The sequence below is a fragment of the Solanum lycopersicum genome, chromosome 10 (assembly GCF_036512215.1).
Source record: "Solanum lycopersicum chromosome 10, SLM_r2.1".
NCBI lineage: Eukaryota > Viridiplantae > Streptophyta > Magnoliopsida > Solanales > Solanaceae > Solanum > Solanum lycopersicum.
Window position 1 is genome coordinate 1018187 of NC_090809.1, and position 238303 is coordinate 1256489.

Genomic DNA, 238303 nt, shown 5'->3' on the forward strand with positions numbered 1-238303 from the left:
TTAGATAATTTAAAACTATATGAAAAATACTACAAATTACAATAGGAGAGAGTAACAAATAAGCTCTAAAAAGTTATTTGATATGAGGCGTATTATTATTTTATTTTATATTTAATTTGAAATATCAAATATTTAATTAATAAAAGAAATTATTTTATATATAATAAATATTTTAATTTACTTTAAATAATTTATTTCTAATCAAACAATTAATATTTGGTTTTAATTTACTGAGTGGCCGTTAAAGTGGGGTACTGCTGTCTGATTCTTGTTTTCTTTTGGTTCATTTCTGAAATTCGTGCTCCTTTTTTTAAAATTAATTAACTGCATACCTTAGTTTTTATTAAATTATTTTCTTTTTTCGTTTTTATTTGTTTATTTCAAATTTTACATATCACTTAAAATAGTAATAATTAATATAAATATTTTATTGATAATCTTATACTTCAGTTTTTACTAAGTTATTTATTTCATTATTTTATTTGTCTATTTTAAATTTTACATGTCATTAAAAATAATACATAATTAATATGAATCTTTCGCTAATAATATTAATACTAATTAATTTTGAAAAATAATTTTAAAAACAGGATGAATTTGCAATATAAGTTAATTACTACTATTTGATGAATTCATTAATATTAAAAACATATTATTGAATGACTAATATGACCCCCATCAAATCCAGCTGACATCTGGTGGCAATATAAAATCCACGTGTACATGACAGCAGCACCACTGACGTGTCCACCGACAGACTCTACAAATTTCTACAAAAAAAATTTAATTTTTTTTACTTTTTAATAAAACTATTCAAAAATTTAAATTTAATTATTTCAATTAACACATCTCAAATATTAAACAATAGCTAATGATAAATACATTCGCTTTCTATTCACAAAAAAATCTGTTCCACTATGGGTGTAACTTTATTTTTCTTACCATTCTCTTTTTTCTTTTTTCGATTCTTTAATGAAATCGAAATATTTTATTATTATATAGAAAGAAGAATAATATGTTTAAGTTTTTCAAATTGGTAATTGTTTGTGCTATGTCATGACATAAAATGACAACCTAATTTTGAAGAATAATCGACTATGATTGAAGACTTTTTGGTATATATTTGCCATTGAACAACTCATTATTAGTTGTGTGCTAAATGTCATATGTCATAATGAATTCCTTGTACATTGATAGTGATGAGCTAACACAATATGCATCAAATACTATAATTTTCTATCTCCGCGAGCTAGAATTTATGTACGTTATATTCTGTTCGACCTTAATTGCATACTTATGCTGGGTATATATTGCTGTTGTTATTTGGATATCGACTGATTTAGATTTGAGTCATGCATGATTAAATTTAAAGATGAAATATTTTTAGAAAGCATTTATTTTTATATTTCATACTTGAATTTGAACCATTGACTTATAAATAAAGAAATTCTATTTATCTTAATCATATTTTTGACGAGAGAGTTCAACTTATATTTACGTAATCGTCTAAACAAAGGAGTATCAATTTTATTCTTCAACTTTAAAATACTTTTTTTTAGACTTCAATTACAATTTTGTTTTTATAACTTGGCCAAACCAAGTGTGTCATAAAATCATATAGTAATGAGCTTATTCAAACAAATATATGTATGATACATGATTGATTTGGCTCATTACTATGAGTCGTACAAGGAAGTTTCATACATAAATCATTTATTTTGTTTTATACAAGTTCATTATTGGATATTCATACTAGTATTTTATTTTGTTTTATACAAATTCATTATTGGATATTCATACTAGTATTTTGATTAATTCAGTTTTATATGTATAAGGTTAATTTAAGGGTGAAATACTCTTAGCTAAGATTTTTGCATACTCAAGAGTTCAGACTTGTTATTAAGGATGGAGAAATTTTATTCATCTCACCACAATTTTAAATGATTTTGACAAGCAAGTTCAATGTATAAATACATCATTGTCTAAATAAATTTTAGATTATTACTTTCATCTTTTTACTTTCAAAAACTTTTCTTTACTATGATTACAAATTTGTTTTTGAAACTTTGTCAACTTTAATCATTAAGAAATTCAAAAAGCAAGTTTTGTAGACTTTGATCATTACAATGAAAAAAGAGTTTTTGAGGCCCATATCCAGTCTTACCATAAGTATAGTTTTATAAACTTTTAAACTATTCTTTCTTTCTCCCATCTCTTATCTTATCCATTGAAAATTATTTGATTTTTAGCATCAATGCACTAGCCTAAGGTATTAGTGATATTAAATATTAGTATACAAACAAAATAAATTAAAAAATTATTTTAGATCACAAATTCATTTAACCTTTTAAGGCGTCTTGGTTCGTAATTGATGAAGTGTACGTTAAGGTGAAGAACAGACTAGTTAGGTTGAGTCTTATATCTCATCGATTGAACTGTAACTATCAAGACATGTTCAATATAGTAACGTAATAGTATTATTATTTGAATCTTCTTACGTGAAACTTCTATCTCCGCTACACACATATTAAATGGAAATCTCTACATTTTTCGCTTATATACCAAAAATAAAAATGTATTACAAAGAAGAATATTACAAAGGAAAAAAGTATATACATATACATAAAAATTGGGCCTTTAATGAACTTCAAATTAACAAAACAGCCCAAATAGCAAGCCCACTTAGAAAAATTGGCGCTTTAAATTTTGAAGTTCCCGCGGAAGTATCAGTCACAACGCTTCGTGAACTCGCCGGCGATAAATCGACCGGTGCCGGGATCGGAGCATATAACATCTCTGGTGCCTCTGACGGAGTTATTGAAGTTGAAGGAATACTTGCGGATATTGATGGAGTCACAGCGCTTGTCGGAATATCTGTTGGTGAAGCTGCCGGAGATGATGCCGGAGAGGAGAATACAGGAGCAGATTCTGGATTTTCAATAACAGAAGATGATGGAGTGAGCGCTGGCGAAATTGTTTTCGTCGGTGATATTTTCACCGGTGAAGCGGATGGTCTCATTTTTGGAGACTCAGGCACTGGTGATGATGAAGGAGTGATCACCGGAGTTTTAAATTTCGGACGAGGAGTAATTACAGATGGAAGCGGAGCAGCCACAGTGGATGACGGCGTTTTCCCTGGAGAATTTATAGGCGAGACAAACGGGGTAGACGCCGGCACCATTGACGATGCTTTAGGAGATATTGCAGGAGTGATGACCGGGGTTCTAAATCTCGGCCGAGGAGTCATTGCCGATGGTACCGGAGCAGCAACGTTGGATGACGGCATTGGCGCAGGAGAATTTATCGGCGAGACAAACGGAGTAGACGCCGGCACCATTGACGATGCTTTAGGAGATATTGCAGGAGTGATCACCGGAGTTTTAAGTCTCGGCCGAGGAGTCATAGCCGATGGTACAGGAGCAGCAACATTCGATGACGGCATTGGCCCAGGAGAACTCATCGGCGAGATAGACGGCGAAGACGCCGGTACCTTTGATGATGCTTTAGGGGATATTGTAGAAGTGTTCACCGGACTTTCAGGAGTAGCCTTAGATGGTACCGGAGCACTGTCATTGAACGATGGAGTCCTAGCCGGCGAAATTGAAGTCGTCGGCGGAGTTCTCGACGGAGATTGAACCGGTGAAGCAAACGGACTACTTTTTGGAGACATTGTAATTGCCGGAGAAATTTCTGGAGTGGCCGGAGACTTGTCAGGCGATGCATAAGGACTCGCCGGAGAAAAGACCGGAGAAAAAACAGGGGCATCCAATTTCGCCGGCGGTGCTGCTCCATCGGACTTTATCACATGAAGCAACAATAAAGCAATGGTAAATACTCTGTACATTTTTATAGTTTAACAAAGCGATATCACGGAGAATATCCGGTGGCCGGAAAATTAAACAGAAGGAATAATTGATATCACAAGGAATATTCCGGTCACCGGGAAATTAAACGGAATGGATAATCACTTATGTGAATTAAAATCTGATTTCTGATAATTAATATAGTAATGTGAAAACTTAACGTTGCAATTTTGTGAGGAAAAAATCAAATACCAAACGTTGCAACGTTTAGCATTACAAAAATATTTAAACAAAGGGGTTTGTTTAGAGCTGAATTTGTGATGATTAAAAAAAAAAACTCCAAATGCAAAAATTAACTTATTGAATATTAAAAAAATAAAAATAAAAATAAAATAATAAAAAAAGCTTATTGAATATTAAATATTGAATTATTCAGTTTGTTGAGTAAGATTGAATTTCATTTCTCCATACCCATTGTTAGTAGATTTATAACCTTAAAATAAAGAGTGTTTTGCTATAAAATATTTAGCTTATATATTGATTTAACTTTTTTTGATATGACTCTAAATTTACAATTTGATAAATATTTTATCGAATATCTACAAGATAAAAGTAAATGTAAAATTTGAGATAGCATATTTTCATTGCAAAAATAATTTTCTTATATTTATTAGTCGGATCGATACGTGAATTCATTCAAAATATAACTAAGTTAATTGTATTCATTTTCTTTGTAGGATTGATATGAACATAAATTTATAACTATTTCAGTTTTTTATGTGTATTAACTTCATGAGTTTTTTATATACTGAACAATACTCATTGTTCTTAAGGACCATATCATTTTTTTTGAAATTTCAGGTCAAGAAACACAAAGTAAGAATATGTACTAATTCATGAATTTTTTTTATATATAACTAACTGACTTTCTTTGATTTTAAATTTTTATTGGATCTATTCGTGACGATCAATAAATAATACTCTTAGTCTCTCCAGGATCGAGTCATATGTTAGGAGTTTAGAGATCACGAAATACAAATTCATAATTATCTAAGTTTCCCACGTATATTATTTCATAAATTTTCATAATTTATCAAAATCGACTCTGTTTGACCCTAAATTCTATGGATCCATTCGACGTGATCTAGGAGCGATAATCATTGCCTCTATAGGACTAAATTCATGAGTATCGAAGTTTTGGGAGTGTATAATAGAATTAGTATATGATTTTTCATGCGTATTAGTCCAAATTTTCTTATTTCTTTGCAATTTATAAAACACAGAATGTTTTTTTTTATAATATATATGTATATATACCCTTCCTAAACCAGAAGTAAAACAGAGTACGCAGAATTTTGAAGAGTAGTAATACCTAGAGTTGAACCGAAATTCATTTTCACAGTGAGCTTCTTTGTGTACTGTTAGTGTTTATCAATGGAAGATCAATTAGTTCTCTCAATTTCTGAAGTTCTCTTTTGATTAGGGCGTGTTTCAGTGTTCTTTCTTTGAAGCATTTCGTATTGTTATCGTCAAAATCAAGTGTTGAATTGCACAATCGAGTTGTGACAAGTAGTCAAGAACTTAACCCCAACTTCTTTCTTGAAGAAGCCATGGAAGAAAATGAAGGTGGGGGGTCGGGGGATGGCCATTGGGATGAAGTTATTTCAGCTCTTGCGGATGATGGGTTTCTTGTTGAAGAAGATGATGATGATTGTGGGGATCTTCATAACAATATGAATGTTGGAGAGAATTTTCTTCAGTCAGTTCGGAAGAATGAGGAGGAAGAGAAGGCGGTTGAGCTGCGTCAGAAGACTGGCAATGCTGCTGCGACGGCTGCAATTGTAGCGTCTGGGATTTCGAGTGGGGTTGATGGGTCTAGGGATATGGCAGTTAGGGGGAATGAAATGGGAGAATCGGGTAAGACGGCTGATATAGCGAATAATGCTAGCAGTAATATTGAGAATCGAGAGATAATTCAAAGGCCTACTGCTGCTAGTGCTAACGTTTTAGGAAATGCTAGGAATGTTGGGAGTTCAGGGAACGGTAGTATGGTTAGTGGGAATGCTACCGGCAGTATGGGCAGTATCGGGGCCTTAGGTGGAGGAGACGGTAGTGGAGGGACGATTTTAATTGTTGTTAATCTGCTTTGGTGGACGACAGATGCTGAAGTGGAGTTAGAGCTAAGCAGATATGGAGCTGTGAAGGAAGTTGTGTTTTATGATGAAATAGCTTCTGGGAAGTCGAATGGATATTGTCGGGCTGAGTTTTGTGAACCTGCAGCTGCCATGGCATGTAGGGAAGGGATGGATGGACATCATTTCAATGGGCGAGCCTGTGTGGTCAGGTTTTCTTCACCACCTTCGCTAAAGAGCATGGAAGAGGCCAGGATGAATCGAATTAGTCTGTGCTATTGTCTAACTCAGACCACTTCAGTGAATCAAATTAATCGGTCCAATGCTACTGTTGGTAATTTTCAAGATGGTGGGCATTTGGGCAGAGCAGGTCCTCAGATGATGGGGGTTGATGGCGTTGTAGGAAGAGGAGAGCTTATAAGTAATGCTGGAGATGGACTCGGACAAGGTATAGGTGCTGCATCTTCATCGATTCATCCTCAAACAATTATGGGCCATGGATTTCATCCTAGTTTTGGAGGGCCTATGGGGAATGCTGGAGGTGGACTCAGACAAGGTATAGGTGCTGCATCTTCATCGAATCATCCTCAAACAATGATGGGTCAAGGATTTCATCCTGGGTTAGGAGGGCCTATGGGGAATGGTGGAGGTGGACTCAGACATGGTATAGATGCTGCATCTTCATTGATTCATCCTCAACCAATGATGGGCCAAGGCTTTTATTCTGCTTTCAGAGAGCCTGTGAGGAGAATAGGTGGTTATGGAGGATTCTCTGGTGGTCAAATTGTACCTTTTCCACCTAGGTTGTCTCCATTTCGACCTGCACATTTTATGAGAGGAATGCCCATGAATAGTATACGAATGATGCCTCGTGCTGGTATGGAGGGACCTAATATGGTCAGATGGACTGGATATGAGCATGGCTACTGGGCAGGAGAGTCAAGTAATGCGGCAGAATCTGATAATCAGTATGGAGAAGAAAGCCGTGATAGGGGCCCTGGGCCTAGCAACAGAGAAAATGATAGGCCTGATTCTTCAAGTATAGACGACAGAGAACCTTCAGGGCGTGATCATGATTGGCAAGAAGGGAGAAGCCAAGACGATAGAGATGTTGGAAGCTCTAGAGGCCATGACCCTGAGAGGCCTCATAGGGATGATAATGCTGATCGTCATAGGCACAGGGACCGAAATAAGTGAACATGATGATGAACAGGACAAGAGAAGATCATCAGGTACACAGGCCAAATCACAGTCAAAATCTAAGGGGAAGGCCCCCCATCTGACTACAGATTAATCAGCTGACCTATTGCACTTGAATAGTATAGAATTACATAAACTAGGAAAGCTAGATGAACTGAGGAATTGCCATGTCCATTGAACATTTTCTCGCGTAATTGCTGTTTTTCTTTCAGTGTTCCTTTTGAAAGGAGCATTGCCACCAATCACTAATATGATGTAAAAGTTCATGATTCCACTCTTCATTGATGCTTTTGGTAGAATAGTTCTATCAATCCTGTCTTAGAACCATTACCATCTTGTTATCTTCTCCTATAGTTCTTAGGAAACTTGAGTAATTTGGAGTTCTGAGAACAAGGCAATTCCTTTACATATATCCACAAAATATAACAGATTAGAGTCCTAATCTAGAAGGCCAATCATAACAAATCTATGAAACAGTTACAAAGTTTATGGAACATTTAATACTTCTTATAAAGAAAATCACAAACAATTACAATACAACATCTAAGCAAAACTTTTAAAGGACTGGTATCTGAGTTAGAAAGATTGGCACTCACATCTCCCTCATTTATAGTGATTTTGCCTGGATGCCGAAGTAGGGTGTAAGGTCATTAAAGGAGCAGATAAAATGCCACTAGTGAAAAGATGTGTTTAACATTCTCATGACTTACTATGGCATACTAAGAGATCCACTGCAGAAATATCCATGAAGACATCTATCAGAGGCTGGAGTTGCTTACATACACAACATGTAAGAACTTAAGACATCTATCGACGCTTTGACCCAGATCGATTATGCAGGTCCAACAGTTGCTCAAGTGACACAAAAGACCACCTGTCCTCAACTTGTGCAAATACCTTCTGATTGAGAGAATCTATAATAATACTAATGTTACCAAAACCATATATCTGATGACCATCTTGCATCCTGCCAGGCTTAGGCTTGAACAGCAAACCATTCTCTTGAGCATGAACTTCTATAACTTCTTTCATGCTCATGTCAACCCCACCATCCATTTGGATACCACTGTTTGAGCCCACAGAAGGGCGGGATTGAGCTTGTACTGCTGCTTTTTTCTGAGTCTCAAATTGCCTTTGTTCAAGAACCCTAAGATAACTTATGTTCTCCCTCAAACCAGGCTGAACGACCTCCAAGCCTTCAACAGTCCGGTTCATCATTTCTAGAGCAAGATTCAGTCGATAGCGAATGTGTTCATTTGCCTGAAGTTCAGGTGGAATAAGTTCCTTCCAACCCAAATACCATTTCGTGACTTCTTCAAAGTTCGGATTTGAGCATAACCAGTGGTACAAAACTTCTTGCCACTTGTTAAAGAATATATCCAGTATTGGAAGCATGTGATGGATGGGAATAGCAGTAGCCCAAGTACGGACCCAATAGAACTGATCAAGGTTCTGATTTGCTGGATTTATTTGGAATTCATGCATCACTGCTAACAACTTTGGAACTATAAACCGGACCATTAGTTTTTCCCAGTTCGTTGCATCAAAAACAGTCTTCCAAGGAGACAGTATGTAGTATGCAGACATATCACTTGGGTGCCAAGCATGCAGTACACTTTCGAATCTACTACGAATAGTGTGGTAGCAACTTTCCAATCTTTGACCCAATAAGGGCAACCATGGATGAACCCAGGAATGTATTGGAACTGTTTCTCGACGTGGATCCCAGGAGTTCACAGCAGCTGATAACTTGGGCAAAATAATGGTTTCCAGTATTGACTGAAGAACTGAAGAAGGCAATAGCTTCTCCCAAGAATCCAAAAAACGAAGCATTGGTTCAGGGTCCCTAGCCTGCCAGGTATTGGTGCCAGATATTCTAACAGCAGGGAACACAACTTCCATAAATAGTTGAGTATAAGGAGATGCAGCATCAGAGATAGCAAAAATATCATTACCTTGCAAAAGATCCTTCCACAGTGAAACCACCTCCAGTCCATGTGTTGGAGTTTGAAGTGGATCCCATCCCTGAAAAATTCGAATGAACAAAGGCAGAGCGTATGAGCACGCTATGCTTGACAAGTTGCAGAGTGTGTATTCCTCAACATACTGCTGCTGCAAGTCTGCAAATGCTTTTGCAAGGGAGTCTAGCGTCAGGGTACCAGATGTGCTCTCTTCCCCTATCCGGTCCAATATACCTACAATCTCTTCCATATTATCAAACTGCCTTTTTTGACGAGCTGCCTCAGCTTGGAGCTTCTCCTTCTCCTTTTGCAAAGCAACAACTGTCTCCATCTCATTTCTCAAATCACTATCAATCTTTTGTATGTCAAGTTCTGCCAAGTCCACAATCAACCTGATATTATGCTGAAGTTCAGGCATAGGAACATCATTCTCCCTTGCTTTTTCTTCTGCGTTCAAGTTCTCCAGATTCGTCAAGACTCGAACCTGTGGACCTCTCATATCAAACACCTTCTGAACAGTTTCCAGGCCTTGCTCCTGCTTTTTGGCTAACAACTCTTCAGCTGTAACATAAACCTTCTTCACTTTTTTAGCTTGCTTTGACCAAAGCTTCTCTTTTGATCGACCTTCCACAGGTAGTATAGCAGGACGAGCAACAGTCTGCTTTCCATCTGATTCTTGAAGAGCTGGTGCACTACTAGTCTCCTTGTAGTCATTAAATCCCATTCCCATATTCTTAGGTCTCAGCTTCGCCTCAATCGGAGCCACAATTCCTTGCTCATTTTTACCCAACCCACCTCCCTTATAACCCATCTTCTCAAGCAACTTCATCCCTATTCCTTTGGTAAACTTCTCAAAGCCACCAACATCACCACCAGTTTCCCTTCTCCCTGATTCAGACGCCGAAGATTTCTTCGCCAACATAGATTTCTCCTTTTCCCTTTCCTTCTCACGTCTTAGAGCACCTTCTTTGATCTTCCTACCAAAAGCAGTGGGCAGAAAGTTTCCTCCATCAGCTTCAACCTCATCAGCATTACTATTATTATTATTCGAACTGCTACCAGTACCAAATCCAAGGCCCCCAGCAGATGCTGCCCCAAATCCCAATCCTAAACCTCTATTCTCTTCTTCTGGCATTAGCTGCTCCTCATTCTCCTCTTTGGAATTCTGATCAATTTCTTTGTTAGGCATAACAATTCCAGTTGATACGAAATTAACAGGTTTGGTTAGGTCAGGTTTCGATGAAAAACCTTTTTTTCGCTTCTTAGAAGATGATCCTTCATAGTCAGAATCACTATCACCAGAAGCAAAAACACCATAGAGCGTATCATCCTTGGTTTGGACTTGCTTCTTCTCTTTCCGTTTCCGATAGTAGAATTCACCACCGATCCACTGTCCATCTTCAAAATCGTTCTCCATACCAAACCTCTCCATCTCCTGATAATCATCCATGCTGAACAACTTGATATAGAAAAAAAAAACGACGAGAAACTCTCCGATCGCCGGTCGCCGGATAAAGGAAACAAAAAAACGAGAGGATGAAATTAGGGTTACGATTACGGACTGCACTTTCCGGATTTTAAAATAGGGCCGACTTCAACGGGTCGGGTTTTTATTGTTTTGCTACCCAAGTTTTAACCAAATATGGTATAAATTAATTTACAAATTCTAAATAAATTTGATTTCCTAAATTATTCATCCAATATTTTTGTTTCTCTTAAATTTTAGATCCAATTAAATTACATACATGTAGGCTTATATATATATATATATTGTGTCACTTATTACACTAGCATTTAGTGAGCGTATAAGAAAGAGTATTGAATAAAGTGTATTAGTAATATTGTGATTATTTATATTGGTGTTGTTCTTTTATTGATTGAGTATTGAATAAAGTGTATTAGTAACATTGTGATTATTTATATTGGTGTTGTTCTTTTATTGATTGTTAGGAATAATACATGTATTAGTTATACATAGTTATACATGGTTTGGAAAACGACAACCCTTTATAATATTACTTATAACACTAGCATTTAGGGATTGTTTGATAAAGCGTATAAGAAGAGTATTGAATAAAGTGTATTAGTAATATTGTGATTATTTATGTTGGTGTTGTTTATTTTATCAATTGTTAGGAATAATACATTTATTTAGTTATAAATAGGTTGAAAACACAACGATCCCTTTATAATACATGAAAAGATTAGGTGCTTTGAAGAAGAAAAAAATGACTACAAATGCTGTTTACACAGTAAGCTGCAATCCAGCATTAAAAAACTGGCATTTCTAGTTCCATGACTTTTTAGCCAGTGAGTTGAACAAGAAGGTGAAAACACTATCAATAAACTACACCAGTTCGAGATCATTATGGAACAGTATTTAGACATCAACGGAGAGACGATATAGGCTACCTTTCCTTGGTATGTTCAATGCTTTCAAGCCTCTACACCTTGGACAGAAGGCTGTTTTTCATCTTCAGTATTTTCTTGCTCGTCCTTGTCCTCTTCATCAGCCTCATCGACTAGCCTAGTGAGCTCATCCTGGATCATATTCTTAACAGATGTCTTTCTGAGTGTAAGATCGGTATCATACCGCTTGGCTGGAAAAAAAGACAAACTAATCAGTTGGATTTCCAGAATTGTATTACCATGGCCTCCTGGAGGATGTAATATCAAGTTTTTAAACTTTCAACTTAGTCAAAACTGCGTACTTTGTATGACTAAGTCTAAAAGAACAGGAGAACTGTTTTTACAGGACACTTACCAAGCATTTGCACAATGTCGGTAAAGGTGGCCTGCAGCATAAACAAATGATGTTAGCCACATAGGAATAAATTTTGGAATATCAACCTATTCTGGGAACTATGATCACCAAAATGTTAAGGACGGAGAGCACCATCTTGAAAGGACGGAGAGCACCAAAATGTGGTTCGGCTATTCATTGGGTACCTACTACCTCTCACCATTGATATAGAGTCACTCTACCCACCAAAGCTAGGCAGATGGGAAAAACAACTTATTTTAAACTAGCATGGAACATCTAAACAGGGAATTTGACAATAGAGATCTACTATTAAGGAGGGAAACAGAAGCGCGATAAAAGTATAGAACTCAAAGTTCTTTCCTCACCGTATTAAAGTCAACTTCTTTTAGAACTTCACAAATTGCACTTCTGAGTTCATCATCACTTGGCTTCAATTTATTCGCTTTCTTATGGCCCTTCCCATTCGGATCTTTTTTCCCTGCACAATTAGATAAGCTAATAAAGAAAGGATTTAAGCAAACAAATGGATACATAAACAAAGAACAATTTCAGATGGATACACAACACACATAACAGATAAACTTATCAAGATTCTCATACACAAATCTTTGATCATCTTGACGAGAATTTTTGAGAGTACACACAAATGGGAGTAAACAATGATTCTCACCAGTTTTCGAGAGTACACACAAATGGGAGTAAACAATGATTCTCACCAGTTTTGTCTTTTGAACTAGGTTTTTTTGGTGTAGATGAATTTCCCTTAACTACTTCAGTAGTTTTCTTCTTTGAATGCACTTCTGAATTTGCATCGTTGTTATCATTTTTCTTTGAGCTTTTTGATGAATTTGAAGGAGTTTTCTTGGTTTTAACTTCTCCAGCTTCCTTCTTTGAGGATGATTTATTTGAGCTTCGCTTATGCTTCTTCTTGTCCTTCTTGGATCCTTCTTCAGATTTACCGTCTTTCTCCTCAGTTTTAGTTCGTTTTGACATCTCATCATCTGATCTCTCATCATTAGCCTTCATCACTTCAGGTCCCTCCTCCTGGTCGTCTTTTGGTTCACGCGCTTTCTTCTTCTTGTGACTCTGCAGAACATACCAGACACAGAGATTATGATAGGAGAAGTCCCCACAAAAATTACATGGTTTGTGAGTCCTTTTTTCTTCTAGATTTTCTCTGGTTTCTGTTTAAAATTTGATTCCTTGAGCCGGGGTCTATAGGAAACAACCTCCGTACCTGTCAAGGTAGGAGGGGTAAGGTTTTTAACTCTACCATCCCAGACCCCACTTGTGGGACTATACATGGTATGTTGTTGTCTATTCAAAATTTGGAAGAATGAAACAACCTCAAATGCGAAAAGCTCAATACACCATTTAAGGTTCACGTCTAAAATCTCAAGGGTGTAAACCTCAGTGCAGTAAATGGAAGGTTGTGTCTCAAATATAGCAAGTTCAAACAGGTTAGAACAATTTCACTAGTCCATGGCTAACACATTCAAAAGGTGTCTAGCAATCAAGTCAAGTTTTAAATGTTAATAAGAAAGAGTGATACCTTAGTTGAACCTTCCAAATCACCGATTGTTGATGAAGGACTCTTTTTCTTCTTTCCTTTAGTTGACTGTTCAATGATGCACCAGGGGTGAATAAGCATGCTGTACAACTGGAAGAAGTCACAAATATTTCATTGCAATCAAAATGTCGTGCAACCAACCTGTTCCTTTTCAGCAAGTAACTCAGATGTCGTAGGATGAGGAGCATATAAAAAATCCATCAACTGTGATTCTAAATCTCTCTGAAATATATAACATAGAATTAGTTGAGAATCTTTTAAGATAAGTTACGAACAGACGGAAGAAATAACTAATGGATATAAAACTTAATATACTGTGATAATATATGAACACACCTTTCTTGATGTTTCCTTGTCAACAGGTATATCTAGTACATCACATAATTCGAACAGCTTCTCTTTGACACACTTCTCAAGCTTTTCTTTTACTTTCATCTTTTGTTTTTCCTGCAAAAAAAGTTTAGTCTAAAGCTCTGAGCTCAAGAATTTTCAGATCATTATAAACGAAAATTACTCCAATCAGATTAAGATCCCAACAATTAGACAATGAACAAGATATATAGACAGCCTCGCATGAGAAACCAATGGCCAATGAGAAATTTTATTTATTCAAATCTTCTCTATCCCAACCTGCCATACCCCAACTTGGCATAAACCAAAAAAGGAAGAGTTCTCTCTCTTAAAAATGAGACTCGTTAATTACCTCGTTTTCATGCCAAACAAAGCCGGAAAACTGTGAAATATTACTCTTGAACTGAACTGCCTGCAAAGGACAAGAAGTATAAACACAAAGTATCAACAGAGAGAGTGAAGAAGAAATAGAGAGAAAGTAGCGTAGTCTTTAAGCATTCTTGAAGATGTTTCTTAATTCCATGAGTCGGGACTTGGGAAGGATGCGATCCAATATGAATAACTGAAAACAGCACATTACATTAGTAATACAAAGTTGTACCAAACGAGCCATACGAGTTAATTCCAACCAAAATTGGAAATTAGACATGATTGTCTAAAGTGGCACACCATTTGATAATTTTTAAAGATAATTACAGTCCAATACTTTTGGGTAATCTAATTTACTAAATAATCAGTAAAAATATATAGATTTTACATATTTAAGTATAAATATACATATAGCTCAGGACTACATATGTTGACCCTAAAATGGACACAAAACACACATCAGGGAGATCATAGCTTCCTCCTTCTCTCAAATACCTGCTGAGGTACTAATAGAAAAGAAATCAATAGCAACACCAAGACACCCTTCCTTTATCAGGAAGTGGGAATGCAAGGCACATAATCCAGCATGTCAACAAGAACACCACTGCTAAGCAGAAAACGATAAAATAAAGAGAAACCAATCAACAGCAATAAGCTATAAATCAACACATCACCTTTCCTCGTCGTCCAAAGAGAATATTGTGTAGCATTTTGAGAGTGTCATCAGTCTTCCTTTTGGATAACTTGTATGCCACTGATACATAATATATTCCATCAACAAATAGCAGGAAAAACAATAGAAACACAGAAAAGAAAATGGAAACTCGCAGACTAGCAAAACCAACACTAGATACACCAAAGAACTTGGGTAACAGAGTCTCCGGGACTAGGACCCCCCAATTACCACGATACTCGATGGACATATGAAACTGTGATTCAAAGGAAAATATAATCAGGTGAGAGGGGTAACAAAGCCAAGATTAAATCAACTACCTATAGCTGTAGAATGCAGACATGCAGAAAAGAGGTTAATATAACAAAAGTCACAAGTCAGATCAGGATTCATGCAGGTCAGAGAGTACCACTAGATAAGTTGTATGGAAACACAAAAAAACGAGAACAAGATAAAAGTAATGTAGGTAGTGGTCTATCTTTCGTCACATTTTAACATATTGAACTATTATTTAACTCATTTTTCCCTTTTTACTCTATTTGATGGGAGACGAACCCCGACAAAAGCATACATCACACTGAGCCAAACTTGCAACACATAGCGCTCGTAAGATACTTCCTATACCAATTATATTTAGTCATAATCACAGTCATATCAATTTGAACAAATATAAATGGTATGCCTCATTTTTTTTCACTACACTTTGTTTTTTTATGATCCAAGTGAAGCTCCATCTAATAAAACAATAGAAACTGAGTGAAGCAGCTCATATAAGTTGTATGCTTTTCGTTTTCTTGTGGTTTCTTACTGTACATCTCCACCCACCATATTTTTCAGTCCCAGCAGTCAACTTGGAGGACAGGTTGGTTCATGTTGGTTAACCCTAGCAAGTTAATAGTCATGTGCTAAATCAAGAACAAACAACTAGAAAGTAAGATTAAACAGCGTGCATAAGAAAAAGCAAAGCAGAAATATCATCTCCAACTGATATCTATCTTAAGATCTATATCCTGCAGGATACATGACCATTTCAAAGAATGCATGTTTAATTAGTGGACTAGTAAGTAATATACCATTCGGAATATCTTGCAGTGCAGTTCCACGACCCTGTAAACAAGATGGATCATAAAATTAATTTCATAAGCAATCATAAATTTGCAGTCCAGACCCAAATCATAAAAGGGGGATAAAGACAACAAAGTTGCAATGGTATCATGGACCTTTTCAATAAAGATTTCCTTGGTGAGTTCTCCTTCAATAGATGCAACCAGCCTTTCAACAGATTTGCGTTGGCGTACAGGGCGTACAATTGTTGGAGCCAGAGGTGTTTTAGGCTCCAGTTCCTTCTTGTCCTCCACTTTCCTTTTCCTCTTCCGGTCTTTCTTCTGAGCCCCGCTTTTAGATTTATCACTCTTCTTTGATCCTTTCTCAATGGCATTCTCTTCAGGGCTTTTTTTTTCCTTTTTCTGTACGTTGGCTACATCTTCAACCGTCTCTTTGTCATTATCTGGTATTTCAGCAGTTTCTTCTTCCATCACCTCAAACTTTGTTTCTTCCTTCTCTTTGCCTCGTTTGCTTTCTTTTACCTCTTCTTTGTCTATATCCATGTTCTCAATATCTCTTTCATCAGCCTCTTTACTATCTTCTTCTAGTTCCTTTAACTCATCCTTTTCAGCATTCTTCTCTATAAAGGCTTTACTCTTATCTTCCGCTGCCACATTGTTGTCGGCAGATACCTCAGCCAATTCAGCGACAGTATCCCCCTCCTCTCCCATAACTAAACCTCAACTCTAACGGCTCAAAACAAAACCCTTGAGCACACAGCTGAATATATTCTGCATATAACAATGTCAATTCATGAGCTTGAAGAATCCAACATGCAAATAATGCACTCAACATGTGCCATTACCTCCAACTTTACACCATCAAATGAACCCCAAAAACAATCCTCACCATTACATAGCTTCAGGAAAAATCCTCTCTACATTATTCAGTATGTTAAATTGGCCTTCAACTACCCCACCCCCACCCCATCCCCAAAAAAAAAACAGCTGACACACAAAATACATTATAAAAATCAAGAAAGAACCCTAAACTGCAAAAAAAAAAAAAAAATCCAATCTTTTTACCATAATCAAACACCCCAACATCAAGAATGTAAATTTTCAGCTAAAAATTTGCATGTAATTAATAAAAATATAAGTACTTACAGGGGACTTTGAGAGCCAGCTGCGTTCTACTGCTACTCTTCCTCTCCTCACTGAAGTGAATCTATTCTTTCTTGTTTTCTCTCAAACAGCCATAGCATTTGCCATTTTATATTTATGAAGAATTTTTATTTATTTTTTGGCTTATTGTAAAAAAATATTTAAAATTTGAATTTTATTTTATTTTATACTTAATAAAATAGTATCTAAACTCACACATGTGTATTTCTCATTTTAGACCACAACATTTTGTATCGCCAGGTCAAATAAAATAGCAATAACTTTATTAAAACAATTTAACACTTTCTTTTATGAAGTAAAAAGGTTATTTTCTTTTATGAAGTAAAAAGGTTATTCTTAATTGACCTTCCATAATCGTCTTTATTAATATCAATTCGTAATTGACAATATAAACAAGCTCATATAGATAGAGTAGTTTAATAAAGTATCATCATATATATATATATATTAATATATATATGAATGTAGTTTCAGACATAGCCTTCCATATCAGGTCAGGATTTTGTTTGTGTGTTTCACAAAGAAAATTATCATTTTTTTTTATTAAAAATAATGTAATTTTAAAACTTGTCATTTTGTCATCAGTGTCTAGTGATATACTTTTAATGTAACAAAAATACTATATTAGTTCCTTTTTATTTGCCAATATATATATATATCATCCAATCATCTTAACTTTGACTAATACATTTTTCTTTTGCTTATAATCCAAAGATGCCATTTAACTTTTTTTCATCCCAATATATTTTCATACTCCAAAATTGCAATGCTTGAAGTATTTATCCTTGTGTCAACCGCCAATACAAACTTTATTGGTTGCCCATAACATTGCACTAGACGTAGACTAATTCAAAATTTAAACTTTTATATATATATATATATATATATATATATATATATATCCGCATAAAAATAATGGATTCGAAGAAGAGCTGCATTTGCCATTTATCATGTAGCATCAGTCATATCACAAAAATATACATATATTTCAGAATATAATCCGTTGTAGTTCATATTTATGTTCCTTCTGCAGATGAAGGAATGTAATCCTACGAGGTGGGGTTGGGGGAGGGTAGAGAATGTACGCAAACCTTATCCCTACCTCGTGGAGGTAGAGAGGTTGTTCTCGAATGACCCTCAGCTCAAGTAACACATAACGAAGGAATGCTACAACAATCTCAAATTGGTAAATTTACATCGTTTGTATATTGAACATCAAATAGCTCAGTTTGCTTACAACTTACACCAGACAAAAGCGCTATGCGATTTCTGTAAACAAACTTTCAGGAGAAACACAGTTCAGAGTACAATTTCTGAGTTGAGTAGCCTACTCCACCAGCAAAGCCACAATAACTGTACTTTTTAGTATACTTAACACTGCATGTACATGGTGCATTCTATGAAGTGGATAGAGTGAAATCACTCGGGAGCTAAATCAGGACGGAAATGACTAAAATACATGTGCAAAAGCACTCAAGACACAAGGAAATAGCGTTCAAGATTTAGATACGAGTCTGCAAGTGTGGTAAAGAATGTACTCGTCCCAGGAAAACTCTCAGAAACTCGTGGAAACAATGTGACACGGTAGCTGAAGATAGAGTTTTACGTAGCACTGCAGTTGCATTCCAATTCAAGATGATTGAGCAAGTGACAAATCTGTGGTTGACAAAGTTCCAGACTGATCAACATCAAGACATTCAAACTCATCCAACAAGAGCGATATGTCGTCTTGGCTGATCTTTCCCATCTCCTTAAGTTTATAAACCACAAATTCAGCAGCCCTTTGCATATGAGAAGTGAAGAGAAATTAGAATAATTTGAACTAGTAATGCAACAGAGTAGAATAAAAGAGAAATAAGCAATTGCTTGACAGATTCAACGAGTTAATTATTGGTAGCTGGGGTTGAAGTTTTATAGTAAAACTTACCCTACAACCCTATCGTTATCAAGATCAGCTACTTCCAAGTCCACATTTGTCATCTTTCTCGAAAGAACCCATTGCACCAGCTCCTTCTGTTTCCTTTCTGTGTTAAATTCAGCTACATAAAGGAAGAACTGAGCCAAACAAATGGTGCTGGTCAAAATCCAGAATATAGCAAAAATACGCCCCACTTTAGTTGAGAAACTTTTGTCTCCATATCCTAGTGTTGTGATGGTAGAGCAGACACAATAAAAGGCATCAATGGTACTTAACTTTTCTACCTCGGCAAGGAACACCGTTCCAACAACTATTAGCACCACAAGAGTGGCTGTTATGACGAAGCACTTGTACCTTACTTTGTTGGTTTCAACTTCCTCTAGAATAACACTTGGGCCAACTTTATCACGCATATGCAATGCTTTGATTAATAGTGTTTCCTGTTTCTCCACTAGGTAGTCTGCTCCTTTACTTAGAACCATTCCAACAAGTGCCATTCCGGAGAAAACAAAGAAAGAAGCAAGCAGTTTAGTAGTTGAGCTGTTAGGCACAAGGTCCCCGTATCCAACAGTGGTCATTGTTACAACACAGAAGTAGACAGAATCGAGTACTCCATTTACTTTCTTTCCCTGGATCTGGTTCTGAACAAAGTAAAAGCATGTGGTACCAATTCCCAAGTATATAACCAGGTACAGAATGACTTTCCTAAAACTTGGATGTAGTTTATTCAATATTGACTCGTAACGTGGGAGTGATTGGTCGTCCTTTATGTCATTCATTTCTCCAGGAATAAATTCCGGCATAGGAGCACTTTTAAGTCGACGAAGTCTTCTTCTCCTTGAATCAACATTTTGAAGGGTTTTAGGCAGCTGGTCTAATAAGGGCTGATTAATGTTGCTGCCCGCCATTCCACGCAGAATCAACTGCCTCTAGAGACCCTGAGAGAAATTAAGGATAAGAATGTGGAAGTCCTCTAAGTTCACTAATTAATCCCAACGAATTGAGGCTTTTTGTCAGAGAAGCTCAAATTTTAGGACACAAGAAAACAAACAAGATTAACAACAAAAACAAAATCCAATGTAATCCCGCAAGTGAGGTTCATGGAGGGTAGTGTGTACGCAGACCTTACCCCTACCTTGAGAAGGTAGAGAGATTATTTCCGGTAGGCCTTCTGCTAAAAACTAACAAGATTATAACATAATAATAATAAGACAACGTTCTCACATCTATGCGTGAAGAAATCAGAATACTGTATGGATCTGACATACACACATAATAAAACTGTAATGAACTTGTCAGCATACTACATCAGCAAAAGATATGGTTTTCAGTACATGATACCACACAATTATAATGTAACTTATGTTGGCATCATGAAGCATATGATAACTTATGTATGAGATCATCATCGATGCTCTGGCTAGCAAATAGTTTCTGGCATGATTTACCAGTCGGATCTTCCTACGTATTACACTCTTATCAACTAATTCTAAGATTATTAGATGTAGAGCCTGATCAAGTCCATGTCAATATTAATCATAAAGTCTAACTAAAACTCGAAGAACTCCAGTTTTTCCTCATCTAGCTAGTTCTAGGTAAGACAGTGGATTAAGGATTTGAAGCTTACAGCTCCGGAATACTAATCCTTTGAAGTTACTAGATTGTAAATTTATAAATTGTGCAAACTACATGGACTTTCAGCATTGAGCAAAAGTTAGTGGATTCTGCCGAACCCAAACCATAGATAGTACATCCACCCCAGGTTTCATGATGGCGGGAACCGAATGGAGACAACAACAGTAAAAAATTAAGGTGTAAGAACCAAATTACTCCCTATTTAGAATCAAAGAAGAACCATTAGATGTTATACACACAATTTCACAAGCTAGAGTAAACGGGTTTAGAGTGAGTAGATATATACGTTATCCACAACTTTTTTTTAAAAAAAATTGTTTTTCTTGTAACGGTGATGTCCAAGTCAACTTACGCACAACTCAATTATAACACCAGATGCTTATTAACTCCCACCAGCATCAACATTGGGGCACTCTACAAGAGGCGAATTAAGAACTTGAACTTTATGGTTTGAGCTCGAAATTCTTCCACAAACCATTTGATTTAATGGGTTCGAAATCTATTATTTGTATTTTGTAATAAATGTTTTAACACATATACAAAGGTCCAAGCTAATTCCTCCTCCATATCCGCCCTTGATTTACTCTGCTCACCAAGTCTTAGATTGGAAGTAATCAAATACTACATAGATAGTTTATCCAAAAGCATTTCTCATTTATATTGCTTGGACAATTCAAAAATAATGTCAGGGTGTGTCGGATCCTTTAAAAGCTATGCAATTTTCCAAGTGTCCAAGCAACATAGGCCGATTAAGTACTTGAACTTTATGAGTTCGAGTTCAAAATTCTAATACAACCCATTTGATTTACCGGATTCAAAATCTATTATATTTGTACTTTATAATAAAAATGTCAATGTATATACAAGGTCTAAACTATTATATATCCTACATCCACCCCGGATTTACTATGCTCACCAAGTCTGAGACAAATTTGGAGATATTAAATACTATGTGATTTTTTAAAAATTAGAAAAGTTTGAACCATTTCTCGATTTGTGTTAGTATCATGTTTCTCTGTATCGTTTCAATTTTATTGAATTTTCCCGAAGATACAAAAATACTATGTGATTTCAATTTTGATTTTGATTTTGACCATCCAAGCAACAGAGTTTATCATAATGTAGATCCACCTTCTTTCACAAATAAATAAATAAAAAAAGTTATTCAGCTATAACTTGCTGCAGAATTTCATCAAACTTATCAAAAAAAATTAATTAAAACAGTAATGTAAAATCAAATACTCAAAACTACAACACTGAGTATAGATCTAAGCAACAAAAAAGAAAAAAAATCATAAATTACCTGGAGAAAAAAGTTATTAACTCTGTTGAAACTTGTGCTTCTTTAGTAAACTGTACATTCGATTTCTTCGTCAAAAAGAAGTGCAGATTCACAGTTGATTAGTATAAGAATATCAGATATTCATAGAGTGATCTGCTGCTGTTTTCAAGCTTCGTTGACAATTTTAATGGCGATTATCATTGCCTCATTATTTTGTTTATAATATTACAAATTTAGATGTAGACATTTTGAATTAAATAATTTTGTCAAAGAAAGAAAGAAGCTGGCAAAAGTGGTCCCACTCGTTCGGTGTTCACATTAGAGTTCGAACACATTTGGACGGTAAGACTCAAATTCGAAACCTTTTAGCTGAATGAAGGAATATTTATCACAGTGTTATGTTAGGTTTTATTTATTCTAAAAATCTTATCAAAAATTGGTTTTTCTTTTAGGAAAAGTTTTTTGATTGACTATTATTTTTTTAGTAGGAAAAAGTTTAGAACTCTATAAATAGAGTCATGTTCCTTCTAACTTAATCAGCATTTACAATGCAGTCTTAAAGGTTTTGAGAGTTTTGACTAGGGGGAGAACTTATGAGTCATAAGCTTGATACGTTATCACTTGTGTGAACCTCCCATGTATTTCGAGTGAATTGGTTAAGGTTGTTTCTCTCTGTATTTTGTACTATCATATTTATAGTGGATTTGCTCATCTCATTTGTGGACGTAGGTTGATTGACCGAACCACGCTAAGTCTTTATGTCTTTTGGTATATTTCTCGTTGTCTTCTTATTCGTGGTCTTTTAAGGTTTGCTTTGCTAGCTTCCGCGTTTACACCTGCTTATTTTCGGTCCTAACATGTATCATAGTCCTTGTTGATATGAGTTTTGATTTTATTGTTTTGATCATTATTCTTCCAGTTCAATAATAGTCGTCCACTTGACGAAATTAATGAACAATGTTATAGTTAGTTTTTAATTTATCCTAATAATTAATTATACTCATTTTCTTATTACATTTTTCAATACATGGTATTTACTATATTCAATGAGTAATATTGTAAAATTATCCTTCTATTTATAATTTCTTAAGAAATGTACAAAATCAATCGTGGATAAGTATTATTTAATAAAAAGAGTACATTATTTTGTTGCTATTATTTTCGTATTACTTTATTACTATATATTTTTCACTATCATTTTTTCTTTCTATTATTACTTTAATTTGTTATATTCGAATTGACGATCTTTCGAAGGTAACTTCTCTATTTTCACGGGATAATTATTGTACACTCAGTCTTTCTCATACTCTATTTATGTGATTTCGATGATATGTTGTTGATTTTGTTCCCTTATTAGAGTAAAACAACTCTAACAAACTCATTTGACAATAAAATATAATTTTAAATATAAAATGAGTAAAAATTCATTTTTATTATTAAAGAAGAGAGATTCAATCGCTAAAAAGCTAATAAAAAATATATAGTTTGATCTTCTTTATATATTTGTGTCATATTTTGAAACAGAATATCGCTCAATTAAAATATAAAATATAGTGTCAACTTTATGAAATCACGAATCAATTAGATCCCTCTTTGATACAATGACGACGTGGACAACCTTTCATTTTGAACATTATAATTGTTTAGCTTATATCTTAAAAGAGGATAATTCAATTTAAATATAACAGATAATTGAATGTATTTTGTATATTATTAGAGTTCTTATGAAAATTTAATAGTTAAAAAGCAAAAGTCGCACATCTTATATACTCCCTCGGTTTAAAGATATTTGTCATGTTATGTTTATCGAAAGTTAATTTAATTAATTTTTAAAGGTAAATTAGATCACATTAATTCAATATTTTAAAAAAAAAATTAGATATGTTAAAATTATATGAAAAGTACTATAAATTATAATTTTTTTCATATTAATATAATGAAAAAATACATATCTTAAAATGTTAGTCAAAATTTGTATAGTTTAACTGTAAAAATAAAAATCATTGTAAACAATACCGGAAGGAGGAATATTTTTTTTCTTCGTAACTACAAATACAAAAAAGTCAAATCCAAAAACCCTACTTCTTTCTTCTCTGTAAGAAAATTTCATCTTCTTCAGCTTATTAAACCCTAGCAATGTCTGCTATTGCTCGATCGAAATCGCGCATCTTCTCCATAATTTCAAGGAGCAATCGGCGATTTTCTTCAAGTGTAGCTTCAGAACCTCCAAAGGAACCGATAATTTCATCGTCTTCTCTGCTCAAAGATCAGGCTCCGCCATCTCAGAATCCTCCTCCTCCTCTGGAATCTTCTGTAGCTGAGAATAAATCATGGAGTTTTCTCAAGTACAGTGTTATTGCTGCTGTTACCGGTGGTGTTGCCACAGCTGGTTACGCTACCTATGGTTCGTTTTTTTTTTTTTGGTTTATTCGCTGAATTAGAACTTTGTGTTCTGTTATTTGAATTCTCATTTGAATGCTAGCATGATTTGGATTTTGAAATGAAGTGAATTGAAATGGATATATAGGATTCTTATAACGGGACCTCAACTATTTTGGACTCTAGGTGGTTGATTGATTACCTCGACTAATTCAACGGGACACCTCTGACCTTCCACCAGCAACACTTAACTCTGTCCACCAAAGCTAGGACAGATGGGAAGAACTTACCTAATGGTTTTGTCTCTGCTAGTATTTGAACATGAGACCTTATGGTTCTCAACCACTTTATTAACCTCTAGGACATACCCTTGGGTGCTAAATGATCTTCTTTGTATGTGCTATTATGTGAATAGAGTGATTTGTGAAGCAGTTTGATAAAAAATCCTGCCAGAGTTTTTATAATGGGACCACAACTATTTTGGACTCTCTGTGGTTGACTGATTACCTCGACCAGTTCAACAAGATACCCCGGACCTTCCACCAGCAACACTTAACTCTGTCCACCAAAGCTAGGACAGATGGGAAGAACTTACCTAATGTTTTTGTCTCTGCTAGTATTTGAACATGAGACCTTATGGTTCTCAACCACTTTATTAATCTCTAGGACATGCCCTTGGGTGCTAAATGATCTTCTTTGTATGTGCTATGTATGTGAATAGAGTGATTTGTGAAGCAGTTTGATAAAAAATCCTGCAAGAGTTTGCAAAGTGTATGTATTACCTGCTCAGGCACACCATTCACATGTTTTTTTTTGGGTTTCTAAATTGTGAAATATGGATTTAAACACTTGAGTTATATGGATTTGGATTGAACTCTAATGCAAACTCTGGGAGTTTCAATTTTTTGGTCTGATATTGTAAGAGTGGATTGTGACGCTTCTTGGGAGGATTTGGAAGTATTCACTGGGCAGTGCTGTAGCAGTAGCACTTGCTTAAGTGTTGCATCTTAAATTTTGATGATCTGAATCTAAGAAAATTCAGTGAAAATTGCCAACTTACAGAAAAAACTTAACTTATTGTTTCCGTTATCATTCATTCAACTCTGGATCTTGCAATTGTTCTCATCTCCCATCAGCTTTTATTTGCTTAGTGATGTAGTCATACCTTTATAACTCCAGTTAGTTCTCTCCATGCAAAGTTCCAGCTATGAAGCAAGTATTACTGTGCAGTCTCTATCTAAGATTTTTATCTTTTATTGGTTAACATGTTTGCTGGATACCAAATCAGTTGTAGTATACTTGATTTTTAGTTTATGTTGATCAAGGTGGATTTTGGTCTAATGTATGAAATGGACTTGTATGTTTATATATATCGTCTCTGTGTATTTGTTATCATGCATATAATTCCATAATCTTTGACATATCCTTTATCTACAGCATACACAACGGATGAAATTGAGGATAAGACCAAAAGTTTGCGTGAATCTGCGAAATATGCTGTTGGAGATGATGCATCTGCTTTGGATGTGAGTCTTGCCTTACATATATTGAGTATTACATATTTACTTATTGTGAACTTTTGGTGAACCTGTGCTTGTTTGAAATTAAGATTTTGACACACACAGTACAGACATATATTCTGCCTGATGTGGTGGCGGGGGAAGGTTGCTCTACTTATTGCTAATTCAGTAAATGCACTTAGCTTCAACTGATCAACATGATTCATGTTCACCGTTTGTGCCTATTTCTGCAACAAATAGCTAATCATGGATTGCTCAAAATTTAGATCGGAATCTTAATGAAATGATAGAATTTGTTAATAAATTTAGAGCCCAAATCGCATACTAAACTAATAAACAGCCTATAGAGTATATGGCTTATCTTATATGCATGGGTTCTTTTACTTCAAAAGAAATTGGTAGTTGTATTAGAGTGCTAGTAGAATGAGAGGTTAATTGTTTTCTTTTCTGTGCAGAAATTTCAAGCTTTACTATACTCCTCGGCGATGACAGGTTGGTGATGATTCATACTTGTCTTCGGTACATATATCTTGTTTTAGTCAAAAAGGGGTTGAGTTTTCTTATTTGTGTGGTTCCTTGTGCGCATGCATGTCAACAATAATTATGCTATCACAAACCATTGTCTCTATCGTATAACACTTACTGTTTCTCGGAGAGAAAACCGCTGTCTCTATTGTATGTATTATGTACTATCATTATAGACATACTCTTGTTTTCAACAATGCTCTTCCATTTTAATGACACAATTCAAGCATTAGTTTGTTATTATTTACTTTGCATGACATTTCTGTTACCTGGTCACTAGTCAGTACATTGTGGCATGCAAAAGCCTGTAATGGATTCAGATTATGCGCTGTGTCACTTTGCCACATGGAAGTATCGGCTGCTGGGATGTCTGTCCTGCACTTTGTAGAGTGTGATTGATTTATGGGTCTGTCCATGCATTGTCTTATTGGGGCTTACGATTTAAAGACACAGCTGTTGAGTTAGTCCATGGGTTTATTTATATTACACATCCCACTGCTAGTATGCTTAGTAATCTGCTGGGCAATGCTGAATATTTGCATGCTATAATACGTTTTCTTAATGCTGGTGTATAGTATTATCGTACATGCATTACAAACTTATTGTTAATTTTAAGCCCCAATATCTCTTTTTAACTGATATTTGTTCTTTTTTTTTGTTGATATTTCAGTGCCTGCGAAGTTAGTTGAGTTATACATTGAGTTAAGGCGGTTGACAGAAGACCAAGTTCGAGTTGAGTTTCTTAACAGGCATTTTTAGTTTTTAAACCCCTTTCTTCTTATGCTTCATCCTTCAGGAAATTCACCTAAGATCTTTTTTGCTATGTTTTAGGGTTTTAGTGAACCAACATCAGACAAGCTCCTGCCAGATTTGCATCCACTTGAGCAACATGTCTTCACTCTTGTTCTCGATCTTAGTGAAACATTGATATACTCTGATTGGAAGGTAGAAATTCAAGTCATAAACATATTGTTAATTAGTGGCCTAAACTTGCTTTACTTTATTTTATGGATCAATTCTAGTACAATAAGTTGACGATTCCTTATGGGTTTTACTTCTGATATATTTTGTGTCCTCAAAGCATTTATATCTTTCCATCTTTTAATGTTTCCTGCCTGACTACTGACTTCTGGAGTCCTTTATAAGCGTGACAGAGGCTGGAGAACATTCAAAAGACCTGGGGTTGAGGATTTTTTGGAATATTTGGCTCAATACTTTGAGATTGTCGTATATTCTGATCAACTAAGCATGGTACATTTTACTTCCCTCATAATGTTTTCTAAATATTGTTTCAGTTATGTGCTTAAAACTTGTGCTTGTGGTTTTTGCAGTATGTTGATCCTGTTATCGAAAGATTGGATCCAAAGCACTGCATCCGGTACAGACTATCAAGAGGTGATACTAGATATGTTGATGGCAAACATTTCAGAGTAGGTCTTTTTGGCCTCATCCTCTTAATGCTCCAGTGAAAATTATGTTTCTTATTATTTATATTTGTCATGTAGCTGCAATGTCATTCCAGATCTCTTTTTCTTGATATTTTTCTGCCACTGTATTTGGATTGAACCAAGAAAATAGTGCCATTGTGGGCTTTATGTCATTCTTGTAGGAACGGATTTTTTATTGCCCAGAATTCTCGTTCCCCCACTTTCATACTTCTTTTTCGAAGTCTTAGCTCCAAACGATTAACTACTAGAGAATACTATTTCTAGAAGGGTTCTTTAGTTGTAATGGTGCCCTCCGGCAAAAAGCTTACGCTTTCTGTTCACAGCGTCCTTGCCCCCCACCTAAGAGTTGAGAGCTTATTTCAAGTTGCATGGTACGGAGAATGTGGTTTGTATGTCCCTGGATGGGCATTAATATGGAGATGGGGAACCCCATTTATAGATTCATACTAGAGAATGTGGCAAGGGAGAGGATAATTAACCTGTCAATACGGGAAAAATTGAGTTGATTGACTAAAGTGAAATTATTTCAGCTCTCTGATGTTATTGACCGATCAAACATCAGAGTACTATGTCTGGTCCATTAGAAATAGAACGCGACGAAAACTTCCGGTTTAACTAATTGACACAAGTGAATACGCAAAACTAGGCACCTAAAGGTATGACCTAGTATTCAATGAAGTGAGAAAGACCTTGGAGACTGGGGTTCAAATCCTAGCAAAAACAAAAGAACACGAGGTGCTTTCTGCCCATCTGCCTAGGTCTTAGTTAGCAGAATTTCCATGTAAATGTGCTTGTGGAGAGTAGTAGGTTTAGCTAAAATGTGTGCAAGCTAACCTAAGCACCACCGTTATTAAATACACACAAATCAGAGAAAATTATCATGATTATTGCAAGTCCTTGGCAATAATTATGTTCGACACTGTACGTTGGAGGGACTTCATTCATTAGGAGGGGAAATATTTCTAGATCATTTGATCTGTTATAGCATACCTTAACATTCTTGGAATTGAGACACTGTAGTAGTTGTTATATTTGATTGACTATGCAAGCAAACAAAATAGCACATAGAAATTAATTTACTGTGAGGACACATTGGAGTCGTTTGGTTGATCATATTGAAATTTTTACTCCCAACATAAATCCCACTAATATAATACAATTTTTCGTTGACTGCCTAAGAAATATAATCACTGCATGACTAATGCAACATTTGGTTAGCGGTATTAAATAGTTCCTGCATTAGTTTTTTGCGGGAATTCGTGTATACTTGCTGCTAGATAGAACATGGAATATAAAATTTGTATTAGTAATGCATACATAAAATTATTTAAAGATAAAATGCCTTCTCAAAGTAATCCGCCATATATAACAATCTCTATATTATTAATCACCACATAAATAATCACTGTGTTGTAATCCTGCATAACTAGTATGCGTCCCAATTAACAATGTAAAGGAGAGCTGACCTTTTGCTACTAAGCTTTTGTAACTATTATGCATCTACTTGATGCCTACAATAGAACTAATTACTTCATTAAAAAAAACTACTATGCGTCCCAAAGAGCTCCTTAATCTATAGATTCATTACTATTATTATTATTATTCTATGACTACAAATATGGGAACAATACTAAGACCCATTTCTTATTCAATAAGCAAATGGAACTTCTTTTGAAACTTGAGCATTGATTTATTAAATATTAATATAATTATTACTGTGAGCACATCACCATTGGTCTTGTGGTTGAATAGTACACTGCCTTGGTACAAGCCTATGTTCGTTTTCCAGACGGTGCACTCCCTTTTTCTACTGATTTTGATATGCTTTATTTGGAGGTGAGGGTCCATCGGAAACGACCTCTCTACCTTCACAAGGTTGGGGTTAAGACTGCGTAAACACCACCATTCCGCATCCCACTTGTGGGATTACACTAAGTATGTTGTTGTATTGTGAGCACATTTAAATGGTGTTTGGATTGACTTATTTTAAGTAGCTTTTGGCTTTTAAGCTTTTATTTTTTATTTTGGAGGTGTTTTGGAAAGACAAAAAGTGCCTTTAAGCACTTACTTTTAGGCCACAAAACTACAAAAATAAGCTAAAAGCTAAAAATTGGGTATGACCAACTTACAGCTTTTATCTTTTATCTTGGAAGTTACTTTAAAAGGCCAATCCAAAAGCCCCCTTAGTCACTAGACTCCTTTCTAGATTATTCAATTGACTAGAATGTGGAGACCAGAAAATTATACTATTCTGAGGCAAAATAGAGGAAGGAGAACTTGTCCAAACTCTGTTTAGTTAAAAGCTAATCCTTGACTGTCAATGTTGTTTTAGTGTGGCAATTTCACTTGATTTAAGAAAAAGGGATGCAGTCTTGTAGCAGCATAAGATAGATGTTGTAGTATGGTAAGTATTTGATTAAAATCATGGGTACAGTATAATGAAGAGCAAAAGATGTCTTACATATGTATGAGTAGTCTAACTAATTTTTGTGACAAGTATGTATTGCTTTTATGCATTTGCTTCATGGATAATCTCCAGTGTAATTATGTTGTATCTCCTTTTTTGGTCTTCTACTGAAGAAGAGGGGGTGATTGCTTATAGAACATAGGGGAGACATGATCAGGTTAGAAAGAATCAAGAGGCATGCAAATTAAACAGGTCACAACTATTTTAATATTTTAGGAAGGCTAAAGGAGACAAATTCAGATACATGATTGAGGATGTAAAGTTCTCCTGTGGCTGTTTTGCATGGTAAAATGGATAGATTCTGTTTTTAGATACCACTGAGTTTATAGCTAAAATGCTTTGCTGATCCAGGACCAAATCTGCTATCCTTGTGGAAAATTTTTACATGATATTAACATTTCGAAGAGTGAATGAATGTTTAATGTTGACAGTGAGAATAGAAACTTAGTAAGAGTCTAGACACTTGTAGAGTTCTTGAACCATGCTTAGCCGGAAGGCTTAAGCTTTTGGTTAGCTATCAAACATAGAGCATTTGTCTTGATCTTTGTATTAGTGTGTAAATGCATGCTTTCTTCTAAATAGGCCTTTTGACTCTTCACCTTAGCCCATTGGAAATGTTCAAATCACATATAACTTGGTCAGAGGGCTTGACTTAGTACGACCAGCATTGAATCTCATCTCCCGTCATCCATGTAATGTGAATGTTTCTACATGTGATTGCTTTAGTTTCTGTACATTCTATGCAATATGCTTTAGATTCTACATGAAAATCTATAAGAAAGATTTCTCTTGTTTTTTTAAAAAATAATTAAAATACATTTACACATCTTTTTCCTCTTTTGAATCATTTGCAAATAATATAATGATTGTGAATCCCATATTGGGTCATTTGCTTCTTTTGTCAGGATCTTTCCAAGTTGAATCGGGATCCCTCAAAGATAATATATTTGAGTGGACATGCACTAGAAAGTAGCCTACAACCAGAAAATTGCTTAGAAATAAAACCTTGGAAAGGAGAGGCTGACGATACTGTGCTTTTGGATCTTATTCCATTTCTTGAATGTAAGCAGATTTTTAAGTGACGTTGCCTAGTTGTATTTTTGTTTTTGGGAGTACTCGGAGGTCCCTGTTAATGACTACTTGATTTTTGAGTGCAGACGTTGCTAAACACAGGCCAGCTGATATCCGAGCTGTATTAGCTTCATACCAAGGACGTGATATTCCTAAAGAGTTTGTTGAGCGATCTAAAGAGCACCAAAGGTCATGTTTCCCATGTTTTATTTTTCAGTACTTACTGGCTATTCCATTGCATTACAAATCCTCAACACCCTGTGTCTTAGGATGCTTCTGTTTTTGTCTTGAATTTTATTCATGAAGTTTGCCTCTTCATATTGTTCCCCCTTTGCCTTTTCTCCTCTGTCCCTAGAGTCAAATAAATGTTATGAATACATGTCTTCTTCTTTATTAGTATATGGGATTGGGGGACTGACTGGAGGGGGGTTTACAGGTGTAGTCTAACTTCGTCTTGTACATTGGAAACATAAATTGATTCTTTGCCCCACAGTCCCGGATAATTGTAGCCATTTGAGCTGTGACTTCTATATTCTCGCCTTTTAGTTTCCTTTCGAGTTACCCTTTCCCCTTACGGAGTGAGAGGTTGATGCATTTTTCCCTATCTAGTATTTGCGAGAGAGGTGGAAGTTTTAATCCACCCCCACCTAAAAAAAGAATCTTAGAAAAAATGCAAAAGAAAGAATGAAAGGAGTACTAGCGGGAAACTTAACCGAATAAAATGGTAAGCGGGTTGAATGAGCTGCAAAAAGCTTTGAATCTCTAGAGGCACACGTTGTTTTTCCTTCTTCCTGGCTGATTTATCTGGAAATGTCTTCATCTAGTTTTTTGGGTAAGCTGTGTATTAGAGTCACAGTGGATAATTCTGTTTAATGTATTTTTGTTTGACTGAGCGTATTTGAGATTTGTCGTTCCCTAAATTAATTTCTGTAATATCAACTTACTACTTCACAGTCGAAGGTGGTTTGTCTCAGCAAACCTGTCTACTTTTCAAGCTGCAAACTATGTGCCTCCAACTATATTTACATCTCCACTCTGCTTTAATAACTTTTATTTCATAATCTCCAACTTGTACCTTTCCTATTTGTGCACTTTAATTTGTTTTGACCCCTTATTATTGTTGGTGTCTATGTTGCTCGAACTCCCCAAAATTATTGCAATAACCGTGTCTGACACACAACCATCGACATAGTCTGAACGACATAGATTTGTCTCAGCCAAACCTCTTTTCTTTCGATCTGCAAACGCACTATTGCATCTTCACTCTTCTGTATTAGTATTCTTTCATGTGCCTTTCCTATTTAGACACTATTTTTCTTGATGATCTTAACGTATCTGGTGGTTGCAGGCGTATGCAAGAGCAAAAGCAGCATGGTCGATTATGGCGCCGCTAGAGATATGAGTTGGTTTTTGAGAGGCATAAATTTTAAAAAAAAACAACCTAAAAACTATTCCTTTGTAAGATTTAGAATAGTTGATAGATAGACGTAATACTACAATCCCATTTTTGTGTAGCCAAAATATTTGTGCCAGTTGAGAATAGTTGATCCTCTAACAACATGCCTGCATTCTTTTTCTCTTTGGTAATAATTAAGAATGTCAATGTTTGTGGGAGCAGCTGGTTGATTCAGTATGTATTATTCTCTGAATTTCAAGACATTAAGATTGCATCATATGATTCATAAGATTTACTTATATGGAATATTGACCACTATGGTTTTCTTTTCTACCGGTAAGAGTGCAATACATGGTGTGTGGGTTACGTGCATGTGAGGTTCCGAAAGCCTGCTTGATATTTAAGTGGAGAAGAGTATGAGTAGATGGGTAGAATACCTGGTGTGTGGGTTACGTGCACGTGAGGGTTCCAAGTTATTGCGGATGGAAGCCTACTTGATATTTAAGTGGAGAAGAGTATGAGTATGAGTAGATGGGTAGAATACATGGTGTGTGGGTTACGTGCATGTGAGGGTTTCAAGTTATTGCGGATGCAGCCTACTTGATATTTAAGTGGAGAAGAGTACGAGTAAATGGGTAGAATACATGGTGTGTGGGTTACGTGCATGTGAGGGTTCTAAGTTTTTGCGGATGAAAGCCTACTTGATATTTAAGTGGAGAAGAGTATGAGTAGATGGGTTGATTCATTATTTATCGAGTTTTTAATTGTCGTCATTTGAAGTATGAGGTTGTCCTTTCTCCTACTCAGAGAGACAATTCACTAGCGTTTTGGTGATAAAGAGTTTGAAATTTTAACTTCAAATATCTGCTTAGCCGTGAAATTTGATTAGATTTATTTTATCTTCAAATATTTCTCACGTTCCTAAAATTGATTAAGACTAGTTTTTAGGACATACTCACAAAACTTCAAATTTTCAATTTGATGAATAGCTATTTATGTCAATTTTTCCAAAATAACACAAGAATATTTTTCTTTCGGAGATAGCGATACTTTGAAGTTTGATTATCAAAAACATAATACGTAAATAAACACTTAAATTTATAAGTAAGCAGTTCAATTTTTGAGTATGTACATCTAGACACTTAATAATTGAATACTCCAACTCAAGTCACATAAATATTTATTTATGTATTATGTCAATTATCAAACATAACAAAAAAAAATTAGAAATCAAATATAAATATCTATTTATGTATTATATCAATTATCAAACGTAACAAAAAAAAAATTAGAAAATTAATTCAAATGTTGTCCAAATACTAGGTAAATATTTGGGCCTAAGAAGCAATAAAAAAAGGGAAAATACATAATAAGGATAAGCCTTGTACAGAAAATTGTATAGTTATTTCTCTTCTTCGGATAAGCTTTAAAACACAGAAAAATTGAAGAAGCTCCTAAGGAGGAGAGCTCCAATCTCCATTAGAGACCAAATTCGAACTTTAGTGAATACCCAAATGGCGATTTCATCGTCTTCACTCTCAGCAGCTCTTTTTCCAATGTGTAATTCATCTTCCATTTCTGCACAACCCAAGTTTTCTCTTCTGTCTTTGCATTCAAATTCTGTTAAGTTACAAGTTTTCAACCAATCTCGAGTGTCTACAACTAAGGTTTTTGCTTCTCCTGAAGTTTTGGATGCCCAGAATGTTGAAGCTGATGTTGAGGTTTGTTAATTATTTGGGCTATTTTCAGTAGACTATACTGTGTGGTTAACATTAAAAAAAATGCTTTTTTTTTGCTGAATTATTGTTGGGTATTCGTCTTTCTACTGAATTGTTGCTGGGTATTCCTCATTTTACTGTATTGTTGCTGGGTATTCGTCTTTTTACTGAATTGTTGCTGGGTATTCGTCTTTTACTGAATTGTTGCTGGTTGTTCCTCATTTTGCTGAATCGATGTTGAGTATTTGTCATTTTGCTTTATTTATAGGATATTCTAGCTGCTTCAACGCTGAGTATTGGTGGTGACTCTGACAAGGTAAACTTTTTCTCTTCCAGTCCTTTAATTTTTTAATTACTAACTGTGGTGTCTGGACCAACTTGCCCGCACTTGGTACCTCTGGGAAGCACTGGTATCAGGTAACTCTGTCTACCGACAAAGGCGAATGTAGCCTCATAGAGCCAACTACTATGATGTTGAGTATAAATATAAAGTTTGTAGAGGTTCACTGAGACTACAACAATTAGTAGGTCTTAATCCATAACTTTTAAAATATTGTAGATTCGATGCTAAAACCCATAGAGTTCAAATTCTGAATCCACCTATATATACCAAGGTTTGAATAGATGGAAAAAATCAACTAGTGCATTTGCCTATCCTAAATTAGTTGAGTTTGCGTATAAGGAATCTTGTGTACACATTCACCATTATTGAGGTGGGGTGGAGATGGTTCAGTGAAAGTAGACTATTTTAGTGAATCTATCTCAATCTGTAACCTTTATTCGCTTGGGACACCGCTGTGCTTTTTGTGAAGTTCATATAGGCAGTGTTTTTAGGGGGTGATGTTTGATGACTCGTGATTCCTTCTGAGATTTCTGCATTGCTTTATGTTATGTGCATTTTGTTTCTATCTAAGAGAATGTAGTCAAGATTTTGCCAATGTATTATGACTAAGATGTTTCCATTTAAACCGTTTATCTCTCATGTAGAAGTTTACACACTAGACAAGTCTTAGGAATCAACCATTTACTGTTTATACAGTATTGGTGTTTGTAACTGATCACTCAAGCTTATTTTTGTTTGTGTTGGTGTGAACACATCTTTTTTTTTGAATTTTATGCTGCAGCCTTAATTGAGATGGATACTTCTTTTTTGTTGGTAACAGTTATGAAATAGGATAGAGCTGTATGTTTGTCCATAGTCTTAATGAAATATTTGTTGTTTGTTTTCTTCTTTGGCTAGTGACTTTAAAATGTATTAGAATGATAACATTCTTTTGCTTGGTGCTGACAAAAGCTAGCCTCATGGCTGGAGGAGAACATGGGGACATGAAAAAAAGAATAGTTGTGACATGCAGATTATCACATCAGAAAACTACTCTATCTATACCACTTAGTGAAGCAACCCTAAAATTCACTTGCAGTGAATTGGAATTTTCTTATAGGGAAATTTGCAATGATGATATAATCTGCTCAACAGCCAGGCAACTTTTGATAAATGAGCGTACAAAGTTCTTCACTGTTAGATTCCTCAAATTGGTGATTGTGGAACCAATTGGTCTTCCTCAGTTACTGAAAGTCTTAAGTAACCTGGAGCTTTAGTAGTGAATTGATTATCTCTTAGCCGTCTCCTCTAAGTAATTGTGTGCGCTGAATAATTTTCTTCTAAGAATTTTTATTGATGCATCAAGAAGCAAAAGTACAGAAATTTGTCTAATGGATAAAGCATGCACGAGCTACATCTAATGCTTTTCGGACCTTTCACTACTGTGTTGGGATGCTTCATTATTATAGTAACAAGGTCATTAATATTACTCCTAGTGTACAATCCTCTTCAAGGATAAATTTGAGTTGTATTTCTCTCTGGCTACTAAGTAACATTGATCGGAAAATATTATTGGTTGAAATGTTCACTTCTATCAAGACTACTTTCATAAAGGTTTGATTAAAGCGATTTTTTGGTTCACTTATTTGCTTGATAGTAATTGTGTTCAGCTATGAATTCTAAAAGAAAATCTTTGAATCATTTCTAGAAGTCCATGTAAGCTGAAAAAATATTAGAATTATAGTGAAACTGGAAGGTGGTGGGTTGCACAGGAGTATGCTGTTTTTAATGAAACTGGAAAGGTCATTGCAGATTCCGCCTTTAACTCTCACTTAGTTATGAATTTTACGAACAGGCTTCCCTCAGTTTATAAGTTTTATCTGTGGGAGTCCCTGCAAAAATATTATTTCAAAGTTAGGATGGACTTGGAAAAGTTATTGTTCGATATGCAAGAGGTGTAAGCACCATGAGGTGTGAAGTGATCTCGGGCTTCTCCTTCCAGCTCTTGGATACTTATTCAGTACGAGTTAAATCTATGAACTTCGCTGAGAAGCGTCCAGTGGCTGTTCTAATTCAGCATTAAGCTCATCGTGGCTGTGTAGTATCAAATTTTACTAGCTCTAGTTAGTATAAAAACGTTGATATTTCTCTCTAATTATTGTAGGCATCATCTAACAATCTAAACATATTTACAGGCAGCTCCAAAGCAGAAGATTAGGATCAAATTGAGGTCATACTGGGTACCCCTAATAGAAGACTCTTGTAAGCAAATTATGGATGCTGCAAGAACGACAAATGCAAAGACCGTAGGTCCTGTACCACTGCCCACCAAAAAGAGAATTTACTGTGTCCTCAAATCTCCACATGTTCACAAAGATGCCAGGTTCCATTTCGAAATAAGAACTCATCAACGTCTTATTGACATTCTTTACCCGACTGCCCAAACTATCGACAAGTTAATGTTGCTTGACCTTCCTGCTGGTGTTGATGTGGAGGTCAAGCTCTGAGTAAAAAATTTCTCCTCCTTGTTTCACATCGTAACCTTGTCTATCTCTTGCTAGTTCCTTTCTGGTTTGGATTTTGTACTCATAGCGACACAATCATTTCTCAGGGAGAAGTAGGGTAAACAGATATTTTTTTTCTGTGTAATGATTTGATTACTTGATTACTGAGCATCTTTTCAATCTCATATCATTGTTACCTTACATGTTCACAATTTTCTTTTCGATGATACATCGCTTATTGCTTGAGAATGCTGATGTCTGTTGATGTTGAGTACTTGTCTAAAAGTAGGAAGAGACTGAATAGAGTTGCTAGTTCTGGTTTAGAATAGAAATCATTGCTGTTTTTCCTTTCCATTACTACTTTGATTTGCTTCACTTGAGGTGAGAGTCTTTTGGGAACAAATCTCTCTAGCTCCACGAGACCTAGGTAAAGTTTGCGTATACTTTATCCTCCCCAGACCCCACTCTCTGGGATTTAACTGGGTGTGTAGTTGCCATTGTTCTTTTGGTCTTGTGCTTTCCAAAAGAGACTTCCTTGACCATTGCTTGATACTTCCACATACAGGCCATACTTTTGTCTGTTTGGTAAGTTCCCAAATTATCATAAGCTTAGAGTATGTTGGTAGAGATCTATGATTCGAGTCTTTGAAAATGGAATCATATAGGAAACATTTTATCCTCAAATAGGACTTTCCAACATGAATAACTTTACCTCCTATCAGGAGTGGCGGAGCCAGAATTTTTTTAAAGGAGTCCAAAAATAGTAACTTGTTATGTTAAGGGTGTCCAAAATAGGTTATTTAATCATTTCGTATATCATTTTACTTGTATATATGCTATTTTTTTTTCGACGAAGGGTGTCCAATTCCTTGACACTATGTGGCATAAAATTACCTTTGCCTTTAGAAGAAAATCTCGTTTTTTTCCCTTGACCTTTAATAAAGCTCCAGGTTGAGAGTAATTTTAGAGTATAGTCGAAGTTGATGGTTAAATTTGGATCGTTTTACACTTAAAGAATTTAAACACGTAGAGTTCACTTATTTCATTCTGAAGCTCTATAAATGACAAGAATAAATACGAAATAATTTGTTAACGATAAATAGATAAATGATAAAATTAAGGCATTTCCTCTCCTCCATTGGAAGTGCTTTAGCTATGTGATCATTTTCTTTTATTATATGCTATATTCCAAAGGTCTTGTGGTCCACATTTCTCATATGCTATAAATAAATAAAAGAAAAAGATTAGTCTCCATAAATCAACATATATTAACAAAAGTAATGCCAACTGGTTACTTTTAAATTTTTAAAGTTCTTTTGTTTATTGGAAAACATAAAGTATCTTAGGAAAAAGTTTTTGATAAACCCCACTCTGAATTGTTAAATACCTAAACTCATCACATGAGAAGAATAGAAAAGTAAAAAACAATAATAAAAATAATAATATGTCAAAACATCTTGTGTTATTTAATTAGTCATGTTTTTTTCAATTAGGATTTCATTAATTTTAAATTAAATTAAAAAATTCATATTCAAGTAAAATGTTACTCACGAATATGACTTCATAATTTCATATTCAAAATTAAAATCAAAATTTCACTTAGCATATTATCGTTGTATTATGTTGTATAAGATGTAAAAAAAGTTCTCATTAGGAAAATCTATTAAATTTTCCTATTCAAACTCGAAATATTTAATTTAAATAATCTCATTTATTCCGTTAAAAAAAATATTATAAAATAACTACACAAGTTTATTATTCCATGGTAGCCTTCTTCTTTGCCATATCCCTTTACTAGCCGCCACATATTCTCCTCCCTCCATACAATTTGCTTCCATGTCCACTAATTTACTTGGATCACCATTTCTTCTCAAAAATGTACTAACAATTTCTCCTTATAACAACAATAAACTATCCATTTTCACCATTAAAGCTTGTTTACACTCTTCAAGAACCAAAACCCCTAACCCAAACAAGTCTCAAATTGATGATCATGTCTACAACTATACAAAATATTGCACACCCAATTTCCCTGACCATGTTTCTCAAACACCCATTTCAGAAAAAGAGCTAAAAAACACCAGGAATGGTGGAATTTTGGATGATTTTGAAAAAAAAGGTGTTCTTGATTTATGGTTAAAAATGCAAGATGAGGCTAGATTTGATGTTGAGCAAGAACCCATTTTGGAAAATTACTATAAAAATTCAATCTTGGTTCAAGATTGTATGGAAAGTGCTTTGGCATACCATTTGTCTTTGAAATTGAGCAATTCAAGTTTACCTAGTGATGCCCTTTTTGAGCTTTTCATGGGGGTGTTGATAGAGGATCAAGAATTGATTTTTGATGTTACAGATGATTTAAGAGCTGTTAAAGAAAGGGATCCTGCTTGTGTTAGTTATGTTCACTGTTTCTTGAATTTTAAAGGTTTTTTAGCATGTCAAGCACATAGGATATCACATAGGTTATGGTCTAAAGGTAGAAAGATTGTAGCTTTAGTTATACAAAATAGGGTGTGTGAAGTTTTTGCTGTTGATATTCATCCTGGTGCTAAAATTGGTAGTGGGATTTTGCTTGATCATGCTACTGGTGTTGTTATTGGTGAAACAGCTGTGATTGGTAATAATGTGTCAATTTTGCATAATGTGACATTAGGTGGTACTGGTAAAGTGTGTGGTGATAGGCATCCAAAGATTGGTGATGGTGTTTTGATTGGTGCTGGTACTTGTGTTCTTGGAAATGTTAGAATTGAAGATGGTGCTAAGATTGGTGCTGGTTCTGTTGTGTTAATGGAAGTGCCTGCAAGAACTACTGCTGTGGGGAATCCAGCTAGGTTGATTGGTGGAAAAGAAAATCCAATCAAACTTGATAAAATTCCTAGTTTGACAATGGACCATACTTCACATATGTCTGATTGGTCTGATTATGTAATTTAGACTATTGGTTTGTTCTGTACGGACTTAGAGATCAAATATAATATGTTTTTTCGTTTCACTTCATCTTACATAGTTGGGATACTTTAAAGAAACTTGAGTAGATATAGGTTGCGCTAGAGCTAAATTGCTTCAAATCTTGTCTTCTCGTTGTGAGACGGATTGGTTTTGTTTTTTTCTATATCCATATAATTTATGATTTAGAAGTATTAATCGTATAATAAAAGCAAATCTTATGTCCATGAGGTCCCAAGAAGGTAAAGTTCTCCGACTTGTCCAATGGTTCTTTCTCCAAACACGATATACAAGTGGAAACTGTACTATGAGCAAGTTCTAATTTGTCATTGGAGAGACATCAATAATTGGTAGCAATGTGTGATATTTTGCTTTGTGTGAGTTTGCTTATGTTGTAGTAATCCGTGAGGTATGATGTAGATAGCTTATACGTCAACGATTACTAATCAGTGACCCATATACATTGGGTTCGAATAATAAAATGTATTGCCTATGATTTGAACTTGGAATTCCTAAACAAACATTGAACCCCGTAAATCACCAAGCCAACTTCTAGTCTTGTGTTCACGGGAAATTTCTGTATATACACTAAAAAATAACTTGTATATACCCGTTCCCCCTTCTAACTCCGCCCTACCTATAAGTCATACATAGATAATTTTACCGCCACACTTGAGTTTTAAAAATATGATTAATATTATTTCGTGTAGTCAACTCCAAACTTTAGTTATTATTCAATAACTTTGCATATATACTCAACAAAGATACACTATCAATCCTTTGGGCCAATATACAAAAGAATAAAATGAGGCCCACACTCTTTTGGGCCTAGTATACAAAAGCCCAATTCAAATAAAAAGGCCTGTTTTACATCCGTCGGCCCAATCCCCCACAAATATTAAATCTAGGGTTAGGGTTTTCAAAATTTTATGATAAATAAAGCTGCAACTATTGCAAAGTCATTCAACCTCACTAAGTTATTTTCTCTCTAGAAAGTTATTTTAATTGGAGAATTTTATTTCTCTCTAATACAAGTAGAAATTCATGTTTTATTCTTATTTGATCAATTTAAATTCGTGAGCTTCTCCGCTCTTCATATTGGTTTGACTAATTTAGATTTGTGTCGTGTTTCTTTATTTATCATGATCCATGTTGCTGACTTCTCGTCATGAATTACATTTATTTTTCAGTTTACATTTTTGTGGATTTGATTAATTTAAATTTGTGTCGTGCTTTTGTTGCATTGTCCATGCTCCATTATATTATATTTATGAAATTTATTGAATTGACTAATTTAGATTTGTATCGTGTTTAGTCGTTGTAGACTTTTAAATTAAATAAAGTAGTTGGGAAATGATGAGAATATATTGATACATCAGAGGGACAGTTTAATCTGTGCTTTGCTGAATAAATTTTGCACGTCAGTCTGATCCCAATTACTTCTAAATCTTTTGTTTCAATAATTTTATTTCTCGAAAAACAATTAAATTATAGTTTTATAGTTTTGGTGTTTTATATATTTGCAAGACTTTTTTGAAATTATTTATTATTTTAATGGTAGTTTGGATGCTTGTTGAAAATAACAAGTATTTAAGATATACATAAGTATTATTTTGAATGAAATTGTTACTGGAGTAAATTTTAGGAAGTGTATATATTAATTAATACTATGTAGAAAGAAAAATATTAAACAAAATGACCTTATTTGACAATTATTTGTTGATATGTTGGTTTTTTTTTTTTTGAGGATTGGGGTTTAATTTCAACTTGTTTCAAATTTTAATTTTAATTTTAATTTTTTTAGTTCTTAAATGACTGTAATTTTTCATTAAAACAATGACGTGTAAAATATTTAATTAGTTGGCAGTTATTGAGTGGCGTGTCTCAATAAAAAAAATAGTATAGTTAAAGCGTCTATTTGTGCATCGTAAAAAGTTTGAGGTCATACTTAAAATTTAAAGTCAAGTTTAAGGGCAAATATATGTATTATGCCTATATTATACTTGTGCTTAAAATTGTGGTTAAGTAAAATTGTAGTAAAAACAAATTTTTTAAAATTTGTCTAAATAAATGAGATATAATAACTCTTATGTGTCCTAACTTCTTGTAATTAGAAGATTAACTGTTAATAGTCATTAACTATCAAATAAAGTTAATCTTAAATTAATTTTGAAATTATTGTTTTTAACGGAAAAAAAGGGAGTACTAATCAAGGAGTAAATAATATTTTAACGAGCACCTATTTTACCAAAAGGACTCATGAAAATTTATCAAGAGAATAAATAATTAAATCATCATATATCATGTAAAATTATAGTTGAAATTAAGTGAGAGTAAACTTTTGACATCAATCTATATATCACGTTCAATTGAACTATGAAATTTGATTAAATTGATTCTAATTACACTTCGAACATTGACCTAATATATCATTTTCAAATCTTTTTAATGAAATTTTTATCTCCGATACAAAAGTGAATAAAGATACTTCTTAGAGGCAGAGAATATGTCATTTTTTTAGTAGTCGATGTAAGTGAACTTTGTATTCCCTTTTCTTCAATGTTGTGAAGGATTTGAAGTACAACATACTTAATTATCATCTCCATTTCAACAAAAACTATGTCATTTAATATAATTTCATAAGTAGCTGTGAGAAGGATAACGTAGTTTCACTTTGGGACGGAATTAGGTGGGTGCAAGTTTGACGACAAAGTGAATTATTTTTTAATGAATATATAGTAGATCAATGTTGGATCTCTTCAACCTTTTCTTTTACTTTTTCATATTTGGAACTATTTATTCAAATTTTTTCGTTCTACGTATCTTGTGAAGGTAGAGAGATTCTTCGAATTCTCCCATTCAAAAGAAAGGTTCGAAGGAAATAACATTTCTGATAAATCCTTAATTGGTGTAACCGATATAAAAAGAACAATTTTATAATAAAGAAATACAACGATGAAAAGATATTAACCTATGCAAATATTATGATAACCAAAGTAAAAGGTAATAAAAACACACACAAAAAATAGTGCCAGACAATATGAATTATAGCTGCCTAGTAAAGATTATTTTTGCCAGCTGCTTCTAGCTAGTTTTAGTTTTTGGCAAGCATGAGGAGACAAAACAAGTGATCATGTCTGTCTAATGTTTTTGTGCAAATTTCATATTTTACACAAGTTTTGGCCTCCATGTTTATAAGTAGGGTTGGAACAACACATGGTCATTGTGGTCTTAAGAATGAATCATTGCCCTTTTTCGAATATAAAGATTATATCATAAATGCTTTAGGATATGTTCAAAATATGTTTACAGAATATCGCTATACATATAATTCAACTTGAATGATACAAAATACTCGCCTCCCACCCCTACCCCCAACTATGCATTAAACTACATGTATGTGTTAGTGGCGAATCATTTCAAGATATTACTATATAATTATGATATACTTTTTTTTCTCAATTGATCCAACACACCTATGGTTTAAACTATAGAGATGTGATTCACTGGTGATAAATGGATGAATTGCGCCAAGGTGTTCGAGATTTGTCATATATATATATATATATATAATGAGTGTTTTATATATATACAATATAATTTTTGAGATAAATATTTAATTTATTTGCGAGTCGCCTTTATAGCTTTTGGTTTTGGCAAAACATGCATGGGAGACAAAAGCAGGGTGTGTGTGCCTAATGTTTGTCGAATTCCCACTTGGTGCAAAATTCATGTTTACCCATGTTTTGCCCTTCTTGTCAACAAGTAACTAGGGTTGAAATAGTACAAAAACATCGAGATTTAAAGTTTATGAATTTTTAGAATCATCATAAGTTAATATTATAATAATAAGTAAATTTATATACAAATATTCACATGTTTAGGTAACAACGATTCTTTAGATTCACCCCTAAGTTACGAGTTCATTCTTAAAAACACCAATTTTAAGAATATATAATTGTCTTCTATACATATAATTTGTATACTCGTAATGAGTTATGTACCTTGATTGAAAAAGAATCATAAATCTCTATCATGGAAAGAAATATTTTTAATGAAATTTTAACACGTGAACCTACAGAAATTGACCGGAAAGTTTCCCTAAGAAAAATGTAAGTCTTCTTTTTTAAAAATAATGGACATTAATTTGTTTCTAGGTGTGTACCTATTTCTTTAGCAATTATACTCCCATATATGAATTAGGTTAAGTAAATTTAATTTGGTACTAGACCTCACAACCCTTTGAAACATAGACTTTCTTTTTATAATAAAGTTTAATGATTCATAGGGGTCCAAATGACATTGAGAAAGTAAGGCACCAAATGAAAAATAAAAGCAAAAGAGAGTTAGGATTATTTTTTTTTTCGTTTTTCGAATGTTTGATATTTGTCTTGAAGTTTTAATTAATTTAATTTTATGTTAAAACTTATTTAGCAGCGAATCACTCTTTATAAGAATTTTTCTTTATTCATAATTTAAATTTGAAACGTCTAATTGATGGTGAATGAATCTTATCCATCCAACATGGTTTTTTATACTCATGACTTGAAAGTTAGTTACTAACATATAAAAAACTCGATAAATATCAAGGACTAACTTTTATTTGAATCATATATAATTATATGTATAAGCTATCCATATTCAAATTGAAAAAAAAAATCAAAAATCATTTTGTCTTCATATCCAAAGACAATATAAGAATATTATTAAAATTAGTATATTAGGTTTTATATATATACTAAAAATAAATGGCACATAAGTACTTTGACTTAGAGTTCAACATGAAAAAGGAGTTACCAGATACTAAAAATGGTATTTGGTCTAATTGTGGCACCTATAATCATCGATTTATCATAGCGGAAAATATTAAAATTAAATTTCAAATTATCAAATTAAATTGATATATTAATTTAAAATTTTGAAAATCGAAATTATCATACCTAAATTATCGAACATAGAAAGTTCTGTTGTAAAATTATAATATTATAATATGTATTTTTATTTAAATCATGAAAGGCATACAAATTACTCAAAAGTCTCCTGTATAAAAATAAACATTGACTTGTAGCACTCCAGTTATTATTGTTGTTGTGGTTGACATTATTATTATTATTATTATTATTATTATATATTATTATTTATTAATTATTTTTTAACTTGAATAAGCAATAAACATGCATGAATGAAGAATAAAGTACGAAAATTCAATTACGATAAATATTTCATTATTTTATTTCTATACAAATTTAAATTTAATCTAAACTTAATGTAAATGTTGAATACTTGAATAAAAATTAAAACAAAAAATATTAATTAGCAAAAACACATATGTGAAAAATAAACACTTTATCATATATTCTCCCACCTTGTTAAATAAATAAATAAGTTATTTCTCCTTCTTTATTAAATGTGGTCCAGAAATATAACAATTTTTTTTTACATAAACTTTGATTATCTTTTGCTTAAGCAAATATACAAACAAAACTTTGTTTGTCTTTTTTGGTTTAATAGTTAGGAAAATTTCGCTATTTTCTTAAAGATATGACTTATTTGAGCACAAATAATTTACAATTGATGCTACTCATACCTTAAATTAGTTGTATAATAATTGTTGAGTTTATAATTAAATATATAAAAAAATTTATGTTTTATACAAATATGATATGAGTAAAAATTATCGATCAGTAATCAATCTTTTAAATTCGCCTTTGACATTTAGTCCTAATAAGGGTTGAATTGGACTATTTGAAACCCCTAATCCTTTATCATTCGATATTGATTACATACAAAACGTTGAACTTGACTAATTGAAACCTCGCGAAAAGATTTCAACCATCTTATCTCACGGTATTTTATGTCTTTATATATATTGGCCATATTCAGGGATGGCTCGACAGTGTTAAAAAAAAAAGACATGTGTCTTAGGCCTCAAAATTTAAGGGGCCTCATTTTTAATTATAATAGGTTATAAGTTATTGTTTTCTTTAATAGATATTGAATACTATTCGTAGAAAAAGTAAACTTTTTCGTGAAAATGAATGAATTATTAGAAGGAATTTGTCATATTTGGAGTACTATATCTCATGAAAAATAGTTTAAAACAAGAATCGTTAATATCATCAATTGAAAACCAGAAGAAATCAATTATATAAAAATTATTAACGATTCAAATTTAAAACCCCATTTAATTTTTACTTTAGATTAATAATATGTTTGAGCCGCTCCTGACCATATATATTACGTAATAACCCCACCTAGTATTCGACGATTTGCCACAACCAAATATACATAAAAACAGACATATACTCACGTAATCTCATTCACGGACCGCTACCTCCATCTACTTGTCTTATTTATTTATTTATTATTATTTTTATTTTTTTAAAAAAAATAAGATAAAAGTTATATAGATCTTACTTTTTTCAGACTTCGGATATGAAGTTACATTAAGTATGTTATCGAAAAATATTTTTAAGGGATATCACTTGAATAATTAATATGAATTTGATATAAATATTTTATAATTTAATGAAATGATTTATAACTATATAAATTTCTTTGGGTTGTTTTAGAGATAAATTTTTGAAAGTCCTTATTTAAGTGAAAGATGCTTTATCAATGTAAAATCATCAATAAAGAGATTAATTTATAATTTCCAATAAAATCCAAGATTTTAAAGTTAATGAATTTCTATCGTAATTTCAACTTAATTTTCTCGTGAACACTCACGATATACGTACTAATCCTTTAATTTCTTAATTCACGAAATAAACACTTTTGACATATACTGAACACAAATAACTTTTTTTATAAAAAATATATCTAATTTAACTAGCTTATAAGCTTAGCCAAACACCTCGATAAAAAATTTAAAAATTTCAATTTAGTAATAAAAAAAAGTGAATAAAAAGAAGAGAGGGACATTTGGGAAGAGAGGTAGAGGATGAGCACTCACATCCTCTGTTTTCATCTTATTTCTAAAATATTAATAATAATAGCTATATAACTATTATACACCTCTTTAGATCTCTGATTATAGCTTATACCATTTTCCCAATTTGGGTTTTTTTTCTTTTGGAATAAATGTTCAATCTTTACAAATGGTAATTTGTCTCTATTTTTTTTGATTTTGTTTTTGTTGTTGTTGAGCTTCTGATCCGTTGTAATTTTGATGTTTTCAGATGCATTTGATTGTTTTTTGATTGATGGTAGAAGGATCCATGTTCTTGGATTGAATCCAACACTTTCCACTTGCTGTTTGATCAGTATTCCCACCTGGAATCTGCCTGATTTGCTAGATAAGGTCTGTTTCTTGTTTTGTTAATCTTTTGTTTATTCACATTTTTGGATCTTTTTATTAAAAAAATGGGATATGGGGGAGGGGATTACAAAGTGGGAATCGAATTGTTATCGAAAAGATGAAAGTTCAGATAGCCAACCAACTGAGGCAGTAAGATTTCGAGCTATGGGGGTGTTTTAAATTCCCAAGTTTTTTGTTATATGAAGTTGTAGTTATCTGCCTATGTTAAATTTGATTATGATGCAGACATTTTTTGCTAATACAAATTCATAGTGATTGAATTTGTCTAGTAGTAGTATTGATTTTCTTATATTATATTGTGCAAGATTTGATTTTGTTATGTGGTGGAATCTTAGTTTTGTGGATATTGAACTTATGATTGCAGAAAAAAACTGTTTTTTTTTTATGTTGAGTGGAAGAATTTTGCTTAAATTCTTAGTGATTGTCTATTTGTGGTATGATTTTTTTGCATTTGCTTGTGCAAGATGTGATTTTGTTATGCGTATGGAACTTTATTTTGCGGATATTGATCTTATGATTGCAGAAATGATGGAGTCAGATCTTGGTAAGCTATTCGTAGGTGGGATTTCTTGGGACACGGATGAGGATCGTCTTAAAGAATATTTCAGTTCATATGGAGAAGTGGTGGAAGCTGTGATCATGAGGGATCGTAATACTGGCCGTGCTCGTGGTTTTGGTTTTGTTGTCTTTGCTGATCCTGTTGTTGCTGAAAGAGTAGTTAAGGAGAAGCATATGATTGATGGACGAACGGTAGTTGTTCTTATTTTTCATTTTTAATTCTTTCTTTAGATGAATTTAAATGCAGAAACATGGTCAATGAGGATTGATATAGCTGAGCCAACTAGTTGTTCTTATTTTTCATTTTTAATTCTTTCTTTAGATGAATTTAAATGCAGAAACATGGTCAATGAGGATTGATATAGCTGAGCCAACTTGTTTATAGTTGAAGCATAGTTGTTGTTTATTTTATCTTAGATATTAGAGTGGAACGGACATACAAGATTCATAAAGCCTATCCCAACTAGTTTGAGATCGATCCGTAATAGTTGTTCTACAAGTTTAATAATCACAAGTTACTTAAATGTGAACTGGCCTGTAAAGGATTATGCTAAATGATTCGTTGCACTTTTACAGTAGCTAATTAATAGAGACCTCTTGTTTACATGAAGTTTATATACAGTTCAAAGACTCTATCAAACGGATAATCATCTCCATTTCTGGAGCTTTGGAACAATGGTAAAGTTGTCTCCGTGTGACCTCTAGGTCACGGGTTCAAGTCGTGGAAGCAACCACTAGTGCTTGCATTAGGCTAGAGTGTCTACATCACACCCCACCCCAAGGGATGTGGTCCTTCCCCACAACCATACTTATGCAGATCATGCACCAAGCTTCCTTTTTTATCTCTACAATTTTAAGTTGCTTTGATTTTTTCAGGTTGAGGCAAAGAAGGCTGTTCCTAGGGATGATCAACAAATAATAAATAGAAACAATAGCAGCATTCAAGGATCTCCAGGTGGCGGACGCACAAAAAAGATATTTGTAGGAGGTTTAGCATCTACTGTCACGGAGAGTGATTTTAAGACATACTTTGATCAGTTTGGTACAATTACAGATGTCGTAGTGATGTATGACCATAATACTCAGAGGCCAAGAGGGTTTGGATTTATAACTTATGATTCGGAGGAAGCAGTTGATAGGACTTTGTTTAAGATTTTTCATGAACTAAATGGTAAAATGGTTGAAGTAAAGCGTGCTGTACCGAAGGAGCTATCTCCAGCGCCTAACTGTAGCCCTCTCATGGGATACAACTATGGACACAATAGAGCCAACAACTTCCTTAACAACTATGCTGCTCAGGGTTATAATCTAGCGTCGGTTGGAGGATATGGGGTCAGGATGGATGGCAGGTTTAGTCCAGTTGCCGGTGCTCGTGCCGGTTTCTCTCAGTTTGCTTCTCCTGCTTATGGGATGGGTGTCAATTTGGACCCGGCGTTGAGTCCCACCTTTGCAGGTGCTTCCAACTTCAGCAATAATCTTGGATATGGACGGATACTAAACCCATATTTCGGTGCAAATTCAAGCAGATACACTACTCCTATTGGATATAGCACAAGCAACAATAGAGCGGATTCTTTTCTAAGCTCCCCAACCAGGAATTTATGGGGAAATATTGGCCTTAATGCTTCCGCAAGTTCTGGTGGTCCAGGTTCATTTGTAGGCTCTGGAAGCGGAAATTATGGCGTCTTTGGGAATAATAATGCTAATTGGGGTTCTCTTATTTCCGTTCCGGGTGGTAATTCTTCTGGATATGGTGGTGGAAATTTCAGGAGTGGGGAAAATAATTATGGGCTGGGATCGGGAGGACTTGGTAGAAATAATGCTGCTACAACCTCATCGTTTACAACATCAACTGGTGCTTACGAGGGGTCTTACGGAGATCAATTCCGTGGTGCTTCAGTGTATGGTGATCGAACTTGGCAAGGTGTGTCTTCTGATGCAGATGGTTCTGGTTCATTTGAATATGGTTTTGGAAATCCAGCTGATGTTTCTGCTAAAGAGTCTGAGGATTATATCGGAAATTATAATATTGCAAATAGGCAACCGAATAGAGGTAACATTATACTTCCAATTGCCTCCCTTGGTATTTATTGTATAAATCTTTTTGCATCATTTCTTAATATGACTATGAAACCGTATTTTGGAATATGTTGCTTTGAAATTTGAGATATATCTTGTTATATTTCCTGATATTGGTTATACAGACACGTAAACTGCAGTCCTCTAACTTTATTCGTATCATTTTATAAAAAGCTATACAGCAAGGAAATCAGACTTTTCCTTTGGCAAGATCCTAGCTTGGAAAACATTATTATATAGACACAGTAGTGTACAAAAGGTCTATGGATATTCTTTTCAATAGTACTCTCTTAAAGGTTCAAAATTTGAGCTCAGTATATATGAAATGTAAAACTTTATTATCGAAGTTTCTGAGTGGAAGACAGAAAACGCTAGTTGATTTCTTCCCATTTGTCCTAGCCTTGGTGGACAGACTTTCTGTCTATTTAGGATTTTGACAACCTTTATTCTTCTTCGGATGAGGCAATTTATGCCCAAAAAATACACCAAAACTTCTGGTCCATCTTAATTAATGACAAAACAAAGATGGATTGGATTGAGAGGCGATGCTTATGCCTCATCACTGTGGTGATGGGTGGTGCCAATGGACCTGTCTAGTGTGGAAAAGGTCATCTTCACTATTCATCCACTCTAAATAACATTTGTGTGTGCATACACGAGATGTGAGTGAATATTATTTTTCATCCCGGCCATATTTGTGGATGGGAAAAGGCCATCTACAACCTGTAATCCACCCTCAGCTGTACATTGTAGGCACACACTGACACAGGTATGCACACTCATAAGTAATGGTTATATAAAAAGGTATGGTAGGGGGAGAAAGAATACGTTTTCTCCTCCGTTTTCCAGATGTCATTGCCATCCCTGGCCATGACACTCGTTTATGGTCACGGATTACCCAGAGTAGCCAACAATTAACAAACACTAGTGTTAAGAGGGCAGTACGGGATCCTGCATGCAGAGGTGGAGCTAGAATAGAGGCTGTGCGTTCGGCCGAATCCAATAGTTTTGGTCCAAACCTAGTAATTATCTTAAGAAATTCATTAATATGTACTACAAATTATTAATTTAGAACCCAATAACTTAAAAAGACTAGAATCCCTACCCATAACCTTCAAATTCTAGCTTTGCCCCTACCTACATAGTATGGGGTCACTATTTTAAGCTGAAAGCAAAAGTAGCCTTACTCATATATGGAGTTTGTCGACAAAACTTGTTTTATCTCGTATATACAAATAAAAAGATCGTCTTGAACTAGAGATATATAATACCGGTTTTCCATCATTTCGGTTAAACTTGCGGTTGGATGCATAAAATAAAGCAATGTATGTATATTATCTTTCTCCAGCACAAGTTAATTATTGAAAGCATGCTATTTGTTATTCATAAATGGAGACAGCTCATCTTTTCTTTTTGACTGTTTTCCAGGAATTGCAGCATAGATGATTTCGTTATTTCGATATCTGAAGATACTTAGGAGAACAGACTTATAAGAGAAAGAAGTGGAAGTCGATGTTTATATAGTACCCCTCACAATATATATAGTTATATATATATATATAAGTATATTTCGGATATAAGAAAGCTGATCTCTAGAGCTAGTGAGGCGCTTGTCAGATTTAAAGGTGTTTTGTGACAGTTTGAAGTATCAATATAGTAAAAGCAATTAGACTTTTTTCAGCACTCGATCGAGATGTATATCAGATTTGCAAGGTATACATGATACCGTCTATTGTAGTTGATGTGTTTGTGCACCCCCGCGATAAGACCAGTACCTCTGGTACTACTATGTTGAGCGTTAGAGTTGTCATTTTTTATATTCTTTGTTTTTTTTTGACGTTTTTTTCACTGTAGTGCCCGGCAAAGTTGCTGGTGTTTGTTCTTATAGTTTCCTCTCCTTTTTCTGGGATTTGCATTTCTTTCAGATTGTATGTGAGGTCATGTTTGATTTACTAGTGTGAAACATTTGGGAATACCAACTTAGGATCCCATCAAATAAGTACTGAATATTCTGATTCATTTGATACTGCAGATTTTGTAAACAATATATTTGAAGCTTTATGTTTGTCTATTGAACTATATTGCACATGAAGTAGATTTTCCCCTTCTGTTTGCTTGCATTGCTTATTCATAAGTGCTTCAATCAAATAAGCCATGTTTGAAGTTTGTTTTGACTTGTATGATTCTAATAATCCATGTTTGAAGTTTGTTTTGACTTGTATGAGTCTTTTTTTTTTTTTAGGTTTATGTATTTTTTTGCTATTTTGCTAGGATAGGAGGGTGTGGAAGAGGAGAATTGTTACTATCTGTTGATCTTTATAGCTCAATTATCGTATTGATTTGTTGTAGTTTTTTGTTATGTTATTATTTGTTGTTCCTTACACTTGAGATGCTTCTCTTTTGAGATTGCGTTCTTTTTTCTGAATCGAGGGTCTATCAAAAATAACTTCTCTACCTTGGTTATTAGCTCTATCATCTCCAAATTCTACTTTCTGGGTCTATATTGAATATGTTATTGTTGTTTTATGTTGCTCGAACTATCTACAAATAATGTTGTAATTTATAATCTAAAAAGAAAATAACACTATTTTTGAAAGTTTTGACATGTATCGAACAAATCCGTCTTGTTGGTTTCCATGTTTTTCAAAGTATAAGGTGCAAAAAATGGATAAGATCCATGAAGCTTGAAATGAGAAATGAAAAATGCAACCGTTTTCGAGCGGGTTATCTAGTTATACAAAATTAGAGACATCATACATATATGAATTTTGGTATTATATAAGTCGAATTTAAATTTTTAATTTGCTATTACGCGTCGATACTAATCTTGCAATGATTGAAAAATAAAATTTAAAACTTACATTGCGCCCGTTATTATTTGAAACACTTCTATTTGAGGCACATGTCTATTAGAAAATGATGACTTTTAAAAATCTTACTATAGTTTTCTTTTCTTAACAAAGTTTTGACACAAAAAATATATTAATTTGGTGTCTTTCATATAAACAAGATAGTCTTTGCGCCAACAGGTATGCTTAATCTTTTTAGTTCTTAATTTAGAAATCTTGATAAAAGGATCAAAATGCTCGTTGTAAACTTATAAGTAAATTGCTCATGTTATTTGATTATTTGATAAGCAATGCAAATACGGATAAGAAGTTTGAACTATGAGCTCAAATTCAAAATTCTACTATAATTTATTTAATTTATCGTATTTGAACAATATTATAATCACCCGTTGAAGTTATTACTTAATTAATAATCATTATGTATTGAATTATTAGATAAAGTTTAAGATGATGTAAGATTTTTAATGATAGTTCTAAACAAATTGTAATATAAATAGTAAAACTTGTTTAGTCTTATCATTCCTCTGAATCAAATATTTGTACCAAATTGGAATAAATAAAAATTGAGGGATTGAAATTGAATTCGAGGTTAAACAACAAGGACTAAAATGCAAAAGGGAGGACAAAAATGGAATTCCAACTACAGCTAGGGTTTTAAAAGATGGTTTAAGAACCCAGTGAATCTCATTTAGCCGTCCCGCTAGAAGAGCCCTTCACCGTTGCAGTGCAAACCCACCGGAACCCTAGGATACTTCGTCGCCGGCAACCATGGGTAAGGAAATCGATCCCATCAGCTTACCGTTTGCCTTCGAAAATCTCGTTTGTTTGTTTTCTGTTATAGTGAAATTGTGAAGAATAAGCTTAAAAGAGCAATTTACTATGGTGATTGGCAGGTATCTCTCGGGATTCGATGCACAAGAGACGTGCCACTGGAGGCAAGAAGAAGGCATGGAGGAAGAAGCGAAAGTAAGTGGACTTTATTGTTTCTATCTCAATGTAATGTTACAAGAGATTCAAAATAGTCGATGTAAACTAATTTGGTATGAGTTTAGTTGGTAGATTGGTTACTTCTATATGTTGTAGCTGGATATAGGTTTAGTTAAACTAAGTTGAAGCTGAGCAATGAGATTTGAATTTAGTGATCTCTGTATATAAGAATGATATACTCGATCAAACTTATTTGTGATGAGTGTAGTTGATAGATGGAGTATTTTCTACTATTTTGGAGCTGAATGTAATGGAATTGATGCAAAGATCTTATGCAGTTTACTAAAACTAACTCGAGGTTGAGCAATGTTGATTTATTGATGCTATTTTGACCTGAATGTAGTGATTTTGTGTACATAAGATTGATATATTTGTCTGAAATAATTTGGCACTAGTCTAGTTGATATATTGGATATTTATACTTTTGAAGCTGAATACAATTGAAATGGATGTAAAAGATTCATTCAGTGCAATAGGAGTAAATTGGGATTTGAGTGAAATTGATTTATTGATTGTCTGACTATATTTGGAATGTGTACTGATATAGCCGACCAAAGTATTTTGTGGTTGAGTGCCGTTGATTTATTGAATGTCATACTTTTTAATCTGAGCCTAGCTGAAATGGATGCTACGTGAGAGGATTTGTATAGTTGATTCAAATTAATTTGGAATAGAGTGTATTTATTTTATTGAATACCGTTTGTCTGATGAAATCTGGACCTTTTATATATAAAGGAAGAAATGTAGATTTATTAGGATGTAGATATAGGTTGCTTGTGTTACATAATTGCAATGAGAATCTTGTCTTTATCCTTAGAGTAGATCTTCTCAATAACTTTTATTGGGCTGTCCATAGATATGACTTCAATCGAGTGTACATTATGATATTAACTTTTGATTCAATGTCTATGTGAAGGTATGAGATGGGAAGACAGTCTGCAAATACAAAGTTGGTGCCTAATGCTAAGACTGTTAGGAGGATCAGGGTCCGAGGAGGCAATGTGAAGTGGCGTGCTTTGAGGTTGGACACTGGAAATTACTCTTGGGGTAGTGAAGCTGTTACTAGGAAGACCCGTTTATTGGATGTTGTCTACAATGCCTCAAACAACGAGTTGGTTAGAACACAAACTCTAGTGAAGAGTGCTATTGTGCAAGTTGATGCAGCTCCATTTAAACAGTGGTATCTCCAGCACTATGGTGTTGAAATTGGTCGCAAGAAGAAGAGTGCTGCCAAGAAGGAAGGAGAGGTATTTGCGCAAATGCTTATCTTATCTTATGTGCGCTTTTCTGTTCATGATGTTCCACTTCTTTTTATTGGATAATTATTTTATGATACAATTTATTCACTTAATTCATACTCTTAATTGCGAGTTGTTTTACTTGAGCATTTGTGAAGCTACAAATGTTTCTTGCGCTCTATGTGGTGTTCCTCGTGCAAATTGAAATACGTAATTGTTTGTGTTAAATTTTCAGAGACTTTTCGCCCTCTTTTCTGAATATTTCTCTTTTATTTTTTTTTTCAATGTCTCTTGTGGTGAATTTTGTCTTAGTATATGTTTACAGTGTGGTTTTCTATTGGTTTGGTTGGCATAGAGTCTCAGTGCAACATGTGAAGGTTTTGTATTTAATTTCACAGGAGGTTGCTGAGGCTGCTGCAGAGGAGAAGAAAAGTAACCATGTCCAAAGAAAGCTGGAAAAACGTCAACAGGATCGTAAGATTGACGCACATATTGAAGAGCAATTTGCTAGTGGTCGTCTTTTGGCGGCAATCTCATCACGACCTGGCCAATGTGGTCGTGCTGATGGGTATGAGTTTTTTCTTCTCTATTTAATCTTAGTAGAAAACTCTGAAGCTCAAATCTGCGGACTCTTTGTTTCGTTCTATCGACCTGCTACTAACTATTTTGACTTGATGTTATGCATTTAATGACATAATACATTTTTTCAACTATGAGAAATTTTAGCCATGCTAACTTGAATTTGCCAGTCTTTGCGTTGGACGTCTAGTATTATCATAATTTTTTTGGCTGCATCGTGGCTGATTTTTTATTGCATTCATTGAATTAATGATCTTTTCCTTGTTGATATAGATTCAACTATCTGCATCAATTTCGGTCCAAATAAACTGTGATGAGAAAAACGATTTAACTAAAAAAAGCTTTTCATCTTGACCATAAAAATGATGTTAACTAAAAAAAGCTTTTCATTTAACCATAAAAATGATTTAACTAAAGTTTTAATTTACTATGTAAGACAACAATGTATGTTTGGTCTTGAATATCTTGTCTTTTGGAATCCTATTAGTTATGACTTTCTACTTGGAAGATATATAATAGTACCTGATTATGTGAATATTTTCTGTCCTAGTTCTTTCCAATAATAAATTTGGGAACAATTTAACTTAAACTTCTCATTTTACCCCCTATGAGAAGCTCTTACAGGGATAATTACATAGCTTCCTTTGTTTAGTGTAAATCTATCAGTTGCTTCATTTGCTATTTGTTTTGTCATCCTGCTATTTTGCTATTTTATGTCCTTGCACCTTACTATAATTTCTTCTTTTCTTTTGATTTGAGGGTCTATCGGAAGCAACCTCCCCACCCTACAAAGGTAGGGGTAAGGTCTGTGTACGTCCTACCTCCCCATACCTCACTTGTGGAAATACATTGTGTATGTTTTAGTTTGTGGTCGTGAACTTCTCATACTGTCCCAAATATTACAAAATGTTAAAGACCACGCATCCCAAAAGTGTTCAAATTATGACCATAAGTAGCAAAAGCTTTTCTTTCTTAGATTTTGAACCTATTCAAACTTTATCACATAAATTGGAACATTGGGAGAGTATCATCGTCGACTCTTGCAGCTGTCATTTGTTACATTTTTTTTATTACAACTTTTGGCAGTTACATCTTGGAGGGCAAGGAACTGGAGTTTTACATGAAGAAGCTACAGAAAAAGAAAGGGAAGGGTGCAAGTGGTGCTACTGCTTAAGAGTTGTAACTCATCATCAAAAGTTTTATATGAGATTGCCTCTGTTATTACTCTCCATAGAATGGGACTTAAGAACATCCTTTAGCTATTATTAGAGTTCAGATCAGGACTTATCTTTTTTGTAATGTGATGTCACATGATTTTGACAGGTTCATCTTTACATCACTAATGTTTTCTTCAGACTAATATCATTAAGATAAGTCTTGGGTCAACTTTCAGATTTTACATTGTTGAGAACTTTACACACACTGATTTTTATTTTGTTTTTGTTTTTCCACTCTATGTTCAGAAGAGCCTTTATTAGAGAGCTTTTAACTAAATTTAGATCACACGTTACAGGCGTTATGCGGGAATAATGCTTTCAACATGATTTTTTTTATACTCAAAACTGAATTCGATACTTCTTTTGACACCAAAGTTGAAATATATAAAAAAAAAGGTGTTCTTGATTTTTTTAATTTTGATAACTATTTTTAAAATATATTCCTTTTATTTAAAAAGTATGATCTTTTTTATTTTTAAGTTTGTTCAAAGGATTCATTTTTCTTTTGGCAACACTTTCTGTTTCAATATGTATTTTGTTAGAGCTTTAACTAAATCTAGATCGTGAATCGTAGGAATTATTCGAAAAATAGGAGACTTCTTTTCCACTGTTGTATTTAATAACAACGCTAAAAAGACACAAAAAGATATTCTTGATTTTTCAATCTGAACAAATACTGTTTGATAATTATTTTTAATATATATTTTTATGTTTTTAAAAAATAATCTAATTATTTTTTAGTCTTTTTAAAGAAGAATGACTTTTTTTTTTTTTGTAATACTTTTAATTTCAATTATTTTACATTATATATATAAAGCTATAATATTAGATGATATTTTACAATAATTTAAACTCCATTCTAGATCAACTAAAATCTTTTTTCATGAAACTAAAAAATTTGTATTATCGATAAATAAAGATGGACGGAATGAGTAATAAAAAACAATATAAAAACAACAGAGGAGAATAAAATATTGCCACGTGTATTTGTTGCATGATAATTCGTCTTCTTCCCCAGACGTGTTCATTTCCCCCAATAAGCACCGCAAAATTTGTTTTCTTATTAGCAAAAGCTAAAACACTGCTTCATACATATCATGCTTCAAAAAAATAGAAAAATACCCCCCAAAAAATGTTAAATTTGTGAGTTGAAAAAAATGGCAGTGTTCAATTATGTGAATGATACTGGCAGCCATGAGATGGTGGTTCCCATAACTGTCTTCGTTGCGATTTTGTGTTTTTGTTTAGTGATTGGGCATTTACTCGAAGAAAATCGATGGGTTAACGAATCGATCACAGCCATTATCATTGTAAGTATATATAATTCAATTATTGAAAGTTCGAGATAGATGTTTGAATACACAACAATAAAAATAATGACAGTTAGCAGCATTTAATTTTTAATTATAGCTTAATATCTATTTTTAACAGAGCAGTGATTATAATAATGTTGGTAAAGACTTTATTAGTGTTAATATTTAATGTCACTGAATGTTATTTTTGTCGTAGTGATACTTCTTTTCTGTCTCAAATTTATACGAGTCATTTGTGACATATTTTTATATTAAATAATAATTTAAATATTGCTATAATTATTTTTTGTCACAAGTTTTCTTTTCTTTCTTGTATTCTCCGTGTGGAGTCAAATTATCTTACATAAAATAGGACATGGACAGAGACAACAGTACTATTACACTTATGATTTTATAGTGGAAAATATGGTTTGAATTATGTCTTTGAATTTTATTTTTTTAAAAAAAAATTACTTTAGAAATTCAGTTAATATGGAAGTGACAACAGTAGTTATTACTCGTATGATTTTATAGTGAAATTTAAATTTTATTTTTTAAAAAAATTGCCTTAGAAATTCAGTTAATATGAAATAGAGGGAGTAGTATTTTGTAGACTAAATTTGTGGGTGTTAGATTTGATTCTTTCATCTTTTGAGATTTGAATAGTCAAATGAATTGTTTGAAGTTCGGATCTTTAAAAAATTTTCTTAATAGTTTGTTGTGAATTTTTTACCGATCATTATGAACATATTTTCAAAAATTTATTATTTTCTTAAAATACAATTAATTTAATTATAATTTGAAGTTATAGACAATTGAATTTACAGTTGCTTTTGTACTTATTGATTTGTCCGATTAACTTCAATTTGAATCAATCATGTTTTAGCATAGACTTTATAAGATTATCTTCAATTTTTTTGAGATGTATTCTTACACATTTTAAGCATTAGATTATCAAATAATGAAGTTTAGAAAAACACTTGTCTTAACTTTGAACATCTTGTAAACCATGACAATCATGATGATTGATATCTATTTTGTAATAAAAACATTACAAAACTATAAAAAAAAAAGTAAAAATAATACTTTAATTGACATAATCTTAATCTATTTTTAAATAAATATACTACTTCTAAAGTAATTTTGGTAGTTTAACAATTCACTCCATTGAAAAAGCATTGAAATATATAATCAATAAGAACTTAATATAAAACATTTGTGATGTTATATGTCTATTCATGTCTTACGAATTATTTCAAAAATATTCTATCGTCAATTAGGAAAAAAAAACAATTATCAAATTTAATTGACTATATAAATTATTAAATATTTTTTAAAAAAAATTGACTTCAAGCCACACATTCTATTGAGTTGTCCGAACATTTATTTTAAAATAATTAATTCATTAAATACATAATAAAAAAAAATAAACCATTACTTATACAACTTAGAAGAATAAGTCCATCCTCAGCATAGTAAGAATAAGTCTTTAGCATAATAAGAGGATCGTTACGACAAAATACAACAGTATAAAGATATCCTCCTATACTTGTGTATGATAATTTCGTCTTATTACAAATGTGTCAATTTTCTAGTCAGTACTACAAAAAATTTAGTCTTTTTAGCTCACATTTTCTACTTTCATATATATCATGCAACAAAAGTATAGCATACAAATAGAAACTAGCAGAGTTGTTAAATTTGAGTGTGAGTGAAGTGGTGAAAAAATGGCCCTGTTCAATTACGTGAATTTTATTGGGCATAAGAACAGCCATGAGATGGTGGTTCCGATCACTCTGTTCGTGGCGATTTTGTGTATATGTTTGGTAATTGGCTCTTTATTTGAAGAGAATCGATGGGTTAACGAATCCATCACAGCCATTATCATTGTACGTATATGCGTTTCCTCTCTTTTTTCATTGTTAGGAATTCGTTTATGAATTCAATTTACTTTAGTCAACTTTTTAATTCTAACTCTCCACGGGATCACGTGATTAAAGATAACTTAAAAAGTGTATGTTGGCACATTGTACATATCCTTAGATCTAAGAGTACAAGATTCACAAAGTCCTTTCATTTTTATTTTTTAAAATTTCGCGTCGAGTCAAAACCAGACGAGTAAATTAAAACAAAACGGAGGAGTACTTTCTCTGTTCTAGTTATTCTACATAGTTTCAATCAGCAGGCTCTTTAAGAAAAAACAAAATGCTAAATAATTTTGATACTCAGTAGTCTTACGATCATATATCGAGATTTATAAAGAGTCCGAGCGACATAGTTTCTTAGTCATATTTGGTGTTATTTTGTTTTCAAGTATAGTTTATGGAATCAACCGTTTTGTTTTTCACTGGTTCTGAGTGTAATAAGCTGCTCCTCTGGTGTATAGGGTCTCATATCAGGGACAATAATACTTCTGATAAGCAAGGGGAAAAGTTCTCACATACTTAGATTTAATGAAGAAGTGTTCTTCATTTATCTACTTCCACCGATAATATTCAATGCAGGGTAAGTGGTTTTATGTTAAACTATAATTCCATTGATGTCAAACATCTTACTCTTTTAAAATGACATGTTGTGTGTATACATATCTTCTCCAGATTCCAAGTTAAGAAGAAGCAGTTTTTCCACAACTTCTTAACTATTATGTCGTTTGGAGTTATTGGTGTTTTCATATCATCAAGTATTATCGCATCGGGTAATCTATCATTCCAAAGCTTCTTCTTTCGTTATATTATCTATTTTATTTGGTTTAACATTCATTTCTGATTAATATAGGCAGCTGGTGGATATTTCCCAAGCTTAATTTCAATGGATTGACTATTCGTGACTACCTTGGTTTGTTCGTTCTATCTGAATTTCCTTGTTTGCTTTTTCATTGTTGATATTAGCTATGACATAATACTGATGCAACTGTCCTGATTAAGGTATTGGAGCAATATTTTCGTCAACGGATACTGTTTGCACACTGCAGGTTAGTTATAATGGCATGTGAGGTCGTGTGTCGTGTTTCGTTAAGTCAGCTAGTTAGTTACATCTGCATTGCTGCAAACTTTATGTGCAGGTTCTTCATCAAGACGAGACTCCGTTACTTTACAGCCTTGTCTTTGGGGAAGGAGTAGTGAATGATGCTACATCAGTTGTTCTATTCAATGCAGTGCAGAAGATTGATGTCGCGAGATTCAATGGCTGGTCGGCTTTCCATGTCTTTCTAGATTTTCTGTACCTGTTCTCCACAAGCACTTGTCTCGGAGTTGCTGTTAGTCTTTTTACTCTTTTAATTTCGTACTATGTGGTAGAGGCCGGATTTAGTTGTTTCCATAATGCTCGAAAAAAATGAAAAAACTGTTTATGTTGTGTCCGAGGGTATAGGACGGTGTAATTGATGAATTATCGCCTTCTAAGAAAATACTACGAGTTGACTATTAAGATTCTGATTATATCAAACATGAGGTTGAACTTACTTTCAAGATTATCCTCCCTTGTCATTGACTTCACTTCTACGCGAATATGTAGTTACTTATTTTAAATTTATTTTGCTCCTTGGAGCACGAGTGCCACGAGCAAACAGCCTTGCTGAATGTGTCCTGAATCTGAATGCAGGTTGGACTAATAACATCATACATTCTAAAGGGCTTATATTTCGGAAGGTAAAATTCGTGTTTGATGTTTCTGTATTCATATACGGAAGCTCAGAATCTACGTTATCCTATAAATTCAAAATGTTTCATATCTGTGCAGACATTCTACCGTTCGTGAAATATCTCTCATGCTTCTGATGGCATATCTGTCTTACATGTTGGCTGAGGTATAGTAATTACTTGTACTATACTGTTTTGTGTTGAGAAAACACTAAATTGTTACACATAATTGATTTCGAACCAATAAATCAAATGAGACGTGGTAGAATCCCGAACTCAGGCCACCATATAGTTCAATCCTAGTTTCGTTTGTGAATTATATTTTCATATATATATATATATATTTTAGTATTCTCATGGTATTTACAAACTGATTATGTTGTTTAAAGCTTTGGAACCTCAGTGGGATTTTGACCGTCTTCTTTTCCGGAATCTTGATGTCTCACTATGCATGGCATAATGTGACTGATAGTTCAAGAATCACTACGAGGTATGCATGAAAGTGTCATTCATATATTTTCTGCAATTTTAACCTATTGTGAAATGCGTGTATTAGGGGCGACTCAATGCCTTTAAAAATGAGGCTTCGGTCTTAGACCTCCAAATTTGACGGTAACGTGTGTACTTATTCTCCTTTCTTACATAGTAATTCCGGAAAGCACACACGTTGACGGTAACGTGTGTGCTTATTCCCCTTTCTTATTACTAAAATAATATAGTTTAGAACATAGAAAAAATAAAGTTTTTCAATAAAAATCTAAAAGATTAGATGTTAGACCTTAGGCTACTAATTATCTTGAGTCGTACGATAATGTATTGAGATGATATATACTTTGGACACAGGCATGCATTTGAAGCTATGTCTTTCATTGCCGAAACGTTCATATTCTTGTACGTGGGGATGGATGCGTTGGACATTGAAAAGTGGAAGATGAGCCAACAAAGGTAATATATCAAGTCAATGGTATCATTCAATTATAATTGATTTATATTTGGTTATCAATTCATCTTAGGTCGTATAAAAAGGTAGAGATAGATAACTTCTCCTCGAGTGTTCAATTAAAAGAACTCAATGTGAATGTTAAGTGCTTGTAACTTAAGAGAGTTTTGACTGATTTGGTGTACAATGTCCTTTTGTGGATAGGGAGGATCTAAGGGGTCGGGAGGTATTGAACTTCCTCGGCAATAAATTATACTATATATATAGCTTTTGAATATCTCGAGGACCTGAACACAAGACATGAGATTGGCTTATTAGTGGTTTAAAATTTATTTTGAGGTTCCAAGTTCAAATCCATAGACACTACATATTTATTTTCTGAATTCCCTTCGTTCGAGAATCCGCAAAGCAAAGCTGACTCTTTTATATCCAGTCTTGCTGGTAGTGTTTGGACTTCAATGGGAATATATGTTACTGTGCTCGTATTGATGGCTATTGGGCGTGCTGCTTTTGTGTTCCCCCTCTCTGTTCTTTCCAATTTCATGAATCGAAATGCTAGAAGAACGCCGCCAATAACGTTCAAACATCAGGTAACATGCTCGTTATTTCTTGAAATAATCATGTCGTAAATATGTGCGCTGTGTCATGTGTGCTATTTTATCAGATAGTAATTTGGTGGGCTGGTCTTATGAGAGGGGCGGTTTCTATAGCCCTGGCGTTCAAGCAGGTATCTTAGCATTTCTCGCGACGATATGAATCAGTTCTAAACTCAAGTCTGTCTGATTAATATTGAACGTATGAACTTTCGATGCAGTTCACTTTCTCTGGTGTTACCATTGATCCAGTACATGCGGTCATGGTTACAACTACAGTAGTTGTTGTGCTCTTCAGTACTCTGGTAAGTTAATGGCAAATTGGATAAGATTTCGATATTTGGTACAGAAAAATCCATTAGAACTACAGAGCTTAGGCGTATTCTGAACAACCTCTCCAACTCCACGTGGTAGTGGCACTAGTGGGATTTTATATGTTGTTGTTTGGCCTGTCCATTCGACCCAACTCGTCAATCTTTGGTACCTCCATAAATTCATTGGTTTCATTACAGGTTTTTGGCTTCTTGACAAAGCCACTTATTCACCATTTGCTTCCGCAAAATGACAGCAGGAGAGGTATAGATAGAGAATCATCGATCTCAAAAGAGACGCTTCCTTTGCTTTCGTTTGATGAATCTGCTACAACCAATCTACTACGCGCTAAGGATAGCTTGTCCATGTTGCTTCAAAGACCTGTATATACAATCCATTCCTACTGGAGGAGGTTCGATGATACTTACATGAGACCGATATTTTGTGCACCAACCACAAATGAGGAGTCTGTATAGTAAGTATTCGAAACAATCATACTCTCTTTTCGCGTAAGGAAGCAAATCATCTGTGATGAATGATCGAAATTTTGAAATTTTGACATCCGAAGCTTGGAGCTTTTATACATTTGCTTTGATGAATCAATCTTTGCTGGAATTATGCAAGAAAATTATAATGCATTGCAAGGGCGTGTGGACGATTCGATCTCTTTATGCAATAAAATGAGGATTTCTATATTTGTTGTTTTGTAATGCTGCTGCTAACATGCTGATGATGATTAAAAAAGCATCAAAAAAGCTGTTTGTATGACATAGGTTTATGTTGGTACTATTAGTAGTGATGGTTAGTAATGAATCAATTGGTTGATCTTTACTTTTATTTATCATATAACTATTTGACATAACATATATATGTTAATAGTTATTGATTACTTTATGTTCGGAAAATCTAAGTCTATCGATAACAATATTTCTATTTCATAAATATTGGGGTATAATACAAAGATCTAATGACCCTTCAACTAAAAATAGTATAAAATAAGATCTATTGACACTTAAAATTTAAAAATAGTATAGAACACTCCGGAGGGTGGATATAAATATCAAAAAATTGAAATGTTAGGAATGAATCGAATTAATTTGGGTCTTTGGTATTTAAGTTTGGTGTTTATTTTTTTCAAAACTTTCGTTCTTCGATTCAATGTAAGGTTTTTGATATTTGGTGCATCGGAAAACCAATGTATATGTAATGTAAATGACTCTGTCTACGTTTTTGTTTTTTTTCCCTTGAGCAATAGTTAGAGATAAAATGTTCTTGACTGAGACAAAGACGATCTTTTAAGCATAATAAGTGTTTCATCCTCGAGTAATAGTTGGAGATAAAATGTTCTTGATTAAGACAAATATGATCTTTTCAAACTTAGTAAGTGTTTTATGGTGAGACATGCTATTATTTGACATGATTTTAAATTTGTAAGTGTCTTGTGTAAATTGAATTTATCATCATTTTATTTTTATTAGCATCATCGAACAAGTGTTTCGAAAAACATCAAACTAAATTGACCCGTAGTTGAAAAAATCAATCAAATTAATTCGATTTTGTATCTCATGCACATTTTTTCAAAATTAAAAATTGAAGAATCAAACTAAAAATTGATATAAATCAAATCGAAGAACAAAACACATATCACAATGAACGATTTTATTAAATTGTTTATAAGAAAAAAGCATTGCTAAAATTTCATATTATGTAACAACATTTTTTTTACCTTCCCTATAAGCTTCCACCCCTTTTGCTCCCTTGGTGATTCAAACTCGCAAACTTCGAGTTGAAAGTGAGGGATGCTTACCCCTCGAGCAACTCCCTTTCATCATTATCTAACAAATTTATTAGATTGTTTATAAGAAAAAACTTTGCCAAAATGTCATCTTAATTTGTACTCTCTTTGTCCAATAATAATTGTCCATTATAAATTTGATAGATAAGTTTAATAGACAGTAAATGATAAAATTAATTTTATCAGAGTACAACTATTAAATATTGAAAGTAAATAATATTTAATAGTAGCAAGGATAAAGTAAACATAAAATAGTAAATTATTCTATAAAGCGGAAAAGTAAAGATGAACGGGAAGAATATGTTATGACCCCTTAAAATTGTCCGTAAAATTCACTTAGACACTTCAACATGCCTCTTTTCCTATTAGACACTCAAACCTTAAAAATAAACACCTCTCAGGCATTTCTAAGACCTAGTCAAAACAGAAAGTGTATGTAACATAAATGTAGCTGACGTGAATAACAAATCAAATGAAGACATGTGACATTCAAATTTAAAATAATTATACCAATAACTTTGAAAATTAAAAAATCTAAATCTAAAAAAAAAAGAATTTCAACTAAAAAAAAAAAACTTCATTTTGTCATCATTACACTCACCCGGCACCCGTCACCAACCCAAACCTTTTTTTTCTTCTCTTGCTAAAATCACCTCTCGTTCACCATTGTTGTTCTCTAAATGAAGATTTTAATATATACTTAAGTATCAATTTATCTTCTTCTCTTTTTCCCTCTCTTTTTGTTATCTTAATTGATAGTATTTTTTTTTCTTTTAATAAAAAATTTGTTCATCTATATTTATTTTGATTTTAATTTTACTTTCTGTTTGTGTTTTGTTATGAAGCAAGGAGGAGTGTGGATCGGCAGAAGTGTTTGTGGCCTCCATGTTTCCGGCAAAAAAGTGAATGATGAATTCCTTTTTCGATAAAAACTTAGATTATGTTCTTCATTTTTTCCGACAAAAAAAAATATAGATAGTTGATTCCATTTCTTATCAAACTTAAGCATAAGAGAAGAAGTAAAATTATAAAAAAAAAATGTAAAGTGGTAGATTTTATTGTTATAAAAAATTGGTGGCAACCTCTATAATTTTGAAAGGAAAGAAGAAAGAAATATAGTTATTTTTATTTTAAAAAATAGTAATTATTAAAAGAAAAAATAAAAAACTGAAAAGGTGATTAAATAATTCACGCACCTAACTAGGTGCAGGTTAAACTTTTTGTTGCACGTGTGCATTAAGTGTCTAAATGGTACAAATTCAGAATTGTCAAGGTGTTCAATAGGTACAAACTAGGTGTGGACATAAATACCTAAAGATCGAACCAAATCGAATTATTTTGATTTTTTGGTGTCGGTTCTTTATTTTCGAAACTTCGCTTTTTCAGTTTGGAATTCGGTGCAAGGTCCCAAAACTAAGGTGCACCAAAGAATCGCAATTTTATCAAATAAATTTAATTATGTTGCTTAATTAATATACTTAAACATTTTTTACTCAAAAAATTTACATGACCCATTTAAACTTTTTACTTCACCTAGCCCTTTACGACAAAACATTGTTTTAGTGATAAAACATTATAATGACAATCTAGTACTTCTTCTGTTTATGTAGCTGAGTCCTTATATTTGCTCTTTTCTTTATTCATTCAGGTACAGAAGAAACCAAAAATAATGTCGCATATTTATTTTCTCTTTATTTTTATTAAGGTGATGAAACTTTTAACACTTTATCATAGTTTCACTTTATTTTTATTCGAAACACCGATTAAAAACATCGAATTAAACCGATCTTAGTTTAGTATAAATATGGTGCACACTTTTCTAAAACTGAAATCGAAGAACCGAATTGAAATTTGATAAAATCAAACTGAAGAACCGAACGTCCACCCCTAGTACAAATTTTAGTTAATGTGTCTAAGTGAATTATGCGGACAACTTTAATGGTCCATCGATAACTTCAGCGTTTATAAATATATATATTATTGGTATTTTTATATGAATAAGTTAATTATTGGAGAAATAAATAATTAATTAAAATTTATCTACTAAAAAGGAAAAAGGGAAAACGAAAAAAGACTTATAAATTTGGCGTCAGTATCGTTAAATTTCTGCTAGTTCCGAGTTTCTCACATTTCACTCTCTACCACCACCGGATACTCTTAAATAGGGTTTCTCCGTTGCGCGCGCCACCGCAATTCTCCGGCGACTTCGCCGTCGTTTCGATTTCGTTCTATACACAGGTGCGGTCTTTTTACGTTACGCTATGTAGCTTCATCGAATGTATGTACAGAGCCCTAATTTTTGTTAATTCTTTGGACCGAATAATCGGTTTATGAATGCTTCTGTTTTTGGTTTGCTTATTTGGAAAGTGAATGACTTTGGTGAATTGCATTGTTCGACGTCCGTTTCTGGTGGTATGAATTGTTTATTTTCCTTGTTTTTGCCTTAATTAAGCAGTGTAGGAGTTGGTATGAATTTGTGTTATGGATGTTTATTCAGAAAGTGAATGATTTTTGTGAATCACATAGTTCAACAACGTTTTCTGGTGGAATGAGTTGTTTATCTTGCTTGTTTTTGCCTCAATTCGGCAATGCAAGGAAGTAGTTTGAATTTGCGTTTTGGTCGCCTATCTAGAAAGTGAATGATTTCGGTGAATCGCAACGTCCTACAACAATTTTTTGGTCGTATGGGTTGTTTATATACTTGTTTTTGCCTTAACCCAGAAAATCTGGGTTCAAAACTCTGAATCTCTCTTCGCTTGTCAAATTTACAAGCATGGGAGTAAAGACGAGCAGTCTATCCACTTTATATATAGGAAATTAGCTGTCCATGAGTCTCGCCTTATTACTCCTAATCAGCCTTTAATAATCCCAAGTAATTGTACTAACTTCTAAATATACTTTATAAGCATAGCAGGATTGAATTCAAAATTGGTGCTGAACTCCAATTTTAGATATATAACCATGCCTAACGATCAGATATTTTCACATCGATGGAGGCTTCGTTTTTGTCTAAAACAAGTTTTCTACTGTATTATTGCAAAGAAAGTTTTTCCGCTATATGAAGCCATGTCTTAACTTCGTGCTTCTTAATCATTGTATACTGAGTGAATTTCATTGGCATGTAGTCAGGTGTTGCCCCAGAGCATTGGGGGAAGTGGGAATGGCATCTTCTGATGATGAAGCTGAAGCAGTCCCAAGTACTGTCTCTAACTATGAATTTGTGGATGATAAGGATGAACCTGTTTCATTTGCGGAGCTAACATTTCAGTGGAATGACACTGAGAGTTTGGATGGGAATAAAAGACATATTTTCTTGCGTGGGACTGCGGATAATGGTCTTCAGAAGATTTATAAGCAAGTCACAACATGGAAGATTGATTCTTCACGTATAGAGCCAGCAATTTCAGTTTTGTCTAAAGAGAATGATTGGATCAAACTTGAAAAACCAAGAAAGGCTTTCCAGGATACCATTAGGTCAATCTTGGTCACTGTGCATTCGTTACACTTCCTGAAAAGAAATCCAGAATCTTCTGGCAGAGCTTTGTGGGATCATTTATCTAAAGTTTTCAGGTTCGCTTATAGATATCTTGTATACTAATATATATATTTTTTCCCTCGAGAAATATGGAATCTTACCTATGATTTTGTAGTGTGTATGAGCCCAGGCCTTCGGAAAATGATCTAGTGGATCACATGAATTTTATCAATGAAATTGTTAAGCGTGATGGAAAATTGGCACAATCTAAGGTTTGTTGATTCCTTGTTGTGATCATTCAGTTAGCATGTGGAACGATCTCTGATTCTAATGGTTCTAAATTCATTTTTGTTATCCCCCTCAAAAATATAAATAAATTTACTTTTGTTATCTATTGGATTTTCCGTCGTCTTTTTTCCATCTTTGAAGTAGAATTGCATAAGGAGGTAAAACTGAATGTACGTTAGCATGTTTCTTGACTGATATCACTATTAAATTTTCCCACTTTGACGGTTTGACCTAGGCTTCAAATTAATTATGGGTCGAGGCTTCAAATTTATTTTATTCTCATGTTGTTATCCAAAAGTACTTTCTGATCTATCCTGTAAATAACATAATGTTTTTCCAAATATGAATTAACTAGTGTCTGAATCGAAGTGGAATTCAATCAGGTCGTTTTTTTGAGCCTTGTTTTATTCAGGTTTTACTTACATTTATGGAGGAGAAGCCTAAGAAGAAGAAAATCTTTGACGAGGTTGTACATATTCTTTCCCTTGCTTTTCTTAGACATGAAGCAGGAACTGAGGAATAGAATATTTTGTTCTTTTTTTGAGCTGGTGCTTGTTTCTCTTGGCAGGTTGGATCAATATCTGAGTTTATAGTCGATGAGATCATAAATGACGATGAAGAAGAAGAAGAAGATGACGAGTCTGATTACAATCACTTCGAATCTCTCTGCGCAATATGTGACGATGGTGGTGAACTTCTTTGGTCTGTGCTAAGCCTTTACCATTCCACAAGGACAATCACATACGAAAATTAATAGTTTGCCAAATTTCTTTGATATATGTTCCAGTGTTGATGTTGTGTTTGCACCCCGATAAAGATTTGTACATAGGTGTAGACCATTGATTCAGCTTGTTCGTCATCTTAGTGAAGTAAAGTCTAAAGAAGGGACTGATAAGCTCAGCATTCCGATGTCTAACTGGATGTATAGCGACAGGCCCACCTCCTTTGTTTAGGATTTCTTACTTTGTTCTGTTGCTATTGACATTTTTCTTTTCACCTAGTTCTCCTAAGGACTTTTATAATTTCATGGTCAATATTTACCTGATAGAAGCATGTAGGTAGTTCTGCTTCCCTTTTCCGAGGTGGTTAGTTTTGCTTCTGAATTGCGTATCATTATCTAGTGCCTTTTTTCTGCTTCTCCAAATAATATGCCTCTTGTTGTCCTTACCAGCTGTGATGGAAAGTGCTTGAGGTCATTTCATGCTACTGTGGATGATGGTGCTGAATCTCAGTGTAAATCTCTTGGTTTTACAAAAGCTCATGTCAAGGTATGTCAAAAATTGCCTGAACAATGAAATACTTTTAGAACTTTCTGTTGATAAATTTCTATTCTTCTAGTGATGTTATCCTCATTTCTGGTTAGCAAATTGATTCCTACTACTAATACATGTTTCCCCTTATAGGCAATGAAATATCAAGATTTCTATTGTAAGAATTGTGAATATCAGCAGCACCAGTGCTATGCTTGTGGGAAGTTGGGATCTTCTGATCAATCATCTAATGCGGAGGTATTGTGACACCTGCTGTGGAATAGTACAATTGTTTGGAGATGTTCCTAGCGACCTATATAATGTTGACTTGTTAAATCAATAGGAAAGATTACTTACTGCATATTGAGATAGCACATACCCTTATATTTTGGTTTGTCTGGGTGCTGTTTCGTCTTCTTCTTCTACGTAATTCTCCCCTTTTAACTGTAGGTTTGCCATCTCCTCCTTTTCTTTATTTTTTGTTTGTTCGATCTTGTTCCTCCTTTATTTGTACTTGGCAATCATTCGTCTATGATAGGAGTTATTGACTCCTTTCCCTATAGAAGGAAAAAGCAAAGAAATTTTGCACAAAGGCTAGCCAAAGTACCTAATGCATTTAATTGTGTATGAGGCATTTTTTTCATTAAGAAAGCAACTATAAGTATGCATCCCTGTGTTAACATTATCTTAGCTTTGAGTTGGTGCTGTGAATTCGATTTTTTCCATGGATATGGTGTCAAAATTCAGGTATTGTTTTCAGGTCTTCCGTTGCGTTAATGCGACTTGCGGCCATTTTTACCATCCACATTGTGTTGCCAGGCTGCTTCATCCTGATGCTCAGTCCAAGGTTGATGAACTTAAAAAGAAGATTGCTGCTGGTGAATCTTTTGCTTGTCCTCTGCATCATTGTTGCGTCTGTAAACAAAGAGAAGATAAAGATAAACCTGAGCTACAGTTTGCCATGTGTAGACGGTGTCCAACATCCTATCACCGGAAATGCTTGCCTAAGTACTTTTTTCCCCTTGAATTATCTGTGGACTGTACCTTGTGTATAAATGTAACAAGTTTTATGTAAAATGCCAGGGAAATTGTTTTTGATAAGAGCAAAAATGAAGAAGTAAGTGATGAGGAGGAGGAAGAGGAGGAGGAGGATGATGTCTTGCCAAGGGCGTGGGATGGTCTTATAAAAAATCGAATTTTGATCTATTGTTTGTGAGTTACTTACATCCAACTTGTACTTTTACTCTTATCCATCTGAGCTGGTGTTTCAAGTGACCTTTAGTCTTGATTTTTTCAAGTGACTTATTCTAATAAATTCTTCAGAAAACACGAGATGGATGAAGAACTGGCTACACCTTCAAGAGATCACATCAAATTTCCGGGAGATCGTACGAGGGAGAAACAAACATCAGAGCAATTAAGAAAATTTAAAGGTATGCCTGCAGAAGTGACTAATGGCGAGAGAGTGATTGCTAAAAAATCAGAAATTGTTGAAAAATTATCCAAAGCAGTGAAGGTTGATTTTTCCAGAAAGAGAGAGGGATCGTCTCTTCCTGATTCTTCCAAAAAACAAAAAATTATTGATGTCACTAGAAAGAGTTTGAACAAGAGTTCGTCTGCAAAGCTCAACAAAGCTACCAAAAGTGAAGGTAAAGCCTCTTTGGGTGATAAGTTATATGCACTCGTTAGTAGGGAATCACAACCCGGTGAGTCTGGTGAAGAGGGGAAAGCCAAGATCGTGAAGTCTGACAAAAGGGAGAAAAACAGTTCACAGACTTTAGATGCTGCATCAAAGAGCAGGTGAAGCACTTTAGCTCTGTCAATAACCATTTTCAGTTGAGGTCCCAGAGATATCTCAGCTCTTCCTTTTCCTTTGCTTAGGATGGTTTTTTTGATTTGTAGCTACAAATTTTGGCTCTGGATGTGAGCTTATATATGTCTGTTGTGCAGAATATTGTCCATGATGAAAGACGTTAAATCCTCCATAACTATGGAGAAAATAGTGAAGCAGAAAGTACCCACAACACACACATACTCGTCAAAATTTGACAAGTCTATTACCTTGGGGAAAGTTGAGGGTTCCGTTGAGGTACTTCAGAAATAACTTTTCATGTTTGTTTCTGTTAAACCTAGATTTTTAAATGTGACCTATTTAATCAGATCCCAAAGGGACTTCCATAAAAATTTGACCTAGTTTATGTCTTGCAGGCTATTCGTGCAGCTTTACAAATATTAGATGGAGGGGGCAAAGTCGAAGATGCAAGAGCTGTCTGTGAGCCTGGGCTTCTTGCTCAGATAATGAAGTGGAGGGTATGTGTTTCATTGTTCTTTTCAGTTCCAATTTGCGTATTCTAGTTTTGCCTTGAGGTACAGATGTTGAGTTGTTTGTGCCAACTTAAATAAGCCATCTTATTTCCAAAAAAAAAACAAACTTAAATAAGCCATCTTTTGAACCTAAACAACAACAAAATGATATGATGAACACCCCCCCCCCCCCCCCCTCTTCAAACCAAATAAAGGTAGTGATATTGTTGAGGGATGTGTATTTATGGGAATACTGTAGTATATAATATGCTTACAGGATCAAAAAAATATTTGTGAGACTGTTTTCAAAAGGCCCTCGACTCATGTAACGCAACTCAAATCAGTTTGTAAGAGAAAACACCTAAGTAAAGAAACCAACGAATAATAAAGAAAGCATTACATGATATTAGAATAATAGGAACAAGAACAACAAACGAATGCTATAATCGAATGACAACAAAACAACAAGTACTAACAAAATTGAAGGACAAGAAACTATGAGAATACGGTTAGTAGTATTGGTATGAAATAAAAAACATGTACAATGATCTTTCTACCACCATGCCTATCTCATATATAAGAGGGACACCACTTAATATCTACTAATCTTCTATTCTAACTTGTGACTTCCACATCCTCCTATCTAAGGTCCTATCCTGTCCTTGATTAACGAAGATGCGCCATATCCTATTTAATTACCTCATTTTCTTTTCAACCGTACCTCTTATCTCATTTAAATCCACCAATGTTAATCTCTCACACGTCCTTACTTTTATGCCGCTGCATCTCTTCTTCACATGCTTGAATAATCTTAATCTCACTTCCCTTACCTTGTCCACCATGGATGTCACTCCCACCTTGTCCTAGATATCTTCATTCTTGATCCTATCCCTTTTTGTATGCCCATATATTAAACTTAATATCCTCATTTCCGCAACTCTCATCTTTTGAACACGAGAGTTTATTAGTTAGCCTACACTCCCTTCCATACAACATAGCCAACTTAACCACCACTCTGTGGAACATACATTTGTGTTTTAGTGGTACTTTCTTTTCGCAGAGGACTCTAGAGGTGAGCCTCCATTTGTCTGCCTTGCACCTATACACGGTGTAATTGCACCTATACACGGTGTAATTGCAGAAGTGGGGGATGGGGAGCGTAAGATGTACGCTGACCTTATCCATAATGTGGGGTGGAGAGGTTGTTTATGATAGACCTTCGACTTAAAAGGTAAGCTATCAAAGAGTGGTCATTACATTCTTGATGCATGGGTGGCTCGATCAGTTGTTTCTCTAGTGTCATTTCACCATTTGATGCACATTGTTGGTTCCTTCTGTACCTGTTTTCAAGAAGTATCTTCCAAAAGTAAATATGTGGTCACAAGTTGCGGTGGTCCCTTGCGGGAAACACGTGGAGGTAGAGAGAAAGATGGAAAAGGATACATATATGTCACACCAAAGATTTTGGATCTCTCTTTACTATTAGGGATCGTTTGGTAGGGTGTACAAGAATAATTCTAAATAGAATATATTAGTTATGCTTGCATTAATTTTGTAAAGATTATTTATTATGCATTGTTTAGTTTGATGTAATAAAATAATATGCATTGCATAGTTTTTTAAAAAATATGTACAAAAATACCCTTCACAAATATGGCGCAGAAGATGTAAAGAAGATTTTGAGGGACAATTGAGTCTTTAACCATACTAATGCGTGCATTAAATCTCCTTGCGTTACTAATATCATCAATTTTCATGTATTATACACTCCTCAATACTCAATTCTCAATAGAGTGTGTAACTAATGCACATAGGCTGAAAGTATATCAAACAAGGTACTAAAATACATACACAAAGCTAATCCATGTATTATTTTTTTCTAATACACACTACCAAACAACCACGTAATGTAAATATATCAGTAATAAAATCAGCATTTGCTCATAGTGGGTTTGATCATTGTAATTTGTGTTTGGTTGCTTTATCTAAATAATTAGTATTTTGGTTTATCTCTTGTGAAAATTACTTCATAGACTAATGGCTAATCATTTCTTCCCGAATTAGTTGTGGTATATAAGCACTTCTTAAAAAATAAATTTCAGTAGCATTTGTCAATAACTGAATCTGATTGAATGTTGATAAATAAGGCTAAAGATAACAATATGGAACTGGTGGTTTGATTGGTTAAGTTTCTTTTGTTTTAAATGGATAGAAATGTTTCGATATTAAGTTTGATTCTGGTCTTCCAATTAAATAGCTGGCTTTCTTTCTGCATATTTAGATGGCTGTTTGGAGATTTGTAGTGCTGAAGTATTAATCGATTCTGCACAACTAGGTCTATGCATCTTATATTAGCTGTTCTCGTGGGTTCAAGTGTTCATTGCACTTTCAACAGGACTCGATGCCAGTGGTTGCTGAAATCTTACCTCTATTCGCTTTCTATATTGTTCTTCTGACTTCTATATTGTGTCCTAAATTTCAAAATTTATATTGAATGCCTTTTGGGCTCTTCCCTAATTGTATGAATTCTTCTTATTTTGTAGGGCAAGCTCCGAGTATATCTTGCTCCATTTCTATATGGCATGCGCTATACGTCCTATGGTCGCCACTTTACTAAAGTGGAGAAGCTTAGAGAGGTGAGCTTAGCCTTCAAACATTTTTGTTGTCAGAAGATATTCTTAATGTGTGTGATTTTACCTCTCTGCCTGGTGGTATCCGAAGGTGAGCCAGAAAGAAGATTAAGTGCCTTGAAGTTTAAGGGCTTTTAAATTTGGGTTTGGTGTGGGGGATGGGAAGCTCCTCTTTACTAATTTGTCATTCCATTTAGCTCCTTCTTAAGGTAGTATAAAATAAGTTGGTGATGTCCGTTAGCTTTTCCCTGTTTGTAATATCATTGCCTACTGGCCCCATTTTCCCTTTCTTGGTTATTGTTTTGGAACTTCCATTTCCTAAGGTGACATACTGCTCTTTAGGGTGTCATCATGTGATGATTATTCAGTGAAGAGTTTCAATTATGCAAAGCTTTTTGTTTTTTTGGGCTCAACTTCTTTTTGATCGTTATATCACGTCTCTTGAAAAAATAAGGTTTACACAGGAATGTTAAGAGAGGAACTCCTGCTTGTTCTTGTTACTTCAGAAAAAAATTGTATTTAGGAACTCTTGTGGTCTGCTGATGACTGACTTACAATGAATCTCAGTGTTCAGGAGATCAAAAGTTTGCATATCTTGATACGGCAGATTTGCAAGTACTTGTTTGTCTTCGTGGGAGTTTATGTTATGACCGTTCTAGAATTTCCAGCCATAGTATGGTGCATCATTTTCCCTTTTTATTTTATATTAAGGAGCAATGCATTATATAAAATTGCTATCTTCCCACCTCTCCCAAAAACAAAGAGAAGTAAAAGAAAAAAGGGCAAAATTTACGCTTTCTAGGTTTAATGACACATCTTCATTTTCTGGCTGGATCATTTTCAGCATTGGTTTCACTTTGATCATGATCTGGTATATTCTCTAAGTGCATTTGCATGCCAATCATCAGATTGTAGAGTGTCATCACTCATCATCACACAGGGATTCGCAAGCTTGGTTGAGTTGAGTGCATCATTATTTTCCTATTAATTTTTTCTAATGTTCAGTGGATCATACAAGGAATGCTATCCTATTCCCACCTCTTGCAAATGCGAAGAAAAAAATGCACAAAACAACTCGCTATCTTTCAACACTTCCACTTATGCACCTTCTTGTTGGATCATTTGAGCTATGATTTCTCTTAGGGATGTACATGGGGCAGGGCATGGTGGGGTAGGGAAAGACAGCTGATGTATCTCCACACCTTCTGGTTGGATCACTTGAGCAGTTATTTCTCTTGGTGATGTAAACAGATCTCTCACTAGGATAGACATAATGAATAATAGCTTAAGAAATTTTCGTTGTTCATTGTATTGAAACATCACAGTAATTCTATTTGATATTAATAACAAAAATGACTGAAAAACACTGTCGATCGCTATAAATTATATTGTCTCACCGTAAGAGAAGTAGTACTGACTTAATGGGGTTTTCATGAGAAGTAGGCTATTGGTTCCTATCCACTTTCGTGCTTGGACCTGTTTTTCTTCAAAACCCACCACCTTCCCTCCCTTCCCCTTGGCCATGATCTATGTGGTTTTCTCTTAAGTGCATCTTATTTCATGTCTGCTCATCAGGCTGTAGTGTCTCTACCTGGTATATTTACTTGACTGAGTGCGTGATTTTACTCTGCAGATCGTCGATATGCTTCATTGGTATGTTCGAGATGGTGATATGGTAGGAATTTGTGCTGGTCTTACATTTTATGAGTGGAACTCTTACCTACTTTCAGTACAATAATTTTCTCATTCTGTGAAGTGGCTATAATTCTCCAACTTTATTCGTTGATTTTCTGCTTTGCTAGTACTTTAATAGGGGAAACACAAATCATCTGTGTTGCTCCTGTTGTACTTTGGAACATGATTAATTGATGCCCAATACTGTGAGTTGTAAATCTGCCAGGATCGTGCTATTTATGATTTGTAAACTTTCTAAGATTGGACAAGCTCCTTTGTTAGCCGGCACTGGATTAAAGTTTTTGTTGTTTGTTGAGCAGATTGTGGACTTCTGTTGCGGTTCCAACGATTTTAGTTGCCTCATGAAAAAGAAGCTGGATGGAATTGGGAAGGGTTGCTTGTATAAGAATTATGATTTATTCTCACCAAAGGTGAATTATTTTCCTTGTTAAGTGCATGTTTCAGGTGGAAGATGCCTAAGGAATGATGATAGATGTCCAAGCTTTGACGAGTAACTCTCTATATGCCTAGGTGTTTTGCACATTACTTATTGCAGTTCCTTGTCCTTCCTGCAGAATGATTTTAATTTTGAGAAGAGGGACTGGATGACTGTCAAATCAGACGAATTGCCTGAAGGATCGAAGTTGGTAGGAAACAAAATTTCTCAAGAGCACAACATTGACAGATATATACCAGCTCCAGTATTAATTAGTTTCACCATACATTGCTTGGACTTACATTTTTTACCCCTTGGTGTAGATCATGGGGCTGAACCCTCCTTTTGGGGTCAATGCTGCTCTTGCTAACAAATTTATTAACAAAGCACTCGAGTTTAAGCCAAAGCTTCTTATCCTCATTGTTCCAAAAGAGACGGAACGGTATTTGCATCTCTTTTATTTGTGTGAACTTTTTCTTCTTTCTTTTCTCTCTGATTTTGGTAAAACTATTCTATTTGAACCAGGTTAGATGTAAAGAGGTCTCCATATGATTTAATTTGGGAGGATGATACGTTGCTTGGTGGGAAGGTAAACTGTTTCTCCCCTTTTTTGTGAGTTGTTATTAAGACAAATATATTATTAACAACATAAGAAGTAAATTGTCTAGTGGCTCATCCGTATTCCTTTCCAGTCATTTTATTTGCCTGGGTCTGTTGATCAAAATGACAAACAAATGGACAACTGGAATGTGAGTGCACCACCGCTTTATCTTTGGAGTCGCACTGATTGGACAACCATCCATAAAGTAATTGCTCAACAGCATGGCCACCCGTCCAATATAAAATTAGAAGAAAATTGCTCCCACACAACTGCCCATCGTTCACTGAAACATGAAGAAGATGTGTCGACAAGGATCAATAATGACACTGGTTTCGAGGATATGAAGCAACATCAGCACCAAGAATACAAGGAGAGATCACGGAATAACTGTGGAAAAGAAGTTAGTGATAAACGGATCCATGGGAAGAAAAACTCTGATGAGAAGTCAATGAATGGGAGTGAGGATATAATCAAGAGTAAGTCTGATAAGAAGTCAATGAGAGAGAGTCAGGATAGAAGCAAATATCAAAGAGATTTGGATGAAAAATCAAGACAGGATAAGTCCACAGCGAAACGTAAGAGAGAGTTGGATGAAAAAGCAACAGATGACAAGTCTATAGGGAAAAGATCTCTGTCTTCCTCCCCCAACATGACCAATCATAAGTCGCTTGATCGCACAATATTGTCTTCAGAAGAGAATGAACACTATCAGCGTTTTGCAGGTCAAAGTGCTGCTGCTTCACTGAGAGAGCAAGAGACAGGGTATGGGGTACATCAGGATAGGGATTTTGAAAGAAGGCACATCTTGCGAACTGAAGAGCCTTATTCAGGTTTAACTCACCAATATCTTCAGTCTGCTAGTCCTGGTCCTGAATATATGGGGCACAGGGTACATCAGGACGGTGACGTGGCAAGAAGGAATGGCTTGCCAATGCAGGAGCCTTATTCGAGCTTAAATCACCAGTATTCTCAGTCTTCTAGTCCTGGTCGTGAGTATGCATTCAGGTCTTCAGATGAAAGATTTGTGGGCTACCAGAGAGATCATGCAGATATACCTGGTTATAGACCATACACCAGTCACTCAAATGGCGGGATGTATGCGAGGGAGTCAGATGTCCGACCACAGGGTAACCTTTATGGGCAGCTGGGTGATGGGTATTTGCCTCCCAGAAGCAACTATGTAGCAGGTGCTGTCCCTGGATACCGTCCGAGTCCAACTGATCCAACATATGGAGTGATCAATACGCCTGTGCGACAGTACGCTCCACAGGATGAGTTATATCCTGGTAGGATGAGTAGCATGGGATCTGAAGGCAGAAGGGACATCTACGGTGGTGGAATTGCTCGACCTGGGTTTCAAGGTAACTCATTGGGCTTTGCTCCAAGGCCTTACCAGCCCTATTCACAGCAGAATTCGTCAGGGTGGCTGAATGAGTAGGATAGGCAGTGGCTCTGGTTGGTTTGCGGAGTGTTGAAGATGTGTCCTATTTATGTTTTCACAGGTTCCGCTTATTTCATCCTTTATCTGACTTTTTTTTTCCGCATTTGTTTTCAATCAGTAGTACTATGAAATGAAGGCATTATATGTGAAAAGTAAAAGGTAGAAATGCACAGGCAATTATGCTCATACTTTCTCTAGGGGTTTCTTGTTATGTAAATTTATTTTGTTCCTTACTGCACCTTCACTTGAACCACTTCCATGAGTGGTGAAAACGAAGACATTGTGTTCGGCTTTGAAGTGGATAAACTTGGGTGAACTTTTGCTTTCAATTTGGATCTAATTCTTGGTAATCTTGGAATTTAGCATCGAGAGGATGGTTATTCTTGTTATATGTTTTGTTTTATCCAGGTATAGCTAATCCTTTGGTTTACTATCTGAAATTAGATGTAGTAGTTCCCTAATTTGGCAATTATTTATTTCCGTTAGGGAGATTTTATCAATTTTTCATGTGTGGTAGCTCATGTATATTTTAGTGAATGATTTGATTTTATTTTGCGCATCTTTAGGAAACCATCCTTAAGAGTTGAGGAAGTAGTATGTACAATCTCATTATCATTTGAGTTCATTTTGGGCATTTTGGGGACCAATTTATAATAATTGAACGACTTTCTTAGTTTTTTCACGTGTTACCCCATGAATATTTTGGTGATGTAATTTTTAGATGAGTTTTTTGCGTAACATTTACGGAATTATTCATGGGGAGTTCGAGGGAGAAGTATGTACGATCTTATTATTTTTTGAGTCCATTTTGGTCACTTGGGGACAAATTTAAAGGAATTAGGCGGTGACTTTTTCAATTTTTGTGTGTGTGTTAGTCCTTGACTATTTTAGTGAGTTCATGAATATTTTGGTGATATCAATTTTACATTTTCACTATTCATTGAGTCCAGTTTGGACATTTAAAGGCTAACTTACAAGAATTAAGCGACTTTCTTATTTATTCGTATGTGTTAGCCCATAAATATTTTGGTGATATGATTTATCGAGGATTTCTTTACAAAATCCTTACAAAACCTTTTGTAGGATATTGAGGGAGCAACATGTATAGTCTCACCATTTTAAAGTTCATTTTAGGCATTTAGAGATCAAGTTACAGGAGTTAGGTGATTTTCTTAGTCTTCGTGTATGTTAAGACAATGAACATTTTGTAATACGACTTCTAGATGATTTCTTTGTGAAAACTTTATGAAACTCTCTTTATGGAGTTGAGAAAGCAGTAAATACAATTTCACTATTTAAGAGTTTATTTTGGACATTTAGGGGACAATTGGCAAAAACAACCCATTAAGACGTTAGAAATGGAGCCATTTCCCCATGGCAACTAAAACAATTCATTTCGAAGGTCAAACGAGCTCCTGAGTAGGTAAATCTCATTTTCTCAATTTTCGTGTACTATATAGTTCATAGATTTTTGGTGATCCAGATTTCGACGTTTTTTTTTGCCCAAATTTTTCTTGGATGTCCGTTAAGACATTATTTATGGAATCAGTTGGCCCTGACGGTCAAAAACGTCCACTTTAAAGGTCAAACAAACCCCGAAAAATGTAAAACCCTCATTTTGATAATTTTCGTATGCAAGTCCACAATCTTTTTTTTGGTGATAACGAATTTCAATGTATTTTTTGCTCAAATTTTTGGTGGATGTCCGTTAAAACGTTAACTATAGAGCTAGTTGACATTGACGACCAAAATGATCCATCTTAAGGTTAAACAAGCTCTAGAGCTGGTAAATCCCCCATTATGCTGATTTTCGTGTGCTATACTCCATGAATCTTTGGTGATCCAGAATTTCGATTTGTTTTTACCCAAAATTTTCACGGACGTCCGTTAAGATGTTAGCTATGGAGCATGTTGTCATTAACGGCTAAAACGACCCATTTTTAAGGTCAAAAGAGCCTCGAAATAATCCATGGACTTTTTGTGATTCAAAATTTCGACATCTTTTTCGCCAAATTTTTTGTGGACGTTCGTTAAGACGTTATCTATGGAATCAATTGGCCATGACGGAGAAAACAACCCATTTTGAAGATCAACTGAGCCCCCCTCGTTTTTTTGATTCTCATGTGCTAGTCCATGAATTTTTGATAATCCAAATTTTTTCGTCTTTTTTGCCCAAATTTTTTGTGGACATTCATTAAAAATTTAGATATTGAGCCAATTGGGCCCAGTCTGCCAAAACGACCCATTTTAGAGGTGAAATGAGTTCAAAAGCAAGTAAATCCCATTTTGCCAGTTCTTATGTATTAGTCCACAAATTTTTGGTGATCGAAATTGAGACGCCTTTTTTTCTTAGTTTTTTTGTGGACATTTGTTAAAACATTAGCTATGGCGATAGTTGGCCCTGACGTCCAAATTATCCCATTTTGAAGGTCACACGAGCCTCAGACTAGGTAAACCCTTCATATTGCAAATTTTCATGTGTTATAATCCATGTATTTTTGGTGATTTAAAATTTCGACGTCTTTTTTGCTCAAATTTTTCTTGGACGTCTGTTAAGACGTTAGCTATGGAGTCAGTTGTCTTGACGATAAAAAAAACTGATTTCAAGTTCAAACGAACATCGAAGCAGGTAAACCCCATTTTGCTGATTTTCATGTACTATAGTCCATGGATTTTTGGTTATTCAGAATTTCGACGACTTTTTTGCCCAAATTTTTCATGGACATCCGTTAAGACGTTATTTATTGAGCCAGTTGGCCTAGACGGCCAACACGGTTCATTTTGAAGGTCAAATGAGTTCCAAAGCAGGTAAACCCCATTTTGCAAATTTTCATGTATTATAGTCCACAAACTTTTTGTGATCCAAAATTCTAATGTCTTTTTTCCCCAAATTTACTGTGTACGTCTGTCAATAATTTTTCTGTGGATCCAGTTGGCTCGGACGACAAAATAACCCATTTTGAAGGTCAAACAAGCCCTGGAGTAGGTACACCCTCTATTTTTCCAATTTTCGTGTGTTATAGTCCATGGATTTTTGGTGATCCGAAATTCTGCTATCTTTTTTGACCAAATTTATTGTAGACATCATTTAAGATGTTAGCTATGGAGCAAGTTGACCTTGACAAACAAAAAGACCCATTTTCAAGGTTAAACGAGCCCCATAATAGGTAAACCCCTCATTTTGCTAATTTTCATGTGCTATAATCCATGAATTTCTGGTGATCATAATTCAAGCGTCTTTTTTGCCTAAATTTTTTGTGAACGTCAATTAAGACGTTAGCTATGGAGAATGTTGGCGCTGACATGCAAAATGACCCATTTTGTAGATCAAACGAGCCTCGGTGCATGTTAACCCTTCATTTTGTTGATTTTCGTATGCTTTGGTCCATGAATTTTTGGTGATCTAGAATTTCGACGTCTTTTTTGCTCAATTTTTTTGTGGATGTCTGTTAAGACGGTAGCTATGAATTCAGTTGTCCTAACAGTCACATGACCCATTTTAAAGTTCAAACGAGCCTCGGAGCACGTAAATTCTATTTTGTTAATTTTCATGTACTATATAATCCATAAATTTTTGGTGATCCAGAATTTCGCCATCTTTTTTGATCAAATTTTTTATGTGCATCCGTTAATACGTTAGATATTTAAGCAATTGGCCCAGACGGCCAAAACGACCCATTTTGAAGGTTAAATGAGTTCCAAAGTATGTAAACCCCATTTTGCCAATTTTCATGTATTATAGTCCACAAACTTTTGGTGATCCGAAATTCTGATGTCTTTTTTGCCCAATTTATTATGGACATCCGTTAAGACGTTATTTATGGAGCTTGTTGGTCATGACGAAAAAAATGACCCATTTTGAAAGTCAAACAAGCCCCGGAGCAGTTGCACCCTCTATTTTTTTAATTTTCGTGTGTTATAGTCCATGGATTTTTGGTGATCCGAAATTGTGCTATCTTTTTTGCTCAAATTTATTTTAGACGTCATTTAAGGTGTTAGCTATGGATCAAGTTGTCCTTGACAGCCAAAAAGACCAATTTTCAAGGTTGAACGAGCCCCGTAGCGGGTAAACCCGTCATTTTGCTAATTTTCATGTGCTATAATCCATGAATTTCTGGTGATTATAATTCAAACGTCTTTTTGCCTTAATTTTTTGTGAACGTCAATTAAGACGTTAGCTATGGAGAATGTTGGCACTAATGTGCAAAATGACCCGTCTTGTAGGTCAAACGAGGCTCGGAGCAGCTTAACCCTCTATTTTATCGATTTTCGTATGCTATGGTCCATGAATTTTTGGTGATCTAGAATTTCGACGTCTTTTTTGCTCAATTTTTTTGTGAACGTCTGTTAAGACGGTAGCTATGAATTCAGTTGTCTTGACAGTCACAACGACCCATTTTAAAGTTCAAACGAGTCCCGAAGCACGTCAATCCCATTTTGTCGATTTTCATTTACTATAGTCCATGAATTTTTGGTGATCAAGAATTTGGACGTCTTTTTTGTTCAAATTTTTTATGTGCTTCCATTATTACGTTAGATATTTAGACAATTTGGCCCAGACGGCCATAACGACCCATTTTGAAGGTCAAACGAGTTCCAAAGCAAGTAAACCCTATTTTGTCAATTTTCATGTATTATACTCCATAAATTGTTGGTGATCCAAAATTCTGATGTCTTTTTTGCCCATTTTATTATGTACATCCGTTAAAACGTTATTTATGGGGTTAATTGTCTCTGACGACAATAATAACCCATTTTGAAGGTCAAACAAGCCTCGGAGCAGGTGCACCCTCTATTTTTCTAATTTTCGTGTGTTATAGTCAATTGATTTTTGGCGATCCAAAATTCTGCTATCTTTTTTGCCAAAATTTATTGTAGACGTCATTTAAGACGTTAGCTATGGAGCAAGTTGATCTTGACAGCCAAAAATACCCATTTTCAAGGTTAAATGAGCCTAATAGCAGGTAAACCCCTTATTTTGCTAATTTTCATATGCTATAATCCATAATTTCTGATGATCATAATTCAGACGTCTTTTTTGCTTAAATTTTTTGTGACCGTCAATTAAGACGTTAGCTATGGAGAATGTTGGTGCTGACGTACAAAATGACCCATTTTGTCAGTCAAACGAGCCTTGGAGCAGGTTAACCCTCATTTTTGTCGATTTTCGTATGTTATGGTCCATGAATTTTTGGAATTTAGAGTTTCGACGTCTTTTTTGCTCAATTTTTTTTGTGGAAGTCTATTAAGATGGTAGGTATGAATTCAGTTGTCCTGACAGTCACGACGACCCATTTTAAAGTTCAAACGAGCCCGAAGCACGTAAATTCCATTTTGCCAATTTTCATGTACTATAGTCCATGGATTTTTGGTGATCCAGAATTTCGACGTCTTTTTCGATCAAATTATTTATGTGCATCTGTTATTACGTTAGATATTTTGACAATTGTCCCAGACGGTAAAAACGGCCATTTTGAAAGTCAAACGAGTTCCAAAGTAGGTAAACCCCATTTTGCCAATTTTTATGTATTATAGTCCACAAACTTTTGGTGATCCGAAATTCTAATGTCTTTTTTCCTAAATTTACTGTCTGTAAATACATTATCTGTGGATCCAGTTGGCCCGGACGAAAAAAATTACACATTTTGAAGGTCAAACAAGCCCCAGAGCAGGTGCACCCTCTATTTTTATAATTTCTGTGTGTTATAGTCAATCGATTTTTGGTGATCCAAAATTCTGCTTCTTTTTTGTCCAAATTTATTGTAGACGTCATTTAAGGTGTTAGCTATGGAGCAAGTTGACCTTGACAACCAAAAAGACCAATTTTCAAGGTTAAACGAGCCCCATAGCAGGTAAACCCCTCATTTTGCTAATTTTAATGTGCTATAATCAATGAATTTTGGTGATTAGAATTCAAACGTCTTTTTTGCCTAATATTACTGTGAACGTTGATTAAGACGTTAGCTATGGTGAATGATGGCACTGATGTGCAAAATGACCCATTTTGTAGGTCAAACGAGGCTCGGAGCATGTTAACCCTCTATTATGTCGATTTTCGTATGCTATGGTCCATGAATTTTTGGTGATCTAGAATTTCGACGTCTTTTTTGCTCATTTTCTTTGTGGACGTCTGTTAAGACGGTAGCTATGAATTCTATTTTCTGGACAGTAGCAATGACCCATTTTTAAGTTCAAATGAGCCCCGAAGCTCGTAAATCTCATTTTGCCAATTTTCATGTACTATTGTCAATGGATTTTTGGTGATCCACAACTTCGACGTCTTTTTTGATAAAATTTTTATATGCATCCGTTATTACATTAGATATTTAGACAATTGGTCAGACGGCCAAAACAGTCTGACCAAAACAACCCATTTTGAAGGTCAAACGAGTTCCAAAGTAGGTAAACCCCATTTTGCCAATTTTTATGTATTATAGTCCACAAACTTTTGGTGATCCGAAATTCTAATGTCTTTTTTTCCCAAATTTACTTTGGGCGTCTGTAAATACATTATCTGTGGATCCAGTTGGCCCGGACGAAAAAAATTACCCATTGTGAAGGTCAAACAAGCCCCGGAGCAGGTGCACCCTCTATTTTTATAATTTTCGTGTGTTATAGTCAATGAATTTTTGGTGATCCAAAATTCTGCTCTTTTTTGCCCAAATTTATTGTAGACGTTATTTAAGGTGTTAGCTATGGAGCAAGTTGACCTTGACAGCCAAAAATACCCATTTTCAAGGTTAAACGAGCCCCATAGCAGGTAAACCCCTCATTTTGCTGATTTTAATGTGCTATAATCAATGAATTTTGGTGATCAGAATTAAGACGTCTTTTTTGCCTAAATTTTTTTGTGAACGTCGATTAAGACGTTAACTATGGAGAATGATGGCACTGAGGTGCAAAATGACCCATTTTGTAGGTCAAACGAGGCTCAGAGCAGGTTAACCCTCTATTATGTCGATTTTCGTATGTTATGGTCCATGAATTTTTGGTGATCTAGAAATTCGACGTCTTTTTTGCTCAATTTTTATATGGACGTCTGTTAAGACAGTAGCTATGAATTCAGTTGTCTTGACAGTCACAACGACCCATTTTAAAGTTCAAATGAGCCCCGAAGCAAGTAAATTCCATTTTGCCGATTTTAATGTATAATAGTCAATGGATTTTTATTGATAAAGAATTTCGACGTCTTTTTTGATCAAATTTTTTATGTGCTTCGTTATTACGTTAGATATTTAGAAAATTGGCCCAGAAGGCCAAAACGGCCCATTTTGAAGGTCAAACGAGTTCCAAAGCAAGTAAACCCCATTTTGCCAATTTTCATGTATTATAGTCAATAAATTTTTGGTGATCCAAAATTCTGATGTCTTATTTGCCCAATTTATTATGGACATCCGTTAAAACGTTATTTATGGAGCCAGTAGTCTCTGACGACAAAAATAACCCATTTTGAAGGTCAAACAAGCCTCGGAGCAGGAACACCCTCTATTTTTCTAATTTTCGTGTGTTATAGTCCATTGATTTTGGTGATCCAAAATTCTGCTATCTTTTTTGCCCAAATTTATTGTAGACGTCATTTAAGACGTTAGCTATGGAGAAAGTTGACCTTGACAGCCAAAAGATCCATTTTCAAGGTTAAACGAGCCCCATAGCAGGTAAACCCCTCATTTTGCTAATTTTCATGTGTTATAATTCATGAATTTCTGGTGATCAAAATTCAGACATCTTTTTTGCCTAATTTTTTTGTGAACGTCAATTAAGACGTTAACTATGGAGAATGATGGCACTGATGTGCAAAATGACCGATATTGTCAGTCAAACGAGGCTCGGAGCAGGTTAACCCTCTATTTTATCGATTTTCGTATGCTATGGTCCATGAATTTTTGGTAATCTAGAATTTCAAAGTTTTTTTGGCTCAATTTTTTGTGGACGTCTGTTAAGACGGTAGCTATGAATTCAGTTGTCTTGACAGTCACAACGACCCATTTTAAAGTTTAAACGAGCCCGAAGCACGTAAATCCCATTTTGCCGATTTTCATGTACTATAGTCCATGGATTTTTGGTGATCCACAATTTCGACGACTTTTTTGTTCAAAATTTTTATGTGCTTCCGTTATTACATTAGATATTTAGACATTGGTCAGACGGCCAAAACAACCCATTTTGAAGGTCAAACGAGTTCCAAAGCAGGTAAACCCCATTTTGCCAATTTTCATGTATTATAGTTCACAAATTTTTGGTGATCCGAAATGCAAATGTCTTTTTTGCCCAATTTATTATGGACATCCATTAAGACATTATTTATTGAACCATTTGGCCCTGACGACAAAAATGCCTCATTTTGAAGGTCAAACAAGCCTTGGAGTTAGTACACCCTCTATTTTTCCAATTTTTGTGTGCTATAGTCTATGAATTTTTGGTGATCCAAAATTTCAACGTCTTTTTCGCTCAAAGTTTTTGTAAACGTTCATTAAGACGTTAGCTATAGTGACAATTGACCCTGACAGCCAAAACAACCCATATTCAAGGTTAAACGAGTCCCTAAGCAGATAAACCATATTTTACCAATTTACGTGTACTATAGTCCATGAATTTTAGGTGATTAGGAATTTCGATGTTCTTTTGCCCATTTTTTTCTTGGGCATCTGTTAAGACGTTAGCTACAGAACTAGTTAAACCTGACGGCTAAAACAACCCATTTTGAAGGTAAAACGAGCTCCAAAGCAGGTAAGCCCTCCATGTTGCTAATTTACGCGTGTTGTAGTATATGAATTTTTAGTGATGCAAAATTCCTAGTGTTACTATCCAAAAAAATTTCATGGACTTCTGTTCAGACGTTATCTATGGAGCTAGTTGGCATTAACAGTCAAAACGACCCATTTTAAAGGTCAAGCGAGCCCCGAAACATGTAAACCACATTTCGCTAATTTTTGTGTACTATTCCATTTATTTTTGGTGATCTAGAATTTTGAGCTTGACGGATAAAACAACCTATTTTGAATATCAAATGAGCCCCAGAGCAGGTAAACCCCCATTTTGCTGATTTTTATGTGCTATAGTCCATGAATTTTTGGTGATCTACAATTTCGACGTCTTTTTGCCCAAATTTTTTGTGGACATTCGTTAAGACGTTAGATATTGAGTCAGTTGGCCTAGACAGCCAAAATGAGCCATTTGGAAGGTCAAACGAGCCCCAAAGCAGGTAAACTCTATTTTGCTAATTTTCGTGTATTATATAGTCCATAAATCTTGGTGATCCGAAATTCCGATGTCTTTTTTGTCCAAATTTATTGTGGACATCCATAACACGTTATCTAAGCAATCATTTCACCCTGACAGCAAAAATGATCAATTTTGAAGGTCAAACACGCCTCGGAGCAAGTACGCCCTCCATTTTGCTAATTTCGTGTGTTATAGTTCATGGATTTTTGGTGATCCAGAATTCTAACATCTTTTTTGCCCAAATTTTTTATGAACGTTCGTTAAGACGTTAGTTGTGGAGCCGTTTGGCCTTGATAGTCAAAAGATCCATTTTTCAAGGTTAAACAAGCTCCGAAGCAAGTAAATCATGTTTTGCCAATTTTTGTGTACGTCCTTGAATTTTTGATAATCAGGAATTTGATATTTCTTACCTAATATTTTAGTAAACGTCTGTTAAGACGTTATGAATGGAGTCAGTTTGCCTTAACGGCCAAAACAACCCATTTTGAAGGTCAAACGAGCTCCAAAGCAGGTAAACCCTTCATTTTGCTTATTTTCGTGTGATATAGTCCAAGAATTTTTAGTGATCAAAATTCAGATGTCTTTTTTCCCAAATTTTTGGTGTACATCCGTTAAGACATTAGTTATGGAGGCAGTTGGCCCTACACCCAAAATAGCCCATTCTGAAGCTCAAATGATCTCTAGATAGGGAAAACCCTTCATTTTGCCAATTTTCGTGTGCTATAGTCCATGAATTTTTGGTGATATAGAATTACGATGTTTTTTTTAGCTTAAATTTTTTGTGGACGTATTTTAAGGCGTTAACTATGGTATCAGTTGGCCTGACGGTCAAAATGACTCATTTTCAAGTTCAAATGAGCCCCGAAGAAGGTAAACCCCATTTTGCCAATTTTCATTACTATAGCCTATGGATTTTTGGTGATCCAAAATGTGACCCAATTTTTTTGGACGTCCATTAAGATGTATGTAAACCCCCCATTTTACCAATTTTCATGTGTTATAGTTCATGGTTCTTTGGTGATCCAAAATTTTGATATTTTTTTACCAAATTTTTTGTGGATGTTCGTTACAACGTTAGTTATGGAGCTAGTTGGCCCTAATGACCTAAACGATCCGTTTTCAAGATCAAACGAGCCCCAAAGAAGGCAAACCCCATTTTGCCGATTTTTGTGTACTATAGTCCACAGATTTTTTGTGTTCTGCAATTTTGACATTTTGCCCAAAAATTTTGTGGACGTCTATTAAGACATTATATATGGAGTCGTTTGGCCCTAACAGCCAAAACAGACCATTTTGAAGGTCAAACGAGCCTCGGAGCGGGTAAACCCTCATTCTGCAGATTTTTATGTGTTATAGTCCATGGTTTTTTGGTGATCCAAAATTTCGACGTCTTTTTTGTCTAAATTTTTCATGGACGTCTATCAAGACGTTAGCTATGGAGCTAGTTGGCCCTGACGACCAAAACGGCCTATTTTAAAGGTCAAACAAACTCCGAAGCAGGTAAACTCATTTTGCCGATTTTCATGTACCATAGTCCATGAATCTTTGGTGATCTAGAATTCTGACGTCATTTTTGCCCAATTTTTTTGTGGACGTCCGTTACGACGTTATCTATGGAGTTAGTTGGCCCTGACAGCCATAAACGACCCATTTTGATGGTCAAACGATCCCAGAGCAGGTAAAACCCTCATTTTGTCGATTTTTGTAATCTATAGTCCACGATCCATTTTGAAGGTCAAAAGAGCCCCGAAGCAGGTACATCTCATTTTGCCGATTTTCTTATACTATAGTTCATGTACAATAAAACACAAAAATTGGCAAAATATGGAGGTTTACCTGCTCTGAGTTTGACCGTCAAACTGGGTCGTTTTGACCGTCAGGGCCAACTGCTCCATTACTATAGTCTTAACGGACGTCCATGAAATGTTTCAGCCAACACATCGGAATTCTAGATCACAAAAAATTGGTGGACTATACCATACGAAAATTGGCAAAATGGGTGTTTACCTACTTTGGGGCTCAATTGACTTTAAAATGCGCTTGTTTGTCCCTCCGGAACAATTAGCTCCATTGCTAAGGTCTTAACGCACGTCCATGAAAATTTATGGTCAAAAACACGTTGAATTTTGATAGTAAAAATTCATGAACTATAGCACATGAAAATCGGCAATATAGGGGTTAATGCTTGGACTCGTTTGAACTTGAAAATGAACGTTTGCTCTTCTATACCAACTGGCTCCATTACTATGGTCTTTACGGAAGTCCATGAAATATTTTGATTAAAAACAAGCTAGAACTCCAAATCACTAAAAATACATAGACTATAGCACATGAAAATCGATAAAATCGAGATTTACATGCTTTGGTGCTCATTTAAACTTGAAAATGTGCTCTTTTGCTCTTCATAGGAAGTTAGGAAATTAATACATGAAGTCTCATTATTTTTATGACATTTAGAAACTATGTTACAAGAATTAGACAGCTTTCTCATTTTTTTCATGTCAGAGGACAACTTTTCAAACAATGTATGTGTGCTTATACATATCAGGAGCTCCAATAATAAAAAAATTTCATTTCTTGACCCTAACGTAAAGAAAGTAAAAGTTGCACCATTCATGACAAAACCCAAGTAGTTTGGAAAGGACCTTCCAAGACATTGAAACTAAAGAAAAAAAGAAGCAACCTCAATCATGGCCGAACCAAAACCATTTGGAATGGACTCTCCAAATTCCAAGGCAAACAGCCCAGTGAGAATTTTTCAAAAAAATCATGTACTAATGAGGCTGCAATAATCATGAATTTGTGTTTCAAGACGCCAAAACGCCCAAAAATAAAAGTTACGTCAGTCATGATAAAGCATACTATCTATTTCAACAACACACTTGATGCTTCTCAAGGAGAAGATGCAACATATAATACATAAATAGTAATGTACCCAAAAAGGCGAATGAATGCAGTTGATATTCATTCCCACTGTCCCCCATCCACAAGGATCACAAAAAGAAAGACAACTCAGGTGAAGGGATAAAAGAAAACATCCTTTCACCAAAACATTCAAACAGAGATGGCAACAACCGTACGGCATCCAGATCTTCCTTCCAGGCCTGATCAAGAGGAACCGATGTTTTTTGACCTTGACCAGTAGTCATATCCCTTCTACCAATGGTCCTCAGCATATTCTCGTTTTGCTGCAAACCATGTGATGCTGAAGATACACCAGTTTCTGTAACCCTAGGGGTTACAGCATATCCAACAGCTGGTCCTTGTGTGCTTACTGGCAGAGAATTTGCCGTCATTGAACTAATTGGACCATCTGTCATTAATCTCTTGGGTGGAGGCTGGGTCATCATGTTGTTCAAGCTTGCTTTCCGTTTGCCTAGAAATTTTCTTTTTGTAAGTGTTTGTCGAGACAAAATCAAGAGGCAATGATAGAAGTGATACATTCAAAGATGAAATGATAAAATATTGCAGAAGACAAGCAAGTTGAAGCTATGAGAAAAATTAGAGAAGAATATTATTGAATTGCGTATCTACATAATACACAGAGACCCTATTTATAGACACTAAAATACAATCCTTGACCAAATAAAAAACCATATACTATTCTTATTCGACTCTATTCCTATTTCTATTTTAAGTAGGATTGTATATACCTATTTATATTCTAGGGAAAAGGGTCAAAAATACCCCTAAAATTAGTTTTACCTCTGCCGTTAAAGTGAAGTTAGTTTTACCCCTAAATTCACCATATGTACCCCTCATTTACGGAAAGCCTAATTGACTAAAAAATTAACCCGAATTTTTTTAAAAGATCCATCCTCCATTTTAAATCCAATCCCCCGACCTAAAAGTCTTCTCCTTAGTTTCCTTCCCAGTTAACATGAACTTTGGGGCTTCCACCCGGTGATTCCAACTTGTACTTGTCGGTGATGGGAAGGAAGGTGAAACCTGTAGCAAAATCATTCATCACACTATTAGACCGCATCTAATATGATTCTGGGATGTGCTCTATCAATAATGCCATGGAAAGTCCTGAACTTCCTTGTAGCAATGTTCCACACCACCACATATTTAGGGCACAATCCAGATGAAAAACATAAAGATTAAAGAGTAGGAGGAGGTAAAGATAAAGCAATAAAAATCCAACTTCAGATACTACTGAGACGATGTTATATGCTACTGTATAACTGACATTCTATATCAAGTTGCTGGCTTTGCTCGATCGTGATGAATGTTGACGAAGCAGCGGGAGAAGACTGTTGGGTCGGGATTTTGGGTTTAAATGAGAAGTCAATTTGGGGTTTTCCGTTAAATGAGGGTAGATACGGTGAAATTAGTAACGGCAGGAGTAAAATTAACTTCATTTTAACGGTAAGGGTAAAGTCAACCAATAAAGTAAAGTTGAGGGTATTTTTGACCATTTTCTTATATTCTAACACTCTCCTCAAGTTAGTGCATACAAGTCATACCTAGCTGGTTACAAATATAATTAATACGAGGACAAATAAGGTGTTTGGTGAGATATTTGTAAGCTGATCACTCGACTTCACAAAATCAATAGCCGATCTGAATGTGCTTAGTCTTTCTCATGCAATACTGGATTTGATGCAAAATGTTAACAAAACACAAAGGGGAAAAGGGTCAAAAATGCCCTTAACGTATTGAAAATGGTTCAAAAATGTCGTTCTTCCACCTATTGGATCAAAAATGTCATCTCATCCACCTATTTGGATTAAAAATACCCTCAAGGTTGAGTTTAAGCCTTGAGTTACCCCTCCTTTTAATAGAAGCTGATGTGGCATAAAAAGTTCTTTTAATTAAATACGTGGAATTATTTTTTTAAGAATGATAACTTGTATGTGGTATTATTTTATTGGTTCACATATAATTAATTAGATCTAATTTCATTAGTCATACTCGTTAATCCAAACCCATTTTTTAAAAACCCATCACTTTCTTCATCTTCCTTTTCCAAAATTATTTGGTGAATTAATAAAGTGTTGGGCATCACCAACATCATCCTCAGAAGAGTATAATTGGTTAAGGTCATGAATTTATTATAAAAAACAAAAGCATGGAGATGGCAACGAATTATCAGAAGCATCGAGTCAAAAAGTGAAAAATCTTAATTGGGTCATCATCATTAGCAAAATCTGACTTGGCGACAAGTTATCAGAAGCACTCAAGTGCATACAGAGCAGAAAATAGGTTCATTTGTAACATTGATGGAGAAAGGGAACTGGAAGTAGAAACATTGCTCACATCTACCAGCATTTGCTTACATTTTGAGAGCCAGTAGGGACAAGAATAATGTACAAGGCTGTGCTAGAAAACGGGACTGTAGAATATTGAAAACCATGTAAAATTCAACATATCTTGAGAATTAGTACTTATTAATTCCTCCAAATAATTTTGGAGAAGGAAAATGAAGAAAGTATTGGGTATTTTAATTATAAATGATTTTGGGTTAATGGGTATGACTGTGAATGAAATTGGGTTTAGTTAATTGCATGTGGATAAATAATAATAATGCCACATATTTAATTTTTAAAAATCATTTATGCCACATCAGCTTCTGTTAAAAGGAAGGGTAATTTTAGGCTTAAACTTAACCTTGAGGGCATTTTTTATCCAAATAGGTGGATGGAAGGGCATTTTTTATCCAAATAGGTGGATGGAAGAGCATTTTTGATCCAGTAGGTGAAAGAAGGGCATTTTTGAACCATTTTCAATACGTTAAGGGCATTTTTGACCCTTTTCCCAACACTAAGTGATAAATTTCTAAACGGAAAAGGGTTAAAATTGCCCCTGAATTATACGAAATAGATCACTTATACCCTCCATTACATTTTGGGATCAAAAATACCCCGCCATTATCCTAGGAGACCACAAATACCCTCAAGAGTTTAACACTCCAATTTTTTAGTGACGTAGCATGCCACATGGGACTTACTCCTCCACCTAACGTTGCCAACTAAGATTCACTACAAAAGAACTTGACCTTTAGTGGCAATAAAGTTGCCACAAAATCCCAAAATATTGCCACTAAAGGTATGAGTGATTTTTAGTGACGAATAAAGCTCCAACAACCATTCGATAGTAAAACATATTTTTTCAACCAAAAAATATGATAATTTATTTTCGATTGCAACCTAGTTTTCTAAAATAAATAACTTGCAATATCAATAATTTTTTAGAACACCCAATATTATTACAAAAAATCATGACAATTACTTCTCGATTCACATATCTTACTATATAATGCATCATTGTACATTTCATACATTTATTAACATAAAATAAAACATACAGTTCTTCAAACTCCTACTAAATCGATATCATTTTTGTTTTTTTTAAAACGATGGAAGAAAAAAAAACAAAATTAAAATTTAATGTTAAAAACTTTTACTGTCAATTTTTTGGGCTTTTGTGTAGGGCTAGGCATAAACACCAGAAAATCGAAACACCGAACAAAACCGAATTTTTTCAGTATTCGATTTTCGATTCGGTATTCGGTATACGTTTTTGTATTTTTCAATATTTCGATTTGATTTTCAGTACGTAGTTTTTTGTTATTCGGCATTTCGATCAAAATATATTATATTATAATATTAATATATATTTATATTATACTAATTATTAAAGTTAAATAATAAATATTATAATATAAAATCAAAAAGTAAAAAGTAAAAGACTAATGCGCTTCTTTGATGTAACTATTTTTAGCCCATTAAGCTGAAAAATCAAACAAAAAATTGTAAAATTTTAAATTTTAAAAAGCCCACTAAGCAAGCCCGTTAAAAAAATTGAAATAACAAAACCGAATCGAACCGAATTATTTCGATCCGGTGTTCGGTACACGTTGTACAAGAACCGAAACCGAATTACCGAATGTTCACCGCTACTTTTGTGGCGACTATTGTCGCCGCTAAAGGTTTAGTTCTTTTGTAGTGAATCCTAGTTGACAATGCTTAAGTGGAAAGATTCGTCCCACGTGGCTTGCCAAGTCAATAAAAATATGAGGTGTTAACTCTTAAGGGTATATGTGGTCTCTTAGGATAACAGTAGGGGCATTTTTTTATCTCAAAATGTAACGAAGGGTATAAGTGGTCTATTTCACATAGTTTAGGGGCAATTTTGACCCTTTTCCGATCCCCAAATTATAGTGTTGGACTTTTTAAACCAAGTTTCAAAAGACTGTGTCGAACCATAGAGTGACTTACTCAATTGACATACAAGGCTACTAAACTCCCCTAAGCAACAAAATTAGGCGATTGCTCCATATAAACTTCTTCACGGTGCACAGTCTCCAATAAGTGCTCAAAATCTAGTATGAAAATTGGATAGTCTTGGAATTAATAGACTAGTCTATATTAAACACGAAAGCCACTGAAAAAGGGACCGAAATATGTTCATGCATCGAAGCAATAGATATGATGATTTATGAGAAATAAAAGTATATGGACAGGGTCGGAATGATGACATGATCCTATTGGGAAAGAGAATTATACTCCAATGACACTGTATCAATAATTGATGCTTTAGACTTAATATAGATTGTCTTTCTAAAAAAAAGACTCAATATAGACTGAAACAAGTGGAAAAGGAGACATTTGTACATAAGTACAACCCAGGTACTTTTTTTTGATATGATACAAAGTTACCTATTTCAAAAATATTGACCGACACTCCAAGAGGCAGAACATATTTAGTAAACAACATACACAAAAGTTCACAAGGAAAAAGAATTACAAGTTCTAGTTATAGATTCCTCTATGGGAAAGAATAGAATAAGTAAAGAAAAGACCAGGACATACCCGACGACAATGTAGTTGAGACTTTCCATTTACTCTTCAAGAATGTGCGAGTAGATGGAGATAGTGAAGCTGGAAGCAACTTGAAGCGCTCGTAGATGCATAAACCAGCAGCACACTGCAAAGCCATTACATAATTAGGAGACTAATTGCAGTGATACCAAAATATCTAACAATTAAAGTTAGAGAAGTCACATTTCACTGTATTCAATATCACATTGAAATGATTGGACAAAATAATGAAGAAAGACACATTAAACATTCAAGACAACTGACCATCAAGGCTCCATATACACGCCAAGCTTCAAACCTCTTCATTTCATTTTTTTGCTTCTCGGGCTGCATTTCGGGTTCTAGTAATTGCAAATAAGCCTCAAGATTTGGCAGCACAAGTAGGCGAACCTGTACATACAAAATCAGAATATATCACCAATTGCTACTTACACTTCAAATTTTTTTAATTTTTTTTTTAGAATGGTAACTTACACTTCAAAATTTAGTAGCAGCAAATAAGATAGAAAGGAAGAACAGGGAGAACAAGGAAATACCACCCCAGGTCCAAGAGCTGCGAGCCCTTGAATTGCTCCATAATGTTGTGGCAGCGCTTTAGTTGGATCCAGAAAAGCATGCAGCAAAGTACTGGTGACACGTGACTGGAGATTGTGGTACACACGACCATATCTGCACTGGTTTTACTTGTGAACAAGACAGCCCCAGTTGATAAAGATGGAACTATTACAGTATTACAAATATCATGAAACTGAAAAATGAGTTCAATAGAGTCTATTAAAGCACAAACTAGAAAAAACATGTGTTGGAATTGCCAACAACTATACAGAACATGCACTAGCAAACAACCACCTTCTCATGCGGGCAGCAAACAAGGAAAAGGGAGAAAAGCTCAACATGTAACAGGATAAATTCAGTAGGAGTAAATAGCTTGATCAGCATAGAAGCAACGGCATATGGAGCAGATGCATTCTTTCTGTAGCTTCCAAATGTGAGAATTGAGTGATCCTTACCTCTTGCATATTAAAGCAATCAATGTAGCTGAGAAGTCCCTAAGTTCCCAATGATTGTCAGATAATCTGTTTCCCAACCTTCTTGCAACAAGGCATGTCATTATAGAAGGCATCAACTGGTGCAGCTGGAGATAAACTCAGCAAAATAACTAAATTATTTAAAAAAGGAATAGAAAGTCGCATGGAGGAGAAAATTATCAGATCAGCCACGGGAAAATTAGAAAACACCAAGAATCGAAGCTGCATGGTTGAAGCCAAAGCCAAGCCATCCATTATGTATATAACACTGCTTTTATGAACAAAGTAAACTAACACAGCTTATTCAAACTAAATAAATTAACTAATGCAATTAAACCCACTCTTTTCTCTAACACATACGTACTCCCCTTTTTTATTGTCATTTTTAAGTGATTTCAAAAACAACAAAGTTTAACCAGTCCAATCATCTTCAGAAAAGTTTATACATTATCCTAAACCTACTTCATAAAGTAAGAAGTATTTGACACAAACATCAGCAATAGACTCACATATGGTTCAATATGTACTTGCTTATTCTGGAGAAGGCTCCAGAGTAGTCGCATCAAAGCGAAAAGGAGAGGAAAATTGTTCAAATTCCGAGAAACCTGACATGTAACAGACTATCATTAGATCATTGTCCATCACCCATAAATGTTACATGAACTGGGCTTAAATTGACTACAATTACCTCATCAGATACAAAATATGTAAAGTAAGGTACTACTGGATGAATCCCTGAGTCTGTTGCTAAGCTTTGTAGAGCTTCTTTAAAGAGAAAGGGATTAGATCTATTCACTGTAAGCTCTTTAATTTTTTCATAATAGAGCTGCAAAAAAAAATGATGCATAAGGATAAATATGGGCAAAAAGGATACAAACATTTCGGTACAATTATACCTGAAGCTCACGCGATAGGACATGCTTAACAGGTACTTTAATATCAACAGGAACTCCATCCTCCTTATACTCGGTATTTCTATTATCAGACGGCATAGCTAAGACTGTGATAAACTAATCTGTTAGTCTGGAATATTGAAATTAAATACAAATTTTAACTAGTACTAATACTACTAGAATACTCCTCATTTTGTAGCAGTTGTGAGGAAAAGAAAATTATTCAAGGCAGGAGGCAAACTAAGAGAATGGGAATCAGTAGGAAAAACACTACGCATGACCCAAAAAAAACCAGATGGCTAGAGTAAAATCAAATCCCAAAACATCCAGACAAGCTAATTGCAGTTAAGGTTGTAACAAGATACGGACCTTCAGGCAGAGGGTTTTCAGGAATAGCAGGTTGTACTCCTTCTATAGCTAACCAATGGGCAACAACAGCAGCATCTAGTGGTGCTTTCGGCAAAGGAGCTTCGATCACCTAAACCACAAAACACAACAACATACTATGAGCATCACTTCAATAAATTCACAAACTAAATCTGTTAAAACATCATATATCAAAGTTCTTTACATCTTTGAATTCTACATCCTTCTCTTCAATATAGAACAAATCCTTATGTCCAGCTGCTCTCCTGAACCTTAACGGATCTCCTGAAGCAAAGCCATATATTGGCTGCCCAACACAACACAGACATAAAAGAACAAGCAATTACACCACAATTTCAAACTTAGATAAATCAGCTATAGCCTATGTCATTTGGGCTCTCCAAAAGTATTGCTGCCTCCGAGTTGACTCCTCCAAAAATGCACTACCATTGGAGGATCCGACACACAATCATCAACACATTTGAAGATCCCGGGCAACATAGGCTGGTATAAAACAGAAAAGGTACCTCTACACCTCTCAAGCTAAGTGCAGCATCCACATCATCAGTAGATAACGTAGTTCTCTTCGAATGATGCATACATTTAATAGCTTCCTACAGTATCATACAAAAATTAATGCAAATTAGATGCGCAATAACCTCAACAAAAAAATAGAGTCAAAACTCCACCATGCTTATGTTCCAAAAGTAATCTCGAATATCAAACCATCCATATCTTGTTATTCCAAAGGAAATGTGTGTTTTTGTTAGTATAAACAGACTGTGTGTGTAAAAGGAGTTACCTGCATAATCTCTCGAATACGGTATTCGACATCGACGGCCAGAGCAGGCAAGACATCTGGTGATAAATTGCTTACACCTATACTTTGTGATATCACTTCTATTGTCTCTTTCGGTACTATACTCATCTTTCTACTAGCTCCGGTTACTCTAGGTTAAATCCAGCTGCGAACCCAGAAATTCGTCTATCTCGGTCAGTTTTTCAGGCGAAGATTACTTCTAGCACAGCTACGTCTGAGGAACTCTGAAGCGGTGAACGGCGGCGGAGCGGCGATGGAATGGAGAGATTAAAACCTAAGCGGAGGGTAGAGAGAGAAAATTGTATGAAAGCGTAAAAGCTACAATGCGCAGTCTCGCCGAGGACAGTGACCCAACGGGTCGTTTCAATCGGGTCAAGTAGTAAGATAAAGAGTCGGAGCACCAGTATTTAAAACCTAGACAAAATTTACAAACTCTTTAACTTTTATCATTATCCACGAGGAACAGAGTCCGGTAAGATAATTTCGTTCGATGATAAATTACATTATATAAATAATAATAAAAGTTACTTGTGCGTTTAATTTCTCAAATTTGAATTTTTTTAATGAAAATCCGCATAAAAATAAAGCATAACCATTATTTTCTTTAGTGAATAGATAGATACCTACAAAATGAATCCTATCAAATATTGAATATCTTGAATTGTTTTATTTCGAAGTCCCTCAATTAAATCTTCATACATTGTAGTGTTATCGTTGATATAAAATACAAAACTGACTATGAGTTATGTACTTTGAGAGAATTAAATACGACTTAAATAGTATACGTAAACATGGCTATTTGATGCAAATTGTACTCGTACTAACAGTGGGTTAACCCAAATGGGCTGATCCCGCACCAGCCCAATCAATTGTATCATAAACATAAATCACATACTTTTTAGACAAAATTACAATATATTCCTTAAAAGTTGATAATTACAAAAATTCTTCAAAACGAATACAATAATATAAGCACTAATATATTAATCTAATGTGCAAAGTTCATTGATCTTTAAGTAAGATACGTTACATTTTATACATGATACACTAATTTGATGTGCGAAACACACTAATATGATACGCGAGGTACATTTTATACATGATACAGTAATCTGATGCGCAAAATAGACTAATATGATGCGCGAGATACACTAATCTAATGTGTGAAAATGAGGAATTTTAGAAATTTGTAAAACTTGTAAGGAATAATGGTAATAAGTAAACTAAAAGGTGAGATTTTCGTAAATAATTCTATATACTTTAATTTGCATATTACTTGTTTTATCTTTTCATATTCTGATGTGTCCAGATACGAATTGTGAAATAAGATTCATTTTAACAACGATCAATAAAGATTTGTCACGTAATGAATAAATAAGGGCAATTTAGTGCCCATACATTGAAGTCGGGGGTAAGTTGGAGTCAAAAGGTTAACGACAGATATTTTTGTACCAAATTCGATAGTTCAAGAGTATTTTATGCTCTTTCATAATTAATATTATAAATTTAATAAAATTATTTATGATCAAAACAACACAACCACATTCCAAACTATACACCTAAAGGGAGCGAAAAGGATTAAATTGAATCCCCTTCATCGGAAAATCATAGTGCACAAATAGGGTAAAAATAAATATTTTTGGTTATATGTGAATCATTCAAATCCTATTTGTGATTAGAGTATTATTTGAATCTCTTTGCATGAATTTTTGGCTCCGTCACTGAGAGATATAACTCGGTACTCTACGCACCTAGTTACTCGTATGGATTCTTGAAATTTTTGAGAAGTTCAGGAATGTCATAACCAAGCATATCATCCACAGCTTGTATCAACTTGGGTTTCAATTTCTCAAACTTGTCAATGTTATAACCACTTAGAATTTCTCTAAAATGTTGAACATCTGGAAAATCCCCAGGTGGTAGATGGTGTTCTTTTTGAATCTGTTTGGAAGAATGAATAACATTAAAGACATAGATGTGTCAAATCGTTAAAAAAATGCTCTAGTTTTGAGGATCCGACACATGCCAGACATTTTTGAAGAGTCTGAGCAACGTACTAATAAGTCCATATAGAGTTAGTGTATAAGGGTTGAAAGATACCTTAACGAATTCATCAGCCAAGTTATCGATCAGTCTTTTCTGTGTCTTCGATTTGCCCATCATAGCGGGCATCTCCTTTTTCAGGTGACTTGTGATATAAGCATGTACTTTTGCAGCTCTAGCACGTTTTACGAATTCATTTACCTGTACGCAACAAAACCTGACTACTTTCATCTCTTGTTTAATGTAAAATCAGAAGCATAGTTTACAACAATAATTGTGCATCAGTTCCAAATAAGTTGGGATCAGTTATATAAACATCACTGATCGCTTCTCCTCATGTAAGCTCAACTCAAATCGAAAGCACAGTTTATGAGCAAAAAAAAAATTTTTAGGATCACATTCAGAGATTGTGAACTTACACGGCGATCACAAGCCTTTTTAGGTATGTTTTTCAGGTCTGTAAGGAGATCATCTTGTTCCTTTTCGAAAAGTTCTTTCCCCAAAGGCCCTGTGAGATCCTCATTGATAGGACTGTCATTAAATGATCTGTAAAAGCCAAAACATCCATACACTTTATGAAAAATTGCACTACTATATTTTGGAGAATCTGACACACGACCAAATGATCCTTAAACCGACCAATGTGGGATCGTACATTTGGGGCATGGACAATACAAGACAGGGGCCAAACATCGGAAACAATGAATATAGGGTAGGCCTGATTCCGCTACCATGTAAAGAAACGGATATTGAACCTAATTAAAACCCAAAAGGGTTAGCTAATGAGCGGGGAAGATTGTCCAAAACCATATAAGGAGACCAAAGGACCATTAAACCAACCGATGTGGGACTTCAACGCTAACATTATCATTTTGTGTACTCCCATCGAAATCAATCATGTTTTAATCGAAAATATAGAGATCATACCCGATGTAGACACGTGATACTTCAGGGGTATTCTGAACTTTCCCTAAAGACCACATCAAAGCTCCATAAACCCTCATAAGCTGCAATGGTGACCAATTAAGAAAACAAAATTTAGCAGTCTATAAAGAGGTCGTGAACATGAACGAAAAATAAAATAATATGCCTTACTTGTTGGGTATCAACTTTGTCAGCTTTGTTCAATACCACACGAATCTTATCATCGTGTCCTTGAAGAGATGCAATCACACGTTTGAATTCATCGCTAATATCAAGTTTGTGAGGGTCAAATAAAAGCAGAATGAGATCACATTTAGCAGCAAACCAGGATGTCACCCCCGTAAAGTCATAGCTCCTCTGTGTTCGTTGCTTTTCACCTGATAGAACTCCAGGTGTATCGACAAATGTGATATTCTCTAACAGCTTTATTCCACATGACATAGAAGGAAATCATTCAGTTTCTATATAAAAACAATTGTTTCCACATACAACACGATTAACGAAGAGTCATACTCACAGGATGAGGCATTTGAGAACATTCAAACTTTGACAAAAACGCTGTTCCAAACGATGTCAAACCACTAAATGGCATTTCTGCTTGAACAGCAATTGTGTTCCCTGGGATACTTCTTTCATCAGGTCCATTCTGTATAATACACAGTGTAACTTATGAGTTCACGTGAACCCAATATTTTCTTCCCAAATCATGTATAAGTACTAAGAAATCCACTAAACATCTATAAATATTTGATGGTGAACTCAATTATAACAGTATATTAACTTGAGGTCGATGCAGGAACGCATAAACTTCAAGTCCTGAACCTGCCTCGGTTAAAGTGAACGATTGCCAAACAAATGATTTAGTACTTTTAATTATAGTAAATATGGTAGTCCTGTTATAGAATCATAAAACATCGTTTAAAGTAAATGGCTACTATTAACAAAAACCTTTGAACTTCAGTACATATTAAGTTTTCTTCTACTTGGCACCATACTGAGAAGGATAATAAGCGAGTGAACACAGTAGTCAGTACAAATCAGACAAGTAAAAGTACCATGACGACAACAAATCTGTCTGTTGTAGGCTCCGGTCCAATATGAGCACCTATGGACCATAAAAGAATCACAAAATGAGCACCAAGAGGCTGTTTCCATAGCCCGAACACGTGACCTACCAGTTACGCCAATAATCATTTTTGCTAACCTGGATAGCTGGATCTGAGTAAATGTTTAATGAAGGTTGTTTTGCCAGTGGAATATTGACCCAAAAGCATCACCATTGGTTTGGCATCAAAATCACTATTTGCCTACCAAACATAGAAGAATAAAGAAGTTAATTTCATCTATACGCATCACCGTCATCATGATACCGATAACGGAATTTAAGCTACTTTCCTATTTGTTTAATAAGCATAGCTAAACTGAAATGCTACACCTACCAATAAAGGAGAGACAAAATCACTGTAGTGATATGCAACTTCCAGTGGCTTTAGTTTTTTGGCGTACAACTTCTTCAGTCCATCGGTTATTGATGTGACATAGTTTGAAGGGACCTGAAAGGCAAATGAAAAGGAACAAGCATCACCCCAGGAGCAAAATAAATATACATACCAATGGAATGCTATAGGATGTGTTCGGACCGTTTGGGAAAAGGACATTCCCATTCAATAATTTCAACAGATAGCTTATGACATCAAATAAAAGAACAGTTTTCATTGACAGACGAGGACCACGATAATTGTTCACAAGTTAGCTTCATAGGAGTACATGCTGTCATGTTTATACTGTAGTTATCAAATGAAGTCCCACTTGTACACTATGAAAGTTATATAGAATATAATAATAGTTTATAAGTTTGTCGATCATCTTAAGACATTGCCTAACAGAAGTTTGTCACGTAATTTGGAATGAAGATAGTGTCAAAAGGTACTCCTAGAAAAGGATACCACATATATAGCTAAAATATGAAACTATTTGAACAAAAAGCTAATCTTCGGAAGTTATAACAGATAAGTATCTGAAAAGTGCATTACTTAAGCAAGAACATGCAATATTTGAGAGTTTATAGGACACGGAGATAAAATGAGAGAAGATCCTTGAGATGGTTTGGCCACATATTATTTCAAACTCTAGATGCACTTGTCATGTGAAACTAAGGTGATTGAAGGTGTTAAAATAGGATGAGTAAAACTAAAATCACGAGGAAGAAAGTTTTGTCTCAAAAGACTTACAGTCTCTTGAAATTCATACAGATTTAATGCAAAATCAGCTTGGTAGAAGAAATAGATTCATATTGGTGGTACCACACTCACCTTCTTTGCAGATTTTGACGATGAAAACCAATTAGCTCGGGAAGATAGCGAAAGACTGCCTGCTTCTCAATTCAATTAGTTAAATGCAGAGAATCCATTCACTCACCCTTCCCAATTTCCAAGAACGCAAACAAATAAAAATAGAAATCTTATTGGATGTACTGAAGTAACATTACCATTGCTGTCAGGTACCCATTTGGCCACACGCTTCTTCTTCTGTAAAACATTTGAAGTAACAGTTGAGCAATAGATGGTAAAAGAAAAAAATGAATCTAGCTGGCATACTTACAGCGAGAAGTCCGTCCAGACCTTCCATTGTAGGTGGCTGTAAATTCTCGAAATCAACTGCATTGGATTGAAATTTTTCTAATTATGATACCAGAATAAGATAACAAATTCTGCTTGCTAAAGAAGGCCAATACATGCCATAACGAACAATCAACAAATTTTCAGATGAAAAATTGACCACATTTGTGTGTCGACCTACAGATGTACTGGCCCGTAGGTAAACTATGATGAGTGAAGGTGTTAACCGGAGAAGTTAGAATGCATCTAGCCAATCCCAACTTGTTTGAAACTGAGCCATAGTTATTTTCGTAGTTGCAGTCATGTGATAACTAACATTACTAGTATACTGTTTGGTTATACTTGAAGCTACATAGCTTACCGTCAGCATTTGAGAAATCACTCGTCACAGCATGGCCAGCTTGAGCCAAAGAAACCAACTACATAGTGAAATTCAAAGAATGATCTGCAGTTTATAGGGAAGAAAATTAACTATAAAAGGTGAATGAGAGTCCACAGAAAGAGCTAGTACCTGCATTGCAGTTATAAACTCTTTAAAACCAAGATATCCTTGCCGTTTGGAATCTGCAATTGCCCAGACCTTCGGAAAAACAGAGAAGTACAACGATTTGATTAGACATAGGTATTAAATGCATAAAAGGTGTACAGTAATAGTGCATCAGCTTCATAGTCGTAAGAGAAGGCCGTATATAAGTCAAAAACAACTATTAGGCTACACATAATCAAAGAAACACCGAAGAAATGAAGGGCTTGTTTGAAAAGAATTATGCACAGATAGAAGAACCTGCTTGAGATCTTCACGAGGCAAGTTTGACATAGCAAGGAAGCTGGTGGCATCCTTTCCAATGAGACGTCCATCTCCATCTGTGATACCATTAAATTCAAAAAATGTTAAAACTTGAAGCATTTTAAACTCATAATGTGTTTCAATTCTAAAAACTCTTGAAAGTCGAACAGTTTAAATTTAAATTATGGATTCATATCCACATGCACATATTTAAATGAGAATGATGATGAGATCGCACACGCAAGAGACAGAGAGAACAAACCGGAATCAGCAGAACTAAACCATTCTTGATAGATCTTCTCGTTCCTTTTGGAGCAACGATTGATAGGATAAGTATCAAACTCCATTCTTTACAGAAGCCAAGTTGATTGTTATGCTTTTGAACAAGCTAAGCTAGCACCTCGAACTTAGTTTGTCTTACCATAACTGAAAATTACATAATTAAGTTTTTCTTCAAAAATGCATCATGGAACACATAGTTAAAGAGAATGAGTATAACTAATAAATCGAAGATGATAAAAAAGAAATGCCTACATTATTTGGTTATATTACAATGGATATATATTCGCGACTTGATAGATAGTGTAAAAGTTCTTTAACGTTATCGAGGTGTATAACAACAAGAAAATTCATGTATCCATGAAACAAACGATGCAAATACACTATCAGTACATAAGATGGATATATATTCGCGACTTGATAGATAGTGTAAAAGTTCTTTACGTTATCGAGGTGTATAACAACAAGAAAATTCATGTATCCATGAAACAAACTATGCAAATACACTATCAACACATAAGAATGTAAATTATAAAAAGCATACTTTTTCTAAAGATTTTAAATTAGATGAAATGCTCATACTATCAAAATCAAATGTGATTAAGTAGATTAATAATGAATTTCAGTAATAGAATGACAATTCAATATTAGATCAATAGAAGGTGTTAGTTGAATAGCTTTTCTGAAATGTAGATTGAAGAGTATAAAAACAATTTACTTTTTTCGAAAACACGTTTGGCCATAAAATTTTTGAACTTCAACTTGAAGTTGAATTCCAGAATTTTCAAGAATTTGAAAAACAACAAAAAGGTTTTTTCAGTTTGAAATCAAAAACTACTTTTTTTTCAAATTTCAAGATGAATCAAATAAAGTAAAAAATAATTTTTGGAAAAAGTGAATAATTTTCACGGTGAAACGCCCCCTGTATATTCGTAAATAAATTAATAATCTAAACAACAATGTATTTAGATTTTTTGATGTTTTTTTTTCATGAATCATAGAAAAACATGGAGGGAAAAATTGTAAAGGATGAAATCATGCATGGATGCATGGAATAATGAAATCTCTCTATTCTTAATAATACGAAATTCGAGTCCCAGAAATAAAATAAAAAATCAAGTAAAAGGCTTTCCTCTTGAATGGGCAGGGCCTAACATAGTCCGAATCTAAATTAATTGAGCCGGTAAATTTCGAAAATCATACGATTAGATTAAGAAAAACAATCATCAATACTTACAAAGATGAAGCCTTTAGGGTTTCAATATGAAAGAATTGGGTTGAAATGGCTTATATATATATATATATTATATATTTGTTCTTGCTCTCTAATTTCTCTATGCTTTCTCCTCTTGTATATTTTGTTGTTTGTATCAAATTAATGAGAGGAAAAACACAGAGTTCTATGATGAAAATGAAAAATAAAATAAAATGAGAGAAATCAAATCTGCATGGATGAAGGCAATAAGGAGAAAATAAAGGAGGAAAGAGAGAAAAAAAAAATGAGATAAATTGAGGTTTACCATAAAATAAAAATTAAAAAAATAAGAAAAAGAAAAAAGATCTGTAAAAATTATATAAATTTTGGGATTAATGCTGTATATTAATTACTTAAACTAAAGTAAATGTGATAAATTTTAGGATATTTGCATATAAGTTAAATCTTTTTTTAATGTCAATGCTATCTTAATTTTATTTATTTTCAATGTTGACCTATTTGATATTCATTTTGATGTTTGAATAATTTGAATTTAGTATATGCAAGACATATTGAGAAGTCCGAAAATTTTTAATTCCTAAAAATTAAACTCGAGACTGTTTTATTTTTTTTGTTTCGTACGGAAAACTTACATAAATATATTATAATAAAAAAATATTTACCATTTATTGCAATAATATATTTTTTTCACTTGATCAATTTTAATTCATTTATAATACAAGTTCAATACATATTACAAAGAATAATTTATTATTCACTTATAATACAAATTTTAATGATGGATAATACATTTATCACATATTTTAATACATTTATAATACAATGTGTCAATTTTTTACCAAACAAATATAATATATTTCAAAAAAACAATTATAATTCATATATCTTGCATACATAATTCACTTTTAATATATTGCATGTTTAACATAATAAAAATACCGCTAAAATTAATAATTATTTACTAAAATGTACCAAATTATGTTGTAATCATGTGTCCTATTGGAAATATGTCATGAGCTAGAAGTAAATTGAATCATAAAAATATACACAAAAGCCAAAAGTAATATGACATAACAACATATTTCCTCAAAATAAATCCATTGAAGGTGGCATGAGAACTATATAATCGATCTTAATAAGTTATTTAATTTAGAAATTAAAAAATATATATGATATCATAAATGATATAAAATTTGAACAATCAATTAAATAGCTCGCTAGACCTATGATCAGAACAACACAACAAAATGATGAAATGAAGAAGAATGAATCAGAGCCTAGAGGCTAGCACTAGTCTTTATACTCCAACACGTCAAAAAGTCCGGTTTTGACTGACTATGTTGCTAGGACTCTTCAAAAATATCACCAGGTGTGTAAAATCCGAGCAACATAGCGTGTAGCTAATAATAGTTCAAGAAATGCCAATGGTTTTCCCAAGCAACCAAAGAACTAGTGATAATTCAATCCCAAATATAGTGTGAATAGAACTTCTATCCAGCATGAATCCATAAATTGTTACTCCTGCTCTATTGTTCTCAAAATATGTCACTGCAAACAGATTTGTCAAAATAAAGTACCATTAGAGTAATCCTAGCTAAGTAGCTATGCAGTATTACAAACTTGATACTAAAAGATCAATCCCGGTGCACTAAGCTCCCACTATATGTGGGGTCGGGTCCACAAGAGTCTATTGTACACAGTTTTACTCTACATTTCTGCTAAAACCTGTTTTCATCTCGAACCCATGACCTCCTGGTCACATGGCAACAACTTTACCATTTACGCCTCAACTATGTGAAGATTTTAGTACAGTTGTTATGGAGAAAAATTATTATATATTGTGAGCATGGACGTAATTGGAGGGCACAAGGGGTTCATCTGAACTCCTTCGTCAAAAATTTATTACTATATTATATAAAAGATCAAATTATTTTTTATAATCCCCTTGGATTCACTGTGTGTTTACTTCTTTATATTTTGAATCTAGTAAATATTCTTGCTCCAATACTGATTATCGGTGCATATAAGTTAAACTCGCAGTACTACTAAGGAAAACAAATTTAACCAGCATATCATACCTAATGCCTGTCTTTTTTGGAATGAAATTGTGCTATACGCATATGCATGGACGAATTTCGTATTGTCCAACTCGTCTTCTTCATCTCCAACATCATCAGCATCAGATGATCCTTCAGAACATACAGGAAAAATGTGGTCACAGGTCGCTCGAGTAATTGGTGTATCAGCCTCAGTTGAATCAAATGAGTCTATCGTTGCACATACGTGCCACTTGGCTGCAAGGCACGTAACGGATTGAGCCTTGTGTGTAATTCTGGTTGCACTTCGCAACAGTATCATCAGCCCGGCAAGAAGGCTGACAGAGCAGAGCTGCATATTAAAACGACAACCTTTAAACACGAGTAACAGCAACAAAACGACTATTCAGGATAAGGATCGGCTGGATGAACTAGGGGTCAATCATCTAGGATAAGAATCATAATAGGTACTCCCTTGATTTCATGTCATATATGACGGTGTTTGGCTGAGCACGAATTTTAAAAAGGAACAAAAGACTGACCGACTTTAACCACATATTTGGCTACCTGAACTTTCACTTTGTTTGAGATGGTTCGATTCACCACCTTGTAATCTCCTTCCCCTGCCCCCACTTTTTAAAAAAATAAATAACAATGCTTATAAGGCATACCGCGAGTTCACCACTTTCATAAATATGAAGATCTGCAGTTGAGCGTGTGGTCATGAGAAGGGACGCGAATTGGCTTGCTGTAACGAGCATCAATGCCCACAAGATAAATGACCGGTACCTATGGCTAATGATCCTCAAGTGCCTCCTAATTCTCAGGTGCTCTCTCAACACCGATTCAACATCAGAATCCACGTGAAACACCTGAGCAAAATCTTGTAGACGGAGAATTTGAAGGTAACATATCAACCGGAAAAGTATACAGACTAGGAAGAACACGACCGTCCTGTAAAGCCAAGAACTCAGCTCTAGAATGCACGCGACAGTGTCACTCACAATGACGTTGCCCAAGAAGGGGATTCGTGTACCACCCGAACTGTACCACCAAATCTTGTACGCGCATTCAACAGCAAAACATGGCAGGACAAATATGAATAAGATCTTTAGTGAACTCTGCATATTGAGAAGAAGTTACCATTACCTCAAAGTTGATCAATACTCCATCCTTTCGACTCATATAAACAATACTCTTTCTGTTTCGAAATGTCTCAAAGAATCTGAATACAATTCCAGTAATAACATTTTCCGTTGTATTTATCAAGACTTCCAAGAATTCATTTTATCATGTGCATATATAGTCCTTAGGATGAAATTCTTTCAACTGCGAGTTACCATCTTTACGAGATTATCAAGTACTCCTTCCATCCCAATCTATATGACATTATTTGACTTGATACGATGTTTAAGAAACGTGTGGCCTAAAAATAGACCTTAGATATTAGTAAGGTTATAAATCATTTCATTAAGAGTTAAAAAGGGGAATTTGACGACCTTAAAAGGAAAGGTGACACATAAATTGGGACAGAGGAAGTCTATGTTGCTCGGACTCTCTCCTATTGGATCTTTATATAATGCACTATTATTAAAGGATCGAATACACACCTGTTAGCATTTTTGAAGAGTCTGAACAACTCAAGAGGGAGTCATAACTATCATGAGATTTACGTCTAATTACCCAACAAGTGACTTAATAATACAAATATATATTCACTATATCAATGCATAAAACTTAAACTCGGGATAAAAAAAGAAGGTAAACTTACATTGAGCTGTTCAGTGTAGCCTCTTCTAACTGTTTCACTTTCATCACAAAGCTTATCAAGGAACAAAAACCTTCTCAGACCATATTTCTTAACAAACTGAGAAAGACAAACAAATGACAAAGCAGCAACACTGCTAAGTGATAGCTGCACAACGTCGTCATATGGACGACTGTGTGCAGCATCACTATCGTCCATTGCCAGAAGAAAATGTGAAAGGCAAGGGACGATTACAGCTAACAGTATGAAAACAAACCAAGAAAGAAAAGCAGAAAACGCGTTGGATTGATCCACACACATCCATTTCAACCATGTTCTGAAACTTCGTAATTCATCATAGGCATTTGATACTGTTCTTTCAATTTCCTTGTTTTTGTTAAGTAAAGTTTCCTTCTTGATATCACACATTTTGTACAAGAAGTTCTGTGTATCTCTGTTTGTTTTTTTTCCTGAAGAAAATTGTACTTAAATTCAGACAAATTTATAGTGTATGAGATAAAATGGCGAAGCTAGAAATTCATATTTATAAAGTATATACGAGGATCATACCTGTTTAAATTATGAGTAGACAGAGTTAGAGATACCTATAAAATTATGAAGTTATGAATATGTATAATTACTTCAACTTAATATACAATAATAATTACAATTGAATGCATTTTGATTAATAGAGTTATTTAGTATTTTTGTTTACGAAAGGTAACAAGTATTTCATAAATCGAGTTTGTTTGAATAAGCTTATAAGTTATAAGCTATGATTTATAAGCATAAGTGGTAACAATTTAGGAATTAATAAGTTATGACCTATTGGTTTTTATGATTTTGATTTATAAATAAATATTTTATTTTACTAGAGCACTTTAAAAAAAATTAAGAGTTTTTTTGATATAAAAAAATGTAAAATAATTCAATTCAAACAGATTTATAGTTATATACGAAAGATAATAAATATATCTCACAAAATTAATTCGTCATGTACACAACTCAAAGACTATGATTATTATACAAAATAGAATGTCATACCTGAGATTTGAATGTGTAATCCAAAGCAATTTTTGAATTCCTTTGTGCTGCACTAGAATTTTTGCTTCAATAGTTATATATTCTACAATATAATTTTTCGTCGAAGGAAATTGCAGTGTAAAATAAGAGTAAGTTGATTTGGTGATGGAGATCGAAGAAGAAAGGAATAATTTTTTTAAAAGCAAAAAGAAGAAAAAAAAAGGCAATGGAAACTTGTAGAGAAGACAGTGAGTGTAGTATCCTTTTATAATAGAAAGTTAATATACTATGCATAATGGTTCTGGATTCTTCCAATCAATGAGATTTTTACTTCTTAAATTAGTTTGGTATATTATATAATATATAAATATAATACTATTCATAAGATTAGTTATATCATAATCTTTTTATAAAAATTAAAAAAAAAAACAGTTTTTCTACTAGTGTATACGTTCACTTTGTTAAAAGTAAATGACTACTTTTTGGGATTCGTATAAACTATGTATCAAGGTGGCAAATCGATATGTTACGTTAAATTTGTTAAAATATATTCAAATTTTATTTGAGTTAAAATGAATTGTTACTCATTTATATAACAAATTTTATCATCACAAAATAGCCACTATGTATCAATGATGTTTTAAACTCCGCGAATGAAACTCTATTGTCATTATCGTTTGATTCGAAGGGCACAAAATGATGGGGTGATTGAGTCATTGAAGTGAAAGCGAAGATTTTCTTAATGATTTGTTCGTAAAAAATTATTTACATGGGATGTTTGTATTAAGGTACATCATTCATTTACTTAATTATAATTAAGCAACTTATATTATTATTTCATTAATTCATTTAATCATTGATGAATTGCACTAATTTGATATTAACACTATAAAATTAAGTTTTTACCTTGGACAAAGGAATCTTTGGCAAGTCCCTGTCTCAACGTATACCAGCTAACTAAGTTGTACCCAAAATAATATGGATTAGAAACAACACTAATTAAACTTGATTTGTTTGTTAGTTAATTGTCTAATAATATTAGTATGATTAAAGTTGTTTTGTAATATACTCTCTTTTTCAATCAATGTGATTTTATTTTTTGTCTTCATTTTTTTTAAAATTATGTAAAAAGTATTATAATCATAATAAGTGACAATTCAAAATATTTAAAAGATGTACGAAAAATTTACGATTAATACTGACTTATTTAAATTTTGAAATGCCGAAATGTGTTATGTAATAAAAGGAAACTTTTCTCAAATCAGTGTTTTTGATAAGATGACAAAATGAGATCAAATGCAGATCATCAACAACAGGTGTACTAATTTTATAGAGCAAACATGCTATTATGTGCATTGCCAACCTGCCCATTATTATCACCACATGTTGGTGTCTACTTTTTCTCATCATAAAAATGTTCTTGGAATCTAAAGTTGTGACCTAAAAATCTTAAAATTTTAATTTAAAAATAAAATACTAACTATCTTTATGAAATTGATGTCCATATTAGTAGTGATGGATCAAAAATTTAAAAATAATAAATTATCACTAAAAGACATTTAGGGATAGTTTAGTAAATGGTAAGATGTATTTTCAATTTTATACTCCATTCGTTCGATATTGTTTGTCCTGTTACGTTTTTCAAAAATCAATTTAAGTAATTTTCAAAGTTAAATTAGATCATATTAATTCGATATTTTAAAGAAAAAATAGATATTCTAAAACTATATGAAAAGTGCTATAAATTGTGATTTTTTACATATTAATATAATGAAAAAATACATCTTAAAATGTTAGTTAAAATTTTTATAGTTTGACTCTAAAAATAAAAATCATGACAAACAATTCCAGATAGAAGTAATATTATGATTTACTTACTTTTTTAGTTGGTCCAAAAAAAGAACACTTCTATAATTAATAATAACTTAACTTTAAAATGTTAAATTTATCTTCAATGAAATGATTTTTATCCACACAAATATTAAAATCTTACTTTAGATCACATGTTTCAAAATTCTGTCTTTCTTTCTCGCAGTATCAAAGTTAAATTAACTCATGTAAAAATTGGGACGGAGAGAGTATATGTTAGCTTTGTGTACTATATGAAATTATCATGGTGATCCACCAATATTTCTAAGCGTTTTGCCACAAATTACAACACAATTTGTACTAAAATCTTGGTGATTCGCCAAGTGTTGCTATACCCATCGATTATAAAATTTTGGTGATCCTCAGAACAATTTATTCCAAATTTACAACACAAATTGTATCAAATCCTTGGTAAAACTCTAAAATCCAAACTTAGTGAAGGTTATTTTTTTCACAACTATTTAAATGGAATTATAAAATTAAATAACAACACAACGATTTTTATTTGTATAAATCTTCCCAAGCAACACATCACCCGTGATGGGTTGGGGTGGAATGATTTTAGAATCCTCCACCCCAAACCAAAGTCTCGGGTTCGAACCCTGTACATGGAAAAAATCTTGTGTTTGGAGTGCCACCCCACCCCAAATATAGATGGAACAATCCAAATTTAAGCAGGCTTCAATACGAATATTGGATCAACGTTTCTCATAAGCTCCTAACAAACCAACTTTTTATGCCAATATGACACAGTTAACATGAGCAGAGACTTGACATAACTGCAACAAAGTAAATTGTACAGAAGTATCATATCAATCACCTATAGAAACTAATCTTATATTCCCTATTCCAGACCACTAACATTTCCATCGATAATGTCTGCATAACAACTAAATCTTATTTTGTTATTGTTAGTGCCCTCGTTTATTCAAGAAGCTCATAGATCAACTAGTTAAATGGAAATGCATTGATACCTCCACTGAAGTGCAGTCTAAGTGACGGTATCTATACATATTCATAAATATACCTCAAGACAGTCGGCTAAGCCGGGATTTTCATCAAGGGGTGTGAAATATGAAGAATTAAACACATAAGAAGCCAAAAAGATTCAACACATGAATATATTATATATATGTAAAAGAGAATTTACCTATCCACATTGTAATTTTGCAGTGAAGGGGTGTCCTTTGGACAAGGGTGGCTCCATCACAGCCTTTAGCAAGCCTTTGACAAATCTAATCCCAGCGTAGTAACCTGACTCAACGTTCACTGCAAACAGGGAGAGAAGCAGAGAAACAGAGGAATAGCTGCACGCACACAAATGACAGTCAAGGAAATATTAGATGATGAAAAGCACAAAAGTTCGGAAAGAGTCTCCTATCTTTACTAGGTAATTTAAGGTCCGTGTACACTTACTCTGCTCACAGACTCCGCGTGTGCGTGTATGTTGTTGATGTAAAAGACTAGAAAGTTAAAAAATTTCCCTATTAAATGTGCACAGAATTACTAAACCACCTACAATCCTGCAAAAACAAGATGTCCGAACTCAGAAAAGATAACCAAGTTTGCATCACAAAGTTTCACAAGGTCCAGATGTTTGATCATGTGAGAAGTTTTTTTCCATAGGAATGCATATAAAATACTCACGAATAGAGAAGAGTGTATTAGTCAAGTATGCTCGAACTTAAATTAGCACCTCAGAAAAATGTCACCAAATTAAGGCAATAGTCTGAGAAGGTATCTATGTAACATAATGACTTGACCAAACTCCATAACTTCAACATATATGTTAGAAGAGAAAAGAAATCTGCTATCTCAATTTTCATGCAAAGTTCTAACAGCTGAACATACAAAATAGCAAAACATCATCTAAATAAGAAACCAGAGCACTAACATCTACTGATGCTTCAAATGATACTGATGCAGCTGAACATACAAAATGGCTAAACATCATCAAACAAGATGGCTCTACGCAGAAAGAGAGAAAAGAAACAGTTCTAGACCAAATAATTTAACCTCTCAGATCATAGACACGGCATATTGTAGATGACAAGGAACATTCACAAAGAAGCATTAGGTTGAAAACTAACTCATCATGATTACTCGCAAGAAAATGATTATGGCTATCAAATGTTGAATGCTGTTTCTTTACTCAGCAACAACATTTAATTGGCATACATAAGAAGTTCTATTCAGTGTTCACTAATTGGCAAAAGACGGAAGATAAATCTTATTCTCAAACAAAAACTAGTTCACAAACTTCCTTGCTCAGTATCAAAACAACCACAATTCCACCAAGAGTAGAGTGTACGCGCAGATCTTACCCCTACCTTGAGAAGGTAAAGAGAGGTTGTTGATGTAGACCCTCGGCTGAATGAACAATGAAAACGAGGCAGCAATAACACGCAGAAACAGCAAGAAGAAATTAAGATAACGAGGTTAAATAATAATTAACAGGTAGTAATAGTAGTCTAAAGAAAGGGAAAAACAAGAAGAAAAATATCAATACTCTGAGAATGGGAAGGAAATACACCCCCCTACCCACTATCCCTCCTACTCTATTCTCCAACCTCCACCCCCTCCCATCAAGTTCATGTCCTCGATGAGCTAAAGTTGCGTCATATCTTGCCTAATCACCTCACCCCTATACTTCTTAGGCCTACCTCTACCCCTCCGAAGCAACAACAAAAACATGGAACAGCTTTAAATTTTGGACCCACCTGAGCTTATCCACAAGAGAATGAACACCACTGAGCAATGTCAAATGCTTTATTTTTTTGTTCTTTTTTGAAAAGGTAAGATATGGATTAGAAAGAGAACAACTTTGCACTAAGTCGATACAAATATCAGGAACTCCTGTGTACAAAAAAAAAGGATCCATACTGTGAAAGTCTTATCCTTGTAAAGATTCTATGAAATCTATCATGCTATCATCATCCTTTACATCCTGCAGTAGATTACACCAAAAAGTCAGAATCCATAAAACATTTGTATTTAACCTGTTGTAAGCTATTCATCTTAACCTTCGAAACATCTGACATTCCTTATATTCCAAAACATTGAATATTGTCACCAAATGATTGAATGCTTCTAATGTTTACCCCATACTACTATTGATTTTTGTATAAGTACCTACTCACAAAGCTAAGGGTTCTATTATAAAAGCTCACGCAAAATCCTCTCTGATGCACTTGAGCTTATGCCATTTCCTTGAGAATGAACACCAATAAGTCATGTCAAAATACTTCACTCCAACAAATTATGGAATTCTATGGAACATTTTATCTTCAACTTCTATCACATCACTAACAAAAGACTTGTTAAACCATCGACTAACATACAAGAACTCAGCCTATGCATAACTTGTAAAAACACTCATACAAGAAAAATTAAATGATAGCTGAATTAACACATCAATCAAAACATTAAACTAGCATATATGCCAACGAACACATGTAAGCTAATATTTGATTAGATGAAGTCTTGATTCTTACATTAAGTGATTGAAAGAGTAGATATTGTCTTACATCAACGACACTAGAGCTATCATTGTAATAGTACAACACAGAACTGAAAGTTCCCTCTAATTTTACATGTTAATGTATATAAATCTGACAATAAAAGACTACATTATCCCAAAACTCATATATAGTTGAAGGACACATAATCAGATCAATTGTCAGACACTAATCCATCTATCATGAAATACCATGACATTAAATAGGATAAGTAAATGGAAGAGTTAAAATCTCTTCCAGCAACAGATTCATAGCAATTGCTTTAAATCTGTGATTTTTTTTGTGTGTTTCAATATAATTGAAAGATTGAAACTTTGAAACCATTTTCCTTCAAAGACATAGTGCTGTGCAGTAAAGATCATTTGAATTAGCATAAACATCATCCATCGGAGGTGGAAAGTTGAGATCGAAAGGCAGTGGATTTCTGAGAGATGAAGAAACGATGTTGTCATTTCCCCCTTCACAATCACCATCTTCAACAACAGAAGACGATGAGTCACAATCACTCCTGCAGTCATCCGGCTCAACCGGCGGCGATCTAGGATGTTTTCTCGAAGGCAAAACCGCCGTTTGCTGACGTGGCGGTCTCGGTCCACTGAATGATTCCACAGTACTACTCATACTGCTCGATGTAGGTCTTTGACAAATGATCGGAGCTTCTTGTGAGTACAATCTCGGGTCAACTAACCGATCATTAGGGTTTAAACTTCGATTGAACTGATGATGCTGAGAATACATAGGTAAAGGGAAATTAGTTTTAGCTTTAGGTCCACGAAGAGTTCGAGCTGCAGCATCATAAGCTTTGGCAGCATCTTCAGCTGAATCAAAAGTACCTAACCAAACCCTAGTTTTCTTCCATGGATCTCTAATCTCTGCAGCAAATCTCCCCCATGGCCTCTTCCGAACTCCACGAAACCTAATCTCCTTCAATCCTCCAGATCCATCTGGCTTCACCGCCGCCGCCGCCGCCGCCGGAGTTGCTCTGCCTCTTCTCATATCCAAAAATTATTTTAAAATAAAAAATAAAAAAATCACACCTCCCCTTTTGAGATCGAATGGAGGATTAAGCTACCCTTCGTCTCCGAAGAAACTCGATATCCTTCTGTAAAATCTTCGATTTGATTTTCTCTCTCTACTGTATTGTGTGGTCGTTTTTGGATGAGAATTTTAGAGAGAGAAAAGAAGAAAGAGGGCTTTTCTTATTTTGTTTATTTTAATTTTTGGCTTTATATAAATTTTTTTGCTTTGAGAGGGAGGAATTGGTTGGGAAACTGGGGGAAAAAACGCGGGGAACTTTTGTTGTATTTTCTCGATTTTGCCCCTACAAGTTACATGAACCAAACAAAGCTTAATAATTTTTGCTTCTACTTTCTTTCTTGCTTCCTTTTTCTTTTTCCCACGCTCAAGGAAAATGACAAAATTACCCCTTACATATTATTTCATTTTTTTACTAAAACCATACCTAGGTTAGTACAAGTAATTTTTTTTATAACCAAATGGATGTGATCCTTCGATCTTTAATAAGGAGTTCGCGCTTGAAGTTAAACGACTCTTAAGGAATTGTAGAAATGTTGTGGACTTACAAATAAAGATAACACAAGGATTTGAGAAAGGCTTGAGTAAGCTTAATTCTTGATTTTTATATTATCAGATGAATGTGATCTTCGGACCTTTAATGCTTGAGGCTAAACAACACTAGTTAGTTGAGGTTATTTTTTATCTTCACTAAAACAATAATTACTAGGTTAGTACTACTAATTTTTTTATCACCAAAATAGATGTAATCTTTCGACTTTTAATCATGAGTTTGTGCTTAAGGTTGAATGACTTTAAAGTAATATAGATTAAAACAAGTAATGATAGAATATCATAGATCAACCAGCACACAATTACAAATAAAGAAAATAAAGAAGAAAAATAACATAAGAATTTATAGTGTGGCTCGATTAGGGTTAATCATTACTATTAAATGGATATAATCCTTCGACCTTTGATCAGCTTGAGGTTTAATGATCCTTAAGAGATATCGATTCGAACTAGTTGTTATAAAAATATTGTAAACTAACTAGTATATGTACCATCACGATCTTAATTATGTTCCTTTAGTCCAATTGATTTTGGCAGTTGGCTTTATGTAAGGAATTATACCTATTCACGTGAAATAGAAGAACCAGAAGATGGGGTGTGTGTAGTTGGAGAAATTGCCTTATCCTTCCATGCTTCTATGGAATGTGAAGTCAATTACCTATTCATTTTTCATCAAATATTTTATATTCGAGTTCGTGAAAGTTAATTATTTATTTATTCTTAATCGAATATTTTAAGTTTGATTTTATGATTTAAACTTTTAAAATAGATTTTTTCAGTGAGATCCAAATTAGTCAAGTCCGAAAGTAAATATAAAACGTTAAGTGAGAAATTATATAAAAAAAAAACAAGTATCGAAAGTATTAAGGGGTTAATACCTAATTGTAAGAGTCAAGTTCAACCAAATTATTGAGTTATTATATCCCCTCTAATCAAATGAAGCATGTATGAAGTAGTTGATGCTTTTTCGATTCATTTATTAAGAGCACCAGAGAGTGTTCTTATACTCGTTTAATTTAGTTTCAACTAATTGAAAGAAAATCAATAGACTTTATTCTTCTCTCTTTTTTTTTCCCCAGTAAATTAACATTTTCAATCTTCATATTTTAATATCGATTATTAATTTGATTTTTAATATGAAAATAAATTATTAAAATATTTGAGTTTATCAAATATTTTGGAAGTACAATACGCTAATTTGGATAGTAGTAGCGCACATTACGTGTGAGCAATGAATAGACAAATATCTTAATACATTACACTAATTAATACCAAAGGGTTGTTTGGTTGTTAGTTGGTAGTTTAGCATTATGAATAAGGCAGTAGATTAAATAGTTAATTTAATTTCTTGAATTTGTTGAAATATTTCATTTAGACACTTAAATTAAATTATGTTTTAATACAACACCTCTCAGGCTCCCTTACATCTAATAAAGTATTTCAACAACTCTTCTGATTCAATATAAAAAAACTTATAATAAAAAAAATTGCATGTATTTCATTCTTCTATTCAATAGTTAACATAAAATATATCATTCTCCTTTAATTATAGCATCAACCTAGATTAGGAAATGCCAAGCATTTGAAACTTATTGAGGTAAATGCGTATGATTAGAGGCAATGACATATTTTGTCTAATTAATTTAACCACTTAATAAAATGAAAACATACAAAAGAAACTTTCACAATATGAATTGAAAATGTCTTATTGAAATATTTTATTAAGACCTGAGGTGCATAGTTGGAACAAAACTTTGTTCGAATATTTAATTTAACATGTTGATTATACATTAAGCTATTGCTGTGTATTGTATTAGGAATGTGAACCAAAGAATAAATATTTCCTATTGATGCCCATTCACACACATTTGTATAAAGACCATAGAATTAATTTCATAATACTCTTTATTTATATCACGCAGGCGCCGGCCATCATAATGACCACACATTACAATTGGATTTGGATATTCGATCAAAACGAGTTTATTTTTGTATTTATATTTCAACAAAGTATTAAATATATATTAATATTTATTAATTCGATTTTTTAGTTCAAACATGGAGAACTTGTTCTTCCCAAAATTATCATGCAATATGAATATGTTGCGAACAAATAAATTACATGTAATGCAAGCAAGAATGTGTTTGGGAGAAAATGTAAAGAGTTCTGGTGGGGTGGGTGGGTGGCCTAAATTTTTTTTTAAAAGCTAGGTCATCTTCTTTATTCTAATACTAATAACATTAGATTGACTGATCAAGATTGAGTGATCTTAAGAATTTAGAAATTTTTCTCGTGTTGTGATTATTTTTATTTTATTTAAAAGGTAAAAGCTCGTTAGAAAATGATACGTACTTTAATGAATGAATATGGTAAACTAGATTAATTTTATTATTGTTAAAGAATGACAAAAGTCCCAGATTGGTGGTTAATGAGATGAGTGGACTCCTTATAAAGGTTGAACGATCCTTCTTACTTTGAGCTAACTTTTGGAGTGTGAATTAGGCTTAAGACCTAATTTCACTTGGTATCAGAGCAGAGTCCGTCTCACCCAAACCAGATGCTAAGCACTGGACGTGAGGTGAGGTGTTAAAAAATGACAAAAATCTCATATCGATGGTTAATGAGATGAGATCCTCCTCCCTTTGAACTTATTAATTTTTGATTGACCATGTTCTAAAAGTTAGATGCTTTCGAGAAAGGCAGAGCAAACTAAAGTGACTACCAATACAAATATATTTATGGATAATTGGTTGGTATACCACAAATTAAAATAAAAATTTCTTTTATTTATTTATTTATTTTCGAATCAAAATTTTATGTTGACTTGCTTGAAAAGTAGTATAGTTTGTTACGTTAACTAAAAGATAAATTGTATTATAATTTTGTTTTTGATTTTTTATCTGGTGTCAAAAATTTATATTAGAGTCCAACTAAATTCAAATATCCGTCGAGAAGTTTCACATTGGGATAAAAGACTCACTAACAAAGGCGACTCCAAGTTCAAAGATACTTGAACCCAAATCTTCTTGGTTAAAAATGAAGGAGTACTTATCACTCGTACTGTATGACGAATGGATTAAATACTAAGATAGAGGTAGAACCAAAGTTACTAGCTCAGCCAAATTCTAAAAGTTTTGATTCAAATTTTATTTTATATATTCAAATTATTAATTTAGCAACTGAAAAAAGTGTAAAAACCATAACATTCAATTGTAGAAATATCCCTCCCCTATTAAATCCTTTTTATTCTTCTTCGTATGTTTACTCCACTATATATAAAATTTCCAAGTAATAAAAATCTTGACTCTAATTTTAATAGTAAAATATTTTATCCTTTAATAAACATGCATGATATTTTATACAAATCTAAATTAATTAGACAATAAATTTTTTACATCTCAAGTTTATATTAAAGAAAAAAACCAATTGACCTTTGGTCTTTAGAGCATGCTAAATATGCAAAAAAAAACTACTATTTCCTTATTTAAAATTAGGAGTCATAAACATTTTGACTTGTATTTTGATGAGTAGTGTATTAGTCAATTCTCTTTGATTATTGTATTAGGTACTTTGACCATAAGAAAATTGAGAAAACTTATTAAGGGCAAAAAGGTCATATAACAGATTGGGTGAGTGGGACCCACTTGGACTCAACCACATCTGACCTGGCCCCACATTACCATTCACGTGCTTTAATGAGACTCCATTATCTTTAGTCAATCTTCCGTTTCGATGGACAATGCGGAGTGGGTCCCACCGAAAATAAATAAATATTTTATTTTTATTGAAATTTACCTCACATGTTTATTAGGGGGTGACACGCTCAATAAATTTTTTTTAATATTTAAAATTTAAATTTAAAATTTTTAATTAAAAATAAAATAGTTACGTCATGACAAATCTACAACCAATATGTAGAGTCTAGGGGTGCTTGTTGCCTTATTAGATGGTTCGGTTTTGTAGATATGTTATAGTTATGAAAATCATTAAGATGTTAATTATTGACTTATTAATTATTATTCATTAATAATTTGATTATTGATTTAATCCTTTAAGATTTATATGGAAAATTAATAAAGCTCAGTAACACCACCTATGGAGTAGGCAACATTCATATGTGTCAATATAAATACTATCAACCTAATTATCCAAATAAAATATGCATATTTCAAAGTTCTCAAGGAAAGACTACAAAAAATACAAAAATATTGTATATTTAATATGCAACCATTGATATAACAAAAAGTATAGCATACAGATTAAGTCCATAATTCCCAAAAACACACTTCTAAGTTGAAAGCATTATGACGTTGTAATTATCGATCAAGAGAACTAATAATATTCAAATATTTATCGATAGATCAATAACACTCATGACTTGATTATTAAATTATTAGAATTTCATGAATTATGTGAAAGTGTGTAACACTCTCATCTTCTTAACATATCACTTCACGTATGTATTGATTTTTTTTCATAGATCAAGCACTTAAAATTTTTATTCTATTTCTGATATGAATTGCGGTGAGAATTGATCTCAGAACTTTTATATATTCTAATACTATATTAAAATGTGTGATCAACTTAATTTAAAAAATACACTTTTATTTTTTAATAATATTTTTAATAAAACTGAATCACATCTGGATCTTATTTACCCAATAATGTGATCTATTTGTTAATAAAGAGGAAGAGGACACGTATTATATGTCCAAATGTCAATGGATGAGAAAATAAATCCTACGAGATAATTTCTTCTCTGTCGCTTAAATATTGGCATTGAACAAAATTCCGTTTATCATTTTTAAAACATAATTATAAGTGAGGTGATTGTTAAGTTTGTAATATGCTCTAGTGAGTTTATATTTACATCTCTAATAATAATAATAATACTAAGAACGTCGTCATTGTTATCACCTTAATAAAATTTTAACTTTGTTAATTTAAAGATAAATTTCTTTTTATGTTCCTCTTTTATTAAAATTATAGAGCATACTCATTAAATTTTATCACCTAACCCAAACATCAATGGCAGAAAGAACATGTCCCCTAACATCTTGGTCCCCACTCCCCTGTGCAGGAAAGATTAAATTGAAAATTTGATGGTTTTAGGGTAACCTATCCTTATTCGAGGAGTCTAGCTTATCGAAAAATTATATAGTATATTTAGATTAAATTGTAATTTTATAAATATATTATATACATCCGTGTTAATACTTCAAGACAAGCTGACCTGCAAAACTAGATGAATGATTATTTTTGAGCCATTACTTGGTGCCTTGTCCAGAAAAGGATTTAATATTATCATAAAAACATATCAAGAAATAAAATTACGCAGAGTATTGTAAAGCTATTATAATTATATTTTGCTATTACTTGTAAAAATTTTTTATTTCTTTTGTATTACCTTTATATTTTAATACTGGTTAGATTTTACTAAAATTTTGACTCTACTGAAATATAGTATATCAAGTTACACTCTTCGAGTGCCTTTCCAAGAATCTTACGGATACTCGAGGAAAATGATTGTTGGGATAGCTAGGACCACAAGCATGAAGCGTCGTTATTTCTTCTCTTCTTTCGGCAAATTTAAGAGGTATTGCTTCTGATTTATGAACAATTTAAAGTTTTTTTGCCTTTTATCTTTTTCTTCGTCGGTTAAAAAAAAGTAATTTATTTTTTATTTTAAGTCTGTTTAGAAAAAAATAATTTTTTATTTTTTTAACACTTTAATTTAACTTTTCATGTGGCATATTTCAGACTATGATATAAAACATATTTTGGTACATTTAACACAATTTTAATTTAGAACTATGAGATTAAAATTTTTTGTCCAAATCTTCGAATTTGACATAACCTTAATTTAGAATCATGAGATTAAAATTTTTTTTTTTCTTAAACTTCAGTCCTAAGCTCCAACTAAATTCCAATCACACTCTTAACATAATTTTCACCATACTCAAGATTCAAACTCAAGACCTCTTATTAATACTCCCATCTGTGTATCACAATTTATTTTTAAAAAAATGGAGGGTAATAATAGTCAGTAAGTTATTTTCCATTTTTTTTAAAAAATGGAAAATAACTCAAAAAAAAAAAAAAATTAAAGAAGGGAAATAGCATGTTGGAAATAGCCCAAGGCTATACGGTAAGTAGGTCCCACTATATGTAAATCCCCATACGCCTATTTTTTTTTTCTTTTCAGAGTATACCATTTTATACACAAATTTGCCATCTTCAACAGCCCCGTGTGGGTCCACCGCCGACGCCTTCGCCGTCCACAAAACCCAATCACAGGCAACCGGAAAAAAAATCACAGAATACTCCTATCGACGACGACTACGCCGGTGGACGGCGGCGGCGGAGAAGTACCTTCATCGTATAGATCCACCAATCAAAGCCTCATCGGCGCCAATTGGAAGAAAACTAGTCTAGATTCTATAAGTTTCCGGTAGATTATCAAATCTCCGTCCGTTTGGTTTTCTATATCTCAATTATCTTACCAGATGAACGAAGTGCTTACAGCTTCCGATGCATCTTCAAGTGCGCGGTCGTATTCGTCGTCGATTGCACCTGTCAATGTTCCCCTCTTTTCGGCATTACTTGCCTGTGCTATTGCACAATTTCTCAAGCTATTCACCACCTGGTAAGCGCCTGTTTCTATTTTGCTTGTTAACGATACGGTACTATAGCTTTGAGGTTGTGTTTTATTAGTCTTTATAGCTGCTTAGACTTTTTGATTTGGCGTAATGATTGTTTGAATTGTTAATATATGAAGTTCCATTGGAAAAAAATAAGATAGAAAGATGATTTCTTTGGTATTTGTTATCTGTGAGTATGTGGAAGTTTTAGATTGTTGATTTTCTAGAGAAAGTAGCATATAGGGAATACTAAAGTGAAAAGGCTGATCCTTGGGAAAGTTAAGGGTTATTTGTTGTTGTGTGAGTATGTGAAAGTTTTTGTTCTTATAACGTCTAAATCACTTCCAAAAATTGAATGTTGCTGCAAATTTCTAGCATACTGAGCGAGCAACTGAGGTTTAGATTGTTGAGTTACTAGAGAATGTAGCATATACCGAAAACTAAAGTGAAAATGCTGATCCTTGGACAGTTCAAAGATAAATTTATTGATCGAGAAGATCAGAGTATTATTTATAGGAAGGTTTTGATACCTCCTAACACAATCACAAGTTCAAGATGGGAAGTCAGAGGTTTTGGTCATCATTTAGAAGAACAGTAGATAAAAGGATAATGATCCCTTCATATCTTAAGATGAAGTCAGTGTCCAATTACTTACGCACCTCAACCAAGAGAATGCACAGCGTGCTAGTGTACAAGTATAGATGTGGGTAATCTTGCTCGCCTAGGTTGAGACGATGGGCTCAAATTGAGTATTGTAGCAACCAGTTGCAATCTATAGATTTCAATCCTATGTCTGAATCACTAGCCATCCACTTGGTGATAATGCTCTGTCTAAATCTTATATGCAGTAATTTCACTGTTGTTAAACTATAGAAAAGAATCTCGCTTGGTGGGTAACATCTCTGACTCACACACGTACTTCCTCAATCTAGAAATTATTAGTAAAGAAACAATGGGTTTTTCTTACTTTTACCTTCGCGTGGTGATGTATTATATTACCTCTCCGTAGTTTTAGAATAAATTCAGAGTTTTGTTTTATTTTTTTCGAAATATGTGTTTTTCCCCTCTGATGGGAATGGTGCCTATTTTGTAGTCAGGTGTATCTTTCTGAGAGAAAATTTTGTAGCTGAATCAACTCAACATAGCAGAACTGCAAAAGAGAGGATATTTCTGAAATCTGAAACTCATTTTGATTTGTTTCTAATTGAACTGGAGATACTAACAACATCATACCCAGTGTAATTCCACTAGTGGGGTTTGTGAAGGGTAGATTGTAGGTAGATTGTAGGCAGACCTTACCCCTATTTCGATTAGGTAGAGAGGTTGGAATGTTTAATTACTGTTTATCAATGACTATGGATTTAAGCATGCAAATTCTTCTCAGTTAGAGGAGAATCTGAGATTATGTAACAATCATTAATGTGAAAAAAAAGGGAGTGGTAGAAACTTGGAGAGTAGGGTCAATCTCCTTAGAGTCAAAAAAGTTGGGCGATTTCTTTTATTTGCCTAAGCCTTGATGGTTTTGCTGGTGGGAACTGGTGTACTAGTCAAGGTGCATGCAAGTTTGCCCAATCATCATTGTTACCAAACAACATTGAAAAAGAGGTGGTATTTTCCAAAAGGGAGAGAGAGAGATGTAAAAGATTGTGGTAAGGATTAGTTTCCCTTTATTGATTATGAAAAGTGACAAAGAAGGCGGAGTAAAAATTATCACATACACACTTATCCAGAAACTTCACAGAGGAATTAGTGTTTTTACTTTCCTTATAGCTGTATCACACAACAGGAGTGAGAGGTTAACTACTTGAGGAATTAAATCAGCACCTCTTGCTTCCCTTTCATCAAAACAAAGCGTAATGTGAAATGGAACTTAAGTAGGGTGGAGGGAATCATTGTTTATTTGCTATGAAAACAGAGTTAAAGGTGCATGTATGCTGCGGATCTTATGATAGATTTTCATTCAGGAGGTTGATATTGACAAAAAATTGGAGAAATATGTACTTCATATGGAGTGATCTTTGAATTTCAAGAGCTTACTTTTTTCAGGATCACCAAGTTTTGTCTTACCTTTTCTTTCTACTTTCTTGGTTAACTTTTGAATATTCCCTGTTAGATTTTGCAGGTACAAGGAGAAGAGATGGGATTCAAAAAGGATGCTTAGCTCAGGTGGAATGCCATCATCACATTCAGCAACAGTTACTTCACTGATAATGGCAATTTATTTACAGGAAGGAGCTGGAGGATCTGTCTTCGCGATTGCTGTGGTTTTGGCATGTGTTGTGAGTAATTTCTTAACCAGGCTTTGTCTTTTTTTTTTTTTTTAATTTCCTCTGCTGATATTGGCATGTGTTGTGAGTAATTTCTTAACCAGGCAACAGTCCTTTTTTATAATTATCTTCTTTGCATCTCAATGTTAAATTTTTTGGTGTATGAACAATAGAAAGAAGCCTCAAATCCCACTTGTGAGATTACACTAGGTATGTTGTTGTAACTGGAGAAAAAGATGCAATGTCATACATCCCGGACACTTTTTCTTTGGAAGAGACCATCTAACCTGGGAATTCATATGATACACGTTTTTTTGGAAGAGAGAGGCTAGCTTGTATATGTGTTATCTGGGGTTGGGGGAACATCGGGAAGGGACTTGTACATATTGCCCCTCAGATGTCTACAATTTCTGCTTTTCTTGAGCCCGTGGGAGGGGGATGGGGGGTCTTTATAGGATAAAACCTCTGTTCCTCTTCCAAGGTAGGAGGTAAGGTGTGCATTTATCCACCCTCCCTACACCTCACTTATGCAGCTTCTGTATGAACTTTCTTTTCTATATTTTGCATAATAAATTTTTGTTCTTCTCCTCTATTTCTAATGGATTTCCTTTATTACAGGTAATGTATGATGCTACTGGTGTTAGGCTTCATGCTGGGCGCCAGGCTGAAGTAATCTTTCTTTCCACCTTCTTTATCTCATTTTCATCATGTTTTGACACATTGCAATTAGAAATAACATTGTGCTCAAATCACTCTATAAAACTATTCTCCATTCTATGCTTAAACAATTGATTTTTACCTATGTGTATGTAAAATAATAGTTGAAGTTGATATTTGCACTTGCTGATTTGCAAGGGATGCTCTAGGGGGAGACAAGTGACACCCTTACCCTTAAGGCCCTCAAATAATAAAGGTCCCAAAAATCAAAATTATGTTGGACTGTATTATTATATATAACATAAAATTATATAACTATTAATAAAAGCTTTTAAATTTTAATATATTTTTTTAAAAAAAATTGGGAGAGGTTGTACAGTTGAGTGGGTAATGATAATCTTCTCTTAGTAAATTAAATAGTATACTTACCTTCTTGTCGATACTAATTTTCTTCCTTTATATTTCTTTGCATGTTTATGATGATTTCAGTTTCTAAAGTCGACCCAGTCTCTAAATTAGCTAAATATTTATTTTTGGCATATTTGATTGATCCATGAGTCAAAAAGCATGTTCTTTTGCCTTTCATCTTCTTTAACTAAGTCGAAACTTTGTGGATAATGGGCTCATCCCTCTACCTTTTCCATTTAAGTACCATGTTTTTTTACAGAGAGTTTGATATCGTGACATGCAACTAACCCATACATCACACGTTGCACTCCCACCACTATATCAAAGCCATGTTGACTTCTTTTGTGTCGGTCCTTTTGTTTATATAAAAATTTTGGTTAATGACAAACACTTATTATAAAAGAATTTATGAAAATTCTTTAGAGAAAGAGCTTCCATTATCGTATGGATCTTATGAAAGAAGTTTAAGGGCTTTTTAATATATTTTGGCTTTAAGCCACCAAGTTCGGTGAGTCACCCCTACTGATTTGCAATAAAAATTTGCTTTGAAGTTTCAATATATGTATAGTAAATGATAGATTTGGTGTTTGATGCAGTTGTTGAACCAGATAGTGTGTGAATTGCCTCCCGAGCATCCTGTTGCCAATGTTAGACCTCTGCGAGATTCGCTTGGTCACACTCCCCTTCAGGTATGGTTGCAATGAGTTTGTAGTATATGCATTTCTATTTTTATTTTTGCTATTTTTCATTACCTCTTGGTGACAACAACAATCTTAGTAAAGGTAGCACTACTTATGCACCTCATTTTTACACATTTACACTAATACAATCATTTAATGTTAGTGGCGGAAACTAATGCAACAACAGCTGTCTCATCCCAAACAAGTTGGGATAGGCTTTATGAATCCAGTCTGCTTTAGTTAAGCTCAACTCATATTATCGTCGTACCCAATAAAACAAGAGTGGGTGTGTGTGTGTATATATATATAGTAGTAATATTAATAATATTAGATATTCTCTAACAAGTCTGAACTTATTCTCAACTAGTAGATGGATCCTTTTTTCCCACTGTCTTATATCTTATTTCTTTAAGTAAGTGCTCATTGATTCCAATGATTTGTAGGTCTTTCGAGACAATGTCCTTTGATGTGATTTTAGGTTTACCCCCATTCCTATTTAACACCTTCGCTCATCATAGTTATACACCTATGGATCAAAGTATCTGTAGGTATAGGTCGCAGGACATCATCTCAAGCGATCTCTCATTTTATTCACTAAGCGTCTAAGCGTGCTACTGAAACTTTCTGGTGAACATGGACATTTTTAGTCCATCTACTTTGCATATGTCATATCTATCTTAGCATCTACATCTCCGTAAGACATCTTGTGGATATGTTGAACATTAGTGGCCCATCATTCACTTCCATATAACATTGCCGGTCGTATAGTTCTATAGAATTTATCTTTCACTTTTATTAGCATCTTTTGATCACTCAACACCCAATTACTAATATGATACAAATATAAAAAGAAGGAACTAGTGTGAATACTAAGTAAATTATGTTTTCGTGGAAGTTAATGTCATTGAGATGAATGTGAGAAGGAACTAGTGTGAATACTAAGTAAATTATGTTTCCCTGGAAGTTAATGTCATTGAGATAAATGTGCAGGTTCTTGCCGGTGCAGTGCTGGGATGTGTAGTGCCATTACTGCTGAGAAGCTCAATCTAGAGTTCAACTTTATGATCTCCCTTCAAATACTCAGTAAATATCGAAATGGTTCTAAGCTATTAAAGCTGGAATCAACATCACTACCAAGGGAAAAATTTATGTGAATTTATCCTTTCTTCACCTTGTTGGTGGGTTGGGAGAGGGGGGTAGTGTGTATTGTTCGTGATTGTGACAACTCAATCCCCTGTACTTTTTAGTTTATCATCCAACTTTTAAGCCATTTATTTATAATTATTATTGTTGAATACTAGCTTGATTACTTACATGCATCAATCCTCAAAATGAATGAGAATCTGAGACGAAAACAACTTTACTGTTGATACTTGTTATAACTTCCATTTATGTGTGTGGCATGCCTTTTGTTTTCATGTACGAGGTAAAGGAAGTTAACGCAGAAATTTGCCATAAAATTTGTAACAGCTAAGATGAGTGAAGAATTTTTCTTTGTTCTTTATTAAGTGAAAGGAAAATTAAGATTTTGCTACTGTCATAGGCTATAGGTATGTTATATTATGAACAGTCCCCCCCCCCCCCTTGCCCCCTGCCCCCCTGTACATGTAGTAACCAGAACCCCCTTCTGAACTAATTAATTAAGAGGGTAAAGCACTGTAAGAAATTTAGAACGTTTTTTAGGAGCTTGAAACATTTGATTAAGAGCTAAAGGTTTTTATCATCCTACCACATCCTCAGCAAGTGATGTTGGAACCTTACGACTTACGAGTTTTTAAACAAAAGTGAAATACATGCATCTATATGTTCAGTTGGACTTCTGTTATCTAAACTAGATCCATGATCAGGTTAATCGTGTAAAATCTTGAAACTTGATAAGAACTGAGAATTAGTGATGACCACATAATGAATGCTAGTACTCCTTCCGTTTCTGTTTGTCTGATTTTAACTAACAAAATAAAAGAGACTTGAATTTTGACATCCTAGGTCAACGATACATAGAATGTATCAAAATATCATTTAAAAGTAGTAAAAACAGTTAATTTAAAAACAGATTAAAAAGAAAAGTAAAACAAACAAATTGAAACAACGAAATAGTATAGTTGTATAGACGAAAATCAAATCAGTCAAACAGCGGTGACGATTGTCTTGTTATGAAAACTAGCATGCAGATAAAAGTGAAAGTGAAAGGACGTAGAAAGCAACATGAATCGGGAGGGAACTAGCTGTAACGCACAAAAAAAATTTGGAGAAAGAAACAAAGAGAAGAAAAGGATATTCTCAAACAAAATTTCTTTTAGCAGCTTGCTGGAGATTTTATTTTGTAAATCATTATAGATGTTACTTTAGTTATGACATGATTATTTTCAGAAAGACATTAAGTTAAAGTATAATACAGAAAATCCACTTGTAGAGTCATTGTCATATTGTAAGGACAAAACACCAGCATTTATTTAGTTTGATTTTGACTTCTTTTTAATATGCAGAAACATATTCTCAAATCTCAAGGCTTAAACTTCTCTTCAATACATAATGACTTAAGCTAATTTTGATTTGTTAACCCCACCAGTTCATCAATTGTCGAAAAGTATAATAGTCCTAATCCATGCGTTATCTTAGAAGATAAGGGACCACAAAAGGACCAAATATACTGGACTTCTTAAGCTACTTCATAGTCGGATAAATGAATTAAGGTGAGATGGTTGAAATTTCTTCACCCTTAACCAATCTCACATTCGAGATCCTAAGAATAAACAAGTAATTATCGAGAGCACCCCGGAAATGGGCTCTACAAGGCTTGAATCCAAATTTGATTGGACTCCAGAAATCAAACACGGGATGAAAAAAGAAAAACTTCATTGCTAGCCCCACCGCACCACCAATTTGGGACAAGAGTCCTAGACAAAGATTGTCTTCAATGGGCCTACTTTTAAAAGGCTCCACTTGGGACGTACATTTCCAGCAGTAACATTCCTAAAAGGAAGCAGCCACAGGAAGATTGAATACATTGTCTTCTCCACCGACCTTATCACTACTTATCCAATTAAAATTTATCTAAAGTCACTCTTTTATTTTATTTTAGCTTTATAATTATCATCCAAAGTATTTTTTTGTCCATAATATACTTGTACTTTTATGACTAAATTGGCATGCAAGGCAAATTATCATCTTAGTTGTCGAGATTAGTCAAAAACCATCGGATAACATAGGAATATTCTCTTTTGTTAAGCTTCCTCGGTTTGGAAAATTCATCACATTATGAGCTAACTTTTGAGATTGAGCTAGCATAATATCCATTTTTCAAATGGTATTCAGAGCTAAGTCACTGTAATTGTATGTCCCAACATTCGGTAATCGGTCCCATGCTATCCTGTCCAAACTACAAATGTTGGGCTTGGGCATGCGGTCAAGGTGGGGTTAAAGTATCGCACATTGTTTGAGGTTGAGGGATGTGTTACTTGACTTCTTATATGGTCTTGGACAATCTCTGTCAGGATTAAAATGCAAACTCTTTCTCGACAGACTAACTAACTATAGTCAAAGCCTGACACTCACAACATGACTTAACTATTTTCAAAGTACACTTGCGTGTGCAATTGGGAGCAACAGGCAACCAACTCAATTTCCATTTTTCCTCTCTTCAATATCTTCCTTATAAATCTGAAGTTGTCCCATACATATATTTCTTAAGCTCCATTTCTCCACCACTACACTATCTAACTGAAAAACCACACTTCTGCTCCTAGCAGCAAAATCTTTACATTCATCAAACTGCATACGAAAACAATATCCATAGACATGATCAAGATATCACAAGTTCTAAAGCTTCTACTCATCATAGCTGCCCTTCTTATCATAACCCTTCTATTATCCACATCAGTAAGAACAACTTACCTCTATTTCATTGTTCACCTTCTCATCATTTCACTAGGAGCTGAAGCTGGCCTCATTTCCTTCTTATCCAAGTCTCCATATGACAAGAAATTACCTTCAACAAACAGCATCATCACTCAAAAACAACATAACATGACTACTCCAGTGATAGCTTTTCTGCCCTCTCTTGGAACTAGTGAACATCAAGAAACTACCCCTCAAGTTAAACATGATCATATAGCGAGCTTAGAGAGCTCGCTTCTGATTACTACCAAGAAAAATACCGGTAAAGTGGTTAAAAAATGTGCTTCAGAGAAAATTATTGGTGTTGCAAAAGTACATGAGCAGACACAAGTTAAAAAGTGTCCTTCAATGCCAAACTTGTTTTTCATAGCCGGTACTGGTGAGGAGATAGGTGAAGTGGAAGAGATCTTAAAGGAAGAAAAATATACTGAAAGGGAGGAAGCTGGGGATCAGTTGATCAGTAATCAGGAGCTATTTTATAAAGCAGAGACATTCATCGGTAACTTCTACAAGCAATTGAAGATACAGAGAGAAGACTCATGGAAGAGGCTTCATGATTTCTATGACAAAGCAGCTTCTTAATTAAGGCAATCCTTGTTCTTTATTAATATGCCAAATTAATTTGTACAATTCTTAGCATACATCATATCTCTTTTTTTATTTTTGCTAGAAGGGCTGGATCCAGAGTCACTGCATCTCACTATTCTTTTATGACAGTGAGTGCAAATTTTATGTATTATATAGTAGGTGTTGAACATATAATTATATAGTATAAGTATGCTTTCTAAAATCATATATTCTATATACACTTGTGACCAAGATGGCAAATCATTCTTACAAAGTTGGTCAAACTTTTGCAACTAGTATTCATGTCTCATTAAGCTAATCTTTCTGAAGATATTATCAGGTTACTTATAAGGGATTAAGTCTAATTCTTTATAACTGGATTGACAACAATCTACAATTCTTCATTAGTACGATAAGATAAGGTATCTATTACAAATTGTAAAGTGACTGATTGTTAGCACCCCTTTAGTCTACCAATAGTTTACACAAAGAGTTAAGGAAATTAGAAAGTAGAATACTTCAGCCTATAAGTTATTTATTTTTTACTTCTGGTTTCTGTATAGCAGTTGTTTGCAGTAGATTTCAACAGCCTATTTCTGTGTTGTAGTTGTTGCAGTAAGGAGGTTATTCCTCCACTTCCTCATTTTAGTTGTAGTAGGAGGTTACTTCCTAGTTTTCAGATGGGTGGTTAATCCATCAATGTTGTATTTAGTGTTATTTGAATCAGTAAAATAATAAGCAGAAAAGTGATCAAGTTATTGAGTACTTCAAACTCAAGTGATTGCAGGTTCTCTCTTAACGAACCAGCACCATAGGTAAAAAAAGAAAACCAAACCTTTTTCCAGACTCCTAAAATTCACTACTGACTTTGTCTTGCAACGTCGCATAGCTAGATCCATAACAAGGGATTGTCACAATGGTCCAAATACTTTTAGCAACAGAATGTCGTCAACTTCTGGATCCCCACCAGTGATTGGACTCATGCACCTTAAGACAATTTGCTTGGACTGTTCTTGTCATACACAACATGTTTCTGAACGTTCTTCAGCGTAAAAGAACCTTTTTCCTGCTTCAGACCAATGCACTTGTAGACACGGAACATAGATATGAAAGTATTAAATAACTATGTCGGAAGATGTGGAGCGATCATTTCTTACTTCTACACTTAAAAGATAATGAATCCTATATGTATTTAGAGTGCAATATTAGTTGTGGACTTGTGGTAAGGAAAATTATTCTTCTTATATGGTATTGGGAAATCTTCACCTCATGAGCTAACTTTTGGATTTGCTCTAGGCCCAATGTTCATTTTCTAATATGCTATTTATGTGAAGAGCTTCATGGAAAATTTTTAATCTGAATTGGCCAGAGCTCAGTCTGCTATGATGTAGGTCATAAGGTCTTTTACACTATCATGTAGTAACTGGTGTACTCTCTTGTTCTATCTATTTTCTTTAGTAGGGCTTGACATTGTATTCCTATATTCACTTTGCAGCAACCAAATATGATTATTGCATGAATTGAGAGAGAACCTGAGTAAGCTTTACTTCCAAGTTGCACTGTCCTCTGCTGTCTGTTTCGTCCTGTAATTGGAACATGGAACTACGTACAAATCAACTGAACTTGGATTCCTGCAAACTCTAGATCATTGTTAAAGCTGCTGAAATCTCTGCTTTTTTTACTCGCGACTTCTCGTCTCCCATCACAAAAGCATGCCTTCAGCAATTCCAATTTGCACAGAGCATATAAACCTCCTATCAAGAGCAGGACCTATTTCTTTTTCTACTCTGCAACCATCAGAAAGCAAACAATAATGAAACCAATTTCATAAATTTAATGTGACTGCAACAGAAACAGAAGAAACTTGGAAGCATCTGGATATTGAGACAAACAAACTCAGAAAGAATTACCAAATGAAAATCTTTCCCGTACGAACACATGCATTCACCATGTTGCAAGTTCAGAAATTATTGCAAGAACGAGAGTTTATTTAAAATACCAGAAAGAATCGTAACTGAATTTTGTTTAGGAATACATCTTAATCATTTCTTTCAACAATTGGATAATAACACATACAGAACATGTCTAGAGGGAAATTTTTTTACCTACGATAAGTAGCAAGCATACTTAATGACAACTCAGACATTACTCGTCTTGCAAAATAAGTCACCAAAACATTGAAACATGAGTATGGCTTGAGCCAGTTTGATGCAAAGCTTAGAGGGATAACTAGCTTTGCATGAAAACGAGTTCTATAAATAACAGTTATAATCCCATGTATACAAAAACTTAGGCTGTAAATTCCAAGACTTACTATTTAGTAATAGACAATAAGCCAGTGAGACTCGTCTCTTTAGTCCACATAATTATATTTGCAAGTTATAATAGAAATCTAGAGGAGCAAATATATAGAATTCGTATAGACAATCTAACTAGTTGGGATTGAGGCGTAGTTAACTGATAGATCGGTACTCTAAACCCAGAAAGGAAAAAGAAAAGAGAGCTATAAGATCCTTGGCCAGCACAAACTTAAATACTAAGAAAGGAGACTGATCAACCAGACAACATACACATTAAATGCTTAACAAATACCTCCTTACTTGATAGACAATCCCTTCATCCCAAAATACTTGTCACTATCCGCTTCTGAATAGTTTAACACTTGAAACTATACGAACTTCAAATTTTAAGATGTGTATCTCTTCAACATACTGATACGAGAAGATATGCAACTTATACTTTTTCATATATCTTTTGACTATCTAAAATTTAACTTCAACAAGTTAAATTAATCAATCCAATTTAGCTCCAATAATTAGTCAAATGTATTGAATATCCAAATATTAATTTTAAAATATCACACAAATGTAATCCAACTTAGCTACAACTATTATGCAACAACAATACTTAAACTACATAACAATGTGAAGAATCACTTAATGATAGATAAATTTATATTGTACCTTTTCATTGAGGATTGCCGAGTCGCCGCGGAATGGTAGTTGTAGAGGCCGTGCCGGACGGCAACTCTAGCAAGCTTTTCAGTACTTACAGTCGCAAAACGGAGGTCAGTAAGCTTACCACAGTCAACGTCAGGGTAAGTCACGAACAAACAGCTCGAAATAGCTAAGCCGAGAGTGACGTCGCCGGCGAACGCGAGCCGCTAGTAATTACTTAGAAGAGTGAGTAAGAGCTTCTTCCAGAAGCTTCGTGTTCCTAAACCGATACTTCAATAGCTGAAGCATTGCCCCTACTGATGTTGCCGTGTTTCTAATTTCTTCCTCCGGCGACGACGGTAACCTATCAACATCCGCAATTGTCCGGCGATTACCAGCCGCAATTTTCCGGTGATTGCATGTATTTCGAATGTGAATATACGGTACGGTGCTATTCCGGGGAAAAACAAACTGAACTGTATCAGAGAAGTGCAAATGCGTGAAGGCATACTATTTATAGTTTTTTGTGATTTTCTTTCTTTTACCTTTCACGTAATTTGTATGATAAAATTACTCAGTATTCTTTACCTTTACTAAAATTTGATAAATGCCTCACTCGTCCATTATACTACTTTTTGTATTTGTCGTGTGTCTCACAATATATTTGTGTTTTACCATTTTAATTTGACTTATCATGCGCGTATATATATATATAGGTACAATAATATATTCACGATTTATACCTTTTTATATATATAGCTACGTAAAACAATTCCAGAGCATACATTTATCAATTTTTAGTACCATATAATATATTTGTGTTTCATAATTTCAAATAAAAGAAGATAGGAGATACAATTATCCAGATGCACCTATCCAATATCAAGCACTCTTTTCACTTAGCTTTTTGCTTCTTCCTCTTTGAATCAAAGTATATAAATGGTTATCAAGCAACAAAAGCGAATTAATAATTAAAAACAGAAAGGTATGAAAGAAAAGAGATAACCATTTACAATACTTTACCCTTTTTTTCTGGGATACGAAGTGTTTTTTCCCAAAGAGAAAAGGCTTTACTAAAGGTTCAATAATATTCTTAATATCCCAATAATAATCTTCATAATAATCCACATACATAAAATGCACTTCATAAATAAATACGAGTGCAGGTAAGTAAGAGCATTTAATACTTCAACAAAAATCCATTTGTATGAATTCAGATCACGGCATATGATCAAATCCTCCTCCATCCTGTGGAGCAACCTGATTCTCATTAACGTTAAGGAGCAATTGTAGCAGCCAACTCCTCGCCATTGAATCCTCCTGATAACATAACGCGACAAAACCAGTCGTGGTTTGAAAAAATAAATAACAAAAGTCTAATGCCAAAGAGAAAAAGAAGAATGTTGCATGATCACTTAAGGCAGAAGCCCCGCGATGGGTGGGGTGGGGTGGGAATAGAGCTACTTATACTGCCAAATAATACGTACACGAAGACAACTGCTGAAGGTGTTATCTCTAAGCATATTGGGAAGAAAAATTTTCAGTGCCTGACAAGCCCTGCCATAAAGCCAAACACATCACCTTTAGCCTCACAGAAACAGAAAGATCGAAAAGGGCTGTGATATATCACACATAAGCAAAGCTGAAAGGAAAACCGGGATGGTGATATACAGAAAACCAACCTTGGATTATCTGACAAACGAAGATAGCACCGGATTATGTGTTTCAACAATCTTGATGAAGGTTGTTCAGCAACTGCACCCACCATATTCCCTAAAACTTGGATTACTTCGAAAAAACTTTTTGATATGGAACATACGTAATTCAGACCCACATCATCTAGAAGGATTTTTTGCACAATGGAAGTCGCAACCTGTCAGCACGAATAAATTAGATGCATGAAAACCTAATTAAGTCAAGGGAGGATGTAACTGGAAATTGGTCATGGGGAATCACTAACTGTTTTTGATAGTTCACATCCCATCTCCATCGAGCACAAGCACTTCGGAATTATCTCTGTTGAAATAAGAAAACTGATATTTTCAGTGTCATCTACCTGCGTAAACAAAGGGCATTTAAGCTTTAGAACAATAATTGATTAAATAGGTAAAGAATAACATACAGCTCCTAAAATTTTAACTAATCATGGTTTCCTTCTCATGTCATTACCAGTAGATAAGATCATGAATAAATCTTTATACTGACAATGGAAGTAGAAGAAGAGACGCATGAAATACGGTAGACATATTACCTTCACAAGGGCATAAATGACACCTAAGCTTGCAAGCCTCAAATATTCAAAGGGTGTTGACTTGCTTGTTGTGTTAAGAAAGGGGTACAAATACAAAGGAATTTTTGCTGAAAAGTAGAAAACTGTTAGAAGGATCTATTCAAGGGAAACCAAATGTCACAAATATGATGGATTACAATTACAACTATCATCACACAAAAGTCTATCAAAATCTCAAGAACACATCATGATTATGATGTCCATTTATTTGATTTTTATTTTTTGGATGTACATATTAAGTTTACGAAGGTTAAAAAGCATTTTACATGAATAATATAGGGCTGGGATAGTTATGTACGACAACATTCTTCATTTCTTCCCTCTTTATGGACAACAGTGACTATCAAGGACGAGCGGTCATTATTACTTTTTTTTCTACAAGTAGTGGATTAATAAATCCAAGTATAATGTCTTCAAGTGTAAATCAAATTCAAATTCTTGTCCAAAGATGTATCAAACAATGCAGGGTGGCATTAATTTGATACAATTTGGATCTTATTCTTGACTTGTAGCTATGGAATTCTTTTTGACAAGTAAATAAGAGTTTAATTTAAGTGAATATGATACTAAGCAAGTACCAGCAGAAAAAGATTTAAGAGATGTAACTATGAGAAGTGTTGAGATTTTTGTGTCCCTGTCATTGTAATGGAAAAGAACTTGCATGCACAAGCAACTGCAAATCAACAAAGGCAACAATTTTCTAGCATTCCACCTAAAAGTACCGTCAGAAAAGGCCTATGTTGTTATACCAAAAGAGGCAAAGCTTATTGCCATTGACAAACAGATATGAGAACTTTAAAAAAAAAAGAAAAAAAGAAGAGAATCTTCACCATTGAGGAACGACTTTCTGGTGTCAGGATGAGAGGCTACAGTCTGCAAAATGGAAAGCAATGAGAAACTATTTCAATAAAAGGGATAGAAAATTTGACCTTGACCAGCAAAACCCCTAAATAACAGAGGCATCTTAAAGCATTTATACAAAGGTAACAACAGATATTTGGAAGTGATACTAGTCATGCTCCAAGAAAGAGATAAAAGTTAAACTACTTCCCTACTAACACATTCCAGTTGTTGCATTCACCATCCACCTTTCTTGATACATTTATCACAACCCAAATATATCCAATTTTCTATACCTATAACTAATTACTTTAAGATCACCAACAAGCATGAATAATAGAAACTGTATCAAGAAACACTATGAAAAAGTCAACAACAAAACGAAGTTAATACACCTGTAGAAGTGCTATTGCATTGCAAACTCTATTGGATTGTGCAGGAGCCAGGCTTGGCGACGACAAACCAGGGTAGATAGAAACTATCTCCTGCAAACATGAAAATTAACGAGAACAAACTAATAGAAACAGCTAGGAACTTCCACACTATGAGTTTAAGAAATAAGAAACATATAGTTGAACAGAAAATGTCTACAATAGAAGTTCAAGAAATATGAATGAAATAATTGAGAGAATAAAGTCCGGAATCTCAATTCTCATCATGGTAGAAAAAGTTACTTAATGAACCAATTATATTTTACCTACATATATGATATAGTAGCTTCTGTTTACCATCTTAGTTGGGGTAAGACACAAAACAATTAAATTCAGATTAGAATTAAATGACATAAAAATTTCTCCTCCTAGAAGTGATATTTTCCTTTTTTGGGTTAATGTCTCCTTGAAGTGGGGTTTTGGCTCCATTTACATCAAAACAAATCTGGAAAAGCAAATTGAAATTATATTTTGAGACTTTCCCCTGTATTTTTGTTTCCAATTTTACCCAATATCATTTTATTCCGGACAATGCTAAAGCAATCAAACATAAACAATGAAAGTAACATACATTGTCTAGTTTTCATTATTGGAAATACAACCCTCCAATGAGCTAAGTACAAAATACAACAAGGGAAGTACCCCCGGGCCAATGTAGGACTAGATCTCACTCCCTTCCTAGCCAGAAATTTCACAAACCTCTTTGATCATCCTAAGAATCTACAAGATGTTAAGGGGGTAAAAGCTTGGACTCTACAGGACATTTTCAATTCACAGTAACCCCAATCGAAAAATTATTAAGATGTTTTCATGTAAAAGGTCATGTAGATATTTCCTTCTATTCTAAACTCTTTAAATGGTGTAGAATGGTACTTAAGCTTCATGCGCATATGAGAAATGAGATAAACTCTAGAATTACAATGGAACACTATTCAAAATACCTGTAGGAGTGCAGCGATAGTACCAAACGAGTGCCACAACAAGCGGCCCAAATCCGGGAACAACTCCTTCTTCTAGAAAAAGAAAACAAAGGCATTAAGTATATCTAGGTAAATCTTAATTCTATTTAGCAGAACAACAAAATGATACTCAATCCAAAATGTCAAAATAAACCTCTAAAGTGAGAAGAATAAACCTTGAAAAGCTCTAAAAGAGCGTTTTCACGAAAATTAGGGTCGCAGAGAACAAGCACAAGTTGTTCAACAGATTGCATTTTGCAATCCTTATTGGGGGGTGCTCCGGCGCTGGAAGACGATGACGACATACCACCTCCTCCTCCGAAGTTGTTGACACCAACGAAGAAAGATTAAGGTAGGTTTGTCATTCTAAAGCCTCAATTATATGTTTATATCTTTTTTATCCTTTCACTTACCCTACTTTATTTTCTGTCCTTTTTCTTTTTTTCCTAAATTGAACAAAAGACAAAATTCACCGTTGGATAATTTTGATAAATAAAATTCACAGTTTTATGTAAAATCACGGCACCATCAATGAACCAAACACGTGTTAATGTTATTTGGGAGCATTCCATAGTAATTTTTCAAGATTGATCGTTAGATTTTCCGAAATAAAACCTAATTAAAATAAAGCATAGTTTTCGTATTATTTTTCTAATAATTGTGATTAGATTTGATCTTTGAACTATTTTAAAGAAACTATATTTATTAATGATGGAATTTGTTGATAATCAATGAAGAGGATCATTAATGAAATTCACAAGTCCTTTTCTCATGTAATTGCAGACAAAAAGAAGATTTTTGGGATTCGCTGAATCGTGAATGATATATTATTTTTTTTAGATTGACTTGAGAATTACTATGGAATGCTCCCAATTAACATTAACACATGTTCGATTCATTGATGGTGCCGCGATTGAAAATAAAACTGTGAATTTTATTTACCAAAATTATCCAACGGTCAATTTTTTCTTTGTTTAGTCCAGAATCAAAAGAAAAATTAGAGAAAATAAAGTAGGATAAACGAAAGGTTGAAAAAAATAAAAACATCCAATTGAGGCTTTACAATGGCAAACTTACCTCAATCTTTCTCTGTTAGTGTCATCAGCTTCGGAGGAGGAGGTGGCATGTCATCATCGTCTTTCGGCCTCAGAGCACCGCCCAATAAGGATCAGAAAATGTAGTCTGCTGGACAGCTTGTGTTTGTTCTCTACAACCCTAATCTTCGTGAAAACGCTCTTCTAAAGCTTATCGAGGTTTTTATTCTTCTCACTTTAGAGGTTTACTTTGACATTTTGGATTGAGTATTATTTTGTTATTCTACTAAATAGAATTAAGATTTGCCCACATATACTTATTGCCTTTATTTTCCTTTTCCAAAAGAAGGAACTTTTCCCGAATTGGCCCCCCTTGTTGTGACACTCATTTGGTACTATCGTTGCACTTATACATGTATTTTGAGTAGTGTTTCATTATAATTCTAGAATTTATCTAATCTCTCATAAGCACATGAAGCTAAAGTACCACTCCACACGGTAATTCTAGCATTTCCTTTGCTTGTCCATACACACATTTCTTCAGCAATTACTCATTACAATGCGTCACACTGCACCATTAAAAGCTAGGAATAAAAGAAAGTATTTGAGTGACCTTTTATGACAATGATTTTAAGGAAACATCTTAATGGCCTTTCAATTGGTGTTACGGAGGAATTTAAATGGTTAAAATTCAAAATGTCTTGTAGTCCTATTTTTTTTTCCACATCTTTTAAGAGTCTTGGGATGATAAAAGAGGTTTGTGAAATTTTTGGGTCGGGAGGGAGTGGAAGCTAGTCCTACATTGGTTCATGGGTTGCACGTTGCATCCCTTGTTGTAATTTATACTCGGCCCAATGCTAGGTTGTTTTTTCAATTATGGAAACTAGTCAATTTATGTCATCTCATTGTATATGTTGGGTTGCTTTATCTAAGCCAGGAAAAGATGAAATAAAATGATTTGGGGTATAAATTGAATTAGATATACAGGGAATGTCCCAAAATAGAACCCCAATATGCTTTTCCATAGTTGGTGTACGTAAATGAAACAGATGGAGCCTACTTTTCGAGGAGACATTAACCTCGAAAGAAATATCGCCACTAGGTAAAGAAACTATTATGTCATTTAAAACTAATCTCAAATTAATTGTTTTTGTGCTTTGGCCCAACATAGATGGTAAACAAAAACTACTATAAATAGGTGGTTGTATGTTTTATCAGAACCAATACGATTGGTTCAGTGAAAATAACCCTTTCTAAGATGATGAGATTTTAGACTTCATCATTTCTTCCCTTCTCAATATTAATTTTCATGAGACGAAACCCAAATATGAGATTATTCTTCATGTAAAAGGAAGTCAAATCTCAAATGATGACCTCTCTCTCACACACATAAATCACCTTTTTCTACAACGGCAACTATTATAAAAGGATTGTGGAAACACCAATTTAGAGAGTCCAAATAAAAATTGTGCAAATCTCTAACCATGTCCAACATGGAATCTATTACATAATAAGGTTGCGCCGAAAAAGATGGCAACAATTACATGTGCTTAAAAGTGACACAACACAAAATTTAATCGCAAGAAGAGTTCCAATACAAAAAAATCATAGTTGAAAATTTTGTTTTAGAAATACCTTTAATTCATTTTCATTCAACAATTGGAGAATAACACGTTAAAAACATTACTAGAGGAAAAAAGTTTTGCCTCTAAAAATTAACAAGCATACATCACTGAGCTTGCAGCAAAAGTCACCAAAACATACAGTAGTATTGCTTGAGTCAGTTTGATGCAAAGTTACAAGCATAAATAGCTCTACATGGAAACAGGTTCGATAAATAACAGTTAAAACCCCTTGTACAGTAACATTGACGTTGTAAATTAGAAGCAATTACTAAAAGCCAATAGGCCTGTGAGACTCAAATCTTTGATTCCACAAATCACATTTTCAAGTTATAATAGAAATCTAACGGAATAGATATAGAGAATTCGTATAGCCAACCTAACTAATTGGGGATTGAGGCATAGTTGATTGATACATTGGTATACTCTAAATCCAGAAAGGATAAGGAAAATAGAGTTTTCGTAAGATCATTGGCCCAAACAAACTTAAATAGTAAAAGAGACTGACCACCGAACATCATTCACATCAAAGCCACAATCCAAATATAAAGCCTCCATTATGGACTCCACAATGTCTACAAGGACCTTTGGTGCTTTTATCGTTCCTCCGTAGGACTCCATCTCTTCCTCCTGTTGCACTGTTATCACGAGCTCCTTCACTTACGTCAAATTCAAAGTCTCCTCTACTACAACTCCACATAGGAACTATTGTAGTCAGTTTGACAATCTAGTGCCAATGAAATGCGCAATTACACACTGTTACCAAAGGAAAATTAAGTGTCATATGGAATGGCTAACTGGAATCTTCACTATTTGAAACAAGTACAGCTCATAGAAGTTCGAAGACTTACAAATGGAAACAAAATGGACACTCATATTGGATAAAATGCAACAACCGAACTAGACTAGCCAAACCAAAGAACTTTTCAAATTAATACATTTCGTAATTTTGGAGAACTTGCTTATATGAGCAATCCATATAGTAATTGGGAGGAGTTCTCCAAGTTCATATTTTATGCTTTGCTTACTTCTATAAAGCTAGTTACTCTCTAAAGTGGAGTAGTCTTTTACAATTTAGATGATCAAACTATACTTCAAACATTCATCTAGTTATATACACATTTTTAAAGACCTTAAAGTGTAAAAGGGTGGCATGTTTACCCTCTTATGATTTCAAAAGGTAAAATTGTCATTTCAATTCCTTCATGTAACTAATATTTGAAGAAAAAAAATACACAAAATTACCTTCCTAAACTTACCCAAAAAAAGCCTATTACATGTTTTAACTTTAAGGGAACCCTATTCTTGAGGGTTATTTATGTTTTTTACCTAATTTTTGAACATTAATACACGAGGCAGAGGTCAATATCTGACCAGTGCCATCACTAGGTGGTATTGTCTTAATTTTTATCGAAATTGTCTTAATTTTTATTGAAATATTTACTTGTATACAGTGTCTATTATATGCTTATATTGATACTTTGATAGTTACTTCCAACGCCCTCAAAATACTTGTCACTATCTGCTTCTCGATTGTGAAATATATCAACTTTGACCAACATTCAAAGATATATCTTTTCACCACATTAATATAAGATGAATTGCAACTTATAGTATTTCATGTATATCTTGTGAATATCCAAATTTCAAATTTAAAAAATTAAACTATTGCAATCCAATTTAGCTCCAAAGATTAATATTAGTCAAATTGACCACAACTAATATGGGACGGAAGGATAAAATACAACAATGTGAAGTAGATGCATATAAGTTAGATACTAGTATGTACCTTTTCATCGAGAACTGCCAAATCATGACTAAGGCACTTGTAGAGTCCATGACGGACAACAACTCTAACAAATTCACATCGGCAGCAGACATGTCAGTTAGCTTTACCGCAGTCAACATCAGGGTAAGTCACGAAGAAATAACAGGAAATAGCTAAGCCGAGAGCAGCATTGCCGATGAACGCAGAGTCGCTGGTAATTAGAAGCTGAGTTAGGACAGGAAAAGTGAGTAAGAGCTTCTTCTAGGAGCATCCTGTTCTTAAATCACTACTTCATTCACTCTCTTTGGATTTTAAATTGTGTTTCACAAATATTTGTGTTTTACAATTTCAATTTAACGTAGCATACTTATATATAAATACATTTGTATATCCAAATTGTATGTTTTTTTAAATGAACCAGTAATATTGGTTCTAACAAAGCATACAACTACCTACATATATGATATAGTAGCTTCTGCTTACCATCAAAGTTGGGCTAAGACACAAAAGCAGTTAAATTGAAATTAGATTTAAATGACAGAAAAATTTCTCCTCCTAAAGTTAATACTTCCCTTTTTGGGGTTAATGTCTCCTCCAAGTGGGGTTTTGGCTCCATCTACATCAAAACAAATACGGAAAAGCAAATCGAAATTTTATTTGAGACTTGCCCTATTTTTTTGGTTCCAAATCATTTTATTCAGACATAATAAAGCAATCCAACATAAACAATGAAAATAACACACATTGTCTAGCTTTCATTATTGGAAATACAACCTTGCAATGAGCTGAGTTCAAAATACAACCAGGGAAGTACCCCATGGCCATGTGGGACTAGCTAGCTCCCTAGCCAGAAATTTTACAAAACTATTTAATCATCCTAAAAAATCTACAAGATATTAAGGGAGTAAAATTTAGGACTACAGGACAATTTCAATTTTAAATTCATAGTAACTCCAATTGAAAAAATTTCTTGATAGCTTTGTTGTAAAATGTCATTTAGATGATTCCTTTTATTCTTAATGGTGCAGAGTATATAATCAATGCCGAGTGGTACTAGCTTCATGTGCATCTGAGAAATGAAATAAACTCTAGAATTACCATGGAACACTCCTCGAAATACTTGGAGTGCATCGACTGTACCAAATGAGTGCCACAAAAAGGGGGCCAAATCCGAGAATAACTCCTTCAGTCAAAAGGAAAACAAAGATAATAAATATGTCTAGGTAAATCTTAATTCTATTTAGCAAAACAACAAAATGATACTCAAACCAAAATGTCAAAGTAAACCTCCAAAGTGAGAAGAATAAACCTTGAAAAACTCCAACAGAATGTTTTCGCGAAGATTAGGGTTGCAGAGAACAAGCACAAGTTGTTTAACGAATTGCATTTTGCAATCCTTATTGAAGGGTGCTCTACCGCAAGAAGGCAATGACGACATACCAGGTCCTCCTCTAAAGTTGTCGATACCGACGGAGTAAGATTGAGGTAGGTTCTCCATTCTAAAGCGTCAATTGAATGTTTTATCTTTTTTGTCCTTCACTTACCTTACTTTATTTTCTCTCTTTTTTTTTGCCCGAACTGAACAAAGATAAAATTCACGGTGATTTCTGTCTTTATTCATTTCAGAAGCAAAAGAAAAATGAGAGAGCATAAAGTAGGAAAAGTGAAGGGACTCCGTAGGTGTTGGCAACTTCAGAGGAGGAGGTGGTATGTCATCATCGTCTTTCAGCACTGGAGCACCGCCCAATAAGGATCGCAAAATGCAATCCGTTGAACAACTTGTGTTTGTTCTCTGTAACCCTAATTTTCATGAAAGCACTCTTCTAGAGATTTTCAAGGTTTTAATTCTCTTCACTTAATAGGTTTACTTTGACATTTTAGATCGAGTACCATTTTGATATTCCGCTAAATAGAATTAAGAGTTACCTAATTATACTTATTGTCTTTGTTTTCCTTTTCCAGAAGAAGTAACTTCTCCCGAATTTGCCCCCTGTTGTGGCACTAATTTGGTACTATCGCTACACTCCTACAGGTATTTTGAGTAGTGTTCCATCGTAATTTTAGAGTTTATCTCATCTCTAATATGCACATGAAGCTAAATTACCACTCCACAGTCCACACGATAATTCTAGTATTTCAATAGTATGTTCTCACACACATTATCTTAAGTAATAACTCATCAAATATGTTTCACACTACACCATTAAAAGCTAGGAATAACAAAAAGCATTTGAGTGACCTTTTACAACAAAGTCATTAAGGAAACATCTTAATGGTTTTTCATTTGGGGTTCCGAAGGAATTCAATTGGTTAAAATTCAAAAATGTCTTGTAGAGTCCTAGTTTTTTCCACGTCTTTTAAGAGTCTAGGATGATAAAGAGGTTGGCGAAACTTTTAGCTGGGGACGAAGTGGAAGCTAGTCCTACATTAGTCCATAGGCTGCAGGTAGCGTCCTTTGTTGTAATATATATTTAGCTCATTGCAAGGTGTTTTTGCAATAATAGAAACTAGTCAATTTATGTCATTTCATTGTATATCTTGGGTTGCTTTATCCAAGGCGGGAAAAAATGGAATAAAATAATTTTGGGTAAAAGTTGGAATTAAATATACAAGGAATATCCCAAAATACAATTACAATGTGCTTTTTTGTAGTTGGGTGTATGTAAATGAAAAGATGGATCCTACTTCTCAAGGAGACATTAACCCCGGAAAAAAATATAGCTACTAGGAGGAGAAACTATTATGTCATTTAAATCTAACCTCAAATTAATGATTTTTGTATATGGGCCCAACATAGATGGTAAACAAAAACTACTATAAAGTTGTATGTTTTATCAGAACCAATCATATTAGCTCAGTTAAAATAACTCTTTCTATGATGATGAGATTTTGAACTTCATCATTTCTTCCCTTCCCAATTTTATTTTCAATGAGACGAACCCAAATATGAGATTGTTCTTTAGGTAAAAGAAATTCAAATTTCAAATGGAGTGCGAATATTATAAAAGGTTTGTGGAAGCACTAATCTAGAGTGTCAAAATTAAAATTGTGCAAATCTCTAGCCATGTCCAACATGGAATCTATTACATAAATAAGGTTGCGCCAAAAAAGCTGGCAAAATTTTCATGTGCTTAAAAGTGACATTCTTAGGACAAGCACAAAATTTAATTGCAAGAAGAGTTTCAATAATATAACAAAAAATCACTATTGAAAATTTTGTTTTAGGAATACCTTTTAATCATATCTAGGAGCATTTTCTAGGAGCTTCCTGTTCGTAAATCAATACTTCAATAACTCTCCCATTGCCCTTAGTGGTATCGCCATGTTTGTAACTTCTTCCTTCAGTGGCAGCGACACAACTTATTCCCGTTGAAACGAGCACGCACGAAAACCGTGCTTCCCCAGAAAAAAAACGGACCTGTATCAAAAAAAAGTGCAACAAAAAATTCACTCGCAACTGTGCATTCTGCACCGGAGACATAGTAACTGTCATTTACACAAAAAAGGAGAAACTTCATTGAGGCAGCTGATTATAAGACGTTGGTATAGGAAACCAAAATCCAGCTATACCTGTCAAACCATGTGATTGAATATTGGCCGCACTCAACTATAGTTTTTATGAGAGCTATGTGGTATTGTAAAAGAACAAAGAAATTAGGAAATAAGTAGTTTAAAAACTGTAACGTAAATTAATGTTTCTTCATATGAGTAGGTGGTTTGAATTTTTGCTTCTTAGTTCCCTCACTGAGGAGCGCATATGTTGAGGGCTTCTTTTCAGGGCAGGATGAGAAAATCAGTGTGCCAAGCTTTTGGGAATAACGGCTTTTGTAGCTGAAGTCTGAAAAGCTTATGAGCAAACTGGCAGTTCATATAGGCAACTGCCAATGATTGATGTGGATCATATATAATTTAAGGAGAAATTACAGAGAGAAGCTTGTCTAATTGTAGTTCTATATATGTGTATACCTTGAAAACGACAATTTGATATACTTTTTCGGCCGTCATGGATAGTAGTTTTTCAGCCAATATTTTCGAGACTATTGCTGTTAGCATACCACTATCATGTGAGAGTCAAGCACAAAATGACACCTGTGAGCAAAACAAAAACAAGCCATGGTATATTCATATGTCATAAGCTGCATTCTAATAACTGGCTATGAAATGAGAAAAATGGTTCTTGATGTTTCATTGTATATATTTTATCCAAGTTTATTGAGGTCAAACAAAATGAAGTAGACAGAGGAGAAGCCATGGGAGAAGTAGTTAGATTTGGGTGAGAAATAAAATCAAATTCATGAAAAAACAAATTAATCAAGTAACTGGTTGAACTAACCAACCTCAGCCAGTTGAACATGAGAAAAGAGGGTATCCTCCAATTATATAATTACTTGTAGCTGAAGCATAATGCACAAATGTGGAAAATATAGCTCACACCAATTCATCAAAGCAGTAGCTTGCACACATAGAGGTAGCTTGCACACATAGAGAGTTAATTAAAATTGTTGAATTGCATCTTGTTGTCAACACGAAGTTTATTGACAAGTAATGCCAGAGGTGAAAAACAGGGAAAAAGCCGTAGCGCTGCCCACGGCGATATTCAATTCACACAGTCCGACTCAAATTGAAGATCAAACAATCAAATAAAACAGCAAATTTCAAAAAAAAAATTTAAAAAAAAGGCAAACTAAGAAAGACACACAGATTTTTCTGGCGTAACTCGCATAAACAAACAGATCCGCCATTGAATTACCCCAAGTTCAGTTCAAAGAGATAAAGCCGATGCAGCAACAAAATTCAAACACACAGAATCAATCTAAATCAAACCAGCAGAAGGATTCAATTGAACACAGAGAAAGCAAATTTAACGATGGAAAAAGATACATACCGGAGCAGGAGAAAAGCACGGCGAGATTAATCCAGTTAAACCTAGGTAGTTTAAAGGAGTGCATTTATTGCTTAATTAGGACAGATGTGTACAACATGGAATGTGTTTAAAATTTAGGCCTAAGTCATCTCCCGGCCACTCAAGTTGTCCGCATAATTCATTTAGACACCTCAACTAATTCTTGTGCCAATTGAACACTTTATTTGTTTAAAAGTCATTCCTATTAGACACAAAATGCTGACATGACAAAAAACGTGTAATTCACTTTCCTTGAGCGCGTTAATTTATTAAAAATAATATTTTTTCTTTTTTTTTAATTTATACCCCTAAGTTAATTTTTAAAAAAAATAATTAACAAAAAAGAAGATTTGTTCTTCTTCTTCCCTATTTCTATCAACCCCAACCCAACACAACCCCCATACCCATGCTCCAATGATTATCTTCTTCCCCACCATTTTAATGATTTCAAAATTCTTAGCATCAGTGGTTATCTTCTTCCCCCACCATTCTAATGGTTTCAAAATTCTTAGCATTTTGTTTCATTCTTCTTTTTTCTTTTTTTTCATTTTTTGTAAAAAAAATCTGCTAATTTAATATGTGAAGAAGAGAAATTCAAACATTGGAGTTAAAAATTGATCGATATTCGTCTAGCTCTATTTCGATCACTCCGGTTGAACAAACATCGCCACTCATTAATTTATTAAAGATGATATTAAAAAATTCAACATACTTTCAATTTTTCTTGGTCATGAATCTTAAAAACAATTTATTGACGTTTATTTATTTTCACAAAAATCTCAAAACAAATGGAGAATAACAGATGATAGGAGATTAAATTTGAAAGGGAGGTTTTTATTTTTGTTATGGTGGTCGTGGTTACTGGGTAGAGGAATGGATAAAGGAAGAAGAAAGATCAAAGGGTTAGGTGGGGGTGGGGATTTTCTTTTGTTAATATTTTTGTGATTAATAAATTAAGGGAAACTATTTTTCATTTTTTTAAATTAAAAAATTATATTTTATTACTAGATTGGGTCCATGTGCCAAGTGTCATAATTTTATTTGTCATTTTTTTAAGTCAAAGCGCGTGAACTACACACAAAATATTTTTAAAAAAAATTTTCGTTTTATGTTCAATAGATACATATTCTTTAATATTAAAGTGTCTAATAGGTAATAGTCTTAGTTGAGGTGTTTAAGTGAATTATGCGAACAACTTTAAGGGGCCGCATATGACTTAAGCCTAAAATTTATTTGTGCCGAGTATTTATATTATGTTATGTGTTTAAATTTATAATTTATTTTATTTAATTTTAATTAATTAACATGTGTTTTACTTTATAATTGAATTAGTTTGATATAAATATTCAATGTGAATTTTTTTTTTTTTGTGTCTTTTCGTGCTTCCATTTTGTTCATACAAGTGTTATCTTATAGGTGGTACTTCACATAGCTATTGTTGGTGGTCATGTATGATTCTTCGTAGGGTATACTCAATTTTTGTTATCTCCTTGTTGTTAACATGTGTTTTTCTTCATAGGTGATTCTTCATGGTTTCTTTAGATATAAATAACTATTTTAATTAAATTATGCATAGACGATTAGAAATAGAACAATATTCTAAATAGATTTAATTGAATTTATGCGGTGCTTTTTTCCTACTCCGGTATGTAACTCCTCCCAATATATATATATATATATATATATATATATATATATGTATATATATATATATATATATATATATATCATTAAATGCAAGAAAATAAATAGAGAAATGGGGTGTTTATTTCGTACTCCTTCCAATGTTAAAACTTATAAGTACCATGTATGTATGTGTATATATATCACTCACAATGCTTTGCTAGAATACATATAAATGATTTTGAAATAAAAAAAATTCCTTACTTGCTAAACAATAGAAAATAAATAGAGAAATGGTAAAAAAAAAAAACCTAATTTATATCCAGATTCCCAATTACATACTTTAACTTTACGAAAGTGTTATCACCTCCCGAGTGTTAAAGTGTTCAGCTGAAAATTCCGATATAGATTAAGGAGACTTTTTGACCATTTTCTCATTTTAAAAAACCCACTTATTTTCTAACGGGACATTTTCTAAAATAATATTTCCATGGAAAGCAATTTCTTTATTCCAAACACACAATGATATGTATTCTTGCTTTCTTAACCAGAAGGCTTGAAATAGCACGAATCCAAATCTAGATAGGCCTTGATACGAGAGTACCGGACACCAAGTGAAAAAAACCAAATAGACAGGCTTAGTAAAGGTACAGTACTAGTCTTAATATCCTAATAATAATCTTCACAACAATTCACATAATACAGTACATATAAATAAATATGAGTGCAGATAAGTTCCCAAGTATGCCTCCTTAAATACTCCATCAAATTCCACGTCCTATGAGTACAGAAATTCACCCTTAGTTCAAGTCCCATTTGTACGAATTCAGTTCACGGCATCCGATCAAATCCTCCAGCTTCTGGGGCAACCTGATTCCCATTAACATTAAGGAGCAATTGCTGCAGCCATGTTCTCGTTGTTGGATCCTCCTGATTAACATAATGCAACAAAAACAGTCATGGTAAGGAAAAATAACAAGGGTCTGATGCCGAGAAAAGAATAAATCATGACACAGGAGGGGGAGGGTAGCGCTACTTATATTGAGAAATATTACGTACACTAAGACAACTGCTGAAGGTGTCATCTCTAAGCCTATCGGGAAGACAATTTTTCAGTGCCTGACAAGCCCTGCCATAAGCCACACACATCATTTTTAGCCTCAGAGAAACAGAGATCAAAAAGGGCTGTGATATATCACGCATAAGCAAGCTGAAACGAAAACCAGGATGGTGATAAACAGAAAACTAACCTTGGCTCATCTGATAAACGAAGATAGCATCTGATTATGTATTTCAGCAATCTTGATGAAGGCTGCTGAGCAAGCGCACCGACCATATTCCCTAAAGCTTGAGCTACTTCAAAAAACCTATTCGACGTGGTACAGATGTACTTCAGACCCACATCATCTAGAAGGATTTTTTGCACAATGAAAGTCGCAACCTGTACGTATGAATAAATTAGATGAATGAAAATCTAATCAAGTCGAGGGAGGATGTAATTGGAAAATGGTTTTCGGGAAGCACAAACTGTTTTTGATAGTTCACTCCCCATCTCCATTGAGCATAAGCACCGAGGAACTATCTCTGTCGAAACAAGAAAACTGATAACTTCAGTGTTGTCTATCTGCGCAGAAAAAAACCAAAAGGAACAAAGTGCATTTAGGCTTTAGAAAAACAATTGATTAAGATAGGTTATGAATAGCATCATTAGCTCCTGAAATTATAACTAATCAGTTTCCTTCTCATGTCATTCCCAGTAGATATGATCATGAATGAAAATCTTTATACTAACAATGAAAGTAGAAGACGCATTACAGACAGTAGACATGTTACCTTCACAAGGGCACCAATAACGCCTAAGCTTGTAAGCCTCAAATGTTCAAATGGTGTTGACCTGATTGTTGTATTAAGAAAGGGGTACAGATACAAAGGAATATATGCTGAAAAGTAGAAAACCGTCAGAAGGATTTATTCCAGCGAAACCAAATATATCACAAAAGTCTATCCAGATCTCGAGAACACATCATTGATTATTGAGTCCATTTATTTGTTTCTTTTTTCATTAAAGATGTACATAAAAGTTTTTGAACGTTACAAAGCATTTTACATGAATAATATGGGGCTGGGGTATTTATCTAAGACAAGATTCTTGTGTTGCACCAACCAGTGCTTCAATGAACCTAAGGCCACAAACTTGTTATCTTTGTTTCTTCCCTCTTTATGGACATTAGTGACAACCAAGGACGAACGGCCATTATTACTTAACAGTTGTGCATTCTGAGGAAATATAACCCAAGTATTATTTTAGTTTTTCTACAAGTAGTGGATAAGATGAATCCAAGTATAATGTCTTCATATGGAAATCAAATTTTATTTCTCCTCCAATGATTTATCAACAAATGCAGGGTGACATTAATTTGATACTATTTGGATCTTATTCTTGACTTGTTTATGTGGAATTCTTTTTGACAAGTAAATAAGAGTTTAACTTAAGTGAAAATATGATAATAAGCAAGTGCTTGGGGAATAAAACTTAAGAGGAGTAACTATGAGGAGTGTTGAGATTTTTGTGTCTGTGTCATTGTTATGGAAAAGAATTTGCATCCACAAGTAACTGCAAATCAACATGAACAACATTTTTTTTTTTTGCTATAAATGGCATTCCACAAAAAAGTAGAGTCAGAAAAGGACTGAAAAAGGCCAAGCTTACTGTCATTGCCAAACAGATAAGAGAACTTTTAAAGAAAGAAGAGAATCTTCACCGTGGAGTAACAACATTCTGGTGTCAGGGTGAGAGGCTACACACTGCAAAATAGAAAGCAATGGAAAACTATTTAAATATGAAGGACAGAAGACTTGACCTTGACCAGCAAAAGAACTAACCAAACAAAGGCAGACTGGGAATACTATTACATCTTAAAGCACTTATACTATGATAACATCAGACATTTGGAAGTAATACTTGTCATGCTCCAAGAAAGAAATGAAACTTAAAACTATTTCAGTACGAACAAGTTCTTTTCTTTTACAAAGAAAAAAATATATAGAAATTTCAACACTTCCTAGTCTGTTGCATTCACCGTCAACCTCTCTTGATACTTATAACACAACCCCAAACATATCTAGTTTACTGACCTCTCTTGACAATAACTCATTACTTTAAGGTCACCAACAATAATGAATAATAGAAGAAGTATCAAGAATCACGAATCACAGAGAACAAGACCACAAGGAAAATAATTTAATATACCTGAAGAAGTGCTAGTACATTACAAACTCTATTGGATTGTGCAGGAGTCAGGTTTGGCGGTGACAAAACAGGGTAGACAGAAATTATCTCCTGCAAATGTACAAAAAACGATTACAAACTTATAGAAACAGATAGTGACTTCCACACATTAGAAATAAGAATCAAATAGTTGGACAGAAAATGTCCACAGTAGACGTTCAAGAAATATGAATGAAATATTTGAGAGAACAGAAGTCCAGAATCTCATCATCATAGAAAGAGTTACTTTAACTGAATCAGTATTATTAGTTTTGATAAAGCATACAACCACCTATATATAGTAGCTTTTCTTTACCATCTAAGTTGGTCCAAGGCACAAAAAGAATTAATTTGAGATCAGATTTAAATGACAGAATAGTTTCTCCTCCAGGTGGTGATATTATCTTCTTTTTTTTCTTTTTTTTTTTGGGGGGTGGGGGGTTGTGAAGCATGGGTAATAAGTAATCACTGAACAAATGTGTGTGTGAACAGACAGAAGAAATTCTAGAATTACAGTGTGGAGTGGTACTTTAGCATTCATGTGCATATGAGAAAGGAATAAGCTCTAAATAATAATGAAAGACTTCTCAAAATACCTGTACAAATACAACAATGGTACCAAAAGAGTGCCATAATACCGGGGCCAAATCCTCAAAAATTTCCCTCATCTGGAAAAGGAAAACATAGACAACAAGTGATTTTAGGTAAATCTTAAGAATATTTGGCAGACCAACAAAATGATACTCAACCCAAAACGTCAAATTAGTTGGTCTTCCACATATACTAATACACACAAATATGAGGACATTGTTGAAGAGGGGTCAGCAGCAAAATAGTAGTATTAAGGCAGACATCAATTGTGCAACAATTTCTCAAAAAGAAGAAATTAGAATTATGCAGCCAGAGGGAGACGCCGGAGTTAAAAAGTCCCATTAGTCCAATTTTATCAATTAGATTATCACTGTTGCTCTAGATAATCAGTTATGCAACCTTAGGTAGAACACTGAAGTTGAAAACCAGTTGTCTGTTAAGTTTCATCAACACATAGCAGTACAAAAAAAAGAATATTGTTTGTATAAGCATGTGTGTGTCACTATTTCACTAGAAGAGGATGGTAGAAGTAAGATGACATTCACAGTTTAACTATACATCATTCATAAAGTTTGACATTGAGATTGTTCTTTTTTTTCTGCCCAAGAATTGAAGCTTCTTCATAATGAAACAGATCGATCCCAAATAAGATAACATCAAATATTCAGATTATAATAGGTATATGGAATTAAATCTCTTTTTTCTCCTACTGTTCTCAGAAAGCATCTGATAGGTAAATCCGACAGTCAACAACATCATTTTCCATCTCAATTTTCGGTTAATCTAATTACAATTCAACTCTCTCTCAAGTGACAAGCATTGAATACCCTCAATTTTACAAAACTTCACAGTAATCAAGAGTTAAAATTTATAAAATCACGCCCCAATGAACCGATATAAAGCATAAAACGATACGAAAATAAACGAAGATGAATAAACCTTGGAAAGTTCCAGAAGAGCATTTTCACGAAGATTCGGGTTGCAGATATCAAGCACAAGCTGTTGAGCAGATTGCATTTGGCGATCCCTATTGACCGGTGCTCCTTCACTAGAAGACGATGATGACATACCACCTCTTGAGGAACTGCTGACACCGACTGAGGGAGACTGAGGTAAGTTTGTCATTCTAAAGCCTTAATCGAATGTCGTAATCTTTTTCTTCCTTTCGCTTTACCTACTTTATTTTCTCTCTTTTTTCTTCTGTTCCCAAACTGTACAAAGACAAAATTCACCGTTTGATTACTTTGATAAAGAAAATTTATTGTTTATCTAAAACATCGACACCATCAACTAAGTAAATAGTTTTTCTATCATTTTTATCTAAAAGATCGACACCATCAACTAAACCAATAGCTTTTGGAATATAACGTAATTAAAAATAATAGTTTTGTATCATTTTTCTATTAATAGTGATTAGGTTTGATCTTCGATCTATTATAAAGAAATTCTATATTTCGATAATGGAATTTATTGATAATCAATGAAGAGGATCATTAATGAAATGTATAGGTCATTTTCTGATGTAATTGAAGACAAAAAGGGAAGATTTGTGAGATTGTTTTGAATGGTATATTCTTCGTTTTTTTGAGATTGACTTGGAGTTTAATTTCTTCGGCATCAAATCTAATTAAAATGATAGTTTTTGAAACTGAAGTTTTGAAGGGGAACCCGAGCAAATCATCATCTGCAAAAAGAAAATGATAGTCTTTCCTATTGTTTTCCATTAACCAGATATGAATCAGTGATAGGGTTTATACTTAAGGAGGAGGTACAAAACTTACTTATGGTTGTACGCATTAAGCTTCAGATGGGTTACGTCTTGGCTTATAGATCTGCATTGGAAGAACGACTTCAACCTTAACAGCAGAGAAGTCTAGAACTCAGAGATTACCGATTTCAATTTCCTGAGGATGAGATTCAAGCCCGTGCAAGTGTTCCTCCACTTGTGCGTCTTCGGAATACTAAGTGCACAAAGATGACTGAACTTGCTTTATGTAGATCTTCAATTCCATTTTTTGGGAATCTCGAGGTAGATAAATGGAGCACCGACGGTAGAGATGCAATTTGGAAACGGTGTGGAGATAGAGACTTCCAGCGGACTCTACAAGGATTGAGAGTCCTTTTCTCTGTCCACTTCCCTAATTAGACCTTTAGCGTAGTAGTTTGTTTTTCTTTCTTTCTTTCGCTTGTTTTATGTGTGTATTAGCACTTTGGGCTAAGTCATTATTTTTGTACAGATCTTATTTTTGCGTATGAAAAGGGCCCAGTTGGGTAGTTTAACTATATATATACATATAAATCAATGAGGGTGATCATAATAAAATTTACTAGTCATTTTCTAATGTAATTTGTGCATATCATCATATCAGTGATAGCCCCACATATGCTTGGACTCATGCACCTTAAAACAATTTGCTCAGAATGCTCGCTTCACATTTCTCAAGGGTATCTCACATGTTTCTCAATGTTCTTTTCAGCGTAAAAGTTGAAAACATTTTTCCTACTTTAGATGAATGCACTTATAGACATGGAACATAGATATATAGGTATTAATCAACTAAGTTCGTAAGATATGGAATGATCATGTCTTACTTGTGCACTGCACTTTATAGGTCATGAATCCCTATGTTACTGAGATCATCAAAAAATATTGTCGCACCCGTGTCAGAACCTTCAAAAATGCACTACTTTTGAAGTATTTCCCATGCACTCACGTCGATATTTTTGAAGAGTTTGAGAAACATTCCTGCACATATAGTGTTAAAGAGTCCCAAATTGATTATGGGAAGAAAAATTAGTCTCCTTATATGGTATTTAGGAAATCCTCACTTTATGACCTACTACATTGGGGTTGCTCTAGGACCAAGGCTCATTTTTTCTATATGGTATTTGTTAATGAAAGAAAAAGTCAAACATCAGTGGTTAATGAGATTATTGCACGAAACATGATTATTGCATGAATCAAGAGAAAACCTGAGTAAGATATACTTCCAAGTTGAAACGAACCCTGGTACCTGCTTCATCCTGGAATTGGAATGTGGAACGATGAACAAATCAACTGAACTTTGATTCCTGCATACTCCGGATAGTTGCTAAAGCTGCAGAATTCTCTGCATCTTTTACTCGTGACTTTTCATCCCCCTCACAAAAAGCATGCCTTCAGCAATTATAATTTGCACAGAGCATATAAACCTCCTATCATGAACAGGACCTATCTCTTTCTCTACTCTGCAAACATCCGAAAGCAAACAATAATGGAACCAAATTCATACATTTAATGTGACTGCAACAGAAACAGAAAAAAATTGGCAGCAACTGGATATTGAGACAAACAGATCCAGAAAGAATTACCTTAAGAAAATCTATCCCAAATGGAACACATGCATTAACTATGTTGCTAGTCCAGAACAACCATTTTATATGGAGTGCTCTCAAGAGAAAATAAAATCTTAAAATATGAAACCGCAAACACCAGCCATTTCAAAATATTTTTAAACAAAATACTTAAATAAGTTCATTTTACTATTGTCTGCTCAAAGAGTATAAGTCGGCAATGTATGTTAGTATGTCGATGAATGATATAGTCCTAATTTTGTCTTTGTACTCCCATATAATAATAAGATCGTATGTAATTCCGTGCAGTCAAAACTTAAAGCTACTACTGAGTAGAGAAACATTGGTAGTTTCACTGCTAAGTATTGAATCAATGTTTGATCATATGACAATAATTTCTTGCCGTACTTTCCTTTATCGATTGACAAGGAGATATACAACCAGGATTAAGCACATAATACTAGGATTCACCGATACAACATGTTAAGCATGTTAGACTTGATAACACAATTTGCTTGCAGCTATAGATTGAGTACAAGCAAAGAAAGTAACAACTTTATCCACCAAACAGATATCTGACAAAAATGGCACTAAGTCACTCATGAGAACAACTACACTCAAAAGAAAAAGACCAACCTGTAAGTTGGTTTGGGCCATTTCTCTATCTGGCAAAGCCCGTTTAGCTTCTGCTTTGCTCCTTCACACTCTTTTGTTGGGTCAAATTCAACATCCATCTTTTTTTTCTGAAATGTTATAGATTCAGAATCCCTCTTTTTTCTCTGGAATGGAACAAATTCAACATCCATCTTATCAAAAGGGTTATAGAACAACTCTTTTAGAGCAGCTTTTGCCACTTGAAGCTTTGCATTTTCTTTGTGCTCAGACGAAGCTGATGCAATAAATTGTCCATCAAGATAGACGCTAGCTATGTTTTTATCTCCTCTTTCCGATGTTCTACATCAACTTGTTTTCCATCCTTTTTGCAAAGTCCAAACAACATTTTTACAGGCTGTGGTTGTTCTTCCAACGTATTCAGCATAACAATAGGCTCTAGGAAGCCTCTGAAGATCTAAATCAAAAAAGGCAACTAGATATCTAAACATCAGGACGTCATTTCTCTTTGTAAAACAAGAATGTCCTATTTATAGCTCAACAAAATAATTGTATTCATAAGACATTGATGAAATCTCTGAAATAAATCAATCATTGGAGCAAAGAAAGAAATGCTACATCTGCCTACAGGTGCCTGTCTGGGCAAATTGGCTCCCATGGGCTTTCTCATTGAATCACTCACCAATTTTCTGCAATTGTAATACCTCATCATTTCTTCCCTTCCAAGAAATAAATCAATCATTGGAGCAAAGAAAGAAATGCTACATCTGCCTACAGGTGCCTGTCTGGGCAAATTGGATCCCATGGGCTTTCTCATTGAATCACTCACCAATTTTCTGCAATTGTAATACCTCATCATTTCTTCCCTTCCAAGTTAGATTTTCAATGATACGAAACCCAAATATGAGATTCTTCTTCATGTAAAAGAAATTCAAATTTCAAATTGTAACCTTCTATCTCTCTCTCACACACACACAAAGCCTTTTCTATAAGGGTAATATTATTAAAGGATTGTGGAAGCACTAACCTAGTGTGTCAAAATTAAAATTGTTCAAATCCCTAATCATTTCCAGCATGATATCTATTACATAGATCAAATTGCGCCGAAAAAGCTAGCAAAAATCACATGTGCTTAAAAGTGACATTCCTAGGACAAGCACACAATTTAATTGAAAGAAGAGTTCCAGTTAAATACCAAAAAAGAATCACAATTGAATTTTTTTTTTTTAGGAATACATGCTAATAATTTCTTTCGTCAATTGGAGAATAACACATTAAAAACATTACTAGAGGAAAAAGGTTTTGCCTCTGAAAATTAACAAGCATATACATAATGACTACTCAGACATCACTCGGCTTGCAGCAAAAGTCACCAAAAGTACAAAACATTAAACAGGGGTACAGCTTGAGTCAGTTTTATGCAAAGATTACAGGGATAACTAGCTTTACAGTTTACATGAAAACAGGTTCAATTAATAACAGTTTAAACCCATTGTATACTTACACTGAGGCTGTAAATTATAAGCACTTACTAATAGCCAATAAGCCAGCAAGACTCAACTTTTTGCTTCCACATAAATCACATTTTTAGGTTATAATAAAAATCCAGAGGAACAAATATAGAGAATCCGTATAGCCAACCTAACTAGTTGGGATAAAGGCGTAGTTGATAGATACATTGGTACTCCAAATCCAGAAAGGATAAAGAAAAGAGAGTTTCCATAAGATCCTTGGCCAATACAAACTTAAATAGTAAAAAAGAAACTGACCACCCAGACAGCATTCACATCAAAGCCACAATCCAAATATACAGCCCCCATTACCGACTCCACAATGTCTGCAAGAACCTTTGGTGCTTTAATCATTCATCCATAGAACTCCATCTCCTCCTCCTGTTGCACTGTTATCACAAATTCCTTCACCTATGTGCAAAATCAAAGTCTCCTCTATTACAATTCCACAAAGGAACTATTGTAATCAGTTCAATTTGTCTTGTGCCAATGAAATGTGCAATGATACAATGTTGCTATTACAATTCCACAAAGGAACTATTGTAATCAGTTCAATTTGTCTTGTGCCAATGAAATGCGCAATGATACAATGTTGCCAGTGACGTGCCATATGCAATGGCTTACTGGAATCTTCACTACATGAAACAAATACGGCCTTAGAAATTTAAAGACTTGCAGAAGGAAACAAAACAGACAAATATATTTGATAAGATGTAACTGCCGAACTAGACTAGTGAAACCAAAGGACTTTTTAGATTAATACATTCCGTAATTTTTGGGGAACTTGCTTATATGAGCAATCCATATAGTAACTGGGAGGAGTTCTCCCGAGTTCAAATTTTCTACTTTGTCTACTTTTACAAAGCGAGTCACTTAGGAGTCCTCCACAACTTAGATGATCAAACTGTACTTTGAGCATCCATCTAGTTATATGTACATTTTTAAAGACCTTAAAGTGTAAAAGGGATGGCATGTATACCCTTCTTTTTATGATCTCAAAAGGTAAAACTGTCATTTCCCTTCCTTCATGTATTTAATATTTGAAGGAAAACACACAAATTACGCTCCCAAACTTATCCAGAAAAGCCTATTACCCTCCAACTTTACAGGCATTCCTTTATACCCTATTCTCGAGGGGTCATTTATGTTTTTACCCAATTTTTTAACATTAACATACGAGGCAGAGGTCAGTATCTGACCAGTGGCATCACTAGGTGGATTTGTCTTAATTTTTATTAAATGTTTGCTTGTATACACTCTCTATTAGATGCTAATAGATTGTTTGATAGTTACTCCGTCCGCCTCGAGAAACATGTCACTATCAGCTTCTCTTTTGTTAAATAAACAATATTCAATTTGACTAAGAATTTAAGATGTATCTTTTCACCACATAGATATAATTGCAACTTATAGTAGTTTATGTTTATCTTATGAATATCTAAATTTCAATTTTAAAATATTAAATAAATGCAATCCAATTTAGCTTAGAAGACTAGTCAAATTGGCTCTAGTAAATCCAAAAGCCACAATTATTTTTGGACAGAGGGAGAAACTACAACAAAACTTAAACTACATAACAATGTGAAGTAGATGCATAAAAGTTATATACCTTTTCATCGAGGATTGATGAATTGCGGCGGAGGTACTTCTAAAGGCCGTGCCCGACTGCAACTCTAGCAAGCTTTTCCGTACTTAAATTGGCAGAACGAAGGTCAGTAAGCCTACCACAGTCAACATCAGGGTAAGTAACGAAGAAATAACTGGAAATAGCTAAGCCAAGAGCAGCGTCACCGACGAACGCTAACCGCTGGTAATTAGTAATTAAATTAGGACAGGAAGAGTGAGTAAGAGCTTCTTCTAGAAGCTTCGTGTTCTGAAATCGATATTTCAATAACTCTTCCACTGCCTGTACTGATGTCGCCGTGTTCGTAATTTCTTCCTCCGCCGGCGTCAACCTATTTGCGTCGGTTACCATCGCGCAAACTTCCGGCGATTGCATATGTTCTGAATGTTCAAAATCCGGTGGAGCGCGCGCGCGAAAACGATATTTTCCCGGGCGGAGAAAGCTGAGTTGTATCAGAAAAGCGCTAACGTGAAATGCCTAAATTGCTAGTTTGCTACGTTCCCGAATTTAGGGATAGAGCTAAATATGTAATTTCATTATTTCAATTCGTATATAATTAAACCGCATGACTTATTTCATCTGCTATCTACATAATATTATACATAAAATTATACGTTAATTTCCATATTATATAGAATTATTAAAATACAATCAAATATAAATGACTTGTATATAACATTTAAAACCTATCAATTTAGTATCATACAAAATTAATACATAAATAACAAAAGCTTAGTTTGAAAAGAATAATATGTATGCAAACTTAACCTTGATTTCTAATAAACCCTACCTACTCAAATAAAGCATTTCAAAGAAAATATAATAAAGAAAAAATTATGCTGTCAATTGCAAAGAATGATCCAGTTCAATATTACTTTATTATGCAAGATGTGATATTAAAATGAGAAACCATCTTTATTAACTTCTAAAACTATAAATATAAATTTGAGCACTTACATCGAGGACTTGAAGTCGACTCAGTAACTATATATCCTCAACAAAAAAAAAAGTTTGCTAAATGGTTCAATAATATTCTTATTCTCCAAATAATAATCTTAATAATTATTCACATAATGGACTACATATACAAACATGAGCGCATAAATGCATTCAAAAGTGCTCTAACAAAAGACTAGGAAGTTTAATTTAAGTTCTATCTGTATGAAATTCAGTTCACAGTATATGATCAAATCCTCCAGCCTGTAGAGGAACCCGATTCGTATTAACGCTATGGAGCAATTGTTGCAGCCACCTCCTTGTCATTGGATCGTCCTGATAACATAACGCAAAAAAGAGGGTCATGGTCAGGAAAAAATAACAAGGGTCTAATGCAGGGGGAGCTACTTATATGGTCAAGTATTACGTACACGAAGACAGCTCTGGAAGGCGGTATCTCCAAGTATATCGGGAAGACAACCTCTCAGTGCATCACATGCCCTGCCATAAACCAGGCACATCACCTTTAGCAAGCTGAAAGGAAAATGAGGATGCTGATATACAGAAAACCAACCTTGGATTATCTGACAAACGAAGATAGCACCTAATTATGTGTTTCAGCAATCTTGATGAAGGTTGTTCAGCAAGCGTGCCGACCATATTCTCTAGAACTCGGGATACTGCATAAAACCTTTCCGCTGTGGTACAGATGTAATCCAAACCCACATCATCTAGAAGAATTTTTTCCACAATGAAAGTTGCAACCTGCCAGCATGAACAAAATTAGATGCTTGAAAATCTAATATAAGTCGAGGAAGGACATAACTGGAAACTGGCTTTGAGGAAGGACCAACAGTTTTCGATAGTTCACTCCCCATCTCCATCGTGCGCAAGCACAGCGGAATTATTTCTGTTGAAAGAAGAAAACTGATAACTTCAGTATCATCTACCTGCGCGGAGAAAAACAAAGTACCTTGAAGCTTTAGAATAACAATTAAATAAGGTAGGTGAAGCATATCATACATAGCATCATTAGCTCCTGATATTATAACTAGTCATGGTTTCCTTCTCATGTCATTCCCTGTAGATATGATCATGAATGAAATCTTTACATTAATAACAATGGAAGTATAAGAAGAGATGTATGAAATACAGTAGACAACAACCTTCACAAGGGCACCAATGACACCTAAGCTTGTAAGTCTCAGATATTCAAAAGGTCTTGACTTGCTCGTTGTATTAAGAAAGGGGTACAGATACAAAGGAATATGTGCTGCAAAGTAGAAAACAGTCAGAATGATTTATTCAAGGAAACCATATATCACAACTATGAAGGATCACAATAGCAATTATCATCACACAAAATTCTATCCAGATCTCAAGAACACATCATGATTATGAAGTCCATTGATTTGGTTCTTTTTTATGAGATGTAGTTTTAAGTTTTTGAAGGTTACACAGCATTGTATATGAATAATATGGAGTTGGGGTAGTTATCTAAGACCTAAGTTGCTTGCACAAGGGTGCGGATCTAGAGGTCATGATCTAATTTTTAAAATTCGGGGATATGGATCCATGTATGCATATGAGTGCGGAGGTTCGCCTAAAAATTTTTAAAATATCTAAAAATAGACTTATATAACCTAAATTATGAGATATTTTGTGGAGAACTTGACGAGAATCTTGGAAGGAGATTAAAGGAATAGGAGTGACATAGAAATTTCTATATAAAAGGTATTCCATTTTCTTCAATTTCATCTTAGTTTTCTTATCAATTATAGAAATCATTAAAACTGTCCAGATATCCCCGTTGATTTTGGTCAAAGTATCCAATATTGGTTGACCAAATCGGACACGGATCCCACACACATGTTGTGTCGACACGGGTGCGGCACAAAAAGTGAAGAGTCCAAACAACTTAGCTAGCGTTTGGCCATAGATTTTCAAATATTCTTGGCAAATATTATTTGAGTAAAACTTTGGTGAAATTTCACCATATGTTTGGCCACAGTATTTGAAAAATATATTTCACCTATTTAGAAAAATATGATTTATACCCATAAGTTTTAAAAACTATCAAAACTAACTATAAGTTTGTATTACAAGTCAATTGGATGTTCGTTACAATAATAACAAATAGTATCCATGACACTAGAGCGTGTGGTAGTTTGGAGTGAGTGCAACAAGCATTATTCCATAAATTATGAAGTAGACAAAGCACGTGACTTTGTCACCTTGAGCCTATTTTTCATCATTTTCATCAATAATCATATCATCATTTAATATTCACTCAATACTTTGGTGTTCACGTAAAAAATTATGTAATACAATGCAAACAACTACTATAGCGGGTGTTTTTGTAAAAGATAAAAGATTGGGATAAATTTTCAATTTTCAAGAGATCCCAAATAATAAGATTTGACCCAAATACTAGAAAAAACTAGTATTTGGAAGTTTGGGATACTTGCCAAAGATATTTGCCAAATAAGGACAAATTATATGGACAAACATTATTCGTCAAATTTTTTCCCAAATATTATTTGGGAAATCTATGGCCAAACGTCCCCTTAGTCTAAGACAACATGCTTGTTTACACCAACCAGCGTTGTAATGAACCTAAGGCCACAAACATGAAATCTTCATTTCCTCCTCTTTATGGACATCAGTGACTGCCAAGGAAGGATGGTCTTTATTACTCGACAGTTCTGAATTCCAAGGAAAAGAAAACTCAAGTATAATGTTCTTTTTACTATAAGTCCTGGATATGATAAATTCAAGTACAATGTCTTCATATGTAAATCAAATTCGAACTGTCCCCCAAAGATTTGCAAAATGGCATTAATGCGAATACTATTTGGATCTTATTGTTTGACTTGTGTATGTGGAATTCCCTTTTACAAGTAAATAAGGGTTATATCTATTCTATATTAAAAACATAACCCGTAACTTGAAAGTTCAATTCAAAAATACCCTTATTACTATCTTATCTTTTCTAAAAGAACTACAAATACACACAACAGACCCCCTTTGAAGAGACCCCTTCCAACGTTCCTCTAGCCAACTACTTGTAGAAAAACAGATCGTTAAATCATATGAAGGATGCATCAAAAACCAAATAGCTACAAACAAACCCCAAGCCAAGTACTAATCTGCTTTCTAAAACTTTTTCTTTATTGAAGTGTTAACTAAATATTAAACTAAATTTCACAATTATGGGTGATGCAGAGCAGAGCATGGCTATACAAGGAACTGTGGTAAAAATATACAATGTTTGATCAATAAGAGGAGATTGAAGTGGCATGGAACCAGTAGGTCAAATTCTGCGCTTTTAGTATGGAACCAAGTCAAATTGTGCAACTTTATGGACTATCAATCACTAATCGATCGACCTACTAAAGACCGAAGAACAACAACATAATCGCATTATACTCCGTTTTAAGGGACGAAAACTGAATCAAATGAGTTCACAACGGAGATCATACAAACAGTTACAAATTTATAAATCTTAAAGAGCACGGTTGCCCGATAAATTCGGGTGCAGAATGTGAACACTACTTGTGTTGTATGCTTTATTGGAGCAAGGAGTTTTTTATCAGAAATATTTTAAATAAGTTTCCCATAATAATTCTATTTCTGTTTATGTTCAATCCCGTAAAAACTTTACCTCTTGGAAAGATGAAATTGTAAAGCAAACACAACCATTACTACTAAGAAAATATTATCCCAAGAGCATTTATATGCTATGAAGGAAAGTGTTTTCCACGAAAAATGATTTCCTAGAAAATATCTTATATGAAAATCTTATATGAAAATAAGTGGGTTTCAAACCAGACACAACCATTACTAGTTCTAGTTTTCTCAAGAGCTTTCATATGCTGAACCGAGGTTTTTGAATTTATTTTATGAATAGGAACATGCATCACAAATATCATTTATAGAAGAAGTATTAGATAAGATATGCTTTATTACATTTTCGTAGTCATAAAAGAAAAATAAGTAAAAAAAATCATATGCATCTGATAAAAACATTAATTTTCATCATTGAAGATTCAGATGAAACAATTAATCATTGAGCTTATAAGAAAATCCATGATACAACGATCCATATCGTTCACAAAAATCTGTGCTTTATTCTGTCATAAATAAATATTTAGTCAAAAATGCTTTTAATAATGTTGAAATAATTTTTCAAATGACAAATATATGAATGGGCATATTTACACTTGAGAAGCTAGTTAACCGACAAAGCACTAAGCAAGTGCCTAAGGTACAAGAGATGTAACTATGAGGAGAGTTGAGATTTTTGTGACTGTGTAGTTGCTATGGAAAGAATTTGCACCCAAAAGCAACTGCAAATAAATATAGGCAACAATATTCTAGCTTTCCAATGACATATCACAAAGTACAGTCATTGTATATATAAAAAAGGCCAAGCTTAATGCCATTGACAAACAGATAAGAGAACTTCAAACAAAAAAAGGAAGAGAATCGTCACCTTTGAGGAACAACATTCTGGTGTCAGGATGAGAGGCTACACACTGCAAAATAGAAAGCAATGAGAAACTATTTCAATAGGAAAGATGAAAGATTTGACCTTGACCAGCAAGAAAACTAAATAACAGAGGCATAGTGGGAATACAATTACATCTTAAATCACATGGCACTATGATAACAGCAGATATTCGAAAGTGATACTTCCATGCTCCAAGAAAGAAAGAAACTCAAAAGTGCTTCACTACTAACAGGTATTTTTTTACAAGGAAAAGAAATTAAAAATTTGAACACCTCTCAGTCTGTTCTGTTCATCCTTCACTTTTCTTAATACATATTAACACAACCCCAAGCATATCCAATTCTCTACAACTACTGCCGAACATTCATCGTTATAAGGAAAATCATATAATGACAATAACTTATTACTTAAAAGACTAACCGCAAGAAAGACCGATAGAAACAGTATCAAGAATCACAGAGAAAAAGTCCAGAAGGAAAGGAAGTTTATATACCTGAAGAAGTGCTAGTGCATTACAAACTCTATTGGATAGTGCAGGAGTCAGAGTTGGAGGCGACAAAACAGGGTAGATCGAAATTATCTCCTGCAAAAATGCAAATTAACATTTACAAATTTATCGAAACAGCTAGTGACTTCAACACTATATAAATAAGAATCAAATAGCTGGCCAGAAAATATCAACAATAGAAGGTCCAGAATATGAGTTAAATAGTTGAGACAGAAGCCCAGAATCTCATCAGTCTAACGAGTAACTGAACCAATGATATTGCTTCTGATACAGCATCGAACAACCTACATAGAGTAGCTTTTGTTTACTATCCAGGTTGGGTCAAGGTACAAAAGCAATTAAACTGATATTAGAGACAGAATAATTTGTGGTGATATTTTCATTTTTTGGGTTAATATCTCCACAAAGTGGGGTTTTGGCTCCATTGGTTTCATCAACATCCAAAAAATACGGAAAAGCAGTTGGTATTCTATTTTGAGACTTTACCTGTATATTTATTTCCAATTTTTACCTCAAATCATTTTATTCCATTTTTTGTTCTAATCAATGATAAAGCAATCCAACATATACAATGAAAATGGCATACATTGTCTAGTTTCCATTATTGGAAAAACAACCTTGTTGCGAGCTGAGTATAAATTACAAAAGGGGAAGCACCGCATGGGCCAAATGTGGAACTAACACCACTCCCTCCAAGCAGCCAGAAATTTCACAAATTTCTTTATATTATCATAAGACTCTACAAGATGTTGAGAAAGAAAAACTAGGACTCTATGAGATGCTTTCAATTTTAATTATTTCTGTTCCTCAGAAACCCCAACTAAAAGGTGATTAAGATGTTTCCTTGACACCTTTGTTGTGCGCTTCCTTTTATTCCTTGTTTTTAACGGTTCAGTGTGAAGAATAGGTAATCAATAACCATTGAAGAAATGTGTGTACAAACGGACAGATGAAATGCTGGAATTACATGGAGTGGTACTTTAACATTCATGTGCATCTGAGAGATGAAATGAACACTAAATTATAATGGAAAACTTTTCAAAATACCTGTAGCAGAGCAGCGATAGTAGCACATGAGTTCCACAATAGAGGGGCCAAATCCTGAAAAAGTTCCCTCTTCTGGAAAAGAGAAAAGAAGGCAAGAAGTCCTTTTTAGGTAAATCTTAACACTATTTAGCATAACAACAAACTGACACCCAATCTAGACTGCCAAATTATTTGGTGTTCCACATATTCACAAACATGAGCACATTGTTGAAGTTGGTGTCAGCAGCGAAATAATATTGGGGTAGACACCAACTGTTCATCCATTGATCCAAAAGAAGAAATTACAATTACGCAGCCTTAGGGAGACGACAGAGTTAAGAAGCCCCATTAGTCCAGTTTTATCAAGTCGAATAAAATACCACTACTGCTTCAATTACAATTCAACTCTCTAACGTGACAAGCATCTAACAAAACCTAGCATCCCCATTCTTTTACAATTCTCAAACATTAGCTCTAAGACATGGAAGAAACAGTGATGCCTAAACTCTCAATCTTAGGCAACTTCACCATAATTCAAAATTGAATTATACAAAGTTGAATTACACAAAATCATGCCCCGAGGAGTCGATATAAAAAACAAAACGATATGACACTTGAACAAAAATAGAAGTAATCCTCTGAACCTCTTTTTTCCTCCTACAATTCTCATTAGATAACATCATTATCCATCGCATTTTTTGGTGAACTCAACTCCCTAAAGTGATAAGCATCTTAACAGTCATCAAAACCTAGTATCTCGATTCTTCTACTATTCTCAATTTCAGCCCTAGGTCCTAACCTTTCAAATATACAAAATTTCACCATATCCATAATTGATTTATACAAAATCATGCCTCATGAGTCAATGTAAAGAACAAACTTATACGACAGTGAAACAAAAACATGAAAATGAAAGGAATAAACCTTAGAAAGCTCTAGAAGAGCATTTTCACGAAGTTCGGGATTAGTGAGATCAAGCACTAACTGTTCCGCCGATTGCATGTTGCGATCGTTATTAGCCGAAGTTCCAGCACCGACCAACGACGGCGATGCAACTCCTCCAAAACCTCCGAAACCTCCGCCGGCGCCGATTGAGAAAGACTGAGGTAAGTTTGTCATGCCCTCAATCGAATGCTTCATTTGTTTTTCCTCTTTTCGCTTTCTCTGCCTTTTTTCCCTCTTTTTTCGGATTAAACAAAGACGAAACCCGCCGTTTCATTTAAAACCGTGGCACTACATAGAAGTGGACATGTTTCACAAAACCACTTATGACTTTAACCCATTGTAATCCATTTTTAGATATTAACTTTTTATATAAATTTATAATAATAATAATAATTAATATAAACCTTAGAAATTTATAATTTATCTAATTGTACTATATAATACATGTGTAAAATATATTTTACACAATAGATTTATAAAAATAATTGTCTTTTCCTTTATAACTAAACCATGTAATTAAAATTTAACCAATTAAGATTGTGATAGATCGATAAAATATTTGTTCATTTTTAATAAATAGATTTTGAATTTGAGTCTCCTTAAGCTCAGAGTTACCTTTGTTGGTAGCACTTTATATTCTGATATAAGACTTTTCGACATGAATTCAAATTTATCACTAAAGTTTATTAAATAGCATAGTTTTAATTCTCCATTTAAAGTAATACCTAAGCTACAAGATATTTTGATGATCTTGGGTAATAAGCTATGAAGCTATAAGTTATTTTTAAAAAATATGTTTTTTATAATTTAATTTTTTCTTAATTTAACTAGACTTGATTTATTAATTTTTACTTGATTGACTTCCTCCATCTCGTGTGATTTAAATTGATTTTTTTTTTTGGCTTAATGTTATTTTTTATTATCATAAAATAATGGATAGAGTGATGATTGAAATCGATTCCCTCTTAATAAGGAATATCGTAGAAAAAATTTGGAAGATTTCATTCCAAAGTCATGATATAGGGTGTCAATGATTCGATCGGTTATTTTAAAAAAGTTATATCATTTTGATATGTTGGATATTTTATAATGTATTTAATATTAGAGTTTTAAAAGAAATCATCCAAATCATACCGATTTCTTTTCGATATTGATACGATTCGGTAATTTTTATTATTTTTTACTTTTAAGGCATCACCTCAAAATATGTTATTATTAAAATATTTCTTTCGCTGGCATATTCTTGAAGAAATACTTCAATTCTTTACCAAAAAGTCATCGATGTAAAGTTATGTTGTCATATTGTTTTATCTTAAGCATTTAATAGGAGTACTGACATAGGTTTTGTTATATTGTTTGATGGAGTATCTATTATAGTATCATTTAATATTAAACTCAATTAATTAAAAATTAATTACATAGTAAATACCTTAAGTTGTCCAATCAACAGAGACCTAGAACATAGATTATATTTATATTTGAAAAAAATTAACACATATATTTAAAAAATTGTTTTATATATTAAAATAAAGGGATTTAACATGTTGTTAATATGTAAAATAAATTGACATACATGTAAGATTATTCAGTTTCGTCTCAATTGTTCGGAATTGTTATACATATACATAAAATTCACAATTTCATTGAGAAAATGATATAAATCGATTCAATACACTTAAGTTCAAATTTTTCATATTCTTTTAACACCTATAGACACACATCGATATTGGATTTGACTGAGTTTATAACTACAATATTTAAATTTGAAGAATATCAAAATTTCATTAAAATCGACGAACTTCCTTACTATTTTTTGAATCTATATTATTGAATTGGGAATAACTTCCGTTGATGATTTGAAGAGTTCTATATGACTTAATATTGAAGCTCATAGTTGAAAATGTGAAGCACAAGCTTGAAATCTCGATTGGAATTAGTTCAAAAGTTTCAGTTTAAATATATACTTGCCAAAGGATTCAATAGACGAAGTTCAAATGACCCCCCACCCCCAACCCCCGCGTCCGTCTGTCTAAGGGAGTTCATTTGAACATGATATGATTAAAATTATGTAAAATATTTTTAATATTTTGAAATTTTTTAATAAATTCTAACTTCGACATCGATGAATAACCAAATGAAGAGTTGAAGAATGAAGCATGAAAAAAACAAGTGAATAAGGAAAAATAAATATTTACTTTGTTAACAAAAAACAACAAATTCATTATGATCTCATAAAATGATTCGAAAAAAATAAATATACACAAATTTTACCGAATCGAATCGAGAAGTACTTAAATTCCAACCACTATTAGAATGGGGACATGATGAGTGTGATAGAGGGGGTATAAGAACCACAATATTGGATTGTGGTTGCCACATGGCAATTTAAGTAGCCAATCACATATTGACTCTTCTATCCATCAAGATAAGCCAATTCTCATAATAAAATACCACAAAATCTCATTGTCCTTGGTATCTCTCATAATCACAAACACAAGAGTGAAGAATTTGCCGACATGGCCTCAGCTTGTGCTTCATCCACCATTGCTGCTGTTGCTTTTTCTTCTCCAAGGCAAGTTCTTTTCGATTTTCATATCACTAATCATCAACGATAAAACTATATACGTAGTATCATCGAAGTATAAGTGATCATCGTTGAATTCATGTAATTATGTCACGATCACTATGTCTTTAAATAAGTTTAGCATGTATACTACTTTTATCTCATTTTACTTATATTTATTAATAAAAATAATTATCTCAAATTATTTACTACTTTTAGAAGTTTAAACTAAAGGAAGACAATTAATAACTTAATTATTCTTAGGCGTCTATTTAATTTTCTAATTAAATCATTTTTGTTGATATTCTAGCATGACTTTGAGAATTATATACTCATTAACGGAGATGATACATATATTAAGCATATTTAATTTAGAGATATTATAGCTTAAATATCAATAATGTTTAAATAGTTTAAAAAAAATGTAATCAACAGGCGATATCATTATTCTACTATGAAAATATCTTGCCTTTTAAATTTTGTTCTTACTTTTAATGATATGATATGATCTATAGTTATACAAATAGTTAACTAGTATTTTTTTGAAAAGTTATTACAAGAAAAGGAAAAAGGTCTAAAGTATATTCGAATTTTAATCAAAATTATTGTAACGATATCTTACTTTGGAAAAGACCTTTTACCCTGCACTATTTAATAATGTATTTTAAAGATATATATATGTCCATGTGGACATATAAAATATTACATAATTATAAATAGTAATGTGTCCACATTGACACATATATGCCTTAAAAATACCTATTAAATAGTCAGGGTAAAAGATCCTTCATAAAATTTGATATTGTAACAACAATTTCGACCAAAAGTTAAAATAGTTTTCGGACCATTTTCCATTAAACATTATCATATAAATTGAGTCTGAGTATAAAAAATACGATAAATAATTTGAAATAGTTTGTTGCAGTTCGAGGAGAAATGGATCAATTGTAGGAACAACAAAAGCTTCATTCCTTGGAGGAAGAAGATTGAGAGTAAGCAAATACAGTACTACACCTACAGCACGAAGTGCAACTACAGTGTGCGTTGCTGCAGACCCTGACAGACCCCTCTGGTTCCCTGGCAGCACCCCACCTCCATGGCTTGATGGCAGGTAATTTATGATCTAATTTTGATTTTTCGAGTTTCATATCTGAATTAGTAGATTTGTTCGTTTCTTTGGTATAATATATAAATATATCATTTAACTTTGAGTATGACACTTAAATTTGTATAAAGTTGATCAAGTAGGTAGACACACATGTCTTACGTGACAATGAGTATTTTACGTGGTCTCCTACGTGTATATGGACCACATATATATACTTGTTCAATTTTATACGTGAACTACCATCGACTATTTATTAGTAAAACACATATAAACTACTAATTATTTTCCTTTTTCTTTGTGAAATGTTGTCATTATTCATATTGCTGAACTCAATGTTAATGTTTATTTTGCTTCATCGCCTTGCAGCCTTCCCGGAGACTTCGGTTTCGATCCTCTTGGTCTAGGTATATATTCATTTACTCGTTCTATTTCAATTTATTAGTTTAACTTTGTCTGTTGAATCAATTTTTTTTAAAAAAGAAAAGAATGTTTCTTTGACATCTTTTTAATTTCTCATGTCAAGATTAACAAGATTAAAGAGTATTTTAATACATTCAACATAATTCTAGTTTCGGACCATGAATAGAAAGTTTTTTTTTTTACTTTTTAAAACTTCTTTCCAAACGACGACTGGACAAACAAATTGAAATGAAAGGAGTTTGAAAGTTCTAACTTTGTAAGAAAATATCGCTAGTACCCTATGAAGATCTAATTAGGTCTCAACGAGCGAATCCTTTTTTTTACTACCAAACACAAGTTTCATGTTTGATGCTGTTAAATTAGGTCTTAGGCCTAACTCACAAGTAGTCCACGATCTCATTAACCATCGATATTGAACTTTTGTCATTCTTTTTACACCCCACCTCACGTCCGTGCTTAGCATCTGGTGCGTGGACAATTTTGATATTGAGGTTCCCAACATCCGGTGAGTCGGACACCACGCTGATACCATGTTAAATTAGGTCTTAGGCATAACTCACATCCAAAAGCTAACTCAAAGCGAGGAGGATTGTCCAAACATTAAATGGAGTCCACATGTGGGCCTTTTTGTCATTCTTTAACCGATGCAGTATTCATACAATATACATAGTGAAATTCTAATTCCGTAAGAAAATATCTCTAGAATTATGTGAAGATCGAATTAAGTCTCAACGAGCAAATCCTTGTTTTACTATTAATCACAAGTTTCATGTTTGACGTAGTATTCATACATATGTATATATGTATATCACTAACTAATAACCATTTTGTTGATATTATATCATTTGAGTACAGCATCTGATCCAGAGAGCTTGAGATGGAACCAACAGGCAGAACTTGTACACTGCAGATGGGCAATGTTGGGAGCTGCAGGAATTTTCATTCCAGAATTACTCACAAAAATTGGAATACTTAACACACCTTCATGGTACACTGCTGGTGAACAAGAATATTTCACGGACACAACGACTCTCTTCATCGTTGAATTGGTACTTATTGGTTGGGCTGAGGGAAGAAGATGGGCAGATATCATCAAGCCTGGATGCGTTAACACGGATCCAATCTTCCCTAACAACAAGCTCACGGGGACAGATGTTGGTTATCCAGGAGGTTTATGGTTTGATCCCTTGGGTTGGGGTTCGGGTTCACCTGCAAAGATAAAGGAGTTGAGGACAAAGGAGATTAAGAACGGTAGACTTGCTATGTTAGCCGTTATGGGTGCATGGTTCCAACACATTTACACTGGAACAGGCCCTATTGATAACCTATTTGCTCACCTAGCTGATCCTGGTCATGCCACTATTTTTGCTGTAAGTACAACCTCATTTTAGTACTCCTTCTGTTTCGGTTTAATTGTCTTACGTTCCTTTTGATAACCTATTTGCTCACCGAAAGTCTTTTTTAATGTTTTAAATTATGTGTCAAGTTAAAACTAAACAGACAAATTGAGACGAGGTAGTATGTGTTGTTTGTTTGGTTTGAAAGAAAACTCAAACCAGAGAAATTGTTGTTGTTTTAGACTTATATGGAGAAACTATATTTTTACACTGTTTTTGTTAACTAATAGCTCATTCTTTTTGAAAAAATCTGGGCTTGGTACACTGATAATCATTCACTCCGTCTGTTTCAATTTATATGACACAATTTGACGATAATTCGAGTTACTGAAGTTGTTTCTACTTATATTTTTCAGGCATTCAGTCCCAAGTGAGAAGCAGAAGCAGAACACCTTTTGTTGTAATGATGTGTAAAAGTAACATTTGAAGTAGATTTGTGCAAAGAAAAACTTTAATGTTTCTTTTGCCACTCAATGTAGTATACCTACATTTGGTTTGCCCTCCTGTAGAAAAAGACTCAGTGTACAAATACCTTTGAGAATTCGTGTCAGATCAAAAAAATCTATTTATATATGTTCGTCCCATTTTCGTATTAGAGAAGATTTAATTTTACCGCAATCGTTGACTAAAATAAACATAGTGCGAAGCAAGTTTTTTCTATAATTCACATGGGTGCTCGATGTAAAATAGCACAAGTAAGAAGAATAACGTTCCTCTATACTACTATAGATATAATATTGTGTTTTGGAACAAAATGAAATTGAAAAGACAATTTCAATTAATAAAAAATTTTAAGTTTTGAATAAGGAATGATAAGCTATATAAATAAATATGTTCACTGACACTTGTTGTTGGGTTTTAGCAAGTATGAATGGGAAAATAAAAGAGAGAATATGAAAAGTGAGGAAACTACTTTGTAGGAAAAATGAAAAGTCATTTGCAAACTGCAAATGAAAAGTCATTTTTCCCATATCGGCAAAAGAAATGGAAATTGTTGTCCTTATAGAAGGAAACACTTTCATTACTTCTTAAAAGAGCTAAGAAGAAGATGCCCCTCGCGTCGTCGTTCGTTGCTGAAAATGGCTAGGTTTAATCCGTTTTATCTTGGGAGAAATTAATCCATAACCTTTCTGTGGAGTCGGATTAATTCTTGTATTTTATATTTTTTGTTCATCTTATCTGTTTCTGTTTATTAACCTTATAAATACAGGTTATTGTAAGAATAATAACACTTGGATAGGATAGATTTTGTACATACATTTTATCTAAAAAATAATAATAAATTAGTAAGCGAGAACTATAACTCGAATCCAATGGCCAAAATTAGAATTTTCAACTAAATTTGCAACTCCAACTAAATTTGCAACTCGAGTGGCGTTAGGTCCATTTATTCTAATCTTTTTTCGCCTTCTCAACAGGTAGCTCACCCATTTGAGATTCCCTATCACAAAAATAATTCCGTTGAATTTATTTATTGTGAACAGATCAAAATATAACATTCATATTAATACACCTATTTCATATTTCATCAGTGACTGCTCAAACAAATTAGTGGCGTAAAGTCAAATATAAATAGGAGGCCTAGCTTTTATGTTTGAAATTCAAAGTTATTTTTTCTTTAATGAAAAAGCTTTATTTTTCTATGGTCTTAAATTATATATATATCAAAATACTTTTTAATCTTGTAATCTTAAACAAGTCATATGGAAGCTAAAATTTAAAAATTGATAAAAAAAAAATGAACATTCTTTAATGTTTCGAAACGAACTAAAAAAATAACAAAATATAATTTATTTTTTATTCAAAAAATACTTGTAATAATTCTATTAGAATTAAAAATGAGCCCTTCAAATTTGGGGCCGGAGGGCTGAGACGGTTGCCTCATTTTTAAAGGCATTGAGCCGCCACTATATTTCATTATCAATAAGAGAGATATGATGTGTGTTTCTTCATCTGGTCATGCCTCAATTTTTAAAGGCATTGAGCCGCCACTATATTTCATTATCAATAAGCGAGAACTATAACTCGAATCCAAAGGCTAAAATTAGAATTTGCAACTCGAGTGGCGTTAGGTCCATTTTTTTGTTTCTAACTCAAAGTCATGAATTACTTTTAAAACATAAATGGTACAAAAACAGAGCAACATTAATTACTTTTAAAACATAAATGGTACAAAAACACCTTTAAGAACTTGAGAACCATTAGACAAAAGAAAGGGAGTCAATGAGTCATACACAAATTACCCCTATCTCGTGGAGGTAGAGAGATTGTTTCCGAAAGTCAAAAACTCATGTCACTAATATAAATGTTATGCATTGTCTAGTGAAGGATATTAATCATGGACATGTGGATTTATTTACTTTGACAACAATCCACCAGCTTCTACTCAATACAGAAAGTGAAGCAAAAAATTTACATGCAAAATTCAGCAAACAACTCCATAACACATAATAAAACAAGGCAATAAGTTACTGGATATTACAAATCATGTAAAAATTCTAATAATGTGATTATGTATGTGTGTGGGGCAAAAGGAAGTATAAATAAAAGGACAAAAAATGAAGTAACTACAGTGACATCTTCATTTTTCTCCATCTTAATTCTCTTTATCAAGGATGGTAATTTATGTATTAGGTAAAAGAATCAAAGCTTCTGAAAAGAAAAGACCAAGTGAATCAAGGCAAGGCAAGAGTAAAGGGACACTTAGTCCTGTTCTAAAAATATAAAAGATTTGAAGCAATAGCATCCTTCTCTAGTCATCGCTGCTTCATTTTTCTCCCTGATTGTGCATAAATTCAGAAAGGCCTCATCACTCCCTATTGCTTTCGTGAATGGTTCGATGAGATGAAGGTTCATACTGATTTCATTGCTTCTTTGGATACTCCCTAGGTCCAAATATGGTTGATCCAATTCTCACATTGGTGCTGCCCATTTCTATCTGCAGTATAATGACAAAGAATCAACACATAATACGTCTACTTCTCTTAACAAGCAGTTTCCAAATGCAGCTTATATATCCTTGAAATGAGCAAAACAGAACCAGATCATATTTTTCATAATTCCATGCTTACTTCAGGAACAACACAGATGACACAAATAAGCAACAATATATATCAGGAAATCCATTGGCAGAAAAGCGAAAAAATAAATTTCATGGCCATCACAAACAATCACAACTGATTCCGAAACTTGTTTTTGGTTCACAATACGAGAAATATAAACCGCTCAGGAAAAGTATATTTTTGCATTAGCAAGTTATGAAGGTTAATTAAACTTAAGGGCAATCAAGAGATGAACGGTCCACCTGCTTTCACATGACAAAAGCAGCAGTAAAATGAAACTAGCAAAGGAAATTTATCAGAAAAGATTCTCTCAATCAGAATCAACTTTTCTGGATGAAGAGATCTGATTTTTATAACAAGGTAAGAAAGGACCAGCTTACCGCTAGCTCGAAGTCACTAGACATGCCCATTGACAACTCACATCGAGACTCCGCCATACCAAGCACCTTGCAAACTTCAGTTCTACAATTCAGTAGCGTCTATTGCATTACAACAAAAGAATGGAGATCAGCAATTTGGAGAAATGGGGAAATTTGATGGAGTATGAGCATTTTTATCATGAAGCTCCCAAATGCATCACTCAAGCCTATTCATTCGATAACAAACTTCTTAAAATTACTTAGCACAACAACAGAAATGGAGATCAGCAATTTGGAGAAATTGGGAAATTTGATCGAGTTAATATGAATCTTTATTGTCATGAAGCTACGAATAATATGCATGACTCAAAACTATTCATCCGATAACAAACTTCTTAAGGATCCCATATACAAAAATACTTAGCACAAGCTTCACCAAAAGAACTACTTCGCACAAGAAAAACATCCCTCTATTATACATAAAGGTCCAAACTAAGGAAAGGAAACTCCCCATAACTACGAAGCAAATTGTTAAGGTGACTATTCACATCGACGAAAAGGTCAGTTCTCAACACTAGGTGATTTCTTCCAATCTGTACAAGCATTGATGGACAGAGATTCCCAATATCTGTGCTGGTTGGGAGGTAGCAGGTACCTCATGGAATTAGTCGAGGTGCACACAAGTTTACCCGGACACCATGTTTATCAAGAAAAAATGTTTGATTTCAGTAATTTACTACTGTTCTCCCTTCACATCTTTTATCAGTAGAGGGTGGGACATCTTCAAACAGTTGAGAGAGCTAAGAATTCTTATATGTCATGACTCATGTACAACTAAATTACGGATCAATTACAGAATATCACCTTGAAGTTCTCTGGGGTTGAAGTGTAGTCAGGCCGTCCAATCGTCATTAGGCCAGAGAACTCAAGGTTTGGGCAATCCAGCTTGACATGTTTGGCAAGCTCTATGCAATTAGATGGATCAACACCAGATTTTGCTGCATATAGTTAAAAAAAATTAACCTATTTGTCAGTTCCTTCGGAAGTAGAACGATTGGAGTCCTTTGGCCTTGAACGTCGTAAAAACAAGCATTTGTACAGTTCGATCAAACACACATTACAAGCAGTGGGAAAAAAAATCTAACAACTCAGATTCAAATTTGGTGAGATTTCACCTGCAGGTTAACCAGTAATTTGAGGACTTGAAGCAATGTTAGAAACCTTTCATAACCTAAACCATACTGCTCCAAAAATACCAACAACCAAATAGCTTAAAAAGGGAAGCCCGGTGCACAAAGAAGCCTGTGCTAGTACAGTCCAGGGAAGGGCCACACTCCAAGGGGTGTGATATAGACTGCCTACCCTAATGCAAGTGTCAGTGGTTGCTTCCACGGCTTGTAGATCCTAATCACTAGAGTTGTCGTCAAGCCCGACTAGTCTCTCTCAGGATCTGAAAGCATGAATGAGGAGAAAATATACTCACACTCTTCTCCGCTGGTATTAACCTGAACCAAAACCTTCAAGGGCTGCCTGCCAATGCTTGAAACCGCACGATCAAGATAATTTGCAAGCTGTAGAGAAGAAGTGTTGTATGATTTTGATCAACTTTGTTCAATTCAATAAATAATATGCAGTTACGGAGATTATAATCTAACCAAACAAACTTATGAAAGCTTCAAGGTGTGTTTGACTTGATGCACTTGAGGCGAGATCTTCCGGAAACAACCTCTCTACTTCCACGAGGTAGGGGTAAGGTTTGCACACATTCTACCCTACCCAGACCTACTTATGGGATTACACTGGGTATGTAGTTGTTGTTGTAAACATAGAGACTACTTCTCAAGCTCATCAAGCATTAAGAAACAGGTAAAGTCTTTACCTTCTGGTTATCAACACCGTGAACCATGGCTAGATTGGGAACAGCAGCTGCAATAATAGAGGTAAACTTTAGACGACTTTTATATGATATGCTTATCCCATTTACACATACAAGTAGAAATGCTTCCTGAGAGTAAGGAGGTGGGTTCTTGTTAGACACTTCAACTTTCAGGTCCTTGGCACTAAATAACAAGTTCCTAGTTGAAATGGTACACGTGAATTGAAGATAATACATCTAAGAGAAAATATGCAGGCTTGTAATTCACCAAGTTAAGCATCAAGAGACGATTTTGGCCCTGTTTAGATTTAAACAAAAAGGCTTCTACACTCTAATTAGACAATTCAATCTTACCTTTACAGGTTCTAAGCACAAAATAACAGACTAGTGTTTTACCAAGATCACAATTGGAAAAGAATCAAATTAACCAAATATAGGATCCTATAAACCATTGAAGAAACAGATGCTTGCAACAAGAAGAGAATCCAAAAATTTGAAGTCTTCGTTGAGTACCACTGAACCACTAGTTGTGCAGTTGCATCATCACACAACTTCCAACTTCTGGTTGGAAAACCACATGAGTAGAGAGAGAGAGAGAAGTGATGTCACTTAATGGATAATTTTGGGAAATTGGATAATAACAAATCAAAAGATCACACAAATACTTAGATGAGCCCGTACTTAAGAGTTGCTTCGCTTTATTGCTCTGCAGATGCCCGATATAATGCCATTCTATGTCCTCAGGAAGCTGTATATCAGTAGCACATAATCAATATTGCACAATGAGGAAAATCTGTCCGCAAAAACGAACTACTCCAATTGTCCCAATTTACATGGCACTTTCTCGCTCTAGAGAATCAACAATTGTGAACTTTGACCAGCATTTTGAAGTATATTTTTTCAACATATTGACATGAGAAAAATTGCAACTTATAGTAAATAGTACTCCCTCCGTTTCAATTTGTTTGTCTTACTTTCCTTTTAGTCTATTTATGAAAAGAATGCATCTTTACCTTTTTGACAACGTTTTAATTTCAACTTTCCTAGTGAAATGTTTAAAACCACATAATTAAAGAATATCTGGTACATTCTTTATATCTTTGGTTTAACATTACAAGATTAGTTTTTCCATATCTATATTTTAATTTTAAAATATCAAATTGATCTAATATTAATCAAATTCACTCAAGAGAATGGATAGAGTATCATTTACGCCTCAATCCCAAATTAATTCGACTAAACTATATCTATTCAGCTCAGTTTATACACATTTTAAACAAAAAGAATCAGTTTTCTTCTCTATTTAGGGAACAATTTACCACAAACTAAAGCTTAATTGACATTATTAATGCTGAAAGGGAAACAGATGAATACCTCAGGAGCCTTCTGGATAATCTCTTGAACATAATTTTCACCAAAACACCGGTGACCGGCTTCATACACTTGGGTAATAAGAGAAATAGGCTTCGTCTTGCTAACGGCCAACACTCTCACGTCATCAGCACGGCGACCGGACCTTTCAGCAGCCTGACGGACACGGTGGAGCACCGACCGCAGCGCCGTCACAGCCAGACCCTCGGCAGCCGGAGCAGCCATCTCTCTGCTCAGCTACTTGTTTGGTCGCTGATTGTTTTGCGTCGGGAAATAGAAACCACAAAATTGATTTGAATTTTTCTTTATAAACAATTTTTTTTTCCTTTTTCCTAATAAAAGAAATGCATTATTGTTATTTTATGGAAATAAATACAAATTTGAAATGGAGGAAGAAGTAACTTTTTTTAATAAAGATTATGGTGAAATAAATATAAAATGTAGAAAGTTTGTACCTAATATCTCTATAACTTAATTTATGTTTGATGATTAAAATTAAAATGAGAATACATAAATGTGTTTATGAAAAATATTTTGTGTGAATTTATTTGTTTAATGTAACATTGTGCTATGTGAATTTTTATTTGGATGAAATTCTTTCTTCTTTATTAATTAAAGGCCTAATTCATTGTTGACCTCTTAAACTTGACACAAAGTTTTATTTAGACATCTCAATTGAACGATGTTTATTTTAAACCCCTCATGTAGGTTTAGAGAGATCTTTTATTTTCAACCGGGCTTACGTAACACAAATTTGAATAAATAATCTCATTTGACATCCATGCTATGGTAAGCAATAACATATGTTTTATGATAAAAAATATTTTTAAATTGTTGTGGTTTAAAATAAAGATATATCAAATATTTATTTTTTAATTTTGTGATATTAAATATGTAATATATAAAGTCGAAACTAACGAATTGCTAAAATAAGACTAATTATGTAAGTTTTCTTTTCAAAACAAGACTAAAAGAGAAAAATATCAAATAAATTAAAACGAAATAATACGATAAATTTTGTATAAATAATAAGTTGAAATATAGGTTGTCTCAAAGTAACACTGGCCCAACACCTGACCCACTTGCCTAATTCAACCGGCCCAATCCACTAGAAGTAAACTCAAATCTCAATTCCCAATTCACCAAAGAGTTCCCAATTCTCTAGGGTTTCTCACTCAAATCCTATCGGAGACCGTAGAGAGATTAAGGGCGATTCGGTGTCCGATGGATCTAGTGGTGGTCGGCCGCCATGCCCTCTTCTTCGACGACGACTCCCTGGCGGCATTTGTCAACTCCGGCGATGCGCTTGTCGATTGGAACTCTCTCCAGATTGATCGTTATGATGTTCGTCACCTTCTCTCCGCTCCCCCACCTTCCCGGCGTCGGTCTAACTCTTCTTCTTCGTCTAACCTCGTTGATGCTTCAATTCAGCTCGAGCTTGATAAGGAACGTTACCTCGATCTTCCTCTACCTTCAGATGAACCAGGTAAACTTAGTTCTTGCTTCCTTCCTTTGTATTTTTTTGTTTAAACGTGGTGTAGATGAATTTTCATGTATGTATTATGTTGATTTTAGCATAAAAATGACTAGGAGTTAATAATTGGTTAGCTGATGTTAATATCTTCTGATGTTAATATCTGTTAAGCTGTTCATAAAATGTTTAGAAGTTAACTATTCGATTAACGATGATGAGTGGCTAGGTGATGTTAATATCTGTTAAATGGTTCTTTCTGCTATCCGTGTGTATATATTGTTAATTTTAGCATATAATATTCGTGAAAATGTAGCATGCTGCCTGCCTAGCTTGCGGCTGTAGCAATTTTTTTAGCTTCACTGTATGACCTATTATATACATAACCATAACTCAGAACTAGTAAGATTGTTCTTGCTTATCAATGCACTTGTCATTATTTAAATCGCATCTCTATCTGTCTGTAGTCCTTTTCCTGTTGCTTCTGTGTGTAACTGCTGCTCTTGCATAGTATGCCAATATGATAATATTAGTATGATCCTATTATTTCTTCCCTCAGATTTAGAAGAAGGTGATGAGTCGGCAGATGCTGGTGCCTATCGTGCTGTGGGTTTCTCATACGGAAACACGGATGATCTTGCTGACAGGAGAAGTTCTGAGGTTCAGGAAAGCTCTGTCTTCCGTCCCTCCTTTCAAGTGCCTGAAAGCCTTCTTCAGTGCTTGGTAAGCTTGTGCTCTTCTATTTATTATTTTTTATTGGTCTGTTTTCATAAAGCTTGGATATTGGTGTTTACATGCTAACGAGGTTTTCCCATGTGGCCAATGCTGCAAGTTGTCTAAACAATATGTTATTCTAAGGCTCACCGTGTCTAAGTTTTCAGATGCTCGGAGCAGGGATGGAGTTCCTTTGATCTAAGGTTGCCACTCACAGGCACCTTGTTCCCTTTTGATGCATGACCAAGGGGCAGTGCAGGTGGGATTAGGAAATAAAAAGTTTTCTTTGTAAGGACAATTGTTGCTAATTGAGAGGGATCTTCCCTTAATCACTTGATATTGCTGTTATACTTTTGCTAATGGATCCACATACATGTTGATTAATATGTTTAAAGCTTTAGTTGTATCTAAGGTTCTGGCTTATTTTTATCCAGAATTGTGAATTCTACATTTTAATGGAGTCTTTGTTGCTTTGGTTTCTATATTTTTGCAGCCACCAACGGAAAAATTGCATCAAATAATTGCAAGGACTGCTCTGTTTGTGAGCAAACATGGTGGGCAGTCAGAAATTGTTCTCAGGGTGAAGCAGGGAAACAATCCAACATTTGGGTTCTTGATGCCTGACCATGGTCTTCATGCATACTTTAGGTATCTTGTTGATCATCCTGAACTTTTACAATCTGATAGTGATTTGAATGCTCAAAGTGAAGGACCAAAGACTTCTAATGAGCACAAGGAACATGACGGTGGTGGAGGTGCTTTATCTATGCTTGGTTCTGTTTATGGGTTTGGGGAGGATGAGGAGCCTGCAAATGGGGATGATCCTGGATCCAGAGTTTCCAGTGTACAAGTGGAGTCATTGGATACCTCTAACATTTCCCGTCCACTTGGAAGGGCTGAATCTAGTTCTAAGGCATTTGAAAATGGTGAGAAAGAAACAGATGAGAGAGGTTCTACTCATTCACTTCGTTCTAGTAAAGATAAAGAAAAGGTTCCTTCACTGAAAAAGAATAATTTGGTCAGTGCTTCCAAGAGTGGTAGTAGAAGCAGCATGCGGAAGGAAAGTGACTTCAGTTCTTCTGCTGTAGCAGAAAAGACAAAGACAGACATGTCTGGTCTAGGAGCTGTCACTAAGACTGGACCGATGGTGGAGCCTCCATTTGAACTGAAGAGATTGATTGATAAGATAGTGGAGTTCATTCTGAGGAATGGGAAGCAGTTTGAGTCAACTCTGATGGAACAGGACAGTAAACATGGGAGATTCCCATTTCTCCTTCCGTCCAACCAATATCATCCCTACTATCTAAAAGTACTCCAGAAAGCTCAAGAGGTGAAAGCTCTTTCTCTGTCTGGGAACGTCATATGGGTTCCTCTTCATTCACATGGCTAAAGTTTTTTTAATTTACTAAATTTGAGCATAGTTTTAGTTGCTTCATCTTAGCATTTTTTTCTTAGTACTGATTATTAGCACAAAGACAATTAGGAGTATTTTTCTCTCTGGTTCTGGATTATTGGTGTAGATAATGCATGTGAACCTGGTTATACTACTTCCCCTTTGGAGAGAAGTATGAAATTACTATTAACATTTTGTCCTTTCTCCTCTTTGTTGTGCAGTCAAAAGTCCATGGATCAGAAAGGAGATCTTCTTTGAAGGAAAGGGATTCTACCTCTTTAAGGGCTTCGGAGTATGATCTGCCATATGAAATTGATAAGAAAGAGAAGTTTAAGATGGTGATTGGCAAATCCAAGAAGGAAACACAAGACTCTCTGACTAGAACTTCAGAGCAAGAGGCTGGGGTGAATGTGGATGCTGCTGCCGCTGCTGCTATCCTTCAGGCAGCCACTAGAGGTATTAAGAATCCCAATTTGAGTATCATCTCAGGCTCATCTAAGAACGGCGATAGTCAGGGTCAAAGCAGTGAGGGCGCCCAAGCATCGAGCTTCCTCAATGTCCCACCATCTGGGCTCAGTATAGTTGGTCAGAAGTCTGACAGAAGGATGGGACATGGTGTTTCGATTCCAAAGGTGAAGGAAATTGCAAAGTCTGCTGCTGCGGAAGCTGCAAGTGAAGCAGACTCCTCTGAAGCACACTTGAGCAAAGAGCAGAAGCTAAAAGCAGAGAGGCTGAGAAGGGCAAAGATGTTTGTTTCCCTGTTAAAAGGTGGTGGAGCAGCTCCTGCCAAAAGAGATTCACTTGGAGGGTCAGTGGAGCCACAAGGATCTGCCTTATCAGGTTCTGTTACAGAGGTTAATGTTGCTACTAAAGAAAGAGAAGGCAGTGCAGCTCTGGCAGAATTGACTGCTGTGGAGAGAGAAGGCAGTACTGCCCCATTAGATAACAACAATGCGTCGAATGAAAATGAGAAACCTGAAATGCAACATACTGCTGAAGAGCATGAGCGACGATCGAGAAGAAAATACAGGTCAAGATCTGGTATACACGAAGATGAGGATGAAGAAGAGGAAGAGGGGCAGGAGGAGGAGGAGGAGCAGCGTTCCAGGAAGAAGCGCCGGTCATCAAGAAAAGATGAAGATGAAGAAAGTGAAGAGATAAGGGATGATAAGCGATCCAGAAAAAAGAGGCGATCACGCCGTCACAGACACAAAGATAGTGAAAATGCAGGCGAGGATGAAGATGATGAAGATAATAGGCGATCAAGAAAGAAGCACCACAAAAGGCATTCATCCCCTGAAAATGATGATGATCAAAGAGATGCAGAGAGACATCATAAGCATGGAAGCAAAAAGCATTCAAGTCATCGGTCTTCACGTGAAAATTGGAAAGATGACGATGAGGGGGACTATAAACATTCCAAGAAGAAACATAGATCTCATAGAAGCTCCCATCGCAGTAGAGATAGACATGAACACAAGACCAAAGATTCTAGTGATGATGAGTCTGATAGATCTCGTAGAACTTCCCATAGGATTAAAGATAGACACAAACACAGGACTAAACATTCTAGCGACAATGAACCTGAAGGCAGACATAAGCATGCAAGCTCTTCTGATGATGAAGAGCAGCAGTATGACCTGGGTGGTAAGAATGAGAAAGGTACCAAAGAAAGAGAAGAACTGGAAGAAGGTGAGATCCTTGCCAAAGCGTCAGATCAATCAAGAGGAAGTTTGGGAGGTTCTGTCAGCAGAGAAGCTTCAGTCGATGTATCTAGTTCCCAGCAAAGAGCCCCATCTCAGCCGTCTGAATCAACTGAGATATCAGATGATCTTAGGGCCAAAATTCGCGCAATGTTAATGGCGACTAGGACGTAGTTGAGGAACTGCCACTATTGGTGCTTAACTGAGAATCCTTTGCAGTGTAAAGGGCATTGTAAAGCCCATGTTGAATCTTGATTTACTATTAGATAATTCTGGTTTTCATCCTCATATTTCATTATGCTATTTAAACTTTTTGCCTGTCCTGTTTCATTTGTTGATTAATCGAGGAGTTGTGTTATTTACTATCGACCAATTTTAACATGTTACAGCGGTTATCATGTTATCATATTGTTTTGTTTGCAGACTAAGTTTTTGTTTGGTTCGCTGACTAAAGTTATTCAGATAATAGTAGTGCTTTATGATAGACTTCACTTTTTAATGAACCTTTTTGCGTCGTTTGTGCAATGATTATATGCTTAACCCTTAACTATGACTTCCGCTACGTGAGTATACGCGATTAACAAATCTATTAAGTTTTTAAGATCAATTCATTTTCCCATCAAACAACTTGAATATAAGATAATAATGGTACAAAAATCACCTGTATTTTATTTACTGATTTAATTTTTTATATCATAACAATCTCCATTAAAAAGGATAATATAACTAAAATAGCATTTGTCGTGAGACAAACAAATCTAACGAAAAAATGGCTACTGGGTTGAGATTTTACTCAAATTTGCTGAAATCGTTGCATGGGCAACTTATTTTCATTATATCTAAATTTTGATAAATAATTTATAGCTCAATTATAAAGCAAGAGCGGGGATAGCTCAGTTGGGAGAGCGTCAGACTGAAGATCTGAAGGTCACGTGTTCGATCCACGTTCACCGCATTCTATTTTTTTTCTATTTTCAGTTTTAGTCCAAAACAAATTTTATGCATAAACTACTTCTTTCTTGTAAAAATTTCTTAAATTTGTTTTCTTTTCTAAACCAAACTAATTTCGTTCACATTAGTTAGTACAATAAAACACCCAATATAATTTCATCAGTGCTTTCTTTTTTCCATATTTGTGAGTTTTGGTAGATGAAATATTTATTTGCTTATAAGGGAGCTAGTAAATATTGAAATAGTCAAGGTGCACATTAACAAATAATCAGTTCGATATTCTAAAATAACGCCTTGATCAAATACTAATAAATGGATTCTAAAAATAATATATATGTATTTAACAAAAAGAGATTCTTAAAATAAAAACAATGTAAAATTTGGACTATGTTACTGAGTTTTACCAATCCGTAACATACTTTCTGATTCTTACTATGTATAAACTGATTCTAACAATATAAATTTTTGTACATATTTAATGAATTTCTTAATTTAAATATAATGAATGGATCAAATATAGAATTCTACCAAGCTAGTACCTTACTTTTTGACTCCTTCAAGATACAATTTCGACAAAACTCATTGATTTCAGCCTAAATAACGTATATGTATTAAGAAATTTATGAAACACGTACAATTACTTATCGTATTATAACTCAATTTCTAGCACCCAAATTTGCCCTTAGAATTCAAAAACCATAAAATTTTGAATCTCGCTAAATTCAAACTGAGTCAAACATCACTATTTCTCGTACTTGCACAAAGATATCAAAGGAAATGAGAGCTTAAAGCTTCGTTTTGGCTTATTCTTGTTCTTGTTAGGATCTTGTAAAACACAAACATCACCATTGCACACCAATTTGCTTGAGCTTGAGGACGTGAAGAAACAACCACAAAAATTGAACAAAGCCATAAAACATATCAAATTTACAAAATAAAGTTTATATACTAATATATTTCTGATAAAAAAATATTGGGGTACTTTTTGGTGAATGATAAATTAAGCACTATATATTAACAAATTTGAAAGGCATAGAATAGTTCTAGCTTGCTAAATGCAATTTCCTTGTGAAAATGACATTTTTTTAATAGTCAATTTATAGGTGCCGTGATCTACCTAATAAGTATACTCATTTTAGATTAATAAATGACTACAAGACATGTTTGTGTAATATTTTCCGTAAGAAAGAAATACGATAAATAATTTGAGATTAAAAAAAAATTTAATTAATTTGATAGTTGTAAATACAAAGCGTGTGTTAGAATTAGGGGCGAAAATTCCAATGCATATGAATACAAATATAACAAACATTAGAATAATTAGTGGAAATGTCCAAAATTGGCATCAGGAATTTTGACTTTTCATCTCATAGAAGATATTGATCGTTTCGAAACAACCTCTCTATCTTCGTAAAATAGAGGTACGACCATATACATTCTATTCGAAAACAACCTTTCTGCCTTCATAAATTAGAGGTACGGGCCACGAGTGGATTCTAAAGAGGGTGGTGTGAACGCATGGAAGTTATTCCCTATAGACCCTCAAGTAAAACATATCAAAATCAAGTACGGAAAAGAAACACAACAATGAAGAAAGTAATGCTGACAATAACGTAGACGAGAGGAGCAGCAACGACAAAAGTATAACAAAGTTCAAATACATTTGAGATTATAAACGGAAAAATATGAGGAAAAGAAACCAACAAGAACACACAACAGCAGAGGGAAAATGAGTAACTGCATAGAGTAGATATATATACTTGAAACAAGTTGATGTTAACCAAAGGCTAAACAAGTACGAAACAGACATAAGATTCCGTCTTTTAGAGGAAAGATAACGCGAGAAGAACGAATTTACATGTTCTTTTCTAGTAAGAGTTATTTACAGGCAGAGAGGTTTGACTGCATTTTCAAAAGGATCCAAATGTATTCTCTCCACTGTAGGTCATGTACAGGAAGCCGTCCTCATCTTTGTGCTCCTCATAAATGGCGGACATCATGGCAGCTGTAAAAGGTCAGAAATAAAGACGATCAGAAAGGAAAATAGTTGAGCAAGGCAAAATGACAATTATGCCTCCGGGGCTTGGTCTAGTGGTAAGGAAGCAACATCACAGGTACAATAGCATTTGTCTATCTTGTATATAAGAGGATACAGGTAGAGGGACAGTGCATTATCTACAAAGTTTCAAACCGCGCACCACTGGCCCTAAGAGATTTCCGGTTATCCGATAAGAAAAAAATAAGCATACTGACAATTGTGCTAAGATTCTGCTTACCTGTGGGAGGAAGGATATTTTTCACAAAGATAAAAATAGCCTTTTCAGCACTAAGCTTTATTCTCTTACGAACGACATAAACAAATTGCCCCACAGTTAGATCAGCAGGAACCAAGTACCTGCAATGATTATGAGTAACAAACATTACAAGACGGAAATGCTTGGTAAGGGGGGAGAAGCGTATGAACCACTCCATTCAAGGTGTCACAAAAGGCTGTTGCATTATCAAGTATAAATTTGAAAATGAGTTGGTTTTGATTTTTGAAAAAAACAATTTGAAGCAATGTCTTCAATTGTTGCATACCACTTTCAAATGAAGAAAGAATATTTTAAAAGACCTTGCACTTCATTTATACGCTTTAGAACATACAATTACATCATTCTTGTTCTCTAAATATCTCCTTCCAAGCGCAAACTACTCCTCTTTAATCTCAAATAATAACCGCTACATTATACAATCTCAAACAAATGATCTGCTTCACAAGAAAATATTTTTGGTATTCCGTTTTCCTTTAAACATGTATAACAAACATGCATCAATCATGTCACCGCTCAAAAGGTACAGTAGCCACATCAATACTCTCAAGAAAATGTTATTGAACAAAATCAACTTGAGTAAAACCAAGCATAACGTGCATGAACATAACAAAGAACAAAGCACAGAAGAATATCACGAAGACTAACTTTTTCTTGTCAATGTCAGGAATGTCACTTCTGTCAGCCTTCTCCACAATAACCTACCATGGCATGAAGAGAACAATGAAAACAACATGCTACAAAGAAAAAATAAATAAAAGAGTGTTGTAATATAACAGATCAAATTGCATTAGTACCGGTATTCTATCAGGGTACTTCTCCCTGATACGAGCAGCTTCAGCCTGTCGCCTTTCTGGAACAATGCACCACCAAAATTAATAATTCAGGAACATAATTTAGATTAGAGGATACATATGTATTTATACAAGCGATCCCTAATGATTGATGAGGTAGTCATATCACTATAATACATTTAAAAATAGAAGCCACAATTTTTTTTAACTAACATAGTACAGACGAGTACCCTTGACAAGTCCAATGCCAACTGCTGTATGAGTAAACAATTTAGCACATTATTCTGGCATTAGGATCAAATGCAATGAAACAAATTTTAACGACTTACTCATTAGCACTACGAGTCAACAACAACATAATTGCATACCCAGTGTAGTAGTCCCACTTATGCGAACCTTATCTCTACCTCAAAAATAGAGAGACTGTTACTATCTATGTTTCTTGTGCTTACATTGATGTCACAAAAAACATTGGCACATTCCGAAAGCTATGTTTTCCCATTAATTTTGCACACCACTTTGTATCGTTTATTCCCTTCAGTAAGTAACAGTTAGCACTTTCGGACCAAAAATTTCACAAATCATTGGAAGTGCAACAGTATTCATGCTCCCACACAATATACACAATTAAAAACAGCCCATCAGAAATTTAAAGAAAAAAACAAAGACATATAATGATGCAAACATGTAACAGAGCAACTATCTAAATTTAAACTGTCCATTTCACAAAGTAAACTACTACTACTACCTCCATCCCAATCTGTATTACTTTTCTTTTTAGTCTGTCCAAAAATAGTCTCTTTCTACACTAGTAAATATTACTACTTCCAATATTCCACTAAATAACTACACATCTTAAATTTTAAGACTCAAGATTCAAAAGTGTTCCTTTATTTCTTAAACTACGAGTTCAATCAAACTAAAACACTTAAATTGAGACAAAGGAGTATGAAATTCCAAAGAAACACAACAAAATCCCAAAAGGAAAGGACTAATGGCTTTTCCTCAAACAAATAAAAAAGCAATTTTTTTCCAATTTGTAAATGGTTTGACCACCTCCAATTCCCATCAAATAACAACACAAAATAGCAAAAGGAAAATAATTGACTAATGGATCAAGCAAATTAGAGCCAAAAAAATTGATTAAAAATCAAAACTTTGAGCCAAAAACACAATAATAACACAAAATAGAAAGATATATATGAGATTATACCAAGAGGGTGTTCCAATTTGAAGGAGCTTTTAGCCATGGTGATGGATTAGCTACAATTAGAGAGAGATCAAAATAAAATTAGGGTTTACCAACAGGGAAAAAAAAAAGAATATGATCTTACCAAGGAAATGGACAATTGAGAGTTTTGATTGAACACAACTCTTTTTTTTATCAATTGTGAAGGAAAATAACAAGAATGGTCCATTATGTTTTGATGTGGTTTAAAACACTCCCTTAAACTATGTTTCCAATAGTTTTGGTTCTTTAAATTTTCATCAAATATTTTACAAATTCAGTCTTTTCTGTCGATCTCGGTGAGCTAGTCTTAGTAGCTGCCCTAATAGCGGAGGGCCCTTGGGGATCCCAACTTGATTTGTTGATGATTTATTAATGTTGGGGTTGTTTTTACTTATCTTTATGTCGGTCATATGTAACGTGAAAAAAAAAATTTAATGAAAAATTACGTTTAAAGGTGTGAGCATTGGCTGAATCAAAAATTTCATAAAGGAAGTCTAGAAATAACAATTTGTTATGTTAAGGGTGTCCAAGATATGTTATTTTATCATTTCGTATATCATTTTACTTATATATATGATATTCTTTTTCTGATAAAGGGTGTCCAAAATACCAGTTTTGTGATTTATCCTACTTTTGATTGACTTTTCTAAAGTATAGTAAAATAAAGATAGGTATAAAAGCATCGCACATATTACTTTCTTTATATTCAGGTTTCATTTGTAGAATTATACTATTGATATTCTGGAGTTCAGTATAGCTTTTAAAGTTCAAATTTCACATCTTATGGTCTTTTTTTGTTTGTCTAATAATGTTTTTTTTTTTTTTGCATTTTTAAAGATTTGATAAGATTTCTTTTTAGTTTTTTTAATTAGTTTTTACGATTTTCGTCAAATTTAATCGATAAAATTTGTTGAATATTTGACAAAAAATAAAAATATTATTTTTTTGGAAAACTTAAAAAACCAAAATTATTCAAAAGCATACTTTAGGGGTTGTTTTGAACTTACTACCAAACATGAGAGACCATTTTTGTTATTTTCTCATCGATTGAGTAACGGAAAGAAAGGCCCATTTTGTCACTTTCCTAGACGGTGCCGTTTTGATCGACTACTCCTTTTAGCATTTTCTTTTTCATTTTTCATTTAATAATTTAATCGGTAAACGAGTTATATTAAAATTATAATATCAAGGTTATTTCCTGTTAAATTTGTTTGATCAATAAGAATTCATTCAACAAAGTTATTGATGATGAATAGGGATATTTAATTAATTGTATAATAAAAAAAATCATTTTTAAATCAAAGACAAATATATTATAAATTTTGATATATATCTATTAGATCGTGATTTCATATAATAAATATTTTAATATCATTGTATTCAACATTTTTATTTTATTACAACAATGTGATGATCAATAGATATAGATATGAGGAAAAAAAACCTTCACTTAAAATCTTTTATTTATTTATTGAATTTATTAATTTATCATAACGATATAATTATGGACATACTCAATTGCTCAAATGATATATACATTCAAATTTTTTTTTAGTTAATTCACATGCTTCATCATTTACGTTAGTCTTATCAATTTTTTTAAATTACGTATTCTTCTAATAAAAAAATTAAAATATTAGCTATAATATTACTTAAATCGAATATGTCAAAACCAATTATTCAAAATATACATATATATTAGGATTTGAAATATGATTCGAATTCATATAGCATTACTATCCAAAAAAAAATGCAATGTTGACTATTGTATCACCTTTTTGACAATGAGCAAAAAAATGTATAAATTGTATATTATATATTATTACAACTTATATTAAGTATACTTAATGTCTTTATTAAGATTAATTACAAGTCAAATAAGTAAAATTATCCCATTTATAAAATCCTTTAGAACGTGATAGGCACGTTTAGCAGAATCTCATGGTCTTGGATAAATACCAATTATTTAACACCTTTTTTAATTATTATTTTTGTTTCTGAAAATTTGTTTATATAGATAAAGTTAATTAGGGTGACTAGATTATTTTGGCCAAGAAAATTAATTAAAAATCGTTATTATCAGAGCTTCATCAAAGTCACCTTCAATTCTGGGTTTTTAATTTGAAATTTCATTAATGAATACAATATCATAATTAACCATTAAATCATCGAAAAATCAATTCAAGATACATTATAAAATTTATTATAACGTTCAAGTAAATATTTTTTAAAACTCTTATATCTCTTGTTGTATATATTTAATATTTAAAATTTAGTGATTCGATTCACACAAAATCGAATTAAATTCTCTATTATTACACGTTTACTAACCTTCACCTATCATATCATCGAATGTTTATTTAAGTCATAAAAAAATGAATAAAATACAAATAAAGTCTATTATTTAAGACATCTCTAGGACAAAATTTTAGGTCTTTATCTCTCATCTTTGATTGCTTACACATTTTTTGTCTCTATGCATAGAGTTCTTCAAAGGATTTAAAGTAAGAATTATTTTTCTTCTTCATGTTAATGAAATTTTTATAGAAGAAAATAATAATTTCATCTCTTTTTAGTTCTTTTTTTCTCTCTTTAATTCCCCTTTCTATGAGCTAAAATTATTTGTTTATTCCATATATGCAGATATATTAAATCTAAAGGAATATAATCTCTCTGTTGGAATTTTCAATTGAAGAAAAAAAAAGCACATTTTGGTAAGTAGCTTTTTATTAATTGTGTGTTTAGTTTTCTACTCGATATTTGAGTTGTTTAAATTTTTCAAAAATATTATAGTATACATGTAAAAAAATATGCATTTTTGGAGAATCGTATCCGAAATTCGAAAACCATAATTATTTTATATCTATTTTAAACTCTGACTAATTTAGATTGAATAATATATTCTATCACGATTTTTCTTACCTCAGACTCGACCTTTAAAACATATTTGACTTTAATTGAAATTTGTGTTTTTCATGCAAGCACAATTTCCTCATCTCTATTTTTGAAAGGAAAAAAGAAAAAGATTCAATTTTTACTTGGTTGACTTGATTGATTTTTTTTTTCATTTTTTTTTTTCAGATGGCATCAATCAATAATGAAGAATTTCAAGAAGAAGATATTTGGGGTTATAATAACAATAATAATGATGACATTGTTAGTGAAAAAAACAAAATTAGTTCAAAGTTCATTACAAATCCAAGAAGATTAATTATTCCTACTTCAACTAAGATGATGAATATTCCAAAGTCAAAAAACAAGAATTCAAATCAAGAATTCAAGATCGTCCAACATTCCGCCCCAGTAAAAATACCTGATTGGTCAAAAATTTACGGTTCAAAATTAAAAAAAGAAATTAATAATTTTGACAATAATGATGATGATGAAGAAGAAGAAAATGTTATGCCACCACATGAATGGCTAGCTAAAAGGATTGATAGAAGAGAAATTTCATCTTTTTCAGTGTGTGAAGGTGTTGGAAGAACATTAAAAGGGAGAGATCTAAGTAGGGTAAGAAATGCTGTTTTAACAAAAACAGGATTTCTTGAATAAATTTGCAAATTATCATCAATGTTGATTATTGGAGGGTGGTTGGAAAAAAAGATTTGAAATCCCAATTGAATATTGGTGATGGTGAAAATTTTTGTTCTTGTTTTTTTTTTTTCCGATTATATGTAAAACATGTTACGTGATTTCTTTTGATCTATACGTGAATGTTGAAAGTTTGTAAATATTTGTGCTTTCATCTGGACTTGGATTTTGGAAGGGAATCGATACTTGTGCTGATGAAAAATAATAACATCCAGACAGTGAATGAATTCAGATCGCGCCAGCTAAAGCATTGTAGTCTTAGAAGTGAAAAGTGATGTGATTTCTTTCCTCTCATTTTGGTTTCAGTTCTGATTGATTAGCTTTTATTTTGATGTAAGCATTTGGTTCATCCCTTTTGTTGAGTTGTATATTTCATCTTTTACGTGGTTTTGTGTTTTTTAAATAGTTGTGACTCAATAATTATTTGTGGTAGGGTTTAGGATGATCCATTTGTTTACTTCAATTGTCACTATGTATTTGTACATCTAGTGAATGAGATTAGAAGAGAGATGAGAGAAACGAGCGAGATTAGGAGAGGTGAAAGAGAAATGGTAGATATCAGAGAAAGACGAATTATATATGTATATCTAGCGAAATGTATATGTATATCTGTCAGATATTGTATATATGTAATTGATACACATATGTATTTGTATATCTGCGAGCGAAATTGAGCTAGAAAATTGAGAAGCAAACGAGAGAGGATAGAGAATGGAGCGATATTGTATCTGTTTATTTGTTCTCTATATATATATATGAATTTGAATTTGATAATGTATAGAGAGGATATAGGCGAAAGAGGAGGAGAGAGGCTACATGATTATTGCTAAAATTAAGTTGCAAATGGTAATTAATAAAAATCTATATGTATAGCTAATTAACTAGTATATATTTCTTTATCCGCGTAATTTTTTTTAAAAAAAAATTAAACAATTATTTTCAGTATACTAAATACTAAACAAAGAGAGTATTGTAATTTTGAAATATGTTTATATGTAGTTGATTTTGTTCGGAGATTTTCTTTTTAAAATTCAAACCAAACTAATATTAAACAATTTATTAAATTTAGTACCATAAACAAATAGATTTTTCAAAAAAGAAAAACGTTAATCAATTTCTATATAAATCATTCAAACTTCAATATTAGATTTACTATTTTGAATTATGAAAATTCATGTCAATATAAGACTCAATAATAAAAATAAAAATAGTTAGTATTTAAAATATCTTCCTTATCAAATTAGAATTAGAATTACTTTTTTGTAAGGTTTTAGGACAAAAAGAAATAAATAAATCCATATATAACTAGGAAAAGAAAAAATCGCCATAACGCTTTCTATATAAACCTCCTACAAACAATCGAAACCTTATTAATTAATACTCCATCTAAGTTTTTATTTTAATCGGTGTTTGAAGGTGAGTTATTTCTTCGTTTCATTTTTCTTGCAAATCAATTAGTGTTCAACGACTTATTTGATACTGAATAAATTATTTATACATATTACTAGTATGTTCTTAACGTTTTTAATGAATTTAATTTCCTATCCGTATACTATGAAAGATTTTGAAAATTTAATCACGTTTCTTTTGAACTTTTTAGAGTGAGTTGCTTCACTTTTTGATTATTGGTTAGTTTGGAGGGTTATCTTTGATTATTTTTTTCCTATTTGTTTTGTTATATTTTTCTTGAGCCGAGTGTCTATTGAATATTTTCACCAGATCTCTATATTGTGAAATTACACTTGATATATTATTGTTGTAGTTTTACGCAAGGTAGGTTAGTTAATTGATATATATATATATATATATATCCAATTTTTAAGGTGTATACGAATTTAAATATTATATTTTTTTTAGCAATTGAATTCTTGATGTTTCACAATTTTATTGAAAATTTGCCTTCTAAAAATTTGATTTTTTTTCTTTGTTTTCAGCTCTCTGATTGTCCAATCAGCAAACGACGATTTCTATTTGGATTATAAATTAAAGTTTTTTCATATACAACAATATACATGGTTGATACAAATTTTGAAATTCCAACTTCTTTTGATCCTGAGGACCAAATCCCAAGGAGTTTCGATCCGTTCGCGGAGTCGAAGGACTTAGGTACCCGTGGAACAAATAAAGAGTATGTCCATATTCGTGTACAACAAAGGAATGGTAAAAAAAGTTGGACAATGATTGAAGGTCTGAATAAGGATATTAATTGCGAAAAATTACTTAAAGACCTCAAAAAAGAGTATTGCTGCAATGGGACGATTATCCATGACAAGGAACTTGGAAAAGTGATACAATTACAGGGCGATCAACGCAAAAACGTATCACAATTCCTTCACAAGGCTGATATTGTTAAGAAGGAACAAATCAAGGTTCATGGTTTTTAAAAGTTTTATAGGCATAATATTGTGTTTTTGAGGGATTTTTTGCTATTTAATTGTGTTGGTTGTTGTTTTCTCTTTGAGATTTTATAATGAAACTTTATTCCATTAATATATTTAGCTTTCTTTGTACTTTTGGCATTCGTAGATGAATTGAAGTTTATAGACCTTTATATAATGATTAGAAAATATTTAGTAAATGTTTTGATACACATATATACATAGAGTTAATAAAAAATTATTGAATTTTAGTAACCAACACAAGTTGCTAAATGCTCAAATATTGTTATTGTACCATGTACATTCATATTGATAGGGAACTCTCTCGAAGTAAAGAGAATAATCTAAACTGAGTTAGATATCGTTTTGTCTTATAATTGTATCTTATCGTTCCAGGATATCCCTAGCTTATAACATATTAATAGAAACAAAGACAATCTTTTACAACATTCTTTTATCGTAAAATTACACTATATAGATAGAAAAAAAATTATTTATATATAATTACCATATATAACACATTTTTCATTATAATTGCCATCGTAGCACGCGTGTATATTAGAGTAGCACACAATAAATGGGCCTAAATATTATCCTCACGATTTTTGGGCCTATATGGGCCTTAGGAAGTGTAGCCCATATAAATATTCCGATAATATTCCGCCATAATAACAAAAGGAAGCGTATATTAAGCCAATAAGGTAACAGAAGCAAAAATATAGCAAGCAGAATCGGGAAAATGACGTGGGCCGCCGCCGCAGCAAGTCGCTTTCAAATTCCGGCAATGGATGTCGCCGCCCTACGCAGAAGAGCTCCGGTAGTGTTCGGAGTTGGCTGTGTATCAATTGCTGGGGCAAAGTTTTGTGGTTCTTCATCTGCTCGATCAAAACCCTTCGCTTGCTTAAGCATTTCCACTGATGCCAGTAAGTTCCTTCAACCACCATAACATGGAATTTTATCTGTTTGCGTGATTTTTCGTTTTTTTTAATGATGGACGCAAATAGTTTGGATTGAAAACTAAGTTGATTGATGTATTTTGGGATTTTCTTAGCTGACTGATGAGTGTTGTTGCTTCTGAGTGGTTATAGAGGATATATGTATATTATACTCAGACCTATTTGGATTTGAGGCATAGTTTTTGACGTCGTGCTACAGAAATATTGTGATTTTGACGTTTTTTTTGGATTTAGTTCTAGCTAATACGCAGTGATTTCCGAATTGAGTAATGAGTTAAACTTAAATTAAAGTAAAAAGAAAAAGTTTTCTAGTTTTATAAGTGTTCTCTTTAAAAAAGAAAATGGATTCGATACAATTCAACAGAATCTAAGAAATGATCAAAATAGAAATGATTTTCGAATTTGATTCTATAAAAATTTCTGTTTCATTTTTGAATGAAGTTAGACGATACAACTCTTATTTTGAGCTTAGAGTTTAGTTTGAAATTTGTTCGTAGATTATAATGAGTAAAGCAATTTGTTGCCAATCCACTTATTATAATCGATTATCTGTAATTAGCTTTAAGTAGTTCGTTAATGAGTAAAACTTAAACCATAACCACTTAATTTGTTATTGAATAGTCAAGCATTATATCTAGAAAAAATGTACAAGGGTATAGAGGAAATTCTCTCGTACACACATTATCCAATTTTTGGTATCTTAACTATTTCTCGAAGATTTTCTTAACCTTAGTAATGAACATTTGTTGTATGTCATTAGGTATAAAGGAGGCTGTTCACACTGAAAAGGCTCCGGCAGCACTGGGGCCATACTCTCAAGCCATCAAAGCTAATAATTTTGTATTCGTCTCTGGATGTCTGGGTCTTATTCCAGAGGTTTGTGCTATTATCGTATCAGCTATTGTAAATGCTTAACATCATAAGCTTGAAACATTCTGTGTACTAGTTCTATCATTTGTCTTTGCTTTTTTCTATCTTTAACTAACTTATGATTGAATGCAGACCGGGAAGTTTGTCTCAGAAAGTGTGGAGGATCAAACAGAGCAGGTATTTTGGTAGTCAGTCGTGATAAGAATATCCATTTCAGTACTTGAAAGTTGTGTCTCCACTTAGTCATTATTGAATACATTTTTTGATTCAAACTTATCTAGGAAGCTCACATGTGGTGTAGTGTTGCATGGCTCTTTTCTCTTGTAAAACATTCTTATTGCCTACAGCTGTAAAGCTTGTGAAGAAGTGTGATGCCAAAAAGTAGATTTCTACGCTTAATCCCAAATAGTGGTAGGTAAAAAATTGAAAATTGAAACTGTCTTCAGCTTTAAAGATCTACTTGAAGATATCATTGCCATGACAATTGTAGGTGCTTTTTTAATACTCTATTATGTCTATGTCAACCCTCAATTCTGAGTAGTCGTGCATTACTAATTGTCCGGTTCTAAGTTACGTGATATACAGAGGTAGCTAAATTCCATAATCATGTCGAATAATTTGACCTTTGCATTTTACGGGATAAGACCAAATGAGAGTTTGTTTGAAGATGTTAAACAGGAAAGATGATAGACAGCCAGGAAGGCGCAGACCCAACTTCACAAATTGTTCTCTGCATCTACTTTCACTCTCCAATTTTCCACCAAAAAAAAACCCAAAAAGAGTAGATAGCTGACAAATAACAGCTCTTGATTTTAGTTTGATATTTGGGTTGTCAGTAATCCGTCGTTTTAGTTAAAAAATGCTGACTCTAAGATTTTAAGATATTACATTGATTTCCAGGTTCTCAAGAATATGGGGGAGATACTTAAAGCAAGTGGTGTTAGCTACTCCTCAGTTGTTAAGACAACTATCTTGTATGATCTTTTTTTCTTTCTTCTTCCACCCCCTAGGGTTTTTGCTCTCATGGTAGTCTTGATTATTTTTTGGATGCTTCTCTCTCTACAGGTTAGCTGATCTGAATGACTTCAAGAAAGTGAATGAGATTTATGCAAAATGTGAGTCATGATATTGGGAGTTAAATTTTTTATACTATACTTTCTTTGCTTTGCAACATTCCATCAGTATGAGCTTATATTCTTCCCTCTGCTTACTACACTGAACTAAAATCAAAGAAAAACGTGAACGGATTTAAGAACAATAAAAGTGGATGCATTGCATATCATACTTCTTATTTGTTTGCATGAAGGGTCATTCTACGTCCTTTTTGGATATCATAGAGATCGTGCCTGAAACAATCAAAGGTCTACTGTTGTGCTCATGCATTTGATTTAGAGCATTGTTTACGGCATGGGTTGATTCGTTCTTATTTTTTGGAAGAAACCATGAGCCTGACCATATATACACGGATGATGTAATTAAACCTTTTGTCGACAATAATTGTGACATTGTATCACTTGCATGCTACTTTTTCATTTGAGCTAGTCCCCTGTTAGTAACTAGACTTATGTTGCAGATTTTCAAGCTCCTGCACCAGCTCGGGCAACTTATCAGGTAGCAGCACTGCCAATGAATGCAAGGATTGAAATTGAGTGCATAGCAGCATTATGATTCTCCCTTACCTATTCATTCAACAACTTATTAGACCTCGAAAAGGAGAAAGTCTGCTGACTTCCTAGCCTACATTCGTAGATTTAATAAGCCTGGAGTTAGCTACTAGTCCAGGAGCCCTTGTCTAACTTCGCGGAGCTGAGAATAAACTTTATTTAAGAACGTATTGTAACTGATCTGCATGAGTATTACATATACAATTGTGCTACTCTATTGGGAAGAACAAACTTGGTTATATTTTGGCCCTACTGTGTATCCTGTTTAGTCTTTCCTCAATCCTTTTTCTTTTATTTTTTTGAAGTGACTAAATCATTTCTTATGTGTTGATGCAATTGAATTTGAGGCCTAATTTCAGCTCTTTATAAACTACTCTTTGTTTATATTGAACAAAATATAATGTTTTTAATGACATAGTAAGTATGTTGTGAGTAAAATATAATCCTTTACAATTTAAATATATAGATTTCGTATGATTTTTTGCAAATTATAAAACAAAAAATAAATTTGTGAAAGATTATGAACAAGTTCCAAAACAATGATGTATTTCCGTTATTTTTTATTAATTGGTCAAGAAAAAAAAAAGAGATAAAATATTCCTAAGTTTAGGTATATATACACTTCGCAGTAACTAATCAGTCAATGAGATTCACGATGAAGATATTGCTATACCTTTTGACGGTTATTCTGTTCATCGCCGGAACTGTACTTGCCGGCGATTATGTCCGACCGCCGCCCCGGAAAACTCTCCATTTTCCATGGGATCCGAAACCTTCTTCGCAACCTCAGCAGGTATAAATTATCAATGAAGTTAAATGATTCTGCCTTTTACCTGGTTAATTATGTTCTAGCCTGTTGCTGGTAGGAGTTGGTAGGTAATAGTGTGTAATTAGTGGGTGCAATCTGGCTGGGACACAAAAAAAATTAAAATTTAGTAGGGTTTTGGATATGAATTTGGTTATTTTTGAAGAAATAAGTATTTGAACTAAGTTGAAGAATAAGTATGGGAATTTGAAAGTTGAAGTTTTGTTTGGACATGTATTCTCCCATTACCTTGTTAATTATGTGGACTTAAAAGTTCATTTCTTCTGTTTATTACTCTGATTTTGCTTGAATTTTCATTTCGTTAAGCTGGACTTGGAACCAGCTTGCTGCAGTCTGCGGAGGTCATATAGGGGGAGTTTGGTTACATCTTGCTCGTTGTGAACAATACCAACATATCCAGTGTAATATCACAAGTGGGGTTTGGGAGGGTAGAGCATTAGAGTGTACAGAGACCTTAGCGTACCTTGTAGTATTAGAGAGATTGTTTTCTATAGACCCTCGGCTTAAAATAAAGCATTTCCAAGGAGTTTGAAAAAGGGAATACAAAAATGAAAGCTGTAACTGCAACGAAGTAATGTGTAATGGGAGCAGTACACAACATACATTTCACGCTAGAGCTTTATTAATGTCGAGGGAAAATACGAGATAATTTTACTAATACTAAGTGTATGAATGAACTAAGGGGTTGTTTGGTATGATGGATGAGGGGAGATAATCTTGGGATTAGTTTTTTGTACTCAACCAAGCAAAGTATAGGTATTTCGAATAGTACATGGCCAAATTTAGACCTTTTCCCTTGTTAGAGTAAGTTTGTGTAAAGAAGAATTCGTAAATGATGAAGTTCTGTTAGTAGACTTTGAGTCTGTTTGGAGGTTGTCAGCATAGCCTTAGTGCGGAGGAATACAATAATACCAGTTCTTTTTTAAAAAAGAACCGTTGGCTTTAAGTACCTTGTGATCAATGCATCTGGTGGGAGACCAAGATTTAAATCCCAAGTAGAGCCAAAAAAGCTAGGTGGTTTTGGTGGACAGAGTTACCGACACCTATGGGGAGTCGGGAGGTACCAACTGTGTGAACAAGCCGACCTGGTCGCTATCATTATCACAAAGGAAAATAAAGAAAGAAACTTGACTTTAAACATTACTTTGTATTTTGTTTGGTTAAAGGCTTCCACTTTGAGCATTCTGTTGAAGCCTTAATGACAATTATGCCTTGAGGATCAGTCTGAGAATTCTGTTAAAGCCTTAACGACAGTTATGCCTTGACGGTCAGTGTAAGTCTTCTTATATAAATTGAACCATCTTTGGGTTCCTTAATACTCAATGCTGATCCTGAGTCGATATTATCTTTCTTCATAGAAAGGTTCATTACCAATTACTAGTATGGACTATATGTGTTTCTCTGTACGACAAGTATAATTAAATTAGCTTGGTATGCCCTAGGTCCATTTGATAACACCAATAAAGTTTGTAAGCTGCCTAAAACTATATAGTTTTTGTGGCATTTATGTTTGTTCAGATATGTTATTCATGTTATTTGAAGTTGTCGAAGTACCTGTTGATTTTAATCTGTAAAGTGATATACTTTGTATATGGGTTCATGATTTGAGCATGTGGACCTCATCAAGGGTGTTGATTTTCCCATTGCAGGTTCACATCTCATTAGCTGGGGACAAACACATGCGGATAACATGGATCACCAATGATGGATCTTCTCCTTCTATTGTTGAATATGGAACATCCCCCGGAAAATATAGTGCTATATCTCAAGGAGAAAGTACCAAGTATAGTTATCTATTATATAGTTCGGGGAAGATACATCACACTGTCATTGGACCATTGCAAGAAAATACCACTTACTTCTATAGATGTGGAGGAGGAGGCCTTGAATTCCAGCTGAAAACTCCTCCCTCTAAGTTTCCAGTTACTTTTGCTGTAGCCGGTGATTTGGGCCAGACTGGATGGACTAAGTCAACTCTGGACCACATAGACCAGTGCAAATACGATGTTCATTTACTCCCTGGTGACCTTTCTTATGCCGATTGTTTCCAATATAGGTGGGACTCATTTGGTCAACTCGTTCAGCCGCTTGCTAGTTCTAGGCCATGGATGGTGACACAAGGGAATCATGAAAAAGAAAGAATACTATTTCTGGAGGATGGATTTGTCTCTTATAACTCAAGGTGGAAGATGCCATTTGCGGAGAGTGGATCCACTTCAAATCTATACTATTCATTTGATGTTGCTGGGGTTCATATCATTATGCTCGGTTCGTATGCTCCTTATGATGAGCACTCTGATCAATATAGCTGGCTGAAGGTCAGAGATCTCATTTATTCCGAAAATGGGAAAATCTCTTATGGCTTTGAAGAATTTATAATCACATAGAATTCAGCATGAAAAGGATTTAAGTTGCTTTTGTTTTACAGTTTCAGACAAGACATTTTAGGAAATTTCCAATCCTTAGGGAGTGCCAATAACAGAAGATAATTTTGTTGCTTTAGACTTTTAGATCTGAAGATATTTCTGTCCATTGTCATTATAAGAAACTTTGGAGATTACACGTAAAAATAGCCTAGTATGCGTGGTGAAGAGTGAATGATCTGAGGCATGTAGCTTCCAAAGCAGTTAGACTAAGGGCCCTTTTGAATGTGTTACTGTTTGGAGAATCAAATTGTTTTTCCTTTGACTATAATTTTCTCGTTTTTTTAAAAGTATTTTCAAACAGTAGCTTTTGCCTAATTTTTTTTTTGAAACAGTAGCTACGTTGACTTGTGATACTTTTCGTGTAGTTATCAAATATATGTAAATTTTTTGGAGAATCCTGATTTTTAGTCAAAGTTTAGTGTTACGACTCTCGTACTCTGAACCCTTTCACATAAATTGCGCAGAGGGAGTATTATATAAGGAGAAACCTAAGAATCTCTTCACATTTCATACTTGCTAATTAGTTCAATTATGGACCTTGATCTGCAGGCTGATCTTCTAAAAGTGGATCGTAAAAAAACACCTTGGTTAGTTGTGCTATTCCACGTGCCATGGTATAATAGTAACAGAGCCCATCAAGGTGAAGGTGATGACATGATGGCGTCTATGGAGCCTTTGCTATATGCTGCTGGCGCAGATTTAGTGTTCACTGGGCATGTTCATGCTTATGAACGCACGGTATGCCTGCATTGCTTATACTGTTTTTTTGTTTTAAAAAATCTTTTACCTTATTGAATGTTTTCTTTGACACCAGAAACGAGTTTACAATGGTAAATCTGATCCTTGCGGTGCTGTCCACATTACAATTGGCGATGGAGGAAATAGAGAAGGTTTAGCTCACAGGTGACTATTCTTCTAGTAATTTCTCTCATCATGTTGAGCACTGTATCACCAAATAGTTGAATTCTTTAGTGGTATGTATATTTTATGTGGAATTCTAATAGCTTTTACATTGTGTTTGAGTGACTTTGACAACAAAGGAGAAAGTAAAAACGTAAAAAGGCAAGCACTGGTGTCTTTTGGTATATTAAGGAAAACATCTTCTGGAAAAAGTTTTTCAGCTTGGCTAAATTTAGACAAACGAGTTCCTTGAAAATCAGGAAAATGACTTCCCTAGTCGAAATATAGAAATCAAGTTTCGTAAGTGGCACTACAAGCCCATTGTCTCCTCACGTCAATGCCCCTAACCTGAACAACCATGACTTCCCACTCCCTACCCCATCCCCCACCCCAAGTGTTCCCAGATTACATATAAATGTTCTTGAGATTTTTTTACACTTACGAACACCTTAAAATAAGAAAGAAAAATCACTTATTCTTCATGTGTGTTCTCCTAAATCACACACTTTTGTTCCAGGCTTTGTGAAGCTGAAAACTCAAGTTAAACTGTTCTGGAAACTTAATCAACTACTACGCCATAGGAAAGATAGGTTTCCTACCTCCCCCTTCACTTTGAGTTACAGAAGTTTTAACGTGCCACTAGTCCTAGCTGAGATAAGGATAAATTTGTGTATACACTGTCCTCCCTAAACCCTGCTTATGAAATTACACTTGTTATGTTGTTGTTGTTGTTACTAGTTCTACTATAAGATTTTCTTTCATGTTTTTTGTGTTATAACTGTAGTTATAAACATAAAGCAGAGTTATTTAAAATATGGAACAGTCTTTACATGTCTTGGCACCTTCAACAGGTACAAACAGCCCCCACCAGAATGGTCAATCTTCCGCGAAGCAAGCTTTGGTCATGGCGAACTTAAGATGGTTAACACAACACATGCCTTTTGGAGTTGGCATAGGAACGATGACGATGAATCAGTGAGGTCCGATCAGGTTTGGATAACCTCATTGATTGGTTCAGGGTGCAATACTAGAGGTAGCCATGAAATGAGAAGGATCCTTATGACCTCTTAGTCCCTCCCCTCAACTTAATTTTATTGGTATGTACAAAGGCGGAGCTAGGGGGCACAAGGGGTTCATCCGAACTCCCTTGGCTGGAAAATTACACAATATTTACAATGTTGAAATCATAAAATATGTATAGCAGACATTGAATACCTTAGGCTCTTTCTGTTTTACTTCTTTATGTTAAATTCTAATTTCGCCACTAGACGTCTATATACGGTTGTTTGTATTATTGTCGTCATTTAAGGGGAAGTTACATTGTACAAAAAGAAAATTTCTAAGAAGCTTCTTACGGTGTAAATTATTAAAATTTTATCTCCTTATTTATGATTTCTTGATATGTATAAAATAGATGATATAATAGTCCAAATAGTACAATTCATAATGAGTATGAAATCGCGAAAAATGATACCTCCGACCAACTCAAGAGTAATATTTAATAGCGTTACCTAACATAACTCAACTGTTTTACTATAAATAACAAAAACTACACACAACAGACAAAATTGTTCCAAATTGTCGTGTGGACTTTCCATAAAGCCACAAGCACATTGGGTCAAACATCTACCGGCTCAATTTCTTGACAATATTACCCTCACATACATCTTCTTTTCAGCTGCAAATTAACCAAATATGAGTGTCATTTAATAAGACTCAGAGGGTAATTTTGACTAGTAAAACAAACATCATTGAGGTTAGGTAATTGGTAACATGAGATTTTGGCCTTTTGACCAAATTGGTTCTTATCAGATGTACTAAATGCCAATTCCCACTTCAAAAAATTAAAAAATTTGAAGTTTTACCCACTAAGATCCTTTAAAAAATTGAATCTTTTCATTCTTGATCTCTCATCTTTTTGCTAAATTCATCAAGATTCAATCTTTTCTTAAAACCCCATTTGACAAAAATGCATGATTTTTGCTTTACAATCCCTTATGGTTTGATTCTTGTGTGTGGTGGAATTATAGGGTATTTCAAGAAAGGAAGTATAGCTTCATTGGGTGGAGGTTTGGGTACTGGTTTTTTGCTTATTTTTGCTGGTTACTTGAGTCTCCAAGCATTTCACAAGCGCAAAAACTCTTACTTTGGTTTGATTCTTGAAACAGGTATATAGTTTTTTCATTTCCTTATATGTTATTGCAGGTATAGAAGAAATTCAAAAAATTTAAAGTTGTAATATTGTACCCTTTACTCTTTTGTAAGTGACAAAAATGCTGTATTAATCATATGGAGTGAATATTACTAGAATTGAAGGCAGTGGCTTTATGAGCTAGGGGTGCAAGGGGTTCATAAGTTTAATGCTTTTTCTTTAAGTGTGTGTATATATATATGAATCCTCTTAGATCTTAGCTTTTCTGTGTACTTCTGTATATTTGGAATCCTGTTTGTCAAACTCATGATTATGCCACTACCTATGTTGCTCGGACTATCCAAAAATATTGTTGTACCATGTTGGATCCTCGAAATAATGTTCTACTTTTGTGGATCCAATATGTACACAATGACATTTTTGAAGAGTCCAAGCAACAAAATTTTGGACACTGCTGCAGCCTAAATTTAGATATGATAATGGTTTTGTTTCCATGATATTGCCGGATTCTATGTACTGTGAAAAAGTCTGATTTTTTGTTGCTTTGCTTTAGATATCTCAAGGGGAGAAAGCTTTTCTCCTAGATTGTTTATGTGTCTGTTTTACAAAGTTTGTGTGTAGCTGTTGTATGGTTTGCAGTAGATGATAAGACATTGCTATTCGATCTTTCTGCGAACTGAGAAATTCTTGGTTCTTAGCCTCAAGGAAAGTAAACAATGATTCTAAACAATGAGAAACTGATAGGTTCCTTTGAATAGTTGTTGAATTGTGCAATGATTCTGAAAAAAAAAACGAGTTATGAACTAGCTAAGACCAAATAGAAAGGGAATGATTGAGTATCTTTTTGCCCTTCCTTCTATGTACCTTTATCTCATATATTTTCTTGGTCTGCCTGCCAACTTTTAGCTAATACATGATGCTGATCGTGCTACAGCCGTTGTAAAAGCCAAACAGTCACATAATACATTTTGTGTTTTACACCTGTTCATGTCACGTGCCAGAGAGGTAACGCGCAAAAGACGACAACCATAGGGAGATAAAAGGCAAATGGTCCTCTTATCAGTTTATCATTAACTCTTAAGACAACTATAACGGGTGCGTAAAGAAGGTTTTTAAATAAAAAAACAATGCATCAATTGCATTACTAACTCCTTCAATCATATGATTCATTAGCTTCCAGTGTAATTTCACATCTTTACTACTGCATAGGCTTTTGCTATCTGTAAATCTCTTTACGTCCCTAGTTTTCTGTTCTGTTTAGTTCAGCATATCACCTAAAGCTTAAAAGATACAATAGGAATCACTTGAGATGACTTGTATGAATTTGAAGCATTGCTCAAAGCCACCAAGATCTTTTGCTTCTGTTATCGTATTATTTGTCATAGTTACTCTTCTCTTCTTCATTGTTTTCAACATGATTTCTCCACTACTTTATTTGCTTAACATACTTGTTTTTTTGAGCCGAGTGTCTATCAGAAACAACCTCTCTCTACCTTCACAAGGTGGGGTAAGGTTGTGTACATACTACCCTCCCCCAGACCTACTTGTGTGATTACACAAGGTATGTTGTTGTTGACTTGTTTTCGCCTAAAGACACCAAGAGTCGCAACATCCTTTGGTATGGATCCCTCTAACAGTCTGGATGCCAAGCAGTCCACAGTGTCAAGTTCAATCTTAATATTTTATAGTTCAGTTCTGTAGAAACGGAAGATATGGGGGAAATGTCTTTGAGTTTTTGTTTTTTTTTATGTAATCATGATCATATTCTGATTCGAAGGGGTAAAAAATTGAAAGCTTCATTCATTTTCTTGCGATCACATTGAATTTCCTATGGCTTTTTGGCTGGACAATATATCTCGAGTTAACTTTTTTTTCGCTTGAAACAGTTTGTGCTGCTGTGTTAACATGGGTCATGGGACAGCGGTACATGCAAACTTCAAAGATAATGCCAGCTGGTGTTGTTGCTGGTATCAGGTAACTCCAAATAGAAAGCATGCCGTACAAGTTGTGTTATTAACTTGCTTGGTGATAGTATTTCATTTATCTGTTCCGTTCATTCATAAATACATCAGATTTGTCTGGCGCGATTCACTTGATACTTGTTACACATAATATGTCAAGTTGCTTCTTCGTGGTCTGTATATATGTGGAGTACCTAGTCGCAAACTGAACATTAGGTTGCTACGTGCAGTGAAGTTGAATATCCAAGAGCATCTTACATTACCTTTCTTTTTGTGTTTCTTTCTTCACATTATGAGGATCGCTATACTAACCAATTAGTGAATTAATGTTTTGTTCTTTGATCTCTTGATAGCTTTTCCAATGCAAGTTCACAAGTTGTGTCTAGAATAAAAAATGTTCCTCTGATCTCGTCTAGTTCGGACAGTCAGAGATAAACTTTTTCCATCTCTAACTACTCATGATTAACATGAGTGAACACTGAACGTCGTCACAAGATCAGTGGTTTACCTTCTCAATTGTGCTCCCCCGTGGTGGTATGTGGATTCTAGAGGACCTGAGCTCCCTGTCCCAGCCAATCTCCTTTTGAATCAAAGCCCAGACATGACATGACCTTGACCTCGGGTTGTAATGAGTCTGTTTTTCATTTTTTAGGTTAGTACAGGGGACCATAGGTTCACATTCTAGGGAGGAATAGTGCCATTAAATGATCAAATATGAAATATACCAAATCCGGGAAGGCGTGGTGCCGATTTGTGTGATATCGTGACGAAACCCCAAGAGTGGTCATAATATAATTGGTTGCGGATTACACCTAATAGTTTGAACTACTGGTAGTTGCTCGAATGGTAAGCACCCGTCACTTCCAACTCTATGAGCTCGAGTAACCAACGGAGCAAAGAGGTGGAAACTCCAACAGAGAAAACTAAACTAAGCACCTGTTTGGATTGACTTTTGACTCATTTTTTGTTATTTTGACTTTAAAATAAATACTTATAAACACTTTTTAACTTTACCCAAACACTTCAAAACTGGTTAAAAGCTATTTTGGTTTAAAAACACCTAAAATGAGTCGATTCAAACAGGCACTGAGATATTTCTTCCTATTTGCCTTAATTTTGGTGGACGGAGCTACCTGGTTGGATCTAGTAGTAGGTATCAGTGGAAAGGTCGAGGTGCGCAAGCTAATCCAGACATCATTATTATCAAAATACATGTATATGTTAAAAAGTTAGTGTATTACAGAAATTGGAAGCTGCACCAAATTGTCATGTGCTTAGTTTCCTTACCTGTATTTGTTTGTTCATATCTTGGCGAAAAATATTGTCTGGAAAATCGAAAATGCTGACCTTGATATCTTCTTTTTTTGCAGTGTTGTAATGACTGGATTTTACCTTTATAAGATTGCCAGGGGTGGAAACCATATCCCATCTAAAGCTGAGTAAAAACATTTCACTATAACTGCGGTCCCAGGTCCAGACTGTTTGTACTGAGAAGAGCTGTACTCTTATCGCGAATTACTGTATATGTTCACACTTAACTTTCTATTTTGTTTTCAAACTTAACCAACATTGTCTCAATGCATAGAATATGAGTTTGTGTTACTGTTCATTTCATTTCATCTTTGATTCAGTAATTGAATTTGCAGCAATGGTGTAATTTGTGTATGTTGAATGAATTGCAGTGCTATTAGTGGATATTCAAAAAACACTTGGAAAGAAATTGATGAAATAGTTAGATACACGATAAGACCATAACGTCTCAGGTTCATACTTGAGTGATTTCTTTTCATCTGCCTAAGCTTTTGTAGAAAGGGTTAAACAAATTCTCGTATATTTATCTTAAACAAACTAGTGGATGGTTGGACAAGTTCTGGTACATTTAATTTTAAGATTTTAGTTAAGGATCTATCAAAAAATAGTCTTTATACCCCCCACATAGGTAGGAATAAAGTCTACGCACATCCTAAAATTCTCCCTGGATCTCACTTATGAAGTTGTTATAGTTGGTGGTACATATATATACAGTTCCAACTTATAATTCATCACTTCAGATTACTTGGTTATAAAATGAATACAGTGACTCGTGGCAGGTCACAACCAACAACAACATATCAAGTGTAATCCCACGATTGAGTTATGGGGAAGGTAGAATTATGCCGACCGTACCCTTACCTTTGGGGTAGAAAAGACGGTTTTCAATATACCCTTAGCAATACTATCAACCTTTCACAACTTTATAATACCAATTTGGCTTGTAAGAGTATGACATAACAACGAATGATTCAACACTATGATTACACAATACGGTAACACACTTAACATATGCATTAACTGCAAATCAAAAGCTTTTTGGACCACAGAAACGGATAAAAAAGTAGCATCAATCCTCCAAGTTCGTTGTGCAAAGCGAGATATATCATATCTGAACAAGGAAAACGCTAAAGAGTGTCTGCACCTACATAGGAGGAGACAGAGGACACACAAGGGAACCAGTATCGACGTTTGCCATCTCTATGCCCATCATCGATCATGGCAAGCCCTTCCTGTTAGATGCACAAGACCCATATTTGTTAGATCCAACAACAAAAAATCTAGAAGGATATATTTAGAGCCTTGATGGAAAAGAAGAGAGGAAAGAACAAGGTATGACATTGAGAACTTACCTCCAACAGTGTTTCAAGCGCATCAGTTGCACGACCTGAAGACCAGTTTAGGCGTCTTTGTACCTCATCAACAGTGACAAAACCTTGAGCCTGCAGCAAAGGCACCAGAAAACAATCACATATGGTTTCCTCTTCTTTTTTTCTTTTTTTTTTATAATGAAGAAATCCCCACGGGCCACAGCTAATGGTGCACGGTGCAAAACTGTGTGGATAATAAACTCGCCCCTCTTCCCTTCCTCTTTAAATACATATAATAACAAAGCAAGCTCAGCTGCACCTAATAGGCGATGTTTCAGAGTAAGCACTGACAATATGGGGAAAACTCTCTAAGCTTGTAAACCTTTTGGGGTAATATTCATGGATCCAGAAGAAAATTTGTGAAATACTACAAGGGGGGAAATGACTGCATCAAGTGAAAGTGACATTTTTGGCAGAATGGCAATTGCCCAACTACAAAATTATCAGAGAGAAGTTTCTGCAGGAACACAAAGAACAAAGATTGTACCTGCGCGAGCTCTAAAATTTCATTGTGATCCTTATTCAGTTCGGTAGGGACAGATCTAACAAGCTTTCTCTTTCCCACTGTAATCACCTCAAAACCGCTACCTAGTACCTGAAAGATTAGATGATAGCTTATAGTTCGGGAAACAGTAGCAAAACATACCAGTCCAAAAAGAAATGAAGGTTACTACATGTTCAAGAAAAATGAGTCAAATGACAAACTTCAAAATCATGCTTTTAAACAACTTTGTTTTTCTCCTATCTTCCATCTAAATGAGGGGGGATTGAATGAACAACAATGACCTGCAACATATGTTCACCATTAGGAACCTATAAAACTTAAGAAAACAGACAATACTTGTTTTTCTTTAAAAAAAATAAAACAATTTATCCTGCAGTTTACCCTTTTTTTGGTGATAGGTTAGTTTTGTAGTACAGTGTCTCTCTTCTACTTTATCTTGCTAAATGAAGCAACTAGCAAAATCAAATGTCCTGGTATCCAAGGGTTGAAACATGAAGAATCTTCTTAATTAGATGCGCAAAGCACTAGAATGTGAAATATGCTCTTCAGAGTATATGAAAAAGAGGATCTGGTATATTTAGCATCGGTTGCACAATGAATCATTCAGTTACTGCCAATTGAAACATTAAAGCTTGAGTCAATACCTTCAGCTTGCTTATAGCACGCAAGCAATCATCTTCAGATATTGTCTCGCGCACAGCTTTCCGTCTCTGACCAAGCAGTTTACAAAGATCATCCAAGCTTATCAAACCTCCATTGTGGGGTCTAGTAGCTAGGCAAACCTCAATAATCTGTACCCCTGCCTAGACAGGTGGCTTCATTTAAGTCTAGTTTGTTGGAGATTTATCAACAAAACCATAAAACATAAAAACTATGGATGTTTAAAAGAAAAAAGACAAGAATTAAGCACAATATACATAAAATATCAGGCACAAGCCACTACATAGAATACTGCTCAAAGTATGATGTCGCATGTCAAACAGCAGTGTGAAATAATATGCAATGTTCCTCTCATGCACCATTAAAAAGAAGTTTCTAAGCATGCCTTGCATTAACCAAAACTACGGAGGAGATTGATACCAACCAAGTTCATAATAGAAGTCACCAATCCCCAAGAGTTCCGCCCAGAAACCCTTGTTTGATGCTAGAGGATCTACTCCGACTTTAGCACACATCTCGTGGAACTGTGCCCTGAATGCAGGGTTCTTGCGAATGTCATTCTACAAAATAAAACAAGGAGTAATCAAAACTTTCTACTTTCATTTCAAATGTTCTGTTAAATAAGTTAAGGCATATATATAAATTTCAATCAGAAAAAGTCCCAAAGAAGCAGAACACACAACGAAACCTCTTTTACAAGACTCCAGTTAGAACAGAAAAAGGAAAATGTCCATCAAACTCAACCAGCCTGGTTGCTGGCCAAACATTATAAACAGCACATACACTATCTCAATACTATTATCTTCTGGGAAAATACAAATGGTAAGAGTTCAATTGTGATCCCTTTGCTAATATAACCACACATAAATCCCGAGTTGACCATAAAATAAGCTGAAAATGCATCTTTTCATGTCTTTTTCGGAATTAGCAACAGGTAGCCAAGTACAGATAATTAGAGTTAGACAAATACATGTTTCCTCACAACATATATAAGACTGTGACTATTCGGGAATTATCTAGTTCTTTATTTAGCTATATTTTCTTCCCAAATATTTACAAATTACAAGTACTTGTAATTACTAAAAAATTTATGCTTCACAGTACTCTTCTTTCTGTAGTTTATCAATACATTGTTTTTTTTATTTTAGGAAATTAAGGCATGGATATCTCAATTTTGCAAAATCAGAGGCTTTAATCATCATACTCCTACCAGATCATTCAACTAAAGACGAACGTAGCACGGGCAGAGCTACAGTTACGGTAATAGGTTCACCCAGCAAGCAACTTTAGTTCAAACTTTGTATTTGTCATAAATTCATTGAATATGTGCATATTATTAGCTTGGCTACTGTTAACTTGAAAAAAAAATAGTTTTTGTAGTTTGTTCAAGAATAACTTTTGTAATTTGAAGTTAAATTTAAACAGGCATTTTACTCGGAAAAAAAGATTGAAGCTTTGCAAGTGGAAGTAACAAAAACCCAAAAAATGTTGGAACTTGAAAAGTTTTTGAAGATAAATTTTCAAAAACTTACCAAGTTCCATAGACAAACTATATTTTCAACTTTTTTTTTTCTATTGAAAATCTAATTCCAAAATCTACAGCCAAACCGAAGCTAATCCAGTATATCCAGAACTCATTATCTTCAACGCAGCGTAATAAAAAATAATAAAATACCTTAAATTAATAACCAAAAAAAAAAAAAACTCAATCGCTTAAATAAAAAAACGAAATAATGAAAAAACCTTGTGTTTTCGAGCGAAATCTTCAAGCTGAGATCGAAAAGTAGCGAGCTGCTCTTTCATAAGATCTGTTCTCAATTTCGCAACATTTTCCCCTAACAATCGATATTGATCCTTCAATAAACATCGCAAAAACAAAATTCAGATTATCAAACAACGAAAATTACCGAATTTTTTGAAAAAAACTCAAAATAAGTAAACTTAGATCACAAACCCTAGCCACCGCCGCGTTCTGCAGACCTCCGATTCCCGGTCTCCGCCTCATCCTTCAGCTGATTATGTGAAGTATTTCGTCTTACTCTCTCCTCTTACCAGTTTAGCTTTTTCTTCGTTTGGGAAGAAAATTATTTTCAAACAAAAATTATTTAAAATTAATTATCACAACTTACTTTAAATTAAATTAAAATTAATTAGAAGTGAGTAATGTGACCATAAAAACTTTAACTTCTAAATACAATTTGGAAATGTAAAAAAATATAATAAAATGCAATTCTATTTCTAATTACAACATCAAAAATGTCAAATAAAATGAAAAATACTTAATTTATATGGTCAAACATTTTTTTAAATAAGAAACTTATATCGATCTGTCATAACTTGCATGTTATAATTTAGAAAAAAAAATGTTTATAATTTTGAATCAAGATAATCATACTGAATTCATCATAACTTTCATGTTATAAATTTTAAATGTATATATTTTTTTCTTTTTATTGTTTGTAAATTGACTTGAGTCGAGGGTCCTCGTGGAAGTAGATGCAAGGCTTATGTACTTTCTATCTTCCTCCGACCTCATTTGTGAATTTTGTTGGATATGTTATTATTGTTTGTAACTTGAAATCATGATCATTAGATTAAATTTTAAGTAGTTCGATAAACATTAAAGTTACACGAAATTATACAAGTTTGTGTTGACTTGCCTTTTCTTTATTTATTGTTATAGCTTTTGAATCGTGAGAATTAAGTGTGATTTATGAATAGTTCAGTATAATAACTATATTAACTACAGTATAAAATCAAAATTCATTATCAGGTCTTGCGCACTGTATCTATGAATTTTGAGTATGTATTTTATAACTATACATACTTATATATGTATTTGTATTCAAATTGCAAAGCTATTACTACCTAAACATAGTTAACCAGAAATTTAAACTTTTATTTTAAAAACACACATACATATACCATTAATTACATACAATATATTTGCTTAATTTTCAATAAGTAATAATATATACACAATACATATATTGTGATACATTTTGAAATATAGCAAAATCTATAGTAGAATTGGTGAAGCCCAATTAATAAAGTGGGCCTTAAACAAAATTCTGGGCTTACTACCACCATTATCTGTATAAATAAAACCCTCTACTCCACAGTTTCCGCCGCCGCCGCCGCCACTCTTCTACTCATTTCGCAAAATCTCCACTCTAATGGTGATTTTCAGTTCAGACATTTATATTCATAATTAGATCTTCCATGTTCTATAAAAATATTATCCGCATCGAGTGTTTGTACCAATGTCATACATTTTTCACTTTGATGTGTTGATTCTTCAAGTTAATTGCTTGATTTTGTGTACTTTTGGAATGCGAAAAGTTGTTTTTCGAGTAGTTAATGATCAAAAATGCTGAAGTTTTTTTTTTTCGAATTCCACATTTCAACTATCAGTTGTTTTCTTTTGGTATTTTAAGAATCTATGTAGCTGATAATTGTAGTATGACATTTGCGAAAAATGATTGTTCAGATGTGTTTTTGATCATTTAGGGTTCATATTGTTATCGCTATGACGATTAAAAATATAAAAAGTAGTGGACTGAAAAATATATTGATGAGTAAATTAATTCTGAGCGATGCTTATTTCATGTTCTTATTCATCTTTTGTTATATTTTTTTTTTGTACATTTTTTATACTACATCCCTGTGATGAGTTCTTTTTCTAACTATTTGCTGCTATTTGAAAATTTCTGAATATTTTTGTTCCAATGATTGTAGCCAATTTAAAAAGTTTCTTTTTTTATTGTTGAGATTTGTTATTAATTGTGTTGTTTTCAGATTATTTGAATCTCTGTGATGAACTAGCTGAATAATTTAAAAGTAGTGGCCTGATGACCATTGATGAAAAGCTTTGTTCTGAGGGATTCCGCAGAATGTTGGTTGGGTGGAGGGTGCTTATTGGAGGAACTAGCTTTTTTGCTTTAATTTTACCACATATGTAGTGTTGATTTGCACGTAGAGTGGCACTCGATATCACGGTTGACCAGTTTTTTGTTTAAAGATGGTGCCTTTTTGTTGTTAGACATCGTAATATGGTAATGTACCTCATCTTCAAATTTATTGTTGTTAGATGTTAGAATGTGTCTTATGTTTTACTTGATAGACGGTCTGACTGAAATAACCTCTTTACGAGGTAGGGGTAACCGGGTAAGGCTTCATAGACATCACGCTCCTTAGATCTCACTTTTGGTTATGTTGGATATGTTGTTGTTGAATCCCTTTGATGAACTAGCTGAATAATTTAAAAGTAGTGGCCTGATGACCATTGATGAAAAGCTTTGTTCTGAGGGATTCTTTGTTTACATATTCAGTCTATTCTGCTTAACATTAGGGACTTGATGAGCTTTTGATGCTATGTTTAAACATCTTTTTTTGCTTTAAAATGGTGTCTTTGTCTTGTTAGGCGTTATTGATCTCGAGTCGTATTGTCTTCTTAGTCAGTAATATGCAACCTGCATCTCCATAAATTTTAGCTGAAGCCAATTGATATTTATTGCTGTGATATGTTATAATGTGTCTGGTTTCTCATAATTTTCTTTGATACTTGTTGAACTAGCTGAATAATTTAGAAGTATGGCCTCATGCCATTAATGAAAAGCTTTGTTCCAAGGGATTTCTTGTTTACTTATTTAGTGGTAATTTGTTTTTGACTTAATTTTGCCACACATGTACTGTCAATTTGCATATACAATGGCACGCGGTATTAAGTTTATACCATGGTTATGCCTAAAAATCTAAATATGTGTTGTCTTCTTTCTTGTTAGGCATCACTATTCTGGAGTGCTAGTCAATATATGGTTATTTACCTCGTCTTTGAATATTGTTATTACTGTGATATGTTATAACATGTCTTGATTTTTCACAAGTATTTAAATCCCTATGATGAAGTTAGCTGAATAATTTAAAAGTAGTGGCCTGATGACCATTGATGAAAAGCTTTACTCTGAGGGACTTGATATGGTAAAACTAGTTTTTGTTTTAGTTACATTTGTTGTGTCATTTCACATGTACAATTGTACGCGATAGTATTTTTAAGCAGTTTTTCTTGCTAGCCATCACCCTTCTGTACTACTATTGGTTTCTTAGTCAGTAATTTTGTAATATGCTTGTATTTATACATGGTATAGACAGGTGATGGTTTTTTTTTTTTTGTAGACATAGTAGATGTTGAACCTTATTCGGCTTCTTTGTGTTTACTTCTTCATATTTTGAACCCGTAAGTGAAAATCTTGGCCTTAACACTGTTTATACATACGATGCTTAATAAGATACTTTCAACTGTCTTTGTGTAGAGTAACTGATTAGTACATAGATATTGCCAAAAGGTTCTGATTCAAATCCTTAATTTGTTTGATATCTATCCCTGTGTGAGATTGTGTGGAGCCAAAAGAAAACATAGTGAACTTGTTTTTGCTTTAATCGACACCGTATCGATGTCGATTTTCTTGTACAATGGCCCTCAATATTTTATTTAATATATTTTCTGGTATATGTAGCTAAGATACTTGTGAAATGTTGCTTCAACCGTCAATTCTGAGTTGTATCATATTATAGTCTTATGAGTTGGATGTGAATGAATAGATTTTGTCAAAAGGTATTTGTTCAGATTCTTCCTTTGTTTGATATACTTGTCCCCTTGTTTGTGTTAAGTTCAAAAAAAGAGAACTTGTGAAGATTGTACTTGACAATGTTTGTTGCTTTATTTCTAGTTGTCATCCACATCAAGGGTTCAAGTAACAATGACAATTTACTCGGTATAATCTCACGAGTATTGTTTGGAGAGGATAGAATATATGCAAAAGTGGCGTTTCGATCAAAAGATAAAGGGTTCAAGTAATACAACCCAAAATATATGAAGGGAAAAATATGAGGATAAAAGATAGAGAACTATATATGTACAAAATTAGAAGATTGATTCTCTTGTTGTGCATCCAAAGTTCTGATTTCAGTTTGTGTATTACATATTATATACTATTTATGAACAATTTGAGTTTAAACATTTTATATTGTCCTTTATTTAATTTTTTAGGGCACATAAATAATAATTACTTATTGTAGAATTCAAATCATAAATTTAAAATGTCTTCTTTCTTCCTTTAAAATTTATAGTTAATTAAATATCACGTAAATTGAAACAATTCTATTAAGTAATAGGTTTTAAATTAATTAATGCCTAGTAATCACATTAATTTAGACGTGGTAACTTTACTATATTATCTTTGAATATAATAAAATACTGTCTTGGAAAGTGTAATATAGAAATGTCTATATTGACTATAAGAGTAAATTAGGATATCTCAAAATAGTATAATACACAACTACTGTTGGACAGAAGTCGGAGAGAGTAGTTTTTAAGTTTACTTATTTTATTATCGCATAATTCTTGATACTCATATCGATTTATTATACACCTCTACATTTAACATTGGGTAAACTTCATACAATAACTGTATTAGCTCTGAAGTTGCCTAGCGAACACGAGGTAAATATGTGAATAGAAATTATTGAATTCTATCGAACCGTAGCTAATAATATAGTTTGGCCCCTACTTGAGGTGGGGATATATATAAAGACGAACGTTCTTGCCTTATCCATCACATACAAAGCTCATGCAAATACCTGGTTCACAAAGCACCAAGTAATCTATCCCCACAAAATTTTCTAGTCCTCAAATACACACATCAATCTACTCACCTAACTAACCCCTCAACATATCTCTACCACCAAAATGAACTTCTTTTCTTCTACAAAGCGTATAGTTCACTCGCGTTGATCAATAAGGAAAGGAAAGGTTTATCTGTTGTATGATATACGACTTCTTGTAATGGCGGATTACATAACTAATAGAAGAAATTCCAATACACAACTATTGCAAGAACTTGAAGCACTAAGTGAAACACTCTATCAACCACCATCACACCCTCCAACTACCCGAAGAACCACCTCCCTTGTCTTGCCTCGAGATTCAATCCCTCCAATCGAATCCCTAACAAGTGGTGCTAAAAATGACAACGATACTGATAGTATCGTTGTCAATCCTAAGCCGAGATCCAGGAGGATGTCATTATCCCCCTGGCGATCTCGGCCTAAACTGGACATCCAAAGCGAGGACAATATACAACAACAAACCAATACCAGCACCAGCAACGCAAAGTTAGTTAAGAAATTGGATGGCAAAGGAGCTGATTTGAATTCCGAGAAGAAAGGCTTGTGGAACTGGAAACCAATTCGAGCTCTTGCTCACATTGGTAAGCAAAAGTTAAGTTGTTTATTCTCAGTTGAAGTCGTGACCGTTCAAGGACTACCAACGTCCATGAACGGTCTACGGCTATCTGTTTGTGTAAGAAAAAAAGAAACTAAAGATGGAGCAGTACAAACTATGCCATCTAGAGTTACACAAGGAGCTGCAGATTTTGAAGAAACACTTTTTATCAGATGTAATGTTTATTATACACCCGGGACAGGTACTAGCAATGGAGGGGCTCGATATAAATTCGAGCCCCGTCCATTTTCCATTTTTGTCTTTGCAGTTGATGCAGAGGAACTTGATTTTGGAAAAAACATAGTTGATTTGAGTGAAATGATTGAGGAGTCAGTGCAGAAGAGTTTTGAAGGAAGTCGAATTCGCCAATGGGATACGAGTTATACTCTCTCCGGGAAGGCGAAAGGAGGAGAGGTGGTTTTGAAGTTAGGATTTCAGATCATGGAGAAAGATGGTGGAGTTGGGATTTATAGCCAAGGTGAAGGGGGAACGAAGAACGCGAAGAGCTACTCATCTACATTTGCTAGAAAGCAATCGAAAACGTCTTTTAGTGTTCAGAGTCCAAGAATGACTAGTTTAAGTTCAGCTAACTGGACTCCATCACAAGGAGGAACAACAGCAAATATTCAAGGGATTGATGAGCTGAATCTAGACGATGAGCCTGTGAAGGAGGAGCCAGAGTCGAAAGTAGAGGATCTTGATCTCCCTGATTTCGATATTGTGGATAAAGGAATTGAAATTCAAGACAAAGGAGTTGAAATGGAAGATAAAGATGAATTAGCTACAAAAGAAGTAGGAGAGGAGGAGGAAGATGGAGACGAGCGATCAGAAGGAAATTCTGATAAAAGATCGGTATCATCTAGTCACGAGGTTGTTAAGGAAGTCGTCCACGATCAAATGCATTTGACAAGATTGTCAGCACTTGATTCCATTGCACAGCAAATCAAAGCACTTGAATCAATGTTTAGAGATGAAAATCAAGTTAAGATGGAGGAGGATGATTCCGAATCCCAAAGGCTGGATGCCGATGAGGAAACTGTGACAAGGGAATTCCTCCAACTACTGGAAGATCCAGGTGTTAGTCAGCAGAAGACGGATAATCAAGAAACCCCCGCGTTAAAGCTTCAAGGAGGAGGAGGAAATGAAGACAACGAAAAGAGAGAATCGGGCATTTTCATACCTGATCTTGCTAAGGGGTTAGGATGTGTTGTTCAAACAAGAAATGGCGGTTTTTTAGCAGCTATGAATCCTCTTAATACTGTTGTTTTGAGAAAAGACACTCCGAAACTTGCAATGCAGATATCAAAACCATTTGTCCTTCCATCAGTTCCGTCATCTATGATTGGATTCGAGTTGTTCCAGAGGATGGCAGCTGTGGGGCTAGAGGAATTTACGTCCAAGATCTTATCGATGATGCCAATGGAAGAGCTTGTGGGCAAAACAGCGGAGCAGATAGCATTTGAAGGCATTGCTTCAGCAATTATTCAAGGGAGGAACAAAGAAGGAGGCGCCAGCTCAAGTGCTGCTGAGACAGTTGCAGTAGTGAAATCAATGGCGACAGCGATGAACACAAGCAGGAACGAGAGGATCTCTACGGGGATATGGAACATCAGTGACAAGCCGTCTACAGTGGACGAGATTCTTGCATTCACACTGCAGAAAATGGAGGCAATGACAGTCGAAGCATTGAAAATTCAAGCAGACATACCGGAAGAAGAGGCTCCTTTCGATGTTTCAGCTATCAAAAAAGATGATGATGGTCACCCGTTGGACTCTGCTGTCCCACTCGAAGACTGGACAAAAGATGACAAAAGTGATAGTATAATGATCTCAGTTGTGGTTCAACTGAGGGATCCGTTGAGGCAATTCGAAGCAGTTGGAGGACCTATGATAGCACTGGTTCAAGCAGTTCCTATTGATGAGGAAACTAACAACTTTGATGATGAGGAAAAGAAGTTTAAAGTCGCGTGTCTGGCTATTGGCGGATTGAAAGTCAGGAGCGGAGGAAAGAAGAACGCGTGGGACACAGAAAAACAGAAATTGACAGCAATGCAGTGGCTAATAGCTTATGGACTTGGTAAAATGGCGAAAAAAGCAAAGAAAACTTCACCACTAAAAGGCCAAGACTTGCTATGGAGCATATCATCGCGTGTAATGGCAGATATGTGGCTGAAATCGATAAGAAATCCGGATATCAAGTTCATCATGTAGACAAACAGACAACAACAAGGGTGGTGTAAATCGTTTTTTCGTCATTTTTTTTTTTCACATTCCATAGAAATAAGCAAACAGAAAAAGGGGGAAATTGTATAATGTGCACAATATCATTGTTTGTATGTTTTTTTCATAGAATTTTGAAATGTTCTTCAAGATTGTAAATGAGACATTGTATCTTTTTACCAGTAATAGTGATGCTATGAGTTTGTAATTTGACGTTTGTTGAAAGATAGCCGGAAGAAGAGCTCGGACTCTTAAAAAATGTTGAAGATTGCATGTCGGATCCTCCATGATCAGTACAGTTTGGTGGATCCAACACGAGTAAAATATCATTTTTGGAGAGACTGAAGACAGTTCAATCAACTAATAATCAATATCCGAAAAGCAGTATTGTCAGAATTTAACTAAAAATGGAAGTACGCCACATAAAACACGATAGAGGGAGTAATTAGTATCAGTCTGATTGTAATTAAATTATTCATTTTGGAAGGTAAAATGATCAATTGAAGAAATGCATATCAATTTCTAATGACATTGTGATCAAGAGAACGTTTCGAATTCGAATCTTCAAAAAATGTTTCTTAATAAATAAACACTAACAAAAAATTAGTTAGGCTAGTAGGTGTCAAATACCATATATATATATATATATATAGAAAAGTCAGAAAAAATATTTTTTTTTGGGAGATAAATATTTTTCTGACAAGTGTAATAATCACTAATGAAAGAATAAAATATATTTAGTATATTCCTCTGATACCAAACAAATTGTTGTGTCTCAAGATCAAAGAAATAAAACAAACATTTTTGCCAACAGAAAAGAAGAATCACACACAAAAAAAAAAAAAAAAATTGATTCCCTGGAAGGCCAGAAAACTGGTTCTTTCTGGGATCAAAGGGGTTTCATTTTTTTTTTTTTAAATAATCTTTATGTGGATTATTAATTCTGTTGATATATTCCTATTGATATCCTATCTTGAAATTTTCATCATTAAATTCGATAACAATAAGGACATATTTGGACAAATCCCGGAGAATATTAACCCCAGAAAGAGGAATATTGTGGTGTTGTGACAACGGACTATCAAACAAGAACTTGATAAACGAAATCCGTTAAACCAAAAAAAAAATTCAAAAAAAAAAGATCTATTGTTGATGATTCATGTGAATATTAGGAATGAAATTTGGTAGCAAGAATAAAATGAAGATGAAGATGAAGATGAATTGTTTTAGATGTTGTGTTGCAAATGAGGATCATAAAAAGACTTTGAAAAAGAACAATCAAGAACACAAAAACAACAAATCTCAATCTTCCTTTGACAATCTTTCTTTAAAAACTGGTAATTTTCACTGTTTTGATCTAATTTTTATTTGAAGTTCATTGTGTTTCTCTCTAAAATGTCATGAATTGATCACATTGATGCATGTATTTTGACAAACTAGGCTAAAAATGTGTGTTTAGCTACTTTTAGGCCCGGCCGAGTCAAACTATGTTGTTCAGACTCTCCAATAATGTAAACACACCTGTGTTGGATTCTCCAAAAAATGTACTACTTTTGAAGAATCCGACATGTGCCTAGTGACATTTTTGAAGAATCTGAGCAACGTCGGAGTCAGAAAGACTTAGATGACTCAATGTTCATATTGGGGTAGGGAGAGTGAGGAATAGAGGGAGTAGTCGAACCACAATATGAAATGTTTGTGCTGGAAGTTCATCGAAAAGCTTAAGGTTTATGATAGTTTGACAGATAACAGAAATATGAAATGCTTCATTGAAAGATCATCGAATATCCTGAGTTTTTTTCTAGCTTTCACATGATATTAAATACCCTTGTAATTCATATTATTGTAAACTTGGCAATGCAGATAGCAACAGAAGGAAGTATATAGCAGAAGAAATAGCAAAACTTGGAAAAGGCAACATTTCTGCAGAAATCTTCTCATACCTGGAGTTGAAGATCGCCACTCAAAACTTCAACAACGATCGTTTGCTTGGTGAAGGTGGCTTTGGAAGAGTGTACAAGGGCCACATTGAAAGCAAGAATCTAGTACTTACCTCTCATCTCTTCATATCTTTCTCCGTGTTTTCAACATTATATATACAGTCAAAACCTCTCTACAACAACGTTGTTTATCTGGATACTCTTAACCATTCTAGTGAATTGTAGTTATAGTACTACTTGTTTGAGACTGAGGCGTAGTTGTTGTTGACTAAAGGTTTAACTTTTTCTTGTTTTATTGTTCTGTTTTAGGATGTTGCTGTGAAGCAACTTGACAGGAATGGTTTCCAAGGAACTAGAGAGTTTCTTGTGGAGGTTCTCATATTGAGTCTTCTTCATCATCCTAATCTTGTTAATCTGGTTGGATATTGTTCAGATGGTGATCAGAGAATTTTAGTATATGAATACATGCCAAATGGTTCACTAGAAGATCACCTACTTGGTAATGTGTTAAACAAATCTTGAAAATATGTGTATATTTAAGTAGTTGAGATATGACTTAACTTTATACTATCAGCGGATAGAAGTTGAAAGACGTTTTGATTAATGACTTGACTATAATCATATTGTTTGACAGAAACTAGTCCAGATAGAAAACCACTTGATTGGGATACAAGGATGAAAATTGCAGAAGGAGCAGCAAAAGGACTTGAATACTTGCATGAAAAAGCTAATCCTCCAGTGATTTACCGCGATTTTAAAGCATCAAACATACTTTTAGATGAGAACTTTGATCCAAAACTCTCTGATTTTGGACTTGCCAAGCTAGGTCCAACTGGTGATAAGAGTCATGTGTCTACAAGGGTCATGGGAACTTATGGTTATTGTGCACCAGAGTATGCTTCCACAGGACAATTGACCACGAAATCCGATGTGTATAGCTTTGGAGTTGTATTCTTGGAGATGATCACAGGTAGAAGAGTCATTGACACCTCAAAACCAAGTGAAGAACAGGATCTTGTTCTGTGGGTAAGTTACAAACAATTCAATGTCACTAAGTAATGCTCAAACACCCAACTTTATGGATAGTTTACCTGTATTTTTATCTTTTAGGTGACGTGATAGATGATAAAACTCTTATACAAACTGCTTGACAGGCACAACCATTGTTCAGAAACAAGAAAAAGTTTCACTTAATGGTAGATCCATTGCTGGAAGGGAACTATCCAAGGAAGGGACTGTGTCAAGCACTAGCAATTGCAGCAATGTGCCTGCAAAATGATGCCAGTGTTCGTCCGTTGATCAGTGATGTAGTTACTGCTTTGGCATTTCTAGCAGGGAACAAGAAAAAGGACGAGGACGAGGAGGAAGCTGCACTAGACACTCCAAAAACACCATTGCAAAGTAATACAGAGAACATTGGAACTAATGAAGCTAGTGTTGATACATAACAAAACTAAAGCCTTCTAAGCATAATCAACACTTGTTTTCTTGTGAAGTTTCTTCAGATTTTGTACATTGTGGTAAAATTATTTAGAAGGCTAATGTATATACAAAGCATATAGATGACCAAAATCATGTAGCTTTTCAAGTTTATTCAAAGATAGTACATGACTAATGTTTCAATCTAACAATGTTAACTGGGACAACTTATCTATATATGAAAAATATGTCTTGTTTAACTTTCAAGGACCACTTCACTATTGAGCTGCGAGAACAACTCGCAGTTGAGAGTACAAATAACAGCAAAATTGTGATTTGCAAGTGAAACAGGCTGCCGAAGTACACATATTCGAAGAATAAAGTATAGCAATTTACATTAAATCGGTGAAATATCAATCGAAGTAGAAGTTTTTCCAAACCAAACAAGTAAACTGGGAAAAGAGATGCTTCCAAGTAAATTGAGCAAACCCCAGAGAAAATTCATGACACTGACTTCATGCAACGGGTGAATAACTGGGAAAAGAGTTGCTTTCCGAGTAAATTGAGCTTGCCCAGGAGAAAATTCACGAGACATTAACTTCAGTTTACTTCTCCAGCTCTTGCAGATCAATATCCCAAGCAGATGCCAACTGCAACAATAGTTGCTCTGGTGTTGCACCTTCCCAGTCCTCAGGAAGGTCTACTGATGATGAAATTTCGTTCAAATTTAACAGCAGCTCTTTTTTAACTTCCATAGGAAGGTCCACAACCTCAGGTTCATTTTCTACGACAATTTCTAGCAACTGAAAATACAATTGGAAGAAAAAGGACACGATATAGTCAGTTTAAAACTAAGTTCCATATATCAAACTTCAGCTTAAGTTTGATCACATTTCATAGATGAAACAAAGGAGTTTAACACAGATTACGATGTGTGTGTGTGTGTGTGTGTGAGAGAGAGAGAGAGAGAGTTGTTTTGTTTTAGGAAAGACACACATAACCGGGAAATAGTTTCTTCAAAAATAAAATAAAATGCAACCAAAGGGCTCTTCCAAGAGCAATTCTTCCAGAGCAAACAAATCAAATTCTTTCAATACCCTATCCAAATAAACAATTTTTTTCAAAAAACAAACTAAAAGCAGAACGGTTTGGCAGTCCAGATACAACCTACCTAATTGAATAATTCACCAGCGGAACATCATTTAAAAGCCTAAGTGGATGATAAAAAACATTGATAAGGTACTAGTTGTTTTCTAAAGGCATATTACACAAACAGATGCTCAAACTTGGTATCTGGCACTCGAACTTTGAGAGTGTACATCTAGACACTTCAACAACTTGGTCTCAATTGGCAACTTAACTCTCCAACTCATCCCCATTGTGTCTCATGGACACACAATGTTGACATGGCACATAAATTTTGGAGGTGTCCGAATTATTTTGTACGTTGAAGTGTTCAATTGACATACTGAAAATGAGTTGAAGTGTTTAGATGTGCATATTCAAAATCGAAGTGTTTAGTTGCCAGTTGAGGACAAGATGAATTATCTATCTATCTATGTATTATGCCCTTTCTTAATGGTTCCACAAGGTGGCAGCAAGTTTCAAACAAAATATAAATGATAACGCATGCAATTGATTTAGTATTCCACATATATCTCCATTACTGTTAGACAAGAACCAACAGCGTGACATATCTACCCACATATTTAGTTCCTTCGGTCATGACACATAAATAGTCTCTTGGAAGAATTAGAAAGCCAGTGCAGCAATGTATCCAAAATGTTTTTACCTCAAACCAACAAAAGGATAACAACCAATAAAGGTTATTAGGCACAATATATCATACTAAATGTGTCTCAGAGTAGCTCTATGCCATCTACTCGCTTACCCTAACAGAACAACTAAAACTACATGAAATTTGTCGTTATCATCTGCGCAGAGTTCTACTTTCACAACTTACTCTGGGAGATACTATATTAACATAAAGTCAAAAAAGCTGCTACCAAGGCATTAGAGAAATTTGTACCTGTTGTACCCAAGATAAACAGATGTCTGTCAGGTTTGGCTCCAGAAGAAACTGGGCAACAGCATGCAAAGTCTCACTTGCCACCTCATTGGACAGTTGATCAATCACTGGACCTGATCTATCCATCAGCTTCACAAGCAAGAAATCATCTCCAGTAGATAAAACTTCAGAAAATGCTGAATCCATATCACCCACAGAAAATGCATCCATTGCATTGGTCCAGGAAGTCCAAACTGGATCACGCTCTTGCATGTTATTGTCATCTGTTAGTGCTTCAGCCTCTAATTCTGGAATAGCTACTCTAGTACCTCGAGCAGTTCCATTGTCATCACCAGCCACACGGATTGCCTCCAAAGTTGCTTCATCCTTTGAAGCTTGCCAGATACTTCTAGCAGAAGGTCCCTCGCCAAACCTAACAGGTCCTGCTCCTTTGGCCCATCCTCTCCTTGTGCCAACCTGATCTATCTCGTTTTCTAGTTTAGATGACCTAGCATCCATGGGACCACCACCAATACCTCTCCTAGATCCTGATTGCCCATTCTTACCATATGAATGGAAGTCCCAAGCATCAGGATTATCAGATCTACGTGGTGGGCTCCTTCCCCTCATACCTGATGAATTACCATCAGATGGTACAAACCTCTCTCCAAATGGTATGCTACCTTCACTACCTCTACCAAGCTTGGTACTAGAGTAATCGTGGAAGCTATTATACTTCCCAAGGGGCCTATTAAGAGATTCATCAAATCTTGCCGTAAAAGCACTACCTCTTCGACCTGCTGAAAGAGATAAATCACGTGCCATGTCTTCAACAACTCTTTCAAGACCACGTACTCTGTTCTCGAGAGCCACCATGCTACCATGAGATCCACCCATGAAATCCTGCAATTTGGGAGACTTGTAAGTAGAAAAGTAGCTACTGAAATCATTTTTTTATAAAACTAACTAATTAGGCAAACCTGCAACATATTCGTCAGATGAGCCTGCTGTCTCTCCAGAAGTAACAATTGTCTTTGAATAGCAAGCCAGTTTCCTTTGTTAGCCATAAACCCCTCAGGCGGACCAGCATTTTTTGCAAAACCAGCACGGTAACTGGATTGTTCCCTCTGATTCAAATCTCCATCATCAACAGTATCATGTTCTCTGCCACTTACCCCCGAAGTTTGACTCTCCGAGTTACTATACCTAGCATCACTATGGCTTTTCCTCATTATTCTCTGTCCTGTTTCTGCTTTGTCTGGCGCAGACTCTACTTCAGTTGGTGTATTAGATGCATTAAGACATTGACGAGGGACAACCACCTCCACAGGCAAATCATTTGAACTCCTTTCTTCAAGTTTCTGAAAGAATTCTGGGTTCAATTTTCTGTCTGACAAAGCAGGACCTCTCTTCTTTAATATGCCCACTGTTATATCAGAGAAGTTGCTATCCTTAGTTTTGGAAAGAAACCATTTGAAAAAGTTCAAGATAAATCATACACCAAAGTCTCATTTCACTCACCAGCATTTCGGAGGTCCTTTTCTGACGATCCGGCAGATTCAGAAGATTCTCCATCTGAAAGGATATTCCCATTAAAGCAGGAAAGATACCCTTAGATCTAAAGTAGCATATAAAATTTCATGCTTCCCTACTTACCAACACATGAAGCTTTCTGATCATCTGTGGCTCCATCTTCTTTCCCTGCAATTTTCTTCCAGTGCTGCAAAGCTTCCAACATACTATCTCTCACCGGTTTTATCTGGGAAGCCCGAATACATTTTAGATTTGCACAAGCAAAAATTATCTCTAATGACAAAGAAATAAGTGAATAACATATATCTGCTGAGTTTAATGTGGCCACAAAACTAGCATTTAGCATATCGTTGCAAACTTCAAGTTCAAGGATATGGATAAATCATAACTCATCCATGTTCTCATTTCCGTTCGTCAGAATTCAGTTTATATTTTGATGATTCAAAGATGGTCCATGATAATCATATCGACAGAGGTGTTATTATTGCATTACATGACATAAATAAGGTAAAATCATTTGCAGATCATCCACCAACTTTAGCACCTTCTACTTTGGCCTTCAGCACCAAACTTATACCAGATCTAAATCATTCCAACTCTCTTAATGGCAACATTGGCTAGACATGATCTCATTATTGTTGACCAATCTTTTACCAAACTAAGGTTATCGTTAGTTAGTTAACCCTCAAACTAAATAAGAAATAACCTTAACACTACATCACATAATTACTAGAGGAAGGTACCTTGTCAAACCGAGAAGCTTCAAGCACAGTTAAAGTGGAAGTAGCTCCCCCTGCTACCAAGTTGCTTGAATTCAATGCCAAGGCGCTTAATGTATCAGCTGCAGCCTTACGAGTTGCCCAATCTGTATTGCTGAGGCATTCATGAATTGTCTGCAGTAAAGGTTCCAAATTTTGCTGTGCTATAGCCCCTACCTGCAATAATATGTTATCTGAAGCCTTCAAATATTGCACAACCACTTTAAAGATGACAGGTAAGTTCACATTATATGTGATGCCAAATATTGTGATACAGGAAGGAAGAAAATTCAAAGATGTGCAATATCTCGGAGTGTAGTTCATATACTTGTATGGTTTTGCCAATATTGCAGAGGACGGTAAATCTAATATAACAAGATGAGTCCTCAGTCAATACTACCGTTATCTGAACCTTTAAATATTGCACAACCACTTTAAAGATGACACGTAAGTTCACATTATATGTGGTGCCAAATATTATGATACAAGAAGAAAGAAAATTCAAAGATGTGCAGTATCTCGGAGTGTAGTTCATATACTTGTATGGTTTTGCCAATATTGCAGAGGACAGTAAATCTAATATAACAAGATTAGTCCTCAGTCAATACTAACATTATCTAAAGCCTTCAAATATTGCACAACCACTTTAAAGATGAAATATAAGTTCACATTATATGTGATGCCAAATATTATGATACAAGAAAGAAAATTCAAAGATGTGCAGTATCGCTGAATGTAGTTCATATACTTGTACGGTTTTGCCAATACTGCAGAGGACAGTAAACCTAATATAACAAGATGAGTTATCAGTCAATACTACGATAAGCAAGCAAAATTCATTACTCATTACTGAAGAATAATCTACAAGTAGCCAAACATGTATGAATTATGAAAATTAAAGAACTAGAGATATGTCAGGTAAACTAGACCTCATGCTTATAAAAAGAGGTATAACCAGACCACACTCTTAACGAAATGTCTTTTCTCCCTTTAATAAGTATGCTTAACCATGGTCAAAGTATGGTATAATACTACAATATGATTTGATTTATACTTTGTTCGTACCTCAAAAACTTTTTGAACTTACCGTTTCTACTTCTTTTAGATACGTAGAAGAGGCTCCCACTGTTCACAGATATTGAGAGTTGACACCTTAACATTATCTTCACTTTATATGGTAACTAAACAGCATCTCTCTTCACTTTGGAGACTCAAGTATCTAGAATGACCCTAGAGGTCATGTGCAAGAGCTTTGGAATAGCCTAGAGTTCACAAGTAGAGAAATCATTCTTTTGTTGGAATAACTAAAGCAGACTTTTGAACATAACTTGATCTGATTGATCCATGCATCAGCGAACATTCCTTTTTTTTATTGATGTGTTTGAATTTATTACTTAAGAGTTTCACAAATATGTGCCTTCTCTTATTTTATTTTTTATTTTTTTTGGATAAGGTAAAGTCATATTCCTCAGCAATGAAGGCATGCTGGCAACCATCGAAAATTGCAAGGCAAGGAACATAATTACAGAGCCTGTAAAATCTACTAGCTGTTCTACTTCATATATACCCTCTTCTTTACACCAAAAATATAGAGTATTAATGCAGTAATCTTTAACTTTCTGCATTGGGTTAGTAATAATCTCAAAACATCTGTTATTTCTTTCCCTCCAAACTGACCACCATATGCAAGAAGGGACAATGCTCCACCACTTTTTCTGTTTTTTACCCCCATCTCTCCTGATCCTTTCTTGATTCTCACACCATCATATTATTTCAGGGGTATATTTTAGGGAACTACTGGACATTCTTCCTCTCAAATCCTTCTTTCCACTTCAAGAAATCTTATCCTAGAACGCACAGCCCTTTCCAGAAGTACCACTTAACTAACTACAAAAACAAATGTTTCTCCCTGTGTTTTTGCCTTTTTAGACCTAAAATAGCCCTAGCCTTACTTTAGATCTATCTGTACTCGCACTTATGCTTGATCATCACCTACATGTTCAAATTATGATTTGCACTTCAAAATTGAATGTACTCTTAAAAATACATGCAGCTTGGGGAAAACGACCAAATCCACTAATTATTATTATTGTTGTGAAACAGGGTCAGAGAGGAATAAATGCTTTGACAACCAAGAAAGATGCAGAAATGCTATCTTAATGAAGCAGAATTCATACTGTGTAACCTGTTATATGCATAACAATTGACTATGGCTGCTCCCTCAAAAAAAGATGTATTTGACGTCAAATGATGATTACAGTAAACAGTTCCAGAAGGACCAGAAGCATGGAATATTCAAGCAGAGACATACTTGGCATTGCAATCACCATTCCCTCATGGAGCACTACAGGCACACTACATAGTAAATGAATATAACCTTCAAGTCCTTCACAAGACTCCTCTTTGACTTTCATTATTTCCTCCCAAAAAGCCTATACTAATCCCCCAATATTGTACAGAAGGTAAGGATTAGGTGATGGTATTTGATTCTCATTGTGTAGCTAAACATCACTAAGCCAAATTAGAATATTTTAGTGTTCTACTCACTTTTGAGTGTTGAAAGAAACTATAACAAATGGGTACTTCCTCCATCCAAATCTATGTGGCACCATTTGACTGGCATGGAAAGAGAGAAACTGCAGATGCTTTGATGGAGTATCGACTCCCATAAGCACCATTAAGACTAGGTGTTTAGCTAGTCTTTATAATTGGCACCTTCTCTCCCCTGTAAAGAATATGGATAATTTTTTGGATTTTGTTAGCTCCCTAACTCTAGCACAGTAGGGTTTAAAGGGGTTTATCTTTTGGCTGCTTTACAGGTTTTTGCACAGTTAGCTTCACGTTATTTATGTTTGAAGAAGCTTTATTTTTAACTGTAACCATTGCATCTCCTTGATGCCTTTCTAATACAATACTTCACCCAAAAAAAGCTTTTGAAAATTGTGGTCTAAAACAAGTCTTAGACATTTATGTGGCATCTCATTAAGGATAAATGCAGATTTAAAGTTCTATTGTTCCTAAGTATAGAAATTCAAAAAATATTGTTCTCAAGTACACTTTCGGGACAGGGACTACATCTTAAGGCAAGCGAGTTTTAGACTGTGTGACCCCCGTAGCCTAAATGTGTTAAATTATTGGAGAAAAGGAACATTTCTATTTGTTTGTTTCAAGTATGCAGTACACGATCTCACTTGCCGGCAGATGTTTCTGGACAAAACATGCGAAAATATTTTATTGCTGGGCGGCTTTGAGATTGAAGATGTTGAATTACGCGAACTCTCTCATGTAAGTTTAATCTATTAGATATGGGACATTTCTATTCACCTATTACTCTATATTAAGCCTGCAACACCAGCACAAAAGTTCACTTGGCTTCAACTTAATATCAAGAATATAACACTAACATTTCAGAAATGAATTAAACCTGTGGACTACTGTAAGGTAAACATATAACTGCATTAACGAACCTGTGATAAGCTTGAAACAACAGGCAATAAAGAAGCCTTTGCCATGAAATGTGGATTGTTAAGATACTTGCAGATCCTTGGACATAGCTTTTGAAAAGACAATACAGGGGGATCCGAAGCACATTCCACCATTTTAGCCATACACAAAGCAGCACCACTCTGAACCGTTTTGTTATTCTCATTCATTGCCTCAAACAATGGCTTCACAAACAAAGCAACTACAGACCCAATCCCCCCACTTTCAGCTTCTCCCTTCAAGTACAACGAAGACAACGACCCAATCGCATCACGACACGCATCCCTAACACCCGAATCCGAATCCTTCAGCCTTTTAACAATGTTGCCGATAATTTTCGTCAAATGGGTCGCCGCAGAATCTCCGTGCGAAGCACATACAGTGGGAAGAAGCCGAAGGGTTTCTTTCTTAACGGCAGGTTTTGGGTCGTTGCTGGCATCGTAAAGACAGTTAAGGAGCATTGAAACGCCGTCGTTTGATAGAGTTTGGATGATTTTCTCGAGGTCTTCAACAGCGATCTGATGGGTATCTCTGTCAGAGAGCTTAGAGATAGATGTAAGGATTCTTTGCTTCAGCTCAATCATGGCTAAATGGGTTGAAAGTGATGAAGATGAAGATGATGATGATGACCTTGAAGGGGGTGCTGATGATGATTGTGTTGTGGGTTTTGAGGGCTTTGAAGATTTGGATACTTGAGAAGCCATTTTTTCTGAATCTTGCAAAGAAACTATACGATTTTTTACAATGTCTGTTGATTTTGAAGGTCACTGAGGTAGCATAGTGGAAGAAGAAGATGAAGAAGAAGAGAAGATTTTGCGTTACTGAAAATGGAAGCTAACGAATTACAGAGCAGATGGAAAAAAAAAAAATTTGAAAGGAAAAGGAGATCTGCTCTGAGTGAACACTGGTGGGAGTGGGGTGGGGGTTTGGGGGTGGGTGGGGTGGGGGTGTGGAGCCAATATATTTTGAGTTCGTTTCGTGAACCGTCAAATCTCTCTGTAATAACGTAATTCATTTCGATGAAATAAAAAAAATCTTTTTTAATAATGATTGAGCTCTATATAATAGTGTGCTTGTTTTGATTTTCTTCGACTGTTATTATTACGATTATGCTAATTTATTCTTCGATTTTAGTAGTATCTTATGTTTTATGTTTTACCATGTTTATTTTGCGTATTTGTTTTTTTAATATATTTTACTTGTATCGAGATTTATCACTAATAACCTTTGAGTATAACACTAACGATTACACAAGTGGTGTGATTGCACTAACATTTTGTTGTAATTGTATGATAAAATGTTATTATATAAAACGTATAATATACCACCATAAGATTAAAGATGTTCAAAAATACAATAAAAAAAGTTATTATAGCGAGATGTTGTTATAGGAAAAGGCTATTAATGTTATATTAGGAGTTCGGAATCTAAATAAGTCACAACAAAATAAAAGTGATCAAAATAAGTCATTATTGTAGTAAGTAACTAAGATA

At 34.2% G+C, this 238303-nt stretch overlaps 33 protein-coding genes, 1 long non-coding RNA gene and 6 other non-coding genes across 89 annotated transcripts; 25 read left to right on the forward strand and 15 right to left on the reverse strand.

Moving 5' to 3' along the window:
- Positions 1-2573: 2573 nt before the first annotated feature.
- LOC138339126 (uncharacterized) lies at positions 2574-3635 on the forward strand. The gene has a single exon (XM_069290450.1). The coding sequence runs from the start codon at positions 2574-2576 to the stop codon at positions 3633-3635; it is 1062 nt and encodes a 353-aa protein (XP_069146551.1).
- An 82-nt stretch (positions 3636-3717) lies between these two features.
- LOC104649492 (uncharacterized) lies at positions 3718-7132 on the forward strand. The gene is made up of 2 exons (XM_010328896.2): positions 3718-3827; positions 5287-7132. Exons 1-2 carry the CDS (start codon positions 3718-3720, stop codon positions 7130-7132), a joined length of 1956 nt encoding a protein of 651 aa, XP_010327198.2.
- A 488-nt stretch (positions 7133-7620) lies between these two features.
- Positions 7621-10546, reverse strand: LOC101251039 (septin and tuftelin-interacting protein 1 homolog 1). Its single transcript, XM_004248246.5, has one exon. It carries the CDS (start codon positions 10544-10546, stop codon positions 7943-7945), a length of 2604 nt encoding a protein of 867 aa, XP_004248294.1. The 3' UTR covers positions 7621-7942.
- A 762-nt stretch (positions 10547-11308) lies between these two features.
- Positions 11309-17171, reverse strand: LOC101254244 (DEK domain-containing chromatin-associated protein 4). Its single transcript, XM_004248257.5, has 12 exons — positions 17034-17171; positions 16044-16658; positions 15897-15930; positions 14825-14904; positions 14134-14193; positions 13767-13877; positions 13572-13652; positions 13413-13478; positions 12577-12946; positions 12226-12338; positions 11861-11891; positions 11309-11696 (listed from the first exon to the last, which is right to left on the reverse strand). The coding sequence occupies exons 2-12, from the start codon at positions 16596-16598 to the stop codon at positions 11533-11535; spliced, it is 1665 nt and encodes a 554-aa protein (XP_004248305.1). The 5' UTR covers positions 16599-16658; positions 17034-17171; the 3' UTR covers positions 11309-11532.
- Positions 17172-18234: 1063 nt separating this feature from the next.
- Positions 18235-22243, reverse strand: LOC101268147 (two-pore potassium channel 1). The gene is made up of 3 exons (XM_004248304.5): positions 21908-22243; positions 18979-19907; positions 18235-18832 (listed from the first exon to the last, which is right to left on the reverse strand). Exons 2-3 carry the CDS (start codon positions 19875-19877, stop codon positions 18682-18684), a joined length of 1050 nt encoding a protein of 349 aa, XP_004248352.1. The 5' UTR covers positions 19878-19907; positions 21908-22243; the 3' UTR covers positions 18235-18681.
- Positions 22244-23826: 1583 nt separating this feature from the next.
- Positions 23827-33025, forward strand: LOC101255437 (mitochondrial import inner membrane translocase subunit TIM50). The gene is made up of 10 exons (XM_004248261.5): positions 23827-24290; positions 25703-25791; positions 26241-26277; positions 26981-27042; positions 27142-27255; positions 27457-27561; positions 27642-27740; positions 31131-31287; positions 31383-31485; positions 32645-33025. Exons 1-10 carry the CDS (start codon positions 24023-24025, stop codon positions 32688-32690), a joined length of 1080 nt encoding a protein of 359 aa, XP_004248309.1. The 5' UTR covers positions 23827-24022; the 3' UTR covers positions 32691-33025.
- A 1013-nt stretch (positions 33026-34038) lies between these two features.
- LOC101248722 (small ribosomal subunit protein uS10c) lies at positions 34039-37437 on the forward strand. Its single transcript, XM_004248324.5, has 3 exons — positions 34039-34413; positions 34679-34726; positions 36928-37437. Exons 1-3 carry the CDS (start codon positions 34207-34209, stop codon positions 37237-37239), a joined length of 567 nt encoding a protein of 188 aa, XP_004248372.1. The 5' UTR covers positions 34039-34206; the 3' UTR covers positions 37240-37437.
- A 134-nt stretch (positions 37438-37571) lies between these two features.
- LOC101245503 (serine acetyltransferase 1, chloroplastic) lies at positions 37572-41280 on the forward strand. Its single transcript, XM_069290556.1, has one exon. It carries the CDS (start codon positions 39073-39075, stop codon positions 40168-40170), a length of 1098 nt encoding a protein of 365 aa, XP_069146657.1. The 5' UTR covers positions 37572-39072; the 3' UTR covers positions 40171-41280.
- A 247-nt stretch (positions 41281-41527) lies between these two features.
- On the forward strand, positions 41528-41619 carry LOC112940223 (small nucleolar RNA Z122). The gene has a single exon (XR_003244188.1). It is a non-coding gene; the product is annotated as a small nucleolar RNA Z122 (small nucleolar RNA).
- A 5409-nt stretch (positions 41620-47028) lies between these two features.
- Positions 47029-52232, forward strand: LOC101261462 (heterogeneous nuclear ribonucleoprotein 1). Its single transcript, XM_004248282.5, has 5 exons — positions 47029-47285; positions 47364-47485; positions 48027-48253; positions 48938-50114; positions 51569-52232. The coding sequence occupies exons 3-5, from the start codon at positions 48029-48031 to the stop codon at positions 51580-51582; spliced, it is 1416 nt and encodes a 471-aa protein (XP_004248330.1). The 5' UTR covers positions 47029-47285; positions 47364-47485; positions 48027-48028; the 3' UTR covers positions 51583-52232.
- A 1345-nt stretch (positions 52233-53577) lies between these two features.
- LOC101267653 (small ribosomal subunit protein eS8) lies at positions 53578-57192 on the forward strand. The gene is made up of 5 exons (XM_010328894.4): positions 53578-53761; positions 53883-53955; positions 54893-55223; positions 55613-55782; positions 56880-57192. The coding sequence occupies exons 1-5, from the start codon at positions 53758-53760 to the stop codon at positions 56965-56967; spliced, it is 666 nt and encodes a 221-aa protein (XP_010327196.1). The 5' UTR covers positions 53578-53757; the 3' UTR covers positions 56968-57192.
- Positions 57193-58031: 839 nt separating this feature from the next.
- Positions 58032-64616, forward strand: LOC104649491 (sodium/hydrogen exchanger 4). Of its 3 annotated transcripts, none has more exons than XM_010328893.4 (15): positions 58032-58320; positions 60689-60807; positions 60900-60997; positions 61078-61137; positions 61227-61273; positions 61364-61558; positions 61903-61949; positions 62041-62107; positions 62330-62430; positions 62784-62885; positions 63314-63470; positions 63545-63607; positions 63695-63778; positions 63986-64260; positions 64354-64616. In XM_010328893.4, the coding sequence occupies exons 1-15, from the start codon at positions 58168-58170 to the stop codon at positions 64493-64495; spliced, it is 1710 nt and encodes a 569-aa protein (XP_010327195.1). In that variant the 5' UTR covers positions 58032-58167; the 3' UTR covers positions 64496-64616. The 3 variants fall into 3 exon arrangements, with proteins under 3 accessions (XP_010327195.1, XP_025883712.1, XP_069146659.1); XM_026027927.1 differs by lacking the exon at positions 58032-58320 and adding an exon at positions 59865-60191; XM_069290558.1 differs by lacking the exon at positions 58032-58320 and adding an exon at positions 59865-60191 and having other exon boundaries at positions 63986-64598.
- A 3029-nt stretch (positions 64617-67645) lies between these two features.
- Positions 67646-80008, forward strand: LOC101249403 (protein ENHANCED DOWNY MILDEW 2). Of its 3 annotated transcripts, none has more exons than XM_010328890.4 (19): positions 67646-67818; positions 68706-69150; positions 69231-69327; positions 69756-69809; positions 69912-70045; positions 70515-70611; positions 70747-70851; positions 71354-71601; positions 71677-71805; positions 71917-72393; positions 72544-72682; positions 72802-72903; positions 75441-75533; positions 77161-77202; positions 77522-77632; positions 77777-77848; positions 77961-78079; positions 78163-78226; positions 78330-80008. In XM_010328890.4, the coding sequence occupies exons 2-19, from the start codon at positions 68741-68743 to the stop codon at positions 79674-79676; spliced, it is 3840 nt and encodes a 1279-aa protein (XP_010327192.2). In that variant the 5' UTR covers positions 67646-67818; positions 68706-68740; the 3' UTR covers positions 79677-80008. The 3 variants fall into 3 exon arrangements, with proteins under 3 accessions (XP_010327192.2, XP_010327194.2, XP_010327193.2); XM_010328891.4 differs by having other exon boundaries at positions 67658-67818; positions 68710-69150; XM_010328892.4 differs by lacking the exon at positions 77161-77202.
- Positions 80009-85267: 5259 nt separating this feature from the next.
- LOC138339172 (uncharacterized) lies at positions 85268-85810 on the forward strand. Its single transcript, XR_011212199.1, has 3 exons — positions 85268-85351; positions 85446-85531; positions 85690-85810. It is a non-coding gene; the product is annotated as an uncharacterized lncRNA (long non-coding RNA).
- Positions 85811-91655: 5845 nt separating this feature from the next.
- Positions 91656-100212, reverse strand: LOC101253325 (transcription initiation factor TFIID subunit 6). Its single transcript, XM_004248254.5, has 12 exons — positions 99817-100212; positions 99542-99628; positions 99220-99321; positions 99018-99126; positions 98652-98755; positions 98444-98581; positions 98265-98360; positions 97738-97862; positions 97264-97396; positions 96992-97117; positions 96719-96833; positions 91656-92277 (listed from the first exon to the last, which is right to left on the reverse strand). Exons 1-12 carry the CDS (start codon positions 99940-99942, stop codon positions 91895-91897), a joined length of 1644 nt encoding a protein of 547 aa, XP_004248302.1. The 5' UTR covers positions 99943-100212; the 3' UTR covers positions 91656-91894.
- A 1078-nt stretch (positions 100213-101290) lies between these two features.
- Positions 101291-107879, reverse strand: LOC101252439 (EH domain-containing protein 1-like). Of its 2 annotated transcripts, XM_019215874.3 has the most exons (17): positions 107723-107879; positions 106469-106632; positions 106204-106283; positions 105931-105999; positions 105781-105838; positions 105403-105458; positions 105290-105329; positions 105114-105172; positions 104241-104354; positions 104006-104108; positions 103857-103906; positions 103319-103447; positions 102973-103224; positions 102805-102884; positions 102297-102423; positions 101935-102078; positions 101291-101775 (listed from the first exon to the last, which is right to left on the reverse strand). In XM_019215874.3, exons 2-17 carry the CDS (start codon positions 106551-106553, stop codon positions 101590-101592), a joined length of 1632 nt encoding a protein of 543 aa, XP_019071419.1. In that variant the 5' UTR covers positions 106554-106632; positions 107723-107879; the 3' UTR covers positions 101291-101589. The 2 variants fall into 2 exon arrangements, with proteins under 2 accessions (XP_019071419.1, XP_019071420.1); XM_019215875.3 differs by lacking the exons at positions 106204-106283; positions 106469-106632; positions 107723-107879 and having other exon boundaries at positions 105781-105864.
- Positions 107880-108782: 903 nt separating this feature from the next.
- On the reverse strand, positions 108783-138018 carry LOC101267356 (uncharacterized). 3 transcript variants are annotated; one of them, XM_069290164.1, is made up of 7 exons: positions 115527-115665; positions 112529-112575; positions 112055-112089; positions 111509-111954; positions 110409-110858; positions 109780-110089; positions 108783-109249 (listed from the first exon to the last, which is right to left on the reverse strand). In XM_069290164.1, the coding sequence occupies exons 4-7, from the start codon at positions 111911-111913 to the stop codon at positions 109113-109115; spliced, it is 1302 nt and encodes a 433-aa protein (XP_069146265.1). In that variant the 5' UTR covers positions 111914-111954; positions 112055-112089; positions 112529-112575; positions 115527-115665; the 3' UTR covers positions 108783-109112. The 3 variants fall into 3 exon arrangements, 2 of the variants coding, with proteins under 2 accessions (XP_069146265.1, XP_069146266.1); XM_069290165.1 differs by lacking the exons at positions 112055-112089; positions 115527-115665 and having other exon boundaries at positions 111509-111969; positions 112512-112569; XR_011211937.1 differs by lacking the exons at positions 108783-109249; positions 109780-110089; positions 110409-110858; ... (1 more) ...; positions 112055-112089; positions 112529-112575 and adding exons at positions 114671-115155; positions 115793-115899; positions 136132-136386; positions 137563-138018 and having other exon boundaries at positions 115527-115683.
- On the reverse strand, positions 117790-119095 carry ERF36 (ethylene response factor F.1). The gene has a single exon (NM_001368232.1). It carries the CDS (start codon positions 118888-118890, stop codon positions 118225-118227), a length of 666 nt encoding a protein of 221 aa, NP_001355161.1. The 5' UTR covers positions 118891-119095; the 3' UTR covers positions 117790-118224.
- On the forward strand, positions 125101-131505 carry LOC101246767 (uncharacterized). The gene is made up of 5 exons (XM_004248317.5): positions 125101-126128; positions 128246-128402; positions 129009-129059; positions 130052-130144; positions 131126-131505. Exons 1-5 carry the CDS (start codon positions 125989-125991, stop codon positions 131183-131185), a joined length of 501 nt encoding a protein of 166 aa, XP_004248365.1. The 5' UTR covers positions 125101-125988; the 3' UTR covers positions 131186-131505.
- A 505-nt stretch (positions 138019-138523) lies between the features above and the next one.
- LOC101249588 (uncharacterized) lies at positions 138524-151496 on the reverse strand. Of its 5 annotated transcripts, none has more exons than XM_069290167.1 (12): positions 151365-151496; positions 150446-150568; positions 149711-149897; positions 146501-146690; positions 145220-145467; positions 141061-141150; positions 140656-140698; positions 139787-139893; positions 139496-139591; positions 139218-139408; positions 139023-139092; positions 138524-138855 (listed from the first exon to the last, which is right to left on the reverse strand). In XM_069290167.1, the coding sequence occupies exons 9-12, from the start codon at positions 139523-139525 to the stop codon at positions 138754-138756; spliced, it is 393 nt and encodes a 130-aa protein (XP_069146268.1). In that variant the 5' UTR covers positions 139526-139591; positions 139787-139893; positions 140656-140698; positions 141061-141150; positions 145220-145467; positions 146501-146690; positions 149711-149897; positions 150446-150568; positions 151365-151496; the 3' UTR covers positions 138524-138753. The 5 variants fall into 5 exon arrangements, with proteins under 5 accessions (XP_069146268.1, XP_069146270.1, XP_069146267.1 ...); XM_069290169.1 differs by having other exon boundaries at positions 145220-145397; positions 146501-146704; XM_069290166.1 differs by having other exon boundaries at positions 146501-146704.
- Positions 151497-153567: 2071 nt separating this feature from the next.
- On the reverse strand, positions 153568-164545 carry LOC101260874 (uncharacterized). Of its 38 annotated transcripts, none has more exons than XM_069290204.1 (14): positions 163930-164511; positions 162579-162731; positions 160834-161645; positions 159879-160092; positions 158043-158075; positions 157804-157961; positions 156870-156941; positions 156256-156345; positions 155768-155810; positions 154839-154945; positions 154534-154629; positions 154256-154446; positions 154065-154134; positions 153568-153935 (listed from the first exon to the last, which is right to left on the reverse strand). In XM_069290204.1, the coding sequence occupies exons 6-14, from the start codon at positions 157930-157932 to the stop codon at positions 153837-153839; spliced, it is 897 nt and encodes a 298-aa protein (XP_069146305.1). In that variant the 5' UTR covers positions 157933-157961; positions 158043-158075; positions 159879-160092; positions 160834-161645; positions 162579-162731; positions 163930-164511; the 3' UTR covers positions 153568-153836. The 38 variants fall into 38 exon arrangements, with proteins under 38 accessions (XP_069146305.1, XP_069146303.1, XP_069146288.1 ...); XM_069290202.1 differs by adding an exon at positions 158646-158696 and having other exon boundaries at positions 160834-162955; XM_069290187.1 differs by adding an exon at positions 159457-159610 and having other exon boundaries at positions 157804-158075; positions 160834-161266; positions 162579-162955; positions 163930-164487.
- Positions 163969-164295, reverse strand: LOC138339127 (ribonuclease 3-like protein 2). The gene has a single exon (XM_069290451.1). It carries the CDS (start codon positions 164293-164295, stop codon positions 163969-163971), a length of 327 nt encoding a protein of 108 aa, XP_069146552.1.
- A 409-nt stretch (positions 164546-164954) lies between the features above and the next one.
- On the reverse strand, positions 164955-172159 carry LOC101263473 (uncharacterized). Its single transcript, XM_004248287.5, has 9 exons — positions 171852-172159; positions 170949-171020; positions 169887-169976; positions 169376-169418; positions 166047-166153; positions 165735-165830; positions 165455-165645; positions 165312-165381; positions 164955-165216 (listed from the first exon to the last, which is right to left on the reverse strand). The coding sequence occupies exons 1-9, from the start codon at positions 172065-172067 to the stop codon at positions 165118-165120; spliced, it is 984 nt and encodes a 327-aa protein (XP_004248335.2). The 5' UTR covers positions 172068-172159; the 3' UTR covers positions 164955-165117.
- A 2187-nt stretch (positions 172160-174346) lies between these two features.
- On the forward strand, positions 174347-177931 carry CAB7 (chlorophyll a-b binding protein 7, chloroplastic-like). Its single transcript, NM_001309247.1, has 5 exons — positions 174347-174444; positions 175361-175546; positions 175910-175947; positions 176819-177333; positions 177717-177931. The coding sequence occupies exons 1-5, from the start codon at positions 174389-174391 to the stop codon at positions 177732-177734; spliced, it is 813 nt and encodes a 270-aa protein (NP_001296176.1). The 5' UTR covers positions 174347-174388; the 3' UTR covers positions 177735-177931.
- A 1840-nt stretch (positions 177932-179771) lies between these two features.
- On the reverse strand, positions 179772-184357 carry LOC101263166 (uncharacterized). The gene is made up of 7 exons (XM_004248286.5): positions 184032-184357; positions 183339-183405; positions 182661-182707; positions 182265-182352; positions 181646-181779; positions 180803-180901; positions 179772-180298 (listed from the first exon to the last, which is right to left on the reverse strand). Exons 1-7 carry the CDS (start codon positions 184251-184253, stop codon positions 180224-180226), a joined length of 732 nt encoding a protein of 243 aa, XP_004248334.1. The 5' UTR covers positions 184254-184357; the 3' UTR covers positions 179772-180223.
- Positions 184358-185080: 723 nt separating this feature from the next.
- Positions 185081-189597, forward strand: LOC101250744 (uncharacterized). 2 transcript variants are annotated; one of them, XM_010328874.4, is made up of 5 exons: positions 185081-185514; positions 186059-186222; positions 186381-186472; positions 186707-187543; positions 187828-189597. In XM_010328874.4, the coding sequence occupies exons 3-5, from the start codon at positions 186449-186451 to the stop codon at positions 189481-189483; spliced, it is 2517 nt and encodes an 838-aa protein (XP_010327176.1). In that variant the 5' UTR covers positions 185081-185514; positions 186059-186222; positions 186381-186448; the 3' UTR covers positions 189484-189597. The 2 variants fall into 2 exon arrangements, with proteins under 2 accessions (XP_010327176.1, XP_004248293.1); XM_004248245.5 differs by lacking the exon at positions 186381-186472 and having other exon boundaries at positions 185118-185514.
- A 594-nt stretch (positions 189598-190191) lies between these two features.
- On the forward strand, positions 190192-190264 carry TRNAF-GAA (transfer RNA phenylalanine (anticodon GAA)). Its single transcript has one exon. It is a non-coding gene; the product is annotated as a tRNA-Phe (tRNA).
- Positions 190265-191990: 1726 nt separating this feature from the next.
- LOC101246095 (autophagy-related protein 8C-like) lies at positions 191991-194782 on the reverse strand. The gene is made up of 6 exons (XM_004248315.5): positions 194701-194782; positions 194580-194629; positions 193370-193425; positions 193221-193273; positions 192537-192655; positions 191991-192265 (listed from the first exon to the last, which is right to left on the reverse strand). The coding sequence occupies exons 2-6, from the start codon at positions 194614-194616 to the stop codon at positions 192171-192173; spliced, it is 360 nt and encodes a 119-aa protein (XP_004248363.1). The 5' UTR covers positions 194617-194629; positions 194701-194782; the 3' UTR covers positions 191991-192170.
- A 4737-nt stretch (positions 194783-199519) lies between these two features.
- Positions 199520-200744, forward strand: LOC104649507 (protein translation factor SUI1 homolog). Its single transcript, XM_069290207.1, has 2 exons — positions 199520-199604; positions 200123-200744. Exon 2 carries the CDS (start codon positions 200201-200203, stop codon positions 200570-200572), a length of 372 nt encoding a protein of 123 aa, XP_069146308.1. The 5' UTR covers positions 199520-199604; positions 200123-200200; the 3' UTR covers positions 200573-200744.
- Positions 200745-201285: 541 nt separating this feature from the next.
- CHRD (constitutive plastid-lipid associated protein) lies at positions 201286-204179 on the forward strand. Its single transcript, NM_001247581.2, has 6 exons — positions 201286-201489; positions 202283-202398; positions 202525-202569; positions 203293-203366; positions 203458-203507; positions 203966-204179. Exons 1-6 carry the CDS (start codon positions 201306-201308, stop codon positions 204058-204060), a joined length of 564 nt encoding a protein of 187 aa, NP_001234510.1. The 5' UTR covers positions 201286-201305; the 3' UTR covers positions 204061-204179.
- Positions 204180-204460: 281 nt separating this feature from the next.
- On the forward strand, positions 204461-209580 carry LOC101262566 (purple acid phosphatase 18). Its single transcript, XM_004248285.5, has 5 exons — positions 204461-204849; positions 206532-207200; positions 207858-208046; positions 208123-208211; positions 209060-209580. Exons 1-5 carry the CDS (start codon positions 204700-204702, stop codon positions 209277-209279), a joined length of 1317 nt encoding a protein of 438 aa, XP_004248333.2. The 5' UTR covers positions 204461-204699; the 3' UTR covers positions 209280-209580.
- Positions 209581-209772: 192 nt separating this feature from the next.
- Positions 209773-214197, forward strand: LOC101250634 (protein FATTY ACID EXPORT 5-like). Its single transcript, XM_004248331.5, has 3 exons — positions 209773-210376; positions 212247-212334; positions 213692-214197. Exons 1-3 carry the CDS (start codon positions 210178-210180, stop codon positions 213762-213764), a joined length of 360 nt encoding a protein of 119 aa, XP_004248379.1. The 5' UTR covers positions 209773-210177; the 3' UTR covers positions 213765-214197.
- Positions 214198-214534: 337 nt separating this feature from the next.
- On the reverse strand, positions 214535-218279 carry LOC101266271 (vacuolar protein sorting-associated protein 22 homolog 1). The gene is made up of 7 exons (XM_004248297.5): positions 218122-218279; positions 217911-218021; positions 216592-216727; positions 216152-216306; positions 215490-215597; positions 214985-215074; positions 214535-214864 (listed from the first exon to the last, which is right to left on the reverse strand). The coding sequence occupies exons 1-7, from the start codon at positions 218170-218172 to the stop codon at positions 214760-214762; spliced, it is 756 nt and encodes a 251-aa protein (XP_004248345.1). The 5' UTR covers positions 218173-218279; the 3' UTR covers positions 214535-214759.
- A 943-nt stretch (positions 218280-219222) lies between these two features.
- On the forward strand, positions 219223-225877 carry LOC101255738 (protein PLASTID MOVEMENT IMPAIRED 1). The gene is made up of 2 exons (XM_010328870.4): positions 219223-219346; positions 221343-225877. Exon 2 carries the CDS (start codon positions 223012-223014, stop codon positions 225658-225660), a length of 2649 nt encoding a protein of 882 aa, XP_010327172.1. The 5' UTR covers positions 219223-219346; positions 221343-223011; the 3' UTR covers positions 225661-225877.
- LOC112940228 (small nucleolar RNA R21) lies at positions 219690-219766 on the forward strand. The gene has a single exon (XR_003244193.1). It is a non-coding gene; the product is annotated as a small nucleolar RNA R21 (small nucleolar RNA).
- On the forward strand, positions 219974-220053 carry LOC112940225 (small nucleolar RNA R21). Its single transcript, XR_003244190.1, has one exon. It is a non-coding gene; the product is annotated as a small nucleolar RNA R21 (small nucleolar RNA).
- Positions 220401-220480, forward strand: LOC112940224 (small nucleolar RNA R21). Its single transcript, XR_003244189.1, has one exon. It is a non-coding gene; the product is annotated as a small nucleolar RNA R21 (small nucleolar RNA).
- On the forward strand, positions 221060-221140 carry LOC112940227 (small nucleolar RNA R21). Its single transcript, XR_003244192.1, has one exon. It is a non-coding gene; the product is annotated as a small nucleolar RNA R21 (small nucleolar RNA).
- A 583-nt stretch (positions 225878-226460) lies between the features above and the next one.
- On the forward strand, positions 226461-229288 carry LOC101262865 (probable serine/threonine-protein kinase PBL23). The gene is made up of 5 exons (XM_010328869.4): positions 226461-227006; positions 227533-227714; positions 227919-228108; positions 228244-228635; positions 228764-229288. The coding sequence occupies exons 1-5, from the start codon at positions 226844-226846 to the stop codon at positions 229055-229057; spliced, it is 1221 nt and encodes a 406-aa protein (XP_010327171.1). The 5' UTR covers positions 226461-226843; the 3' UTR covers positions 229058-229288.
- Positions 229281-237744, reverse strand: LOC778348 (CONSTANS interacting protein 7). The gene is made up of 7 exons (XM_004248242.5): positions 236795-237744; positions 233313-233504; positions 232693-232795; positions 232558-232611; positions 232017-232462; positions 231058-231939; positions 229281-229831 (listed from the first exon to the last, which is right to left on the reverse strand). The coding sequence occupies exons 1-7, from the start codon at positions 237512-237514 to the stop codon at positions 229634-229636; spliced, it is 2595 nt and encodes an 864-aa protein (XP_004248290.1). The 5' UTR covers positions 237515-237744; the 3' UTR covers positions 229281-229633.
- Between the last annotated feature and the right edge of the window lie 559 nt (positions 237745-238303).

Coding starts and splice junctions, on each gene's coding strand:
- LOC101246095 (XM_004248315.5), bottom strand. CDS start 194,616: ATGGCTAAAAGCTCCTTCAAATTGGAACACCCTCTTG. Junction 193,426..194,579: donor CAAATTGGAACACCCTCTTG/GTATAATCTCAT, acceptor GCATTGTTCCAG/AAAGGCGACAGGCTGAAGCT. Junction 192,266..192,536: donor AAATATCCTTCCTCCCACAG/GTAAGCAGAATC, acceptor GACCTTTTACAG/CTGCCATGATGTCCGCCATT.
- ERF36 (NM_001368232.1), bottom strand. CDS start 118,890: ATGAGAAGAGGCAGAGCAACTCCGGCGGCGGCGGCGGCGGCGGTGAAG.
- LOC104649492 (XM_010328896.2), top strand. CDS start 3,718: ATGCATAAGGACTCGCCGGAGAAAAGACCGGAGAAAAAACAGGGGCAT. Junction 3,828..5,286: donor GAAGCAACAATAAAGCAATG/GTAAATACTCTG, acceptor TCTTTTGATTAG/GGCGTGTTTCAGTGTTCTTT.
- LOC101250744 (XM_004248245.5), top strand. CDS start 185,253: ATGGATCTAGTGGTGGTCGGCCGCCATGCCCTCTTCTTCGACGACGAC. Junction 185,515..186,058: donor TCTACCTTCAGATGAACCAG/GTAAACTTAGTT, acceptor TTCTTCCCTCAG/ATTTAGAAGAAGGTGATGAG. Junction 187,544..187,827: donor TACTCCAGAAAGCTCAAGAG/GTGAAAGCTCTT, acceptor TTTGTTGTGCAG/TCAAAAGTCCATGGATCAGA.
- LOC101248722 (XM_004248324.5), top strand. CDS start 34,207: ATGGCGATTTCATCGTCTTCACTCTCAGCAGCTCTTTTTCCAATGTGT. Junction 34,414..34,678: donor ATGTTGAAGCTGATGTTGAG/GTTTGTTAATTA, acceptor CTTTATTTATAG/GATATTCTAGCTGCTTCAAC. Junction 34,727..36,927: donor TTGGTGGTGACTCTGACAAG/GTAAACTTTTTC, acceptor ACATATTTACAG/GCAGCTCCAAAGCAGAAGAT.
- LOC101262865 (XM_010328869.4), top strand. CDS start 226,844: ATGAAATTTGGTAGCAAGAATAAAATGAAGATGAAGATGAAGATGAAT. Junction 228,109..228,243: donor ACTAGAAGATCACCTACTTG/GTAATGTGTTAA, acceptor ATTGTTTGACAG/AAACTAGTCCAGATAGAAAA. Junction 228,636..228,763: donor AACAGGATCTTGTTCTGTGG/GTAAGTTACAAA, acceptor ACTGCTTGACAG/GCACAACCATTGTTCAGAAA.
- LOC101254244 (XM_004248257.5), bottom strand. CDS start 16,598: ATGGGAGAGGAGGGGGATACTGTCGCTGAATTGGCTGAGGTATCTGCC. Junction 14,905..15,896: donor ACTGCAAGATATTCCGAATG/GTATATTACTTA, acceptor ATTATGTATCAG/TGGCATACAAGTTATCCAAA. Junction 14,194..14,824: donor TCTTTGGACGACGAGGAAAG/GTGATGTGTTGA, acceptor TGTCCTTTGCAG/GCAGTTCAGTTCAAGAGTAA.
- LOC101267653 (XM_010328894.4), top strand. Junction 55,224..55,612: donor CTGCCAAGAAGGAAGGAGAG/GTATTTGCGCAA, acceptor TTAATTTCACAG/GAGGTTGCTGAGGCTGCTGC. Junction 55,783..56,879: donor CAATGTGGTCGTGCTGATGG/GTATGAGTTTTT, acceptor AACTTTTGGCAG/TTACATCTTGGAGGGCAAGG.
- LOC101263473 (XM_004248287.5), bottom strand. CDS start 172,067: ATGAAGCATTCGATTGAGGGCATGACAAACTTACCTCAGTCTTTCTCA. Junction 166,154..169,375: donor CAGAATGTTGTTCCTCAAAG/GTGACGATTCTC, acceptor TCTACTTTGCAG/CACATATTCCTTTGTATCTG. Junction 165,646..165,734: donor GGAGTGAACTATCGAAAACT/GTTGGTCCTTCC, acceptor TCATGCTGGCAG/GTTGCAACTTTCATTGTGGA.
- LOC101252439 (XM_019215874.3), bottom strand. CDS start 106,553: ATGGAGTTTGATACTTATCCTATCAATCGTTGCTCCAAAAGGAACGAG. Junction 105,459..105,780: donor TGATTTCTCAAATGCTGACG/GTAAGCTATGTA, acceptor AATCCAATGCAG/TTGATTTCGAGAATTTACAG. Junction 103,448..103,856: donor ACAGATTTGTTGTCGTCATG/GTACTTTTACTT, acceptor TGTATTATACAG/AATGGACCTGATGAAAGAAG.
- LOC101267356 (XM_069290164.1), bottom strand. CDS start 111,913: ATGTGTGATATCAAGAAGGAAACTTTACTTAACAAAAACAAGGAAATT. Junction 110,090..110,408: donor ATGAAAGTGGTGAACTCGCG/GTATGCCTTATA, acceptor TTTAATATGCAG/CTCTGCTCTGTCAGCCTTCT. Junction 109,250..109,779: donor CCAAAAAAGACAGGCATTAG/GTATGATATGCT, acceptor ATCTGTTTGCAG/TGACATATTTTGAGAACAAT.
- LOC101266271 (XM_004248297.5), bottom strand. CDS start 218,172: ATGAGGCGGAGACCGGGAATCGGAGGTCTGCAGAACGCGGCGGTGGCT. Junction 215,598..216,151: donor GTGCTATAAGCAAGCTGAAG/GTATTGACTCAA, acceptor CTAATCTTTCAG/GTACTAGGTAGCGGTTTTGA. Junction 214,865..214,984: donor CGCTTGAAACACTGTTGGAG/GTAAGTTCTCAA, acceptor TGCATCTAACAG/GAAGGGCTTGCCATGATCGA.
- LOC101263166 (XM_004248286.5), bottom strand. CDS start 184,253: ATGGCTGCTCCGGCTGCCGAGGGTCTGGCTGTGACGGCGCTGCGGTCG. Junction 180,902..181,645: donor CAACCCCAGAGAACTTCAAG/GTGATATTCTGT, acceptor GTAATGCAATAG/ACGCTACTGAATTGTAGAAC. Junction 180,299..180,802: donor CTAGTGACTTCGAGCTAGCG/GTAAGCTGGTCC, acceptor ATTATACTGCAG/ATAGAAATGGGCAGCACCAA.
- LOC101261462 (XM_004248282.5), top strand. CDS start 48,029: ATGATGGAGTCAGATCTTGGTAAGCTATTCGTAGGTGGGATTTCTTGG. Junction 48,254..48,937: donor ATATGATTGATGGACGAACG/GTAGTTGTTCTT, acceptor TGATTTTTTCAG/GTTGAGGCAAAGAAGGCTGT.
- LOC101250634 (XM_004248331.5), top strand. CDS start 210,178: ATGCATGATTTTTGCTTTACAATCCCTTATGGTTTGATTCTTGTGTGT. Junction 210,377..212,246: donor TGGTTTGATTCTTGAAACAG/GTATATAGTTTT, acceptor CGCTTGAAACAG/TTTGTGCTGCTGTGTTAACA. Junction 212,335..213,691: donor GGTGTTGTTGCTGGTATCAG/GTAACTCCAAAT, acceptor CTTTTTTTGCAG/TGTTGTAATGACTGGATTTT.
- LOC778348 (XM_004248242.5), bottom strand. CDS start 237,514: ATGGCTTCTCAAGTATCCAAATCTTCAAAGCCCTCAAAACCCACAACA. Junction 232,612..232,692: donor TCAGAAAGCTTCATGTGTTG/GTAAGTAGGGAA, acceptor ATATCCTTTCAG/ATGGAGAATCTTCTGAATCT. Junction 231,940..232,016: donor ATCTGACGAATATGTTGCAG/GTTTGCCTAATT, acceptor CCCAAATTGCAG/GATTTCATGGGTGGATCTCA.
- CAB7 (NM_001309247.1), top strand. CDS start 174,389: ATGGCCTCAGCTTGTGCTTCATCCACCATTGCTGCTGTTGCTTTTTCT. Junction 174,445..175,360: donor GTTGCTTTTTCTTCTCCAAG/GCAAGTTCTTTT, acceptor AGTTTGTTGCAG/TTCGAGGAGAAATGGATCAA. Junction 175,547..175,909: donor CCTCCATGGCTTGATGGCAG/GTAATTTATGAT, acceptor ATCGCCTTGCAG/CCTTCCCGGAGACTTCGGTT.
- LOC101268147 (XM_004248304.5), bottom strand. CDS start 19,877: ATGGCGGGCAGCAACATTAATCAGCCCTTATTAGACCAGCTGCCTAAA. Junction 18,833..18,978: donor GATAACGATAGGGTTGTAGG/GTAAGTTTTACT, acceptor TCATATGCAAAG/GGCTGCTGAATTTGTGGTTT.
- LOC101255738 (XM_010328870.4), top strand. CDS start 223,012: ATGGCGGATTACATAACTAATAGAAGAAATTCCAATACACAACTATTG.
- LOC138339127 (XM_069290451.1), bottom strand. CDS start 164,295: ATGGTAACCGACGCAAATAGGTTGACGCCGGCGGAGGAAGAAATTACG.
- LOC101251039 (XM_004248246.5), bottom strand. CDS start 10,546: ATGGATGATTATCAGGAGATGGAGAGGTTTGGTATGGAGAACGATTTT.
- LOC101262566 (XM_004248285.5), top strand. CDS start 204,700: ATGAGATTCACGATGAAGATATTGCTATACCTTTTGACGGTTATTCTG. Junction 204,850..206,531: donor CTTCTTCGCAACCTCAGCAG/GTATAAATTATC, acceptor TTCCCATTGCAG/GTTCACATCTCATTAGCTGG. Junction 208,047..208,122: donor TTCATGCTTATGAACGCACG/GTATGCCTGCAT, acceptor CTTTGACACCAG/AAACGAGTTTACAATGGTAA.
- LOC101260874 (XM_069290173.1), bottom strand. CDS start 157,989: ATGACAAACTTACCTCAGTCTCCCTCAGTCGGTGTCAGCAGTTCCTCA. Junction 156,346..156,869: donor CCATTGTTGTATTTGTACAG/GTATTTTGAGAA, acceptor GTACATTTGCAG/GAGATAATTTCTGTCTACCC. Junction 154,135..154,255: donor CGTTTATCAGATGAGCCAAG/GTTAGTTTTCTG, acceptor GGCTTATGGCAG/GGCTTGTCAGGCACTGAAAA.
- LOC101253325 (XM_004248254.5), bottom strand. CDS start 99,942: ATGAGTATAGTACCGAAAGAGACAATAGAAGTGATATCACAAAGTATA. Junction 99,629..99,816: donor GTATTCGAGAGATTATGCAG/GTAACTCCTTTT, acceptor ATGATACTGTAG/GAAGCTATTAAATGTATGCA. Junction 96,834..96,991: donor GTGTATATGGAGCCTTGATG/GTCAGTTGTCTT, acceptor ATGGCTTTGCAG/TGTGCTGCTGGTTTATGCAT.
- LOC138339126 (XM_069290450.1), top strand. CDS start 2,574: ATGTATTACAAAGAAGAATATTACAAAGGAAAAAAGTATATACATATA.
- LOC104649507 (XM_069290207.1), top strand. CDS start 200,201: ATGGTTGATACAAATTTTGAAATTCCAACTTCTTTTGATCCTGAGGAC.
- LOC104649491 (XM_026027927.1), top strand. CDS start 60,030: ATGGCCCTGTTCAATTACGTGAATTTTATTGGGCATAAGAACAGCCAT. Junction 61,138..61,226: donor GACTATTCGTGACTACCTTG/GTTTGTTCGTTC, acceptor GTCCTGATTAAG/GTATTGGAGCAATATTTTCG. Junction 63,608..63,694: donor TAGCCCTGGCGTTCAAGCAG/GTATCTTAGCAT, acceptor CTTTCGATGCAG/TTCACTTTCTCTGGTGTTAC.
- CHRD (NM_001247581.2), top strand. CDS start 201,306: ATGACGTGGGCCGCCGCCGCAGCAAGTCGCTTTCAAATTCCGGCAATG. Junction 202,570..203,292: donor TGGAGGATCAAACAGAGCAG/GTATTTTGGTAG, acceptor ATTGATTTCCAG/GTTCTCAAGAATATGGGGGA. Junction 203,508..203,965: donor GAATGAGATTTATGCAAAAT/GTGAGTCATGAT, acceptor CTTATGTTGCAG/ATTTTCAAGCTCCTGCACCA.
- LOC101246767 (XM_004248317.5), top strand. CDS start 125,989: ATGAACGAAGTGCTTACAGCTTCCGATGCATCTTCAAGTGCGCGGTCG. Junction 129,060..130,051: donor ATGCTGGGCGCCAGGCTGAA/GTAATCTTTCTT, acceptor TGTTTGATGCAG/TTGTTGAACCAGATAGTGTG. Junction 130,145..131,125: donor TTGGTCACACTCCCCTTCAG/GTATGGTTGCAA, acceptor ATAAATGTGCAG/GTTCTTGCCGGTGCAGTGCT.
- LOC101245503 (XM_069290556.1), top strand. CDS start 39,073: ATGTCCACTAATTTACTTGGATCACCATTTCTTCTCAAAAATGTACTA.
- LOC101255437 (XM_004248261.5), top strand. CDS start 24,023: ATGTCTGCTATTGCTCGATCGAAATCGCGCATCTTCTCCATAATTTCA. Junction 27,256..27,456: donor TGATATACTCTGATTGGAAG/GTAGAAATTCAA, acceptor GTCCTTTATAAG/CGTGACAGAGGCTGGAGAAC. Junction 27,741..31,130: donor TTGATGGCAAACATTTCAGA/GTAGGTCTTTTT, acceptor TTCTTTTGTCAG/GATCTTTCCAAGTTGAATCG.
- LOC101249588 (XM_069290167.1), bottom strand. CDS start 139,525: ATGGAGATGGGATGTGAACTATCAAAAACA. Junction 139,409..139,495: donor GATGTGAACTATCAAAAACA/GTTAGTGATTCC, acceptor TCGTGCTGACAG/GTTGCGACTTCCATTGTGCA. Junction 139,093..139,217: donor CGTTTGTCAGATAATCCAAG/GTTGGTTTTCTG, acceptor GCTTTATGGCAG/GGCTTGTCAGGCACTGAAAA.
- LOC101249403 (XM_010328890.4), top strand. CDS start 68,741: ATGGCATCTTCTGATGATGAAGCTGAAGCAGTCCCAAGTACTGTCTCT. Junction 71,806..71,916: donor CGAATTTTGATCTATTGTTT/GTGAGTTACTTA, acceptor TAAATTCTTCAG/AAAACACGAGATGGATGAAG. Junction 78,227..78,329: donor ATACGTTGCTTGGTGGGAAG/GTAAACTGTTTC, acceptor ATTCCTTTCCAG/TCATTTTATTTGCCTGGGTC.